Source organism: Vulpes lagopus, chromosome 8, assembly GCF_018345385.1.
Source record: "Vulpes lagopus strain Blue_001 chromosome 8, ASM1834538v1, whole genome shotgun sequence".
NCBI lineage: Eukaryota > Metazoa > Chordata > Mammalia > Carnivora > Canidae > Vulpes > Vulpes lagopus.
The window spans coordinates 87,428,279-87,716,636 of NC_054831.1; the positions used below are offsets into that span (position 1 = coordinate 87,428,279).

Sequence of the window (288,358 nt, forward strand, 5' to 3'; positions counted from 1 at the left end):
GGCAGACTAGGGCTTGGAATCAGCTGTCACAGAAGTAATTCAGTGTGCTGAGGTGAGCACAGATAGAGACCCTACTGGGAGCTAGCCAACAGAGAGAGTTAAAATTCCCTAATTGCCGTTGCAATACGCAGCCAAGAGGTGAGAGCGTACCTGTTGTTCAGGTCCAATGGGACCTTTCTCCCAAATCCATTTCCAGAGGATGAAACTTCAGATTTCTTTCCCCTGGCAAAGCTTTTTAGAGTAAATACCTGATTAGACCTAATAAATGGTCCTGTGAACTTCTACGTAGTATCTCCTCTAGAAATGACTCCCTCTCCCCTCTTCCAGGCATTTTTAGTGCTTGTTAGTTCAAGCTCAGGAAGGAAGACGCCTGTGATAGCATAGCAGAGGAAGGGTTGTAGAGCCATATTCCCTTCACACTTCCCCTTCCTAGAGAAGCTCCCAGCCCCTAAACCATAACTTTTATTTACACAGTGGCCCCACCTCCATATGGTGTCATCTGATGGAGAGTGGATCCTCGTTTTGCAAGGTCTGCAAGGACATTTGAGGGAAGCTCCTCTGAGTGCTTTCCTGGCCTTCTGCCATGCTCAGAGGCGAAAATTAAAAATGAACCAGCAGAAGGCTCCAAACTTGTTCATGTCCTTGAAGGCCAGCTGAGGTCTGAAGGGCACTGTTTCAGGAGCAGCTGAAGGCACCTCAGGCTCTCTGTGTCCAGTGTTGAGATACACGGCAGAGAATGGGGAGCAAGAAAGCCAAGGATGCTTGGTGGGGATTTTTTATTTTTTAGTCAGAGCCAAAGCCTACAAACACAACCCCTGTGCCAACAAGATCTATTTTGGTAGGAACCCTACCTAAAGCAAACTGCTGGGGCTTTTGAGAGCAAATATGGCATACGACACTGGATGTATTGGGCTGACAAACTTTTAAAAAGATAAGACTTTCCCCTGGATAGAGATGCCAGATTTAGCAAATGTTTAGCAAATAAAATGAAAATACAGACTATTCAGTTACATTTGAATTGTAGATAAATGGCAAATGATTTTTCTTACTATAAGTGCATCCCATAATTTTTGGATATACTTCTACTACAAAAAGCATTTCTCATTGATCTGAAATTCTAATTTAACTAGGTGCCTTATATTTTATTTGGCAACCCTAGTCCTGGGAACAAGAATAGGAGGAATTCTCAGGGGAAAAGGCCCTCTTGTAGAGGTCAGTCACCTGCTAATCTGAGGGAAAAAAAAAAAGCAAGGCCTTTTTCTGATGTTTTTTTTTTTCTTTTTAATGGGTTATTTTATTGTCACTTTATTCAATTCCAAAATCCTAACAATAGTGAAAAATGTATTCCTCTTGAATAATAAATTTTGGTGCCCAAGACAATTCCCTCTGCTTTATTCCTGCCAGATACCCCACTTGGTTTGCCTGGTTTGCCCATTTTGTCCCATTCCCTTTATTTAAGGAAGTTAATAAGTAACCTCTATGAAAATCCAGCTGGAAGAGCCTTGCCTCAGATGATCTTTCCCTCACCTTTGATTTTTCTTTTCCCTGGTCTATGCTCTCCACCCACTGCTGTGCCCTGACCTCACAGGACAGTAACCCTGGCTAATGTCAGATGGATTGTTTTTCCACCTTTCAGACTCTACTTACCTGGAAGTGTGGGGTTTGGGCCATTTTATCACTTTTTACTACCAGGCAACTCTTCCTCTCAGCTCCCACTCCCTCAAAAACAAAACCAAACTTTTTTGCCCTCCATGGAAAGTTGCACAGTGGATATTTGGCCCTTGCTGACAACATGCAGACTTGGTTTAGTGAGATCATGGAATATGCCCCTGGTGCAGAACTTTATTTTGACTTTAATGACAGTTATCCCAGAAGAGCTATTTTCCACTTGAAGCTGATGAATTCTAATGGCTCTTCTTTCCTTCATTCCAAGCAGATCCACTTCATTTTTTCCCACTTTTCTCCCACCTGGTCATCATCTATGGGCCATTAGAAGACCAGAGAAAAGAACAGTAAACTATGCTCAGCAACAAATTCTGGATAATCATTTATTGTGATCATTGTGCACAACAGAACTTTTAACTTCTAAACTATCTTTCCTTCAGTTTTCATGGAGCCAAGACTATAAATTCTAGATGCCTGGTTGTAGTATAAGTGTCCATCCATCCATCCATGGCTCCTCTTTCCCAAAAGGAAGCTGAATTTGGTGACTCATAGAAATAAACAGTTTCCATAATGACCCAAGACCCTTGCCTCTTCTGATTTTGTCTGGGCTTTTTTTTAAAACAGCCCTTCCTCAGCTAAATCTCATTTGGCCACTAGAAATCAGTGTGCCACAGGGTGTTTAGCAACACTGGCTCCTGGAGGCTTTCTGGTAGTCAGATGAAACTAAAGTAAATAATATATCCCTGGAATAATTGTTTTAACCCAGACGACCTATTTGCTCTTTTGTTACTCTGTCCTGGAGCCCCTACATGTGCTTCCTCAGAGGGCTTAAAGGTAGAAGAGATTACTTTTAGCAAATAAAGAGCCAGCTTTTGATCATTAAATGTCATTTGTCTCAAGACCCTTGAAGTCCGCAGATTGTTTGGAACCATTTGGATATCAAAGCAAAAATTGATTGAAGCTAATTACCAGTTCTTACAGTTTAATCTTTAGAATGTGGCTTAGCAATTAGCAGTCTGTGGCCCTTAGGTCAAGTCCAGCCTACCACCTGTTTCTTTTAAGTAACGTTTTGATGGAACATAGCCACACAAATTCATTTACGTGTTGTCTTTGGCTGGTTTTATGCCACAAGGCAGAGCTGAGTAATTGTAACAGAGACCATATAGCCCACAAAGCCTAGAATATTCACTGTTAGGCCATTTCCAGCAAGAGTTTACCAGCCCCTGCTCTAGAATGGTGGCTCTTAGCCCTGGCTGCACACTAGAGTCACTTTGAAAGCTTTTCTTTTCTTCCTTTTTTTAAAAAATATTTTATTTATTTATTCATGAGGGACAGAGACGTAGACAGAGGAAGAAGCAGGCTCCCCACAGGGAGCCTGATGTGGGGCTTAATCCCAGGACCCCAGGGATCACCACCTGAGCCGAAGGCAGATGTTCAACCACTGAGCCACCCAGGCATCCCACTTTGAGAGCTTTTCAAAAACAATTTTGATGTACATATATGTCATGTTCCCTCTCGCTTCTTCCTCCACACACTCCCCACTCATGTTCACATAAGTACTCACACACAGAATTTGTCTATCCCCTGCCCTACCCTGGGGGTCCGGGAGTTCCAGCTCTGGAATCCTGCTCCACCAGCACAATGAAAAATAAGTAACATCTGGGAGAGCGAATGTCAGCCCATGGCCTAGAGCCGAAACATGGCTTTGTTAGAATTTCTCCTTTTTGACTCACTGAGCATTGCCAGTTTTCAGCAAGGTCTGTTAGGAGTGTTCTCCAGAGCAACTAGGAAGCTCTTTCCTGCCCCCACCTCCCTTTTCCCAAACTACTCCTGCTCCAAAAATGGGTCCCAGCCGGCATTCCCACTGTTCAGGTGTCGTAACTCCTAAGCAAAGTTTCACATGGCACAAGGTGACCCCACAAGAAGTGTGGTTTCTCCGGGCTTATGGCTTTTCTCTGAATAATTCTCATTTTTCTCTAGTGACCTTTGCAAGTTTTCCACCTCATGTTTTGCCATCTGGCTGCCTTGTCAGGCTGTTGCCGCAAGAGACAACTAAGTGGCTTGCAGGGAAGGGGAAGAAGAGAGATTAAATATCTGGGGCTTTCAGAAGGTTTAAAAATACTGCTAAATAAACTCCTGTTTTCACACAGCACACCGTTCCGGAAGGCAAAAGCCTTATATGCCTGCAAAGCTGAACATGACTCAGAACTCTCGTTCACAGCAGGCACGGTCTTCGACAATGGTGAGTTCTTACCCCTTGCAGAGATATGGGAGGGTTGGGGAAGGAAATAAACTGTAGCTTTCAAGGTTCCTACCTTGATACTACTATTATATATATATATAAAATAGTAGTATCACTTGAATGGGTAAAACTCAGAAGAAGTATGTGTGTGTACGTGTGTGCATGCTTATGTGGTGGGGTGTTTCCCCCAAAATAAGAGAGTAGCAGCAGGACTTCTGGAGTCACTGTCAAGAGTGGACAGTGGACAGTGTACTGAAGTCTTTGACAGGCACAGCCTCATGAGGTGTATGGGACATTAAGAGTATTGTGTACCTGGACAGGACTCAGCCCAGCACTTGGCAGTGGCATTGAGAGTCTGGGGGCAGGACAGAGGGAAGGAAACAACAGAGCAGAGAACAGGGATTCTGCAAGTGGTCAGCTCTGTGGGAGACAGAGGCCCAGGTTCTGTGTCTCTTTACCTCTTGGGTTCAGGGTCATTCACTCTTCATAGCAGGTAAGGCTTATTCCCAGGATAGCAGGGCCCTAGACCACTTTGGGTCAGTGAGCCTCCCTGCAGCTCTGCTTGTCCTTCACGTAACTGTTGGGAGTGTAGAGTAGACTCCCTCAATCCCATCTCCCTGCAGACTCCCAGCTGTCCTGCTCAAGTATCCTGGCTTGAAAATGGATTTGTGGCACCTGCACTGTAGAAGTGGAAGCTAGTACTTACTTGATATACCTTTATCTTGTTCTTTTGTTTGTTTTCCTCCCTAAAAAGAGAGAGAGAGAAAGGTAGTATTTTTTTAAGTGACTATTGATGTCATCATTTGTCACAACTTACCATTTACCCAAGAGAAAAAGCAGGATTCTGGGAGAAAAACAGAGTCTCTCTGATAGCTGAGGTTTTGGTCAGATGAAGATCTCCTTTGGGGTTAATCTTTCTGGATCCTTAGGTGAAAGGCTCTGTTTGTTTTGCCCAAAGGAGAAACCCAAAGCACAGCTGCCTGATTTCAAGAAGTGGACATTTGCTAGGGCTGCCTTCTTACCTCAGGTGGGGTGGTGGCAAAGTTCCTGAGCTGGGCTGAGTACATGTTGCCCAAGTGCTCCCCTTCAGGGCTGAGTGCCCCACTTTGGCCTAAGTCATACCTCCTACCACCTGCCTGAGAGCCAGAAATACAGGGCAGCCAAGTCCCCCACCTAGCGCTAGAGCGCCTGAGCTCCAGATTCAGGCCACCAAAGCACAAGTCCTGGCTCAACTGCTTGCTTCTTTGTGAACTCCAGCAGTGACAACCTCTCCGTGCCTTAGTTCTGTCCTCTGTCAGATAAAAATAAGAGGGTTGTGAGGGAGAATTGCAGTGGTGCACATCATGTATTTAGGATAGTACTCAACACATAGGAAGCATTGCGTTTTATTATTATCATGATGATGATTGCCATCATTATGAACATCTTAGAGCCTGATGTTCTCAGAGTTCACAGTGACCCTTTTACATTTTTCCCTGATATAACGCAGGCCTGGCTCTTGGCTGGGCAGTAGGTACTGCCTCTCTGAGTCCTGGCTGTCTTTAGCGGCCTCTCAGCCAGAGCAGAGATGGACTCCTGAGGACAGCCTTGAGTGCGTCCCCATGCGAAGGGACAGCCCCTGCGTGCCCAGCCCCTGCATTAAATATTGAAGAGGGAAGTAATAATTAGGCATGGGGAGACAGAATGGGGAACAGATCTCAGGGCCTCTGGGGGATTCCTGGGTCACACTTGGATCTTCTGAGCCAGCAGGGGCAGGGGTGAGCCCATAACTGTATGTGGCCTACTGGGCACAAGTCCTCTTTATGGTTCTCTAAGCCCCAAAAGCACTGTCCTTAACTTTTGCTCCATTAACTTTCATGTGGGTGCTTTACATATCCAAGTGCACAAACAGCCAGCCTAGCTGCCTCTCCCATCAGCAACTGGAACATTCAGGCCCTGGCGGACCTGAGGTGAAGTGGGTCCACTGAAGGCTGTCCAGAGCCATGTCATTGACAAGTGTGCTCTGCCCGAAGAGGCCCATGTGGTGAGCAGCAAACCTGCATGGGCTGCATGCCAGGCTTCTGTGCCCTACTGTGTCAGCAGGGGCAGGGCTTCTGCCTGTAGATGAGCAGGATTTGAGACATTCCCACCTTTACAGGTAAATCCAGAATTCAAAGTCTGTCCTTTAAACCCCAGTTCCCTGCTTCTGTGGGCAAATTGTCATGTTCCTATCAGCTATTCACTGTGACTGCACAAAGAATTCCTGATCTTAGGGGCAAACTTGGTCTACACTCTCAAAAGGTATGTGTATGTATCTGTATCTTGTTTGCAACTCCTCTTTTTGAGTGCAGCCTTCTTCCATTTTTTTTTCCAAACAACTTTATTGAGATACCCACATACCATACAATTTACCCACTTAAACTGTACAATTCCATGGTTCTTTGTATATTCAGAGTTTTGCAACCATCGCTACTAATTCCAAAATATCTTCATCACTCCCAAGAGAAACTCTATATGCTTTCGCAGCCATGTTCCATTTACCCCCAGTCCTGCTCTATTAAACCTGGGGAACCACTAATCTACTTGCTATCATCATCAATTTGTCTGCTCTGGATATTTCATATAAATGGAATTATACAGCATACGATCCTTGTGACTGGCTGCTTCCACCTTATTAGCATGGTATCTTCAAGGTTCATTCCTGCTGGACTATGCATCTGGACTGCTTTCCTTTTTATTTCTGAGTACTCTTCCATTGTGTGGATATACCATATTTTATTTATCCATTCATCAGTTGATGGCATTTTGATTATTTCCACTTTTTAGCTGTTAAGAGTAATGGTGGCCATAAACCTGCATGTACAGATTTTTGTGAGCACCTGTGTTTTCTGTTTTCTTGGTGATACACCTGGGTGAGGGTGGGGAGACTACTCGCTCACATGGTAATTCAGTTACAGTGAACTGTTCTCCAAAGAGGTTGCTTTCTAGAGACAGAGAGCACACCATCCCACCTTCTATTTTTAAGTGTCCTTTTTGAAGTAGCTTCAGTAGCCAACCACAAAGATAAGAAAAGCAATCTAGGTGATTGTTATCTGCCAAATCCTTTCCTTCCCTGAGGGGTGCTTTGCCTCGTAGGTATGGGGACTGCTCGCACCACACAACTTGGTCATCATCATAAATCCTATAATGATAAAGGAGAGCAGGAAAGAGGTTTGGCTTATAAGTCAGAGGACTTACCCAAGCCTTCCTGTGGTCTCTGGGAGTCATGGTAGAGGTCATTGACATTATTAGTCTGTCTTTAACTAGGAATGCCCTTTCAGATTCCCTGAAGAGCAAAAGGCAAGATGAAACCCCAAAGAAAACACCCCATGGTGTTAACTGAAGTGCAGTCAAAGAAGGATCTGACAAAATTTGAATCCACTTTTTTTTTTTTTTAAGATTTATTTATTTTAGAGAGCGCACAACCCGAGGGAAAGTGTAGAGGCAGAGAAGGAGAATCCCAGGCAGCCTCCCCGCTGAGCAAGGAGCCTGACAATGCTGGGCTTGATCCCACAACCCGGAGAGCACGACCTGAGCCAAAACCAAGAGTCGGACGTTGAACCGACTGAGCCACCCAGGCGCCACATAAATCTACTTTGTGTGGTGATAGAAAAATGATACATATACCCCATGTCCTCCCTCCTTTCACCTCCATCAGAGAAATCAGGCATTAGGGGAGAAAAAGCCATTAGCACATTAGACAGCTAGTTTCTTGCTGGAGACATCAGGTAAGAGCTATTTATGTTGGATGCTCTGTAGCTGTCAAATTAAATCATCAGACCAATAGGAAGAAAGTTTCTTAAGGATAGGCTTAAAGTTTGTGTGTGTGTGTGTGTGTGTGTGTGTGTGTGTGTGTGTGTGTTGTCTTTTTCAGGATCAAGAAGAGTGAATAAGGAAGAGAAAGGAGGAGAGGAACCTTGAGGGGAAACTCTGTTATTTCATAATGATTAATCTCCAGGTATTTGGATTCCAGGGGCCTGTGCTGCGAATCTGGAGTAGCTGCTCAGTCAGCTTTTGGACTTCGTGCAGTGGGGGATGGGTGTGCAATACTCGGAAATAACTCCACTGTCAGCCCATGCCAGTCTACTAGGAAATAGCCTATTTCCCCCAAGAACACCTCAGATAGTAGCTGGAAAGAGAAATAACTTGTGTTCTCAAGAACATTAGTCATTTTATGGCAGTGTGATCAGTGATACCTGGAAAATTCACGTGCTATTTACTAAAATTGGGTTCTTGAGATACTTTCATCAAGATTTGAGGTTGGCTGGATTCATTCATTCCTAGGGTATGGGGTACGGCATGAGTGCAAGACAGGGCTGTCCCAGGTTTCCTTTGCAGATAGAGAACATCTCCCAGGGGGCCTCCAAGCTACTCCACTGAGCTACTCCTTGGGGGGGGGGGGGGTCCTCACTGAAGTCTTATGGACTCCCCAGCCATCTCTACTGCCAAATCCAAACATAAGCCCAAGCCACCTGCATCTCTCACTCAGGTACTTCTACCAGCTTCTACATAGTCTTGTCATATCCCCTCTTGTCCCCACAACCCATTCCCTATCAGCAGCCAGAGTGATGTTTGAAAATCACGTCATGTTATTCTACTTCACACTCCGGTGGCCTCCTATTCCTCCCAGAATTATTGATGAGGAGCTCCTGCCCCCCCTCCTCCCCTCCTTTCCTCACAGTCCAGCTCCTGCCCCTGGCCCCTCCTTTCCACACTCAATACACTACAGCTTCACAGGCCTTCCCTATGTCCTCAGCTAGAGTCAGCAAACTCAAACTATGACCTGCCTTGTCAATCCAGCCCACTGTCTGTTTTTATAAATAAAGCTTTATTGGAACATAGCCACACATGACTCTATCTACATAGTATCTTTGGAGCTATAATGTACAATTGAGTAGATACACACATTTATGATCTGGGTCTTTGAGAAAAATTTTCAGACCACTGTTCTGAAATCACACCAAGCTTTTCCCCACCTCAGGGCCTTTCTTTGCAGTTGCATTATCCACTACCTGGCTATCTCTTTTAGATCATTTAGATTTTAGTTTTTTGAGCTCCCCTCCATACCCATATTCCTAACCCAGTCTCTCTTCCCTCATCGCTACCTAAAATTATGTGCTTATTTATTGATATATAGCTCCTATCCAAGAGGAGGATCTTTCTGCTTGATCTGTACTATGTGTAAGGTCCCCTAGCACAGTGTCTGGCACAGGGTAGGTGCTTAGTAAATGCTTAGTAAATGAGTAAATGTATTCAACTACACAAGAGTCTGTGCCTCTACCAGCCAGTTCTTCTTCCCTTTGGAACAGCCAGGCATTAGAGATCTTAGTCACATGCTTACTCCTTGTCCACAGTGAGAGAAGGAAAGGAGAAAGCATAAGTTGTGTATACAGGGGTGTATGGAGTATATATGGATGGAGCTGAAAGTGTTTGGCAGGAAGCTCATCCATGTCAGCAGCAGCTTACATTATATGCTTGCTGGGCGGGAGCGCTGCTTAGGCAACTCACTGAAACACTTTGTGTATTTATATAGCACATTGGACACTGGTTACAATTCAGAAAATTGGACATTGGCTCAGTTCAGCTCAACAAGGACTTACAAGCATTGTTGATGTCCAAAGCATTGGGGCAGGCAAAAGCAATAGTGGTTAGACCACCGACTCTGGGGTCAGATGTCCTGGGTTCAGATCTACTTCCATCACCTGCCAGCCGTGTAACTTGGGGCAAGATGCTTAACCTCTCTGAGCCTCAGTTTCTCATCAGTAAAATGAGCATAATAGCAAAACCAATTCTATAGTCATTCTGAAGATGAAAAGAGATGATGCAGGCAAAGCACTTAGCCAAAAGCCTACCACTTGGTATGTACATACATAAGTATTTGTGCATTCTTAGTATGTGCATATGTATTGTTCTTATCCCCAAAGATCAAATTCTCTGGTTGAATAGAGGTATAATGGTATAGAAAAGGTCTTGGTCTCTGTGGAGTCAAACAAGCTGGATTCAAATTCTAGTTCTACCATTGTGATCCTACACAAATAAATTTACCTTTCTGAGTTTTAGTTTTCTCATCTGTAAAGTAGAGATAGTAAAATACAAGCTAGGATCTGTAGGATCAAATAAATTGATAGATGTCTAAAGCGCTGAGCCCATTGGCTGCTTCCTAGTCACTATAGTGTTAGCTTCTATCATAATTCTCCAGGCAGAGAGGAGTCAATAGGTGATAGAATACAGATCAAAATGTCCTAAAAAGAGGTGGGGGTGGGGAGCAAAGCTTAACACATTTGAACAGCATTAATAGGACCCGTGAACAATGTGCAGAACGTACTGTGAGCATTCCAGGAGTTTGGAGAAAAGAGGGAACAGATAGACTGGATGCCATGCTGGTATTTATGAAGGAGGTAAGGCTTCAGCTGAGCCATGAAGTGGGAGAACAGTAAACAGAAGACAACAGAAGTTGGGGTGAGGAGGAGGTTGTTTGATGTTGCCTTCCTCCTCTATCAGTACATGAGAATTTGCATTTTCTTATTACCACCCTCATTACAGAGGCATTTGGCACAGAAAAGTCATAACTCTTGTCTTTCTTTGAATGAGTTAAAAATACAGATCCTTGGGCTTGCTCCTAGAGATTCTGTTTTAAGTGGTATGCCCCACGTGCAGGAATCTGCAGTTTTAATAAGCGTCCAAATGACTTGGATGACATGGTCTGGTAGCATGCCTTAATGAACCAGCTTGAAGACCCCCCTGAATCAGCAGTCTAATCTGAGGGCTGCAAGCTCTTGTTTTCGGTTTGGAGGGCCTTCCCTTCTCACTGTTCTGTTACTCAGCAAATTCTATTTTTAATGTTTGTAGACATTACCACCTTAGCACCTGAGCTGTGTTTGAACAGCTGGCCAGGAAGGGAAAATGTCTGAAAGTGAGGGACTTGATGTATCTGGTAGAGTAACAATTCAACTAGGAGCTCTGCTGTTAAGTGGAAGGGGTCTTTTTGTTGTTGGTTGTTTGGTTGGTTGGTTGGTTGGTTGGTTGATTGGTTGGTTGGTTGGTTATTCTTTCTAGGCCTTTTATTTTAGGGAGTGAATTTGTTTGTTTGTTTGTTTGTTTGTTTGTTTGTGTTCTGAACATCTCAGGTTTCCCAAAGCTTGGGTGGCTGTTGAGACCAGAACCTTAGCAAGGTTTTGCCAGTAGAGAGCCTTGCTGACCAGTCCAAGTAACTCATCAAATGACACAGGGTCCCCTATTGACCAGCCCAACTGAGTCCTGGCTCCCTCCTGGTTGCTTTCTCCATATTGGCCCATGGAACCTCACAGGAATACATTAACAGAGTGAGAGTTTTATTATAACCACTTTATTGGTGCAGAAATTCCAGTGATCTTAACATTGTCATCTAGATGGATGGGCAGAAGGCAGTGGTTTGGGAGCTAGTATCTTAGGGGTGAGTTGGGAGAGTTTCATCATTGGTAGGCCAGGTTGCTTTTAAGTTGTGTTGTGTTCTTCTGTGGGACTTCTCTTCCAGACTGCTCCTTGTATAGGTGTCATGAATCTGAAGTACATTCACGATTTTGGGTTTATTCCTGAAGCCTAGTGATACAAAATTATGCAAGCATTTTGGAGGCCAACTAATAGATGTTTGACCTTGTTTTTTCCTGAAGAAGCATTTGAGATTACATTGATGTTGCATCTTCTGCAAGCCTCGATGTGTGTCCTTTTGCTAATTCCCTATTGCTTCCTTTTGTTTCTGTTCTTGCTCCTTTCCCTACAAACTGAAACTAGAGTTATATAGTACCAATGGGGGCGGAAATGCTTTTCTAAAACAAGCTCACTTAGCCTAGGAAGGGGAATGGGGGAAAATTCATTCTTTCCAAACAATCTCAGAAAATTGGAGTTTTCCTAATACATTAAGAGCAAATACACTGCCTTTCCCATTAAGAGTGATTTGTATATTCCCAGTTCACAAGCATGAATGTCCCCCCACCCCATTTCCAGGTCCCATGATTCCTTCTCTCTTTCTTTCTGCTATTAAACTTTGCAGACTCAGCTGGATTTTATATACTCTTTACAGTATCCCAGTAATTTCTGAAGATAGATTGTAGTATCACAGAAATTAGTTTATACTTTTTGGATATTGAAAAATCAAAGAGACAGATTTTTGAAAGTTGCAAGAGAGAGGGGAAGAAGACAGCTTTAAGTCTTGTGTGTAGGAAAGAGGAAAATTCTAGAGAACAGGAAAGAAAACTAAGAAAGACTACGGGTGTTACAGAGAGGGGGCTATTCAAAAGCTATAGAACGCAGGGAAAAACACAATGAATTTGCAAAGAAGTTAGAAGCAGAGGTTAAGGATTTAAAGGAAAGTGAAATGCCTAATTAGATTAGCAAAATGCATGCTAAGTATCTTTAAAGACTAGCTCTTAGCATTCCTCCATGGGTACTCTACTCAGTAGATAGGCAGTACTGGGTTAGGTAGATGTGTACCATGGATGGGTGGATGGATGGATCGATGGATGGATAGGTGGATGGATGGATGGTTAGATAAATTTATGGATGGAGCAATGTAACTGACTTCTAAAAAGTAGAAATCTGTCACTCCTTTATAGTTTAAACCAATTAACTTCAGAAAGTCTAGGAAACTCCTAAAATTCTGTGCAAAACTCTGACCATCTCTGTTTCTTTTTGTGTTAAAAGAACATTTGGAATAACCTTCATTACAAAGGTTATGTCCCACAAAAAGTTAAGAACCCCTGGTTTAAATAAGTCCTAGAAATGTGTAATATAACAAGCGATTGCACTGATTTGTATTTGTTCTCTCTCTCTCTCTCTCTCTCTCTCTCTCTCTCTCTCTCTCTCATATATATCTGCCACCTGCCCTATCTGTAACATCTTCTTTACTTGCTCTGTCTCCCCTCTTCCTGCACAGTTCATCCATCTCAGGAGCCCGGCTGGTTGGAGGGAACTCTGAACGGAAAGACTGGCCTCATACCTGAGAACTACGTGGAGTTCCTCTAACTGTGGGCCCCAGCAGACCTGCTGAGCTTTCCATGGTATCCATGACAACTGCTGATTCCAGTGTTGTAGGCCATTTCTCTTCGCCACTGAGAAATGCAGGGTGACTGACTGTGTTACCACCTGTCAACACGAATGTTTCTATGAACTCTGTGTCACCCAACCCCATGATCATGTCAGCTGGCATGTGGTGATGCTGCAAGGAACAGAAGTGAATCAGCAGTGGAAGCCATTTGATTTTGATAACCAAAGGAAAGGCTTGCAAAGCCATTCCTCTCATTTAACGCCTGAAATAGGGAGCATTCATTTTGTTTCAGCAGTCATCCAAACCCCAACCTTCCAAAAAAGGAAGTAAGAAAGATGTAAGTAGTCCTCAAGAGCATGCAGTATAGTCTAACACAAGAGGAGAAAAGTTGTAACAAGGTAGGCTGGGCATTGGCTCTGAGGCCCAGGCTGGGCCCGTTGCTTCTGTTTACAGTAGATACTCTCTCTACCCCACTTCTAAATACTTGAGACCCTCAGTGCTATATAGGCAACTGGGTCTGTCTGTTTGCATGCAGGAGGAAGAGGGGTTATGGCACTGTTTACATAAGATGCAATCTCTCACCATCTCCTAGCAGCCTTGGCCAAGCATCAGCAGAATTCAGCTCCATCCTCTCGTGCAAGAGAACACACACACCCCACATTCCCCCTCCCAAGCTAGGAACTTCTCTGCCACTGAGGGCTGCCATCACCTCGTAACCACGGCAACCCAACCTACTCTGAAACCAAACCAGAAAAATAACAGTCTTTCTGCATGACATATTTTTTTCTCCCCCCTTTTTGGTCATTTTTTTAATGATTTTCCAAAAACCTGAAGCAGAAAGTCAAGGAATGAAAGTGGTCTGCTTGGGGCCGACAGAATAGCGGCTGGAAACTGTTCCCTTTCTGATGAATTTCAGGAGCATCAGGATATATTTGGAGCAAACTCTAATAACCTCTTGAGATTAAATTACATACAGGCTTAGTATTTCTGTTCTTTATGCAGTGGTGTTTGTTCAGTACGCTGCCTCCCCGTGGGTGACTTGCTCACTCATGGTCTCTCATTCCGTGCCCCTTCCCTGTCCCTGCCTGCCTCGAGCCCCTCACTGACCAGCCCCATTGGCAGTGTGCTGGGCTGCTGAGCACTAGTGCCCTGGTGGCTTTCAAGGATGATTCCCAGGCTAACCCTATGGACTGTAGTTTTAAAGGACATATATGTTCACTGCCACTCAGAAAAAGGGAATTGGAATTGTTTCTCAGGCTTTTGAGGCACAAGACTAATATTGTAAGCCATTATGATTCAGGAGAACACCAAAGGGTTGGGGCATGGAAGGTGGAATGAGTACCTTCTGGGAAAGAGAATTTCCTGGTCCAGAAGGGGCTGGGTCTTACAGAAGACCACCAGGTATGGGGAAGTTGGGCCTGGACATTTCACATGCACTTGACCTTCAGAGGAACAGAGTTCCCAGTATCTTCCACATTCAAATGTCCTTGCAAGAGTGACTCTGGGCAGACAGACTCCAAAATGATGGACTGTCAAGCTCCCCAAGAGCCTCTCAGGATGGCAGGGTCGCTCCAGAGTATTTCCTGCTTCTGGAATTCCTCTTTAGGGAAGTTTAAAGAAGAAAAGAAAAACTTGAATTGTGTTGAATTACTGTATCTTTTACTTTTTTTTTTTTTTGAAAAGATAAACTTGTAAATAGAGTGATTTGAAATATTATATAGCAAAGTTTTATATTTGATAATCTTTAAGCTAGTTGCTCCATACATTTAAGCTTTGATTGTTGAGTAGGTGTGTTTAAGAGGGAGACAGAAAGGAGGCAGAGTTGAACAGTCAAGGTCATCCCCTCTCTGACCTGGAGGAAGGAAGACACATTTCTACACACTCTCTGCTGGCTCTCATGGGTGGACATGACACACTGATGGTCTTCAGTCTTCTTTATCCACATGTGTTTTTTAGCTTTTCTTGGGCTTTGAATTTGAAGAAAGAAAGCATTTTCAGGCAATGAATTTTTCAAAGAACTCTTGCTCAGTAGTAAGACAGAAGCTCAGGATTCACATAGGTGGAGCCAGGAGTTAGATTTTTTTTTCATTTTTCTTCTCAGGTGTATTTCTTGGTACCCCAAGATGTCAGGACAGAAGACAATGGGATAGTTGCATGTTCTTCTATCTCACTCCTCTGCGCATCTTCCAAGGCTGTATACATGAGGCCAAGCTATTCTGTAAATGTTGTGTGTGTATAAGTTCTAGAAAAAAACTGGCTTCTTAGGATTTGGGGTCCTTGGTATGCTGCTGCTTATTCTTTCCCTAAATATTTCCCTTCTTGTTCATCTCAAATTTCCTATAACCCCAAAATAAAACTCCAAAGAGGGATGTAGGTTGTGCTGTTAGAGCCTTATAGATGGTTTTAAATTTAAAGGAGTTTGCTGTTGTGATTCTGTTCATCAGCTCAAGTATTACACAGCTGTTATGCAGTTTAACCAGCAGCAAGCAGGACACTACCACTACCAATTCAGGGAATGAGAATTAAGACTGGACGAGACCAAGATAGGACCCAGGAAAGCTATTACTGAGAATCCAAGAAGGAAGAGAACACACAAACCAGCTATACTTACTCCCTGTAGACTTTGAACAGCTTCGGAACCTGTTCAGTGAGGCTGGAGGGGACAAGCATGCCCTGTGGCACCGTACTTTCTAAATGGCAAGAACTCCACATGTTATTGTTGTTGTTGTTTTAACACATATGATGTTTTAAATTGTCACCTGCCTTGCTGGTACCTTGAGTAGAGCTAATGTGGAGGAGCAGAAGGCCCAGGCCCGCATTTTGCGAGCTCCTCCCTGAAGCATAGCTGTTGGCACTTAGCCCCCGCTTGACCAGTTGGAAGCCTGTCCCTCCCTCCTCAATTGGCCCTGATTTGAAGCCAGAGGGAAAGAGAGCTGCTGCCAACGTGAATTTTTAGGTAGTAGACCCCTTCCCAGCTTCCCTGTGGCCATGCTGGGCCTGTGACAGATGGCTGCTCTGCTTCTTTTTCCCAGCCAGGCTCACCTCCTCATCATTTGCTGCAGAACTGGAGAAACCATGAAGGATGTGAGTCAACAAAGGGAAGGAATTTGAAGACTAACAACAGGTTTTACACTGTCTACCATCTATGTTCCCCACCCCTAATTCTGCTTGCATAGGGAACTTTAGAGCAGATTAGGAGAATGGACTAGGTATCAGAATAGAAGACTATGGACCAAGATCCCTGAGCTTTCCTAGGAACCTTGTGTTTCTCTTGTAGGACCCTGGGATCATGCACTCAGGGTCTGAATCTTTATCTTGGGCATTATGATCATCTCTCATTCCTCCTTCAGGTACTCAAAGGATTCCATAGCTATAGAATTCCATGCTGTGAAAGATAACTTCAAACCCCTGCCCCCAAGCAAGTAAACTGCTCAAGACTGATGATACTCTCTTCTGTTTTCAAAAATCAGTGTGTAGGAATGGACCGTGTATAGCACAGCCTTCCTTAGTATCCTATAATTTGGAGCCAGTTTCTTGCTTAGTGTTTTAATATTTCTACAGCCAATACGTGTTTACTTCTGTCAGACCAAACTGTCTTTTTTAATGTAATTCTATTTCGGCTCCTTTTTCTGAGTCCTTTTTTGGACGGAGAGGCAAAGAGGAAAAAAGAATAAGCAATTGAGTATTGGCAGATTGGCTTTATCAGGACAGAGCCATGCTAGTGACAAGAACATTTCAGGCATTTCCAGGACTCCATGGCTATGTGTGCCACGCCTATAGCTCAGAGGGAAGTCCTTCTCTCCTGACAACAGCAAGCTCAGTCACCCCAGAGGTTCTGTCTTGAGCTACAGAGACTGCAGAGGCATCCGTGGTTAAAGGGTAGGGAGACAAATAATCAACTAACGGTAATGAGATCTCCTATTCATACCTGTTTATTGGCACCTTTCATCCTCTGGCTTCTGTTTCCAAAAGCAAGTCTGGACCAACAGTTTTATAGACACAGGAGTCCCGGGTACAAGAGTGGCCACCATGGCACTTATAGTTTGCCCTAGTACAGAATGTTTTATGAGCAACCATATTACCAAAGTAGGTAGCCAGCCTTGAAGAAACCAAATAGCTACCTGACTTTAGAAGGAATGTCCTAGTATTCTATCCCCAGAGTTATCTATCATCTCTGGAAAACTTGACAGTAATCAATTACCTAGACAACCCTGCCCCACATGTCTTTTAAGTCAACTGGGTGTCCTCTCACACACCCTTAGCTGGCGTCTAAAAAATTTATCTCGTGTTCAGATGTGTCTGGCAACCACGCTGCTCAGCTGGGTGCTGAACCACTTCTCTGTAATTGTAGCATCAAAATGACAACAGTAGAGCAATGATCCTTGCACAATCCTACAGCATGCCTGAGACAAGACTCCAACAAGTAATAATTAGCTTTTTTCCTTTCATCGCCTACAGTACTCGTCTAACTAAAGAACTTCACAAAGTAGAGGGAGAGACCATACAGAGAATCCAGATGTCATTCAGAGCCACCAGCCCTTGCTGAAATGTGGTCGTCTTTTGGAAGCCCTTGTATTGGGGGGTGAAAAGTATTGGATGTGTAGCAGTGCTAGGAGTAGAGGGAAGAGACGGGTGAACCACACCGAACAACTGGGGTTGTCTTTTTAAGAGGGACAAATATAGTTCTTAACAGGAAAATCAGTCACACAGAAAAAGTTCACAACTAGTATTTTTACAAAAGTTTTTACAGGACTCTACAAGATTGAAACATCCTTCAAGGTGGAATGCTGTAGCGAACAAAGACTTGGCACAGTCCTAGACCCATATAAGAGTAGCAGTTACTATGACATGAAAATTGTTTTGAGTGTGATCAGAACCAGAATGTCAGTAATCACCATGTCAGATTTACCTGGAGTGGTCCTGGAGAGGTCAAGACATTCTGCATGTGCCATTTCTACAGAGTTGTCCCAACAGACCCCTATCAGCAACTACCCTGGGAATCCAGGTGCCGGGATCACCCTTGTACCTGTGGGAAGAGGTTCATCTGATGATTCTAAAGTATCTGTGTATTAGTGTGTGTTTGTGTATGTGTATGTGAAGCACACATCTACATGTGTAAAGATACAGACTCTTATATAGAGACCCACAGAAGCTGGCAGCTGCTGAGCCTTTGCAGCCTTTAAGATTTAGAAGTTAGAGAAACAAGAAGCTGTTGATTGACTATCAAAATGATCAAAGATGTAAATTAAGTGCCATTTTAAAATGTATTTATCATACTGTTACTATCTACAGCTGTATTCCTTATTAACTTATTAAAAGTTGTATTGAGAAACATCAAACTCATAAACCTTAGTAGCGACTACGAGGCTAGTGGTCACAAGCACTCTAAAAGACATTCTGTCCCTATTTTGGAGAAGAAAATATTTGCATGTTTAACTCCTAATATAGGCTTTGAGTATACTGTAAAAGTGCTGTGTGATATATTATCAATAAAGTACTCAAAAATGGCACTTTAATTTTTTAAAAACCATAAATTATGCACTGTTTTAAACTTCAGTATTGAATATTGACTGGTGTGTGGAATCCAATTCTGTAATTAAAAAATAATTTGTGACTAGAATAGAACTTTTTCCCTGTTATTAGTAAAATAGTCTTGCCATGTTGAGACTTTAAAAAAAAATTAAAATTTAAAAAAAAAAAAAACGTGCTTTTGTGTCACTAAACATACCTATAAGGAAAATACCATTTCTGTTGAGTGGCCTCTAAAACTTGGCTTTCTTTCATTTGCTTGGTTTATGTGACAATCCTTATGAAACGAGTGGAAGTATGACTTTTGAATTAAATGACTTTTCCATTTGGTGGCACGTTTATTTCTTGAGTTTCTGATAAGGTTTTGACATGATGCATATTTCTATATTTCTTCAAATAAGAGTCTAAAGACATGCTCCCAGGTCCCAGGTCTGAACTCCTGTGGTTGCTGGTAACAACTGCAGTGCTGATTTTTGACCTGCTGTGGATAGCTTTGCTTTTCTTTAGGAAAGGTCTAATGTTAGTCAACTTGAGGAGCTATCAAGCAAAGCATGTCAAACAAGCCTCAAGAAGCCCCATTCTACTTAATGTTTCTGACTTTATCTTCCGGAAGATGTAATTGTTTTGATTCTTCCTGCATTTGATTTTTGAATCAACTCCTTTATGGAAGTTTATTAACACACGTGGGATAATCAAAGAGCCACAACAGTCCCATCACACAGCTGGGTGTGTGCCACAGGTTTGTACATCATTTGTTTAGAACTTGTAACAGGTCCCAGGCCAGTTCCTGTTACTAAGTCTTCTCATTCATCATGTCCCTTCCAGACATATTCAGAGTTGCAGCCCAGGACCCAGGTTGATAGCTGGCTCCCGGCTTCTGTGGCAAGCACAGAGGGCTCAGAAGGAGGGGGCAAGGGGAGGCTCTGGCAGAGGAGGAGGAGAGTGAGGCTCCCCTAAGTGCCTGGTCTTGAGGGGGGTGCCCACTTGAATGTGTGGGTCACACATGAACTGCTTACACAGTGCTCATTTGTCACTTAAGAAGGCATTGGCTTAACCCTGTGAACAGAACAGACTTGCAGCACTCGTGCCATCACCGAGCTTATGCCTACCCTGGAATATTCTCCAAGCGCCTGAAGCCCACTACATGCATGAGGTCACATGGCAACTAGGTGAGACCTTCTGAGTGGCACACATGTGTATCTGATGTCTACATGTCTACATACCATGAGATATATGGTATGTATCTGTGTATTGTCTTTGTCCTTGGCCTTTCCAACAGACTTTGCCATCACTTCCCCTTTTGTGTCTTTTTAACAGAAAAGTTTTCATTTTGATTTTAGTAGCCACTCAGCAGAGCTCAAATTGCATCATACTTTGTGGTTGGTTTGGTGTTTTTCACCTGTTAGCTCTGGCTGCATGATTGGTTATAAGAACACCTCGGTTAGAAATGGGCTTGACTGACACTTGAAATTAGGTAAATAAGCGATTTTCTTAGACCCCAAACACATTTGATATCTCGGGAATTAAATTAGGGCTTTAATTCCTTCTCCCGTGTTTCACGCACCAATGTCATTGTCTTGCCTTGCTTTTACTAACACTAACTAAGCTGCAACTAATTGACTAGGCTGGGTTGGGCAGAATTGCCAGACTGCCCCCCCCCCCGCATGGCACCCAAGGGAGCCTCTAACCATTGCAGTAACTGCTGGGTGGTAGGTGTGTGAGGCGCCTCCCTGGGAAGGTGCGAATAACCGTCTGCAGGGAGGGGCATTCCAACCAGCACTACATCCTTCACAGTGCCACCCTGCACACCCAGTTATCATCAGACGGTGAGCACCAAAGCAGGAAGGTTTTAATTTGAAGTGATCAAAACCACAGCCCACTGTATCCCACAGCACTTAGCAACACCTGTCACACCGTTTGTCTCGTCTTCACTAATTGACCTCATGAGGCGGGCCCCAGCCTCTTATTTGCTAAAACCCAGGTAGCTAATAAGCTTTCACAAGGCCAACCAGCAAATTAATCAAGACTTGAATTCATGTGGGGCTTTAGGTACAAAATCCTATCTTAGCCTCCAAGTCTTGGGCCATCCATCAAATTAAATTTTTTTTCTGACACTATGGCTCTCTGTCCTCTTCGCAGTTTTTCTGGTTAGCTATTGGAAAGATTTTTTTTTCTTAATGAACCTTTTCTGCCTTTTCTGAACCTTTTTCGGTGAAGAAGCTTGCCTTGCCTGTGTTAAATGCGATAAAGGAATGGCAATAAAGGGTAGCCTGTCGTTTCCTAGCTTTTCTCCTCTCAAACAATTTTGCACCTTCACAGTACTTCCTATCTATAATGAATTCATTTTTCATCACAAAATGTTTAGTGTCATCTTCTTCTTAATTAACAGCTCATTAAGGACAGACACCAGGTTTTGCTCAGCCATGTCCGCCCAGCACCCAGCCCAGGGCCTGGCCCAGCATGTGTCCAGCCATCCTGGGCAGGCTGACCAAGTGACCAAACTCGGAAGAGTACTGCTTTGCCCTGTAGTTCCTCCTTTCTGTTGGACTCTACAGTTCTTGTTGAAAGAAAGAAATCGGGTCTCATTAGACTTGGGTTCTTGAACACAAGGTGACTTTGTGACCCCTGGCAAGCTACTCCGTTCGCTCATGTCCTGGGATTTCAGCTCATTGGAAGGGGACTTCCCACCCTCCATTCAGGCAAACAGCCACATTCTTTCCCATCCCGCTCCCTAGTGCTGGTTACAAGAAGCCATCTGGATAACCAGCTGACCGAGAGCCAGAGACCCTTCGCTATCACATGAATTGCTCATGGGTAGTTTTATGAACTTCATACCAGGCTTTGGGCCTGCCTTCAAGCAAAGCCACATCAGAGTCACCCCCAAAATAAAAAGTATTCTTTTTTGAAGACCTTTCCAGGAAATTCCATCCTGTCCCATGGGCATTTGGTCTGGCATCTAATACTCTCACTAAGGGAATTCTTTGTGTCTAACTGTAGTTTCCCATGATGCAGCTTATGTTCACTTCCTTTCTGTTTTTCCTTAGAGTGGAGAACAGCTGGCCTCATTTTTTTCAGAGAAGTCACTGTCCATTTTTGCGCTTCCATCCAGCAAATACTTCTTGACCATCTCTTTGCACCAGGAGCTCCTAAGGCCCAGACTTATAAGACATGATCTCTGTCCTCAGAAATCACAGTTGGCCTTGGCAACAAGCAAGTGTATGAGAAGCCACGTTTGCCATGTGATGTGACTACGGGTGTCCAGCAGGTAGTTCCAGGCTCTGAGGAAGAAGGTCCTCTCTGTTTGGGAGGCGAGTACCAGGGAAAGCTTCACAGAAGTGACACTGGAGAGGGCTCTCAAAAGGTGGAGAGGAATTTGGCATCTAGACCATTGGAGAAGTATCCCAGGCTCAAGGGCAGCAAGGACCGAGGCAGGAAGGGGAGAGAAAGATAGAGGTGAGTTCGATGGGATTGGAGCACCAGGAGATAGGAGCTTCCTGGAAAACTGTACACTTCACTGTTCACCCTCACCCACTCCCGCCAGTGACCAACAATATCAGCTGATATGTGGTACTGTCTTACTACGCATGAGACAGTATTATAAATGAATTAACTCACCGAATCCTCAAAACTTATGAATGAAGTACCATAAATACCCCAATTCGATGGATGAGGAAACAGGATCAGGGTGGTCATACAAGCTAGGAAGTGGTGAAACAAATTTTAGGATAGGTCTGTATGCTTCCAGAGCCCATATGCTCTTAATGTTTTAAGATTTCTTTATAGGTATACAGACACACATGATTTTACATAAATGTGTAAGCATTTTTTAATTGCATGGAAGTTTATCCTTCCATTTTTGACTTGGTTCTTCTAACCTGCACCTAAGCATCTTCAGAACCAACATCAACAACCTCATCACATCCTTTTCACCAGTGAGCCTTCAAAAAAGCTCTGGCAAGCAGTCTCCCACAAACACTCAGCTTTGGTTCCCTACTGGCCAGAATAAGGGTAAGATATGTTTTGATTAAAAACTTTCTTTTCTCCTAGGAGCCCTTTGCTCACTCATTTTGGGTGAATAGTTTCCGCATTTCTGGAGCTGTAGGCAGACACTCCTGGTTGTCTGGGCAGCCCCACAGACTCCAGCTGCAGTCTTTGGCTGGTCCCATCATCCTTAAGGACACTGCTAGGAGGCAGGCCCTGCAGAAGATCCAACCATGTTTTGTTGGCTGGAAATATGTAATGCGTGCATTTTTAAAGATTTAACAATTTGAAAACAGTCCCAGTCCCCACCCTGGTCCAGCTGCCGACGACAGACCTTCAGACTCTTAGGGATTGCCAGAGAAATCCCATGAGCATGTGTCTTTTTGTGGGAGAGCAAGTGTTTCTAGTGTGATTTGCTAATGCTTTAAAAATAGAGAATCTTCTTGGCATTTTAGCCCTCTCTTGAACTTTATGAGATTTTAAAAATTAAGTGCGAGAGGAGACAGCAAGAGAACTCAAAGCAGACAACGGTGAGCACTTGTAGGACACAGGAAGCACCTGACCTCCACTGAGGCAGAAAGGGACTCACTCAGGTCTCCCACAGTGAGGGGCGTAGAGCTGTTGAGTGGCCAGAGAACAGTGATGGAGTAAGTCTCATCTTATTAATCTTCACATCAATCCTGTGAAACAGGTACTGTTGTCACCCTCTTCTGTAGATGAGGAAGCCAAGTATTAGACTGGGTAACTTATTCAGAGTAGATACTCACCCCCAGCAAACTGTAACACAGCTTACATTCAGCTCCCACACTGTCCCAAGTTGAGAAGGTGTCAGAAGCTCCAGCCCTCAAATACCCTTTACTTCCCTCACCCCAAGGGAGTATTTGTTGCTCTTGTTCTTTGGCATCCAATAGCCCTTCTGGTAACAGCAACTCAGTTTTCATTTGGGGACCGTGGGTTTAGGTTCCATGGATTTGGGTGGCCTGGCATCAGTCCTTGGTCCAGTAGTGAACCAGTGGCCCTGTTCTGGCCTATGAGATCATCAGATCCTCCCAGCCATGGTGATTGGTTGGTTAAGGAATGGGCACAAGGCCTAGTTAAATCCACAGTGCCAGGACTTTGTCCTGGGGCAAGGTATACAGGTCACAGCGGCATCACACAGATATTCTAAATATCAGGGAAGTGTGGTAAGTACCATTCCCCTGACTCTCCAATGACTTCTTCCTATGAACTCCGTTTGCCACTTGTCTTTATTTGAGGACCCTCATGTTTTGTGTGAGAAGTATGTAGTTCTTAAGATCTTTAGTAGTGTACCTTTTAGGAAAGTCACTTCAGAGAACAAGCAGAAGACCTGAAATAATAATTGCAATATAAAATGGGCAAACACGGGATCCCTGGGTGGCGCAGCGGTTTAGTGCCTGCCTTTGGCCCAGGGCGCAATCCTGGAGGCCCGGGATCGAATCCCACGTCGGGCTCCCGGTGCATGGAGCCTGCTTCTCCCTCTGCCTATGTCTCTGCCTCTCTCTCTCTCTCTCTGTGACTATCATAAATAAAAAATTAAAAAAATAGTAAAAAAATAAATGGGCAAACACTGTTCTAATTTGACCAATCTTGGAATGAGTTTACCTTGATTCCTGAACTCAGCAAGCATAGCTTATTTTTTTTTAATTCCAGCATTTGTTCTCCATTCTGGACCAGAAGAAGCTATGACTGGATCTCATGAAAACTGGGAAGAATTGTGTCATTCAGAGCCCTCTGACGATACTTGTCCAACCCCAGCCATTTCGAGTCATTACTTGACGATTTGGCCCATCCCAGTGGTGCATTCGTGTTGAGACATTTTACCCTGGGATTCTCATGAAGGACCCCCCTCACCACCACCACCAAGTTCAGTTGCAGTTTTAAAAATGGCAGTAAATCATGCTTAATCATGATAGGGAAGTGGAGGGCATAAAGTACTCCTTAGTTCAGAAAGGTGTTCACACACCCTGGGGCCACACCCAGACCTGTTCAACCATCCCATGAATGTGAGTCGGAGAAACTCCAGTTTCACCAAGTTCAGACCTTCACCTTCGTTTGGGGTGGGTCTACATAGTTGGAGGCCCTGAAAAGGGGTGGTGTATCTAATCAAATACCCTGCTGCTGCTTTTTCTCCATGATCTGCTCACAGTTTTCTTGTCACAGGGACTTCCAGACAAAGTGATTACAAATCTCACAGAAAACCTTCACAGGCAAGGAAGCCACTCCTGGCCCACAGAAGATAATGTTTTCACTGTCCTATATAACACCTGAAAATTTTGAAGGTTGTTTTCCTCCTCCAAATTTTTTACCATGGCACCCTTCAGATCAGAAAACCTTCAGAAGCTCTCATGGCCTAAAAAAACAAAACAAAACACCATGGCATTAGGGGTGTTGCCCAGTGTGGCTGCAGTATCTTTTCTCTCAAGCTTCTTTATGCATTTCATGCCCTAGAGGCACCAACTCTTCATCACCCACTACGTCTACATCCAGGTGCTAGGGTACTGTTCCTTTGTGCCACTGAGGTTAACTCAGGCTCAAATGCCTTTCACTTTTCCCACTGTAAGAGGAATAGCTGTTGATTTTTCCTCTTGGGCAGCTGTTACTCCTTATTCTGATACCAGCACCTCATTTTTTGTCTGGGGAGCCAATCCATTCTTGGGTTTGGGTGACTTGTCATCAGTCTTGCATCCACCAGGGAACCTGTAACCCTGGCTAGGCCTAGAACATCATCAAATCCACCCAGCCAATATGAGTGGTTGATTCAGAAATGAGCCAGGACCTAATTAAGACTTGGAGTCAGAAGACCTCACATTAAGTCTGGTTCTGCTGTTTCCCAGCTGTGGGACCTTGAGGTCATCCTTATCCTCTCTGAGCATATGTTTCTGCCTCTTTTAAAATGGGTCTAAGAATGTGTACCTTTTAAGATTGTTTCCATTAAACAAAATAACACTTATTAATGTGCTCTGTAAAATTCACAGTCCTCAGAAATCATCTCGATGTTTGTTACATGGTTTCATAGCCAATATTGTGTTTGGCCTACTAGTCCTGGAATGGCATCTATTGTCCTGGGTTTCTGCCCATAGCCCTTATAAAGGACATTCTTATGGGTCATGTGTTTCTCCCCACTTGCTTTTTCAGTCATGGCCAAAAAACCATGCATGGGTCCCATCTGGGTGGCTCAGTGGTTGAGCATCTGCCATTGGCTCAGGTCATGATCCCAGGGTCTGGGATTGAGTCCTGCATTGGGGCTCCTTGAGGGGAGCCTGCTTCTCCCTCTATGTCTCTGCCTCTCTTTCTGTGTGTCGCTCACAAATAAATAAATAAATAAATCTTTAAAACTAAAACAAAAGAACAACATATGGGCAGACACCTAAGTCAGGGGTTGTCATAATGCAATGTCCTGTGACTGAGGTAGCTTGGCTTAATCAAATGATGGAGGCCAATCAGATTTTCACTCCTGTAAATTTGACTTGCAAGGGAAGTTGCCCTTATAGATGAGTGCACAAGATGAGACAACTTGATGTTGAGCTGTGACCCGTGACCACGTTGTGCTAGGTACACATTTAAGGATACAAAGAAGCCTGTCCCCAGAGTGAGGAGATTAGTACAGAGAGAAAAGACCAAATGGAACACAGAAAGAAATTGTGATTGTTCAAAGATTGGTGCCTCAATTTTGAACAGCTTTTTATGTTCCTGGAGCACCTGGATGTACCTTTATACTCTGTTATAGAATCCCAAGTGACCCCTACATCTTTATGATAAACACATTGTGGTATTTGGACCAGTGTGAGTAGTTCCTGCTCCTGGCAGCCAGAAGAGCCCTCCTTAGATCCCTGACAGGTCCTACCAGACAATGGGGAAAACGAGAGGTTCTGGTAGCTAAATGAATGGTCCTATGTTGCAACATGATAAAGAGTTTGCTGCCTTTGGCCTTCTACTCATTCTCGAACTTTTGGGCTAGAGAACCCACTCTGATTTCTTCATACCAGGAGAGGGTGATATGTGTATGTCTTGCCTATCTCCCATTCCAGCTAGGGTTAGGAAGGAAGGATGGGTTTAGAACTTCCCTGTGAGCTGGGCTGATCCCCAGTTCCACAGGCAAACTTATTGTTCACATTACCCATTGCCCATGAAACACACACATGAAGCACTGGTGTCGCAGAGAGAGCCAAAAAGAAACTGCTCTTTTTTTTTAAGATTTTATTTATTTATTCATGAGAGACACAGAGAGAGAGGTAGAGACACAGGCAGAGGGAGAAGCAGGCTCCATGCAGGGAGCCCAATGCAGGACTCGATCTCAGGACCCTGGGATCACACCCTGAGCTGAAAGCAGATGCTCAGCCACTGAGCCACCCAGGCACCCCAGAAACTGTTCTTTTGTACTTCCTCTGCACATTTTTTCTTGCCATCACTGCAATGGTTTTCTATGCAAGGCAAACCTGAGTGCACCGTGAGGTCTCTGAAGAATCTTGAGCCCTCTGCCATGTTGCTGTTCTCAGATGCTAGGGAGCAAGGTAGAGATCTTGAGCAGTGGTGAGGACAGGGATTTCCTGTCCTCAGAGACCTGGGCTAACCATCCAGCACTGCTTTGTCCATCCTGTCATCCTTGCCATGCCCCTCCCTGCACAAGCACCCACTGAAGCTGATGAAATCTTACGCTCAGGATTGTCACTTGCCGGAGCCAGCTCACCCCAGCTCAGAAAAGCAAGTGTTAGATACGCAGGAATCTTACAAGCCAGTTGTTCAAGTGCTGGTGGCTGGAAATCAGCCTGGGTAGGAGCATTCACACCATGGAAATCACCAAAGACTACAAATCAGCACATTGGCCACATTTGTACTTGGCTCTGTTGCAGCCCAGACCAGTTTCAGCCTGAGTGGGGTGTGGGCAGAGAGCTAGGGAGCAGCTACAAAGACCCTATTTGGATTTAAGTCAGTAACTTCACAGTGATCTTGGTTTGGGGACAAAATAATGTTTCCTAAGTGCAGGCAGTACTTTGTGAGTCAACAGCTGCTTTTTGTTTATTTGCACTGGTTTTAACCAGAGCCTAGAAAAAGGGTTGGTTCCCCACCCCTCCTCAAAGAGGCTTCTCAGAAGTTGGCTCAGGGCTGCCAAGAACTATGTACAGATCCTGTACATCAGAATGCTTCGAGGATGATGCATTCCTTCAGCTGCTCACTTCCTGCAGGAGGGAGGAGACAGGAGCCTGCCCTAGGCTCTTTCCCCAAGGGCAGTGCATTCGGCAAATCCCACTTCCTGTGGTGACTGCTGGGGGCAAGAAGCAGGGCAAAGATCAGGTGGCCCTGAGGCTGACAGTGCTGGTACAAAGCCAGCATTATTGTGAGCCCACAGGAACCAAGCTTGGTCAGAGGCCTCCGCACATCTATTCCCACTTCAGTGAGCATTGGGGATCTCTGGGAAGTTTGTCAAATCCGAAGGAATTCTGATTTGGTGAATCTAGGAGAAGGCTCCGGACTCTGTGTTTCTAATGGGCAATTGTACCATGGTTAACACAAGCACAGCAATGGAAAAATATATATTACGTGGACGATGAATTAGAGGATGACTATACAATGAAAGATGTCACCGAAGTTTTCCTTTAAATACTGGAATTCACTTTAAGAGATTAAATTTTCAGTTATTCACTTGCCATAAACTACTCCAAGAACACGAAGGATTTTGACAAGATCTAAACCTCCACAAAGTCCCAGCTTTGGTGCTGGTTAGAATCAGGGTAGCTTTTAGCCAATGGGAAAACTGTCACAGATACAAGTTGTTAAGAAAGAAAGAGGAAGAAGGAAGGGAGGAAGGGAGAGAGAAAAGAAAGAAGGAGGAAGAGAAGGTGAAAGGAAAGAGAAAACAAGTTTCTCTTTTTACCTCCTCTGTCCTGAACAGACTTGAATAAGGCAAAAAGACTTGAGGCTTAAATATCTCTCCTGCAGGGGATCCCTGGGTGGTGCAGCAGTTTGGCGCCTGCCTTTGGCCCAGGGTGAGATCCTGGAGACCCGGGGTCGAGTCCCACGTCGGGCTCCCTACATGGATCCTGCTTCTCCTTCTGCCTCTCTCTCTCTCTCTCTCTCTGTGTGTGTGTGTGTGTGTGTGTGACTATCATAAATAAATTTTTTAAAAAATTAAAAAAAAATATCTCTCCTGCAGAAGGAAAAACAGCAGAAAGAGGAGAGTGATCTGCCAAAAACCAGCAGGAGATTACAAGGAGGCCTTCGAATTCTCATCACAGCTTCTGTGACAGGTTACTTCACCTCTGAGCCTGTTTTCTCATCTTGAAATAGGAAAGGAGGGAATAGCTCCTACCTGGCAGAAACATCAGGAGGAGTGTGTGTGTGTGTGTGTGTGTGTGTGTGTGCATCAGGCATTTGACACAGAGCATGGAGACTCTTCCAATTCAATGTAAAAATTAATCTCCTAGAGCTTCAGTTTCTTTGCAAAATAGCAATAATCATAATCCCATTGCATAGAGTTGTTTTAAGAATTCAGTGAAATAGGGGTTGGACACACAAGATGGCGGAAGAGTAGGGTCCCCAAGTCACCTGTCCCCACCAAATTACCTAGATAACCTTCAAATCATCCTGAAAATCTACGAATTCGGCCTGAGATTTAAAGAGAGAACAGCTGGAATGCTACAGTGAGAAGAGTTCGCGCTTCTATCAAGGTAGGAAGACGGGGAAAAAGAAATAAAGAAACAAAAGGCCTCCAAGGGGGAGGGGCCCCGCGAGGAGCCGGGCTGAGGCCGGGCGAGTGTCCCCAGGACAGGAGAGCCCCGTCCCGGAGGAGCAGGAGCTGCACCAACCTTCCCGGGCGGAAAGGCCTCGCAGGGAGTTAGAGCAGGACCCAGGAGGGCGGGGATGCCCTTGGGCTCCCTGGGACACTAACAGGCACCTGCGCCCCGGGGAGATGCGCCGAGCTCCCTAAGGGCTGCAGCGCGCACGGCGGGACCCGGAGCAGCTCGGAGGGGCTCGGGCGGCGGCTCCGCAGAGGGGGCTGTGGGGCAGGAGCGCGAATCCACCAGCGCAGGCCCCGGAGCACAGGGCGCCGGGACACAGCCCAGGATCCGGCCTCCCCCGGGACAGGCAGAGGCCGGGAGGGCCCAGGACAGCAAGGACGCTCCTGCCCCGAGCTGAGCAGATCAGCGGCCCGCCTGGAGCCTCCAGGCCCTGCAGACGGAGAGCCCCGGAGTTACTGCGGGAGCTGACTCCAGGGCTGCAGAGCTGGCCCCGCCACTGGGGCTGTTCCTCCTGGGGCCTCACGGGGTGAACAACCCCCACTGAGCCCTGCACCAGGCAGGGGGCAGAGCAGCTCCCCCAAGTGCTAACACCTGAAAATCAGCACAGCAGGCCCCTCCCCCAGAAGACCAGCTAGAGGGACCAGTTCCAGGGGAAGTCAAGGGACTTAGAGTATTTAGAGTATACAGAATCAGAAGATACTCCCCCGTGGTTGTTGTTGTTGTTGTTGTTGTTGTTGTTGTTTGATTTTTGATTTCTGTTTGCTTCCCCCACCCTTTGTTTCTTTCTCTTTTTGTTCTCTTTTTTTCTTTTTCCTTTTTTCTTTTTTTCTTTTCTCTTCTTTCTCTCCTCTCTTTTTCTCCTTTTCCCAATACAACTTGTTTTTAGCCACTCTGCACTGAGCAAAATGACTAGAAGGAAAACCTCACCTCAAAAGAAAGAATCAGAAACAGTCCTCTCTCCCACAGAGTTACAAAATTTGGATTACAATTCAATGTCAGAAAGCCAATTCAGAAGCACTATTATAAAGCTACTGGTGGCTCTAGAAAAGAGCATAAAGGACTCAAGAGACTTCATGACTGCAGAATTTAGATCCAATCAGGCAGAAATTAAAAATCAATTGAATGAGATGCAATCCAAACTAGAAGTCCTAACGACAAAGGTTAACGAGGTGGAAGAACGAGTGAGTGACATAGAAGACAAGTTGATGGCAAAGAGGGAAACTGAGGGAAAAAGAGACAAACAATTAAAAGACCATGAGGATAGATTGAGGGAAATAAATGACAGCCTGAAGAAGAAAAACCTACGTTTAATTGGGGTTCCCGAGGGCGCCAAAAGGGACAGAGGGCCAGAATATGTATTTGAACAAATCATAGCTGAAAACTTTCCTAATCTGGGAAGGGAAACAGGCTTTCAGATCCAGGAAATAGAGAGATCCCCCCTAAAATCAGTAAAAACCGTTCAACATCTCGACATTTAATAGTTAAGCTTGCAAATTCAAAAGATAAAGAGAAGATCCCTAAAGCAGCAAGAGACAAGAAATCCCTGACTTTTATGGGGAGGAGTATTAGGGTAACAGCAGACCTCTCCACAGAGACCTGGCAGGCCAGAAAGGGCTGGCAGGATATATTCAGGGTCCTAAATGAGAAGAACATGCAACCAAGAATACTTTATCCAGCAAGGCTCTCATTCAAAATGGAAGGAGAGATAAAGAGCTTCCAAGACAGGCAGGAACTGAAAGAATATGTGACCTCCAAACCAGCTCTGCAAGAAATTTTAATGGGGACTCTTAAAATTCCACTTTAAGAAGAAGTTCAGTGGAACAATCCACAAAAACAAGGACTGCATAGATATCATGATGACACTAAACTCATATCTGTCAATAGTAACTCTGAACGTGAATGGGCTTAATGACCCCATCAAAAGGCGCAAGGTTTCAGTCTGGATAAAAAAACAAGACCCATCTATTTGCTGTCTACAAGAGACTCATTTTAGACATAAGGACACCTACAGCCTGAAAATAAAAGGTTGGAGAACCATTTACCATTCAAATGGTCCTCAAAAGAAAGCAGGGGTAGCCATCCTTATATCAGATAAACTAAAATTTACCCCGAAGACTGTAGTGAGAGATGAAGAGGGACACTATATCATACTTAAAGGATCTATCCAACAAGAGGACTTAACAATCCTCAATATATATGCCCCGAATGTGGGAGCTGCCAAATATATCAATCAATTAATAACCAAAGTTAAGACATACTTAGATAATAATACACTTATACTTGGTGACTTCAATCTAGTGCTTTCTACACTCGATAGGTCTTCTAAACACAACATCTCCAAAGAAACGAGAGCTTTAAATGATACACTGGACCAGATGGATTTCACAGATATTTACAGAACTTTACATCCAAACTCAACTGAATACACATTCTTCTCAAGTGCACATGGAACTTTCTCCAGAATAGACCACATACTGGGTCACAAATCGGGTCTGAACCGATACTAAAAGATTGGGATCGTCCCCTGCATATTCTCAGACCATAATGCCTTGAAATTAGAACTAAATCACAACAAGAAGTTTGGAACTACTTCAAACACATGGAGGTTAAGGACCATCCTGCTAAAAGATGAAAGGGTCAACCAGGAAATTAAGGAAGAATTAAAAAGATTAATGGAAACTAATGAGAATGAAGATACAACCGTTCAAAATCTTTGGGATGCAGCAAAAGCAGTCCTGAGGGGGAAATACATTGCAATATAAGCATCCATTCAAAAACTGGAAAGAACTCAAATACAAAAGCTAACCTTACACGTAAAGGAGCTAGAGAAAAAACAGCAAATAGATCCTACACCCAGCAGAAGAAGAGAGTTAATAAAGATTTGAGCAGAACTCAATGAAATCTAGACCAGAAGAACTGTGGAACAGATCAACAAAACCAACAAAAACAAAATTCTTTCAAAGAACAAAAATTCTTTGAAAGAATTAATAAGATAGATAAACCATTAGCCAGCCTTATTAAAAAGAAGAGAGAGAAGACTCAAATTAATAAAATCATGAATGAGAAAGGAGAGATCACTACCAACACCAAGGAAATACAAACGATTTTAAAAACATATTATGAACAGCTCTACGCCAATAAATTAGGCAATCTAGAAAAAATGGACATATTTCTGGAAAGCCACAAACTACCAAAACTGGAACAGGAAGAAATAGAAAACCTGAACAGGCCAATAACCAGGGAGGAAATTGAAGCAGTCATCAAAAACCTCCCAAGACACAAGAGTCCAGGGCCAGATGGCTTCCCAGGGGAATTCTATCAAATGTTTGAAGAAGAAACCATACCTATTCTACTAAAGCTGTTTGGAAAGATAGAAAGAGATGGAGTACTTCCAAATTCGTTCTATGAGGCCAGCGTCACTTTAATTCCAAAACCAAACAAAGACCCCACCAAAAAGGAGAATTACAGACCAATATCCCTGATGAACATGGATGCAAAAATTCTCAACAAGATACTAACCAATAGGATCCAACAATACATTAAGAAAATTATTCACCATGACCAAGTAGGATTTATACCCGGGACACAAGGCTGGTTCATCACGCGTAAAACAATCAATGTGATTCATCATATCAGCAAGAGAAAAACCAAGAACCATATGATCCTCTCATTAGATGCAGAGAAAGCATTTGACAAAATACAGCATCCATTCCTGATCAAAACCCTTCAGAGTGTTGGGATAGAGGGAACTTTCCTCGACATCTTAAAAGCCATCTACGAAAAGCCCACAGCAAATATCATTCTCACTGGGGAAGCACTGGGAGCCTTTCCCCTAAGATCAGGAACAAGACAGGGATGTCCACTCTCACCACTGCTATTCAACATAGTACTGGAAGTCCTCGCCTCAGCAATCAGACAACAAAAAGACATTAAAGGCATTCAAATTGGCAAAGAAGAAGTCAAACTCTCCCTCTTCGCTGATGACATGATACTCTACATAGAAAACCCAAAAGCCTCCACCCCAAGATTGCTAGAACTCATACAGCAATTTGGTAGCGTGGCAGGATACAAAATCAATGCCCAAAAGTCAGTGGCTTTTCTATACACTAACAATGAGACTGAAGAAAGAGAAATGAAGGAGTCCATCGCATTTACAATTGCACCCAAAAGCATAAGATACCTAGGAATAAACCTAACCAAAGAGGTAAAGGATCTATACCCTAAAAACTACAGAACACTTCTGAAAGAAATTGAGGAAGACACAAAGAGATGGAAAAATATTCCATGCTCATGGATTGGCAGAATTAATATTGTGAAAATGTCAATGTTACCCAGGGCAATTTACACGTTTAATGCAATCCCTATCAAAATACCATGGACTTTCTTCAGAGAGTTAGAACAAATTATTTTAAGATTTATGTGGAATCAGAAAAGACCCCAAAGAGCCAGGGGAATTTTAAAAAAGAAAACCATTGCTGGGGGCATCACAATGCCAGATTTCAGGTGGTACTACAAAGCTGTGGTCATCAAGACAGTGTGGTACTGGCACAAAAACAGACACATAGATCAATGGAACAGAACAGAGAATCCAGAAGTGGACCCTGAGCTTTATGGTCAACTAATATTCGATAAAGGAGGAAAGACTATCCACTGGAAGAAAGACAGTCTCTTCAATAGATGGTGCTGGGAAAATTGGACATCCACATGCAGAAGAATGAAACTAGACCACTCTCTTACACCACACACAAAGATAAACTCAAAATGGATGAAAGATCTAAATGTGAGACAAGATTCCATCAAAATCCTAGAGGAGAACACAGGCAACACCCTTTTTGAACTTGGCCACAGTAACTTCTTGCAAGATACATCCACGAAGACAAAAGAAACAAAAGCAAAAATGAACTATTGGGACTTCATCAAGATAAGAAGCTTTTGCACAGCAAAGGATACAGTCAACAAAACTAAAAGACAACCTACAGAATGGGAGAAGATATTTGCAAATGACATATCAGATAAAGGGCTAGTTTCCAAGATCTATAAAGAACTTATTAAACTCAACAGCAAAGAAACAAACAATCCAATCATGAAATGGGCAAAAAACATGAAGAGAAATCTCACAGAGGAAGACATGGACATGGCCAACATGCACATGAGAAAAAGCTCTGCATCACTTTCCATCAGGGAAATACAGATCAAAACCACAATGAGATACCACCTCACACCAGTGAGAATGGGGAAAATTAACAAGGCAGGAAACCACAAATGTTGGAGAGGATGCGGAGAAAAGGGAACCCTCTTACACTGTTGGTGGGAATGTGAAATGGTGCAGCCACTTGGAAACTGTGTGAAGGTTCCTCAAAGAGTTACAAATAGATCTGCCCTACGACCCAGCAATTGCACTGCTGAGGATTTACCCCAAAGATCCAGATGCAAGGAAACGCCGGGACACCTGCACCCCGATGTTTCTAGCAGCAACATCCACAATAGCCAAACTGTGGAAGGAGCCCCGGTGTCCATCGAAAGATGAATGGATAAAGAAGATGTGGTCTGTGTATACAATGGAATATTACTCAGCCATTAGAAACGACAAATACCCACCATTTGCTTCAATGTGGATGGAACTGGAGGGTATTATGCTGAGTGCAGTAAGTCAATCGGAGAAGGACAAACATTATATGGTCTCATTCATTTGGGGAATATAAATAATAGTGAAGGGAGAAGAAATGTGCGGGAAAGGGAGACAGAACATGAAGACTCCTAACTCTGGGAAACGAACTAGGGGTGGTGGAAGGGGAGGAGGGCAGGAGGTGGGGGTGAATGGGTGATGCATTGAGGGGGGCACTTGACAGGATGAGCACTGGGTATTATTCTGTATGTTGGCAAATTGAACACCAATAAAAAATAAATTTATTTAAAAACAAAGAATTCAGTGAAATAATTTACATGAAGTACCTGGTAAACATCTGGGACACTTGGAGCCTCAAAATAAATAAGGATAGTAAAGAATTGTAATAACTAAATAAAGAATCCGTGAGCCCATGCTGATATAAATAAAGCATATAAGAAAGTTCTTTTTTATAGTTGAAAGCCTGTGGAAGGAATGGCAAAATTAGAATGTAACAATTTGGCAACCATAATAGTAATATTTGAGTTAGTTGAGAATCATCAATGGATGATTCATCACAGATATTTGCATAATCTCAGAGTATCTCCTCACAGGAGACTTATTAATCACAAAGGACAAAATAGTGACTTCACGGTGGAAAAACCCAGTGAACACTACCTTTTCCTAGGACTAATTGATAGCCTGTGCCTTCTATGAGGGAATGAGAAGAACACATCATGTCTTCTGTGGAATTCCTTAAAAAAAAAAGTGTACAACCTAGATCTTGCCATGAGAAAGACAAACCAAACTGAGGAGTGTTCTACAGAATAAGCTGGGCTGTTCATTTCAGAAATGTCCGAAAGTCATGAAATAGGAATTGTTCCTATTTCCAGAGACATGATGAGTGAATGCAACATACAATTGTGGATTTTCTGGGGCACCTGAGTGGTTCAGTGGTTGAGGTCTACTTTTGGCATGGGTAGTGATCCCAGGGTCCTAGGATCCAGTCCTGCATCGGGCTCCCTGCAGGGTGCCCGCTTCTCCTTCTGCCTATGTCTTTGCCTGTCTCATGAATGAATAAATAAAATCCTTTTAAAAATGATGGTGGGTTTTCTTTAGCTGGAAAGCACATTAGAGAGACAATTGGCAAAATCTGAGTAAGCTTTATAGATTAAGTGAATTATATCAATGTTCGTATCATGATTTATATAATTGCAGTGTGGTTTTGAGAGGTAGGGTTTTTAGGCAGCCTTTAGGAAATAATACACAAATATTTAGGGATAGAGGGCATCCAATCAACAGCACCTTAAATAGTAAAGGACAAAAGGATTGATAGATACATAAATACATAAAGCAAATATTGTAAATGCTAACATTTGAGCTACCGGGGTCAGAGTGCTAGTGGTTAAAGGGTGTTCAGAAATTCATTGCTTTAGCAACTACTAAGGAAGTCTGAAATTACATTTTTTAGAAAGGTAATGAGCACATACTAAAGAAACTCATAGTGTTAGATCAGTTAACATTATTAACAGAACTCTAGGCCTGTTCTATTTAGAAGCCAAAAAGATAATTCCTACAAAGCAACAAAAAAGGTTTGCTAGAAGGCACTTTCTAGTCTTGCAGTACAAAATGTAACTCTCTGCCTGCCTTCTGTGATTCACTTTGTTTCTGTTCCTCCAGCTCTGGGCTAAGGATAGGGGGGTGGGGGTGGGGCCGTAGGTGCTCTTCCAGGCAATGCAGCCTTCCCGAAGTGTGTCCTGCGTGAGGTGGAAGCCAGTGGGGTCGCTCTGACACCATGTCCTAGGCTCCTATCTCTGCAGGGGACTACAACGTCCTAGATACTGGGCCCACCTTCCATCCCTAGACAACTCTGTAGAAAACCATTTCAGGTTAAAGGTTCCGTCTTGGCCCTGTCCCTGTCAATTTGGAGACATAAGAAAGTGCTTTTAGCGCTACAGAGTGCCATAAAATACACCAGTCATGCACGTGTGCTGGGGAGCCTGTGGCTCTGTGGTGGAGATGACAGCCTCTGGAGTCAGAAGGGTTCCAAAGCTCAGATAACTCACTTACCAGATAGGCAGTTTGGGGACAGGTCAACCAATTAATGTCTCTGCCCCCAATTTTCCTTATCCATAAAATGGAGATAATAACTGTAATACAGAACCAAACACGTAGGGGTGGCATTCAGTAAATAAGGTGGTACAAATGACGAGTTTTCTCCCTGTGCAAATGAAAGCATCTTTAGGTATAAAATCATGCTGTAATGATGTCATTGTGAAATTACCTGGGATCAGAATGGCTCTATTTAAGGTTTGCTGGAACTTTTCTAGTAGGAACTTCTCTACTAGTCCTAGCAGGAACCCACCAGGCCCTGCGGCAGGGGAGCTGCCTCGTCCCCTTCTTCTCCCACCTCCAGTTTGCTAGTTCGCTGAACCCTGGGGCTCTGGAGACTTCTATGACTCTGCAGGAATTCACCTTGCGTGAGCAGCTCACCTGGAAAACATGTGGTTGCAGATGGAACTGCAGTGCTTGGCCCCTGCAGTGTGAAACCCGTTTTCACTTCAGCTGCCAGGCACATGGGCCTGTGAAAATACTGACACACAGACACACACTCACACATACAAGGTGGGAGGGCAGGGGATCTGCCCAGCTGTCAGGACATGAGACCACAACCAGGTTGTCAGAACAGCCCTTCCCCACCAACCCACCCCACAGCGGCCTTAGACAAACTGGACAAATGAAAACAACAGGGATGTGTCCTCAGAGAGATATCCCATTAGCGTTCTCCGTCCCCAACTCCACTCCCGTCCTTCTAGCTGCCCGTTCGACATCTCCAGTGCGATGACCCGGGGCACCCAGTCTCAGCATGTCCTGATGGAGACCTCACTCCCTCTTACTCCCACGCCATCTGGTTGGCGAATGGCATGAGCCAAGTCCGAAACCCTCAAAGTCATCGTCCTCAAAACCCTACCAGGCGGAGGTCCTGGTTGTTGCAAATCCCACAGGGCTTCTCAGACCCGATTGATTCCTCTCCCTCGGGGCCTCGCCTGCTGACACCCCAGGGCTTGCTCCGTGACCTCACATCTTCTCAGTAGCCTCCTGGTGAGCCTGCCTTCACCGGCTGCCCCAACTCTGCTTCGCTTTCCACATCAAGGGCAAGGTTACCTCCGAGGCAGGAAACAGGATTATTCTCCCACGGTGATCCAGCATGTGCTGGCTTTCCAGTGACTTGAAGCTGGAGAGTGGACCCGAGGTGCTATGCCAGGCCTCGCCTGCCCCCCCAAGCCTGGCACCCCACCCCAGCATATCTAACTGCTCTCTGGTGCCCTGCCTGCTGCTTACTCCTTCCCTAGAGGACCTTTGAGTGAGGTCCTCTGTGCACACTCTCCTTTTTCTTCCTTTCCACCCCGGAAGATTCCTACTTCCCTTTCAAACTCTGCTTAGAAGTCTCCCTGTCCCCCTCTTCCAGACTCCCCAAGCATCTTTTCTGTGCCTTCATGGCTACAACTGATGAATCGACCTCGTGGTTGTTTCTGTGTTTACACACTACATGCTTTTCAAGACCCAGGATTCTGTCCGAGTGATCTGTACTCACACTCTGATCTTGGCCGCTGTACAAAGGATGGATGTACTGTGTCCGTAGGGCCACAGCACACTGCGGCACGTAAGCAGCACAAAGGGCACTTTGCTGCAGCTTCACAATTTTGCCTGAGTACTTGAATGTCGATTCTGTGAAAGGGGGAGTTCAGGGTTCTAATTCACCTTGATCTCAAAGTTCTTCTTTCACTTGAACTTGTACTCTTTCTTCACCTGTTTTCTTGGTCTGCTGCCTTCTCAGCAGATCTCTGAGAAGATGTTAGGATGTCTCTCTATAACACACAAAATTGCCTCCTAGATTTGCTGGCTGGGGAAATATGCTTTCCTATGGGATCAGAGGAAGAGCTGATCCTGTTTAAAAGGCTTTAGCTATTATCCTTCAGAGGGAGTATCCACAGAGTAAAACACTGTAAACAGCACGAAACGCTGACACCTGAGGTGTCCATTTGCACACATGGTCATGTTTTCCTCTGATATTTAGAAGCAGGGTTACACTGACCCTGGCACTAACTTAACAGCCCTCGTTCTAATTTCTTCCACGTTGAGATTTATTCCAAGTTTCTGATCATTGCCACGTTGGAAGGTGGCCAAGATCCTGGCAGTGCCCAGTCGGGCCAAGTCTCCATGCCCCCTCTGCCCTGGGGCTTAGGCGGCCTCTTGAAGACCGCGTTTTCTGGCAGGTGCAACACACGCAGGGCGCGCCCCATGGTTTGAGGAGATGGGAGCTTCCTGCACGGGATTTCATTTTTCTCCATCTGCACAGCCATTTGGGGCCCCAGGCTTCGTGACTCACACAGTGACTATCCATCTGCCCATTTACTTCAGAAAGGAAAAAGGATTTCTTGGCACACAGTTGGCCCAGATTCAGGCATGAGCTGAGTCATCACATCACGTGTCTTGGAGTCACCTGTCTGATCCTAGACTAGAGCAAAGCTCCACTGTAACGGGGCTCCGTAGCACATGAAGATATTACCTGTATACTAGCCCCTGCACCCCCAAACCAAGCTGAAATCCCAACCATAGGTGGGGGATGGCAGATGCTCATAGCTCCTGCCCCTAGATCCCCTCCCTGCACCTGGGGACATTCCCAGTGACTGAAGAACTCTTCTCCCTGGAGCCCAGTGGAGGCCTCAGAATCCTTGTCCAAGATAGCACTCCCAGCAGCAGCCCCTCACAATGCATCAGATTGGGCATTGCAACGTGAAGCATACCAGTGCCCTAAAGTTAGATCAAGAAGATGTGAACATTTCCTGGCGATAGTCTCTAAAAGGCAACTTTTATTTGCCTGCATATATATATATATTTATATTTATTTGGGGGGTATGGGTGAGGAAGAAAAGGAAAAGTACACACACACACATACACACACACACACACACTCTGTTAGCTACTAGGGCTGCCAAAGTCTAGGAGTCTGAGATCAGGGAGTCACCAGGGTAGGTTTCTTTTGAAGGCTATAAGGGAGAGTATGTTCCATGCCTCTCTCCTAGCTTCGGGTGGCCCGCTGGCAATCTCTGGCATTCTTTGGCTTATAGAAGCATTATCCCTATTTCTGTCTACATGTTCGTATGATGTTCTCACTGTGTGCATGTCTGTGTCCACATTCACCTTGTTGTAAGGACACAAGTCATATTTAATTAGGGCTCACCCCAATGACCTCATCTGGTCTCAATTAGCTCTATAAAGACCTTATCTCTGAGTAAGATCACATTCAAAGTACTGGGGGTTAGGACTTCGTATGAATTTGGGGACGACACAATTTAACCTGGGTGACACAGACATTTCAGTTCATGCTAATTTTTGAACAAATGGTTGCACACTCTAAACACTCATCTGCATCTTGCTTTCTTAAATATTCGTGGGGATGTCTCTCTGTTAGTACAAAGAGACCTGCCTGCCTCTGTCTTTTTAAAGGCTCCAGGGAACTGCATCATATGGGTTATTTATTTAACTTGTCTCCCAGTGATGGACATTTACACTCCTTTCAATCTTCTGCTCTTGCAACAAACTTTCACTGAACGTCTTTGAACATATCATTTCACACTTGAAGTGCAAGTGTAGCTGTGATCAGGATTCTTAAACATGGAATTGCTCATTTGTAGGCCAATTGCTTCTTGATTTCATTATCCATGTAAACTGCTCTTAACTGCTGGGGGAAAGGGAAGAGGAGATGGGCTTATCTGATTAACTAATTGCCACCATGGGTCCCTTTCGGGTTTAGATTCAGGACTAGAAAGAGCCCACAGAAGGAAGGAGGAAGACCTTTCTAAAACTAAGACTTGTGAACTGTCAGTTTGAAATGACAGCCTTACTCTGTGCCACCAAAAGTCACTTCGCCAACCTGCTGTAAGATTGTCTCTTCCCGGGATCCCTGGGTGGCGCAGTGGTTTGGCGCCTGCCTTTGGCCCAGGACGCGATCCTGGAGACCTGGGATCGAGTCCCACGTCGGGCTCCCGGTGCATGGAGCCTGCTTCTCCCTCTATCTGTGTCTCTGCCTCTCTCTCTCTCTCTCTTTGTGTGACTATCATAAAAAAAAAAAAAAAAAAAAAAAGACTGTCTCTTCCCTCTGAGCTCATAGACTAGGGCTGGGACAAGATGCCTGACCTGCCTTGAGCCTGGAGGTCAGGGTTCAAAGGAGCACCGGCTGGGGAATTGAGGGCGTACTGGAGGTTGGAGGGCAGAGCCCCAAACATCAAAGAAGAAGCTTCCAGTGAAGACGAGACCCAATGTGGTTGGAGCTGACATTATGGTTTGTCCCTGACACTTTTTCTGGGGAATATGTGTCCAGTTGTTGTGGAATGCTCAATCTCCAGCTGGATTTTGGCCAGGAACCCCCATCCCAGGTAGGGGGGCTGTAACCTTCCCAAAGGTGTGAGGGCATCTGAAGTCAGTTAACACACAACAGCATGGTACAGCTTTGTCACATAACTGCCAGCTGGAAACTCGGAAGCCCTCCCTTTGTGCTTATCTGTGGGAGGCTGTCCCATGGAGGTGACCTTGCCTCTGGCCCTTACCTCCTGGAGTCACGGGGTTTGGCCTTGTAAGAGAACACAAAAGCATGTTCATTATCACTGGGTGAAAATGAAGACCAAAGAGGTGAAGTGACCAACACAAGTTCCTCCAACCCAGAGCAACAGAAGTCACATCCATCCATCCATGTGTCCCCGCAGGCAACCCAGGCACACGCACTGTGCATACCCTGTGAGGTTCAGCCGTCATCGAAACAAGCCCTACCCCTGCTTCCTTAAGCCTCACGGTCCTGAAGATAAGGTAGCCACGAACATGTGATATGCATTAGTAAAATGTACACAAATACAGAAATTAAATAAACAGAAATGAAAACCTTCAGGGCTATGAAGGGGACCTTCCCCGTGCCAGGAGGGTGTAGGGGGTCAGAGACTGCTCCAAAGATGAGCTGCCATTCCGGCCGTGACCCAGGAATGGCTCAGCCTGTGAAGAACAGAGCTGCTGAAGGGCCTCATCCCCATCATTCTGTCAAGACCAGCAAAGCACAACAGAAGTAGCTCTTCCCCCGGCCGCTTCAGACTTAAAACGTGAAGAAAGAAAGTCCCTCTGAAGACAGCCGCCTGCTGCAGAAGCCTCATACAGGGAATTTGCTGGCTGAGGAATAGTTTGGAACATTCTTCCAAGATGTATAAAGGACTGTTTTCTGCAGGATCTAGCTCTCCTGCCTCCTACCTGGGCAGGGAGCTGGATGACTTTGCTTCTATCGTAAAAAAGAAAGAAGAAAGAAAGAGAAAGAAAGAAAGAAAGAAAGAAAGAAAGAAAGAAAGAAAGAAAGAAAGAAAGAAAGGAAGGAAGAAAGGAAGGAAGAAAGAAAGAAAGAAAGAAAGAAAGAAAGAAAGAAAGAAAAAAAGAAAAAAGAAAAAAAGTGACCAGGTTCGTGTGGGGTTGGGGGGTCACAGGCTGCAGAACCACTGCTGAGTGTTGGGGCCCCGCCCGTGCTACCCCCTGTAGAGGAGTCTGCCGGCCTCCACCCCAGCCAGGCATGGGCAGCCCTGCGTTCCTCAGCCTGGCCTTCCCCAGGCTCTGTTTGGTGCCAGGCTGAATTACTTAATTTATGTCTTTCTGGTAAATTTGAATGTACTCAGAGCCATTACAGACTCTGAGTACAGAGGAAAGTAGCTCAGAGCCATTAAAGACATTAGGACAGGTCTGGGACTCAGGATGTCTGGAGCGGAGTCCAAACATTACCACCCAGTGATCCAGCGAGTAGCCCTCAGGCCGTGGTTGCTGCACTGGGCGAGCGTGGAGATACGGGACGGGAACGTTGTTGTGTGGCCTTCTGATAACTGCAGTGCCCCGACCCGCAGGGGAGAACCAGTCTCCACGCGCTTGAGCACCACCCGAGGTTAGGCTCTAGCTCCATTTCAGAGATGAGCACGCTGAGGCACAGAGTGATTTGGCCAAGCTCGTGAAGCCTGTAACTGATGGAACAGGGCCGTGAGCCCAGAGCTTTCGGATGCTGGACTTTGCTGGGTCCCAGTGGCCCAACAGAAAAGAGGTCTTAGTAACAGTACTTTCTTCCCTCCCTACCCATTCCTCGTCATCCAAGGTAACTTGTTTCAGCAGGTCATTACCCACAAGAGGAAATGTGGGGCGGTGGCGGCAGAAATAGAGAGAGTAGCCTGTTGGGTCTGTAACTAACTGAGGGTGAGAGTGACTAAGGGGGAAGATGTTTTGGGGGGTGGGAAATGTGATGGGGATTTTACTATTTCCAGAACAGTCAGGTAACCTTGTGATCAAGGAGGGGGGAGTTGAGGTTCTGAATCTTACCCCTCATCAACATACGTGAAACTATAGCAGCTGGTGGGCCCCTAATTCAGAAACATTTGGACACTATCCAAGGACCCATCGCACTAGTTTTTCAACCACAGCAGCCCTTCTGGGAATGCCTGGTCTGATGCTGGTGTGCGCCAGTGTGAAGAGGCACCAGGCATTCGGTGAGCTGCCCCCTTTTCCAGCACAGCTGTAAAGTTGTGTTTGAGTCAGGGACCCAGTCCAAGTGCCACCATCTCTGGGTAAAAACCGATCAGTCCTCTGAGCTGGTTGACGTGGCTGAGTCCTTAAATATGAGAGCAGGAGACTGAAGGAAACCCCCCCACTCACACCCACACCCAGCAGGTAGCAGAGGATGTGGGAACACGGATGCCCCAGGCCCACTGTGGGCTCTTGTTTTGTGCAAGTCATCTGCTTCCTGGCTTACCCAGGCACCTTGCTTCTCATTCTTCCTGCCTCTCTTGGATTTGATCCTGGCCAAATGTATTCTTTCCTCCAAGGATCACTTCCTTGTGGATAAATGGATTGACTGGATTGAGTCTCTCTGAGATCACATGCAGGTCAGAATCTACGGATGCTCTTCATCCACCACGTGTGCAGAGTGAAACGGAGGCGGGCAGTGGGACGGGGTGGGAGGGGACAGCGGGAGAGTGTGCCCTCAGGCCCCAGTAGGGACGTGCATTGCCTACAGACAATGTGAACAATAATAACACCAACTAAACGCTGGTCTGCTTTTATGATGAGCTGTCAATTGTAGACACAGTCCTGATGAAAGACTCCTCCCTGCGGAGCGTTCTCAGGTACCATCCTGTTCTTGGTGTGGGACTGGGTGAGACCCCCTTTTAGCTGCTAGTGCTAGAAACTCAATTCAGAAAAGGTTAAATGGAGGATTTTATTGGCCCACAACATCAGGAGATGTAGTCAGTCAGAAATGGTTGCATCCAGATCCTCAGTGATGTCACGAGAGATCTGCCCTCCATCTCTTACTTCAGCTTTTTTTTTCTTTTAGAGACAGAGAGAGAGAGAGAGAAAGTGGATACACACGCTTGAGGGGGGAGGAGCAGCAGAAGAGGAAAGAGAATTGTAAGCAGACACCGTGCTGAGCACAAGCCCCACTGGGGCTCCATCCCACAGCCTTCTCTCCCACAAGATCATGAATGGAGCCAAACTTAAGAGCCGGGCACTCAACTGAATGAGCCTCCCAGGTGCCCCCCCCCCCTCAGTTTTTATTGTTTTGTTTTCAGGTAGCGTTTGTCCTCACTGTACCAACACGGCTGCCAGTAGCTCCAGGCAGACATTATGTCCACTAAAGTACCTCAGAGAGTTTCTCTGCCCCAAAATTTTCAGCAAAAACCCAGAGTGTTAACCTGGATGGGCTTGGGTCACATGCCCATCTCCAAACTACTGGGATGGAATATGCTGACTAAGCATTGGCCTCCTCAGAGACCAGGGGCAACAACCAGGGAATATTGAGGGGATGTTTCCAGAAGCAGGAAGAGTGGATGTTCAGCCACCAAAATGATGACTGTCCATCACATCCCTGCCTCCAAAGGTGGGCTCATATTATTCCCCCCAACCCCTGCCTCACACACCTCTCCTGCTTTCTTCTTGCCAGAGCCCAAGAGCTTCCTCCTAATCCTATAGAGTCTTCTAGCTCATGGTAGCCAATCTTCCTTCCAAGTCCAAAGAATTATTGTGCATGCCAGTCACTCTGTCAGAGTTAACCAACATCGACTCATCATAGGTTGCCCATTAAAAAGTAATACATGTGTATTTTAGAAAAGCAGAAGGAAAAGAAGAGACAAAAGTATTCTCTGTGGCCTGACCAAGTAATGACAATCGCCAGTTTTATTTCTGCTGTCCATAATTTTTGTTTTTTCCCAATGTCCTAAGTATAACACATACTTTACATAACACACAACACACTCAAATCAACTCAATGGATTTTACAAACTGACCACACCCATGTTACCAACAGCCAGAATTAAGAAATAGAACGTTATCAACATCCCCCAAACCAACTCCAACCACCTCATTCCTTCCGATTGCTACTGGTCCCCAAGGGTAACAGGATAGATTAGTTTTGCCTGTTTTTGAACTTTATATAAATCATACACACTTTTAAAAAACATAGTGTGATCATCCTTTGTTATTTCAAGTGATAGCATAAGCATTAGTATTTTGTGAAGCACTTTGTAAATATACTTTTGATGGCCGCATAATCCCAAATCAGGGAGGTACTGTGGTTTATTTAACCATCCCCCTCCTGCTAGAAATTAACGTTTTTCTGGACCAAGGTTTTCCTGCCACCGAGGCAGATCTGGAACCTACAGAGCAGGCCACAAGGAAGGCAGGCTGGGACTCCCAGGCAGGAACTGAAGTGACAGTCCATGAGTTTGAATATGTTCAAGGAAACCTCTGTTTTGGTCTCCAGGCCTTTGACATGGTTCAATCAACGCCCCCCACCTCCACCTGCCAACTTGCAGGATAATTTCCTTCACTTAAAGGAACTGGCTGTAGATCTTAATCACATCTACAAAATGCCTTCACAGCAATACCTGAAGGACTATTTGACTGAATAGTGGGCGATAGCCTAGCTAGGTTGACATATAAAAGTGACCATGACAAGAACACACTATTGTTCCAGTAGGTCGTTTAGTTTACTCAAAGGGCCATCCTTGCCCACTCCTCCTCAGGGGCCACCTTTACCATTAATCAAATACAGTTACTGATATGTACCTTACTGTCTGCATGTGTTTCTGGAATCTCATTTGGCCTGTTCCTCAATCCTTCCGCCAGTATTTTGCATTTATAATAAGCCTAAACATCTGGCAGAGCAAGTTACTGGATTTTTTTCCGTCATAGATGCAGTATAGTACTGTACATGTATTTTCCTTTCCTTATGATTTTCTTTTTGTATGTATGTATGTATGTATTTGGTAGGTTCCATGCCCAGTGTGGAGCTCAACGTGGGGCCTGAACTCATGACCCTGAGATCAAGACCTGAGCTAAAATCAAGGGTTGGACTCTTAACCAACTGAGCCACCCAGGCATCCCCTTATGATTTCTTAATCACATTTTCCCCCTCTAGATTACTTAACTATAAGAATACAGTATATAATATAGGTAGCATACAATGTATGTATGAGTTGACTGTTTATATTATCTATCCTTGAGGCTACCAGTCAACAGTAGATTGTTAGTAGTTAAGTTTGAGGAGAGTCCAATGTTATACATGAATTTTTAACTGTGGGGTGGGAGGGAGAATAGTGCTTCTAGCCCCACGTTGTTAAAGTTCAAGTGTACAACGTACAAACTTTTGAAGAATGATATGCATATTTCAAGTATTACATATTGAATTTTGATACAATGGTAACTTAGCTGCCAGACTCTTTTTCATGTGATCCTTGGATTAAAACTTCTATTATCATTATTATGCATGTATTAGACATTTTTTCCCTGGTCTTTTAAAAAATTGAGGTCTGGGCATATCTGGATATGTAAAATTATATAAGCAAGTATGCTACTGTGACTGATATATACCTTAATATTAGTTAAATTCTAGAGAGGTTTAATGCTATTGCTCAGAGCTTGCTCTCTTAATATCATATCTTGGATTGATATTCAGTGAAGTGATTAAAACTAATGAATTTTTTAAAAGATTTATTTTATTTTATTATTTTTTAGATTCATTTATTTTAAAGAAAGAGAGGGAGAGAGCAGGGGGAGGCGCAGAGGAAGAGAGAATCTCAAGTAGACTCCATGCTGAGTGGGGAGCCCAACTCAGGGCTCAATCTTACGACCCTGAGATCATGACTTGAGCCAAAACCAAGAGTCAGACACTTAACCACCTGAGTCACCCAGGTGCCCCAAACCTAGTGAATTTTTTACAGTGGCAGCAATGTTATTATTATAGTCTCAGTTTACAATTGAAATGCTTTATCTCTGCTTTTTATATTTGCCTCAAGAAATGGAAACAGTAGGATATTTAATTTTCTAAATTATAGGTATGTTTATGACTCAATCTTTATTTCTTAATTTACTTAAGATTATGCTTTAAATTATTTTGTTATCCCTTGTTTAGGTTTCTTAGCCAGTATAATAGAAGAGTAGCTTGAGATTGTACAGCAAACTGTTGAAGAAAAACTACTGTCACTTGCAAGCATTTATTTGTGTGTTAGGATTATTTTTGATAAATTGGAACTTGAAGTTGATATTGGAACAGAAGTTATCACCCCTAACTTACAACTGAAGATTTTTAGGCTTGTGAAACAGATACAAATTTGAACTGAATGTATGCTAATAAAATGCTACCCAAGTTGTTTTAATTTTCTATTTTTTATGTATGTATATTATACTTAAGAGTTTATAAGACTTTCAAAAAAAGATCTGCTACTGAAAAACATTAGATATTTTCTATACTATTAAAACTATCACTTGGTCCCCGGATGGCTCAGTCAGTTAAGCATCTAGCTCTTGGTTTGGGCTCAGGTCTTGATCTCAGGGTCATGGGATTGAGCCCCGTTTTGGGTTCTGTGCTCAGCACAGAGTCTGCTGGAGATTCTCTCTCCCTGTCCCTCTGCTCTTTCCACTTGTGCTCTCTCTCCAAAGTAAATAAATAATCATAAAAAGTCCTATTACTTTAGTAAGTTGGCAGTATGAATTATTTCATTATTACTTTTATTTTTAAAGTTTTTATTTTTTATTTACTTAAAAAATTTTAAATTTGAGTATATTTAATTCACAATGTTACATTAGTTTCAGGTGAACAACTATATTACCATTTTTAAACTGCAGAAGTAATGCCCAATTGTTACGAGGAAATTATAAAAAATTAAAACCTCTACCACTTAGAGATAAACACCATTAGCACTGTGTGGTATGTTTCCTTATATTTGTTATGTATGTACTCATGTGTGTCTGTGCAGACAATACAACACAGTGCTAGAGTGGAGCCTACTTCTCCCTCTTTCCCACCCCCTGCTTGTGCTCTCTTGTTATCTCTCTCTCTCAAATAAATAAATAAACAAATAAGACCTTTAAAAAAATCCAAAGATAGCAAGTTGGTAAGGATGTGAGGAAAGGGAACCCTCATGCACTCTTGGTGGAATGCAAATTAATAGTCAATATGGAAAACGGTATGGAGGTTCCTCCAAGCCTTAAAAATAGAACTACCATATATATGATCCAGCAATCCAACTTCTGGGTATATATTCAAAGGAAATGAAAATAGTATCTTCAAGATATAATTTGCACTCCCAGGTTCTTGCAGCATTTTTCACGCCAGTTAAATTGAGGAAACATCCTAAGTTGGATAAATGTATAAAGAAAATATATACTGTACATAGACAATGGAATGTTATTCAGTCTTAAAAAAAGGAGGAAATTTTGTCATTTGTGATAACATGGATGAACTTGGAGTACATTATGGTATATGAAATAAGCCAGAGACAGGAAGACAAATACTGCATGATCTCATTTAAATGTGCAATCTAGAAAAGTCAACTCTTAGAGGCAGAAAGGAAAATGGGGATTTGGGGGGCTGGGGAAATGGGGAGAGGTTGGTCAAAGGATAAAGTTTCAGAGATGCAGGATTAATAAATTCTGGAGATCTAAATGATATGGTGATTATTGGCAACATTGCATTGCAGTTTGAAGTTTACTAAGTTTACATGAAGTTTATTAAGAGAATAAGTAGATCTTAACTCATCTCACCAAAAAAAAAAAAAAAAGTTAAAGGAAAAGAAAAGAGATACCTGTGTGAGGTGATGGATATGTTAATTAGCTTGATTATGGTAATCATTTCACAATGTATATGTATGGAAAAACATGTTGTACATCTTAAATATATACAGTTTTTACTTGTCAATTATACTAAAATTAAGCAGAAAATACATACATTAATGTTTATATAAGTGATATAAATATATATATATATACACGAAGGTCATCTATAGATTAGATTTTTTCATTGCTTTTAAAAAAAAGATGAATATTCTTTTTTAAAAAGATTTTGTTAATTAGAGAGAGAGAGAGAGTGAATGTGAACAGGGGTGGGGGAGAGGTAGAGGGAGAAGCAGACTCTCCGCTGAGCAGGGAGCCTGAAATGGGGCTCCACCCTAAGACCCTGAGATCATGACCTGCATCGAAGGCAGACACTTAACCAACTGAGCTACCTAGGCGCCCCTTCTGATTGCTTTTTTAAAAATCAACTTTACTGAGATATGATTTACATGTGATAGAATGCACCCATTTTAAGTGACCAGCGTGATGAGTTTTGAAAACTATATATACTTCTGTAACCACTACCACCACCCTAGTCAAGATATAGAGCATTTCCATCACCCCTGAAAGTTCCCTCTTGCCTCACACCAATTTCCACCCCAGTTGTAACTCTTGGCCCCCGGAAACCACTCATCTGCTTTCTGTTAGTATAAATTAGTTTGCCTTTTATAAGATTTCAAATAAATGGAATTATATAATGTGTGCTTTTTGTGCCTGGCTTCTTTCACTCAGCATGTTTTTGAGATCCGTCCATGTTCGTTCTTTTTATCACTGAATAGTATTTCATTTTATGAATATATCACAACTTGCTTATCCAGTCGCTGTTGATGAACATTGAGTTGTTTCTACTTTTTGACTACTGTGAATAAAGCTACTATGAACAATTATGTACAAGACTTTGCAAGGGCCTATGTTTTCATTTCTTTTGGGGTAAATACATAGATTTTGAACCAAGAGACCTAGTAATAATTTGCTTTGGGGGGGGGCAGAAAGGGCACTTCAGGGCTTCCGGAAAGCCTTCCAGGGAGGTATTGTCACAAAAAGTGGCAGGGGTCCCAAGTGGACACCCCCGGGCATTTGGGTGGCTGTGGGTCAAGCATCTGTCTTCAGCTCATGGTCATGCATGATTCCAGGTCCTGGGATTAAGCTGAGCATCTGGCTCCCTGCTCTGCCGGGAGCTTCTCCCTCTCCATCCACCCTCACACCCCACCCCCGCTCCCTCTCACTCACTCTCTCAAATAAATAAAATCTAAAACCAAAACAAACAAATAAAAATCCCAAAGTGTGCAGCCCCTACCTTAGATGGGATCAGCCTGCCCACCCTCCATTCTGTCACTTCTTTTCCAGATGGTTAGAGTGTTACTCACAACTACCCATAACTGGCTGGAGAAGCAAAGAGTCTTTATGATCATATTTGTTGCAGTGCCTTTTCCCACATTGTAGACGCAGAACAACATCTCTTGTAAGACACCTCACTCCGTTAGGAAATTTACTATATTCTGAAGTATTTATATTCAAGGTAAAAATAATGTTGAGATTCTCTCCTGGTGGTACTGAAGGCAGAGAGATGGATCTGGCTGCAGCAAGGAGTGCTTGAGAAAATTGTCTTCTCAGCTCTTTACTTAAATGTATATTTTTTTGATGAATTCTTGGGACATATCAACCATAAAGGAGGTTTCAACAGATCCAGTTTATCAGCTGAGTCCTGGAAGCTTTGTTTATGAGGTGGTGTTGTGATTTGACAGTGCCTGTCTTTGCCTGCCTTCTTGGCCACCAGAAGGTGTGTAATTTGTGGTGTTAACATATTTAAGCAGGAAAGAGCTAAATTGTTCATGGCCTTCAGTTCTCAGAGACTCTGCCTTGGTCAATCAGATGCATTGCCCTATCCTGAGGCAGTGTGTTTTTAAGAATTGAGATATAACTTGATCTTTCAAAATGTGTAATTTACTGGTTTGTAGTCTATTCACTCAGTTGTGCAACCAGTACCACTATCTAATTCCAGAATATTTTCATCACCTGAAAAAAGAGACTTGGACCCATTAATAGTCCTCCACCCTTGCTTCCCTCAGCCCTTGGCAGCCGCTAATCTACTTTCTGCCTCTGGGGATTTGCCTATTTTAGATATCTCTTAGAAATGCAGTCATACAATATGTGGTCCTTCGTGACTGGTTTCTTTCACTTAGCATCATGTTTTCAAGGTTCACGCGTATTGCAGCATGTAATAGTACTCCATTTCTTTTTATTTTTTTATTTTTATTTTTTTAAAATACTTTATTCATTCATGAGAGAGAGAGAGAGAGGCAGAGACACAGGCAGAGGGAGAAGCAGGCTCCCTGCTGGGAGCCTGACGCGGGACTCGATCCCGGGACTCCAGGAGTGCGCCCTGGACCAAAGGTGGGTGCCAAACCGCTAAGCCATCCCTCCATTTCTTTTTATAGGTGAATAATATTCATTGTATGGATATACCACATTTTATTTATCCAGTCATCAGTTGATAGACATTTGGGTTGTGTCTGCCTTTGGTTATCGTGAATACTGCTGCTATGAACATTCACCTACGAGGTTTTATGTAACCATATTTTTTCTCTTCTCTTGGATATATACCCAGGAGTGAAACTGCTGGGACATATGGTAATTCTATATTTAACTTTTTGCTATTTTGAGAAACTGCCAAACTATTTTACACAGTGATTACTCCATTATACATGCCCAACAGCAATAGTTGGGGATACCAGGTTCGCTACATCCTTGCCAACACTCTTTATTGTCTGTCTTTTTAATTATAACGAGCCTAGTGGATGTTGACACTGTATTTTGCCGGTGGAAAAGTACAGCTACCATATTTTCATGCTTTCAGGATTAGATGCCGATTCAACACAAATTGAGCATTTTATCTAAATCTTTGTTAAGTTGAGCATTTTAATCTAAATCTTTGTTTTGTCTTTGACCTTCTTGAAGGCTGCAATTAGGATAATTCCACTTTTATGTTTATAGGCTAATCTTTGAAAATTTTTAATTATGGCTTGAGCTTTTTCCAGCTCTCAGGTGGATTTTGAGAGTTCCAGCTTTATCTGTAAAAGCTCATTATTTAGATAAAATTTTAAAATTATCTTTAATTCCTTGGCTATATTCCCCTGCCTGAGATAATTTTTTAAAGCCCTAGATTGTTAAATAATATTACTGAAACACCTGCTAAACACAGATTTTTTTTTTTAAGATTTTATTTATTTATTTGTGAGAGACACAGAGAGAGGCAGAGACATGGGCAGAGGGAGAAGCAGGCTCCATGCAGGGAGCCCTATGTGGGGCTCGATCCTGGGACTCCAGGACCACACCCTGGACTGAAGGCACCGCTAAGCTGCTGAGCCACCCAGGAATTCCCCTCTTTTCTTTGCTGTAATAAGTAACCCTGGTTTCTGACTTTGAAGGTAATTCCAAATTATTTATTAATATTAAACTCTTTATTCAGAGAGGGCTCTGTGAGCCAGAAAAATAGTAATTTTTTGGTACCATCTTAAATTTTTAAGTGTTCACATAGTATTGTTAACTAGGTACAGTGTTGTTGAGCAGATGTCTAGAAAATACTGATCTTGCATAGTTGAAAACTTAGAACTGTTGACTAACAACTCTCCATTTCCCCTTTCCTCCAACCCCTGGTAATCCACCATTCTACTCTCTGACTACTTTTGATACAGAAGTGGAATGATGCAGAATTTGTCCTTCAAGGATTGGCTTACTTCCCTTAGCATAATGTTCTTCAGGTTCATCTATATTGTTGCATATGGCAGAGTTTCCTTCTTTTTTAAAGCCTAATATTCCATTGTATGTATGTGCCACATTTTCTTTACCCATTTATGTCCTGATGGACATACTGCTTGTTTCCACGCTAGCTATTGTGAATTGTGCTCCTCTGAACATAGGAGTGAAGATACGATACCCCTTCAAGATTCTGATTTCAGTTCTTTCAGATATATATCCAGAAGTGAGGTTGCTGGTTCATAGGCTATATCTATTTTTAATTTTTTGAAGAACCTCTGTACTGTTTGCCGAAGCTCCTGCTATGCACCATTTTGCATTTCTGCCAACAGCATGCAAGTTTTCCAGTTTCTCCTCAACATTTGCTGTCTTTTGACTTTTTGATGATAACCATCCTAGTAGGTATCTCATCATGGTTTTGATTGGTGTTTCCCTGATTACTAAGCATCTGTTCATATGCTTTTAAAAAAATTTATTCATTTGAGAGAGAGAGGGAGGAAGAAGATGGGCACTGGGAGAGGAAGAAAATCTTCAAGCAGACTCTGCGTTGAATGTGGAGGCCACCATGGGGCTTGGTCCCAGGACCCTGAGGTCATGACCTGAGCTGAAATTGAAAGTTAGATGCTTAAGTAACTGAGCCACCCAGGTACTCCATTTTCATATTCTTGTTGGCCATTTATTAATCTTCTTTGGAGAAATACAAATCTTTAGCCCATTTTTTCAGGTTTTTTCTTTGTTTGCTTGCTATTGAATTGTAGAAGTTTCTTATACATTTCAGAAATTAACCCTTTGTCAGATACATGGTTTGCAAATATTTTCTGCCATTTTGTAGGCTGCCTCTTCATTTGGTTGTTTGTTTTTTCTGTGCAGAATGATTTTTATTGATGTAGTTCACTTGGATATTTTTTGCTTTTACTACCTGTGCTTGTGGTGTCCTATCCATGAAATAGTTGCCAAGACCATTATCATTAAGATTTATCCAAATTTTTTTTTCTAGGAGTGTTATAGTTTTAGGCCTTTTTAAAATATTTAGTTCATTTTGAGTTGATCTTTGTATAAGATATGAGATAAAAATACAATTTCTTTTGCATGAAGATAACCAGTTTTTCTAGTATCATTTCTCAAAGAAAAATGTTCTTTTACATGTTGCATTTTCTTGGCCCCCTTGTTGAAGATCAGTTGACCATGTATGCATGGGTTTATTTTTGGGCTCTTTATTCTGTTCCATTGGTCTGTATGTCTATTCTTATGCCAGTAGGGTACTGTTTTAATTACTGTATCTCTGTAATACAAGAATACCTCATTTTGTTGTGCTTTGCAGGTAGGATTTTTTTTTTTTTTATTTTTTTTTTTTACAAGTTGAAGGTTTGGGGCAGTTCTGTGTTGAGCAAGTCTATTGACACCATTTTCCAACAGCATTTGCTCACTTCATGTCTCTCTGTCACATGTTGGTAATTCTCATAGTCTTTGAAACATTTTCATTTTATTTCTTATGATGGTCTGTGACCTTTGATGTTGTTGTAATTGTTTCGGAGCACCATCAGCTATATAAGATGCCCTTATAAGATGGCAGGCTTAATCAATAAGTGATGTATGTGTTCTGACTATTCCACCTAACAGTCATTATCTCTCTCTCTCTCTCTCTTTCTCTCTCTCTCACCTCCCTGTTCCTAATATGCAACAATGTTGAAATTAGGCCAATTAATAAACCTACAGTGTTCTCTAAGTATTCAAGTAAAAGGAAAAGTTACACATCTCTCACTTTACATTACAAGTTAGAAATGATTATGCTCTGAAAGGCACGTCAAAGCTGAGATAGGCTGAAAGCTAGGCTTCTTGTGCTAAACAGGATTGCAAAAGAAAAGTATTGAAGGAACTTAAAGAGCTACTACAGTGAACACAAGAAGGATAAAGAATTGAATCAGGTTTTATTTTTTTAAAGATTTTATCTATTTATTTATGATAGTCACACAGAGAGAGAGAGAGAGAGGCAGAGATATAGGCAGAGGGAGAAGCAGGCTCCATGCCCCGGGAGCCCGACGTGGGATTCGATCCCGGGTCTCCAGGATCGCGCCCTGGGCCAAAGGCAGGCGCTAACCCGCTGCGCCACCCAGGGATCCCTTGAATCAGGTTTATTGTTGGTACAGAGAGAGATTTGGGTAGAAGAAGATCTAACCAGCCCCAGCATTCCCTTAAGCCAAAGCCTAACCCAAAGTAAGGCCCTCTCACTCTCTTCAATTCTATGGAGACTGAGAGAGAGGTAAGAGAGCTGCAGAAGAAAACTTGGAAGCTAGCAGAGGTTGGTTCGTTGAGGTTTATGGAAGGAACTGTCTCCATGACATAAAAGTGCAAGATGAAGCAGCCAAGTGCTAGCGAAGAACCTGTAGCAAGTTACCAGAGGTTCTAGCTCAGGTAATTCATGAAGGTGGGTATACCAAACAACAGATTCTGTTGAAAGAAGATGCTATCTTGGACTTTGATAGCTAAAAAGGAGAAGTCAACACCTGGCTGCAGAGCTTCTTAGGACAGGCTGACTCTTGTGGCAGGAGCCAATGCAGCTGGTGACTTTAAGTTGAAACTGGTGTACATTTGCCATTCTGAAAATCCAAAGGGATCTTGAGATTTCATAAGAAATCTGTGTCTGTGCTCTCTAAGTAGAACAACAAAGCCTGGATGGCAGCACATCTGGTTACATCACAGTATCCTGAATATTTTAAACCTCCTGTTGAAATCTGCTCAGAAAAAAAGATTCCTTTCAAAATATTATTGCTCACTGACAATGCACCTGGTCACCCAAGGACTCTTATGGAGATGGACAGTGAAATTCATGTCTTCATTCCTCCTAATACAACATCTGTTCTGCAGCCCATGCATCAAGGAATCATTTTAACTTTTAAGTCCTATTATTGAAGAAATATATTTTGTAAGACTGCAGATGCCTTAGGTAATGATTTCTTGAGTGGATCTATGCAAAGTACATTGAAAACCTTCTGGAAAGGATGCAGCATCATAGACACCATTTAGAACCTCTGTGATGCATGGGAAGAGGTCAAAATATCAACATTCCCAGTTTGGAATAAGTTGACTCTGACCCTCAGAGATGACTTGGAGGGGCTCCAGACTTTAGTGGAAGAGGCACTGCAGATGTGGTGGAAACAGCAAGAGAAGTGGAAGTAGAAGCAGAGCCTGGGGATGTGACTGCAAACATCCTGATTACTGCATCCTGTTACTGCAAACTCATGATTGAACTTTAACAGATAAGAACTGGCTTCTTACAGATGAACAAAGAGAGTGCTTCTTTTTTTTTTTAAGATTTTATTTATTTATTCATGAGAGACACACAGAGAGAGAGAGAGAGAGACAGAGACAGAGAGTGAGAGGCAGAGACATAGGCAGAGGGAGAAGCAGGCTCCATGCAGGGAGTCTGATGCGAGACTCGATCCCGGGACTCTAGGATCACGCCCTGGGCTGAAGGCAGGCGCTAAACTGCTGAGCCACCCAGAGATCCCCAGAGAGTGCTTCTTGATATGGACTCTACTTCCAGTGAAGATGCCAGAAGATTATTGAAATGACAACAAAGGATGTAGAGTAGTCCATAAACTTAGTTGATAAAGCAGTGACAGGGTTTGAGAGGATGGATTCCCAGTTGTGAAAGCAGGTAAAATGCTAATGAACAGTATTGTGTGCTACAGAGAAATCCTTTGTGAAAGAAATAGTCCATCCATGTGGCTAACTTCACTTTTGGCCTGTGGTAAGGCACTGCCCCAGCCACTCCAGTCTTCAGCAGCCTCCACCCTGGTCAGTCAGCAACCATCGATGTGGAGATAAGACCCACAACCAGCAAAAAGTTGATGACCCCCTTTCGCTCAGGTGATGGGTAGAATTTCTAGCAATAAAGTATATTAAAATTAAGGTGTGTACATTATGTTTTTTTGCCATTATGCTATTGCACATTTAATAGACTACAGTATAAAAATAACTTTAATATACACCAACTTAACTTTATTGCAATGATCTGGAACTGAATCCACAGTTTTTTGTTTGTTTTTGAATCTACAATATCTTTAAGATATGGCACTATATTTTGTTCTTTGTTAAGGTTGTTTCACCTCTTTGGGGTCATTTATGTTTCCTTGTGAATTTTATAGTTGCTTTCTCTAATTCTGTAGAAAAATGCCATGGGAATTTTGATAGGGATTACACTGATCTGTAGATCACTTTGGGTGGTGTAGGCATTCTAACAATATTTAGTATTTACTCCATGAACAGGGGACATCTTTTCATTTGTTTTTTATTTTCTTCAATTTCTTTGTTAAGTGTCTTGTAGTTTTCAGTGTACAAATTTTTCATGTCTGTAGTTGATTCCTAGGTATTTTATTATTTTTTGTACTATTGTAGATGGAATTGTTAGCCTAATTTCCTTTTCAGATAGTATGTTGTTAGTGTGTATTAAGGCAGTTGATTTCTGTATGTTGATTTTGTGTCCTGCAGCTTTAGTGAATTTGCTTAATAAGAGTGTTTTTTTGGGGAATCTTTAGGGTTTTCTATAGAAGAGATCACGTCCTCTGTAAACAGTGGTGGTTTTACTTGTTTCTTTTTGATTTGGATGGTTTTTACCTATTTTTCTTGCCTTATTGCTCTGGCAGACTTCCAATACTATAGTCCCATAGTAAGATTAAAAGTGGCTAAAGTGAATGTTTTTGACTTATTCCTGATTTTAGAGGAAAAAATATTTCATTGAGTCTGGTGTTAGTTCTGAGGTTCTTATTTATGGCCTTTATTATGTTGAAGTTATGTCATTCTATTCCTAGTTTGTTGAGCGTTTTTTTATCATGAAAGAGTTGAATTTTGTCAGGTGCTTTCTCTGTATCTGTTGATATGATTGCATGATTTTTATTTTTTATTCTGTTCATATGGTGTGTCACATTGGTTTTCATATGGTTGAACCATCCTTGCATCCCAGGGATAAATCTACTTGGTCATAGTATATGATTCTTTTAGTGACCTACTGAATTTGGTTTGCTAGTATTCTGTTGAGAATTTTTGCATCTATATTCATCAAAGATATTGGCCTGTCATTTTTTAAACTTTTTTTTTCAAAGATTTTATTTACTTATGAGAGAGAGAGAGAGAGAGAGAGAGACAGAGACAGGCAGAAGGAGAAGCGGGCTCCATGCAGAGAGCCCGACGTGGGACTTGATCCCCGGTCTCCAGGATCACACCCTGGCCCAAAGGTGGCGCTAAACCGCCGAGCCACCTGGGCTGCCCTGGCCTGTCATTTTTGTGTTGTTTTGTTTCCTTTTACTTTATAGTGTCTGTGGCTTTGGTATCAGAGTAATGTTGGCCTTATAAAATAAGTTTGGAATTGTTCCCCTCTATTAGTACTACTACTACTACTACTACTACTACTTCTACTTCTTCTTCTTCCTCTTCCTCTTCCTCTTCCTCTTTTTGAAAAAGTTTGAGAAGGACTGATTTTGTTATTAATGTTTTTAATAATTCTTTTAAAATTCTTAAGCGTTTGATCGACTTTATCTTTTAAGTCATCTAGTCCTAGGCTTTTCTTTGTCAGGAGGTTTTTGATTGTTGATTCAGCACCATCTTCAAAATGTAGAATGGTGTTTTAATAAACAAAAAATGATATTTAAGCTCTCAGCAGGTAGTTTTTTCACTGCTTTAGTGGTAAGAAAAAAAACACATTTTATTGAATGAGAAGTTCTCAACAACAACTGCATTCATTAACGAGTCTCAGGCCCACCAAAGGACCCATTCACTTAGAATGAGGTGAGGCCCTGGAGAAGCAGAGCCCAATGAAGACATGGTACCTGTCCTTGAGAAGATCTCATTTTAGGGAGTGTGAACAAATGAACAGATTATAACAGAATGTACTGAGTGCTGTAAGAAGGCATGTGTTGAAGGGACAGGCCAAGAAAAGTCTACTCCAAGATGACATTTTGTAGAAGAACCTCAAGAGAGAGGGCAGTTCAGGAAGAGGCAATTCTCTGAGCCCGATGGTATAGAGGCCCAGAGGAGATAGCAAGTAGAAATTTCAAGTCGTCTGGACGATGGGATATTAAAGTGTATTTTGTATATATTGAGTTAGAAGTTGGTGTTGGGGAGAACAGAAGGAGCCTAGGGCCTAAAGTAGTAAAGTAAGACTAATCTGAGAAGGGCTTTGTCTGACTTAAGGGTATTTTTTGTTTTTTTTTTTTACATTTGTATTTAAATTGCATTTAGTTAACATACAGTGAAATATTAGTTACAGATGAGAATGTAGTGATTAATCACTTCCATACAACTCATCAAAACGAGTTTAAAATGTATTCTATCGGGAAGCATCAGAAGCTTTTGAATGGAAGGCCTGTGTGGCCAGATTTGGTTTAGGAAGAATGTGGAGAGCAGAGTGGAGGCATGCTTACAGTGCAGTGAGACAGGAGGATCTATTAGAAGATTTTTGCTGTCATTCTGATGAGGCATAATAAGGGCTTGTTGAGCAGTGCCAGTGGGACTTTTTTTTTATTTTTAATTTTTTTTGTATATTTTTTTATTGGAGTTCAATTTGCCAACATATAGCATAAGACCCAGTGCTCATCCTGTCAAGTGCCCTCCTCAGTGCCCATCACCCATTCACCCCGTCCCCCCGCCCACCTCCCTTTCCACCACCCCTTGTTCATTTCCCAGAGTTAGGAGTCTCTCATGTGCTGTCAACCTCACTGGTATTTCCCACTCATTTTTTTTCCTTTCCCCTTTATTCCCTTTCACTATTTTTTATATTCCCCAAATAAATGAGACCATATAATGTTTGTCCTTCTCCGATTGACTTACTTCACTCAGCATAATACCCTCCAGTTCCATCCACATTGAAGCAAATGGTGGGTATTTGTCATTTCTAATGGCTGAGTAACATCCCATTGTATACATAAACCACAGCTTCTTTATCCATTCATCTGTCGATGGACACCGAGTCTCCTTCCACAGTCTGGCTATTGTGGCCATTGCTGCTATAAACATTGGGGTGCAGATGTCTTGGCTTTTCACTACATCTGGATCTTTGGGGTAAATCCCCAGCAGTGCAATTGCTGGGTCGTAGGGCACTTCTATTTTTAACTCTTTGAGGAACCTCCACACAGTTTTCCAGAGTGGCTGCACCAGTTCACATTCCCACCAACAGTGCAAGAGGGTTCCCCTTTCTCCGCATCCTCTCCAACATTTGTTGTTTCCTGCCTTGTTAATTTCCCCCATTCTCACTGGTGTGAGGTGGTATCTCATTGTGGTTTTGATTTGTATTTCCCCGATGGCCAGTGATGCGGAGCATTTTCTCATGTGCTTGTTGGCATGTGTATGTCTTCCTCTGTGAAATTTCTGTTCATGTCTTTTGCCCATTTCATGATTAGATTGTTTGTTTCTTTGGTGTTGAGTGTAATAAATTCTTTATAGATCTTGGATACTAGCCCTTTATCTGATAAGTCATTTGCAAATATCTTTTCCCATATCTGATAAGTCATTTGCAAATATCTTTTCCCAAAAGGTTGTCTTTTGGTTTTGTTGACTGTTTCTTTTGCTGTGCAGAAGCTTTTTATCTTGATAAAGTCCCAATAATTCACTCTTGCTTTTGTTTCCCCTGCGTTCATAGATGTATCTTGCAGGAAGTTGCTGTGGCCAAGTTCTAAAAGGGTGTTGCCTGTGTTCTTCTCTAGGATTTTGATGGATTCTTGTCTCACATTTAGATCTTTCATCCATTTTGAGTTTATCTTTGTGTATAGTGTAAGAGAATGGTCTAGTTTCATTCTTCTGCACGTGGCTGTCCAATTTTCCCAGCACCATTTATTGAAGAGACTGTCCTTTTTCCAGTGGATATTCTTTCCTGCTTTGTCAAATATTAGTTGACCATAGAGTTGAGGGCTCATGTCTAGATTCCCTATTCTGTTCCATTGATCTATGTGTCTGTTTTTGTGCCAGTACCACACTGTCTTGATGACCACAGCTTTGTAGTACAACCTGAATCTGGCATTATGATGCCCCGGGCTCTGGTTTTCTTTTTCAATATTCCCCTGGCTATTCAGGGTCTTTTCTGATTCCACACAAATCTTAAGATGATTTATTCCAACTCTCGGAAGAAAGTCCATGGTATTTTGATAGGGATTGCATTAAATGTGTAAATTGCCCTGGGTAACATTGACATTTTCACAATATTAGTTCTTCCAATCTAATGAGGATGAATATTTGAGCATGGAATATTTTTCCATCCCTTTGTGTCTTCCTCAATTTCTTTTAGAAGTGTTCTGTAGTTTTTAGGGTATAGATCCTTTACCTCTTTGGTTAGGTTTATTCCTAGGTATCTTATGCTTTGGGGTGCAATTGTAAATGGGATTGACTCCTTAATTTCTTTCTTCAATCTCATTGTATAGAAATGCCACTGACTTCTGGGCATTGATTTTGTATCCTGCCACACTGCTGAGTTTTAACAAATAGTAAGATTTATAATAATATAAAAATCCCTGTTTTTGTGGCTTATTTCCTTGGGCTTCCTCTTTCTTTTACAGAGTCCCCCTTAATATTTCTTGCTGAGCTGGTTTGGTGGTCACATGTTCTTTCAGTTTCTGCCTCTCTTGGAAGCTCTTTATCTCTCCTTCTATTCTGAATGAGAGCCTTGCTGAATAGAATATTCTTGACTGCATGTTCTTCTCATTTAGGACCCTTTCTGGCCTGCCAGGTCTCTGTGGAGAGGTCTGCTGTTAATCTAATATTTTTCCCCATATAAGTTAGGGATCTCTTGTCTCCTGCTGCTTTAAGGATTTTTCTCTTTCTCTTTGGAATTTGCAAGTTTCACTATTAAATGTCAAGATGTTGAATGGTTTCTATTGTTTTGCCTGGCAGGGGGTGGGGACCTCTCTATCTCCTGGATCTGAATGCCTGTTTCCCTCCCCAAATTAGGGAAGTTCTCAGCTATGATTTGTTCAGATATGCTTTCTGGCCCTCTGGCCCTCTCAGTGCCTTCTGGAACCCCAATTATATGTATATTTTTCCTTCTGAGGCTGTCATTTATTTCCCTTAACCTCTTCTCATGGTCTTTTGTTTTTCTCTTTTTTCCTCAGCTTCCTTCCTTGCCATCAACTTGTCTTCTATGTCGCTCACTCTTTCTTCTACTTCATTGACCCTCATCGTTAGGACCTCCAGTTTGGATTGCATCTCATTTAATTAATTTTTAATTTTGGCCTGATTAGATCTAAATTCTGCAGTCATGAAGTCCTTTGAATCCTTTATGCTTTTTTTCCAGAGCCACCAGTAGCTTTATAATTGTGCTTCTGAATTGGCTTTCTGACATCGAATTGCAATCCAAATTCTGTAACTGTGGCAGAGAGTATTGTTTCTGATTCTTTCTTTTGTGGTGAGTTCTTCTTTCTAGTCATTTTGCTCAGTGCACAGTGGCTGGATGAGCGGGCTGTGTCAAGATAATCACCCATGACCTAAGTAAATTTCACCCTAGATGATCTGACAAGGTCAGAGACCAGAAAATGAAAAAGACAATCAGAACAAAATAAAACAAAAGGACCACTAAAGTGAAAAATTTTAAAGCAAAGTAGTAAAATATAAAAGGCCAGGAATCCTAAAAAAGAAGAGAAAATTAAAAAAAAAAGAAAAAAAAAGGAGACAAAAAAAGGGGAGGGGGGACTGGGAGATCATGGTGGTGACAAAGTTGCAGTGGAGGGAGAATGTAGTCTACCTGAGGGGCTCCAGAGGGCGATCCTCTTGTTTCTGAGTATATTAAGTTCTGTATGTTAGAAGATACAGAGTCCCAAATTTATATAAACCAGAAATACTTGTAGAAGGACCCAATATTGACCACCAACACTTAAATGAGATAAAAGAGGGGGGCAGAATGGGAATGAGGAATCTCACAGAATGAACCAGCACGGTACACCACTTGGTTCTGGGTGCGTGCTGATCATGTTTTAGAAGGTATAAACTTCCGCCATTGTAGAACAAAATGAGGCAGAGATAAAAAAACACAAAACAAACAAACAAAAAAACATGTCTTGTATATCTCCCAAAATTAAGTTGAGTATGTTGTAGGGAATCTAGAAGTGGAAAATATGTCTAGGACCTGTAATTGTAGAAATATGAAAGTCAAAAAGGAAGAATCTTAAAAATGAAGAGCTGGTAAAATAGTGCAATTAAGGTGGGTAAAGAGAAGAAAATATTGGAAATTTACAGTCTGATATAAAAATGGGTTGTACTGGAAAAAGGAAGAAAAAAGAAAAAAACAAGGAGGGGCATCCTCTGGTTCTATGCACTGTAAATCCCTCGCCTTCCCCTGGAGCTTCCCAGTGCTGCTCGGTCCAGAACCTGCTCTCCCCCTGTCCTCCCAGCTGGTCTGGGGGGGGAGCTGCTGTGCTGACTCTCAGGTGTGTGCACCTGGGGAGCTGCCCCGCCCCCCGCCAGGTGCCCGGCTCAGTGGGAGCTGTTGACCCGGTGAGGGCCCCTCTCCGTCCCGGGCACAGGGTGACACCAGGAGGGACAACCCTACGGGCGGCGGCCCGGTCCCCAGCCCTGGAGGCAGCTCCCAGTCCTCAGGGGCCTGGATGCCCCGGGGGTGGGGGGCGCTGACCCGCACGGCTCCGGGCCGGGGCAGGAGCGTCCTCGCCGCGCTGGGCCCTTCCCCTCCGCCTGTCCCGGGGCCAGGATCCCGGCCGTGTCCCCCGCGCCCTGGGCTCCGGGGCCTGCGCCGCTGGAACCGCTCCCGCCCCCCGCCCCCCTCCCCGCGGAGCCGCCGCCGAGCTGCCCCCGCCCCCGGCGCTCCAGCCCTCCCCGCGCTCCCCTCCCCGGCGCCCCTGCCCTCGGCGCCCCCGGGGACCTGGAGGCCCCGCTGCCCCTGCGGTCCTGCCGAGTCCCTGCTGAGCGCCTTTCCCCCTGGCCGGGAGGCTCCGCCCAGCCCCGCGCCTCGGGCCCCTCCCCCACCGGATTCTTTTCTATTTTATTTTTTCCACCGTCCTACCTTGTTAGAAGCGCAAACCCTTCTCTGTGTAGCGTTCCGGCTGTTCTCTCTTTAAATCTCAGGTCAAAGTCGTAGGTTTTCTGGATGATTTGAAAGTTACCGGGGTGAGTTGGGGGCCCGGTGACCTGGGGACCTCGCTCCTCCGCCTTCTTGCCCGCCCCCGACCCCCAGGGGGACTTTAAAACAAGATTTCAAGCCAGTTGTGTTCATTGGACAAAAGAATTTACATATGTTAGTGATGGTCACAATTTTTTTTTGAATTTTTTAACTTAATGTCAATTTGCTAACATATATTCTAACACCCAGTGCTCATGCCATCAAGTGCCCCCCTCAGTGCCCGTCACCCAGTCACCCCCAGCCCCCGCCCACCTTCCCTTCCGCAACCCTTTGTTTGTTTCCCAGAGTTAGGAGTCTCTCATGGTTTGCCTCTCTCTCTAATTTTTCCCACTCAGTTCCCCTCCTTTCCCTTATAATCCCTTTCACTATTTCTTATATTCCACATATGAGTTAAAACATATGATGATTGTCATTCTCTGATTGACTTACTTCACTCAGCATAATACCCTCCAGTTCCATCTATGTCAAAGCAAATGTGGGTATCCATCCTTTTTAATGGCTGAGTAATATTCCATTATATATATAGACCACATCTTCTTTATCCATTCATCTGTTGAAAGGCATTGGATGGTCACGATTTGTAATCTGAAAACCCTTATATGAACTCTTCTGTAGTGCCTCATGTTCTTTAAGAAATAATTCAAGTCTGTGTCTTATTTCTAAGAGCAATTATATCTGATTCTATAAGCTGAAATTTGTTTTTGTTTTTTTTTTTTTAAGATTTCATTTATTTATTCATGAGAGGCAGAGACACAGGCAGAGGGAGAAGCAGGCTACCTGTGGGGAGCCTGATGCAGGACTTGATCCTGGGTCTCCAGGATCACGTCCTGGGCTGAAGGCGGCGCTAAACCACTGAGCTATGCAGGCTGCCCTGTTTGTTTGTTTTTAAACTTCATGTTTGTTGAGGGATAATTTACCAGTAAAGTTCACTCTGTGTGGTGCACAGTTGAGAGTTTTGACAGACTCACACCATTGTGGAAATGTATGTAAGCACCACAGCAATCAAGGCATCACTCTGTAAAGTTCTGTCCTTTGCTTTGTGGAAACTTCCCTGCTCTCCCCAGTCCCTGGAAAGCACTGATCTGATTTCTGTTGCTGTAGGTTGGCTTTCACAGAATGTCCTATAACTGGAATCATACAGTTTTTTGTATCTGGCTTCTTTCACTTAACCCACTGCTTCTGAGAGTCATTCAGGGTGGTGAATGTATCACTCGTTTTTACATTTTAGTGCTGAGTAGTAGTATTCCATTGTATGACTTACCATGATTTTAAAATTTTTCATTTATTGATGGACCTTTTCTATTGTGTCTGGTTTCTGACTTCACAACGAAAGCCACTATGAATGTTAACAGACAAATGAACAAACCTTTAGACATGCTCTTCTTTTTCTTTGGAGTAAATAACTAGAAGTTGAATGCATAGATCATAGGGTAGGTATATATTTAGCTTTTTAAGAAACTACCATACTTTCTGTAGCATTTTTAATGTTTTATTCTAATAGGTGTGTAGTGTTACTCTATTGTGGTTTATTTTATAAATATAAAATAATATGTATTGATCATTTTTTTACATGCCTCTTTCTCACCTATTTCATTTTTGGTGAAGTATTTATTCAAATATTTTTCTTTTTTTTTAATGCTTACTGTTGAGCTTTGAAGAGCTCTTTACATATTCTGGGCACAAATTCTTTGTAGGGATTTATATGTTAATAAATTTTTCTCCCAATTTCTGATGTCTTTTTTCTTAAGTGTCTTTTGAAAAGCATATTTTTAAAATTTTGATGAAATCTAATTTATCAATTTGTTAAGGATTGTGCTTCTGGTGCATGTCTAAGAAATCTTCACTCACTGAAGGTCACAAAGGTTTTTCTCTTCTGTTTAATTCTGTGTATTTTATAGCATTAGGTTTTACATTTATGTCTGTGTTTCATTTTGAGTTAATTTTTTTTTGTGTGGTGTGAAGTATGGATCCAAGTGCATTTTTAGAACTTGAAAAGCTGCCAGTTTTTCTAGTCACTTGCATGGCTCTGTACCTTTGTGAAGAATTGGTCTCCATAATCTGGGTTTATTGGACTCTCTAGTCTGTAATTTTTGGAATTAGGTATGCTTAGACCTCTAAATTTGAAGTATTTAATTTTTGGAATCTACTGAAAATAGTATCTTGAAAAACATCAGTTTCTAATTGTTGATAGTACATTGAAATAAAATTAATTTTTGCATGTTGATCTATTAACTCAGGCATCAGGAAACTTTTTCTGAAGAGAACCAGGTAGTAAATATTTTAGGCTTTGCAGGCTATGTGTCTCTGTTGAAGTACTTAAGTCTGCCATTGCAGTATGAAAGTAACATAGATGACATATAAAATGAATAAGTGCATGTATTTCAAAAATATTTACAAAGACAGGCAGTGGCTGGGTTTGGCTGTAAGTCATGATTTGCCGGCCCCCATCACATTCTGCAACCTTATTAAGTTTAGTTATTAGTTCTTCGGACTTTTTGCTTATTTTTACTTTTATGTTTATTTTTTAATTGAAGTATAGTTGATGGTCAATGTTATATTAGTTAGAGGTGTATGACATAGTGATTCCCCAGTTTACGTGTTATGTTGTTTTCACTATAAGCTTAGCTCCTATCTGTCTCCATACAACACTACTACAGTACCATTGACTGTTATTTGCTATGCTGTGCCTTTCATCCCTGTGACATATACGTTCCCCCAGCTGGAAGCCTGTTCTTCCTAATCCCCTTAACTCATTTTGCATATCCTCCCACTGTCTTTCCCTCTGGCAACCACTAGTTTATTCTCTAGATTTATGGGTTTATTTCTTTTCTTTTTTTTTTATGGGTTTATTTCTAACTTTTTAATTTTTATTTAAATTTTTAAAAGATTTAAAAAAAATGTATTCATGAGAGACAGAGAGAGAGAGAGAGAGGCAGGGACAGAGACAGAGGCAGAGGCAGAGGAAGAAGCAGGCTCCATGCAGGGAGCCCAATGCAGGACTTGATCCCAGGACCCTGGGATCACGCCCTGAGCCAAAGGCAGATGCTCAACTGCTGAACCACCCAGATGTCCCTCTACCTTTTTTTTTTAAAAAGATTTATTTATGTGAGAGAGAGTGAGCAAGAGAGAGAGCGCACGAGAAGGGAGAGGGGGAGGGTGTTTCTTTTTGTTTGTTTTCTTTTTAAAATTCCACATATGAGTGAAATTATATAGTGTTTGTCTTTGTCTTATTTCACTTAGCATTATATGCTCTAGATTCATGAATGTCATTGCAAATGGCAACGTTTCATTCTTTTTTATGGCTGAGTAGTATTTCACTGTATATGTGTACCACACCTTCTTTATCCATTCATCTATCGACGGACAAATAGGCTGCTTCTAGATCTTGGCTTTTGTAGAGAATTCTGCAATAGTCCTCATAAGGGTGCATATATCATATTGGATTAGTGTTTTGTTTTTCTTTGGGTAGCCAGTAGTGGAATTACTGGATCATATGGTATTTCTAGTTTTACGTTTTTGAGGAGCCTCCAAAAAAAAGTTGGCTGCACCAACTTACATTTTCACCAACAGTGAAGGAGAGTTTCTTTTTCTCCACATCCAAGCCAGCACTTCTCGTCTTTTTGATAATAGGCATTGTGACAGATTTAGGGTGGGATCTTATTGTAGTTTAGATTTGCATTTTCTTGATAAGTGATGTTGAGCATCTTTTCATGTGTGTGGCCATCTATATGTCTTCTCTGGAAAAAATTTCTTTTAAGGGGCAGTCCTGGTGACTCAGTGGTTTAGCGCCGCCTTCAGCTGAGGGCCTGGTCCTGGAGACCCAGGGTCAAGTCCCACGTCCGGCTCCCTGCATGGAGCCTGCTTCTCCCTCTGCCTGTGTCTCTGCCTCTCTCTCTCTCTCTCTCTCTGTGTCTATCATGAATAAATAAAATAAAATTAAAGAAAAATTCTTTTTAGATCTGCACATTTTTAATTAGATTATTTTGGGTGTTGAGTTGTATAAGTTCTTTATATACTTTGGATATGAACCTCTTTTTGCATATATGATTTGCAAATACGTCCTCCTACTCAGCAGATCGGCCTTTTGTTTAGTTGATGGTTTCCCTTCACTAGGCAAAAACTTTCTATTTTTACACAGTCCTAGTAGTTTATTTTGCTTGTTTCCCTTGCCTGCAGAAGCATGCATACACAGCAAATGTTGCTAACGCCATTATCAAAGACATTACCACCTATGTTTTCTTCTAGGAGTTTTATGGTTTCAAGTCTCACATGTAGGAGTTTAATCCATATTGAGTTTATTTTTGTGTATGGTGCAAGAAAGTGGTCTAATTTGTGTGTAAGTCCAGTTTTCCCAGCACCATTTACTGAAGAGACTGTCTTTTCCCTATTTTAGATTCTTGCCTCCTTTGTTGTAAATTAATTGATCATATAAACTTGGGATTACAATTGGGCTTTATTCTGTTCCACTTATCTCTGTGTCTGTTTTTTTGTGCCAGTACCATACATACTGTTTTGATTACTGTATCTTTGTAGTATATCTTGAATTCTGGGATTGTGATAATTTGAGCTTTGTGCTTCTTTCTCAAGTGCTTTGGCTATTCAGGGTCTTTTTGTGGTTCCATACAAATTTTAGGATTGTTCTAGTTCTGTAAAATATATTATTTATATTTTGATAAGGATTGAATTGAATCTGTAGATTTCTTTGTATAGGATAGACATTTAAAAAAATATTCTTCTGGTCCATGTGCATAGGATATCTTTCCATTTGTGTCATCTTTAATTTTTTTCATCAGTGTTTTATAGTTTTCAGAGTAAAGGTCTTTCACCTACTTCATTAAGTTTATTCCTAAGTATTTTATTTTTGGATTAGAATTGTAAATGGAATTTTTTTTTTATTTCTGCTACTTTGTTATTAATGCATAGAAATTCAACAGATTTCTGTGTATTCATTTTGTATCCTGAAATTTTTACTAAATTCATTTATTACTTTTCATAGTATTTCTGTAGAGCCTTTAGGATTTTCTGTGCATAATACCAATCATGCAAATAGTGACACTTGTTCTTCTTCCTTATCAATTTGGATACCTTTCATTTCTGTTTCTTGTCTGATGGCTGTGGCTTGGACTTTCAGTACAGTGTTGAGTATAAGCAGCAGGACTAGATATCCTTTTCTTCCTCATCTTAGAAGGAAAGCTCTGTTTTTCACCACTGTTTAGGATGTTAGCTGTGGGTTTGTCATATATGGACTTTATTATGTTGAGGTATGCTCCCTCCCACCCCACTTTGTTTAGTTTTCTTTTTTTTTTTTTTATGAATGGATATGAATTTTGTCAAATGCTTTTTCTGCAGCTGTTGAAACGATCATATGACTTTTATCCTTCATTTTGTTAATGTGGTGTTTCATGTGAATGATGTGTGGATAGTGATCCACTATAGGAATAGTTTGAGGAGAATAGATAATAACTTTTCCTTAAATGTTCGGTAGAATTACCCTGTAGATCCATCTGGTCTTGGACTTTGGTTTGTTGGGAGATTTTGGATTACTGATTCAATTTTGTTACTGGTAATGAGTCTGTCCAAATTTGCTGTTTCTCCTTATTTACTTTTGGAAGATTGTATGTTTCTAGGAATTTATTGATTTCTTCTGGGTTGCCCAATTTGTTGGCATATAATTTTTCATAGTAGTCTTTTTTAAAAAAACTAATTTATTTATTAATGAGAGATAGAGAGAGAGAGAGAGAGAGAGACAGAGACACAGGCAGAGGGAGGAGGAGCAGGCTCCACGCAGGGAGCCTGACATGGGACTCGATCCCAGGTTTCCAGGATCACACCCTGGGCTGAAGGAGGCACTAAACCACTGAGCCACCTGGGCTGCCCCATAGTAATCTTTTATAAGCCATTTTCTTTTCTGTGTTGTTGGTTGTTACTTCTCTTTTATTTCTGATTTTTTTGATTTGGGTCCTCTTTTTTTCTTGACAAATCTGGCTTAAGGTTTATAAATTTTGTTGGTCTTTTCAAAGTATGAGTTCTCCTGGTTTTATTGATCTTTTTGCTTTTATTTTTTGTAGCCTCTATTTCATTTATTTCCACTCTGACCTTTATTATTTCCTGCCTTCTACCAACTTTGGGCTTTGTTCTTATTTTTCTATTTCCTTCCAGTATAAAGGTACAATGTTTGAGATTTTTGTTTGTTTCTTGAGGTAGGCCTATATTACTATAAATTTCCTTCTTAGAACTGCTTTTGCTGCATCTCAAATATTTTGGATCATTATGATTTTTTTTTGTGTGTTCGTGTATTTTTTTTATTTCCTCTTTTATTTCTACACTGACCCTTTGGTTACTTAGTAGCATGTTGTTTAGCCTCCATGTTGTTTGTGTTTTTTAGTTTTTTTCAGATTTTTTTGTTTGTTTTTAGATATTATTTATTTATTTGACATAGAGTACAGGCAGGGGGAGAGGCAGAAGCAGTTCATCAGGGGATGAACAGGGGCTCCATTCCAGGACCCGGGGATCATGACCTGAACTGAAGGCAGATGCTTAACCAACTAAGCCACCCAGGTGCCCCTTTAGGTCTTTTTTTTTTTAATTTAAATTTCATTAGTTATCATATAGTGCAATATTAGTTTCTGGAGTAGAATTCAGTGATTCATCACTTACATACAACACCCAGTGCTCATCACAAGTGCCCTCTTTAATACCCATGACCCATGAGTTTCCTCAAAAAGTTAAAAATAGAACTGTCCTACAATTCAGCAATTGCACTGTTTACCCATAGGATATTTACCCATAGGATACAGAAATACAGATTCAGAGGGGTACATGCACCCCGATGTTTATAGCAGCGTTATCAACCATAGCCAAACTATGAACAGAGCCCAAATGTCCATAGACTGATGAATGGATAAAGAAATGGTATGTGTGTGTGTGTATATACACACAATGGAATATTTTTCAGGCATCAAAATAAATGAAACCTATTGTCTTTTGATTGGAGCACTTAGACCCTTTACATTTAGAGTAATTTTTTTTAAAGATTTTATTTATTTATTCATGAGAGACACAGAGAGAGGCAGAGACACAGGCAGAGGGAGAAGCAGGCTCCATGCGGGGAGCCCGATGTGGGACTTGATCCTGGGTCTCCAGGATTACGCCCTGGACTGAAGGCAACACTAAACCTCTGGGCCACTGGGGCTGCCCACATTTAGAGTTATTATTGATAGGTAGTTACTTGCTGCCACTAAAAAATTGTTTTTTATTGTTTTTGTAGTTTTTTTTTTAAAGATTTATTTATCTATTTATGATAGACATAGAGAGAGAGAGAGAGGCAGAGACACAGGAGGAGGGAGAAGCAGGCTCCATGCCGGGAGCCCGACATGGGACTCGATCCCAGGACTCTAGGATCGCGCCCTGGGCCAAAGGCAGGCGCTAAACTGCTGAGCCACCCAGGGATTCCCTGTAGTTTTTTTTTTTGCACTTTATTTCTGTTTTCTGACTTTTTTTTTTTTTTAATTTTATTTATTTTATGATAGGCACACAGTGAGAGAGAGAGAAGCAGAGACATAGGCAGAGGGAGAAGCAGGCTCCATGCACCGGGAGCCCGATGTGGGATTCGATCCCGGGTCTCCAGGATCGCGCCCTGGGCCAAAGGCAGGCGCCAAACCGCTGCACCACCCAGGGATCCCTGTTTTCTGACTTTTTTTAATGTTATGTTTGACATTTTAAAAATTTATTGTGTATGTATTAGAGGTTTGTGATTTGTGGATACTGTGGGGTTCATATATAATACGATCCTAATATTTGGTTGGCACCTCTGTATTAAGTTGATGGTCACCTAAGTTTGAACACATTCTGAAAGTCTATTTTTACTTCCTTCTCCATGTTTTACATATATCTTATCCTGTTGTACATCTTTTTGTGAGTCCCCTTTACTATGTTTTAGATGTAATTATTTGCTACTTTTGTCTTTTAACCTTCATACTAGCTTTATAAGTGATTTCTCTACTACCTCTATTGGAAGTTTGCCTTTACTTATAAAATTTTTAATTTTCATCATTTCTTTTAATGATGGCCTTTTCTTTTCCACTTAAAGAAGTCTCTTTAACATGTTGTGAAATCGTGTTTGGTTAGCCTAGATTTGTCTGGAGAATTCTTTATCTCCTTTTAATTCTGAATGATAACCTTGCCTGGTAGAGTACTGGCTTCTAGTACTGATAAAAATCCGTATCTGCTGAAAAGTCAGTGGATAGAGCAGATGGATAATTTTAAAAGCAGCAATAGTAACATATAAGAAAAGCCCGATCTTTAGTCTTTAACATTTTAATCTTTATATGTTGCGGTGTGGATCTCCTTGGGGTCCCCTTGTTTGGAACTCTCTCTGCTTCCTTAACTTGAGTGTCTGTTTGCTTTCCCAGGTTAGAGAAATTTTCAGCAATTGTTTCTTCAAGTAAGTTTTCTTCTCCTTTTTTTCTGTCTTCTCCTTCTGGGACCCCTATAATGTAATTGTTTCTTTGCTTGATGTTGTCCAAGAGATCCCTTAACCTATTCTTACTTTTTAAAATCTTTTTACTTTTTGCCTTTCAGCTTGGATACTTTCCATTAACCCTGTCTTCCAGATTGCTGATTTGTTTTTCTGCATTCTCTAATTTACTGTTGATTCTCTCTGGTATACTTTTCATTTCGGTTATAGTGTTCTTCAACTCAGATTGGTTCTTTTTTATATTTTCTACCTCTTTGTCAAAATTCAGAGGTCGTCTGCTCTTCTCTCTAATCCATTGAGCATCTTTCTGACCATTACTTTGAACCTTTATCAGGTAGGTTAGTTATCTCTGTTTCATTTCACTTAGTTCTTTTTCTGAGGTTTTGTCTTGTTCTTTCATTTGGAGCCTGTTCCTCTGTCTCCTTATTTTGCTTGACTCTTTCTGTTGGTTTTAGTGAATTAGGTGGAAAAACTAGTTCTCCTAAAGTTGGAGGAATGGTCTCATGTCTGTTTATCCCCTGTGTAGACTGTGTGTCTGGTGACTTTGGCTGACTGGCTGGAGCTTGGCTGGCCTGGGCTGGGCTTTCTGGGGTACTCTGCATGGGGACAAATGGTTGGGATGGCTGACGTGGTGTGGGTTGATGTGGTTCCAGCATTCTCCATGCAGGAGGCACCCTGGCACGGCAGTTGAAGCTGAAGTGGATGCAAGCAGAGGTCCTGCAGTTCTTTCTGTAGGTGGTATCCTGGTGGTTGGAGCTCAGGCAGGTGCAGGCTGGGGTGCTCTATGCAGGAGGTACTCTGTGCAAGGCATGTTCCATGCAGGGGTACTTCTGGTGAGTTATGCAGAGCTGAGGCTGGCATGGGCTGGGAGGTTCTGGGATCTTTAGTAAGTGATCTGGAGCTGAAGTGTTGTGGGCCTGGAGTGTTCCAGGTGCTCTGTGCCTGTATCACCTTAGTGAGATAGCTCAATCTATAATGAGTGCTGACCAGGAGGGTCCTGGTATACATCATGCTGGGGCTGCCTTGGGATAGCATAGGCTGGTGTAGGCTAGTGACCTGGGTCTCACTGAGGTGACTGGTCAGCTGTGGTGTCAGGTCTGTGGTCTGACCTGCACTGGTGAGGTGCAGGGGGAGCATAAACCATGGTGTTTACAAGCCCCTCCCACTCAGAGAGAGTTCATGCAACTCCCCTGACATTTTGTAGGATTCCAAGGCTGGATCTTTTATAGTCTAGTTGCTCTTCTAAGCCATGGCTTTTTGTCTGTGCCCCAGGGTGTATGAATATACTCCTGGTCCCTCTGTACTATTCCTCCCCACTGCAGTTCGTAGAGCCACAGTGGGTGGGGTTCCCTTCATGATTGTGTCTCCGTCACTGTGTGCCTCTCGCCTCTCTCTCAGTAGTCTCCCTGTCTTTTAGGTATAGAAGCTAGTCAGCCCTCAGTTTTTCAGGAAGAATTGTTCTATAAATAGATGTAGATTTGGTGTGTTTGTGGAGGAGGTGGGTTTGGGGTCTTTCTATGTCACCACCGTGGACACTCTCCTTGAGTAGCTTTTTAAAAACTAATTTCTTGAGATGAAATTAATATAACATAAAATAAACCATTTAAAAGTAAATAATTCAGTGGCATCGAGTATTAGTTATAATGTGCAACCACCAGTTCCAAAACACTTCTACAACACCAAAGCGAAACTCTTATCCATAAAGTAATTTATCTTTATTATCCCTTTTCCTCAGCCCCTGGAAACCATCAGTTTACTTTACATATGTATAGATTTATTTATAATAGGTGTATAGGTGTTTCATATAAATGGAATCCTACAGCATGTGACATTTTGTGTCTCTTTTTTTTCTCACTTAGCATAATGTTTTCGAGGTTCATCCAAGTTGTAGTGTGAATTAGTACTTCATTAACCTTCTTATGGCTGAATAAGGTTTCAGTGCTTATGCTTATCCATTTGCTTATCCATTCATTATCCGTTGATGAGCACGTGGGCTGTTTCCACCTTTTGTCTGTTGCTGGATAATTCTATTAGGAACATGCGTGAATTGTTTGAGGACTTGTTTTCAGTTGCTTTCTGTATATATCTAGGAGTGGAATTTCAGGGTCCCATGATAATACTGTGTTGAACTTTTTTGAAGTCTAGGTGAAACTTTTGTAGATTCCATAGAATTTTTGCATAGATGATCATTTGGTCTATGAATAAAGATGGTTGGTTTTATTTCTTTCTAATCTAAATGCTTTTTTTTTGTTTCTTTCTTGTGTGCCGGTTTTGGGTTGAGCTTCCAGTGCAGTGTTAAATGGAAATAATAAGCATGGACATCCTTGTCTTGTTACTGAAATGAGAAGGGAAATAGTCTTTTCACATTCAGTATGGTGCTAATGGAAGGTGTTTTCTAGATGCCCTTTATTATGTTGATTACGGAAGTTCCCTTTTATTCCTAGTTTGCTGAGAGTTTGTTAGCTTTTAATTAGGAGGGTCTCTTGGGGTTTATCACCTGCTTTGTCTGCATCTGTTGGATAATCATGGATTTTTCTTTTTTAGTTTTTCACTATTGACAGTTATATTAGTTGATCTTGAAACAAGAATCCAATCTGTATTCCTGGGGTAACCCCTTGTTCATGGTTTGTCATCCTTTTAATATAGTTAGATTCTATTTGCTAAAGTTTTGTTTAGAATTTTTGTATCTATGTTCATGAGGGATATAGTCTGTAGTTTTTTTTTTTTTAAGATTTTATTTATTCATGAGAGACACAGAGAGAGACAGAGAGAGGCAGAGACACAGGCAGAGGGAGAAGCAGGCTCCATGCAGGGAGCCCGACACAGGACTCGATCCTGGGTCTCCAGGATCACGCTCTGGGCCAAAGGTGGCACTAAACTGCTGAGCCACCTGGGCTGCCCTAGTCTGCAATTTTCTTGTAATTACTGGCTAATTTTGGTATCAGGGTAGTGCTGGCCTTATAGGATGGATTGAGAATTATTCACTCCTCTTCTGTTTTGGTTTTGTTTTGAAAGAGTTCCTGTAGGGATCCCTGGGTGGCGCAGCGGTTTAGCACCGCCTTCAGCCCAGGGTGCGATCCTGGAGACCCAGGATCGAATCCCATGTCGGGCTCCTGGTGCATGGAGTCTGCTTCTCCCTCTGCCTGTGTCTCTGCCCCCCCCCCCCTCTGTGACTATCATAAATAAATAAAAATTAAAAAAAAAAGAAGAAAGAGTTTCTGTAGAATTGCTATTGTTTCTTCCTTAAATGTTGAGTAGAATTGACCAGTGAAACCATGTGAGCCTTGGGTTTTCTTGATGGAAAGGTTTTCAAGTACAAATTCAGTTTAACTAATGGATATAGAGCTGTTTGGGTTATATATTTCTTCTTCTTTTGAACATCTATTTTGGGCTATAATCCAGATACCATAAAATTTATGCATTTGAAATGTACAATTCAAAGGTTTCCTCAGAGTTGTGCAATCATCAGTACAATTTTTGAGTATTTTCATTAACCCCCAAAAGAAGCCCAGTCCCCATTAAACAGTCACTTTTCACTATCCCCTCCTTTTCCCCTGCCCCCGAAGCTACATATCTACCTTCTGTCTCTATAGACTTGCCTACTTCGGACATTTACTATAAATGGAAAATATGTGGTCTTTTGTGATTGGCTTCTTTCACTTAGCATAACATTGTCGAAGTTCATCTGTGTTGTATGTATGCACCCATACTTCATTCCTTTCTATTGCCAAATAATATTTCATTGTATGGATGTACCACATTTTATTTATGCATTTATTAGTTGATGCACATTTAGATGGTGTCCACTTTTTCGTTTTTCGTAAGTAATGCTGTTCTAAATATTTGTGGAGGGGGATCCCTGAGTGGCTCAGTGGTTTGGTGCCTGCCTTTGGCCCAGGGCGCGATCCTGGGGTCCCAGGATCGAGTCCCGCGTCGGGTTCCCGGCATGGAGCCTGCCTCTCCCTCTGCCTGTGACTCTGCCTCTCTCTCTCTCCCTATGTCTATCACAAATAAATAAATAAATCTTTAAATATTTGTGGATACGTTTTTATGTGGACATGTTTTCAATTCTGTTGGGTCTATTTAAAAAAATTTATAATAGTGATTTTTAGTTCAGATTGTTCTCCCTCTCATTAATGCCAATTAATGCAATTTAGTTCGTATTTCTATGCATCAGTTACAGGGATAGCCCCGGGGGAACTGTCCATGTGGGATAAGAGAGTAACAGGGTGGTTGCTTTTTTGGTCAGTCTCCTTATTAACCAGGATGAATTCAGTATAAAGACCTCAGTCAATTCTGTAACTTTACCACTTCTCCTTGATCTTAATGGCCTTGGCACTGCTCTATTCGCACTGTGAAATACTTGTTGGAAATGGAAGACCCTTCTGAAAGAGTAGTCACTTCTTCTGGGTGACCCCTGCCAAGGTGTGATAGTTGGGAATGTAGGATGTGATGAGAATGCAGGCCACTATCCTAACAGTCTCCCCTAACCCTGTGTGTGACCTGTCTTTATTAGGATATGTGAGGTTGAAAGTTTGTATGCCTTCCTGGTGTTCACAGTGTTTGTGATCATTCACATTTTTCTGGTGAATTTTGGGGAAAGCATTAAAAAATCCCCCTTTTAGATTTCCTTGAGGATTTAAAGAACAGTTCACATGTCTTGAGCGCTTCTTGGGTGGTAATCAGCTAAGCAGATTAAATCCTGTATCTCATTTACTTCTCTCATTCCTTTAAGATGATGTTATTCCATTTTTCATGTGGAACTGGAGTGGCTATAGAACTTTCCCAAGGTCACAGATTTAGTTAAAAGGCAGAAGCAAGACTTGATCCCAGATTTGCCTCATTATGAAGTTGTAGCTACTAAGGTCTTAGTTACACATATTCTTTTGTATTTAAAATGGGCCTGTGTGTGTGCGACTTTGGTTTTTACTTGTCACGTTTGCGGTCTCTGCACATGGTGGCTGTCTCAGGGTGAGCATGGCTATGGCACATGATAAATTAAATAGCAGGGCGGTGGGGGGGGGGCGGGGGAAGGGGAGTCTACACTTGACCATAAATGAAATGACATACTGTGGGAAAAAAAATTAGGGTAAAATCTGTTACTACTAAGTCCATGTTTGTACTGCTAACTGTAATTGATCCTTTAACATCCAGCACAGTGAGAACGTTCTTTCTTCCATAGGCTTTTTGAAAAAACAGCTGCATCTGTTTTCATGTATTCAAAGTACTTTGTCCTGGCTTCTGATGCAGGCAAATGGCGGCTACACATTTGCTCATCTGCCTCTTATATATTTTAAAAAATACATTTCTTTAACAATATGTACAGAGATCACATACATACCACAAAGTTTACTCACCTTGAGTGTACAATTGAATAATTTTTATTAAATTTACTAAGTTGTGCAATCATCTGTATAATCCAGTTTTAAAATTTTTATCTCCCCATAAAGTTCCCTCATGCCTACTGTCACCCATTTTAATTGGCGACACCCATTAAATTGGCCCTGTTGCCATCCCCAGCCACAGGCAACCTTTGATCTGCTTTGGGATCTGTAGCTACATCTCTTCTGGACATCTCACGTAAGTGATGTCAAGTCTTATGTGGTCTTTTGGGTCTGACTTCTTGTACTCTGCATACTGGTTTTGAGGATCATCCATATTAGAACAAGCATTATGTCACTTTCCTACTGCTGGATAATGTGTGCTGTGGGTTTGCCACATTTTGTTTATTCATCAGTTGATGGACACTGGGGTCTTTGCACTTCTTGGCTATTATGAATGCTGCTGCTATGAACATTTGCATGTGCACATTTTCATTCCCTTTGAATAGATACAGAGGAGTGGGATTGATGAGCCATGTGGCTGTCATCTTCGATTCCTTGGGGGAAGAGGCCTTACCTTGGAATTTTACTGTTGCTTTTGTGGACTTTAAGTAAGCTCGTCTAGCATGCCTGCCACACTGTGGGCCATGAAACTCATCAGGAGAGAATTATGGCCCAGCTTCATCTTGTATGAGCCTTTGTTTGGCTTTTTTTGCACTCTCCTCATCTCTCCATTTTGGGGAGTTTTATTATCATCTCAGTTCCTTGCAATTCTAGCAGACAATCCTCACAGTCTCAGATGGCCTCAATTCTTTTTTCCAGCACAGCTGCACGTGTACTGAGACAAGTGTCTAGAAGACAGTGACCCATGAAGGATCCTAGAAAAGCCTATGGCTAATTTAGAGTGTGTACACCTGATTCCTCTGTTGACCTGCATCGGTTTTCTTAATAAACAACTTTGATCTTCAGTGTCAGTGTAGCCAGTATGCCCCATGACCCTTGAAGCAATGTTCCTGTGGCTGTTGATGAGACAGGTTCCTTGTTGGATATTTGACAAAGTCAAGCATGTTGTCGTCTCTGGGCAGTTAGTGTTTTTGACCAGCACCATCCCCAGAGGCTAGGACACGGGCGTTTAGAAGGAAAATATCATTGTTCAGTGTCTAAGGCAGAATTGATAGGGTAGCAGAAGGGATTAAATTAAAACGAGATCATGTCACAATGCTTGACACAGAATGCTCAGTATGGGTCCTTGTAATCTAGTTAGGAGCTTCATACTCATAATTTCTGAGTAGTGCTTAAGAGCATGAACTCTGGAGCCAGATGCCCAGTGTGGTTTTTTTTTTTTTTTAATTAAAGGTTCTATTTAACCACTTCAAAGCTTTGTGACTCTAGGCAAGTAACCCAGTTTTGTGAGCCCCCGTGTCCTCGTATAAATGCATCGAAGGCCATTGTAGTAGTTGGCAGGACTTGCCAGCAGCATTTCAGAGCGCTACAAATAGGCCTGCAAACTTAAGTGAGATAATGTATTGAGACATGAGGCCTGGCACTGGGTTAAGGGCTCAGTAAATGTGAGACATTAAGAACAGAGAACAAAACCAGTTTCCCGGGAGGTTTGTGGACAGAAGGCACGTTCTCTGCCACGGGATGAATGGCCTCATTCCAGAGACTTGCCGTTCAAACCTCAATAGGACAGGCGTCGGCAGCTATGGACCACTTCGCCTGAACTCTGAGCCTGTTTCCTTTTTTATAAATGGAGTTGGGATCTTCCTCCGCATTGGTGCTCCTTCCTTGCCTCCACTGGCCGAGGACTCAGTGGTGTGACATGATGAAGGTGTCGGCAGCTGTGCTGCTTGCGGGGCCTGCAGAGGCGGTGATGTGTGTGCAGCAGAGCTGGGGGCTCCCAGACACACTGCAGTTCCCTACTCTGAGCGACGGAGAGTCAGGATAGGATTTGCACACTCGGACTCTTTCTGCAGTATTTGTCCCTTAGTAAAGCAGGTATTTAGCAAATGCTTGGGATGCTTAGGATGGCTAAGGCAAGCTCGGTTGTGAAATCATGATGCCTTTTTCTTAGTAAAGGAAGTCGGTGGTGGAGAAGAGGGTATTTATAGGAAAGTTTGTCTGTGACATCATCCAGGTCATGGATCTGACCTTGAACACGAGATATTTTGGGGAAATACCGAAGAGATCGTACAGGACTGCTTTGCCGTGTGCGCCCCGCCCATCTCTATTGTCTGTGCCGAGCACAGTGCTTGCCATATGCACTAGGTATGTTCTTTTCTGGGAGAATGATTTTAAAAGAAGGCAACAATTTTGGCTGGTTAACATCTAACATCTGTTTACAAAAAATGTCACTTTTCTTGATAAAAAGATGGGATAGAGTGGGCAACCGCTCGGGAGTGGGTTCTTCTTCCCTTTGTCTCCTGTGTAGTGCCTGGCATAGGCCCCTCAGAGGCATGGATGGGACAGTCTGTGTCTTTGGCACCGGGGTGAAGCCCACTTTGGATTTCTGCCCTATGAACCTGCCAACGCGGCCACACTGATGTGTCCGTGTCCACTTCAGGGTCTTAAGTTCTCCTGAAGTGATGATTCTGCCTTCAGTAGAAGGAGGAGGAAAAAAAAAGTAGGAAAATTTGAACTGTGTGAGTTTGACAAAGGCATGTTGGAGTCACATAATGAAAAAGCAGATTTTTTTATTATGATGTTTCTCCATATTTGGCATTGCTGTAAATGGCTAACTAACATTTACTGCCAATTCAATACAAATGTGTGGTTTGGTAATACCAGAACAGCAAATTTAAATGAAAAATAAAAGTTAAACATTTCCACACAAGATTTTACAGTCTGACATTTCACTGTGTAGGTAAAAAGACATTTTTTTTTTTACTACAGATTATTATTCAGCATGAATAAAAAACTACAACTTTTATTTTTAAACAGGAGTCACTGGTTTTAATTTTTACACATTTTTAAAATTACTGTGATAAAAAATAATGAAAAAGCTTCTTAATAATGCCATACACAGTATAATATAGATTTGTCCCCATTATATAGCATTTGTTTAATATACAAAATAGAATATTGACACACTTGAATCTATATGTAGTTAAGCAAGTTATTTGAGGAGGGTATTTTCATACAGCCTTTCGTCACAAAATAAAATCCTTCTTTCAGGCATTTTCTAGAGAGAAGCTAATCCTTTCCTGAAAACCTGGTCACTAATCCCTGGTGGACCAGGCTGACTTAGCAGTCTGGAAAACAAGACAACTTCCATTCAAAGTGGTTCAAGTGTCCTCCTCACACTCCTGTTCTCCCATCCAACTCTCAAACCAGGCACGTTAAAACACATTCATTTACAGCTGCAGTCTTGAGGGTGATGGGCCAACACGGAAATCTCACTGAGGGCTGCCAGGGTTCTTGAATTTGGACAGATCAGCATATAATCCTATTGTTCATTCCACAGTGATGTAGTTTTAGGGTATTTAACATAAAACTAAGACTGATGGATAAGAGGTGCTCTAGGTAAGTGAAACTAGAAGTGCCCTTCCCCTCCCGCCCCCCAGTCCTGAAGTGACATTGGCTTCCCTCTGTACGCACATCCAGAGCTCCCCTTATGCTAACTTTCAAGCTCTTCAGATGTGAGGTGTGTTGGCTTTCCTTTTGGGGTGTCTTTTCTCTCTCTCTAGGAGAAGGTAGATGATCCTTCAGGTTCCCCTGCCATAGGTTTGGACAAGCACTTCTACAGTATCCCCGGCAAGGCCTAAAAACACTGAGAAGGTCACATTTCTCCACCACTAATTCAAAATACTTTTCAGGATTTTCTGTAAGTCACTGAGGCATGTTGCCAACTCTCCCTGAAGTGGCTACAAACTTAGTTTGGCATGGCAAGACACCACATAGGTAGAAAAAAGCACCGGATCTTTTCTCACTGAAATTGTAATTCTACTCAAATGTAATTAAGATAACTTTCTTCCCGCTTATTTTACAAGGGCCTGGGTTCTTTTCCATTTAGGGGACAGTTTCCTAGTTTCACGAATGTCAGCTGATTTTCTTTTGACAAATGGCACGTATCTTTTTTTTTTTTTTTCCCCACTGAGCTCTGTTTCTTGAGAACCGAGGTTGGGACTAAAACAAGATTAACATGTGATGTGCTTTCTGGTTCTAACCATGTAACTTTCCATAAATGAACAATAATTTACCTTCCAGAAGCTCTTTTTGAAACTTAACCCTGTCATTGATAATATTCAAGCGGTATTTCTGAGGCACCAAAAGTTTCACATCCAGCTGGGTTACAAACCATCCTAAAATACTTTTGAGATCAATTTAAACCATTAAAAAAGGCGCATTACCTTTTTAGAGAGCATTCGAAAAGCAAATTACACTTTTTATTAATTTCTCCAGATACTGAAAAATAACAAACAACATTCAAAAAAAGCACTTAAGGAAAACAAACATGTACTCATTTTGTTTGGAAATGAACTCTCGCAGGATAGAAAGCAGTTAGTGTGTTATCTGGCAACCTGTGGGACTCTGCGCTATTTACATGCTGCGGGTACCTCTGTGCATCTTACTGCCTAACGCCTCCAGGCTCTGCGTTGGGCCACACTGCCAGGGGGGGCTCCGTGTGAAAGTGACCCTGATGGCAGGTGTGCTCGCAGGCGCGTGCTTACAAGTGCCACCTCTCTGCCCTCCCCCGGTTTGTTTGCACATGCGAGCGCCGGGGGAGACCCGGCCAGCGGACCTGGGACCTTCGGGGACAGACTCACTGGAATGAGGGGGGCGGTCACCGTGGGTGGCAGGGGATGACTCACTCTGTGATCTGAATGGGATGGAGCCTCGCGGCCTTCATCGCACATGGGGCCAATCTCTGTCTCCCTCTTCCCCTGGAGCAAACCTGTTGCGTTTCTGAGACCACTGCCTGTATGAATGCTTACACACACTATAAATCATATGGGTTATCCATCGACATTTCTTTGACCCCTACAAAAAATATATAACATGTCGTGATAAAACAATCTCGTCTAAAAATCATTCTTATTTTACACTATACAAGCTATTTTACAATCATTTTAATAAATTGCATGTAAAGCTGCAGTAGCCCTTCCCTTCCTAGATTAGTGAATACCAATATGATATATATCTGAAAACTATAACTAAATATAAAAATATATTAGAAGTTTCATATTTTTAATATTAGATTTTCAGTTTTCTATTACACAAATAATTTGGCCACCTTGAATAGAAATCAGATTTCTTGTGGCTTAGTAAATACAAGTTTTGAGTTTACAGAAAGTTGGTAAGGTGCACACAGAAAGGGCTACTACAGCTTCTATTTTGTTTAAAATGATCATTCTCAATAGTGAGGAGGAAAAATTCACAAGACTTTTGTTAAACTATGGCACACGGAGGGATGTGAGGCATGTGTAGTCTTACAAACATGGAAGTCTGACAGTTCTAAATCACAAAAATCAGTAGCTGAGCTTTCCTGCATCGCCAGGAAAGGTAGACCAATTGGTGACAGATGGGAATGTGAAAATGGGTGTCTGGCTACATTTTCCATATTGAAGATTGATTTGGGGGGTAAAGTTGAGTGAGAGGAGATACTTGGTCTGATTGAAATCTCTCAGCTGTGTCTCAGCTGGTTATCTGGAATCCTGACTTTCAAGAAGTTATACAAACTACAACAAAAGGTCCTGAAAGACGGTTGACCAACCTTCTTGCCATCCAGTCATAGCAACAATAGGGCATTAAGTACAAACAGGGCCTCTTGGTAGTTTTTTTGTGTTTTGTGTGTTTGTTTTTAAATTAGTTGTTTGCAACCATCATCCACAGTTTACCCAGCAGGTCACTGGACTAGGTGCTCTATACCAGTTAGGACGGTTAATTTGCACAACCTAGAGAATTCTCCACTGAAGCAGATATATACAAAATATGAGCTTTTTTGATGAGAATACTGGAGATATGAGTCAATTTTTGTGGTCTTCTGATAGCTAAGTGCCATCAGGTTAGAAGCACCAACCCATTTTCACACAGAAGATTAATGTTTAGAGTTTATTTAGGAAAGCTATGAACTAGCTGCCCATCTCAACAGCTGTACAATGACTTGAATACAAAAATTATGTAAGAAAAAATGAGCAAGCGTAGTTCACCGAATATAAAGGAAATTGTTAAAACCGGACAGTAAGAGCTATAAAAGGCACAACTTCCCTTTTCTGATATACACTTGTAAACTTTTTTTCGGGTTTCCATGCAAAAAAATCAAAAAATGCTATCCTAACTATACAGGGGAAAATACACCCACATAAAGTCTAGAAAATTTTGTCCAGCCAACTGTGAAAAGTATGAGCAGAAAGTTTACACGCAGAGTTTGGGCACTGGTGGCTTAGGTGCCATCCTTCCCTGGCAGTGGAGATCACCCCCATGACTGCTGCTAATTTCTGGGCTCCACCAACTAGCACTCTCTACTCTGCCCACCACAGAGAAGTGATGGCTCACCTGCTTCTGTTGCCAAGTCTTGGCCCTCTATAAACCACATGTAGTGCGTATTTAAAACAAAACAAAAACAAAGACCAGACAAAAACAGAAAGGAAAAAATAAAACAGCAAAACCGCTACAGGACAGATTGATAGTTTGTACAATAAAAGCTATAAATTCAACTTTCTTTAAGGCAACCTTTCTTATTAAGGCAGTCACTTTTGATGAAACAGAAGTTTTTTGATATTTCCACTTGAATATTTTGGTATCTGATTGGTGATGATTTCAGCTAACATCTCTGGGAATTCAATACTCATGGTCTTATCCAAAAATGTTTGGAAGCAAAAGTTAAGGAGATTTTCAACCACCTGCAAGAGAAAATAATACAAACGATTGTTGAAAACTTACTAGTAGAAACATCTCATGCTTTTTGGCCTTTAATTTTTAAAAATATATCTGACCTAGAGTATACCAATCTTGGCTGGAATCCACCAGCTAAAAAAGAAGTTAAAGTGGGCATTCAGGTACCAGGCACATTTTGGATTCTGTAGAATTGTAGAGAATTATACGGCCTTAAGTGTATCATGATGAACTGTAGTACATACGACAATATGTGAAGGCCATATGCTAATTTAATTAGTCACATAAAAATAGGGAATTTGGCATTTTTGTTTTTAATAGTGCTATTAAATTTTGTCCTGGCACCATGATGTTCTAAGCATGTAACTAGATATTTCATAATTGGCCTTAGGAGAAATGTGTACCAAACCGAGGCTGACAACCTGAGCCTCAATCACCACCAAAATGGATCAAAAGGAAGAAAACCAAACCAAGCCAAAACTATTGGTATGTCATCATATACACAAATCAAACGTCCCAAACAACACTGCGGACACCTGGATTCACGTGTGACACTTACATCATGCATGGAGTCCAAGAGTTTTGTCAGTTGATAAAAGCGTTGCCAGTTCTGGCTGGAGTTCCCTTCCCTCTTGACAATGGCTTTTCCTAGCTCTTTGATGTAGGTCATTCTAATTTCATCAAACAGTTCTTGGCTCTTCAAACCTTCCTTAGGAACTAAAAGGTTAAGATGTGGTCAAGGAAAGAATTTTCTTAAGGTAACTCTGCCTATGTGCCTGTAGGGCATTTATTATTAACAATAGCATGCTTCATGACATGTATTGTATATACACTCTAGATACATTCCATGAAAATACAAGCATCTCACAGGATCCTGAAAGTACAGGCAAGAGAGATGAGGGGATAATAGAAAATCAGAGGATTTAACCTGGAGTCTTGCCTTGCTGGGGAGCATGTATCAGCCTTCCCTTATGCACTTAGAAAAAACCTTATGGATTCCAGATTGTAAAATCGGTATAAAAATGAATCATTTATTACTCTTCAAAAACTGATACCAGTAAGAAGGACTGTGAACAGAAGGTTAATCATGTTCATGAATCCTGCAAAGACTGACTGATTTTTGTACATGGCCAAATTTCTCCAAGTGTGCTCCTCAGAACTTTGGTTCTGTGTTAATAGTTAGGGAAAAAAGGATTTGGTCAAAATGTAAGCAAAATTAAAGGTTAATACAAAGTTAGGTAGGCTATTGGTTTTCAGGATTTATCAGAGCCAGAATTAGGGAAGGAAACATGATGTTTCCCCAAACTTAACTTCATTGTTGATGACATCTTAGAAAATGCTGGAATTAAGGTAAGGAAAAGCAGTGGTTTTAGGAGCAGGAAGATTTAATTCTTACTTGTCCTGGGGATTTGAGTATAACCTGCCTTAGCTGCATGTCCTACTCTTTCTCATGGAGTTTTAAGTTCTAAAAATTTAGATAAAATTGACATTAGTTTCAGGTTGTACAACAGAATGACTAAATATTTGTATATATTGCAAAACGATCACAATACACCTATAGTTAACATCCATCATCAGATAGTAAACATTTTCTCATGATGACATATAATATTTACTGAGCAACTTTCATATATATATATATTATTAATAACTATAGTCACCAAGCTGCACATGACATCCATGTGACTTATTTTATACCTGGAAGTTTGCACTTTTTAACCCCCTTCCCCCATTTCTCCCACCCTCCAAAACACCCTCCTCTGGAGACTGCCAGTCTGTTCTCTGCATACAAGAGCCCGTGTCCCTATTTATTTTTAGAGTCCACATATAAGTGAGATTATATATTTTTTAAAAAAGATTTTATTTATTCATGAGAGACACCGACAGAGAGGCAGAGACATAGGCAGAGGGAGAAGCAGGTTCCTCACAGGGAGCCCGATGTGAGACTCGATCCCAGGACCCCGGGATCACAATCTAAGCTAAAGGCTGATGCTCAACCACTGAGCCACCCAGGCGTCCCTATATATATATTCGTTTGTGCTCAGTTTTCTCTGACTGGCTTATTTCACTTAGCGTAGTGCCCTCAAGGTCCATCCAAACTGCTACAAGTGGCAAGATTCCACTCCTTTCTATGGTGGAATAATGGTCTATTGGATATATTTACCAAACAAACCATAGGTGGACTCTTGCATAGGTGGACTCTTCGGCTGCTTCTGTATCTTAGCTACTATCAGTAATTATGCCATGAGTATGAGGCTACATATATTTTTCGAGTATTTTCATTTTCTGTGGACACATACCCAGAAGTGGAACTGCAGGGTCGTGCAGTAGTCCTGTTTCACTTTGTTGAGGAACACCCATATTGTTTCCACAGTGGCTGCATCAATTTGTATTCCCACCTGCAGTGAGTACAGCTTCCCTCTTCTCCACACCTTCGCCAGCACTTATTCCTTGTCTTTTGGTAACAGACATTCTAATAGAGGTCAGGTGGGATCTCATGTGGTTTTGATTTGCATTTCCTTGTTAATGACTAGTAATGATGAGCATCTTTTCATGTGCCCTTTGGCCAATTAGGATTTGCAAGGATTTTCTCCCATGCTGTAGGTTGCTTTTTCATTTTGCTGATCATTTTCTTTGTGGTGAGAAAGCTTTATAGGTAGACGTGGTACCGCAAATGTTGTGGTATCATAGGCTATTCTGGGTCTTTTAGAGTTCTATACAGAATTTAGGATTTCTTTTGTGAAAAATGCCACTGGAATTGTAACAGGGATTGCACTGAATTTGTGGGTTGCTTTTGGAAATGTCAACATTTTAAGAATATTCTTCTAATCCATGAGTATGGAACATCTTTGCGTTTATTTCTGTCATCTTCAATTTCTCTCATTAGTGTCTTACTGTTTTCAGTGCATGGGTCTTTCACCTCCTTAAAAACATTTTATTCCTAGATATTTTATTATTTTTGAGGCAAATGTAAATGGAGTTATATTCTTTAGTTTCTCTTTCTGATAGTTATTATTAGTGTCTCAAACTGCCGCAGATTTTTGCATATTGATATTGTATCCTGCATCCTTATGAACTTACTTGTTTTTAATAGTCTCTTTGTGGAGTCTTTAAGTTTTTCTATATATAATATCATGTCATCTGCCGAGAGAGTTTTATTTAGTACTTTTAGATTTGAATGCCTTTTATATTTCTTGTCTAATTGCTCTGGCTAGAACCTTAATACTGTGGTGAATAAAAGTGATGACAGCAGATAGCCTTGTTTTATTCCTGATCGTAGACAGAAAGCTTTCAGCTTTTCACCATGGAGTATGATGTTAGCTGTGGGTTGTCATATATGGCTATTATGCTGAGGTATGTCCCTCTGTACTCACTTTGTTGAATGTTTTCATCATGAACAGACACTGAATTTTGTTAGATGCTTTTTCTGCACCTGTTGTTGAGATGATTGTATGACTTTTACCTTTCATTTTGTTAATGTGGTGTACCACTCTCCCTGGATTTTGAATAGGGTTAGACCAAGGAACACATATGATAACGTTCAGATTCTATAAAGCAACACTTGGCACTTCTAAGATGTCAGTATTACTGTGAAAATGAAGTCTACTTCATCAGAAGTGCTAAGAGCCTACCATGTTAAAAGTGCGCATTAATATATTACAGATAACCTAATTATTGCTAATTTCTTAAATACTAAAATTTAATATTTTCATCGATTGTTGAGCTGTATTTTTTTCCTGCTTATTACCTGAACTCTAAAAATAATGATTGGCAAAGCCCTATCAATACTTATATTTAAAAGAATTCCATCTATCCTAAATTACCCCTAATTATCCTTGGAGCTTCATTAATTTTTGCTCTATGCGTTTAAGCGACATACTTAGAATTACTTTTCTGGTAAGTAGAATGCTTTATGTAAGGAGTAACTTTAAATAAAGTGAGAAAAAAAAAAACCCAGCTCTTTAACATCTGTGCTGATCATAAATGAAGAAAGCTGCCACAGCTTTCTTCTGGTTTCAAAGAGCACTCAGCAAAACACGACTGGTGGCCTGGTCACACCAGCAGCCTGTGTTTGTAAATAAAGTTTTATTGGAACATAACCATGCCTGTTCTTTCTTTGGGTGATGACTGTGTTCATGCTGCAAGGAGCAGAGTTGAGCAGCTGTGACAGAGTCTTGCAACACTTAGAACATTTACCACATGCTGCTCTACAGCACAAGTCCGCCGCCACTGGGTTACTGGAGGGCCTTTAACGTCAGTCATTCAGTATCATGGAAAGAACTTTTTTTTATTTTTTATTTTTATTTTTTTTTTATCTAGTCTTGGATTTCTTTGTGTATCTTTTGATGTTGAAGCTTTTATCTCCTCTCTATTTAATGAAATTGCAGATAAATTTATCTGTTCACCATTTGTTTTTTTCCCTTCCTGTGTGCTTGTTTACCCCCTTCCCTTCATTTCATGTGTTTGGGTTGCTTTTCCTTACAGTTTTCCTTAAGGGCTCCACCCCCCCACCTCGGTGCTTTGGTACTCTGTGTACCTTTCCTATCTTTAGCCATCGTCACTGAAATTTGAACATTCCTTATTGAACTATCCTTCTAGCGTTCTGGTTTTAGATCTTCCAAAACACTACTGCTGTTATTTTATATAATAGATGTCAGCTTAAACATATTTACATATTACCATTCTCTTTGTTCCTCTTTCCTTCTTAGACATGGGATTCCTTACCCTTAAACTAAGTAGACCCTTTAGTCTTGTATTATATTGAGGATTGGTGGTGGCAAACTTTTCCTTTCACCTTCATTAAAAAAAAATAAAAATAAAAATAAAAAGACTTTTTGACTATACACATGTCAGGTGACCATTCGATATATTTGGGTTAATAGGTACTATGTTTGTAACCGTTTTTGCACTCTTTGCACTGATGCTTCCTTTTGTAATCTTTCCCTCTTTTCTACTTCTCCAGTTTTTTTTTTTTTTTAAATTTTTATTTATTTATGATAGTCACAGAGAGAGAGAGAGAGAGAGGCAGAGACACAGGCAGAGGGAGAAGCAGGCTCCATGCACCGGGAGCCCGACGTGGGATTCGATCCCGGGTCTCCAGGATCGCGCCCTGGGCCAAAGGCAGGCGCCAAACCGCTGCGCCACCCAGGGATCCCTACTTCTCCAGTTTTTGATGAGCATTTCATATGATTCTATATTCTCTGTTCTCAGGATATCAATTATTACATGTATTTAAAGTGGTTTCAGTGCTTGCCCTGGAGTTCCACATATACATAGACACTGGATCTACAGCTCCTTTAAATATGACCATTCTACTTGATCCATATAGTGCAGGTACCCGCTAACAGTATGCCCGGGTCCTCTCTCCTGTTGTTATGATGTACTGGTGCTGTAATCACCTTCCACAGTTGTGTGATAGATCAGGTAAGAAGAAAAGTCAATTTTCATCTTCATCGCTTCCTCCTCTCATGTTCTCCTTTGTGTAGATCCACATTTCTGAACTGCATCATTTTCATTTCCTCTGAACTTCCTTAAACATTTCATGCAAGACAGGTCTTCTAGTGACTAATTCTGTTTTTGTTTGAGACTGTTTATTTTACCCTCACTTTTGAAGGACAATTTCACTGAATACCCAATTGTAGATTGATATATATTTTTTTAACGTTAAATACTTCACCTGACTCCCTTCCTACATGTGGAGAACATTCTGATGTCATTTTTATCTTTGTTCCTCTATGAGAAAGCTGATTCTTTTTCCATCTGGTTTGAGGACTGCTTGTCTTTGGTTTTCTGCAGTTTGAGTAAAATATGCCTAGATGTAGATTTTTTTTGGTATTTATCTTTCTTGGAGTTTTTTGAGCTGTTTAGGTCTATGTTTTGGCATCTGTCATTAATTTTGGAAAACCCTCAGCCATTATTACTTCATATATTTCTTCCATTCCTTTTTTTTTTTTTCCACTTCTGTCCCTGTTACTTGCACGGGACACATTGTATAATAGCCCTCACCATTCTTGAGCACCATTCTTGCTCAGTTCCATGTTGTTTTTATCCTTCTCTTTGCACTTGAGTTTGGGTTTCCACCAGGTCCGGTCTACTGATGGCCATCCTCCATTTTCATTACGGTATTTTTAGTCTCTAGCATTTCCTTTTGATTCTTAAGAGTTTCCACCTCTCTGCTTACATTACTCATGTGTTCTTGCATGTTGTTTACTTTTTCCATTAGGGCCCTTAACATAGTCATCATGGTTGTGTTCACTTCCCTATCTGATAAACATCTGTGTCATAGATGAGCTGGGTCAGATGCTTGACTGTCTCTTTGGAGTCTTACTGCATACGTTACCTTTTTTTTTTTTCTCCCTGAAAGCTGCATAGTGATAGAGCAGAGCTGAGATAATGATGCTTTTGGTCTTATGTTAAACTGGCTAGAGCTGGGCTGTGTTTCATAACTGAAACCTGTTTCCCTGTTTTGTTTTTCCCCTGTTGTTTTTGGGTTTCCCTGAGAACTTCTCAAGAGGCCATGCTCTGTAGTTCTGGCAGGTGTAATCCAGTTCCTATCCTGGAGCCCTACTGATACAGTGGTAAGGTGCTGGTGATGTGGGGTATTTTACCTTTTATGATAAAACCTGTTTTGTCATGACCTTCAGAAGTGTTTCTGAACCTCCTCCCCCACCTCCCACTCCTGCTTCCCTTACGTGAGAGAGGAGGGGAGAGGTGGCCACAACGATCTTTTTGCCCTTGCCCTCAGGTCAGATGAAGCTCTCACAGCAGCTTCCCTCAGAGAGCAAAAAACAGAGGGGCTTTTTCTCTGATCTTCCTGGGGAGAACCTGTTGTGGCTTATGCCTTGGAGTAAACCCCAAGAAAGTGTGAGGAGACAACCCCCTTAGTTTTGAATTTTCAAGCTCTTCCTCCCTGTTCAGCAGTTAATCAAAATTATTGTAAGCATTTCTAGTAGTTCCTGGCTCCAGATTCTTCTGTCCCTAATAAACTGATCATGGCTGTGTGTCTCTGTGTTTGCCTATTTCTCCAGATTCTGATGTGGTCATTTGCCTTGTGACCTCAATTCTCTGATAGATGATCACATTAGACCAAAGCTTTTTTTTTTTTCAACTGGTATACTGTGAATGTAGTTACTAATAACAGTTAGTATGTATGAATGTAGTTACTAATAGTTATCCTAACTAATAGGTTAGGATAATCATTTGCGATGGTGGTCACAAATGGGATCACTTTTTTAAAGCACGGTTTCAGCCCTCTTCCCTCACTCATATCTCTTATTCTGTTCATTTATGTACATGGTACACACATGTACCTATATATGCATTTAAAAAAACTACATTCTGACTAAAAATTTCATGTATGTTTCCTGTCTTTGAACTTATTAAATATACCCTCTTAGTATAGCTAACCTCTTTGGTTTTTTGCCTGCCTGCTTCCTCTAGCATTTTTAGTGGGAGGTTAGAGTATCTATTCTAATATTCCATCAGAGTAGAAGTCTGATTATATCTTATGGTATATATTTATTTTTTTTTAATTTTTATTTATTTATGATAGTCACAGAGAAAGAGAGAGAGAGAGGCAGAGACACAGGCAGAGGGAGAAGCAGGCTCTATGCACCGGGAGCCCGACGTGGGACTCAATCCCGGGTCTCCAGGATCGCGCCCTGGGCCAAAGGCAGGCGCTAAACCGCTGCGCCACCCAGGGATTCCTATATATTTATTTCTTGTTAATTCTATCTTTTTTTTTTTTTTTTTTGTAAAGGACCCAGTGATACATAGTAGTTCAGTTTACTTTTTTATATCCTATGCAATGAAAAAAGTACATATAGCTAGTGAATCTGGTATGTATACAACTTAAATTACCATTTTTGACAAGTAAGATAGGTTAGTATTTTGCACTGATCTGTATCTGGGCATTATCAGAATTTTAACTGTTAAATCACATTGAGCTCACTTCTTTACCAAGTGTGCTGCCTTAGGTAACCTTAAAGTCTCTAGCAGTGATCTTTTCCTTTAGGGTTTCTGTAGAACAAAGGTAATATGAAAGCTTAATGATAAGTGTGCCTTAGGAAAGCTGGAATAGATCCAGTTGCTTAAAGTTATCTGGCAGTTCTGAAACCAGAGTTATTCAGGGAAAGAAGACTTTAAAACACTGCAAATTTATTTATTTGCATATGAAAGAAATATTCAGTCATCAGCTTAGTACTTTATGAACATTAACCTGATACGTCATTTTTATTGGAATAGCCTATATGTGTATAACAACAACTGTTCACAGACCTTCTTGTACTGGTTGTTGAAGGTGCCTCCTTTTTACTGCCAAGAGACTTTGTATTTTTCAAAAAGCTTTCTAGGTTTAGTAAGGAATGCCTTTGCTAACCACAACGTGTCTCCCTGGAGTTGATATACCCGTAGCTTTATCTAAACTTTTAAGATTGTTGGATACCCTCTCACTGCTGTTTTTTAGGTAAACACCTCTATCCACCATGGCAGCAGCAATGCTGCATCAGCCAGGTCTCTAGTAGTAATCACGTAGATCTTCCGTATGACCTATTTTTCTCCCATCATTTCTGGACATGGTAATATTCCTTGGGGAACTAATTTTTGACCAAGTTACAATATAGTAGAGAAACAGAGGCCATTCTGGTTGGCTCTATTTCTCCAGTTTTCCCCCGGTGCTATTACCAAAGGTCCCAGGGAGGAAGAAGCATGTCCTCACTCCAGATCGTCAGAGGCTCCTGCAGAGCTCATGTTCCTCTCTTTTTCTATGGCACCTGTCTTACTAATCTTGGTACCACTAGCTGTGCCTTTATAACACTTGACATTCACGAAAAATCTAAATTTCTGACTAGAAGGAAATAATAATGGTAGACTTGGGGCCACGTATACAAAAAAAAAAAACCTTTGTTTCTGCACGTTTACATTTCATGCTCTTGATGTACTTAGAAGTGAATTTTAGAAGCAAAGAGTGTTGCTCTACCAACCTGAAGAGAGAAGCAGTAAGGTTTTCATACAGAGATACTCTTCATAAGAGACCTGAAGCCGCTGTAACTCGGAGGAAACAAACAGCATGTGTTTACATTGGTCATACATGCAGGGGAGGGTCATTCTCTGCCTGGAAAAGACAAACACCGGCATTTGGGTTAGTTTCCCCCCAAAAGTATACTCCTTGGTTTTATTTTATAGAACTCTGAACTTACAAAGGAAAATAGAACTATATTGCTATTAATGCTAATCCCCTACAGGTGAGACCTATGGAAGACTAAACTTGTTCCTGGGTTCACAGCATCTACAGAGACTACTGAATAAACTGAGTGTACACTGGAGAAGTGTTCTGTTGTGCATGCTGTAGATTGTTTTATTCACTTACTTTCTGCAGGGATTGGTTGGAAGCATTTAAACCAAGGTAGGTTTCCTGGCAGCATCTGAATCTGGTAGTGATGGGGTAGACCGGAAGCCATCCGGGCCAGGAAGCTTGTCTGGCTTGTTCTCTGCTACTCTGTACCAGGCTGACTAGGAATGTGAGGAGTATGTGGTGTGCCCTCTGATCCATTCTCCAGCATGTTATGCTGTTTGAAAGCCTCCAATGGCTTCTTCTTGCTCCTAGAATACAACTGAACTCTATTCCCTGACCTCCAAGCTTCTGCTTGACGTGGTCCCTGTCCCCTTCTCTGAGCTGGTATGGGAATTCCAGCCTTTGCCCTAGTTTCTTCTGCCTGCAGGGCCCCCACCTTTCGCATGGCTTGTTCTTCTGTACTGTTTGGTGTTCAGCTCCCTAGATAGGTCTTCTGTGGTCCCCAAATCTAAGTAGCATGTACTCCTTCTTCCTCTTCTCCCCCACCCCCCACCCCCCAGTCACACTCTTATATCATGGCTCTCCACAAGAATTTCGTTTATTTATTTAATTTCCCCAGTGGAATGTTAGAAGGGGCCTCATCTTTCATGCTCACGATTACAGCTCAAGCTCCTAAAATAGTGGCTAGCACTTGGTAAGGACTCCTGTATCACTAAGAGAATACTGTGCCAGAAAATAAGTATCACCAATAGAGAAAGGATACCAACCTTAACTCAGGATTGGGCTTAGCCATGGTCTTTGGACTAGTTTTTTATGCAGCTAGCTAGCCTGATAGCAGAAAGGAGAAACGTCTACTTTAGGTAGTTCCTATTTATCCTGCCAGATAAGTGGCCTTGGAATAACCTAGGAGCAGTATAAAGTTGTGTTCTAAATCTAGAATTACCCTAGTCCTTGCAGTTTCTTTCACAATGCCTAAGAATGTCTTTAAAAATATCTGGAGCTAGTATCATCCAGTTTCTACTATAAAACACTTAAAATAATGCAAGCTTATCACATGGTAAGGCAGGCCCCTCCCTTTAACACTGCTCAAATAGATGTTTTTCTGGAACTTCTACCCATTACTTTGGGCCTGGCACACCCAACAGATATGAGTGTCTCTGTGGGCTGTCCTCCTTGCTCCCAACTCTACCTTTCTCTTTCCTCCAAACATCCTGTTTGTCAGCTGATGTAAGTTTCCATACTCTGTGCCATTCTGGACATAACTAAAGTTGTCACTCTTAATTTTAATATGACATCTAGTTCTAAACACAAACTACTGATGATGGATTGACTCATATAGGGTGCAGTGGGACTATTCTAATGGATTTAACCCCAGAGCTCATAAAGAAATCGTTTCTTATTCTGATCTTGGGTATGTCTGTGTGAGAGTGAGAACTCCTTGTTTTCACTCTCATAAAGGAGATAAGTTGTAGGCACCAAAAATTGCAATATAGGGTAGAAAAGTGATAAGAGCTAGGGATATACAACAGAGAGGTCCTACAAGGTGCTAAAAACATCATGAGTCAAAATACTTGAGGAATAACAGATCATCAGAGTGAGAATGCTCCATCTATAAAAGATAACAGTGAGAAAGAAAAAGAGGCCAGGTTCTGGGAAGCCAGAAGCCATGCTAGGGATACACTGAATAAGCAGGGCGGAGAGAATGAGGACATCTGTATGTTGGGGAGGTACGTGATGGGATCAGACTGTATTTGGAAGGAAACAATTGTCAACATGTTGAAGGACACACTGGAGGCAGAAAACTACTCGGGAAACAAGTGCAATGAAGTCAGGGGAAGGGATGCCTCAAATATTTCACAGATGGAAGCAAAGGTCTAGAAGACACAAGAATAGCTCCTTTACAAAATCTGAAAATTGGATTGGTTCTTTTTTTTTTAATAAATTTTTTATTTATTTATGATAGTCACACAGAGAGAGAGAGAGAGAGGCAGAGACACAGGCAGAGGGAGAAGCAGGCTCCATGCACCGGGAGCCTGACATGGGATTCGATCCCGGGTCTCCAGGATCGTGCCCTGGGCCAAAGGCAGGCGGCAAACCGCTGCGCCACCCAGGGATCCCGGTTCTCTCTCCTTAAAAAAAAACTTTGCAAGTCATAAACACTGAGTGGGCCTTGTTACGCTATGAGGGTCCTTCTGTCTCTGGGCCTGTCCCTCCTAGGGTAGGCCAAGATGTCCTCATCTATAGTTGTCTCTATTGAAAGTGAGATCAATTGACCCCAGAGATGCTCACTGTATTACAAAGTACCCTTTGAGGGCAGCCCAGGTGGCTCAGCAGTTTAGTGCTGCTTTTGGCCCGGGATGTGATCCTGGAGACCCGGGATTGAGTCTTGTGTCGGGCTCCCTACATGGAGCCTGCTTCTCCCTCTCTCTGTCTCTCATGAATGAATAAATAAAATCTTTAAACAAACAAACAAAAAAACCAAAGTACCCTTTGAAGTGCCTGGTGGTTCAGTAGGTTAAGCGTCAACTCTTGATTTGGGCTCAGGTCATGGTCTCAGGTCATGGGACCAAGCCCCAACATGGGTTCTGCACTAGGCAGGGAGTCTGCTTGAGATGCTTTCCCTCTGACTCTCTTAACTCTCTAAAATGGATAAATAAATCTTAAAGAAAAAAAAAAGTACCCTTCAGTGTGTCCTGGGACAGTAATAATAATGTTCCATGTACGTTTGGCCGGCCATTAAGCATTGATAGACAACTTTATTTCAAGTTTTTTCAAGTCTGCCCAGTTTTAAGAAACCTGATAGAATTGATTGAGTCCTGAATAATCACAATAGCAGTCCATCAGGAAGACATTCATAGGGAAGACCCTATGAATACAGGGAAAATGACTCATAAATAACTTACTCATTAATAATCAGATCAGGAGCAAAACACAGCATGCTTCCACTTGATTGTCTATATGATCTCCACCCCAGGGCAAATGCCATGAGGAACATCCATGAATACTGCAGTAGGGTCATTTGGTCATCCAGGTGTAAGTTCCTGAATCCTGAATGAAGAAGAAGTAAAGCTATGAGGAAACAACACTCTACTTGTCCAAGAGAAGATCATCTCTCTGGGAACTGCCACAGACCAATGAGGACTTTAGCCTGGTTGGGGAGGGTTGGGGGATGGACCCATGACAGAGTAAGTGAAGCACCAGGGGACATGGTTCTCCTTTGTCATCTGACACGTTAAGATCAAAGCCCTCAAGTGCTTTCTAATAGCATCCAATGTAATAAAAGTTACTGTCACTTTTTTCCTGTTTACTCAGTCACTGAATTTAGTTTTAAAAGTGTCCTCTGACAGTTACACCTCTGTCCCTCTTGACAGAGTAGGAATGACAGGAGGTCAGGTTACTTCCATCTTGCTCTGTCCCTTCTCTATCAGTGAGAACATGAGGTTGTCACATCTCTGCAGCTGTAAAGTCTGGGTTGACATGAACGGTAACCTCTGCTGTTTCACATCAAGTTCTTTCCAATAGGGGGACTTTTATATCATCTTAAAAATGATATTAACTAAGACTTACATTCACAATGCATCATTTTATAATGACTTTAGAGTTAAAGTCATTCTGTTTTAGTACATCCTGACCAAGTGTCACTATACCTGATATTTTACCAATTGTACTCCTGAGTCTTAAAAGCAATACGCTGATGGAAATCTAGTGGAATTCTGAGAAGCATTATCCGTATCCTTGCCCTGGCTTTGGGTGTGAAAGGAATTTTAAGTCCCGTGACTCTACTTCTGACAGGACCTCGTCCTACCTGAAATCACTCTGCTCTGAGCAACAATCTGAAAAGCAGGGAGCAGTGTACCAGTTTTATTATAAACCCTCCACTCCTATGCTTTCTGGCCTCGCCCCTGGCTAGGCCCTAGCAATGAGGAAGAGAAAACAGGACAGGTCGTGAGACTTGGATGAGAGAGCCTCTGTTTAAGACAATACGAAGCTTTGTGCCTTCGCAGTGTCGTCTTCCGCATCTTACCTGGTATTGCCTTGGCCCATTTCACTGCTGCGATCACTTGCCGCCCACCTAACATGTTGAGTGTGGTCATGATCCGCCAAGTCGAATCTGGGACAGAGCTGTCATACCCTGCGTATAACACCTCGGGTTCAATGACCTCCAGCAGGGACACCAGGGTAGGGGTGAGCTGTGGTAACGTTGCAGGAACTATTGTTTTGTTAGCAGGATTTTCAGAAGTTTCTTGTGATGCTCCTGGAGTGGCCTGCTGAATTCCTTTTATCTTTTTCTTTGTTTTTCGAGCTGTGGGTGTTAAAAAATACACAGAAGTGAGATTTAATGGGAAGGTCTGGGTGGCAGAGTTTATTCAGGAAGTACTTTAATTTCTGAAACTACTTAGCAATTATAAAGTGACACAGAAGAAGAGAAAGCAGAGTCAAGAGGAACCCATTTGTATATGAAGCCAGGTAATTCTTCATCAGTTACACTGTACATAAAATTAAGTGTCTTTCAATATTATGCTAAAACAATCTAAACAAAGCCCTTACATAGATTCTTGCATAAATTATTTTTACATTTCACGCCAAAGTTGAAATTTTCATTGGTTAAATAAGGTAATACTTTTACTAGCATTTGAGAGAAAGAATCTAAGCTTGTAATAGCAGACTAGAAATGGGGTTTAGGGTTAATCTTAATTATGGTATGTAAGGAAGAGAGCTATACTAGGGATAACCTCACACAAAGTTCCCTTCTTCTCAGGAAAATATTAACATGACATTGCAGATCACCTGCTAGAAGCAATATTAACTCCGACAGCAGAAAAGTCCAATTTTTACATTTATGTGAGGGATATTACTTGGTTCTAAAAACATTTGAGGAGATGGAAAACTTTGCATTTCTTGACATAAATTAGCAGTGGGGAATTTCCTTTTCTAAAGGGATTTATATTGATGACTCCGCAAACCAAAAGCATCCTTTCTCATATTATATACAAAGTAAAGCTATCTTCTAACTCTGACTTAGGCTGGAATGGTGTAATCAGATTACAATAGGGATCCACACTCTTGAAGTTACATGTTTTAGTAACAAATGGGAATGTTTCTTTTGTACTCTATGTGCTGCTAAAAGGAACAGAGTATTATTAAAGAGAAAGTTCTGAGAGATCCAAGGAAGTACAGCGAGTAGAATTTATACTAAAATTTATATGAAAGAAGACCTGCACCTGTCTCACTTATGATACAACCCATTTTGCTAAGAAAGTAAATACTAATCACCTTTTAAAATAATTATTAGATTCTTTGTCCTTCAAATGATGGAATGGTCCCATTATTGTACTCTGTGTTGAATATGGTAGTGAGAAGTTGAAGAATTGTCATGTAACATTTCAAAACACAGCAAAAGGATCATGACAGAGCTATTTATATTGTACCATGCTCTACTGAAAACACAGTATGGTGTAGCAGTAATGAGCATAAATCTGAAGCCAGCATGTTTGAATTTAAACCCTGGCTCTGTCACACGGTCGGTGGGATCTCCCTGTTATTCCCTGGGACTTAGTTGCCCTCTTCTGTAAAATGATGATAATATTCGTACCTCACTCAGAGGGTGGTTGGCAATGAAACCATTTAGAATATGTAAAAGGCTTAAAACAGTTGGTGGCAAATATTAAGTGCTACAGAGCTATCATTACCTCCACTGGTGGCAGACTACAGCATTAGAATATTTTGAATGTAGATGGTACAGGTAGATAGAGGTGTGATCAACTTTAAAAAAGGAAACACTACTGCATGTAACATAAGGGAACACTTGAGACACCAGAGGTACTGCACGGAAACCCAGATTTCAACACGATGGCAAGTACTTTATGGAGAAGGTAGACGAGAACATGCATGACCCAAATCAATATCCTGGAATAGTAAGGAACTCAGCTAACCATGACTTAATGCTCCACATGGAAACAGGGGAAAGGACGGTGATGAGCTGGTGGATTTGCAAGAATCTTCTGTACTTGGTAAATAAGTAATTTCTTACTATTTTTTTCTATGGTGTGAAGTGAGACAGTGAATGATTTTGAATAAAGCTCAAAATACTTACTAGAGCAAGAATGTAAGAATGTGTACTAATATGCTTTCATATAACTTAAGAAGTTGTTAACTGAATTAGTTAAGCAATCACTGTTTGTAAGCACTTTACTAAGATTTTTACTTGATAGAAAGTTCCTGATTCCTTGGAGCACAGAGATTATAGCATCTCAATTCTATAGAAGTGTTCCTGAGTCTGCAAAAGTTCCCCTCCTTTCTTTAAAAAAAAAAAAAAAAGTCTTAATCTAAAACTTAGCTTAAAAATATTAGGTATGATATCTGATAATGCTAAAAACTTCCTTGTTAAGTTCCATTTGACTCTTTACACCAAAAATAAAGCTACAATTTGGAATGATTACAATACATCTTAAAATGAAGTAGAACTTTGAGGATTACCCTTAAAAAACTGATGTGTACTCAAATGCCAGGCTCTCGAAGCACTGAGAAAGGCTGTCTTAAAATAACTCTGGAGAATCACTGGTATGGGGGCAACAGTATGGTGGAAATAGACCACTCTGATCATAAGCTACATTTATGGAGAGAATCAGGCTTTGAGAAGAGCTGAGTTGTTTTGCGACCTCATTTTGGTTCAGTCCTGAAAGGGGAGAGTCAACTCTATGGACAGACACATATCTACTCCAAATAAAGGTTTTTATCTATACAGAAATAATTAAGAACAAAAATGGGGCTTTCCCATTAAAACTTCACAAGAAAATCTCTAAAAACTTATTAGATTTTTAAAAAGCCTTTCAGTTTTTCTACAATTAAAATTCAGTTATCGTGTATGATATGTGCTACCTAGTATCTAATACATTCTTAAGGGACAAGCCAGAACTGGGTAGTACAGAAGTGGACACAGCTGAATCTGGCTAAGTTCCAAAGTGTTTTTCATAATGTAAGGATCTCAACCTCTCTGAGAAGAAGAGAAAGTATATATATTATATAGAGAGACAAGCATGTAGTGGCTCTTAACAAATGATAGTTTCTCCACTATTCTCATAGCTTATATTGACATTTTATAAAAGCATACAATGTATTTTTTTTAAATAGTGTTTTGAAAAACTGCAGCTCCGTCTAAACTGTATGCTTAAATTTCAAGAACTGATTGGAAAGGGCAGTGATGGTATTTTGCAAACACAGAAACTCCGATGTCTCTAGCTGCCCTGGTTGTCTTCTAGTGAGGGAAGGCAGTGCAGTTGTTACTGGAGAGAGAAGTTTTATATATATATAAATAATACAAAAATATATTAATATATATAATATATTTTTAATATATATAATAAGTTTTATATAAAGAAAATGGTGGTCAGCAAAGTGGTCATTGAGTTTATATATATAAAGAAAATAGAGAGCAGCAAAAAGAAACTGAGTAAAATTGGGAATGAAATAAAGATAACAAAAAAACCCCATCCTTGTGGCACGTGAAAATGAACTATAGGAACACGTGATTCATCTCTGAGCTTCTGGAACACCTACAAGAAGATGGGCTGCTAGCACTTTCTTTAAATCAGTGCTTAAATATGCTGGCACTTTGCAGTAAAGTTGAAGCAACCTAGTCACACTTAGAAAATATTGGGTTAAGTGACTGGTGTGCCACGACTTTTTTTTTTTTTTTAAAGATTTTATTTATTTACTCATGAGGGGGGGGCGGTGGGCAGAGGGAGAAGCAGGCTCCATGCAGGGAGTCTGATGTGGGGACTGCATCCCGGGACCCAGGGATCATGCCCTGAGCCAAAGGCAGATGCCCAACCGCTGAGCCACCCAGGTGTCCCATGACTGTCTTTAACACGGTGCATTTCATCTGTTATGTTACTGCAGTGCTGTGAAGGAGTGAAGATAACTGTGAACATGGGTTGGGGAATTAGACTCTTCACAGTCAGACCCATAAATCTATTTAATAACAGGTACACACATACAGTGTGTTCTAGAGGGCACAGTGTCAGTCTCTCTTCTACTGGAAGAACCACACACTCACTCTTCTCCCTCTAACATCATGCTGTGTCCTCTGGATTACTTCTATAGTCGTTCCATTGGTCTCTCTATGCGAAATGAGCTTTTTTGACATATAAATTTGGTAATACCCCTGCCTTTTTTTTTTTTTTTTTTTTTACCTAACTCCTCCTACTCAGCTTTTCTAGACTTCCAATTCAGTGTTCCTTCTGCCAAGGGAGCTTTGCCAGCTTTCCAGGACAGAACTAGGTGACCCTGCTTGTGCTCCTGAGGCTCTAGTCTCTTCTGTCCTGTGCCATGCCATCCTGTGACTCTGCAACTTTAAATGCAGGCACTATTTCACTCGGTGTACGTCTCTGGCCTGCCTCCTTGGTGGCTTCTGGAGAAGCAAAGTGCTAGCATCACAAGTACTAAGTGTGGAGGTTACTCCAGCACCACCACTAACTTCATGGACCTTGTATTTTCAATGAAAGCAGAATTCCAAACTCTTTTCATAGCAAAGTTTTTAAATAATGAGATAAATGTTAATTATACAACTTGTTACATAAACAGGGATATAAAACTCAAAATTTCTAACTAATTTCAAGTTTCTTCTTCACTTGAGAAAGAAAATCAAACCCAGCCAGTACCTCCTTGAGGAGTTACTTCCCCAGGCAAACTGATTATCCATCTGCATCTCTCCAGCTACAGAGCCAGGGAAAAGGTAAATGATAGGAACATGGACAGGTAAACACTTTTGACAGATAAACATTTTCAACTCTATGGAAGAGTTTGGAGGCTGCAGAAAGGGAGGAGAAAAAGCTACGAGTAATGTTGCTTCAAGTCATTATTATCTTGTTGACTTTCTTAGTATGTAGTCTGGCCCTAATGAAGGCTGTGTGTGCTATACGAACTGGTGAAAAGACTTAAGCAGAATAGGAAATATTCATAAAAAATTCCTAGTTAACAAAGCAGTCATATAAAATTATGTTAGTTAAGCATATATATTGTAATTAAATTATTACTTTGGCTTACTTATATTTTAGAAAGGAAAAGAATGCATTTTTAAATGAATGCCAAGACCATTCCTTTCAGGCATTTACATTACCTTCCAAGTTCATCCCAGCTTGAAGACATTTCCGATAGCGGCATGCTGGACAGTTTTTTCTTCGAATCTTATCAATGATACAATCATTTCTTCCAGCACAAAGATAATTGTGTTGTCCTAGATGGAAAACAAAGGTGCTATCAAAATTTCCCAGGTTTTAAAGGATATTTTTAACGTGGAGACTTGCTGCATTTGCACAGCCTCAGACCACAGGCACCAATGAAGGAAGGTATAGTGCCCTTGCTGACATGGCCCTTACAGAGCTGCGAGCTCAGCTTACAAAAAGTTTCTTTCTTGTTCTGTTCAACAAATAAATGTAGGTATATGTAGAGAAAAGCACACAAATGGTAAGTGTAGCATCAGAGACACTTTCCTAAACTGAACACCTCCTGATGGAGAAGCAGAACACTTCCCCACCCATTGTCCCCCTGCCCCTTTCCAGATACCACCCTCCACAGCCACCTCGTTCCATCAAGCAGTTTCACAGTGATGGAGGAGGCCTATCATCACTCTCTCATTAGGAGTTCTCACTTAATGCTAAGGAGGGTTAAACAAAGAGGAAATGGCTTTTGAAATGCTCCCAGAGTCCCACCCAGAAAAAGACTCTGATTCAACATCATGCCACCATATGCAAATCCAGTGTGCCCCGTCTTCAGTTCCAGGTGACAGGTAGCACACTTACTCCTCCTGAACATGAAGGCTGCCAGCTACTAGCGAGGGGAACCACACACCTGGTAAACTCACTACCATACATGGATCCGACAGATACTTGTTCATTATTCCACATGCTTTTAGGATGTAAGAATGTCTGAATTCACCATTGACCCCAAATATTTACAACTGTTGCTGTCTAAAATCTTCTGGCACCTCGGATATAATAATGTGGTGTAAGAGGCAGAAGTGCAGTTTTTACCAGGCAAAAAAAAATTAACAGGAAAAAGACTCAAAGTCTCTGTACCCTAACCCACCCCAAAATGCACATTCTGGTAATTTTCTTTTAATCTGGTTATTGAATGTTGAAGAAAACTCTGAAGATCTGTTGGCCTGGCAAAAACTCTGAAACGATCCTCCTGCAAAGGATCAGTGCAGCTAAATGGACCCCGGGTAGATAACTCAGAGTCCATGAACCTTACCCCAGAGGGGATGGTATTTACAGGACTATAGGACATCTCTCTTCTCAAAAAGACATCTCCTTCAGGGGAAAGAGAAAAATCACCAGTATCAATTCATGAGATTGAAGATACCTCATTCTGATTTCTGGGTAAGGATTCTTTCTGCACAGGACACTCTCAGACTTGGATGGAAACATACTCTGTTCACTTCTTTAGAACAAGATAAATCACAGTGCTGTTAAGCATGTGTTTTGGGTACATGGCTAACTATCAAGTTCCATTCTTTGTGAGGAGTAGGCCACTGAGTTGACTAATGGCCTACAGTTGAGCTTTGTTCTAGCGCTGCTCTCCAATGCCAAACATCTGTGCCAGCTGTTTCAATTCCTTTCTACGTCATGTAGGTTTTGTAGCTTTTCTGTGTGACCTAAAATGGAAGCACTAACCCAGCATTCTAACCTCTTTAAAGCAAAAGTAGAAACAGTGGATGCATCCATAGTTGGAGCAGTTAAAAATATAAAGAAGTTCTGCTCCATAAGCATCTCCCCAAATCATTGTTCTACAGAATTTGAGCTATTGGATCTGGGGGGCATGTGAAGTTGGGCAAATCTGTTTGTGTCTTATCTATAAAGTGAGAAGTTTTGACTAGTGGTCACTATCTTACAAGACATGGACCTGGACCATTAACCGTCACTCCTGGTCAGTCCCTTTTGATAACAGTGAATCATCTTAGTTGGGAGTTCCTGTGTCTTCTACCTAATAGGAGATGTGAGAGAAAAGACTTGGAGACAGGTGGAACTTTTTAACATTGTTTTGTTTGCATTGTATTTATTTTTATGGTTAAAACCTATTTTTGGCAAGAGAGTCTGTTTTCTATTTGTGGTTGGTGTGGTAGCCAGCCTCCAAGACAGCCCCCAATGGTCCCTGCCTCCTTGTATTCACCCTCTTGTGTGTCCCTTGTCACACCCTCAGCCAAATCTGTGTGACCAATAAAATGTGGGAGAAGTCACAGTATGTCATCTCTGAGATGAAGTCATAGGGACATGATTGCTTCCATATTTCTAACTCTGTTCTGTGGATCATTTGTTCTGGGGGAGGCCAGCTGCTATGTTGAGAGCAGCCCTAGTGGAGTCCCACACAGTGAGGAACTGAAGCTCCCTGCCAAAAGCAGTGTTAACAAATTTGGAAGTGGATCCTCCAGCCCCAGGCTGGATGTCTGCACCCCCAAATCTACAGTCTGAAGATGAGGGGCCCAGGATGGCCCTGCTCATGAGCTCCTTCCAAATTCCTGACTCAGAAACTGCAGGACATAATCAATGCCTGCTGTTATAAGCCACTAATTTTGGCCTAATATGTTCCACAGCAATAAATAACAGTAGACTCAGTAAAGTAGTTGTTTTTAAGTTTAAAGAAACTGTGGGGGATCCCTGGGTGGCTCAGCGGTTCAGCACCTGCCTCTGGCCCAGAGCGTGATCCTGGAGACCCGGGATTGAGTCCCACGTCAGGCTCCCTGCATGGAGCCTGCTTCTCCCTCTGCCTGTGTCTCTGCCTCTCTCTCTCTCTGTGTCCCTAATGAATAAATAAATAAAATCTATTAAAAAAAAAAAAAAAAGAAACTGTGGTCCAGGGGCACCTGGGTGGCTCAATTGGCTAAGTGTCTGCTTTTGCTCAGGTCATGATCTCAGGATCGTGGGATAGAGCCCCACATCAGGCACCTGGTCAGTGGGGAGTCTGCTGCTCCCTCTGCTCCTCGCCCCCCCCACTTGTGTTTTTTCTCTCTCTCTCAAATAAATAAATAAGATCTTCTAAAAAACAACAGTGGTCCAAGAAGAGGGCATGTTCTGGGGGTTTCTGCACTTTGTCTATCCTATTTGAAATACCTAAGTTCTAAACATGAACTCTGTGAGCCTGAGCTGCCTTCTTTACCTGCTCTCAGAAACGGTGTGGTGTGGTAGAGAGAGCACTTGTGAGCACCAGGAAGCCCTTGATGGGAATCGCAGCTCTGTTTCCCAGCTGTGTGGTCTCAGTAATGTTTATTACCCCTTCTGAGCCCTTAAATATTTCCCCATCTGCAGAGCTGCAAGGGTTGAAGGCAGTTGGGTAGAAGGCTACACATAGCACCACACGTTGTGAGCACTCAACAAATGCTCACTGGTAACTCCTGTGAGAAGGCTTTCATGTCTGTATCTTAACTCGATTATAGGAACTCCCAGATGACAAAACTTTTGTCGTCTACTCTCAGGGGGTCAGTGTAGCACTGAGGTGAAAAGCCTGTTTGCAGACAGCTAGCTGTGCTGGAATCCCAGCTGCCACTTACAGCCTCGGCCTCAGTTTCCTAGTCTATCAACTAAGAGCACAACAGCATCTAAGAGCTCACATAGTCCTTAATTCAGTGGTAGGATGGACATAAAACATAGTACTAGGTTCATGGTAAGTTGAGGGTAAGTGGATGCCTGTTCCCATTGTGATCTACCAGCAGAGATTACGTGTACTTCTGTGCAAAGGAGACCTAAAGGATGCTGGAAAACCGACTCCTAGAATATTGAGTTTAAAACCTCAAAATACCTATCCTTGATCTGGGTTGTAGGGTAAGTAATACATAAGTAAAACTGGTGCAAGAACAGTTGAATGTTTAGGGATTTATACTATGCAAATTTGAGGGGGGCGGGTAACTATTATTTCCAGCAGGTGCCGAAAATGGGAGTGCCAAATGTAATACAGATCTTGCAAACCACATCTCTGTAATTAGCTCAGACAGTGCTCCAAAATATGTACCTGGACTTTAGAACATTTCCATCATATCTACAAAGGAAAAGTAAAACTGCTGTGGGTCAGGTCATTGAAAGATTACAGATTTTTAGAGCTGGAAAGGACATTGGAGAAAATGAAAATCCAAATAGGATTTAGTTAACAGAGTCCGCAGTTAAACCTTTTCCTACTAATTATGTAATGGAGCCATCAGACTTAAACGCCAAATAAACATTTTGAAATGGTACAGCTAATATTCTAGGAAATTTTTTTACCGAAAAGCAAGTATAAGAATTTAATTCTAAAACAGGGGTTAAGCCCAGAGGGCCATATGGCCTGCTGTGGTATTTTACTGGGGAGTTATGTTTAACTTTTTTTTCCCCCAATTTTTAAAGGGCACTGGATGCTTTTAGGTAAGCTTGCACTGACATCAGTGCGTGCCTGCCTTGCCCCAAATGTCTTCTCTTTGCCAGAATGACACAGACTTGGTCCCTGTAAGAATTTGAATTTTTAGTTCTGTTTTAAAGAATTTTTCATTCTCCTCCATTTTAACTAATATTTTTTTTGAAATATTCATTCTTTCTTCTAAGGTTCCATGGTCTTATTCTGAATTTCAGACATCAATTTGTCAGTATTACTGTAATACTGTATTACTGCTATCACTGCATTTGTATCATGGAAATAACTCCTGAGTTAATAAAGTGCTGAAGTAAATAAAGTGAGGAGAAGAACAGGCTTCACTGTCTTGGGTCTGTGGTGGATAATGTCTGCTTCTGTCAGAGGCATTGTACCAGGGAGGGGTGGGCTTTCCCTGTGCCTCCTCCATAGGACCAGGCAGCTCCTGACTGGTCAGAGCCTGCATCCCTGCGCTCCATGTGGGGTAAACAGGAGTAATTTTATAGTTTGCTCATGTATTACAAACTAATCCAGACAAAAGAAAGTGACTCATCTAATTCTTAAGGATATGCAAACAGAACTCTAGGCAAATAATAATCCTTCTCATACTGTGAATGGATAGATAATTGCACTTCTTTAAAAATTAATCTAATCAGAGCTTTAGGTAATGCATTCAGGCCACACTGCCTTCAACCTGCTTTACAAAGAACTAAATAAAGCACATGATTTTTTCTCCCAAGACAATTTGCTGGTAAGATGAGGAAAATTTTAGAGTAACTTCCAATAATAGTTTGCTATGGAATGAATTTCTCTTTCTTGAAGGAGTTGATGTTACTGCCCTTGTCAGCGGGCTGAATCTGTAACAAGGGTAAAGTTCATTTTAATATAATATTCATATAGTGAAATCAGCTCCTCTGAAATACCTTCTTGACCTCCTGAGGCAGTTCTCCATATTTTAACCTCTGAACCTGTAAACTGTTAACTCATCCTTCACTTCAAGTAGACCGTGACCACCCAGAGGGCAGGGACCAGCTCTTAATGCTGAATAAGATACCTGGCTCAATAGGGGGGGAAAAAAAAAACCCATCCAGATACTTTTCCCCCTCATAGTTCTATCACTCATTTCTGTCACACTGGAAGAGTTGGGGGTTTTGTTTTTTACTTTTTAAAATTTAAATTCAATTTGCCAACATCTAGTATAACACCCAGTGATCATCCCATCAAGTGCCCTCCTCAGTGCCCATCACCCAGCTACCCCACCCACCTCCAATTACTTGATGGGAGTTAAAGTTCATGATTCTGGGACAATTAACATGATGTTACCCCCACCCCCAGCCCCCGAACCTAACACCACCGTTTCACAGGACAGCTGTCTCTTACGTTTTACCTTCTGTTCTCTGATCAAACTCCCTCCCCTGAATGTATACTTTCATAATTTATTCTAGTTCTACTGGTGATGCTTTTTAAAACCTCCTTCCCGCTGGAAGGCCTAGGAGCCACCCCCCAAGCCACCTGCCTTTCTGGCTGTGCACCCATTAAGGGGGTTTGCATATAACAGAAACTTCAAAAATAAAACTCTTCAAAACACACACTACCTTCCACCGCTCTTTTGAAGAACACTTTGCAGCTTCCACAAGTCAAGACCCCATAATGACACCCCGAGGCCTCGTCAGAACACACGAGGCAGAGTTTGGGAGGTGGTCCCGTTGCCGCTGAGGAGCTGGATGGAGGAGAGCTGACATCTGGTCTCATTCCAGGGCTGGAGGAGGAAGACAAGCAGGATTAGGATTTAACTGTTGTGATTGTCCGCCAAAAAGAGCAAAATACTCTTCTCTTACCTTCCCACTGGCCAGTGAGCATGGGCTTGGCATCCTAGCAGGCCCACAACCGCCAGCCTGAATACATTCAAATAATGTGTTATTCTTCTTTAAGACAACATGAAAAAGAAATGACTTCACTCCTAAGTATTCCCTAAAAAGAAGGGCAAAAATGAGCTTTACCTAGAAATGCTGATTTTCAGTGGCTAAGGGCGGGTTTGTGTCCCTAATGCCCTTCAGGAAAGTGTCCTGTGCATGCAGGATCCTTTGCCCCTTGTAGGCGTGCAGCTGGCAAGTCCGGCTTCCCATCAGCCCCACATCTACCGCTGGGACCAAGACGCAATGTACACTCGTCTGCTCAGAAGGACACCCCCTACTGCTGCCACTGCTTAGGACATTAATTTTTGGTTTTTCAGATCTCGTGCAGGCATCTTCCTAAATCTAGTGGAGTCAGGACAGCTGTACCTGCGGGCTCCCCTCAAGTCCTGGCCTCTTCCACGGTGTGGGTCTGGGTCTGGGTCTGGCCTTGAGGCTTACGGAGGGCTGATGGGAGACATTACCACCTCCCACCCTCAGCCAAGCTCTGGGCGGGGAGGACTGTGTTTCTGCCCTCCCCACTCGTGGAAGGCACGGCCTCAAGAAAAAGGAGCCAAAGGGGGCATCTGCTCCTCCCAGTTCTCGTTTCCCCTTTTGAGGACTGCTCAGCACACTGCTGTCCTGGTGTTGAAAGATCCTCTGTTCCTAATTTGTTCTGAAGATCTGCAACAAGCCCCAAAGCACCCCTCAATTCTATCCTCAAAGGAAGCCACTGCACCTTGCCAGTCCTGTTCTGTTGGTCTAAGAGGCTTCTGTCAAACGGACAGGGTTCCCACCACTCCCCTTCTGGGGATAGGCCTCAGGGTTCCACACAGGCCTCTGGACACTGTCCACAACTTCTGGAGACTTCTCTATCACAAGCTGTCGTCTCCCTGCTGATCTGGGGGAGCGGATGGAGCACCCACTGACAGCCCACAAGGGGAGAGAGTAACCCGAAATGACTGTTCTAGGCCTGGCGTAAGCAGCCTGTGATGAATGGAAACTCGTGACTAATGCAGAGGAGCTGCTCGGGCCAGGCTTTCACAGAGAAGGAGGAAGGTCTCAGAACGAGTGAAGAGAGCAATGTGTCAGGGAAGCAAAACTTCCTTGGCTTAAGTCCTGAAGATGCTCCTATTCCTGCTCAGCCCATCTCTGTCATCTGACATCTATTTTTAGGGACCAACAAGTTGTTTATGGAAAAGGAATGTAATATTTAAAGATCTGAACGGTTGCTTCTGTACTGTTTCCTCAACCCATTGTATACATTTGTATACCTTACACACAAATACATATGTATATTATACAATTAAATTTTTTTTTACAATAGTGCTTTGTAATAGAGACATACCAGAGTGATCAGATCCAGACCATCAGACAGCAAAAATGTATTGCAATACAGCAGCAAGTCAAATGACTTAGTTGGCTTCCTAGGGCATATTAAAGTCATATGTATACTATCTTCTAGTCTATTAAAGTGTGCAAGAGCTTTATGTCTAAAAATGTACTGTGTATACCTTAATTTAAAAATACCTCATTGCTAAAAAAATGCTAATCATCTGAGTTTTTTCAGCGCATCATAATCACAGCTCACCATAACAACCATAATAAAGAAAAAAATCTGAAATACTGAGAATTACCAAAGTGTGACAAAGAGTTACATAATGAGCAGATGCTGTTGGAAAAATGGCACTGATAGGCTTGCTTGACTTCATGGTTGTTTTTTTTTTTTTTTTTTTTACACAAACCATACATTTGTCCCAAACCTAGGCGCAATAAAGCAGAGCTCCATAGAACAAGGTATACCTGTACTTTGTAGCTGTGAAACACTCTCATGAAAAAATCTCGTCTAGCCTCTCGCGAGCCCTGTGGAAGGATGCATCACCTTAAGAGGCCACAAGCTAGAAGGAGGGGGGTTACAGGGCCTATTTGCAGTCATACCGACATGCTTCATATCCGTGCCCTACCAACTGAAAAGCCCATGTGAATACACAGAAAATCTGGCACATCATTTCTTTTTTTTTCTTAAGATTTTATTTATTCATGAGAGAGGCAGAGACACAGGCAGAGGGAGAAGCAGGCTGCATGCAGGGAGCCCGACGTGGGACTTGATCCTGAGTCTCCAGCATCACTCCCTGGGCTGAAGGCAGCACTAAACCACTGAGCCACCCCGGGCTGCCCTGGCACATCATTTCTGCACTAAGCAAGCACACCACAGATGTTCCTTCTTTGCTGTTTCATGAAAACTGGAGATTTTATGAAAAAGCATTATGTAAGTATTATGTAATGGAAAACAGTATTAAGCCTAAACCCCAGGATGCTGTTCTCAAATTCTAGCTTATAAATTAGAGCACGTGCACAATGGGCCACTGAGCCCCGAGCTTCCGACGGCACCGGGGAAAGGGAAAATGAGATAACAAAGGCCCTGATGCAAGTGGAGCTAGGAATGGGTCATTCTGGCCAGCCTCGGCGTCCCCTCAGTCCTGTTCCACTACAGCATGTAAGGGCAGAGTATGTGGAAAACTGCCACGTGCAGCACAGATATTAGTGGAAGAAATGCGTTTCTGTCACACAGACAGGAGGACGGGCATGGCCCGTGATGAACACCACTGGGAAACATGGATGAGGCCTCCATGGGATGCAACTCCAGGCGTGACCCGATGATACTGCTCCAGGGCTGGGGCCCACCTAAGAGTCTAGGACTACAAACAAACCTCTTGGAATCACCATCTTTGGATAAGGGTACATGGCAAATACATGACACGAAAATGAAAATGCACGTAAGAACTCGAGTGTGCATGACTCCCTTCTGAACAGGAAAGCGAACACATACTGGGTCTTTGATGGGTGACTCTCTGCGCTGACAGCTATGCCAGACATCCTGCAGATCCTGACGGGTTCTCTGATAGACTATGTCCATGGGGCTTCCGTTTGGGTGAAAACTCCTAGGAACAAAATGCCTTATTCCAAGTGGATACTCGAGTGCTGTTGCACATTTACGGTGGAGAGTATGCTCAACACCAGCTCAGTCCTGAGGCCCCAGGGTTTACATTAGACTTGGGGCGGGGGGGGGGGGGGGAGAGAGAAAGAGAGAGAGAGCGAGCACACACACACACACACACACACACACACACACACATACACACACACAAAGCTGGATTTTTTCCTCTTGTGTTCTCCTGCAGGAAAAACAAGTGATGAGAGGAGGTGCATGGACGGATGGTGAGAACTAATCACATCTTAAGGTGCACCTTTCATTTAGCCCATGCTCACAAAACCTGACCAGCAGGCACTGTGACCATACAGAGGTCACATCACACACGTAAGTGGTGCTGTGGGTGAAACACGTCCCTGAAATTATGAACCTTGAAACTTGGTAAATGTTTCTTTTTAATCTGCCCCCTCTGTCATGGAACTACCTGGAGGACCTCAGGTAAGGGCAAATACTATAAACGCCTTTCCCTGTGAGCCAGGGGACGGTTAATGGTCCTCCAGGAGCTTAGTAAGTTCAGGGAATGGTAGATATTCTTTGTGATTCTACCTCAAAATACGATGTGATTCTACCCCAAAATACAACATTTTGGTTTTTTATTTTTTATTTATTTATTTTTAAAGATTTTATTTATTGATTGATGAGAGACAGAGAGAGAAAGAGGCAGAGACACAGGCAGAGGGAGGAGCAGGCTCCATGCGGGGAGCCCGACGTGGGACTCGATCCTGGGACTCCAGGATCATGCCCCTGGCTGAAGGTGGCGCTAAACCGCTGAGCCACCCGGGCTGCCTGACATTTTGGTTTTTTAAAGGTTAGTGCTGCCGTGTGGAATCTGAAACCCTATCTATGAACTTTTTGTAACATGGTTACATTAAATAATCCACTGGTCTGTCTTGCACTTTGAACGGATCTTTTCCCCATGCATGATTTTGTACTGTCATGCGTTAGTCATTTGGAAAATATTGGTTCACTGAGTTAGGCAGATTTTCCAAATGTTGACACAGTTCATTAAACAATATAAGAGTCACATCTGTCAAGCTCACAGTGGCAGATAGAAATCTTTCAAAGTCCTAAATTTTGTTTGAAAGCTCACAGTTTTATAGACTGGCAACAATTCCTATCAGTTGTCTTTCTTGAAGTGATAGCCTCACTTCAGTCATTTTTTAGAAAACCTCTGCAAACACTCAAGGCTAAAAACCATAGTTTGTTTATGGTATGTCATGAAAAAGGTGACTGTTCATTGTACAACATAAACAATCTTACACCTCCTCCTCTGACACAAGGCTACGTGCTCTGTGCAGCCTACGTGCGTAGTAATCTTTCTGCTTTGTCACAAATAGATCATAAGGGGACATTGTCCAAAATGGAGATTTAAGAGACTTAGTAATATTTTGCTTCCTCAAGGATATTCTTAAGTGGAATTGGCTTTAACTGTGAGTGCATGGCAGTGAATACAGTGACCACTGTACCCTAGGATGCCAGTAGTATTACTCATCGTTGCTTTTGTACCACCAATGCAAGTGTCAACACAGTGAAAAAGGCCAAATAAAGACTGTGTATTATCATGAATGTATTTCTGAAAAGATCTTGGGGACTCCCAGGGGTCTGTGGACTACACAGGGAGAACTGCTGTTACAGAGAATAGTGAGGACTCCAAGGCAGGCTAGAATTCATATCCTAACTGCAATGTAGTAGCTTGGTGACCTTTTCATCTCTGACAATCTCAACTGCCCAACTTCTAAATGGGGACTGTAATGCACCTGGCAGAATGATCCAGTCTTGCTTACTGACTTAGCGCCTTTCTCCCCAAAGACAAAGGAACAGGAACGATAAACATTACAAACCCAAATGGTGGTGTTGGTTGGTTTAGCCTTCAAGTTAAGTGAATTAAATCAACATTTTTTTTTATTTAGAGGAAAAAAAAAAAAGCAAAAAAAAAAAAAGCAAAAAAAAAAAAAAAAAAAGCAAAAATAGTATGACCTCAGAAAACATTTTTTCCCCAATTACCATGGGAAAAAAAAAATCCCGAAAATAAAGCTATTCCAACTGGATTTTTACCAACTACACACGGAACAGGTGTCTTCTCATGGGCTTACCGGTTTTTGTCAAAATACTATAAACCAGTGGTTCTCGTTTAGGAGCAGTTTTGCTCCCTGGGGAAGGGAAAGGAAGGAAGGGGGGGGGGGGGACACTTGGCAATGGGTGGAGACATTTTTGATTGTCACTACTGGGGAAATGCTACTGACATCTAGTGAGAAGAGATCAGAGTGCTGCTCAGCATCCCACAGTGTGCAGGACAATCCTTCACAACAAAGAATTACCCAGCTTCAAATGACAATAATGCTGAGGTTAAGAATCCTCTGCCATAAAGCTTTCAGCAACATAGAGAAAAGAAATTTTCACCAAGGACCAGAAACATTTTAAAACCTTTTAACTATCTTTAAGTGGAACAAATACCCTATAGAAGCAGCCTTATTCTTTGATTCAAAACAAGTCCGGAAAGGTATTCAAAACAGAGCTAACACCAGAGACTATACAGACAGGCCTAGTGATTAATTTATTTGTCCCTCTAGTGCTAGTCCTAAAAGGTGGTTTTTACACACCAAAGTCTCCTGCATTTTTCTTATCTTTTTTCATTAGGAAGAATGTAAATATTCCAACTGAACACACACCAGGTGATGACATTTTCTGACTGCCCATTTATCCCTGCATTAGCTAAAGGATTACTGATTTGTCTGATAATGAGCTATGGAATAGTTTTCAAATCAAAAAGAAAAACTGTCTGCAGGAAGGCTTTCATGATCTTTCTGTGAAATGGTTTTGAGTGACACATTTTGTTTTCTTGTGACCTGAAGAAACACCGATGATTCCCTTTGTGTTTGTTGAGAGGGTTCTACTGGTTTTAACTTCAGGTGTGTATTAAGACAGTTCCTCCAAACTATGCATCATTTATGCACACTCATGCTGGAGAGAAGGTTAGAGCAACAAAATTATACTGTAATAAGGCAGGACCATTTTCAGTAAAGGATGCTTGAAGGAGAAAATGCCTTTTTCACACCTTTGAGACACCAATGGCCTGTCACTTAGTGTTTCTGGGCTTAGCTGCAGTCTGTAAAATGAAGGTCTTCCATCAGTAAACTCCAAGAGCTTGCCCAGATTTCCCCAGGGGGGCTGTGGGGGTATGGTAGGGAAGAATACAGTGGGTCTGCAAAAAGTTTCTTTGGCCCTCTGTATTTATTTATATGAAGAGAGAATATGGTCACCTTATCTATGCTGCTTCTTTAAGTCTGATCTAACATGTTTCACAGAAGAAATGTATTTCTCTTTGGGAGGATCAGTCCTGTCTGGTTAGGTAACTTGAAACTGTTAGGTAACTTGAAACCATAGGCTGCCTGTTCTCGACTCTGTTCCCTGCAATGGGAGTACATGAATTTTAACTACTAATGATGTGATGGAGTAAGGATATGTGTTTCTCACTTCTTAAAGAGCACACAGGGATAATGATGGTCTGGTACATACGGAATTAGGACTGTGACATCTTCAAAGAATTCCAGAACAGGTGTGACACAGTGGTATGCTGTGCATATCATACTGTGTATCCAAGGTTGAAGCTGATGGCTGTGAACCTGTGTTTTTGAGCTTGAATCTCACTTGTCATGTTTTCCATCTTTTCATGATTTGGGTTTTCTAACATACCAATGTATATGCAGTTTGGATTTTATTTTTGGGGAGTTGGGTGCCACTCAGATTGGTTAAGCTACAGTGGTATTCAGTAGGGACCTGACAATGAAGGTCCACAACTGAAGGCCACTGTTTTTATAATTATCTGTGGTCTAACTGTAAGCTTGAGTTTAGGCCCATACCAGCATCTTTGGGAGTCATTCTGGGTTTCAGTCACATATGTCCAGTTTGCAAGATTAAGTAGACTTTATCAGCTATGGTTTAAGTTGGGTTTGTAGTTTAATTTAGAATTATGTGATTTTCTTTTTTTAAATTTTTAAAAAATTTATTTATGATAGTCACTGAGAGAGAGAGAGAGAGAGAGAGAGAGAGGCAGAGACACAGGCAGAGGGAGAAGCAGGCTCCATGCACCGGGAGCCCGACGTGGGATTCGATCCCGGGTCTCCAGGATCGCGCCCTGGGCCAAAGGCAGGCGCTAAACCGCTGCGCCACCCAGGGATCCCCTAGAATTGTGTTAAATCAATGGTTTGTGTTGGACTTCATTTTACATTAGTCTGAAGTGAACTATTTTTGAATTCCAGAATTTTGAACATTTACTATAATTTGTAATAGAATTGCTGTGAAATACTTGAATAGAGACGCTAAGAAAACCAAATACTGCTCACTTCCCATCTACAAAAGGAATGCATTTCTAAATATTCCATACTTAGAAGGACATGAACTCCTTGCTCTGTACTTTTAGTAAGTTGTGCTTAAATGCAGACATTGTGCCAATTTCGACCCTTTTTCCACTCCCTGGAACTTGGTCACGTTACCTTTTCCTTCTTGTCCACTGTGACTGCAACCATCCTAATGCATGCCTTCACTCCTGCCTTCACCACGATGGTGGTGTATACTTAGTAGGCCTCCTGACTCTCCTGGCTGCTCCTTCCATTCCTCCCCACACACTGCTAAAACTGCTTCTGTCCAGCACGAGTCTTTTAATAAACTCTCTGGGAATCCTCCACTATATATAATTCACTATATATAGTTCAAGCCCATGAGGGTCCACATTCTGGCTCTTGTTTCTTTCTCCAATTGTAGTTCTTCCCTACTTCTCTACACAAACCGTGTAGTTCATCACTTAGGGATCCTGCTTTCTATAAATATTTATGAAGTGACTACTGTGTGCTACATGTTTCCAGGAGTATTATGCTAAGATCTGTTCTCCCAGCCTGGAGTGTCCACCATGGCTTTTTGGTTCCATGACCACCTCTAGACCCCATTAAATATTGCCATGTAGCACTTTACATAGTGATCCTAGGATACCTTCAGATGGAGGTTTCTGTCAGTAATTCCTTTTACATAAGATCCATGGCTTAGGCCTGTTTTTATTTCCAGCAGCTCTTACGGTGTCCAACAGATGTTACTGTATTTAGTTTATTTATACATTACATCCTTATCCATTCTGCAAAAGAATGTAAGGCAGCTACATTCATGGTAATCTCAAACATGGTAGATGTTTGAGATTATACCTGGGCTGGAGGTATCAATCACCTGAGTACTACTAGGAGCTACTGTGGAAGCTCTTTCTTTATATACATCATCCCCTGTAATCTATTCCATGAACCTATGAGGAGAGTCCTGTGCTGTTTTTGAGATTTAGAGAAGGTGGCTTGCCTAAGGTAACATCGTAAGTAGCAAAGGCAGGTTTCAAACCCAGGTCTTTCTTGCCAACAAAAACAGTGTTCTTATCTGATATTCCACCTCTCTCACAAAGATAAAGCAGCAAAACTGAGAAGCTGAGGTAGATCTCGGTCTTCTCTGTGAGGTACCAAGACTGCCTACTTTGGAGGCTGAGGTCTGACAGCTCCCTGATACCCAACACAAGGTAGCAAATTCCCTGTGCGTGCTTCCAGCCAGGGTCTGCAAATCAACATTTCTGCCCAAGTAACAGTTGCCCAAACAGGTCAAATGGGTAGAAACCGTTGCCTTAAAATTGTGCAACAATCTGTACATTGAGCTAAATTTTCAAATGACCCACACTAACTAATGCTCATCTCATCCTACACAATTACCACAATTCCTGAATCCCTACAAAGATGTGTTTGTAAAATAAAACAAATTCAGAGCAGCTGTGTTCTTATTCATATTTGTATTAGTATAAGGGAAGGAACAAAACCCTCAGAACCACCCCCAGCTTGATCTATGGCCACATGCTTCCTCCCTTACCTTAGTCCAAAGGCAAGGATAGATTCTTCATTTCTCAGATCTTTAAATTAGTGTGAAAACTTCCTGGTTTCTCTATCATGCCAATCTACCAGATGAGAGGATTTTTTTTGTTTTGTTTTGTTGTGTGGTTCATTTGTTTCTGATTTTTGCTATATACATACCCCTCAGGTTCTTTTTTTTAAATTTTTATTTATTTATTCATGAGACACAGGCAGAGGAAGAGGCAGGCTCCATGCAGGGAGCTCGACATGGTACTCGATCCTGGGTCTCCAGGATCACGCCCTGGGCTGAAGGCAGCGCTAAATCGCGGAGCCACCAGGCTGCCCCACTACCCCTCAGGTTCTTGTGATGAGGGATATTTTATTTCACATCCTGGTTTCTCTTTTTAAGAGATTTTATTTATTTATTCATGAGAGACACAGAGAAGGAGAGACACAAGCAGAGGGAGAAGCAGGCTCCCTGTGGGGAACCTGATGTGAGACTTGATCCCAGGACCCTGGGATCATGCCCTGAGCTGAAGGCAAATGCTTAACCACTGAGCCACACGCCCTAGTTTTTAAATATTCACTGGAACAATTTAAAGGAACAATTTTAAGGACTGAATCAATAGTGAAAAGAATGGGAAACCTGTCCCTTGAGGATGAAAGGAAGAAGAAAGAAGCCTTTAAGATGTAAAAGTTACTTAGTGGACATCTGCAATCCAGGCAGGCAGATGAAGAACTGGAAGACAAAGGTTTTTAGAAGGTGAGACAAAACACTCCCATCATAGTCATAATCCTATTATAAACTAGTTGATGGATATCAAGGTACTTTAATAAATATATTTTCTCAAATAATCGCTCCTACTAGTACAGTTTACTGATGACAGTTAAGCCACCTGTTTGCTCAGAGCATGAGCACAGCTTGGATCTGAATTCAGGACTGCCTTATTCCAAAATCTATGCTCCTCACCTTCCAAACTGTGTTGCCTGGCAGGGACCTGCAGGGTAATATCCATTCAAGCTGGAGAGTGGCTTTTAAAATCTTGTGTGAGTCACTAAGTAGGCAGTCTTGAGGTAAAGTTAGACATTAAAAACAATTTCTGCTTTTCTCTCTTCTATCATTAGTATCACAATAGAATGAAAACTGCCCATAATTAAGAGCCTTGAGAGGTGGGAGGAATAGGGGGATCCCGGGCTTACTCCCTCCCATGGACACACCAAGATCTGCAACTACAAGTGGAGCAATCATCTCACAATGAACCAAGGACTAGCATTAAAACTCATATACTCTGAAGGATATTAGAGAGCCCAACTGAGCTGTGCAGGAAGGGCAGAGACAGTCTGGTCACAACCCACACGCCTGCAGGGGGAGGCCCACAAGTGGGAGGGATACAATATCATAACCCCAGAGGCCCTCACTGAGGAAGGAAGGCTCTGAACCTCACATTGGGCTCCACTGCCCAGGTCAATGGCACCAATAATGACAGGTTTTAAAAAGCAACAGGGGCTTATAGCCAAGAGAGCCAGAGGCAGCAGGAAGTGGGGACTGTACTCTTCCAGGGTGTGCATGCCCTCTCCCTCCTGTGGAGGCCTGGTGCAGAGGCAGCAGTTTGAAAAGCACCTGGGCTAAACGTGAAGGAAGTACACTCACTGCTGTAGGGTGTGTGCCAGAGGGGCAGGGATCATTTGGGGCATTCCCCGGGGACAGCAGCCCCGGCGGCAGCATTCTGTACTTGCCGCTTCTAGCTAGCTGCACTAGCACTGGTGGGCACCACTTCTAACATTTTCTCTCTCTTGTGCTAGCGCTGTATCTGGCCCAAGTGTTTCCCCATGAATTCGCCCCAACCAACCAACCTGGAGCCCCTCCTGAGTGGCTTACCACCTCATCTGTCCCACAGGTACCACAGCCCCTGCTAAGCACCCTGCCATGGGATGCTAGCCCAGCAAACTAAAACACCTACAACAGATGCAGCCAGTTATGCAGGAGGCCCGCCGTGCTCCCTCTCCCCCACCCCAGCTGGGCCATACAGTTGCAACTGGGCATTGAAGTCAGATCCTGCAGCCAGCCCTACACACATTAGTGGGAGTCCATATGAATCAAGACCTACCACAAAGGGGGGGTGTGTACAGCCCACCCAGGGGTCACTCCTTGGGCACCTGATGGGGTGACGAGGGCATTTTACATTACTGCACTCCATATGACACCTCCTGCATAAAGCCACTCCTTCAAGACTAATAGATGTACCTTATCTACTACCACATAGAAACAGAGAGCTAGGCAAAATGAGGAGGCAAAAGTATGATGCAGATGAAAGAATAAGACAGAAACTCGGGGGGGGGGGGGGGCGGGAAACCCACCTAAGTGAAACAAAGATAGGCAACCTACCAGATAAGGAATTCTAAGTATGCTTATGAAAATGTTAACTGAATTCAGGAGAAAAATGGATCAACACAGTGAGAATTTCAACAAAGAAATATGAAAAACCAGAGCTGAAGAATACGAGAAGTGAAAAATATACTAGAAGGAATCAACAGCAGATGAAATAATGCACAAGAAGGGATCAGTGAACCTGGAAGAAAGGTTAGTGGAAATCACCCAATCGAAACAGCAGAGAAAAAAAAAAATTAAAACCCGAGCAAAGTTTAAGACTATCCTCTGGGACAATGTCAAGCATGCTAACATTTGCATTGTAGGGGGTCGTAGAAGGAGAAGAGAGAGACAGGAAACCCATTTGAGGAAATAATGGCTGAAAACTTCCTTAACCTGGTGAAAGAAATATAGAAGTCCAGGAAACAGAGAATCCCAGGTAAGGTGGGCCCAAAGAGACCCATCCACATACATGATAGAGGATCTTCAAAACAGCAAGGAGAAAACTTGTTCCATACAAAGGAACCCGTATAAGACTAACAGATTTTTCAGCAGAAACTTTACAGGCTGGAAGGGAGTGGTATTGATATATTCAAAGTACTAAAAGGAAAAAACACACAACCAAGGATACTCTTTCTACCTGGCAAGACTTTCATTCCAAATTGAAAGGGAAATAAGGAGTTTCCCAGACAAACAAAAGCTGAAGACATATTCATCGACACAAAACCGGCCTTACAAGAAATGTTAAAGGGCCTTCCTTAAATGGAAAAGAAAAAGTCTTTATTTAGAAATAAGGCAATTATGGAAAAAAAAACCCCTCTGGTAAAGGTAGTGGATCATTTCTGTCTAGGTGATCATAGTTGTATGAAACTAGAATTAAAAGAAAATTGTTGTTCAGCCAAACCCATGAAGGCTGAACAACATGCTATTCAACAACCAATGGGTCAGTGAAGAAATCAAAGAGGAAATAAAAACTACCTTGAGAGATGGAATGAGCACTGGGTGTTATAGTGTTGGCAAATTGAATTTAACTTAAAAAAATAAGCATAGAAAAATAACTTGAGACACATGAAAATGGAAACAGAAGAGTGCAAAATCTATGGTCACAGCAAAGGCAGATCTAAAAAGTTTATAGCAAGATAAGCCCACCTCAAGAAATAAACAATCTAACTTTACACATAAAAGAACTTAAAAAAAAAATGAAGTCCACATTAGTAGAAGGAAGAAAATAATAAAGATCAGAGTGGAAATCCATAAAATAGGAACAAAAAAAAAAACAATTGAAAAGATCAGTGAAACTAAGTGTTGGTTGTTTGAAAAGATGAACAAAATAGCCAGTTATAAAAAAACAAAAGAGAGAGAGAGGCCCAAGTAAACAAAAATTAGAAATGAAAGAAGTTACAACCAATACCACAAAAATGCAAAGGATCATATGAGACTTCTACAATTACTTGCCAACAAATGGGACAACCTAGAAGAAATGGTAACTTCCTGGAAACCAACAATCTTCCAAGGCTGAATCAAGAAGAAATAAAAAACTTGAATGGACCAATTATTAGCAACAAAATTGTTGGGAGTTTTGTCTGAATCAGTAGTCAAAAAAGTCCAGGAACAGATGGTGACCCAGGTGAGTTCTACTAGATAGAGTTCATATCTATTCTCAAACTCATACACAAAATTGAAAGGAAAAAATGCTTCCATACTCATTCTTTGAGGCCAGCATTATGCTATTATCAAAACCAGAGAGGGATCCCTGGGTGGCGCAGCGGTTTGGCGCCTGCCTTTGACCCAGGGCGCGATCCTGGAGACCCGGGATCGAATCCCACATCGGGCTCCCAGTGCATGGAGCCTGCTTCTTCCTCTGCCTGTGTCTCCGCCTCTCTCTCTCTCTGTGACTATCATAAATAAATAAAAATTAAAAAAAAAAAAAAGAGAAACCACTAAAAAAAAGTATCCCAGATGAATATTGATGCAAAAATCCCCGAAATTTTAACAAACCGAATTCAACAAAACATTAAAAGGATCTCACACCAAAAGGATCTTACACCATGACCAAGTGGGATTTACTCTGAGAAGCAAGGATGGTTTCAGTATCTGCCAATCAATATAATACACCCCATCAACAACAAAAGGATAAAAATTATTTGATAATCTCAATAGGTACAGAAAAAGCATTTGATAAAATTCAACATCCATTTCTGATAAAAACATTCAAGAAAGTGGGCAGAGAGAAAACATACCTCGACATAGAAGGCCACACATGACAAACCTACAGCTAACATCATACTTAATGATGAAAGGCTAAAAGCTTTTCCTCTAAGATCAGAACAAGATAAGGGTGCCCACTTGCCACTGTTACTCAATGTAGTACTGCAGATTCTAGTACAGAAGTCAGATGAAAAAGAAGAAAATAAAAGAGATCCAAAATGGAAAAGAAGTAAAACCGTAAAACTATTTGCAGACAACATGATACTATATATAGAAAACCCTAAAGGGTACACCAAAAAAGCTAATGAGAACTTATAAAAAATGAATTCAGTAAAGCTGCAGGATACAGAATACACACTTGTTGCATTTTTAATACATTTCTCAGAGGAGAAATTAAGAAAACAATCCCACTGATAATTACATCAACATGAGATTATCTAGGAATACATTTAATCAGAGGTGAAGTACCTCTGTGCCAAAAACTTAAGATATTAATGAAAGAAACTGACAATGACACAAATGGGAAAATACATCATGCTTATGGACTGGAAAAATTAATATTGTTAAAATGTCCATACAACCCCAAGGAATTGACAGATGCAGTGCAATCCCTGTCAAAATACCAATAGTATTTTTCACAGAACTAGAAATAGTCCTAAAATTTGTATAGAACCACAAAAGACCCCAAATAGCTAAAGCAACCCTGAGAAAGAACAAAGCAGGAGGTATCCTGCTGCCTGATTTCAAAGTACACTACCAGGCTGGAGTGATGAAAACAGTATGATCCTGCCAAAAAAACCGACACACAGATTAATGGAACAGAAAAGAGCGCCCAGAAATAAGCCCATGCTTATATAGTCAATGCATTCATGACAAAGGCAAGGGAAAAAGATAATCTCTTCAATAAATGGTACTGGGAATACTGAACAACAGGCAAAACAATGAAACTGGATCATTTTCTTAAATTATACACAAAATAAACTCAAATGAATTAAAGACTTAAATGTAAGACCAGAAACCATAAAAATCATAGAAGAAAACATAAGCAGCAAGCTCTTGGGCATTGGTCTGGGCAATATATCTTTGGATTTTTCTCCTTGATGTGCAAACCAAAGCAAATATAAACAAATGAGAATACGTGAAATTAAAAAGCTTTTGCACAGTGAAGGAAACAAAAAGACAAAACAAAAGGACAATCTACTAAGAGAAAGTATCTGTAAATGATACCCCTGATAAGGGGTTAATATTCAAAATATATAAAGAACTGACATCACTCAACAACAAAAACCAAACAATTCAATTTAAAATGGATTCAGAGGATGCAAATAGGCATTTTTTCCAAAGAAGACAACCAGATGTCCCATAGACACATGAAAAGATGCTCAATATCACTCGTCATCAGGGAAACAGGTCATAACCACAACAAGATATTGCCTTATACCTGTCAGTTTGGCTGTTATTAAAAAGACAAAAAATACGTTTTGGCAAGAATGTGGAGAAGAGAGAACCACTGTGCACTATTGGCAGGAATGCAAAATGGTGCAGCCACTGTGGAAAACAGCATGGATATTAATAAAAAGAATTAAAACTAGAACTACTATACGATCAAGCAATTTCCCTTCTGAGTATTTTTCTACAAAAAAATGAAAACACTAATTCAAAAAGATACATATATACCCCCACATCCACTGCAGTATTATTCTCAATAGCTAAGATATAGCAGCAATCCAGTGTCCACTGATAGATGAAAGGATAAGAAGCTGTAGCTTATGTATAAATGATGGAGTATTACTCAGCTATAAAAATGGAATCTTGCCATTGGTGACAGCACTTATGAATCTACAGGATATTATGCTAAGTGAAAAAAAGAAAAAACAAAGATAAATACTATATGATTTTACTTATATATGGAAATCTAAAAACCAGAGTGAACAAACAGAAACAGACTCATATATACAGAGAACAATCTGATGCCTGCCAAGGGAAGGAAGGTGGGCAGATGAACAAAATATGGAAAGGAGACTAAAAGATACAAGATTCAAGTTATAAATAAGATAGGGGAATGCAATGTACAGCATAGGCAATATATTTAATATTATTGTAATAACTGTGTGGTGCCAGATGGTAGCTAGATTTATCTGGGTCATCAGTTTGTAATGTATATAAACATTATATCACTATTTGTATACTTGAAACTAACATAATATTGTATTCTAACTATAATTCAATTTTTTAAAAAAGGTACCAGAGTATCCACATCACCTCCATTTTTAAAAATTCTAGTTGCATTGACTTAAATTAGTATATTCACATTTTAAATCATTAAGATGATGTCATTCAATGGCCATTAAGTAGCCATTAAATAGTAAAATACATGGCAACCATGGATCAAAAATGTCAAAAAACAAACATGAATGTGTTGTATATTTATAATACCATTCTTGCCCTTAGAGGAGTTTTGAGGAAATTATGTTTTACTAACATAGTAGACCTTAGACTTTCTTGAGATACATTTGTCAGAATACATTGCTCCACGTTAGTATCCTGCTGGAGATACATGATATCTGAATAGTAATTACTCTACTTTTTTGACAAATGCATAACACTTTATATTACACAGCCTTAACTAGAAAGGTGCTATCTAGCCACACTACTAGTTTTACAGATGGAAGGTTTATACCTGTTGACTAGAAAAAAATTATAGGTGTAAATTATCATGTCATCTGGTATTGAAAACACTGATAAAGAGGGAAAAACGTACATATTCAATTGAAGAGCATTAAGGTACTGTAATTATACGTTCAACTAGAGTTATAATAGCTACCTCTTATTTAACATTCTTAGGCGCTAGGCACTTTTGATATACATGGTCTATTATCTTCATCACTATCCTGAAAGATCTCATTAATCCTTATTTTACAGATGCAGAAATTAAGACTCAGAAATGTAGAGAACTAGTCCCAGGGCCCTATAAAATATTACTGAAGGGCAAAGTCTAAGTTTCAATCAAGTTTGTAAGTTCTACGACTTTTTAAAGTTTTGGCTATCTCATTACATAGTAGATTAAATTAGAATAGGAGTATGTTAGAGCTCCGATTTCACAGAATGTAAGGTCCAGTGAGGCCCAAAATAACAGTCATCCTAGATCTACAATTAGTACTTTTCACCAATATTTTGTTATCTATTTATCTTGCAATCTACAGATAGATAGAAAAGCTGACATTTTTAAAAAATATATGTGAATTGTTTAAATTGGTTATTTTCCTTCCTTTGGGAAGAGCTCTTAGTAAATTACATAATCAAATCAGTGAAAACATACTAGAAAATATAATTACTGTGGTGTCATATATAATATATATGTACACTGACTTAAACCTATTTGTCCGCATAACATTTGCTCAACAAAGTTTTATAAAAACAGTGATAAGCAACAAACATAAGCTATCGTGTAGTTCTACATCTGCTAAATTTAGCTTTGGTTTGTTTTTCATAGTCCATCTAAGTGTAGATAACTGTAGTTCATTCTAGAATATTCATTACAAAAGTACTTCTATTTTTTCTAAAGTAGTATCTGCTAACATTTTAGAAACTATATGGGAATGGAGAAGAAACTCTGAAAGCAAGTTATGATGTGATTTTTGTTTTAAAGTTTTGGGGATAGTTGGAATGTAAAAATTTTAAGGGCCTAAGCAGCACTTTTTGGAGATCAGATAAATGGTAACTATTGCTGCAGTGGAGAATCTGCAAGCTGGAAGCTCTGAAATTGAAAACAGTGTTTATGATCAAATAATACTAAGTCAATTTATAAAATAAATTGCAGACTGAAAAATAAAACCAATACTGTACTTTCTAACTTGTCTTAAATGCTCCCAAAGTTTCTATTTTCACGGAAGTGTTAACAAAAATTGTTATTTTAACTAAACCAGATCTCTTACTTAAAAGAATAAGAATGTGAATAGTCATTCACTAAGAAAGCATTTTAAAGTTTAATTCTAATGTAAGCGATTGGTTGTGTATGCAGGAAATAGGACCTGCCTAAGACCAGCGCAGATCTGACATTCTGTCAAAGGATAGCTCCAAAGTCTAAGAGAAATGAGGTTTTTGAAATTAAAGTCTTCAATTTAAAATACCAAAGGAGTTTTCAGACTTGTTACTTTCAACAAAATCATCACTTCAACTTCCCCATTCAACACAGTTAAATAAAGCAACAAAGAAATTGTAGGGTGTTGAGCACAGTAAGGGAGGAAGGGAACCAATGTCACAATGAATTGGACAAAATTTTCACCCATAGTTTATTTTTAAAATTTTTTAAAAATTTTTATTTATGTATGATAGTCACACACACACACAGAGAGAGAGAGAGAGAGAGAGAGAGAGAGAGTCAGAGACACAGGCAGAGGGAGAAGCAGGCTCCATGTACCGGGAGCCCGATGTGGGATTCGATCCCGGGTCTCCAGGATCGCGCCCTGGGCCAAAGGCAGGCGCCAAACCGCTGCGCCACCCAGGGATCCCTCACCCATAGTTTAAAACATGAAACATTCATCTGCCAAAACATTAATTACAACATTGATACTGTAAGGACAAGTCATTAATTTATAGCGTGAGTATCTGACAACTCTGGACTGAGTGTTTCATTGGTGATAAATGATTCTCTCACCTGAATACTGAAAGCTGACCATGTGTTTTAGAGCAGTAAACAACACATCACAATGTGGACTGCTAAGTGGATAATCAATGCATGTGCTGGCTGTACCAGGCTTATTTTAAGACAGCTTGGGCACCCTGACTGTTCATTTTGGTTTCTGTACTTTCTAGAAGAACCACAGACTGAACTATAACACCCAAGCCATAAGAATTAACAGTACTGAGAGCAAGATGGTAGAGCCAATCGCTTAAAAATTAAATAGAGGTGGTCTGCCTAGTTAGAGAGAGAAGGAAATGTGTGCCCCTCCCAAAAAAGGGAGACAAATGGCCGCACACAAATAGCAGCTGAAAACATCGCTGTTGAAAAAAATTTTCCAAAGATTTATTGGAGGAACAGAGAGAGAAAGAGCAGAGGGAGAGACAGAATCCTAAAGCAGACTCTCCCCTGAGCACAGAGCCCTACATGGGGCTAGATCCCAGGATCCCAAGGTCATGGCCTAAGCTGAAATCAAGAGTCATCTACTTAACCCACTGAGCCCCCAGGTGCCCCCTCCCCATTTAAAATTTTAATTTTTCTCACAATGCTTCAAAAGAACAAAATAAAAGAGTAAAATATTCTGTGATTTCTAAAATGTTGTTGAAACCCTAAACCTGAAAAGAATGAGAAACGGTGACTAAGGGGAACTTCCGAGACAGAGACCATGGGTTCACACTTTGCTGCCACTGAACCAGGTAGCCGACACTCCTTGCTGGCTCTGTGTGTGGGCCTGAGGCTCTCAGTTGGGATAGGAAGCTATGTGCTTCTCTCCCTGCTAGAATGTTCCACCCTACAGCAGCTCTAGGTGTGGGGCCGCCCTGTTTTTCAATCACAGGGAAAAGAAACCTAAAGAAACTCTGTAACTCTTACCACTACACTGAGGAGAGCTCATTACATGTCCATAAAACCCCACCTCGTTTTGTCATAGTTTACTTCTTTACATAGGATCCATCATCAACTCCAAGGTTATTGCTTTACAGTCATTTAGAAATTCACCACTAGATATAATAATTTGGCAAATAAAACTGAATTACAAGGTGTTTTTTAAATTACTAAGTAAATATTTAGTTAGAAAATTTAGAAAGCACCATTAGTTTAAATGAGAAAATAAAGCTATCCTACTTTTGTCAGAGAAAACCAGCAAACACTTTTATACATATTTTATCTTTTTTTTTTTTAAAAGATTTTATTTATTTGACAGTGTGTGCACAAGTAGGAGGAGTTGCAGTCCGAAGGAGAGGGAGAAGCAGGCTCCCAAAGGCACAGGGAGCCCACCGTGAGGCTCCATCCCAGGACCCTGCGATCATGACCTAAGCCAAAGGCAGACGCTTAAACCTCTGGGCCACCCAGGTGTCCCATTTTTTTATCCTTAAAAAAATTTGTACGCATTTATTTTGGGGATAGTATTATAGATGACTGCTTTGTATCTACCTTTTTCTATTTGAGGCACTGTTCATTCATTGTTCATGAGAAAATGTCAATAGATTATTTCTTATTACATGACTCTTTGATGGTTGCAAGGTACTCAGCATAACTTAGCTCTTCTCTCATTACTGGTCCTTCTTTGTTTCTGTTTTTCCATTATAATAAACACCAATGCATAAACTTTTGTAAACATCTTTGACTATGTACTTTAGTTAAAATCCCAGAAGGGCAAAAAAAGCCAATGGAGAGTTTTACATACATGCATTTTCATACATGCTATTAAACTGCCCACCCTCTCTTGTTTCAGGTAAGCAGACACATGCATTTCCCTACATTTGCTCCTAATAGAAAACCTATCTGGTCAACTAGCCATTAATGAACACTCCCTATTTCCCTGCTGGGGTGTTGGTCTTCTCTTGATTTATAAGAACATTTTGGACAGTAAGTATTTTAACACTTAATCCACTGAGGACATACCTACAAAATCCTAAATTTTAAATAAAATTTTACAGTAATTCAAAATCTAATGGAATAGCTAGTTCAGAGTCTTTGTTGTTGCTCACGTGATACTTCTTTTAGCCATGTTACCGCTTCCAGTGTTACGTGAGCTTGAAAATAAATCGACCGGCCACATTAGTTTTGGTTAAAGGTGCTATCCCTACGAGGACATGCTTTAATTTCAGCTTCTTTTGGGACCCGGGAAAATGAGAGTAAAGGTGTTTTTAAAAGGTTCAAACCTCTAAGACTAAAGGCAACCAGAAAACTGATATTTTTTGTCAATTATACCACAATAATGGGGGGGGGGGGGATGACAGCAGCAACATTTTACACCAGAATGGGCATTCCAGGTTCTGTTAAATTACAGGGGGAAGCTACGAAGCAACCTAATATGACAATTTTCAAAAGGCTCAGAAACTGGGGACAAAGGCAGGGGTCAGAATCAGGTAGACTGATTTGAAGTCTGTTTAAGAACATATACAGGTTTCTTTTAAGGGATATGACAGGCCAGGTTATGGGGGCCAACGTGACTGTCAAAATTTAAATGTTAGCTCAAAAATGGAACCGGAAAACCTTCTTAAAAGCACCAATGCGCTGACAAAATGATAAGGATTTAGGTTAAAATTGAAGGGAAAGCAGCCTAGCCAACTGTGCATCTGACAATATTTACACCTTTAGGCAAATGTAGGTTTCAAACAAAAGGACAGAAAACCCACAAGCACAATGGACAACAAATTATACAGATACTCTACCAACTAGGAACTCCACACGGCCAATAAACATATGACAAGTTTTTCAGCTTCATCAGTATTTCAGGGATATGCAAATTAAAACCATCACACCCACCCACCAGACTGGCAAAAATTAAACATACTAAGTAGGGCCTGTGTTTGAAGCGCACATGGCTTGGAAGACAGCATGGCAGTAGGAGGGAAGGAGGAGATGTGGTAGGAGGGAAGGCAAGAACCCCTGTGATCCGGCCACTCCACCGCAGGACATAGGCTTCCAGAAATTTATACTCTTAAGGAACCTCGTGTGTGGAGTATGTATACAGCGAAGCGTGTAAGAGGACAGCAGCTTTTGTAGTGGACCCCAGCGAGAAACTGGTCAGGGGCTCAATGCAACGGAAGGATGTATCATCACAGTGGTACAACTGGATACAGCACAGTACTCAGTTACGTATTATAAACCTGATGCAGTGGAAGCAACACAGACTCAAAATAATAAATACTATCTTATCTATCTATTTCCATTCTATTTATTAAACATCGAACATGTGAAGTAAGCTGCGATGCTGACGGACACATATTGAGGTGGTGAGGAAAGTAAGAACATAATTATTCTGTCAAGATAGTGCTCACCTCAGGAGTGGGAGCGAAATGCACCTGTCATCTTGGAAGGTCACCCTGGAGGCGCCCAAGGGGCAAGGGCCCTCTTCTGCTTATCTGAGTGCTAGCTTTGTGTTTCTTCTTATGCATGCTTCATTTCATAGTAAAAAAAAAAAATTACTTAATTCCGAAGAAACCAATAGGAAAAGCAGGTTACTTAATAAGCACTCTGTTACCTCCTCTCCTCCAGTCACTGTTGGTTTCTTGTGACATTTTTTTCCTCAAACTCCTAGACTGGTCCTCTTTCTTATTTTCTCTCTTATTTTCCAGCTCTGTCTTTCTGCTCTGATTTCTGTTTTTTTTTTCTTCCTTTTATCTTCCAACCCTTCTACTGAGTTTTTCATTTATGATGTGACCTTTTAAAGTTTGGTTTTATTCTCTGAAAATTAATTAATTAATTAATTAATTTATTTATTTATTAATTATAGTCACAGAGAGAGGAGAGAGGCAGAGACACAGGCAGAGGGAGAAGCAGGCTCCATGCACCGGGAGCCCGATGTGGGACTCGATCCCGGGTCTCCAGGATCGCGCCCGGGGCCAAAGGCAGGCGCCAAACCGCTGCGCCACCCAGGGATCCCTATTCCCTGAAAATTCTTTTTGAACACCTTACTCTTATTTGATGAACGCAGTATTTTTTTTTTCTCCAAGCATATAAAAACACTAGGTTTTGGGAAGTTCCTTTCTATTTTCTACTTCTTCCAAGGTGGATTCTTTTGTTGTTTGTTTTGATCTCTGTTTTTTAAAACTAAAAGCCGTCCTTCCTTTCACCCTCTGTCCCCTCCTTCTAGGCAGAAGATTGGAGACTTTTCTTTGTGAAGAGCAAGACAGAAAGGCTCTGGACAAGGATTCCAGACACAGTTGAAGGTAGAGGTATCTTAAAAAAAAAAACAGGAAGATGAAGTAAGCTGTTATATATCATTTATCAGTGGAATTCCCGTGGTCTGAAGAACAGAGAGGAAGAAAAGATGGAAGGAAAATTAAAAGTGCCTCAGGGACTTAAGAGACAGTATCAAATTGCCTAATATACACATAAATGAAGTCCCCAAGGAGAAGACCATGAGAAAGGAGCAGACGAATATTACCAAAAAAAAAAAATCAATTAATTTAGCATGGTCACAGGGCACAATATTCAAAAATCTGCCTTCTTTCTATATACTGCCACAAACAATTCAAAAATGAAATTTTTTTTTTTTTAAATCTTTTTTTTTAATTAATTATTTATTTATTTATGATAGGCACACAGTGAGAGAGAGAGGCAGAGACACAGGCAGAGGGAGAAGCAGGCTCCATGCACCGGGAGCCTGACGTGGGATTCGATCCCGGGTCTCCAGGATCGCGCCCTGGGCCAAAGGCAGGCGCCAAACCGCTGCGCCACCCAGGGATCCCTCAAAAATGAAATTTAATGTCATTCATGATAGCAGAAAAACACCAACAACACATTTACAAATAAAACAAGAGTAGGGGCACTTGGGTGGCTCAGTCTATTTGTTAAGCATCTGCCTTTGGCTCAGATCAGGATCCCAGGGTCCTGGGATCCAATCCTGAGTCTGGCTCCCTGCTCAGTGGGGAGTCTGCTTCTCCCTCTCTCACTCTGCCCATCTTTGGTCTGCTCATGCTCTCTCTGACTCTCTCTCTCTCTCTCTCGAATAAATAAGTAAAACCTTAAAAAAAAAAAACACACCACCAAACAACAAATAAAACAGGAATAAATGGTGTGAGAGATGGGAGAAGCTATGTAAGAGCTCAAAGGGAAAATCAGAAGACATTATTGAAAGTAAGTACAGAAGATCTAACTAAATGAAGAGACGGACAGTCTGATTGGCCGATTTGCAAATTCTATGCATGACCAATCATAATCTCACCAGGCTTTTTTCTGTGTACAGAAACTGTCAAGCTGAGCCTAAAATTCACATGAAATTGCAAAGACAGAGAATATCCTAGACTTTGGCTCTGCCCTCTGGCAGAGGGCTAAATATCTTGAAAGATGCTATCATTCTGTTATCAAATATTTTTGAGTACCAGGCACTGAATATATAATGAATGCAGCTTATCCATTAAAATGGAAAAAATTCTTCAATCTGTGGGCATACACAAACTCTTCTGAATGTTTTTACAAGTTCTTGCAGTTTCAAAATAATGACGTGTATTACTTGGTTTAGTTAAAAGCCTAAAAAATATATATTTTGAAGATTTTACTTATTTGTAAAATAAGTTATTTGAGAGAGAGAGAGAGACAATCTCCAGCAGACTCCATGCTGAGCCCAGAGGCCGATGCAGGCTCAATCCCAGGACCCGGAGATCATGACCTGGGCTGAAACCAAGAGTCGGATGCTTAATTGACTGAGCCACCCAGGTGTCCCAAAAGCCTAAAATGTATTAAACAAGTCACTGTTCCAGAGAGAGTATCAGCAAATAAATAATGGAATGTTAAAGGAAAGCCAACCAACTTAAAGGAAACTTCTTTTAGCAAGGCTTGGTGGGATGTGTTAACTCAGGATTACAGGTGTTCTTTGATTTACGAGGTTCTCTTTTGAGTACTTTTAAAAATTAAAGGTAAATGTTCTGATAGCTTACAGCAAAAGGAGATGCTTTACTTAAGCAAAAGTCATTACAACAACAGTGAGTCTCAGATGAAAAGAGAAGTCAATCACTGACCAATGAGAATGGCAGGAAAAAAAAGACCAAAGTCAAAAGAACTGCATGCACCGTGGGTCCTTTCTGAGTCCTCTGTATACACGGCTCACAACTGCCCTAAGGATCATGCCTTCCAAGTGTGAGCAGATAAGTCTTCTAACTGCCAAAACTCTCTTAACAGAACACAGTCATCTCATCCCTTAGTTTTTGCCTCTCTTTGTTTTGTTGTACCATCAGAATGTTCATAGTAAAAGGACATTAAATACTTAATATAGAGCCTGTTCTTAAATATTCTTAGACAATTATTATTCTTTCATTATTAAAGTAGAAAAAACAGATCCATTTCAAATACACTGTGACTGAATACAGAATTGTTCAGTGTGTACAACAGATAATATATGCAAATGCCTTCAATTTTTATTATGAATTGAACTAAAATGTTACTTCTGTGGGCTTGACGTGAATAGTTTGTGGCAAAGAAAATACAGAGCAGGAAAAGGGGAGAAACGAATGCCTTTCATCACATCGTGTCCTGGCTCACACCCATCTGATGCCTGTCCAGGATGACGCAATTGTTGAGTCATAGACTGTTCCACTGACGCTGTGTTCAAAGTGACAAACTGGTCTCTCAGGCCCTCAACAGGAATCCAGAACAGCCACAGTCAAGAAGAATATGAATAACAAAAAGGTGCCATGCAGGTGTTTCAAGGGGGGCAGGGGGAAGAAGTCCTGAAACATAATATGTTTCAAGAATAACACAATTTCTTTCCTTTTCATTGCCTCACTTAATCTGTTAATTAATGTACCTAATTGAATTTACAATTGGTTGTTGCTGACTTTCACTTGCTATGTGTCAGACACTGAACCAAATACTGTACAGGAATTATTTTGGTGATTTTCATCTTTGTGACATCTTGGATAATGGGTTCTGTTATTATACCTGCTTTAAGGATAAGAAAACAGGCTCAGATGGTCAGGTGTCCAAGGCCACTTGGGTGGCAGCTCTGTGAGAATGACCTCTTGCTGAGGACCCTCTTCACTCGATTCTACTGCTGCTTTTCACTTTGATGACATACGAGTAATATTTCCAATGGATACACAATTGAAGAACCAACTTTCAGAAGCTGGAAAAGCCATCAAAAAGCTTCATGGCAGTACGAGAAAATGTTAGCAAAAACCATGAGAAGGAGATGCTCCAAAATGTTTGCAGGTAGAATCTGAAAATCCTGAGCAAGAAGGGAAGATGGAGTCCTTAGCCAGGACCTAGGAAATGCATTGTATACTTAGGATTGTAAGACAGACACAAATTATGTTTTCATAAGTCTTCTGCGGTCCGTTGTAGGAGACATAAAATGAAATGGGCAATTACCATACACTCTGTGTGATTCACGCTACCATGGGAGAATATAGAATGGAAGGGCCTAGAGGTGGGGGAATCAGGGAGTCTACCTGGAGGAGATGGCATCAATGCTAAGACCTGGAAAGGTAAGCATGAGATGGAGACTGAAGGAGACAAGATACAGAGGTCTTTCGGTACATAGCACAGAGTAAGCTCTTCTGGGAAACTCAAAGACAACAGAAGATGACTGACAAAAATATTAAAGAACATTAGAAAATTATGTCCAACCAAGATTCCAAAGTGACCTCTAAGTCATACATTACCTTTCATAAGGTGCAAATGCAAGATAGCATCTAGGGAAGAGGGTAAGATAGAAATTTTAGTAACATGGTGGTCCTTGTGCTATTTAGAATAGCACAGCATTCTAGTGCCAAGCAGACCATACTCCGCCCCAACTAGAAATGGGCAACCAGAGAGATTTCAGACATCCTACCACCAACTCCCTGGGTAGCTGTAATGATCTCACAGCCACATCCTATTATTACCCGCCTAAAACACCGTGTGACACTAACCTTCCAGGTGCAAGTAGTTCGTCTCTCTGGTAAACTGCGTATCACGGTAGAACATGATATCATGGTGTGTTGTGCAATACCCCCTACACCTTAATAACATCATGGAAGACATACAGAGTGCCACTAGCAATGCTGGAAGTGCTCCTAGGAATCAGAAGTCATGACACTATAAGAAAAAGTTGAATGCTTGATGGGTAGCGTAGATTGAGGTCAGCAGCTGTGGTTGCCCACCATTTTCAATACACAGGAGTTCAGTGCAAGGAACACAGTAAAAAATAATTTTAAAAATTTAGAAATAAAGGAAAGGAAATCCATGTTAGTATCACTGCAACTACTTCAGCAGGCACAAAAACCTTATGCTTTTTGTGAAGTACCTTTGTATTTTGTGTCGAAATGCAGCTTTTATGTGGATGCAGGATTGCTATGAGAAAGGCATACCTATAGACCTAAATATGGTTCCAAAAAAGCAAAGTCATTATAAGACAACTTAAAGCAAAAGAAAAGTGAAGAATTTAAAACTAGGGAATTTAACACCAGCAAAGGATGGTTTGATATTTTTTAAGCCAAACCTCTTTCTAAAATTATCAAGATAACAGGAGAAGCAGCTTCTGCCATTCAAGACGCAGCAGACATGTTCCCAGACACCAATAATTAAGAAAATCAATGAGAAGAAAGGGTATGTGCCTAAACATGTTTTTATTGCAGACAAAAGTGGCCTATTCTGGATAAAAGAATGCTAAAAAGGAAATTTATTAGGAAGAGAAGTGAACACAGGATTTAAAGGCAGGAAGGGATAGGCCAACTCTGCCATTGGGTACAAATGCAGTGGGGTTTATGATCAGAGCTGCCCTTATCTGTGGAACTGCTAAGCCCCCAGCCTTTGAAGGGAGAAGATAAACACCAGCCACCAGTCTTTTGGTTGTACATTAAAGCAGCCTGAACAACAACAGCCCTTTTTCTGGATTGGTTCCATTGCTGCTTTGTCCCTGGCCAGTAAGCAACAGCTTTCTAAAGTTCTTTCGATAATGGACAATGCCCCTGCTCACGGACAACCCCAAGGATGCCAAAGTAGTGCACCTACCGCAGACACAGTGTCTCTAATTCAGCCTCCAGACCAGGGGGTTATTCATAAGGACTTCTGTAACTGGTTACACAAGGTACTCTGTGGGAAGAGTCATCAACGCTATGGAAGAGAACGCTGACAGAGCACCATGAACATCCGCATTACCCCCACTGAATGGGGGTATCGTTTTTCTGGCATCATCCTGCCAGAAAAAGCTGTGAAAGCCATCAAAAGCTCAAAACAATAAATTCCTGCTGGAGACAACTGTGTCCAGATGTTGCTGTGCAGGACCCCACAGTATTTACAAAAGAGCCCATCAAAGACAAATTCATGCAAGAGATGGTAGATATGCACCCCCCCCCCAAAAAAAAACAAAGAAAAGAAAAAGGTAGTGATGAAGGGTTTCAAGATATGGCTCATATAGAGGTTCAAGAGATAATAGATACCAACCACACCAGAGGAATTAATAGATGGTGACTTGGGGGAGATGATGCCAGACAATCAAGAAGACGACACAGAAGCAGCAGTGCCAGAAAACAAACTGACAGAGACAATCTGGCAGGAAGGTTCTGATTATTCAGGGCTGCTTTTAACCTCTTTTACAACAAGGACCTTTCTATGATATAAGCACAGACACTAAAGTAAACAATAGAAGATGGATTGGTATCACACAGAAGCACCTTTGGAGCAAGGAAAAAGCAAAAAAGGCAGAAGTGACGAGGTATTTCTATGAAGTGACCCTGAGTGTGCTGCACCTCCTGGCTCCCCTTCCACATCTTCCACCTCTGCCACCCAGAGTCACCAACCCCAACCCGTCTTCTTTCTCCTCCTCCTCAGCCTTCTGAACGTAACAACAACAAGGACGAAGACCCTTATGATGACCCACTTCATTCCACTTAATGAATAGTAAATAATCATGGTGCTGTACAGTTAATAAACTTACCTGCTGTGTCTGTGTGTGTCTTCGTGTGGAAATCTAACTACGGCAACAACTGTAGGACATCACCACCTAAGTACTCAGTGTCTAGAACATCATGTGCAAGACACGTATATGGAAGCAGATTAGCCTACCCTTACATAGGCATAAGGTGAGCAATATTCAATATAAAATTAATAATGTGTTAATTTCATTACTGTTTTATAACTTTGCTTCCAAAGAACATTACCAACATTATCATAGTTTGTCTCATCATTAGAGAAACAGCACATGAGCCCATCATCATGGTTTTTTTTAAAGATGTAACCATGTTTCCAATACTGTGTTATGAATATAATACTGAATGCCATTAAAATTGTTTAACAAATCATTCATTAATGTGTAGGCTAGGCTACTATGAAGCAATATTATCAATTACACTAGGCTACCCCAAAGCAATTGGACTGTTGCTTCTTCATTATCAATGCATGAATCCTTATAAAGTATGAATTCTTCATATATTTTCATTTTTGATGTATAGCATTCCTAATTCATAAAACATCTACATTGTTTCATATCACATAAGACTATTGATATAGGTAGTAAATGATTCATCTTGTAAACAGATGATGTACACTTACGGTACTGATAAATACAGTACAGAATTATAAAAACATTTGTATTTATTTTTAAGTCATTTCTACACACAATGTGGGGCTTGAACCTACAACCCCAAGATCAAGACTCATACACTGTACCAATGAGCCAGCCCAGCACCCCTAAATATATTTTCTCTTACGGTTTTCTTAATACCACTTCTTTTCTCTGGCTTACTTTATTATAAGAATACAGAATATAACACATAAACAAAATAACTGAAGTTATTGGGAAGGCCTGAAGTCAGTAGTAGGCTAATTAATTAGTACATAGTTCAGTTATTGAGGCGTCAAAACATATATGGAAGGTCAGCACCCCTAATCCCTGCGTTGTTCAAGGGCCAAATGTACTTTCAAGACTGAGCAGTGTGCTATCACTAACATCCCTTACCTTAATCTTCACCACAACCATATGAGGTAGGTATATTATTACTCCTACATAGACAAGGAAAATGCAGACTCCCGGTCATGTGACTAGCAATTAATGGAGCCATTTCTCTCTCAGGCGTTCCAGCTACAGAGTCCAAGCCCTTAACCAGCAATGTGTGCCCTATGCAGCCTCTATTTTGTGCACTGTTAGGAGCCAACAGTAGTACTGCTAGTCAATGTGCAGGGATAATATTTAGCTTTTTCAAAGTATTTTCACAGTTAGCAATTTATCTTATTTTCATAATATTCTTGGAAGGTAGACTATTATTTTTCCAACTTGGAGATGAAATAGCTGAAGTTCTCAAAGGTCCTACAGGGAATTAGGAACGGTGCTAGGACTAGAATCCAGGTTTCATGACTTCCGTTTCCATACTCTTTCAAATATAGCACATTACACACAGGTTTAAAAATGTTAACATCATAGAGAGAAGTTGCAAATGTTTTCACTCCCACTTTTGTATTACTTTATAAAGGGTGACTAATAAAATATTTTATTTGGTTTTAATCAATCAGTAATTTTAGGCTAGCATTTTTTCTGAGCAAACTTTATGTTACTTTACTCTGGTATAAAACTTACCATTTAAGTACATTTTGCTACTTTTCATTTGAGGAATCTAGGCTTTAAAAAAAGTAAGATAAATTGACATGGAAGTGAAAAACAGACTTCCTGACACAGTCTTCTATACTTGTATAAAAGTTTGCTTTTCTCTAAGATGAAGTCAGTTTTAAACTTCATTACAGTATATCCTGTTAATGCACAAGCAAACCAAACGAGAACCACATTAAATAGAAACGACAATGAATACTAAGTACGCACTATGTGTTATACACTGGTATAAGTATTTTATAAATATTAGTTCATTCTAATCCTTAAAAACCCTGTCTTATTCAATTTTCACCACAACCATTTGAAATAGATATTATTTTCCCTAAATAATAAAGGAAACTGCAAACTCAGAGAAATTACCTACTCAAGATCCTATAACTAACAATTAGCAGAGTTAGCATTCTTTAAAAAAAAATTATTTATTTGAGAGAGCAAGAGCATGAGCGGAGGGGAGGGGCAGAGGGAGAAGGAGAAGCAGGCTCCCCACTGAACAGGGTACCCGATGTGGGGCTCCATCCAAGGATGCTGGGATCATGACCTGAGCCAAAGGCAGACCCTTAACTTTTACTGAGCCACCCAGGCACCCCTAGAGTTTGCATTCTTATTCTATGTATTAGCTCCATTTTATGGATAAAGAAATTTAGGCTCAGAAAGGTCAGGTAATCTTATGAAAGGAAGTCACACAAGTAGGAAACAGCTGTATCTGGATCCCAGACAGGGTAGACCACTCTGGATGCCAAACTCTTAATTGCTATGCCACAACCTTAGGCCTCTAATGAAAGCTGGATTATTAAGATGCATGCACTGCATGCTGTCAGAATCTGGAGTCTATGTTATCAAACTAAGTTACTGCAAAGCTACAGAGAATTGGTAAGTGACTGAGCTATATCCACTTGGTTAGATGACTTATAAGCTGTGCTCAATCAAGGGGCTGGGTCAGGGTCATTGCTTCGCTCTCTCCTTTTGCCTCCCTTACAACAAGCTTACAATTCTATGGCATCTGTGGTTTCAGACATGACACAGCCTTCTAATGCATTCCTGCCTAGGTCCCACAGACCTGTACAGAAGAAAAGATGAGACAGGAGTGGAAAAGAGGCCTCTACCCAGCTACTTAGTGAAAGTCATAGTTTTCACCTTATCGTAGTTCATGATTTTCCCATCTGTCATGCCATCAGTACTTATAGATAATTTGGTAAGAGGCCTAGGGCCCTGAAGAATATACAGGAAAAAGGATTTTTGTGCTTTTGTAAGAAAGTTACAAACCTAGGAAATTAAAATTTCCCAAATTTGAACAATCTCTGGATTACAAGGAAAAGATCACCACCAAAATAATTTTCAGATCCAATGTGAAACTAAAATGAAACATCCTTATGTTAAGAAACTGGAGCAGCAAAATGGAAATGACCAGAGACTTCAAAACTTAACTATACCTTTAAAAACTAAAAACATAGCAAGCAGTTTTTCAATTTAGGCAGAAAACTATTAGGGCAATAAGAAAATCAAACAAAATTCTTTCATAATTCAAGATTGGGGCACCTAGGTGGCACAGTTGGTTAAGTGACTTTTTTTTTTTTAATTGTATTTATTTATTCATGAGAGAGAGAGAGAGAGAAAGAGAGAGAGAGAGACGGGGGGGGGGGGGCAGAGACACAGGCAGAGGGAGAAGCAGGCTCCATGCCGGAAGCCCAACGTGGGACTCGATCCCGGGTCTCCAGGACCACACCCTGGGCTGAAGGTGGTGTTAAACTGCTGAGCCACCCGGGGCTGCCCTGACTCTTGGTTTTGGCTCAGGTCATGACCTCAGGGTCATGAGATAGAGTCCCTGCATCAGGCTCTGCGCTCAGTGTGGAGTTTGCTTAACATTCTCTCTCCCTCTGCCTGTCCCCACTGTGTACATGTGTGTGCGCGCGCGCTCTCTCTAAAATAAGTAACTCTTAAAGACTGATTGGCAGAAACAATAAATGTTACAAGGTTACTGAAAATGACTTCTAATACTACTCAAGAAGCAATTAAGAGGGTGACTTTATGTCTGCTTTACAATAATATAGGCTTTAAGAAGTAGAAAAGTCTGAAAAAGAAAAGTCCCTCTTAGGAGAAGGAGCTCTTCTTAATGAGAAGTGTCTTCCTTCACTCTTTTCTTGATACTTAAACATACCAGTATATTAATTAGGTCATTAGCTAAAGAAAATGTCAAATGTCCACCTATCCATAAATACCTAAAAATCTTTTTTCAGCGTTCCTTATTGCAATTTATTCTGATTGTCTTTTATTGGAGTAGTAAGAATGTAGAGACTAATGTCCAAATTTTCTCATTTGTTACAAAAGGGGATACAATGTTTATGAATTTGAGCTATTACCATTTGTAAAAACTGAAACTATTACTGGCACCCCCCCATTCCTATTACAAAACAGAGCAAAAACTTATACCTGAAAACTTCTATCTTAAGCCATTGTCACTACTTCTAGGCCTCAAGTCTATTATCAATTATTTTTAACATTTATCACTTTTTTAAAGAACTAAAGGCCTCTTCTTCACTTGTAAACCTCATTTAGATTACATGATATTTCTTGTATCTGTTATAGACATCAGAAGGCACGGACACTGACTTTTTGGGAAATCCATTTCACTAGCTTTATTAGACACGGATTTTTTGCTACCTAAGAATTTTGGCCTAAAAAGGCCACGTACTTCCTCTAATCAAGAATACGTAAGAGCCTCCTGGGTGGCACAGTTGTTTGAGCGCCTGACTCTTGGCTTTGGCTCAGGTAGTGATCTTAGGGTCCTAAGACCGAAGCCTGCCTGTGGAGGGCTCTGTGCTCAGCAGGAGTCTGCTTGAGATCTTCTCCCCTCTCCCCCCTCTTGCTTATGTGCCCTCTCTCTCTGAAATCTTAAAAGACAAAACAAAACAAAAAACAAAGAATGTGTAAAACATTCCCAGTGTTGAGACTCAAGTCAAACTAGACACAGAGGAATACCATTTGGTGAAATGACACTGATACATTTGGACAGGTCACTGCTCTATCAAACATATGGTACAAAAATGGAGTTTTGCAACCCTTGAAAAACCAAGAGCTTTATTTTGTAAAGGATAAAGTCTGAATTTCTTCTCTTGGCAAATACAGCTCCCCACAGGCTGTGCCCAATATGCCTTTCCTCATTGAGCTCTTTCTCCTCTGAGGACACACTCCAATGTCTCTGTCCTCCAACCACATTCTCTGAACTTCTATGTGAGGAGGTCTTTAGGGAGGGGATGTGTATCAGAGAAGGTTTGATCAGGCATGATTTATAGTGCTGTTGGCTGTGCATTCAATGTTAATGAATCAAGGCTATTTATTAAATAGGGTGTCATTAAACAGAAACACATAAGATTATTTAATGATGGGTTGGCAAAAATATTGTGACCAAAAGCTTAAAGGAACCCGACTTCCTATTTCCTTTAGGAACAATAGCTCAGTGTTTACTAATTCAACATTTGCTGAGATGATTTCAGAACGTAACTAGAGTGAATATGAGAACTGCCTATATACCCATATGACGAATAGTATACATCCATTAAAAACAATGGTATAAATTGGGGGCCAGTAATTTTTTTCTGTAAAGGGTTAGGTAATATTTAAGGCTTTGCAGACTATGTGTTACATATTTGTTTGTTTTTACCACCCTTTAAAAATGTAAAAGCCATTCCTTAGCTCATGGCTTTTAGGGCTAGATCTGGCTTGTGGGCTATAGCTTGCCAATCCCTGATATCTATTTAGATGCACTATCCATGTCCATCCATTATCCATATCCATTATGTATATAGTGCCTCTATTCATAAATATTACATGCATATATTTTTGTCAGAATATTAATCACTTTTCCTTTTAAAAAAATCTAAGGGCTCAATTTAAAATTTTTCTATAAATATAGAAAGAGAATGGGTTTTCCTATATTTGTAAATATTTTCCTACAAATGGTCCTTGGAAAAAATACAGATAATTACTTTTCTCTCCATACATGCCATCCTAGTGAAATTTTATACAAATTCTTAATTATTGCTGAGTAAATGGGGGTAGGGGTAGGGGTGAGAAGCCTTTTATGTAAAGGTTTACTCTTCTTAGCTCTCCTAGTTGAGAAATGATGGGGAGAGGATGGTCATACTATCCTTTTGTGGTGGTGGTTCTTTAGCTGCTTCACTTTACAAAAACCCATTTCCCCACTGATACCATTTTCCTTGCAACCCTATCTGATGATGGCTGCTCCTCCTCTGTTTCAGTCTGAGAGATTCAAAGCCAGGAAGAGGCAGCAGATATCTCGTCCTGCATGCTACCATTGCTGTTACGCTCTTCCCATTGGCTCCATCACCCTGTAGATATGGGGTCTAGATGTGCAGTAGGCTCATCTTTCTATCCCCGAATCCTTCCAGCTGCCATCACTTTAAAGAACTCTGGAACCTGGCTGTCTCCTACTCCCCTCCAGTCTCCCATGACTCTCCACTCTTTGATGATTCTGTTTACACCCAAGGCCTCAGTTTTTTGCTTCAGATATCATGGTCTAAAAACACAGTATTTCCTAAAACAGACTAAATGTCTTTTCTATCTCGTAACCTGTTCCCTTCCTGCACAGTCTTGTTTCCTTGTCCTCAAACGTCATCCCTCACCATTTTGTCTCTTCCTACATTTAACAAATATTTACAGAGTGTCTATCATGTACGAGGTTCTGGGTTTACCTCAGTGAGAAAGGTAGCCATGGTCGTCTACTGTCACAGAACTTTGAGACTAGAGGGGGACAGACACAAATAAACAGAGAGTTGCAATATAAGGAGATAAATGCTAGGATAGGGGAAATGCCGGGTGCTGAGGAAGGGCCTCTAACCCAGATGCAGTGGTGGGGGTGGGGGTGGGGGTGTCCAGGATGGGCCTGCTTGGGGATATGATGTTTTAGCAGAGTTTTGGCTACCCAGGCAGAGGAGCTGGCTCTACAAGTGGAAAAGTTATGGGGGCTAGAGGTGGGGTGAAATATAGGGAATAGCATCATGCAAAGACACAGAGGCAAGAAAGAGGGAAGGAAAAGCAGTTTGGAAAGGTAACACAATAAAGAGCTTACCAGGTCATCATAAAAGCCACAATAAGCCATGAGACTGTCCAGAGGCAGTGAGAATCTGCGGTGTTATACACAGACTCTTGTGATCATTATCTGTGTGTCTGAAAGCTCTAGCTGCATGAGAGCGTACAGATCGAAGGGGACAACGAGAAAGGCAGTCAAGATGATGCTGCACTTAGCCAACTATAAGGTTACCACAGCCTGAGCTAAGGTAAGAGAAGGGAAGGAAGGAAGTAGATGGGTTTGTGAGGTACTGCTCAATCAAGTCTCTGAGGCTTGACAACTGAAATATGGGGTTAGAGCAAAAAAGGGGTAAGTGAGTGTTCATGTCAAGACTTCTACCCTGGGGAATGGGACTTATGAAGTACTGTACTCAGGAAGCATGACTTGGAATAAGCTGATGAATCATTCTGGACATGGAAGATTTTGGAAGATACTCAGTAGCTCGTTGGAAGTAAGGGTCAGGAGGTCAAAGGAATGTGTCTGACCTGGGGATACAGAAAATATGAGTGTCTGCTGCATATGGACAGGCTGTAATTAGAGCAGCAGAGAAGGACAAGATTACTCAGGAAAAGGGGGAAAGTGAAAAGAGGGCTGAGGCTAGAGCTCCGAAAACTCTAAAAGGAAGAACGTGCAAATGAGAGGCCAGAGAACTTGCTGGAAGAAATCTCAAGAGTACTATGTTACAGGCACCTCGGTGGCACAGTTGGCTATGCTTCTGACTCTTGGCATCAGCTCAGGTTATGATCTCAGGGTCCTGGGATCAAGCCCCGCATCAGGCTCCCTGCTCAGCACACAGTCTGCTTAAGATGCTCTCTCTGCCCTTCCCCCAATTCCTGTGCATGCTTTCCTTTCTCTAAATAAATCTTAAAAAAAAAAATTGTACTGTGTTATGAAAACCGTAGGTAGATGCTGTTACAAAACAGGATCGTGGTGTCCAGCACAGGGCTCTGTACAGGTCACTCACCGGAAGTGTCCACTTAATTTAACAAGAAGGTAATTGGTAACCTTGAAAAGATGTCAGTGGAGTGTAGTCAGAAACCAGTGATTCTCCAAGGTCCAAGAGTTGCCTCATCATATCTTCTAAATGGCTCTCACACCTATCTCTGTACTTCCTTCTCCACTGCCACCATTCCAGTCCATGCTTGTGCTACTACTTGCCTTCACCTTTGTCAATGGCTTGACTACCTTTCCACGTAATCTTTTTCTGCAACTCTTCTCCCTTAAATAAGACAAAGCAATATTTAACCTGTCCTACACATGACGCCGAGTAGTTTTTCTAAGATATAGCTTAGAGCAAAGCAATCCTGGCTCAGAAACATAATGGTTCTCTACTGCCTTTAAGAGAAAATCTGACCTCCTTAGCATGACAAAGTCTTATTACTTTGTCCTAATCTGTGTGTCTAGCCATTTTGCTCCCACTCCTAATAGCCCACACTCCACACGAGTTTGTTAAAAAAAAAAAAAAAAAAAGCTAATATTAAAAAAAGTTTTTTTTTTTAAAGATTTTATTTATTCATGAGAGACAGAGAGGGAGAGAGAGAGAGAGAGAGAGAGAGAGAAAGAGAGAGAGGGGCAGAGACACAGGCAGAGGGAGAAGCAGGCTCCGTGCAGGGAGCCTGACCTGGGACTCGATCCTGGGACTCCAGGAAATCGCCCTGGGCTGAAGGCGGTGCTAAACTGTTGAGCCACCCGGGCTGCCCTCTTTTTTTTTTTTAAACACTTAAGGGCAGCCCGGGTGGCTCAGCGGTTTGGCGCCGCCTTCAGCCCAGGGCGTGATCCTGGAGACCCAGAATCGAGTCCCGCATCCGGCTCCCTGCACGGAGCCTGCTTCTCCTTCTGCCTGTATCTCTGCTTCTCTCTCCCTGTGTCTCTCATGAATAAATAAATAAAATCTTAAAAAAAAATAAACATTTAAAAAGTCAACATTTTAATTATGGGCATGCAGGTGAGAGTAATTATTATTTTTCTATTAAAAAAAGAAGGTCCAGGGCCTCTACTTTCTTTATTCCACCACAGTAAAACAAGTAACACTTGACAAAGAATTGTCACATAACACAGAAACTCCCTTTTGTGCTACGGTGTGAAACACGTGGCTTAAGAAGGCAAAAATGGAGTTTTCATTTTTATTTATTTATTTTAAAGATTTTTGTTTATTTATTCATGAGACACACACAGAAAGGGGCAGAGACATAGGCAGAGGAGAAGCAGGCTCCCTACAGGGATACTGATGCGGGGATCTCAGGTCCTCGGGATCACAACCTGAGCCGAAGGCAGATTTTCAACCACTGAGCCAACCAGGCGCCCCAAAACTGGAGTTTTTAACATTCAATAATGCACTTTATAAATACTAATCTGTTATAGAAAACACGCCACCCTATTATCAGCTCACTTCTTCAATTAGATTCTCAGCTAAGTAAAATGATAAGAAAAAGAACAAAAGAGATAATGGCTTTTTTAAAAGAAGGATTCCCCTTACCAACCCTGAAGAAGCGGTTCAGTGACATCTAACTGGAAAGGGCAGTTTGTACATGCAACTCCCCCCCCTGCTGCCCATATCCACTGTTCAGTTACCTATGGTCCAACCACAGTCCATAAGCAGATGATCCTTCTGAGGTATCATCTTCAGGTCACCAGTAGCCTAGCTACATCATGACACCTGTGTCATTCACCTCACTTCATCTCATAGGCATGTTATCATCTCATAGGCATGTTATCATTTCATATGATCACAAGGAGGGTGAGTACAATACAGTTAAGTTGTTTGGGGAGAGAGAGAAACCACATTCACGTAACTTTTATTACAATTTAATGTTATAATTGTTCTATATTGGGATGCCTGGGTGGCTCAGTAGTTAAGTGTCTGCCATTGGCTCAGGGCGTGATCCTGGCTGGAGTCCTGGGATCGAGTCCCACACATTGGGCTCCCTGCAGGGAACCTGCTTCTCCCTCTGCCTAGGTCTCTGCCTCTTTCTCTCTGTGTCTCTAATGAATAAATAAATAAAATCTTTAAAAAATTGTTCTATATTATTAGTTGCTGTTGTTCATTTCTTACTGTGCCTAACTTATAAATTAGAGTTTATTATAGGTAAGTATCTTATAGGAAAAAAAGTTTAGTTATGGTTGGGTGCTACCCAGTTTCAGGCATCCACTCTTAGAACATATACACTGGGGATAAGGAGGCACTACAGGACTACACTAAACCAGCAAGTGTCAGAGCTTTCCAGTTATACACGTGTTTATTAGGAAAATAATTATATGGGTCAAAAGCCATTTAAGACTTTCAGATCAATTTTAATCCACACAGATCAAAGGGAAATGTGACACATCTGAGCAATGTGTTGAAGATGACCTAACACATTGAGCACATTATGTCATTTTAGGCAGAGCTGTATCCCTCACAACATTTTTTTTTTTTTACTATTCTAAGATTTTGCACAATCATACACATGGACAAAGACCCAAATGCTTAATGCAGTGCAGTGATGATAAAATATGCTTACCAAAGATGTTGCCCTTTTATAATTTACTATGGTTGGCTTGGTGAATGAAATTAATTATATATAAATATATGTTTATTATGTAAGGCTATATAAATGATGTATAAATGTAATTATCCTAGGATCAATCATCAAAAGATTAAGGTGCACTTTATAAACCCTACACCCAAAATAAGTAATATTTATGAAGAATCTTACTGAGACTGATAAAGAAAAATTTACCATTGTGAACTTAAAATTTCAATGAGTTAATCCTTGTTAACTTCTGACTCCCCCAAAACGAATAGCCTACTGTTGACCAGAAGCCTTACTAAAAACGTAAAGTCAATTAACACATATTCTTTATGTTTTATGTATTATATCCTGTATTTGTAGAATAAAGCTAGAGAAAAGATACTATTAAGAAAATCATAAGGATGAGAAAAAACATTTGAGTACTGTACTGCATTTATCAAAAAAAAAGAAATCTACATATAAGTTACCTGCCCAGTTCAAACTTGGTTGTTCAAGGGTCAGCTATAGTAGCATGAATTGATTATTCTGGACATATCTTCCTTGTTTGTAGAGGAATGCCATGAAGTCTGTTTTTTTTTTTTTTTTTTTGAGACTTTATTTATTCAGGAGAGACAGAGAGAGTGAGAGAGGCGAAACACAGGCAGAGGGAGAAGCAGGCTCCATGCAGGGAGCCTGACGCAACTCAATCCTGGGTCTCCAGAATCACGCCCTGGGCTGAAGGCAGTGCTAAACCGCTGAGCCACCTGGGCTGTCCCTGTTCCTCTTCTGTAGCTGTAATTTAGCACTGACCCCAAACAAATGCCTTGTAACAGAGGGGATTTTTTTTTTTTTAAGATTTTATTTATCTTTGAGAAACAAAGAGAGGGGCAGAGACATAGAGGGAGAAGCAGGCTTCCTGTGGGAAACCTTGATCCTAGGACCCCGGGATCACAACCTGAGACAAAGGCAGACGCTCAACCGCTGAGCCACCTAGGTGCCCCAAAGGGTACTTCTTTAAGTGGGAAACAAAAGACAAAAATTAGGAAAAAATGATGAAAGGAAGAAACTTCCTAAGTAAAAGTGAACATACTGTAAAGATAGTAATGACTTATAATGCTAGTAGGAGGGTTAAAAGACAAAAGTAGTAAAATCAATTGTATCTAGAAAAAAGTAGTCAAGGATACTCAAAATAAAAAGTTATAAAATATGACAATATATACATAAAATGTGGGAGCAAAAATGAATTTCTTTTAGAATGTGTTCAAACCTAAATGACCATCATCTTAACATAGACTACTATGTACTTAGGATGTTATATATGAACTTTGTGGCAAACAGAAACCAAAAACCTATAATAGATACACAAAAAATAAGGAGAAAGGAAGCCAAGTATAACATTGAAGAAACTCACCAATCATAAGAGAGCAAGAGAAGAGGAAAGAACAGAGAACATTTTACAAAAACAACCAGGCAGTAAAGTACATGGCTATCAATATGTACTTTAAATGTAAAAGGTCTGAATGCTCCAATCCAAAGACATAGAGTGTGTTCAAGAAAAATGGCAGAGGAGAGACTCCTGAGCTCACCTTATCCCACAGACATACCAGGTAACAGCTACATATATGCAGCCAACTCTGAAAACGACCTGTGACTGCCAGAACCGACCTCCCACAGCTAATTGAAGAGAAGAGGCCATGTAGAAAAGAGTAGGAGAACTGGGATATGGTTGGGAACCAAAGCCCTGGCAAGACTAACCACAGCTGGGAGGAATAGCATATCATGGAGAAGCACGAGGTTCAAACCCCATACCAGGCACCCCCAGCACCAGGGACCTTCCACTGAAAGAAGAGTCCCTATATCTGGCTTTCAAAACCAGTGAGGTGAGGCTCAACTTCAGGAGCTTTTAAAATCATTAGGACTTAAAACTCTGGATACTTCAAAAATCAGTGGGCTCAATGGAACAGTACAAAGAGACCAGAAATAAACCCATATTTACATGGTTAATTAACTTATGACAAGTGAGGCAAGAGTGTACAATGGGGAAAAGACAGTCTCTTCAATAAATGGTGCTGGGAAAGCTGGAGAGCTACATGCAAAAGAATGAAGCTGGACCACTTTCTCACACCATATATAAAAATAAACTCAAAACAGATTAAAGACCTAAATGTAAGACCTGAAACCATAAAACTCCTAGAAGAAAACAAGGCAATAATCTGACATAGGCCTTAGGAACATTTTTCTATGTAGGTCTCCATAGGCAAGGGAAACAAAAGCAAAAAATAAACTATTGGGACTAAACCAAAATAAAATGCTTTTGCACAGAGAAAGAAACAGTCAACAAAAAGAAAAGGCAACCTATTGAGTGGGAGAAGATATTCACAAATGATATACCTGGTAAGGGGTTTATATCCAAAATATATAAATAACCTCCACAACTTAGCGCGCGCACACACACACACACACACACACACACACCAAAACCAAATAGCTGGCTCAGTGGGTAGAGCATGTGACTCTTGATCTCAGGGTCAGGAGTTTAAGCCCCACTTTGGATATGGAACCTACTTAAAAATTTTTTTTTTTAATTTTGTTTAAAAAATGGGCAGAGAACCTGAATAGGCATTCTTCCAAAGATGACATACAAATTGCCAAAAGAAACACGAAAGTGCTCAGCATCACTAATCATCAGGGAAATACATATCCAAACCATAATGAGGTGGTAGGATACACCAGTCAGAATGGCTAGCTAGCATCACAAAGAAACAAGTACTGGTGAGGATGCAGAGAAAGAGAACCCTTGTGCACTGTTGGTGGAATGTAAATTGGTACAACCATTTTCTTCAAAACACTAAAAACAGAATTATCATATGGTCCAGTAATTCCACTACTGGCTATTTACCCAAAGAAAACAAAAACACTAATTTGATAAGATATATGCAGCTCTATGTTTACTACAGCATTATTTACAATAGCTAAATATGGAAGTAACCTATGCACCCATCAATAGATGAATAGGGAAGATGTGTATACACAAACATGCACCCCAGAATAAAACTCAGCCTTGAAAAAGAATGAGGTCTTGCCATTTGCAACTACATGGCGAGACCTAGAGAGTATTAGCTAAGTGAAATACATCAGATAGAGGAAGACAAATATATGATTTCACTTACATGTGGCATCTAAAAAACAAGAGCAATAAACAAAAAAGCAGCGATAGACCCATGAATAGACAACAGATGGTTCCCAGAAGAATTGGGGATGGGCAAAATGGGTGAAGGGGGAGTAGGAGGTAGAGATTTCCAGTTATGGAATGGATAAACCATGGGGATGAAAGGTATAGCACAGGGAATGTAGTTGATAATATTGTAATAGTGGTGACAACTGGTAGCTGCACTTGTGGTGAACATAGTATAACTACCTGAAATTAATGTAACATTGCATCAACTATACTTCAATTATAAAAAAAAAAAGAATTTTCTTAATTAGAAAAAAACCATTTTCATTCATATTGCTGAAATCTCAACATCTTCTATAATATGTATTTTTTTAAAGATTTATTCACTTTTAAAGAGAGTGCCCACATGCACATGTGCACAAGTTGGGAGGAGGGGCAGAGGGGGAGGGAGAGAATCTGTAGCAGACTCCTCACTGAGCATGGAGCCCAATACCTCACAACTCCTGAGACCTCACAACTCCTGAGATCATGAACAAACCGAACCCAGGGGTCAGATGCCAAAGTGACTGACCCCTGGCCCTATAATAGGTACTTATCTTTTTTTATGTGCTGTGTTTAATTTTCAGCCACAAAATATTATTCATATCTAAATGTGACAGAGTACTTCTATAATGTTCACAGCTATAATATTACCAATTGTTCTCAGAAGACATGAAGTATTTGGAGGTCTTTATCAAAATACAGATAACCAATTCCAGGTCTCCAAATTCTGATTCGTAAGCCTGGAAGAAGCCATAGAACTTCCCAGATAGGCTGGTCCGAGTGCAGTGGTGCTTACAATTAATAGAACTTCCCAGATATTCTGATGTGTTGATTAGCTTATAGGATCCATTTTTCACTCATCACAGTCTTTGCAGCAATCCAAGGGGACAGAACACACAATTTACATGTTACATACTTGGGGGATATAACATAATTTCTGTTTGGAGCCTCTGTTGTTGCTAATTGTTTAGTTTAATTCAAAGATACATGTTTTTGTTTTGTTTTGTTTTTGGTAAACTGCCATAGATAATTTTTAGAGATAAAAGCCAATTTCTTAGTACTGTTTACATCATCACCTGCCCTGATTTTTAACCCACTGCTATATTTTAAATTGGGTAAAGTATCATTGTCTGAAATGGCAAACGCTAATCCCAGTTTTGACTTGCTTTTCTAGCTTTCAAGAAGAAAGGAGTTTCGCATTATTTTAGTTCCTTCAACACTGGCAAAAATAGAGATGTTCAAACCTAAACTTTCTAGGATTTATTCTGTCTGCAATGTAGACAGAACCATAGGATGTATTAACTTGAAATAGGTCCAAGGAGTTCCTCAATAATAACATTAAAATACTGCAAGTATGTGTGCTTTGTGAGGTTTTTTTCTTGAGGAGAAATTCAACTACTTTCATGGCCCAAGAAAGCTTAAAAACCCTGATCCAGGGATCAAAATGGAAAGGGTCACTAAAATATACTGTACACACAAAAATTATTTTCATATTTTAACAATGAAAGAAGCATGGGCTATCGAAAATCAAACATCTTTCTGTTTTGGACTTGCGGTTTTAAATTCACCGAAAGGACAGACAAGGATTTAAGTCATCTTATAAAGGGAAATATATATCAACTCAATAAATGTCTTTTTCATCTAAAGAAAACTTACTACTTTGTCTTAATAAAAATCAGATTTTTACATCATGCAGGTAAACCTTGCCCTGAGAGACTTTCAGATATGAAAAGGCATATAAAGGTCAAAGACATAAACTACTATATTACTGTATTCTCAAGTGATAGTATATAGTTTTACTGTAAAAAACAAAATATTTTTCTAACCTTTTAGTGTTCTGTGTTGTTTTTTTAAAGGGAGAACGTGTGCAAGCATGTGCATGCACGGGGGGGGGGGGGGGGGGGGGGGGGGGGAGGAGCAGAAGGAAAGAGAAAGAATCCTAAGCAGGCTCCGTGCCCAGTCCAGCGTGGAGCCCAAGTGGGGCTCAATCTCACAACTCTGAAATTATGACCCATAATTTCCAAACAGAAATTATGAAACTGAATTCAAGACTGGGATACTTAACTGAATGAGCCACTCGGACAAACCCTAGTGTTTTAATTTATCAGATGAATTTTAATTTGGACAAAATTCCCTTCTTCATAAAATTTACAAGTAAAAAAATCCTCAAAAATCTTTTAGCAACCTTCCAATTAGCAACTGGATTCCACATAACTGTTCTAATCTTAATAAAAAAATAAGCACAGGCATTCGAGTTGTGAATACAATATAACAGAATACTCAAAACCACCATTAGGTCTTGGCCAGTTTTTCAATAAAAAGTTGTACAGAGTTTGGCAGCGTCCACTTTTCATGCAGGGATGACATTCAGCTGGGTTAGGTGGTTCAATGAGTCACCAGCTCCAAACAAATGCTTTGGACATAATACACTTTTAGAGACAAGATATTTTCTAAGATTTCTGTTTATCTTATAGAAATAAAAAAATAAAAATAATTAAGTTTTTATATTATATAACATTCTCCCTGCAAATAGTATCGGACAGAGTAAATACTGTGGAAGTATGTCAGCGGAAATCCCAAATATAATGCCAAATAAATCAGACAAGGTGACAGCAGGCCAGTTTGAAAGACTCCTTTTATTAAAACTGTCTTTTAAAAACTGTCATTATTACAGGAGAGGGACAGCAGAGCCAATGTAACAGTACTAGTAACTTCTGGGGGTAGTGACAAGATTCTGTAAGCCTGAAAAGATCTTCTGCAGCACTTAATAAGTGAGTACAGTTGTGCCTTTTCTCCATGTTTAAAAGAAACGGAAATGAACAAGTTAAAAGGCATTTTCTGAACCCTGACTGCGAATCACAAGCCTAAACTTACTTGACGCCAGCTGGCACAACGCCCATTTACAGTAAGTTGTTTACTCCCTGTCCACCAATCACACCACAGAGAAAAAGTGCCTTCAGCCAGAGTTAGGGGGTCTTTTCAAGACAGAACAACAGAGAAAGAGAAGTTTATAAGCTTTATTAAATTCTTAGAGGTATTATTTTTAATTCTGCTCCCAAATATCCCAATCCAGTTTCCATAACCTCAGCACTTTTAACTCCACATAATTATCTTTCAACAGCCAATCTGAAAAATAATAATTCATCAGTGGCATGGGTAGTGTCTTCTGATCATTTTAAGTGCGTTCTTAATGTAACTTTTAAAGGCCACAATGTCTGCCTTAAAATGGATTTTAACTTTAAATTAGACTGAAACCTTTAAATGAACAATATTTAGCATAAAAACTGAGAACGGTAAAAGAAACAGAATGTCCAGAGGAATAGAAAACAGAAAAAGTGAACTCTGAGTATCAAGAGAGAAATAGGTATGAGAAACGACAATTCAAGTAAGTGATTCCAGGACTGGCCCCAGAAGTCACGTTTGCTGATTTGCCCTTGGGCCTCTTCCCACCCACATGGACCAGCTCAAGGAAAACTAGTAAGAAACTGTTTTCTCACGGCCAAACTTGTCTCCTATAGCTGTTCCCTAAATGTCTTTCTAAGTGACATGCCATTGCTGGCATCAGTTGCTTGGGAAAGTTCAGAGCCTATCTCCCATCGGTGTGTTCAAGGAGGGTTCAAATGAGTAAAAGACATAAAAAGAGATCATCTCAGATTTTCTCATCAACATCAACTTGATCCTAAGAAACAAAACAAGCAGCATTATATTTTACCAATAACAATACTGATTTTATTGGAATCTGGAACGCAAACAGATGATTTCAAGCAATCTAACCTTATAAAACTGTATGGCATTACTTAAGAGCTAATAAAGAAATCCTCAAGTATGAAGTGGACACCTTGAGCTCTAGCCTGGCTGTGCAAAGTCCCCACAGCTGTGGCATGTCTCTGTAGCCGGGGAGGGGAGGGGGGGGACCTGCCTGCAAACCACCTGGTGACAAGTCCCCAAAATGAAATCAGCCCTATTTTTTACTTTTAAAACAGAATCTGTCTTCCTTTGCTAACATGAATTTTCAACAGACCTCAGCTCAAAGGGCCCTACAAATGAGAACTACTTTTTAAGCCACACATCTGGATTGTTTCCCTCACCCCCAACCCCGTTTTAAGTATACTATGTCCAGTGGCTGCAATGTTTGGTCCTATAATACTACTACTGCTATGTATTTTACTTTTGTGTATTTCTCATAATTCCTATTTCTTCAAAAAAGATCATGTGCAAATTCTATCAAAATAAAATAATAAATTATCATATACTACATTCCAAATATTTTCTGGTTGGGGGGGCAGGTAACAAATTCAGTATGACATACTTAGCCTTCTTTTATAGGAGGCTCAAACAAAAAAGAATATACACAGAAAGTACTGGGAGTAGGCACAGGTCAAAGGGCATGTTGTTTCTAAGATCATACTAGGGTCTGAGGTTTAGACTTCATTCAGTAAGTAACAAAAATAAAATTATATCTTTGTTACAATAGTTAATAGCTGGAGAGGTGCCAGACTCATGGCCTTGGCAATTATATGGTTTGTAAACAGGATTTCAAAATAATGCTGAAGCAGCAGTAGTACTTCCTCACTTTCTCAGTCACTTCTGAATCCAAAGGGAAAAAATAATCAACTATGCATGAAATAAGTTGAAAGTTTTATTTTATATGTGTAATGGATTCCTAGAGCATTTGCTATGGGAAAGTAGGTTGATTCGTGAACACAATGATAGCTTGAGAGTAAGATTATGCATACCACTGACAAAGGATATTCAAATTTAACAGGTTCATAATAATTATTGTCAAATTTTAACTATTACTCTTTAATAATTATTATAGGAATAGTTCCATTTCTCAAGTTTCTAACTTTTTCTAACTTATTTTGATTTTAACCAATGAAAAATACAAAAATGAAAAACACCATTTCATTAGTTTAATAAAACTATTCTATACAAAATGGAGCATCAAAGCATTAGAAGTCTGAACCTGAAGAAAATCAAAAGATGCTCATTCTACTTATTAAATGAAAATTCTTCAATTAAAATATTTAAATGGTCAACACAATATTATAAACCAAATTCAACAATACATTAAAAGGATCATACAAGATAATAAAGTGGGATTTATTCCAGGGATACAGATTCAACATCTGCAAATCAAACAGTGATTTGCACATTAATAAAACTAAGAAAAATCATATGATCATCTCAATAGATGGACAAAATGCATCTGACAAAATTCAACATCCATTTAGATTAAAAGCTCAACAAGGTGAGTATAGAAGCAACATACCCCACCATAATAAAGGTATTTGTCTATCAGCTGACATCTTAATAGAATGCGGAAAGTTTTCCCTCTAAGATCAAGAAAAGGCAAAGATGCCCCCTCTCTCCACTTTTATTCAGTATACTAATGGAAGTCCTAGTTATAGCAAGTAGGCAATAAAAAGAAAGAAAAGGCATCCAAATTGAAAAGGAAGGCAGTGCGGCTCGGAGCCCGCCAGCCACGGTCTCGGGCGCCAGCTACGCCGCTGCCGCTGTCACTATGGCCCATTACAAAGCCGCCGACTCGAAGCGCGAGCAGTTCCGGAGGTACTTGGAGAAGTCGGGGGGTGCTGGACACGCTGACCAAGGTATTGGTAGCCTTATATGAAGAACCAGAGAAACCTAATAGTGCTTTGGATTTCTTAAAGCATCACTTAGGAGCTGCTACCCCAGAAAATCCAGAAATAGAGCTGCTTCGCCTAGAATTGGCAGAAATGAAAGAAAAATATGAAGCTATTGTAGAAGAAAATAAAAAACTGAAAACAAAGCTTGCTCAGTATGAACCACCTCAGGAGGAGAAGCGTGCTGAATAGGATTCTTCTCAGTTGAAAAGACACTGAAAAAATGGTTTTGTATGACTTGAATAGTTTGTATAGTATATAATCTTTTCTGAACAGATGCTCTAGAACTCTTTTAATATGTTGAATTCACCTATCACACTTTAACTGTTATAAACACATATACTTAGAATCACCAATAAAAACTCAATATAACTTTCTTTGGGTCTTAAAAGCAGGAGAATCCACAGTGAATCCTGAAAAAAAATCTAAACACAGCCATCTAATTCATTATCTTAAAGGACATTGTTATTAGTCTGACTAGGAATGATGGTACTGGTTGTATATAGGCCAAGAAGTTCAGCATGGAGCTGTTCCTTGGTTTAGTGCAGGATGTGAGCACAGGTACAGTCATTCCTTAAAATGAAGAGGACACTGTTGTTTATATCCTCTGTAGGCAGCTGGAGAGATCTGTGTGACAGAAGATGCTTTTGCACGGGTTCCCATGAATATCGTACTCTTGTTTATATAATGTGGAACAAATAACTCTTCTTTGCCACCACTTTGCCTTAGATAACCATGTGTGTGCCAGTTTGAACTCTGACACCACGTTTCCTTCTATGCAATCATGCCCTATCTGATAATGTTGCCTTGCTTTGCTCTGTGCTTCAGTGGGTTCCAGCTGCACATTGGCCTATGTTGTTTTTCAATTTGCTATACTAGCAGTACCCTGATTGTAATTTATATACCTTCAAACAGGATCACACTGTTCCCCTGTATTACTTAGTTGCTTAATTGATTGAGCACAGAACTGAGGCAATATAAATTTCTGGGTTCACGCACAAGCTGGGATAAGAAGGGAATGAGCCATATATCGTGGAGAATTATAGTTTGCGGGTATAATTATATAGTGCTTTTTTTCCCCTCAAAGTATTTTTCTAGCCTTGAATTCATTTTATCTTCATTATCCCTGTGAAGTAGGTAGGGCAGGTATGAGGGGAGGTTGGGTGCTGAATTTTTAGGCCAAAGACTGATATTAATACAAATTCTTCACTAACTATAGAACCTTGGGCACTTCAGTTAACTGCTCTGAGAGTCACTTTCCTCATCTGTTAAAGTGAGAATAATATCAGTGCTGCCTACCTCACAGGGTTGTTGTGAGGGTCAAATGGAATGTATGTGAAAGATCTGTCAATGGTAAAGCACTATATTCTTGAAAAAAAAAAAAACAAATTGAAAGGAAGAAGTAAAACTGTCAATATTTGCAGATAACATGATACTATATAGAGATAACTCTAAAGAACCATCAGAACTAATAAATGAATTCAATAAAGTCCCAGCATACAAAATTAACAAAGAGGAATTGGTTGTGTTTCTAAACACCAATAAGAAGCTTTTGGAAAAAGAAATTAAGAAAACCCTATTTATAATTACGTTAAAAAGAATAAAATACATAGGAATAAACTTAACCAAGAAGGTGAAAGACCTGTACACTGAAAACTCTAATAAGAGAGTGATTAAAAAATTGAAGACAACACAAATAAATAATTTACTGTACTCATGGATCAGAAGAATACTATTAAAATGTCCATACCAGTCAAAGCAACCTACAGATTCAATGCAATCACCATCAAAATACCAATGGCATGTTTCACATAACTGCAACAAAGAATCCTAAAACTTATATGGAACCACAAAGACCCTGAATAGTGTAAACAATTTTAGGAAGAACAAGGTGGAGGGGCGCCTAGGTGGCTCAGGCGGTTAAACATCCCACTCTTGATTTTGGCTCAGGTCATGATCTCAGGGTTATGAGATTGAGCCCTGCAACAGGCTCCATACTCACTGGGGTGTCTGCTTGAGGTGTTCTCTGCCCCTTCCCCTTGTGCCCCCACACGCTCTCTTTGTCTCTGAAACTTCAACAAGAACAAAACAATGTGGAGGAATAATGCTCCTGATTTCAAACTATACTACACAGCTGTAGTAATTCAAATAGTATGGTAATAGCACAAAAAACAGACATAAATCTATAAAGCAGAACAGAGAGCCCAGAAATAAACTCACACAAATATGGTAAATTAATTTATGAAAAAGCAAGAATATACTGTATGATTTCACTAATATGGGGAATCTAAAAAACAAAACAAACAAAAAGTAGAAAAATATGCATAAATACAGACAACTGATGTCTGGCAGAGGCATGGGACAGGAGATGGGCAGAATGCATGAAGGGGAATGGGAAATACAGGCTTCATAAATAAATCACAGGGATGAAAGGTATGGCAGAGGGAATACAGTCAATAATATTGTAATGTTATGTAGTGAGAGTAACTAGACTTATTATGGGGATCATTTTATAATGCCTAAAAATACTGAATTAGTATGATATACACCTGAAACTAACTGCATATTGTATGTCAACTATACCTCCAAGAAAAAAAAAAAAGAAAGAAAAAAAATTTAAGCATTCTGTAATCTTCAGCTTGTAGGTGAACTGAGGAAAGGCAATGTAAGCAGATATCATGAACTACAAATAAGGGAATGCCATGCACTCTTTTCCCCTCTTTTTTCCCCTCCTCAAGTATTTTAAGTTTTCTGAGAAATAACTTCAAAATGGCATTTTGAGCACTCAATAAAAAAGAAAATTCTATGGTAATATGTTAGTTGCTCTCACTGAAAAATATACATCTTTAGAATTTCACTGTCTCACTTTAATTTGGTATTTCTATTCCTAAAGAAATCCTCTCATCTTTCTCCCATTCCTGACCATCCCTTATATAGTTGTTAGACTTCTAGAACTCAAACTAGCTCTGAAATTTTGGTTAATAGTTAACCAAAAAACCTGAGGTAAACAAGAAAAAAGCAGATACTTTCTTTTCTTTTCTTTCTTTCTTAAGAGAGAGCATGCAAGCTGGTGGGTAAGGGGAAGAGGGCGAAAGAAAGAGAATCTTAAGTAGACTCCACAACTGAGCTCCCTCTCATGACCTCAAGACTATTATCTGAGCCCAAATCAAGAGTGGGATGCTTAACCAACCAAGCCACCCAGGCGCCCCAAGCAGATTATTTTCCTGAAAAAATATTTGCTCAAGCAAAATGAACAGTTCTTTCATCTGAAAACAGTTAAGATGTCTTGATCTTTAGGTTATTGCATGCTACTGAATAGGATATTTATTTTTCAGTAAAGGATGTTGGGATTTGGCTACATGGGGCTACAAGGTAGGCATCTCTTCTCTGTGATATCCTCTTTTACCAGCAACTCTTTCCATTCCCTACCCCAATAAACAAAACATATTTATAAGTGTTGTTTTGTTCTTTTGTATTTACACATCCTTTCAAAACTTTTGCTGCCATTTTCCAAAAGTCATCATTATTTAACACTGACTATATAGGGAACTCTCCACCAAAGATGTTTTTCTTAATCATATTCCGCAAGACCCAGGTTATCTCAGCAGTGAATAAGGGCCAAGAGGATACAAGAAAGAAACAAAGGGAGATGAATGGATAAAGAAGATGTGATATATGTATAAAATATTCCACTGTGTATCTATATATATAGATAGATAGATACACAATTCAGCCATCAGAAAGAATGAATACCTACCATTTGCATCAACATGATTGGAACTGGAGAGTATTATGCTGAGAGAAATAAATCAGAGAAAGACAATTATCATATGGTTTCACTCATATGTGGAATATAAGAAACAGCACAGAAGACCATAGGGAAAGGGAGGGAAAACTGAATGGGAAGAAATCAGAGAAGGAAACAAACTGTAAGAGACTCTTAACTATAGGAAACAAACTGAGGGTTGCTGGAGGGGTAAGTGGGTGGGGGGATGGGGTAACTGGGTGATGTGATGAGCCCTGGGTGAATGATGAATCACTGAACTCTACATCTGAAACTAATGATGTACTTTATGTTGGCTAATTGAATTAATTTTTTTTAAGTAAAAGAAAAGAGAAAGAAACAAAGGTTTGGGGACATTGACTTTAACATCAAGCATTCCATATAAGTAAATCATTAATTCTGAAGAGGAAGAGCCTTAATGTCATTTTGATCATGAGTCATGAATATGATGCCATCCTGTGAACACTTCAGCCATTACAATCCTCTAATATCTGATACCATTAAATGTTTATGGAAGGAATTCTATTGTGTAAATGTTGGCAAAGAATTCTGACCACAAGGGTCACCTAACAGTTCTCTTCACCTCAAGTTTTAGTCTACTCTATTCCATTTCTTCCAGGTGTTTTTAACCCCTTACCAGCAAAATCTTTTCTTGTGAAGGATTAGGGCTTATGGAGAACCACCTGGCCTTCTATAAAACAGGTAGAAGTGATATTATACTAAGAAAGTGTATCTTATAAATTCATATTTACAATATTAATCTGTACAGGAAGCAATAGGTGAAATCAGTAAAGTTTTGATGAAACCAGTAAAACTGAAATTGGAAATGTCAGGCTTACCAAACTTTGTATTTTCAACAAAGTTTGGAAACCACTGCCCTAAACCCTCACTTCATCCCCATTATCAGTCCCAAGCTTCATTTCCAAATTTCTGTCAAATCTTCTCCTAAAAATAAAGCCCAAACTTTAATAAGGCCCATCTAAATCTGGACCCTAACATTAGCTCTCACCAATTTCTTACAGCAACTGGCTTTCTTGTAAAAGTATGTTTTCCTAGTGTCCCTCAATATGCCAAGTTCATTCATTCATTAACAAGTATGTTCTCTGTACCTACCTACAGTGGGCCTCTATCTAGATTTTTGCTTATTCTGTCCATTACTGCCTTAGAATTTTCTTCACCTTCCTCAACAATAGCTTTCTCCTTTTACTTCCCAAAGTAATGATTCTTGCCACTTAGAAATTCTGAATTGAGTGTCTTTCATAAGGAATATGCCACAGGGTACAGAGTCAAGACTGCTAAAGGAGAAATGTTCTAAAATACACAATTGCTTCCTCCATTTGGATTTTTTAAAAAATCAAGCTTTTGGGGCACCTGAGTGGCTCAGTCAGTTAAGTGGCTGCCTTCAGCTCAGGTCATGATCCCATAGGCCTGGGATTGAGCCCTGGGTCAGGCTCCTTGTTCAGTAGAGAGTCTGCTTCTCTCTCTCTCTCTCTCAATCTCTCTCAAATAATATAATCTTTTTAAAAAATCAAGCTTTTATTTCTTTTGAAGAAAACAAACCCATTTCTAACTTTCAAAACTAAAGATTTAAGTCCTAAATATTCTATAGAAAAAGCATAAATGAATGTATAGTTTGATTTACATTTTGTGTTTTCACCTTACCCTGTATGATAATTAAAAGTTTAAAAGCCATACTTTGGCATAAAGAAAAGTTCCTACATTGAGGGGGGAAAAAGCACATCTATCCATAGACATGATTAAAAAATAATCATCTAAACTGTTTTTCACATAATATTTGATCAAAATTTTAAGATACACTAAATGCATGACTTCTAATCTCTACCACAATCTATAAATTTAGTTAAAACTACTTCTAGTTTCTTGTATATGATTCAGTTTTGAGAGATATTTAAGAGATATTCTCTGAAAGTTTATGTACTATTAAGCTTTTTTTTTAAAAAAAAAAGTTCATGGGGTGACTGAGTGGCACAGTTGGTTAAGCATCTGACTCTTGGTTTTGGCTCAGGTCGGAATCTCAGGGTGGTGAGATTGAGCCTGACCTCAAGCTCAGAGCTCAGTGCAGAGTCAGCTTAGGTTTCTCTCTCCCTCTGCCCCTCCCCCGAGGTGTGCAAGCACGCTCTTTCTCTGTCTCAAATAAATATATCTATAAACAAATTCATAAGCGATGCCTGTTATGTTTCAGAAAGGACTTGAATCAGCTTTAAAAGACCTATAAAATTTGAGATGGTAATTTAGAAGAGAAAGAAATTTTCAAGCTTATCAATTACATTACTAAAGGAATATATTACTAGACAACTGTTAAATTATTTAAAAACAAAATATTTGGGATATTCAAAGATTCTTATCTTTCTTTACTAGTTAACATAAGCCTAATTTATAATTTTCTACTGCCACATAAAAGGAACATTAATATAAGAAAAAGGAATATGGATGTTTTATCACACAGATGCCAAAACTGATAATGAGGCTTTGTCTCACCTACATCATTTAATGAAACATTAATGACATTGCTCCACCTACTGACGTTACTATGGTTTCTGTTCTCTCATTAAGGGACTCCTGTAAAGTAACTGATAAATAGTAAGCAGAATGACTTCCCAGTTAAATACACGTAAGCACACAGCCTAGCTCTGTTCTGTTGTCTCCACTATAAATTGACAGCTACTGTTGTAAGGAAACCTTAAAAGTTTTGTTTTGATTCTATCCAGTGAAAAAAAAAACAAGTAGAGCACACAAGACTTACTGCATGCTGAGTACAATTTAAACTGAATAAAAATGTCCCACAGAAGAAAGAACAGGGATGAGGTAAAATAATGTTACAGGACACTTCTGCACTGAGCAAAATTACAGCAACTGGAGCGTCTACTGGATATTAGTTTGAAAATGATTCAAGGCTGTTTTTCTTTTTTTTTTTTTTTTAAATTTATTTATGATAGTCACAGAGAGAGAGAGAGGCAGAGACACAGGCAGAGGGAGAAGCAGGCTCCATGCACCGGGAGCCTGATGTGGGATTCGATCCCGGGTCTCCAGGATCGCGCCCTGGGCCAAAGGCAGGCGCCAAACCGCTGCGCCACCCAGGGATCCCCAAGGCTGTTTTTCTAAACTTAAGCAATTTCCTTTTTGATTGTTAGATTAAGCTAGTTTTAATAATCTAATTAGGAATCATTGCTGAATGACAGAAGACCAAACAGGGAGCAGCAATACAGGAATTAACTTCACTGGATTAAAACCTTGCTCTGGATTACAGCATAACTAAAAGGTGTTAAATTTTAATAGCATAATAAAAGGAAAGGAAATGAAAGGTTAATTAGCAGAACTTTTCTATAAATTATTTCCTAGACAATGGAGAGTTCTTGATTTAGTGATAAATATAGGCATTCCCTACTGCTATACAAGACATATTCTTAAAAATCATCTTTGGTGAGTGAGGAGACTTACATTTTACAAGGGGAATGGTGGAATGCTCTATCCTAAGAGAGTTAAAATATATTACAGAATCCCTATTTGTATTTAATTCTCAAGACTCAATATTTAGCGATATATTTCTGTACTTCACAGAGATTCTCTGATTTTTTCCCATTTATTAATGAACAAACATTCCACCTAAGTGTACGGGAGCATAAAGGTGAGGCCAAAATTGATTGGTGCATACTCACATTTCTATTGATGTCCTTATCTTATTAAATATAGAAACCCAAGATTGTTATCCCTCTATCAGTACCATAATTTTTTACTTTAAATCCATTTCCCAGAAGAAAAACATAAAAATTCAACACAATATAATAAGTAGCATTTGAAGTATTTTTTAAACCATAGAACTCTTTCTTCATAGAAAAACATCACGGGAAATCAGGTATATACTAAAAGCTGGGAAGATTTCTCTATGCTTGACTCCACCTCCCTACGTTACCACTGAAGTTCCTAACGGCTCTTCAGAGTTGTCTGAAATACGCTGTAATAAAATAATGAGCTGCTCAAATGCCAGCATCCAGATAATGATGTACTATGACTCAAAATGTTGGCTGGCAGTTAAGTACCACCACACAGTGACTTGAAACGTCTGTCAGCTGCTGTAAGAAAGTTCTAGATTTCCCATTAAAAATTTTTTTTGTGGCTACAGCATCAATATACACTTCTCAAACAAGCACAACTTCTCTACAGAAAAACCCTCCTTTGTTCCAAAGTTGAATGTATGACAATTCAAGACCACCTGTAATTAGACAATACATAAGACTGAATGAATTCTGAAGTTCAGATAGTTTGCCAGAGCTCTAGTGCTGGATTTTGGCCAATATGAATTCATTTTCCAAACTAAAGGGCCATAGTAGTCTTTTTCATTATTCAGAGCTGGAGAGACTTTAAAAAGAAAACATTTGGATTTTACAAAAATGCTTTTAACATAAGAGAGTGAAGTCAGCAAAAATGGTGGAGTAAGCAACTCTAGACTCCATGCCTCCATAAGAGCAAAGAGAAAGGTAAAAACTGTCAGAACCAACTTTTTCTGAACTCTAAAAATTAACCAAAGGCTTGCAGCAACCCAGAGTGTTATTCCATCCCTCACCCCCCACACATACATTGATTCTTGGTAAGAATAGTGAACTTTGTAGTGTTTTAACTTACCCAGTCCCAACCCCTGCTCTCCAGGCTCTGCAGTGGCTATGAAAATAATTGCCCCCATTCCTAATACCAGAGCTAGCAGAATGAAACTCACTTATAAACAACCATAATTAACTATGGGTCCCTGGAAGACTACCTCAAAAAGACTGCCTTTCCTCTGCCTAACTCAAAACTGGCCTAGTGCTAAAAATGTTATACTTTTGGAGTTAGGGGATTGAGGGGAAGGAAGTAATTTGTTGAAAACATTCATGATAATACCTTAGTGTGTTGCAGCCTGAGGTGATGGATATTAGTACAGTTGGGGGCAAACAGCAGACTAATCAAAATGGTTAGGAAGAAAGGCTGGAGGTTTGAAAAAGTCTCACATATTCCTGGGAACTTGGAAGGCCACAGGCCTGACTAGAGCTGCACATATGCTCTGGAAAGATCTGATAAGGCATGAGGTTTTCACCTCCTATTGACACTAAAGTTCTACTAAGTTGAAAAGTAAAGCCTTAGGCAAAGCTGCCAACTGCAGGGATGAGAGCTGAAGACCTGCACACGGAGCCCGAGCAAAGGTGGGATGATTTTTTTTTGCTTCCAGCTATTTAATAAAAATCTCTGTGTAATCCTTAGCTGACCACTAAGCCAATGCAACAGAGCTTCACAGTCCACATGGACAAAGAATACAAGCTTTATAGAATCAGTTCAGAAAAGTCACAAAACAAACAACATTCTGTAACACCCAACAACACACACTTCATAGGAGAAAATCTGATTCCCAGAGTTGCTTCAGTCTTAGTATTTCAAATGTTCAGTTTTCAACAAAGAATGTATAAGATACACAAAGAAATTTTTTTTTAAAAGTACGGCATATCCACAGGAAAAAAGAATAGGAACTCCTAGAAGAAGCCTAGATGTTGGACTTTCTTGACAGACTTAAAATCAGGTATTATAAATGTGTTCATAGTGACATATAGTAAACTACATCTAAACAATTAAAGCAAAGTCAAAAATAAAGTCTCATCAGGTTGAGATTAATAAAGATAGTCTAAAATTGAACCACAAAGATGGAAAAGTACAATAACTTTGTAAATGAAAAATTCACTGAAGAGGCTCAACATGAGAGGTAAGCAGGCAGCAAACCTTAAGAGAAGTCAATTATTTAGTTGAAAGACCTGAAAGAAAAAAGACCAGGAACAAAAAGCCAAACAGAGTAACAGATACCTATGGAATACCATCAAATATACCAACATGTGCATAATGGTAGTCACAGGAGAAGGAGAGAAGGAGGCAGCAAAAATATGTCAACAAATAATGGCCAAAAATATAACCAATTTAATTTAAAAAAAATCCAGGAAACCCACAAACCTCAATGGGAGAGACTCAAAAAATTCCAAGCCTAGATATATCATAATCAAACTAGAATGACATATTCAGAGTGCCTAAAGAACTAAATGTCAACCAAGAATTCTATACCTGGCAACACAATCCTTTAAAGATGAAGGAAAAAGTAATGCATTTCCAGATGACAAAAACTGAGGCAGGGAGTGCCTGGGTGGCTCAGCTGGTTAAGCAGCCAACAGCTGAACTCAGCTCATATCTTATCTCAGGGTTGTGAGTTCAAGCTCTATAGTAAGTAGTGAACATTACCACTTAAAAAAAAACCAACTGAGGCAGTTCATTTCTATCAAACCCACCCTCCAACAGATGCTAATGGGAGTCTTCCAGGCTGAAATGAAATTATACTAGATGGTAACAACTTCACATGAAAAAATAACACCAGGAGAGGTTACTACTTAAGTAAACTTGTGAGACAGTATAAATGTATCCTTTGTTTTCAGCTTTTTCCCCATGTGATTCATAAAATAATTTGTGAGCAATAATTATAAATCTAGATGGCTAGGGTACAACGTATATAAAGGAAGTCTGAAACAATAATAGCATAAAAGGGAGGAAAAGGAGATGCAGAGGGATGTTTCTGTAAACTACTGAAATTAAGTTGGTATTAATGCAAACTAGAGTATCCTTATTAGTTAATATGGTAATGTAATCTTAAGGGCAAACAGTAAAAAAATAATTCAAGAAATATGTTAAAAGAAATGACAAGGGAATTATAATTGTTACACAGACAACATCTACTTAACACAAAAGAAGGTAGTAATGGAGGAATTTAACAACAAAAAAGATACAACATAAAGAAAACAAACAGCAAAATGTCACAAGTCCACCTTATCAATAATTACATATCAATGGATTAAACTCTCCAATTAAAAAAGGCAGAGATTAGGGGTGCCTGGGTGGCTCAGTCAGTTGACCATCTTGGTTTCAGCTCACAGTTGTGGTACTGAGGCCAGTCAGACTCTGTGCTCAGTGGGGATCTGCTTGAGATTTTCTCTCTTCCTTCTGTCCCTTCCCCAGCTCATGTACATACACACTCTAAAAGATAAATAAATCTTTAAAAAAAAAAAAAAAAGGCAGAGATTGGCAGAACGGATTAAAGAAAACATGATCCAACAACATGCAATCTACAGAGACTTATCTTAGATTGAGACACAAATAGATTGAAAGTTAAATGATGGGAAAAGAACAGTACACAAAAGAGGGCTAGAGTAGCCATATTAATAACAGATGAAATAGGCTACATAAAAATTGTTCCCAGAGGAAAAAAAGACACCATATAACAATAAAGATGTGAATAACAGATATAAACATATATGTACCTAACAATAAAACCCCAAAATATATGAAGCAAAAACTAAGAGAATTAAAGAGAAATAATCCAATAATATTAGTTGGAGATTTTAATACTCCATTTTCAATAATATAACTAGATAATCAGCAAGGACACAGAAAAACATGACCACCACCATATACCAAATAGATCTAAGATACATCTATCAAACACTCTGCCTAACAAAATATGAATATTCATTCTTCTCAAGTGCACGTTGAACATGTCATAGGACAATATAGTAGGCCATAAAACAGATCAGAAAGAATTTTAAAGGCTTAAGTCATATAAAGTATGTTCTCTGACACAATGGAATAAAGTTAGAAATTAGTAACAGAAGAATATTTGGAAAATTTACCAACAAACCAAAATTAACACTACAAAATAACCAATGGATTAAAGAAAAATTATCACAGGTAAATTAGCAAATGCCATGAGACAAATGAAAATAAAATTACCACATACCAAACATTATAGGATGCAGTGAAAGCAGGGCATTTATAGAGGAAGATTTATAGTTGTAGATGTCTAATTCAAATCAGTAACTTTATCTTGCACCTTAAAAAACCAGAAGAAGAGCAAGCCAAATCCAAAACAAGAGTAAGGAAGGAAATAATAAAGACTAGAGTAGAAATAAATAAAATAGATAAGAGAAAGATAGAGAAGATTGAGAAAGTCCAAAGATGCTTCATTAGAAATCAACACAACTTTAGCTACATTGGTAAAAAAACAGAAAGCAGACTTAAATTAACAAAATCATAAATGAAAGTCTGAACATCACTACTAATCCTATAGGAATAAAAAAGATTACAAAGAAAAATACTGAACAAACCAATTAGATAACACTGATGAAATGGATACATTACTAGAAAATACACAAACTACCAAAACAGTCTCAAAAAAATTAAAAAATTTAAGAGACCTATAAAAAGCAAAGACATTAATTTAATGATCAAAAACGTTCCAACAAAACCCAGATGGCTTAGCTGGTGAATTCTACCAAATATTTAAGAAGAATTAACAATAATCCTTTACAAACTCTTCCAAAAAAACCAGGAGAGGCAACATTTTTAACACTTTCTAACAGTCTGAAGCCAGGATTATTCTGATATCAAAGCCAGACAAAAGTATCACAAAACTACTGGCCAATATCCCTTAGGAGGATAAATGCAAAAATCCTCAACAAAATACTGGCAAACTGAATCTTAAAAGTATACACAAATGATTATAAACCCTGAGCAAGTGAGACTAATCCCAGGAATATAAGGTTTGTTCGAGGCATGAAAATCAATTAATGTAATAAACTATATCAATAGAATGAAAGTAAAAAATGACATGATCATGTCAGTGATGAAGAAAAAGCATTTGACAAAATCCAATATCTTTTCACAATAAAAACACTAACCAACAAGGAAAAGGGAACATTTTCAATCTAATAAGGACATCTATGAAAAATATGGACGTCTATAAAAAACCCACAGCTAACAACATACTTAAACTCAAAGTTTTCCCCCTAAGATCAGGACCAATACAAGTATGCTCACTCTTATCACTTCTATTCAACATTATACTGGGGGGTTCTAGCTAGGACAATCAGACAGGAAATAGAAGTAAAAAAAAAAATCCAGATTAAAAACAAAAAAGCAAAACTATATTTGCAGATGAAAAGACCTTATATATGGAAAATTCTGAGGCATCTACCAAAACAAACAAACAAACAAACAAAAACCTTTATTTAGGCTAACAAATGAGTTCAGCAGTTGAAGAATACAAAATAAAAACACAAAAACCAGTTTAAAAAAAAAAAGTTGTACTACTGTGCAGTTGTAGTGAACTGAAAATGAAATTCAGAAAAATTCTTAATAGCTTCAAAAAGAACACAATAAAATTTATTAAAATAACTGTTTATTTAGGAATAAATTTAACCAAAGAAGTACAAAACTTGTATACTGGAAACTACAAAACATTGTTGAATGAAATTAAAGATGTACACAAATGGAAAGAAATCCTGTTTCTATAAACTGGAAGACTTAGTGTTAAGACTGCAATACTTCCCAAAATGATCTACAGATTCAATCCAATCCATAACAAAACTCCAACTGCCATTTTCCAGAAAAAGACAAGCCGAACCTAACATTCATATGGATTTGCAAGGAACACAGAATAGCTGAAATAATTGGGAAAAAAACAAAGTTGGAAAGACTGACACTTCCCAATTTCAAAATATAGTACAAAAATACAGTAATCAAAACAGTGTGGTTAATGGCCTAAGATTAGACATATATACCAATGGAACAAAAGTGAAAGCCCAGAAACAAACTCATCCACTATGGGCAATTGATTTCAATGACGGTACTGAAATCATTCAATGTAACAGAATTATCTTTTCAGCAAATGGGGCTAGGACAACCAGCTATATACAAGCAAAAGAATAAAGTTTGACCTTTGCCTCTCACTGCATACAAAAATTAACTCAAAATGGATCAACAACTGAAACACAAGAACTTAAACTTGAAAATTCTCAGACATAAGGGGCGCTGGGATGGCTTTGTCAATTAAGAGTCCAACTCTTGACTCTGGCTAAGGTCATGATCCCAGGGTCCTGGGATGGAGCCCTGTATTGGGCTCTGTGCTCAGGGCAGAGTCGGTTTGTCTCTCTCTCCTTCTGCCCTTCCCCCTGCTTGTGCTCTTACTCTCTAAAAAATAAATCTTTAAAAAAATTCTTATATGGAAAAATAGGTAAAAATCTGTGGCAAGGAATTAGGCAGCTTTTTAAATATTGCTAGGGCTATGATACCAAAACCATAAGCAATCAAAGAAGATAAATGGGACTTCATTAAAATTAAAAACCTTTGTGAGTCACATGACACTAGAAAGTGAGAATACAACCCTCAGAATGGGACAAAGCATCTGTAAATCTTCTCTGGTAAGGGTTTAGAATCCCGGACATATAAAGAACTCCTACAAACAATAATGGAAAAGAGAAGCCCAATTAAAAAATGAGCAAAGGGTTTGAAAAGACATTTCTTCAAAGATATACCAATGGCCAGGAAGCCCATGAAAAGATGCTCAATATTAGCAGTCATTTGGGAAATGCAAATCAAAACCATGAGATATCCACACTCACATGGCTGTTATAAAAAAAGACAGACAATATCAAGTATGGGCAAGGACATGGAAAAACTGAAATTCTCACACATTGTTGATGGGACTGACAAATGGTTCAACCACTATGTAAAACAGTTTGGCAGTATCTCAAAAGGTTAAGCAGAGGGTTTACCATCTGACCCAGCAGTTTCCCTCCTAGGTATACCTGCATAAAAAATGGTACACGAACGTTCATAACAGCATTACTCACAATAGCTAGGAAGGGGAAACGACCTAATTGTTCATCAGCTGATGAGTGGCTTAAAAAAATGTGGTATATTCATACAATGAAATATCATTGAGTCAAAAAAGGAATAAGCACTGATAAATGCAACAACATAGAAGAACCTTGAAGACGTGTACACTGAAAGGATCCAGACACAAAGGCCACAAATTGTATACCATTTATATGAAATATCCAGAATAAACAAATCCATAGAGACAGAAAGATTAATGATTGCCAAGGATGTTGCTAAACAATCCCACGATGAACAGAACATCCCAGAATTGCTCAGTTCAAAATGTCAATAGTGCTGAGGTTGAAAAACCCTGTTCTAAGGTGAAGTTTATCTATTAAATGGGAAAAAAATAACCCATCATATAAAATCATAAATACTCTAAACTTATTAAAGTTGTAATTCCTCCTGCATTTTGACAATATGAAATAAGATGATGAAGGTGTGTTTCAAGAATCAGTCTCAAGTTTAGAGTGTACCTTTAACGTCGCCAATTTTAAGACATCTTTAAGACCTTGCAATTCAAATAAATTTGTTTTCTGAAAAGACTTAGCCATATTGGAGATGAGGGTTTTGGGAAATTCAAATGTCATCACAGTGTTTTCAGAACCTGTTTTAAGGAGGTTTCTTTTGTAGAGATCTCCTTCCTGTTGTACCTTTACATCCAGTCACTGGAGATAAAAAACTTCAGAAGTGGCTTGGAAATATAAGGTCATGTGTGTTGCTTGCTGGAGTTGCTCTACACAATATATGTGTAACAGTAAGAAAGCTGTGAGCATACTGGTACTTGTGCGTCTTTTCTAATCTTTTCCCTAGAACTGGAACCTGACTAATTACTAGTTCTTTTATTCTTCTTTGAAAGATGTGATTAAAATGTGTTCACAAAAGCTTTCTAAGGCAGCTGTTCATGGATGAAGGTGTTTGTAAACCATGAACATGGGCAGAAATGCGTTAATTTACAGAACAGATGCACTTCTGAAAAACAGGAGAATATATTCATGTGTATAATTCTGTAAAGCAGAAAAGCACCTTAGTGGGGAAAAAGCACAGACTCAGAAGTCATGACCTAGTTTCAAATCCTGTTTCTACTGAATTAACATCCAAGTCACTTAATCTCTCTGGACTTGTTTTCTCATCCCAAAAATAGGGATAATTTTATATTTGCTGTAAGTATTTCACCAGATTAGAGGATCAAAAAATAATTTGTAATACAATTTATATTTACCTAATAAAGGATGCATTTTAATGTTTTTTTTAATGATCAAAATTAAAAATTCATGGAAGATAACACGGAGATGGAACCTGGCTCTACAGTTTATTACAATACTGAAGCAGTTCAAAGGATCTTCCTAACAGTAGTCCCTCAAATCCTTTTATCCTCAACCCATAAAAAGATCGTTTCTGGTATCTATTTAAAAGTAAGATTTCCAAGTAGCTCTGAAACACATTGATAATGCTGTCAACTTGGGACGCCTGGGTGGCTCAGTGGTTGAGCATCTGCCATTGGCTCGGGTTGTGATCCTGCGGTCTCGGGATGGAGTCCCACATTGGGCTCCCTGCATGGAGCCTGCTTCTCTGTGTGTGTCTCTCATGAATAAAATTAAATAAAATTAAAAAAAAAAAAAAAGAATGCTGTCAACTTACTAAGCTTACTCTTTTTAGCTGACTTGTTGTCACCTTGGGCTGGCAGCCAGGTGCCAAAGATGGTACCCCTTGCACAGCCACTGGCAGGAGCCTACTGAATTTTTGTTTCTTAAAGGCCTGAAAATGTTAACTCTGAGGAAAAATGTGCACTATCATCTTTCTTCTCAAAATCCACTAATTATAAATATGCCATTATTATTTGGCCAACTTTACTTAACGTGAGAGGATAAATTATTTTTGAGAGTCTCTGTTCTGGGGCAGAATGATAACTTGAATTTCCTCAGCTGTATATTTAGGGAAGGGAGTCTTGAGACATGAAGCCAATATATGAAGAACACTGGCTACAGATCCGTGTATTATAACACAGGAACTCTCTCAGGCTTTAGCAATGACTGGCATTTAGCTGAGGCTGTACTGGTCTGGCTTTAGGCTGTTACTGGACGCACCCCTACTCAAACACCTAATTATCTGAACAGTTTCATGACAATGCAGAAGCTCAAAAATTCCCACCTGGAAGTTCTTACTGACTCTCAAGAATTCAATAAAAGAGTAGGAAGGAAAGGAAATCTAAAGTTTAAAGAAAGTGAAATTAGGTCTATACAAAAGCAAAGCAACAGGAACCTATAAATGCTCGGAAGCTTAATATGTGATAGTGAAGGCCATATGATGCTAGAGGAGTAACCATTCAGAATAAAGCTATTAGAGTTTGTCCACGGATTCTATAGAGCACAGCTGAACCAAAAGTCAAGTGCAAGGCATGGTAGGCTATTAATAGAAAAATTTAGAATCTTCTGTTTCTCTATTTTTAAGAGTCCTACTCTGATCACTAAATGAGTCTCTAATTGACCGAAGGCCAAAAAAGGGGAAAATCTTTAGATTCTGTAGTAGTCTTTAAAAATAGAATGGTTGGTTGTTTTTTTTTTTTTGCATTACGTGGACATCCTCCATTACACGGAAAGGCAAATGTAAGCAGATATACCTTAAGTAACCAGACAAATTAGTAATACTTTACATACCAGAATGAAAAGGCAATTTTTTTTTAAAGAAAACTCAATTAGAATTTTGAAAATAACTTGTAATTTCAGTTCTCACATTTTTATTCCACTACGAAAAGTGCCCTTGCTTTCGGCTGACAACTAAATCAGGTTTTTACTACATCGTCTAGCATTCCATTAGAAACCACTTTGATCTTTCTTATTTCCCATCAGTCTTTTCCATTGTTCCATAAGACTGTATGCTCGTGGGCAGAACTGTGGCTTTCTCTTTTTAGTCCTTAGCAAGACCTTCAAGCGCTCCGAAGGCAAAGGATCAGTGCTTGTTGACGGACATGAGTCAGGGCAGACTGCGGCTGTGGCGCTCAGGAGGCAGAGAAGTGAAGCAACAGAACTGTCGGCTTGGCAAGAAGAGTGCTGAGGACACACTCCATGTGTCACTTACCAGATGCGTGTCTTTGGTCAACCTGCTTCGCCTCTCCTACCTTTTGTCTCTTTATCAATAAAGCAGTGGTAAGTGATACTCTTCTTTTTGCATTATCATTAAACAAGATCACAAATGGGAACATTCTGCAAATGTTAAGAGTTCTAGGTGACTGTAACTTACTATTACCCATGCCACTGTTCAAAGGGTGAAATATCAACCCTAGTTCTTTGTCCTTTCCCAAATAATTTTTTGCCTACCCACAAAGTGCTGAACTGATCATCCCACCTCTCTTCCTCAGCCTTCACTTAGCACTTGGTAGTAAATCTCAAAATTTCTTACACAATTTATGTTCTATCACAGCTGGTCAGCATCATGCTCACCTAACATGAATCTTTAAACTTCGGTACAACTGTTGGCATACAAAAGTTGGGGAGACTGAAACTGACCCAAAGTATCCTCCGTGCAACCTTGCAGCAATAGCTTACTACTATTCTGTTCAATAAGCAAGCATGACTACTGGTCTGACTTTTAAACCACACATGCGTAATTTAACATACTAGTTTCATTTGCTGAAGAAGAGCAGCTCCAGAATATACAGAAAGTTTTTCTTCTAGGCACTTTTGTAACCAATGTTTACTCTAAGTCCTAATCTCAATTTCTGCATTCAAACAAAACAAAACAAAAAAAAAAAGGAAAAACAACCTTGCTTTCATTTTTAAGTATTTTTTAAAAATCTACTTAGAAGGTACTGTGAAAAACCAAAATGTAAATACTTTACACCCACTACTCTGGCACAAAACTAAGAGCACTACCACATGTTGGTGAGGGCAAAAAGAACACTCCTAACAAATTGTAGCTGCATATACCTTATGACCTGGAATCACTTCTAGATAGAATTCCCTAGGAAAACACTCTTACAATACGTACAGTTTCAGAGAAGCACTGTTCAAAAGAGAAAAAACAAAACAAAACAAAAACCCTAGAAGCAACCCAAATGTCCATTAACAGGAGAACAGATAAACGTGTACTTCTCTATTCATTCAGAGGCATAACATACATCGCTATTAATAAAAGTCAGGTTACACAGATGAATCCTATGATGTTAAGTTAGAAAAGAGAAAAAAGAACAGGCTGTAAAAGACTACATTCAACATGAACCGTTATGTGAATTTACAAAACATCTAAAACTAAGTGATGCATTATTTAGGAATATGTAAATAGGTAGTCAAGTCATAAAACAGAATAAAAATAAACAAAAAATTCAGTTCCCACAGGTGAGGAGGGAGGAGATGCGACCGAGATGGGGCTGACGGTGAGCTGCTAACATAATGGTAACAATATCTTCATTACTTTAGGTGGTGAGTACAAAGGAGTACTTGCTCTACTATTCTGTAAATCCTACCTGTACGTTATAGATGTTTTCTATAGGTATGAAATAACTCGCCAAAAAAAACATGCTGCCTATGGTAAAATTAGAAAATGTGTTTTCAAGAGAGTTCATAAATTTAGTTTCTCTTTCTGGTCTTTCAGCTCCCGCAAAGGTCTCTTTTTGCCACTCTATTAACATATAAAATGTGTGACTGCCTTTAGAAGATGTTCCCTATTCATTGTTTATATTAACTTCCCATATTCTAAATTGTTAGTAATTGGCCTGAGTCTCACCAACTTGGGGATTATTTTGCAGAGCAGTAAATGAAACCAAAAGATTAAACACTTAGGATGAACCACAAAGAAAGAAGAGAGCTGAATTTAGGGCCTGAGACTTGAATTCTCGAGTCATGTTTTATTGAGAATCTACATTATGCCTCTTCTCCCAAGTCCCTTGGGCCTTCATATTCTACCTATTTTCAGAAGTGCCATCTTATAACTTGGGGCAGTCAGCATGAAGTGAGGAAAACCACAAATCTCAGCCATGGGATGCTGGCATGCAGACAGTTGCTAGATTGAAGACACCGCCATGCCAGACTGCAGGCCAACATCATCACGTCAGCAGCTATATTTGCACACCTTCTCCAAAATCCTTCCCAGGCCCTCACTCTTTCAATGTAAGAAAGTCTAGCCATCCCACCTATGCTTACATGGAAGATTTCAGGAATTTTGCACAAAACAAAGCAGTGAAAGCCAGTCCTGCGGATGACACATAATTTTAAAAGAAAAATATAAGAAAGCTATTTAACACTTCTGATGTTACCTTAAAGCAAATTTCAAACTTTACCTTTGTTAAGAACTTTAACCTAAAGAAATACCTCAAAAGGGGGGAAAATATGTACACACACATACACTACAACATTGTAATAACAAAAAAAAATGTTATTCTAAATTCCCTTCAGTGGATGTCTAGTTAGACATATAACAGCATATCTACTTAGTTATTTAAAAAATGAAGTAGATTTGACAAGGAAATAGGATACGTTTTTAAGAGAATTTATATACAAACATACATATTTTATAAATTACTCAAAATTTTTAAATATTTTAAAGTATTAAAAAATGGGCACTTTTATTTACAAGTAGATCGTCAACTTCTGGAGACTATAAAAAATACACAACATGCTGCCACTTGACAATTCTGACGGGAATCTACGTCTCTGAGAACTGACTACTGTATCAGTTTGCACTATGTGCTGAACTGATTAATGAAAGAGGAAAGTATAAAGGGCTTAAAAAAAAACTAAGAAAAAAGTCTTTATTTCAAAATCATCATGGTAATTTCTTAATCGTCTCTGGATGAATATTTGGGACAATGTGAAACACGGGATGGTTTGGTATTTTGCAACTTTTTGCTATTTATTCCCTGTTAAAGTGGGCACAGTGCTCTACTCTATTTTCATAAACCCTCACTGTTATTTGGCTTTCATGGGAGGCTCCCTGAAATTAGGTCTTTGCCCATTAGAAGTTTTCTAAGGCAAAATGGGAAAAAATCATTACCTGTTTGAAAGGTGTGGGGGGGGGGGTGCAAAGCCAGAGTAGATGCGGATAATTACAGGAAGCTGAAAACGTTCTCTTATTTGACACACAAGGGCCACGGGAGAAAATAAACTGAAAGGTTAGGAACCAGGGGAGAGTTAGAGCACCGCAGGAGCAGCGGATGGTTAGAGAGTGTCCAGGAGCACAGAGAAGTTCTCACATTGGGATGGGGAGGTCCTCACGGGGCTACCACACCTCATCCATCTACAGCTACCCCTGGGGCTGTGCCGCCGCCCACCCCCCCCAGATGGTGACATCCCGGGAGAAAGGTCAGGTCAGATGAGCAGGCACGGGGAGCCAGTGCCCACCGCTCTGCTGCCTGTGGCATTCCTCCTGGGGGTGTAACTGGGGGCGCTGACTCCCAGGCTGTCACGGGCTTCCCCTCATCTCAGCGGGGGTCCAAATCCTACCCTCTGCTCCTTGCCAAGGGAGTTTACTGGCACCTCTGTTGTCCTTCTTGGAGCAGGGACTTCAAACGTGAGTCATCCCCCTGGGGTTTTGTGGAGTATCTGAAAACATTCGGAATCCCGGTGCTCCGCCCCACCCTGCCAGAACTCTTAAAATAGAGCGAAGGCAGGAAGGAGAGAGGTCCTGTATAGAAATCAGTATTTTTCTTATAGTATGGCAGGAAGCTTGGAAGCTCTTGGAAGAGCTTGGTACCACCAGCTCTTAACAGCAGTCCTGATGGATTCACACTCTCCAACTCGAGGATACCAGGGTCTGGAGGGGCTCTGGTGAGACACTAGACATGAAAAATGACCAAGGACAAAGGAGAGCCAACAACGGGCAGTCTGCTCCCTGGGCAAGGGGCGGTGGTGCTGGCTTCACATACACGTCAGGTAGGCACCTGACGTGTATGTGACTGGGGTACACTGGGAAGGCTCTGGTACCTCACTAGCTTTTCACTAGAAAAGGGGAAATGGGGGATCCCTGGGTGGCGCAGCAGTTTGGCGCCTGCCTTTGGACCGGGGCGCGATCCTGGAGACCTGGGATCGAATCCCACATCGGGCTCCCGGTGCATGGGGCCTGCTTCTCCCTCCTCCGCCTGTGTCTCTGCCTCTCTCTCTCTCTGTGACTATCATAAATTAAAAAAAAAAAAAAAAAAAAATTTAAGAAAAGGGGAAATGTCTGAAATTCCACCATTAGGATTTCACTCCTTCCTTAAAGTTGTGTCACTCATTAAAACAAAAACAGCCCTCGGTATTAAATTGTTATTTTCACTGAGGTAGCTAAAATTCATTCACTTCTTTTTCATAAGCCCCTAAAAACAAAGGAGGTTGGTAGGGAGGAATGTATCCCTTGTCCTGGGAGCCTGGGGAAGGGGGTGATCTGGCCACTGCCTCAGGCCAGCCTCAGGGCTGGCAGCAGCCGCCTGTCTGGGACAAGACTCTACCCACAGGAAGTGTGCATCTGCTTAAAAAAGAAGCACCTGAGGATGAATTAGGCGGTCCCTTCTCCCACACTCACGTGACCGTCCTCTGACCTCAACATGCTTCAGCACCTGTTACAGCGAATTGTTTCTCACAATTTGTATTTGACACCATGTCCTCCCAGCCAGATGCAGGCTCCTCTGAGATCAGAAGTTCTGAGCTCTCTTCCTTCTCCAGAGCACAGAGTGCCACGCTGAACAGTAGTAGTTAAAGGAATTGAGTACATTTGAAGTTTCTGGTCCTTCAGTTGGTGATACTCTAATTGCTTATGAAACTTGCCCAGGGTGGAAAAGCACAGTCAGTGTGACCAAAAGGATAAAAGTATGGAGTTTAGACACTAACTGGGATTCAAATTCCAGCTCTTGCACTTATTTCTGAAATCCTGCACAAGCCACTTAATCGCCCTGGTAGGCACTCAGTAATGATTGATGCACCTGAACTTCGGATTCTTCATATGTAATTTATTAAAAAGAAAGGGCTAGGTATCTGCTAGGTACTTAAGTAATGACTTTTATTCATGCAAAATAAAAAAAAGTAATGTCTAAAGTCCATAAAGACCAGTAGTCTTAAAAACCAACCAACCAACCAACCAAGGCTCCTAAGCCAAGGACTTTCACTGTCCATACTAAAATATTTAATCCATCATTCATCAAAAAAGTATAGCCAACCTTTCTTAGAATAAAGGTCATCAGAAACATGAAACATAGTTATGGTACAAATAGCAACAGACTTGCTTGCATTCATGTGATTAGCAAATGCCAGAGGTGGTTCAGTCAGTTTTCAGTTCTGGACCTCTCCTGAGAGACGCAATGAAAACTCCAGTTAATATTTCTGAATATCTGGATTCTGAACTATCTGGCTCTTTTTGTGAATTCTGTATATGTGACCTTTCCCATTTCCTATTAGTAGGATGGAGAAAATAAAGTGATTTCTAGATGTGACAAATCTATCTAGTGTTAAGGTACCCAACATGAAAAAAAAAAAAAAAAGGTACCCAACATGTCTAAAAGGAGCCAGAATTCTTAAAAAAATGAATAAAATCCAGATTTGCATCTCATCCCATGAATCACAGTGAATCCTACCCCCTTGGCTTTTTACTTAACTATGGGTCTCAGCCACTCTTTTCTTATAGGAAAATACCCTAATGAGTAGTCATTAGGGGCCTTCATTTTGAGGCCACAACTAGTCAATTATTCCTCTTTCCTAACATACTTTCCCTTTCTTTTTATTCCAAGGAAGTGACTGGAGTGTGGGAAATAGGAATGAAAGCAATTTCTTTTATTTACAAAATAAGGTTGAAGCATGTGACTTGATTAATTCAGGAACTTGCAAGGTGCTTCAGTATAGGTAATAACTTTTTTTTTTAAAGATTTTATTTCAGAGAATGAGCAAGTGAGCATGAGTGGGGGGAAGGGCAGGAGGGGAGCAGACCTCCCACTGAGCAGGGAGCCCAATGTGAGGCTGATCCCAGAAACCCAAGATCATGTCCTCAGCCAAAAAGGCAGATGCTTAACCAACTGAGCCACCTAGATGCCCCAGGTAATTAATAACTTTAGACATGGACACAAACAATGGTATATTTGAAAACTGACATCCAGAAAGTCCTTTTCATTGAAGGATTTAATTCATACTGAATCATAAAAACTAATTTTTAAGTTTTTCTCTAAAGAGGCAGAACCTTTGCATTGTAATGTGACTCTTGGACAGTTAATATTCTCTTTTAAAAAAAGCCAAAGATGGGGATCCCTGGGTGGCTCAGTGATTTGGCACCTGCCTTCAGGCCAGGGTGTGGTCCTGGAGTCCCGGGATCGAGTCCCACGTCAGGCTCCCTACGTGGAGTCTGCTTCTCCCTCTACCTGTGTCTCTGCCCCTCTCTCTGTGTCTCTCATGAATAAATAAAATCTTTAAAATAAAATTTTAAAAAAGCCAAAGACATACTAAGAAATCAAACAGGAGCAATGGAATTATAATACCCCAAGAATCTGTCAAGAAATGAGAAGATTGCTCTTCCTCAGTTATTCTGATTTACCTTAGTCAAGTTTCTAAAAGTAGTAAGAGAGCAACTCTAGAGGAACAGTGGTGGGGATGGGGGGCAGGCAGGAATGGGAGAAAGCCAGACAGGAAGCACTCAGCACTCATTTTAATGAAACATCTATCACATATGCATTTTTCAGTTCCTCTTCAAACTTAACAGTCCAAAAAAAAAAAAAATCTGATAAATGATCCCAGAGGTTCAAGTCTCCATTACATAACTATAAATACTTAGTAAGAAAGTTAAGATCACAATGAAGCCAGTTTAAAAACTATTTATGGGGGTAGGGGGGAAGCTTAAGAAGAGGGTGGTATGGCACAATGGACAGTGCTGCCAAGCATGAACCTTTGGCATTAAGGAGCCGTCTCCTTTTAGCCATCTCACCAGAAATAATAGTGACATTTCGTAAGTGCTTTGTAAATGCCAGACACTGTGCTGTGCAGTATATGTGCATTATCTCATTGTGTTCATTTTAAAGGTGAGGGGTAGGAGGGTTTATAGGTTATAAACTTGCTCAAGGTCACAGAACTGTTGAATAGACTCACATCCACAGAGTGTGATACAGTCCTAATTCTGACCCACAATACTACTAATCGTACTAGGCCCTAGTTTCCTCATGTGAAAAAAAACTAGGTATCAGGACTGCCTCCAGTTGGAATTCTAGGATTCTGGGACAGCAACAGGAGCACACTCCTTGCGGTCCATGTTTTGAATAGTAACCAGGCTTGGAACCTTCTCCTTGCGGTATATGCTAACATTAACCACCCTATCTACACTTTTGCTTCTACACACAGATACAGAAATGGTGAAGCTGGTTTGGGAAACAAGTCTCCTATCCACAAGCAGTCACTCTGGTCTATTGGCTACCTCTCAGCAAAAGCCTGGCTACCCCTGGGCCTTCCATTAAGTGCCTAGAGGGTAGGCATTGAATGAATGGATTAATACTCCACAGCCTCTGTTGGAAAGAGCCTGAAATTGGTTACCACTGCTTTAAGATTTCCTACAAATCTTTTAAATGTAACATCCATAGACCATAAGCTCCACAAGGACAGAGACAACGTGGCCTCACTCCCTGCTCCATCCTTTGTAACTTGTGTTGTGCCTCAGATATTCTAACAGCTTAATACAAGTGTTTTTACTGTTGTAACTGGATTTTTATAGTTCCTAACCGCCCTAAAGTGGGTAAAAACTATGATTAAAGGCCAGGCCATGCTATTTGCTTCCTCTCCTATATGATTCTTTGTTCAAATAGCCAGCCTGAATTGGGCTTCTCAAGTGTGAGGTTCTGTAGTGAAAACAGTCCTCATCCTTAAGAATGGATCTAGCAGAAAAGATAAGTCAGAAACATATAAGGCAAAAGGGAGGGGGAAAGGAAATATATAAAGAAATCAGTATTAATTCAACAAATATGTATTGGATATCTACCATGTGATAATCATGGAGTTAGGTATAAAGAACTGAATGGTGAGCAGCTGCTACAGATACCATCAGAGAGGATACCAGGGACTGGCAGGGACACATAAAGGAAACTGCAGAAATTAAGTGGGCATTCAAGTGTAAAGAAGGCTACACAATGTGAAAAGCAGAGGAGGAGCCTGAATTCCAGACCACAACAAACCTCAGGTCCATCATATGGCATATGCTGGTGCGCTGTGATCAATTTTAGGATTTGCGGAAAAAATGTCAGTAATCATTTTTTAATTTCATTGTAAAAAAGAATATAAACACTGCAAGATCAGACTGTGGTTTGCTGTAATCCCTGTGAAAAGTCATTTGGAAATACACATTAAAGATGTAAATACACATACCGCTGACTCAGCAACCCTACTTTGGGAGGAATCTATCCTTAGAAACAAAGGTACTACATGTTAAGTATTCATAGAAAAGGGTGTTTACTGAAGCCCTGTTTGTAGTGGCAAAAAAATCAACAACTGAACAGAATACTCTACAACTACTAAAAAGAATGGGAAACACATCTGTTGATCTGGAAGGATGTTCAGGATGTCCTGTTGGGTGAGAAAAGCAAGCTGCAGAGAAACTGGTATGTGATGGTACTATTCTTATTTCCAAGCAAATAACCCAGAATGCCTTCTATGTGTGTGTATACACTTACATGCTGGAAGAGGCAGGCAGGTGATAAGGGGAAGACTGGCAGGAATGGGTGGAATAAAGAAGGAAAAGACAGGCAATGTAAGTTTATTAGTGTTTTCTTGGTATAATGTTACTGAAGGGAAGAAAGACATTTTTGCCAATTTTGAAAAGGCATTTGGAAAAATAATAATGAGTAAAAACCATTTGAATAGAACCAGTTCCCAGACTATCCCTATACATTCACTCACATGCAGATATTCTTTCCTGGATAAGACAGAAGAGCACAGAGTGGTAGGAAATTGTGTAAAAACCAAATCCTCCAAGGGTTCTGGCACATGGCTCCTTGCCATGTGCCACATTTGGCACATGGGTCGTAGTGGAAAGAACACTGGAGAACCACTAGGCCAGGAGCAACAGAACCACAGACATTTTTTGATTAGGCCAATTATATTGAAAGCAGTGTTGTAGAAGATTAATTTGGCAGTACTGCACGGAACGAATTGAGAAAGGAGAGGGGGGAAACTAAGAAAATGATTAAGAAACTACTGAGGTGCTAAGAGTTCAAACTAAGGGATGGCCAGATTTTTTTTTTTTCCTGTTGCGCTGACTTCTTAGGTAACAGACACTTATTTCCTCCCGATTTCCAGCCTTTGCCCCTTACTCCTAACCCAGGATCAGGGTCTCTGTGGTCTCAGGAGTGTGTTTCTTATTATTCACTTTAATAGTTTAATCTAAATTTCAGAGACTGATTAAGCTCTCAAATTTAGAGTTTCTTCTTTTAAAAAAGGAAAAGTATACACTAATCACTAGTATGTTGTTCCATTGAGGGTTTTACTGACTTCTCTTTGACTTCTGAGAATGTTTACACATTTGAAGGACCGGCTTCAGCAAGGATTTCTTCTTCTTAGAAAACTCTGTTCTGTCTCTCCTACCTCCACTGCCATGATAGCATGAACTACTCTGTCTCCACCCTGATTTAAACCTGCTGCCTTCTAATTCTCCAGCTATTCGTTCAGTATCTTTTGTGGCTGCTTTCTTTGGATGCCTTCCAGAGCCCTGTCCTTGGTCCTCCCTTCTTTTTTCCCCTAAACACTAAAGTAGTTCATTCTTAAATGACCTCATCCGCTTCTCTTGCTTTAGCTATTACCTACTTACCCTGCATTTTCTCTTTTCTGTGACTGCCCTGACCAAATGAAGCTTAACTCTCCTACAACTCTTAGTAGGAGAGATAACTTCTCTTACTGACCTTTTCGATTGCAGTTATATACTATAGGTGAAACAAGTCAAAACCATACACAGAAGAAGGTAAATCTAAAATGTAACTAAGTTAGAGAAAGGTAATTTAGAATTCAGGCAAAAATAATCTACCTCTCAGAGTATTCGGTATAATTATTCACACACTTACATGAAAAATGGGCAAATCAAATTCTTGTTGGACTTTCAAGTCAACACAAACACATATGGTAGGTATCTGCTAGAATCATCCCAAATCTTAAACAGAAAACAGAAAGATGAGACAGCTTCTGCTATGAAAGGTTACTACTATCTTGAACAAGATAAAAAAAAAAACTAAACCTCAAACTTCATTTACAAGTTTGGTTACCCTGATTTGTTCAATGGTGAATGTACCAGAGATGTCGTAAGAAACTATGAAAAGTAGTCCATTTCAAAGTCATAAAGCAAAGTTAAAGAATGACAATTAAAAAACACATTTGCTTTATGCAGTCTATGTATTCAGAAGTGCTTGTGCATCTTGAAACCAAAACTGTGGAGGAGATAATCTGTGCTGTAATTCCTGTTAGTGATACTGACAATTTCTCTTCCTCAGGGAAGACAGAAGTGTGGTCCATTCCTACTCATCTTCTTGGTATCTGTATCAATTTTCTTTATTCATATATTTGACATGTATCTGCAGGGGTCTTGCTATGTGCTAGACATTCTTCTACTTGCTGGGGTACAGGAGTACAGGATACTGGAAGACAGTATCACTGCTCTCATGGAGCTTACAGTCTAGCAGGTGAACAGCTAAGACACACACAATCACTCAAATGTGGAAGGCAAGGGAACAGCGTATGAAAGATGCTACTATTTTACACAGAGCCATCTGAATAGGTCTCTCTTAGGGAGTTGACATTTAAGTGGAGACCTAAATAAAGAGAGAGAATTAGTGTGGGTATCTGGGGAAAGAAGATTCCAGGCAAAATTCCTCAAGTGTGGGTTCATGGGAGATCCACAAAGAGGACTATGCTTCTAGAGCATAAGGCAATATTCTGAAGTGACTAGAAAAAAGGTGTCTAACACCAAGGGTGCATAACCATAGGCCATGTGTTAAGGGTGAAAATCCTGTTTTCTCCCTATCTTGTATCACAGAACGACAGACTGTACATACCAGTTTCCTCCACAAGTGACTGAAATCTGCTGGCTCATTCCTAACTACACAGTCCTCATCTGATGAGCTCATTTGTTCTATCTTTTCCTTCTTCTGTCTCAGACTCCTTGTTATCACCCCCACTCACCCACCCACCCTTTTTCCCCCCTAAACAACAGAATCAACTGTTTCCCATTCATCCACACTTTCCTCTATGAAGTCTCAGTCATGCCTCTCTGGGGCAAAATTTAACCTCCTCCAAGTGTACATTTCGAAAAGCCAATTGCACAGGGGTTGGGGAAAGGGACAATGAAAGAGGAACAGGGATCTGGTGATGAACAGAACATCACCAGACTGCTGTGTGAGGCTGGAGATTTTTGTCTTCTTCGTCTCTGTATGCCCAGTGCCTAGCTCCATAAACGTCTGCTGCCGCTACTGCAGTCGGAAGGCTCTTAGAGACCATGTAAGTTAACCTCCCACTCCACCCATTTCAAGAATTCCTTTCTCAGAACATGCCTTTGTAGCTCTTCCTCCTATTAACACCGTGTAGCTAGGCTGCTTATATATTTCCCAGTGCTCATACAGAAGCACTTAGGCACAGAAATATCAAATTTAACCGGATGCTGGAATTGGAATTTAGAACTTTCATTTTCCTTTTCCATGGGCCTCTGAGTTCTAGCTTTTCCCTCCAGCTTCATTTACTGTTTTCTCTTTCAAATAGGTCTTTGGTAGCTCCAAAGCACTGTGCGGTTCTATTAAATGACATTATGAATCAAAGGGTCACTCGTCCCTAATACACTGAATTAGAAACTGCTTCACCTATGTTTTTAAAGAACATTTCTTCTTATATTTAAAATCTAGTAGACTGCACCAACACCAGACCACTGTAAGTGCTTACTGATAAGGAACATTATTTTCTACCTAATAGGAAAACAGAATGTAACAGAATGGTTACAAAAGGAATATCCTATTACAAATGCCACTGCATGTATCTTTATGACTTCAAAGTCTGGGATCTACTTCAACTTTAGCATTTTGTAAATAATAAACATGACTAAATTTAGAAAATAGTGACAACCAAAATTTGCTTCTTAATTTTTTGGTTTTTTTTTTTTCTTTTAAAGTACTTTCACTATGACCAGGACATTTCAAGCTATAAAGAATAAAAGAAAATGTGTGAATATGTGAATTTTATATCGTAGCTTTAACTCAAACTATTTTATGGGCATAAATAATTTAAGTGTACTCTGAGTTCTTGACACATCAATTGTCACTTCGTTAATTCCTCCAAATATTGAGGATTAAAATGAGAAATTAAACTCTGGGAGATGAGGAATTACACATAGGTATTTACTTTATATTACCTATAGTCAAATTTCCTTCAAATCTAAGGGAAAAATAGGCACTTCATTTGAACATAAACATGAAAAAAAATCAGGCCTCGGGCAAATACTATCTATTTGTTCTGTACTATGTCAAAAGGGAATATATAAGCTGTTAACATAAAGCTCCTGGGTAGCCTAAAGCAAATAGATCACACCTTAACCATTGAGCACCATCTATTTCAGACTGGTCACCCTGGGAAGCTAGGCTTTTATTCCAGGGAAATTTAACAGTTTTTTTTTTTTTTTTTGAAATTTAACAGTTTTAAACATCTAAAGAAATACCTACATGGGTTCTTTTAAATAACTTCAATGAAAACAAATGTTATAATGTGTGAGAGGATTAAATTTCTAAATTTTTGGAAATGTTGAAATCACCTGGAATCACATAAAAAAGGTGAAAGGTAAACCATGAAGCTAAGGAATAAATAAATTTTCTGATTAAGCAAGAGCATTCAAGTGTTAACTATAGTGTAATGAGTCCAGTTTCTTTTATGGCTTACATGGTGGGTCTGAAGGCAATTTCAAAAGAGAGATAATATATACACCATTTCAAGGTGGAGGCTTAGAAATACAACATTCGTTTTGGGTTTCTGTTTAAAGAAAAAAAATCAATCTATTTTATAGTCACACTTTCTCCTTAATAAACTCAGCTGGATTCCAGATGACAAATTTCACATAAAGTTCTAATTAAATTTTTTATTGTTTCCCTTTTTAAAAAGCTGCTTAAAAACTTAAGTTATATTTGACATTGGCATGTTTACCATTTTAAACTGCCATTTAACTTGTTTCTGTACTTGGTTCTTTGTGATATAAAAAATATTCATAACTTTGGTTTAATCTGCCAAATGTTTTTTTTTGTTGTTTTTACCATTTGATCAATAAAGAAAAAGGTTACATAATCCTCCCAAAATCTATACACTTTAGATAAATTTTGGTATTCAATAGGGTCAGAAACTCCTTTCACCCAGCTTTGCTAAATAAACATGAAAAAAATTTAAAGAATTTCATTCTCATTTTCAGACAAATTAAAGTTTTTTAATGAAACTTTAATGAATCTTTGTATACATCATTTAAGAACACTGACAGTAAAACATCAAGGGGACCTTCAAGCATTTATTAATAAAAACCTAACAATGTAGCTGACATTATCAATATCCTATTAAATTTAAGATGACAGACCTAATAAACAGAATGCACTGAAAAGCTAACAAAAAAACAAAAGTGAAACAAAATTAACCTAAATACAATTACCTTGGTGCCTGAAAACTTTCAATATAACTTTCATTATGGCACTGGCATCCATGACCCTTCGAAAATTGCACACAGTTGCTGCAAAAGTCTTAGTGACCGAGGAACAGGATACACCTAACACAGGCACAGATGTCCTAATGTATTTGGCCAATGAGAGTCATGCTGGTTTGAACTCAGGAGAACTTGGCAGAGCTTGAAAACTTCCACCTTGAATTTTTATAGTTTTGAATTTTCTTTTTTTTTTCTTTTTCTTTTTCTTTTTATTTATGATAGTCACACACACACACACACACACAGAGAGAGAGAGAAAGGCAGAGACATAGGCAGAGGGAGAAGCAGGCTCCATGCACCAGGAACCCAACATGGGATTCGATCCCAGGTCTCCAGGATCGCGCCCTGGGCCAAAGGCAGGCGCTAAACCACTGCGCCACCCAGGGATCCCAGTTTTTAATTTTCAAAGTAAACATACATGCACAAATCCTGTGAGGCAAAAATGCCAGGCATGCTGTTTTACAGAATCTGAAAATGTCATAGAAAGCTGTGACTCTACCAACATACACAGGACAGCATAGGCTTGATCCCATTTCTCCTACACATATTGTTTAAAGATTCACGGATGACAAATAAAAACTTGTAAAGACCCATTGGAAATTTCTAACCAGTATTTATATAAATACTCCCCTTCAGATCAGTATTCAGTTTTTCTGACTATTCTTTTTTCTTGAAAGGTCTTGTTTTTCCACCTGTAAAGTTAATAACAGCTGTCTCCTCTTCCACATAGATAATAGCAGAATAACTTAATACAGAAACTAGAATTACAAACCTTCACAGGTTACAAAGGAGTTTAAACGAGATGAATGCATACAAAGAAAGCCCTTAGCATGCCACTTAATGCACACTCAACATTAGTGGAGGAAAGGGTTAAAAAAAATACAAGAAAGAATATGGATATGGTACATTTTCAAAATCCAAAGTTGTTGATTTCATAGCAACTTTTATGAAAATACCTGGTAATCTGTATTACCTTTCAAGTCTCTAGAACTAGAAAGCAAATTAGTTAAGAGAAACCTGCTAGAGAAATTTAGACAACAAAGAATTACAACAGTCCACTCAGCAACACCACAAACTAATTCTGCAGTGTTTCTCTAGGCATTTTGTATGGGTCTCATTTCCTCATCTGGAAAAATGAAATGTGGGAGATGAGCTCTCAAGAGCCTTTGTGCTCTAATTTAAAATCATTGTACCTAGCATATAAAACAAGTTCCGAGAACCCAAGTGCTCCACCTTTCCAGCTCTACCAACAATGGTAGAAACTATCTATCCTTTTCTGCCACCAACTACACTAATTCTTATAAAAATACCAAATCCCAGTTTGTTTTTTGTCTTGTATTTCATAATAAACAAAAGAAGTCAAATAGCCAACCTGTGTCATTCCCTACCCCACTGCCTCCTTCACTAAGGACAGGTTAAGAGGACTGTAAAATTTTAGAAAGAGAAACACACATACGTGTTAAGAAAATAATGCATCTATAATTGTCAAGAAAGTACTTTCATTCCATAATCTCTAATCATTCGAGGTTAAAGACTGGCTCTGCTCAGCTTTAGAACTTTCTGATTTTGAGTCTAGTTCTTTTCTACTGGGACACCTGGGTGGGTGAGCAGATGAGCGTCTGCCTTCAGCTCAGGTCATGATCCTGGAGTCCCAGGATCAAGTTCTGCATCAGGCTTCCTGCATGGAGCCTGCTTCTCCCTCTGCCTGTGTCTCTGGCTTTCTCTCTCTCTCTTTCTCTCTCTCTGTCTCTCATGAATAAATAATATCTTTTTAAAAAGTTATTTTCTGCTATTTCTATTACTGAATAACTAAATCAAATTGGAAGGAATTTGAGGGTTTTTTTAAAGTAACTAAATTGCAATTTAAATCATAAAATTAAGACCTTTCCCTCAATAATTATAAAACATTAAAACAACAACAAAATCTGTCCATAACGAACTGGTAAAGCTTTAATGTTCAACATGTGACAATCATAAGGTCACAAGTCACTGTGTTGCCCCAACAGCATGAAATAATAAATCAGGAACTAAATTAGATGTCATTTCAAAATAGCTTTAAAAAAATTGGCTATCAAACACACTTTCATAATAGCCACCATTAAATATTATGATTACGAAAACAACTAGAAGAAAAGCTCTTTTTATTATAAAAAGGAGTAAGAGTTAACATTTATTACAGCCAACTATATGTCATATAGCATACTCAAGTTGAATGCTCATAGTATTAGTCAAAAAAAATAAAAATTCATCTAAGATCATGGGCTAAACAGCTGCAATTAATCATTAACCCTTTCTTTCCCTGTATATATACACATGTAGACATGCATGTATTTGGTGCCTCATAGAATGAATTTTAAAAATTCTAGGGATGCCTGTGTGGCTCAGCAGTTGAACGTCTGCCTTCGGCTCAGGGCATGATCCTGGTCCTGGGATAGAGTCCCACATTGGGCTCCCTGCATGGAGCCTGCTTCTCCCTCTGCCTGTGTCTCTGCCTCTCTCTGTCTCTCATGAATAAATAAATAAAATCTTAAAAATTCTAAAATAAGAAGTACTTCCACTAAATTTACTGCGTTATTAGGTACTGTCAAATCTTATAATATCTTGAAACTGGCTCAAAAAGTATTTTAAAGCACTCAAAATTCATATTTGAATACTCTGAAAAAGTATGTTTAAGCATACAGCTCTACCAAGATAACCAATTAATATTTAAATTGGCCCAGATATAAAATTAGGGAAACACGCACTTTCATTCAAAATAACTGGCTTGAAGACCTACATTGCAATACAAATAGTTTAAATACTGTCTAGCAAATGCAGAACCCCCTCATTTATTTCATCTATGTACCATTGAATAAGAATTTAATTTCTTCAATATTACAGCAGAGAAACACACAGCCTCTTGAAATACATTACTGAAGAAAAGGGCTGCATTCTACAGTCAGATGAGAGTGTATATAAAGGGTAATAGTGAATATAAAGTGCTTCTATCAATGTAAGATGATCATTATTTCAAATTCATTGCAGTAACTCAACTTTCATTGATTAAAGAGCAGATTAAGTTAAAAGGGACAAATATGAACCTGAACTTAGCTGGAATCATGTAAATGGCATTAAAATCATCCTTTTTGGAGGGAATGAAGCATAGCAAAAGACAATAACATAACCCCCCTATCCACAGTTAGGGCTGTACTGCCACCCATTAGCTTTAAGTTTCCACCTCAAATAAAAGCAGCTGAATTGTAATCGTGGTTAGTGCACTCCCTCATACATAAACACAATCCCAAAGTTCTCTTTTTTAGTTCTCTGAATTTCTTAACTGTTGATCCAAATTGCTGTTTTTTGGAATCATTCTTGATATTTCTAAATATATCCCTCACCATTCCACATTTCTAGCACTCCTCCCTCTCTCACTCCCCTGCCCCCACCACCCATTAATTCACAAACTCCATGGGAAATCCTGAATTTAAGGGACATAGTGATGACAGTAAGATCAAGATGACAGCCTGTCAAAATTAGGTGTTTGGAGGTTGAAATCACTGTCTACAACTCATTTTGAACAGCTATAAAATTGCATATTTTCTAAAATGTATACTGTAATGAATAAAATGAAGATACAAATCTCCATTAAGTCACAATCTAATCCAGTTCAGCATAGAAATGATCAACTCAAAAGGAAAAGAAGTCTTAATGGATCTTTCCTTTAAGTGGAAATTCTTAGGAATATTTTTATTTACTTGAGAAATACAAAACATAAGCAGAATAAGCCAGAAGAAAATGAGAGTGGTTGGCTCTCTGAAACTACAGAAATAAGAAGAGCATGGGCTTTCAAAACCTTTCTGAAGGGCCAATAATCCGGAATTGATTTTTTTTTTCCCAGCTAATAGCTTAATTAAAAAAAAAATTTTCAAGCAGCCCTGGTGGCTCAGCGATTTAGTGCTGCCTTCAATCCAGGGCATGATCCTGGAGACCTGGGATCGAGTCCTGCGTCGGGCTCCCTGCATGGAGCCGCCTCCTCCCTCTGCCTGTGTCTCTGCCTCTGTCTCTCATGAATAAATAAATAAAATCTAAAAAAAAATTTTCTTGAAAACTCTTGTGCAACACAATTCACCAATATGTCCTCTCCATGATTCAGAAATGTGGAAGCAGGTGCCTGTTAATACGGCAAATACCTGTAAATACTACCTGATACAATTATCAGAATGCTTATTTAATTTGTTCACATGAGCAGTACACAGTACATAAAGAGAATTCACTGCTAATTAAAACTAGGTGTGATCTTTTAAAGAGAAAAATGTTTTAAGAAACATGCCCCAGACTTACTTTAAACGTAATGTAAATTAAGATTTCCTAACAACTAGGCTATTTCAATCACCTGTGGCCAGAGTGGATTAGGACTTATATAACCAACCAATTAATACAGATGCTCTTTCACATTAGGTACTCACACTAAAATAAACCCTTTTGATCCAATCTCTCCTTCACTAAAATCTCAAAAGGCCCCTACAGTGATCTCCACCCACATATGAATTTCATTATTAATACAATTTGCATTTAACCTACATTTATATAAGGTATGTTTCAGACTAACTCATAAAATTTATAAACATACAATGATATATTTAAAATGATCCAACTAAAGTATCTGGAACACCAAGAGACAAAACCAAAACAGCATCACAATTATACAAATATCATGGAAGAGCCAAAGAAACATTTCAAGAAGTAATTTTAATAAAATAGGACCCATGCTAATCACATATTTCTATATTGGAGTCATTCCACACTAAATTGACACACCTGAATACACAGTGTGTTTTATCTTTTTTTCTTTTACTAAGACAGCCTTAATAAAGTACAAGTGTTAAAAATGAAAAAGATATCATAAAGCTAAAAATATGTAAATAACCTAAAGCAAATCTCCTTTAACATAAATTCTTTAAGTATCAGAAATATTAAACCCAAAAAAGACAATGAAACACTCACTCCCAGAACCTTTGGGAGGAGATGAAAAACAAAAGGTAGGAAATAAACCATAGTATCCTTTAAAAAACGAGGGTAAACATGACCAAAACAAAATCTCTTCCTTATGCCTCTTTTTAAGAGAAAACATTCAGCACAGTGTTAACAGGAAAAAGAAAAAGAAAAAGAAAAAGAAAAAGAAAAAGAAAAAGAAAAAGAAAAAGAAAAAGAAAAAGAAAAAGAAAAAGAAAAAGAAAGAAAGAAAGAAAAAGAATTTGCTTCCCTCATCCTGTGTTTGTACCACACAGGTCTTCAATTTCATTATGTTAATAAAATTGGACATGGATGCAATTAATACTAAGAGATGTTTAAAATGTACATAAATTTTCAGGGCTTTATACATCAAAGCCCTAAACTCTAAGATTGAGTTTACAAAGTCATCTTGCATCATTCCTTTTCTTCAATAACCTTACCCTTCATAAAATGGTCAACCTTTTAACACTCAAGTTTCAACATAATCCCAATAAAAGCTCTAATTCTACCTAAAACCACTTACTCCTCTGCCTCTTTTCAGCAGCTTCACCATTAATGCTTAAGTGCAAAAATGTGTTTTCATCAATGTTATAAGTTTATGCCAAATTTGTTGAATTTCAGTACTTAAAAAGCATAACTTAAAAAGTTAGTATGGCTAGTTTGTTTTATTTAAAGAATGTATGATATCACTAATTTTTCTCTTCTTTTACTGTCAATTAACCTAATCCTTAAAAACAAGGTATTTGACTATGCTCAATTATGACAGTCATAATTTTACAAATAAAAATGAACTGAATGTTAACCTATGTTGACACATCAGTAGGAGGTGCCTTTCCTATCAAAACAGAGTAAAGTGTTGTTTTTTAAAGATTTTGAGAAAAAGCAACTTTAGGTGACAGCTTAAAAAATCAAATTACAATTTATTTTTTAATTAAAAAAGGAATGCAAGTGAAGTTATTATGGTATATAATATTTTTATATGTAAAATCAGAAAGTCAGTATTCACTATAGTTGTGGTCTCAACATGTTGATCATTTGGGTCACTGCTAACAGCTATTGTTGAGCTACAACCATGTAACATATACAGAAGAGAAAGCAACCAATTTTAGTCATATCAGGGCTGTTGTGTGGAAACAATAGACTAATTCAATGCTGGATAGAAAAGGAACATTGTTTCAATTTACTTGGAAGAAGCTTTGTTCTGGGTAATCACAGTTCTCCATGTTAAGTTAATGCCATAAGGTATGAAATTTTCAAACATGAGCAAATTACCCTGTGCAAGATATTACACCTTTTCATTAGGACACAAACTGATTATAATTACAAATCACACATCAGTATTAAAATCATTTCATTGGATATTAAATACTCTCGAAAGAGCCACATCACTGCTTTGCCTATCACCATGTGGTTGTTATGAGGCTCAAATTAAAAGTGAAGACACTTTATATGCCTTAAGTTCCTATGGAAAGCATTAAAATCATCTTTAATGATTTAAGGGTATTATGTTCATCTAAGACTCATGCTCCAGATTCCAGATTTTACAAGGCTTAATGAAAGTTCACCGTGAATGAAAAATGGTTAAGTCCTGTTCTATACTTTTTTTTTACAGTAAAAAATAAAATAAAATAAAAACAGTACCATAGTGATTATTAGAAGAAAATGCATTAATAATCTCCTAAAAGTTTCCTAGGAGGTATGTTTCTTTGTACCATTCCATGTTTTATTTTTTTATTTTTTATTTTTTTTAAATTTTATTTTTTACTTATGATAGTCACAGAGAGAGAGAGAGAGGCAGAGACACAGGCGGAGGGAGAAGCAGGCTCCATGCACCGGGAGCCTGATATGGGATTCGATCCCGGGTCTCCAGGATCGCGCCCTGGGCCAAAGGCAGGCGCCAAACCGCTGCGCCACCCAGGGATCCCCATTCCATGTTTTATAAATTAGTGTGAGTTTCCTACAGATAGCTTAGGCGAGTCAACTACACTTTTTTTTAAGATTTTATTTATTTATTCATGAGAAACACACACACACACAGAGAGAGAGAGAGAGAGAGAGAGAGAGAGAGAGAGTCAGAAACACAGGCAGAGGGAGAAGCAGGTTCCATGCAGGGAGCCGGATGTGGGACTCGATCCTGGGTCTCCAGGATCACGCCCTGGGCTGAAGGCGGCGCTAAACCACTGAGCCACCCGGAATGTCCTCAACTACACTCGTTAAGAAAACCAAGTAACTGAATCATTAATTCCACTGCCAAAATTTTGAGATTGAAAAATTTAAAACACAGCATGTCTTTTAACATTTAAACACAGCAATTTATAAAATAACATCTCAACTCTCCTTACTGAAAACATTTTAAACCTCCATTCAGAATGTCAACAATAAAAAGTTGTATTCTAAATAAAAGATTATTATTAAATAATAGATTACTAGTTACACAAGAACCAAAGTCTTTTGATAAGAAACAGGCCTTTTAAAAGGAATAGAACATAGCCTAAATCTAAGTTCAAAGTTTTTCTCCCAACAAGAAAACCTTCCTCCTTAAAGAGAATATAAGAAACAAGTCAGTGTTATGATATATGTTTAAAAGAAAAAGCATCTTAGAGAGTTTTAAAGAGAATCTTCATTGACTAATTGCTGAAACAATGAATAACACTAAAAGAAAAAAAAAAAAACCTTGAGAAGCTCACCTACAGATTAAATCACTACTACTATGCCTTTCGAAAAAAAAAGAACCCCCCAAAAACAAACCCCACTTATTAATCAATCCTGTGTCTCTACAATCACATTTTTGTATTTCCTTCACACCTTAAATGTGATACACAACTCAGTATTTATCTGAATTGGGTACAGGTGTACAGGGTAGAGAACTTAACCCCGATCAAAAGATTTATCTAAATTTAGCACCTTTTCCTGGTAATTCCATTTAACAGACCTTTTTGAGGTCAAACGGAAATGACCGAGAAAAAAAGAATACAGAGAAACAAATCAAATAAATGACAGCTGAGAATTGAAGCTTCACAATGTTGGCCAACACATATCTATCTGAGAACTTGTAGGAACTTTTCAAAATCAGATTTTGTTTTGTACCATGTTGTCACCAATTCCTTTCTTAACAAGACTGAACAGCAGCCACAACTGTGTACTTTAAGTCAGTTTAGCATAGTTGCCACTGGGCAAGTCCCACGTCTAAGCCTACGGTCAGGTACACTGCTCACTGCATTGCTTTAGCAATCTCAAAATTCAAATTCTTCCACAGAAGGTTCAGTTTGAAGAAAAGGCTCATTGTTAGACCTTCTGATTTTTAACCCTTCGACCTCCTCAAGCTAATATTTTATAAGTGAATGAATAGAGCACACAACTTTTTACTTTTCACTCTAAAGTAAAAGCATATTTTAAGAACACATCAATGGACACAATCAAAATATTAGGTATCAACCCCCCTTGAATTTATGTAATTTTTACTCAAGATAACTTAATGAGCAACATTATTTTGAATTTTTAAATAAAGTGTTCAACTACCAAATGCCGTTATTTCAGAGAAATGCTTAACATACAGATAAACCATTTAGGCTGTCTTTCAGCCGTGCCTACTTTCAAAGGACCACTTAAACTCAGTCACATGAGAAAGCAAAGGAGTCTTTGGAAAACACACACAAATCACTCAATATTTAAGTCTATCAATCCATTTTAAATCCATTCTTAAGAAATAGAAAGCATTCATCTTACCTTGAATAGCCATTAGAAAACACCGACCGACCAGGGAAGTTCAAAGTCCCCAAGGAAGCCAAGTTATCATCTCCAGATCCTTGGCACCTATTCCAATTTTCTGAACCAACAGGAATTGGTGGAATGACATTAAAAATAGGCTTCTGATCCTGCTGTTGAGAAAGGGATGCTGTATTCATGTCATAGTGGTACATCTGTCCCCCAGAGGTACTCACACCATGAACAGAAATGGCAGACATTTTATTACCAATTATATTTGCCCCAGAAAAGCTTGCCTGACAGTAAACTGGGCCCAGTTTCTCCTGCTTAATTACCCCAGGGGTGCAGAGTTCAATGAAATCTTCTTTTTCTGTTTTCACTTGGGGCAGTGGCACACTGTTGGGGCTGGCTAAGATCAGATCTCCATTATCCTTAATTTTAGGTTTTGTGTCCGGCAAAACGAGAGGTTTACAGTCCTCGTTCGAGTTTCCTTCCAGAAGGAATGGATCGTCCTCTCCTGCCAAAGGAGAGAGCAAACAGTTTTCATCTATCAAGAGGTCTGATCTCCAAGGGCTCCCACTCGCCTCTTTCTCTGGGGACCCAGAAGTAAAGTCCAAATCCTGGAGTTTTTTCCTCCAAATGTCAAAGGTGCTTTGGTCTGTGGTATACAACTTCACGTTGCCCCCATTGGTGCCCGTCTGGCCTTTTAAATGTTGCTGTTCTGAAGACACATCAGAAAGAGTTTGTGCAAACTCCTTCTCTGTGGGGGCAGCAGAAACAGCAGACACTGAGCTCTTGGGGTTCTCTGGAACACTGGTCGACCTATTGAGGTTTGCGATGCTTTCTTCCAGAAGCCGAAAGTCTGTTTCCCCAGAGGAAAGGCTGATTTGGCCCTGTTGTGGGAATCCCAGGTCATTTCCCATCACTTTGGTTTCTGTCTCGCCCATATACAATCCCATTGAGAGTGAAACTGCCTTGGACAGATCTGGCTGCTGTGCATGGCTTCCTGAGCCTTTTGGAAAATCAACCAAAAGTCTTTGCTGCTTGGAGTCTGACTGAGAAGCAGCAGCCAGTGAGGGTGAAGACGCAGAAACCTTCACAGTAGCTCCTCCCCTCAGGGTTTTATAGAAGTCCATCACATTTCCCCTCTCCCGACCAAGCACACTGCTAGAGATTTCTTCTTTACTGGGGGGACTTAATGATTCCTTGGAGTCCATCAGTGATTATCATCAGCTACCAGGCAAAAAAAAAAAAAAAAAAAAAAAGGAAAGGAAAGAAAAGAAAAGGGGGGGGAAACAGAATAAGCTATAAAGTCACATTATCTCAGTGATCTGATTAGTAACAGCCTGTTAAATGAACCTTTTAGTTAACTCTGAATCTAATTCCTTGTTATCAAAAAAGTAGTTTCTGTCTTCCGGAATAAAAAAAGCCATGTCCCCTTCTCCTATTCAGCGTTCCACATTTAAAAGAACAATGCAGTTCAACTGCACAGCTGAGGGCAAAATTGTATCAAACTAAGCTTGGCTATTCATCCTGCCACTCACAGAACTGTAACTTTGTTAATCACAGACATTATAATTCATTACATCTGATTATTCTAAAGGTTCAAATTGATGTCAAAGTATTTCATTTAAAAAGAGTATTATCATTAAAATTCCTACTTCCTTTCAATCAGTCAAGGCTGTTTGCTTTTCTGAGAATCAAAACACATAAAATTTGATAAATACTATGATAGAATTCTCTTTCAAACTGCTCACAAACTGCCCTCCTACCTGCTAGTCACACATCCAAACCTTTGGTACAATCTACTGGTAAACCATGCACATTTTATTTGAAAAATAAACAATGATGATCTTCCAATACACTAAGAAACGCTCTTATTTTTAACCCATATTTCTTATTGAACGTGTCTGTTTCAACTGCCTGCCTTCAAATTTTGAACAGAACGAATGAATTATGTTGTATACAGGCCGACTATAATTTGGATTTTATAAAGGAAAATACAACGTGCAGTAGCTTCTCACTACAATTTTAGCGTAAATACAACAAATATACAGCTCTCTGAACCCTTACAACATAATAGAATCTAAAGCGACATTTATTTTTTAAGTCGCTTAAGACCCTCAGGATGTGACGCTATTCTACCTCTAAATTGAGGGTTTTTTTTTTTCCCTTTCCAAATAACGAAGCGTTAAAAAGAAAAAACCCACAACTGTAAAATCACGTTCATATAAACCCAGGTAAAACGACAGCCAATAAAATGCTCAGAATCCTTTTCTCTGTATTCTAAACCTTCACCAATCCCCATTCGGAGGCTGTGCTCAGGAGTATTGGGTCGGTAGTATATTGTTTATCATCAGGATGTTATAAGAGGCAGGTGAAGACTCGGAGAGGCACATCTAGGACATCATAGTCCGATCCTACCTAATGAAAAGAAACTTTTGCTCTACGGAGACCATCCCGGACACAAACTTCACCTGCCCTCCCGGGGAGCGGCGTGGGATCAAGGCAGAGGGAGGGCTGGGGGGCCTGCTTCTGCACCCCTGGAGGGTAGACTGCTCCCCTCCCCGCCCCGCCCCGCCCCGCCCCTCCCCGCCCCTCCGCGGCGTTGATCTGATAACGATCTCTAAACACAAGGTATCAAATGGAGCCCAAATGAATTTCCACGCCGCTCTGACAGCTGCCCTCAAACCCGAAACCAAAACAATACTTCCCCAAAGGAGCCCTGCAACGACTTTAGCCCCCCAGTTTAAGCTGCAAATAGCTGTCACATTAATGAGCCTCCAGGAACCACGCCAGAGGGTCAGAAGCGTTTTTTTTTTCCAAGGCGGCGGTGGCCCAGCCCGCAGACCCACACGTCAAAACCAGCGCCGGGCAAAAACCGCACCACGAAGCTATTCCGGCGGGGGAAGGTCTCCTTCTACCAGGGGCCACTTGTGCGCGTCAGGCGCGCAAGGATGCCAAGCGCTCGGGAGCAAACCCTCTCCCCGGGGAGGGAAAAAGTGCAGGGGTAGAAAGAGAAATGCGTCCAGACCTGTTGAGTTCTTTCTCCGACACGCCCACTTCTACAGAGACCGCCAGCCCCGGCCGAAGTCTCCAAGTTGCAGGCTGTCAGCCCCCTGCGTGTGTACACACACACGCACACCCCGCGCGCCCGCCAGAAAGGAGACGCGCTGGAGCCTCGACAGAAACCCTGCTCGCGCTCGGGCGCACTAGGGTGGAGTGGAAATACTCGGCCGGCTAGAATGCAAACGCGGCCCGGCGTTCACCGTAAGACGGGTGTCTGGGCCGCCCCCTGCGAGCACAGGGCCGGGGGGCCTGGGGGGCGCGCGGGGGCCCGGGGGCGCAGAGGCCAGAGCGCCTCGCCAGGGAGCCAGAGGGGCCGAAGCCCCGGGGCAGCTCCAGGAGGCTCCCCTCGCAGGGAGCTCGGGTTCCTCCCCCTCGGCCCGACCCGGGGACGCCGGCCGAGCAGCGCTGTCACCGCGCGCTGCCCTTTCGTCACCATCACCCGGCCCCTCGCCAGCCCCCACCCCCAGTCCCCGAGGCTAATAAAAGTTTGCAGGCTCCCGCCGCGGCCCCCGAGCCGGCCTGGCGGCCCCGGCCCGCACCCCGGGGCAGCGAGCACCCGCGCGGCCCCGGCCCTCCCCACGTCTTACCTCGGGCAGGGGCGCCGCTCACCCGCCGCCGTCCGCAGCTCCCACCGCAGCCGAGATAAACAACTTAACGTGTGAAAGCAGGAGTAGCAGGAGGGAGAGATTTTTTTTTCTTTCTAAAAAAAGGAAGTAAACAGCCGCCCCCTTCTCCATGGAGGGGGGGAGGAGGGGAGAGCCCCTATTTGAGAAAGTCTTCCATTTCCCGGCTGACAAGCCAGCCCCGCGCCCCCCGCCCCGCGCCCCGCGCCCCGCGCCGATCCCCGCGAGCCCGGGCTCTCCGGCGCGCGTCCTCCGTCCCGGCGCCCGCCGCTTCGGCCGCTCCGGGCGCGGCGTCTCCTTCCACCCACTAGAATCCGTCCCCGACGGGCGGGTGGTGCCTCGGGCTCCAGTCACAGACTCGAGCTCGCAAAATGGAGGAGGAGGAAGAGGAGGAGGAGGAGGAGGAGGAGGGGAGGGAGCGCGGACACGCGAAAGGGCCGCCCGGCCGCGGCGAGCGAGCGGGACCGACCGGGGGGCGGGCGGAGGCGGCGCCACGGCGCGCACACACTCGCTCACACGCGCTCCCACTCCACCCCCGGCCGCTCCCCGCCCGAGGGGCCGCGCGGCGGCGGGGAACGGTGCAACCTGTTGGCGACGCTCGGCAACTGCAGGGGCGGCCCGGCCCCCGCCCCCACGCCCTCCGCGGGGGCCCCGCCACCCCGGCCCCGACGGCGCCCGCACGACCCCCGCATCGCCCCGGACTGGGCTGCGGCCGCCGCCCCAGAGCGCGCGGGGCTTCTGCTCGCCCGCCCCCCCCCCCCCCCCCCCCACCCCCCGCAAGCAGGAGAGACAGCGGCGGCGGGGGCCGACCTGGTCTCTCCGGGGCGGGCTCGGGAGGGAAGCCGAGTTTCTCTAGTTTGTCTCCTCGCCGCCTCGTTCCCGCCCCCGCCCAGCTCCGCGACTCCCGACCCACTCCGGAGCTGGCCCGGTCCTCGGGCGGCCACGGCCGGCGGCGCCCCTGCGGTGACAGCGCGGGGGCCGGGGCCGGGGCCGGGGCGCGGCCCGCAGCAGCAGCAGCAGCAGCAGCAGCGCCGCGAGGGGGGTCCGCGCCGCCGCCCCGGGACCGAGTTGCACGAAGTGTGTCACTTAGCGCGGGGCTACCGGGGTTGCACGGAAACGGTGCCGCAGCGTGTCGGCCGCTCGCGGGGCCGGCCCGCCAGACACGCCCTCTGGGGGGGCAGCGGAGGGGGTCGGCGCGCACAGACTCTCGGCCCGGCGGGGAGTCGCGGGCAGGCGGGTCCCCACGGCCGGGTGTGCGGCCGCCGCCGCCGCGGTCTCCCACCGGGAGAGAAGTTACGAAGCAGAGCCCCCCGCCCCCCGCGCTGCGACCGGCCCCCACCCTTTCCCCGAGTCTGCGAGGCGGCGGCGGCGGCGGCGGCAGAAGGAGGCGCCGCCTGCCAAGTTCAACCCCCACCCTCCCTCCCTCCCTCCCTGCTAGGGCGCTCACACTTGAAGGAAGTTGCACGCCAAATGCAAAAACCTCCGGCGAGCTGAATTTCTTTGCACTTTTTTATTATTATTTTTAAAGGAAAGCGGCGGGGTGGGGGTGGTGGCAGGCCTACAAGCAAGTTGCAGGCGAAACAGTAAGTTGCCTGCAAAGTACGCCCGGCCTCCCCCGCAAACTCCTGACCTCTCCCCCGCCCCCTCCAGGGCCCGCGTCCAAGTTCCCGCGGAGGCCCCTCACCCGGATCTTGACATTAGCCGCACTCGGCGCGGCGCGTCGCCCACCCCTCGGTGTGCACCGGACCCCGGCCCCTCCAAACGAAACAAAACACGCGCAGCTTTAAAATGTCAGCATTTAACTCCCTCCAGCTGTTCCCGTTACGCGCCTCCCCCTCAGTCCGAGGGAAACACGTGGCCGGTCCCCAAGGAGAGGGGCGTGGGGCGAGGGGAGTCCGCGCGGGAGACGCCCGCCCCAGCCCCCGTCCCCGGCCGGCCGCGTCCGGGGGCGCTGGGGGCTTTGCCGGGACCGAGCCTCCTACCTTGTGCGACACTTAGTATGATTTTTGTGACTCGGGGAAAGGTGGTGCTGTGTTGCTTTAGGGTTTGGGGCGGTAACTTTTGCGCCCCCACAGGTGACAGCGCTTGCCAGCTCCTGACGGGGACGGGGACGGGGACGGGGACGGGGGCGGAGGCTGCCGCAGCTCCACCCTAGTCCTCGCCCGGCGCTGCGCCTCAGCCACTCACTCCTCGGGCGGCGTTCGGACGCCGGCGGCGGCCGCCCCTGCTCTGACATCTCCAAGAGGATTGGGGAGGCGCGTGCCGGAAGTCGCCCGCCGCCATCTTGGTAAAGGACGCTGACGCCGTCCCAGCCTCGCGGCCACCATCTTGCCAGAGGTTCTCGGTGGCGGCCCGCGGAGGAGCCCTCGCCGGGTGCTGGCGGGTGGACGCCGCCCCCGCGCGCCGTCCGATGTGAGAGGAGGGAACTAAGCGTCTTAGTTACCGACCTGCTCGGAGACGATCTACTCGGGCCGCCTCCAGACGAGTCTGGGGCCGCCATCTTGGCAAAGGAAGACCCGCTCTCGGCCTCGGGGAAGAAAAGGGAACCCAGACCGTTGCCAGCGTCGAACCCTCGGCCCGTGGAATTTTCACGAAGGGCGCTGGGCAGCCCAGTTGTTAAGACGACCCCTTCCTCTTTGCCTTGGCCCAAGCCAACTGGACGGAGGCCCTTGCCGTAGGACCCGCCTCAGGAACGCTGCTTCGCCCCCGCCAGTTTTTCCCGCGTAGACGCCTCAGTCGCTAAAACCAGATGCCTCGCTCCGTTGGGTCGCCAGACCACCAAGAGCTCATGGGGAGGGGGGGGAAGAATCAAGACCCAAATTTAATGTGGTGTGCATCTTCGAAAAGTGCCTTAAAAAAATAACGCAAGCCAGTGTGGTCACCCTTCCATGTCTGCTCAAAAGTTGTCCTAGGAATCACTATATGTAGGAATACCTTATAAAAACGTAAAATTTGTATAAGATGTAAAGGGACAGTAACAGTCACCAAATAGAATCCTGCTCCTCATACCATAAACCTAGTCCCTTAATTGAACCTCGGCCATAAGGAAAGGACCCACCTCATCAATTACCTCTTTGAATTTGGGTTGCCTATTGCGTTTTAAAGTAATACCGGATTTTACAAGAGTTCCGCGTAGCTTTCTTGCCGCTCGTTTTGTCTGCAAGTCCAGCAGATCGCCTTGAAATGCAAAAAGACTCCCATTGTTTTCAATTAAAAATCGCTATTGAAAGCACGCAAAAGAAAGAAAACATTTTCAATTGGGCAAATGTGTGAAATGTTCAGTGGTTTACATATATGCCTGTTCATTTTTTAATTTGATAGGAAAAAAAAAAATCTCCTCTTCAGTCTGTCCCGTTCATCTGGAAGCATGAATAGACTGCAGATTAACCCAGTGTCTTTTTCAGAGAATTGTTACATCCTATGGCCAACGTTTATTGACCATTCTGTTGGTCCGTTTTATCATTCCCATTCCAATAACCCAAAGCTCATTGCCAGATGATTCCTCCAAGACATCAATTAAATCGTGTTGTACTCAAGTACCTACAATAATTCCCTTCCATTGTAGAGAGATCCCAACTCCCATTCTGTCATTTAAGACCATCATCTCTCACTTGCCCATTTCTTGAAGGCAAAGCCTTTTTGCTGATGCAATCGGACTAGTATTTCATTAAACTAAAAAGTCAGTTAAAGCAAAGAATTAAAAAAAAAAATCACACTTGGACTGGACGGCTGAGTGGCTCAGCGGTTGGGCATCTGCCTTTAGCTCAAGGCATGATCCTAGGTCCAGGGATCAAGTCCCAATCAGGCTCTATGTGGGGAGCCTGCTTCTCCCTCTGCCTATGTCTCTGCCTCTCTGTGTGTGTCTTTCATGAATTTTTTTTTTTTAATCACACTTAGAAATGTGAAGCTTTAAACCTAAAACCAAACATTTATGTCCTGCTTCTTTGGTGAAAGTTTTTGTGAGCCCACTGATGAATTCGTCTTCATTTGTGTACAAATTGTACCCATATTGCATCAGTACATCACAGCAGTTAAGAGCCAGACTGGCTGGCTGACTTCTACCACTCTGAAGACTACAACCTTGAGTGACCTAATTCTTTGTGCCCCAGTTTCCATCATCTGTATAATGGGGATAATATCTGTATTAACCCAAGTTACTAGAAAGATTAAGTGAGTTCCATATATGTGAAGTGGTTAGACTAATTTCTGGGACATATTAAGTGTTTAGTCAGCAGCACCAGTTATTATTAATGTGTAGTATTGGTGCTTCCCCCGTTTTTTAATTGGAACAAAAAATTAAAAGCACTTACAAATACATAGGAGTCTAAGTTTCTAAATTTGTTTCATTTATACCTACTGACCTTGCCCCAATCTGTTAAAATTGTCCTGCATCCACCTGATTTGACAGTGATTGTTTATATGTCATCTTTCCATTTAGATTTTATAGAACAGCTATTCCTTTTTTTAAATCCTATTTCAGGGATCCCTGGGTGGCTCAGCGGTTTAGTGCCTGCCTTTGGCCCAGGGTGCAATCCCAGAGTCACAGGATCGAGTCCCACGTCGGGCTCCCGGCGTGGAGCCTGCTTCTCCCTCTGCCTGTGTCTCTGCCTCTCTCTCCTCTCTCTGTGACTATCATGAATAAATAAATAATCTTTAATAAATAAATAAAAAATAAATCCTATTTCATCATTTAATTATTTAAGTAATTACAATAACAAGCACAAATGGAATGAACATGTTTCTTGGTGAGAAAAACCTAAAGAACTTTGGTAAACATATAGCTCAATTAGTGGGAGCAGAAATATGTGGAGTACAAGAATTAATCTTGGCTCCAGTGTTCAGCATTCCCTAAGCATCAGTCGGTTATGTTTTCCAGGGAGGATGGAAAACTTGAAATAGTTGAGGTAAATGCTTTGAGTAGTGTCATTTAAGAGGAATCCATCCTGCTGAAGAAAGAGCACAGTAGATATAACATCCATTCCCCCCTCTACCATTGTTTATCACATATATTTCCTATTACAAAAGAATACCTCTTTGTGACTTAGTTTCCTATAGCCCATAATTGTCACAGCTCTATCTTACAGGTGTTCTATTACCTCACCCCTATCCCGAACACACACACTTTAAATCTATGACAGTAAATGTAAATCGGAATCAAATAAATACCATGTATATATACATATACATAATAATAATTTTGAATATTATGGTTCATTGCATATGCTAATGATATAGTAAGCCAACTCCAACAGCTTCTGTGGTTCATCAGAACTTAAAAAATTATTTCTGCAGTTATCATAGCTATTAGATGCCTCTTCACAATAATAACTTGACTTTGGGAAACAGTACTATTCTTGTTTAACTTTGTAAGGTAAAAGTTTCAAGAGAACCCAGCTAAGCTTTAAATGTCCCATCTTTTTCTGCTTCGATATTTGCATTTGACAGCAGACATGCCTGTTATAAACAATTCACACTTAGTACAGCAAGTTCTTAATTATAATGAATTCCACTTTGGTACCTCTCTTTGTAAATGGAATTAACATTCCCACATGAACTGGGAAATGCTAAATTGTTACCAGCATCCCTGGTGTTTTGTTGCTTCTCATAGTGCTTTCAATGATTTCATCATATGCAACCTAAAATATCACAATTTGAGCTCATAGGCATGAAATGCTCTATGGGTATCCCATTAAATCTATATTCTTTATGCTAGCAGAACTTAGTTTAAGCAGTACCAATTCAAGGATAAAGTAAATATAAGCAAATAAATGAGGGAGATGTTGAAATAAGCAGGAACTTCATGTTTTTAGATTTAGGAGACATTAGAGCAAGTACACTGAATAATTGTAACAAATATTATGTACTTTGTTTTGCATTTGTGGCATTTGTGGCTGGCCATTATGTCATTAGCTTTCTTCCTCTTCTGATTTAATCTCCTTTTTTTCTGTCCCATGTTCCTTTGGTAGAGATTGTTTCAGTCTGCTCCATTTCTAGGTGGAATCCGTCAGCGAATTTTTGAAAACCTACGTTTCCATTTTGGTGCTTACACTTTATTTATTAGGTCACACTGGGTTGTATTTCATTTTTAAGCTCAGTCAGAAACAGTGGAGTTTAAAAGATCAAAACATCCTTGGTATAAGGATCCCTTCACAAGATACGAATATTCTTGATATCAGACCCTGGAGTGTTATAAAAGATATCTGTCACATTTAAAACAATTTGGTATCAGTATTAGTTAAATTTTCTCTAACCTCCTGTTTACTTTTCAATATAAGCCCTGGTTTTGAAATACTGTTGTGCCATCTAACTGAATGAGCTGAGGCCAGTTATTCACCCCTTCATAGCTTGTTTTTCTATTTGTAAAGGAAGGATAATGATATCTACCCAACCTGTCATCTCATAGGAAATCTGTAAGGTTCAAATGGGATGATGCATGCAAAAGGAGTTAAGAAAACAGGGATGGACTCATAGAATTTTTGCATCATCAATTCACCAGAGCAAAAGTGATTACTAATTTTATTGAAAATTGGCATGGCCTCTCTTTGCTCCTTCCCCCAGATAATCTGTACAATGAGCAGCTTTAAAGTTTAAGTAGAGGAGTGACAATTCAGTAGAGAGTTGGAGCCACCTGTACAGCTTGCAAGAGATGACCGGTAAATTTTCAGGAATTTTGTCTGTCACTTGTTAATCACAGCCAATACTAAAAACAACTATTTACGAAATTACAATTAAATATTCTAAAAATGAAGGTAATAAATGCTCAAAACTTCATAATTATTTTACTACATTTTACTGCTAACTATGATTTAAAGTTCTGTCCATCTGTTCTTTATAATGCATGTACTATATAGTAATATGATACAGCATATCTCTTCCAACTCTGTATTCAGAAATGCTATTTTGGTAGTATGAAATCAACCGTGGTAGAGTATTTACACTACAGAAACTGGAAAACTACAAATCAGGGCATGGTTTATTTTGTTGATTGTCTAAACTTAAATAATGAAGTTTAAATCTAAAGCTGTGTAGTTCATGAATAATGCAAAAAATTGAAATTTTTTCTCATCATCGAAAACTATTATCTGATCAGCAAAGAAGTTGCTCACATCACTGACAAATGAATATTGTCCTAATATACATCTTTGTTGTTTCACTTTCGTCTTGCTTGTTAATGTAAAAAACATCAATCAGCATTCATGTTTAAATTTCAATGGCATGAGCGACTTCTTTGCTGAACTGGGTTTTTTTTTCTGAACTGAATTCTGATAAAATATTTTGTCAGAGTCTGCTTTTGCCACTTATGGTTAAATTCCAACTGTAGGTTGACAATGGCTACAAGTTTGCTGGAACCAGTCTGTGAAAATCAATGGACTGTACAAAATTTACTTTAGAGTGTTACTTTTTTTATGTGTGCTACACATCTTTTATATCAGCAAAATATGTTATAGACACATGGATACTCCCTCCCTCCTTTCCTGGACAGCAGTTGTTAAACATTTATCAACATGCTAATGGACATAGCTGAATTTACAATTTGAAAATATCATTCCACCTGTAATGTGAAGCCTAGGTGGTAGGAACTAAGAGAGGAAGACGGGAGAGAGTGAGGAGGCAGGCACATAGTCCAGAAAAAGATGGAGATTTGTACTGGGTAGTGGCAGTGGGGGTGGGGAGCTATGATTGGACAGGGGGAGCATTTTGGAGGCCAAAGGCAGGCAAACCAGCCATTCAGTGGCTCTAGGGAAGCCATGAAACTCTCTATGCTAAAGGAAGACCATGCGGGAAAAACTAAGAAGGCTCAGTGGTTGCAGAAAGTGAGGGCATGGGAAGCTGGACCTGAGAAAAGGAGTCAGGAGCCGCACGTAGAAGAGGAAAGGAAAGAGAGGCAGTTGTAGAGTTTAAGTCAGTATCTCTGAAGCACACAGAGAAAGTTAGGCTTGATTGCCTTACAGTGGGAGTGGGGAGGGGGAAACCTCAATTACCAGTAATGTGTCATAACTGGAACTCACATAGTCAGAAGTTTTCTTACTCATCTAGAAATTAAGATTTTTGTCTATATAGAAGGATTATTTGTTCATCAATAGATCAATGCCTTGATCTATTGCCATGTCTGGTGGATATTTTTAGCGTTTGTCCATTTTAATGACAGAACTCTCACGCACTTTTCCTATGCTACACAGATAGTGCTGCCTTTCTTATGCTTCTCATGACCTGTTCCCAGTTTTTCTTTGCTAGGTCATAAACAAGGACAACACCATAAACTACCCAACTGTATAGCCTATGAGGCAATACATAGAAGTTTCTGGTGTACCACTGCTCTCCCTGCTTCCTCCCTTGCAACTTACGACCTATACTCCACATGACAAGGTTGTATGTTTTGGTTTTACATCATATTACATACCGTTTGGGTTTTATGTCATATCACATATCTGTAACTTTTTACAATAGAGGTTATTACATTTTATGGAATTTTTAAAATAGCAAATGTTTTGCAAAAGAAAGGACCACGTCTCTCCCCGTTCATTAACTCTACTGACTGGAAAAATAAAACATTCCCAATGAAACAGCTATCAATGATTGATACTTAGGATTTGTTTTGGGTACAGCAGTTTCGTTTACTTTGGTTCTTCTGATATCAGCTATTTTATTGATGGTTTCAACTAATCATGGAATCATTACTAATAGAAGAGACTTTCTGAAATAATTTTCTCTCCTATTCATTCATTTCTTCAGCAAAATGCAATTCCTTCTACAAAATAGCAACTAATACATGATAGACCCCCCTATAAGGCAGTAGGGATATAAAAATGATTAAGATACAATACCTACTTTGGAGGCAATAGAGACAGACACAGTGATAAGTCATTATCGAACAATGCAGACTCGTGTGAACAATGTGGAACTACGTGATAGATGCATAGGATACTACATATGCATCAAGAAATCATCTGGGTGCCCAAAGATAGTGATGTAGTGAAACACCGGCATACTTGCACCCCAAAGTTCATAGCAGCAATGTCCACAATAGCCAAACTGTGGAAGGAGCCACAATGTCCTTGGACAGATGAATGGATAAAGAAGATGTGGTCTATATATACAATGGAATATTACTCAGCCATCAGAAAGGATGAATACCCACCATTTGCTTCAACATGGATAGAATTGGAGGGTATTATGCTGAGTGAAATAAGTCAATCAGAGAAGCACAATCATCATGTGATTTCAGTCATACATGGAATATAAGAAATAGTGAAAGGGGTTATAAGGGAAAGGAATGAAACTGAGTGGGGAAAAATTAGAAAGGAAAGCAAACCATGAGAGACTCCTAACTCTGGGAAACAAAGGGTTGCTGAAGGGGAGGTGTGTGGGGGAATGGGGTAACTGGGTGACGGGCACTGAGGAGGGCACTTGATGGGATGAGCACTGGGTGTTATACTGATGTTGGCAAATTGAATTTATAAAAAAAATTTTTTAAAAAAGAAGTCATCTGGATGTTTAAAGGTAGCAAGGTAGGTGTGGATGTGGAGATGATAATGATCAGGGAGTGCTTTTAGCATGATTGATTTGAATTATAAAGGGCCACCTCCAGGTAATTTGGTTATTTCTAATGGAAGCAATACTTAAAAAGAAAGCTTGTAATTCATATTCTAGCAGGATGAGTTTCTGATGCATTTAAAAGAAAGCCCACTGTTAATGCAAAAAGAAAGTTTATTGATTTACTTAAAATCCAGAGGATGTTAGTTTCAGGCATGTCTGGATTCAGAGGCTCAATGATGTCTAAGGAGTTTGGACTATCTCTTAGCTTTATTCTCCTTTGTTTTGGCTTTTCTCCTGAGAAGGCTATCTCCACTTTGTGGCCTACAGCACCTGGATTTAAAACATCCTATTGGCTTAGTAACTTCAGCAGAGTTCTTCTTTTCTACTAATTTTAGTGCATGACCCTGGGAGGGGCTTCATTGCTATAGTTAGGCCACATGCTCAAGCCTGAACTGATGATGACTATGACCAAAGATGTAAGGGGTATATAGTGTGATCGGCAAAGCCTAGGTGTAGTTCTCACCATTGACATCTAAGAGTGGAGTAAAATGAGAGAGAGAGAGAATGACAGGCTCACTACCATAGCTATTTATCAAAATATTACCACTGATATATAAACATTGTATTTTACATTTTAAGAGAATTAGTCGTGACCTAAAATGTTTGTCAGCAATGGAAAGATCCCTGAAAATTAAGCATAGCTGTTAGAGGTCTTACCGATTTCCCTTCCTGACTTTAATAGAAAAAGAACGTGGATTTGTACTTTAAAATTTTTAACTAGTACACACATGGATTGACTGCTGCTTTGCAGAAATAGTACTTCTACTTAATTGGGCCCTTTTCAGATGATACAGTGATGTCTACGACTTTTAAACTAGTTTCATTGTCTTTCACAGAAGGAACTGTCTTGCATGACTATGATTCTAAGGAACATGATGAGTTAGAGAAGGCTGTTGTGAGCCTCTGCCTGCTTATTTTGCTACTTCTGTCTTGACAAGCTGAATGTCATGCAAATGTCTCCAGCCTGGGCACTGGGCAGGCAGGAAGCCAGAACCAGTAATAGAAGCAGGAGGCACTCTGTGAATACTTGCTGATTAATTTTAGCTCCATAGGCCTGATGGGTTTTCCATCCCTATAATTACCATCAGCAAATAGTTGTTGAATGATGTCCAGCATATTTTTATTCCTCTTTCCTTGGTCCTGATTTTCATTTTCTATTTTACCTCTCTGTGATTTCATCCCATTTGTTTCTGTTCATCACACCAACAGAGCCTCCTTGATCAGTCTCTAATTGCTTAATTGTATTCTGTCTATGAGATATCTGTACCTATCTGTCTAAATTTATTTTTATTATAAATAGTCAATGTCCTCTCTGGAACTAGTGAGGGAATAAACTGTGGGGAAAAAATGGGTTACTAAATGGATATTCTGGTAGTACGTTCCACATATGCCTTATAAATCAGTTTTTTAAATTAGAAATAATGCCTAATAAGGCTCTGTGTCCTGACTAGATCACTGGATAGAGCAAATGGAAAGCAGTGAGGAGTGAGGGAAAGATTTTACAGAAGGAAGATCAGGGGTTTCCAAGAAGAATGGTTATCTGTGTGTAAATAGCTGTAGGAGAACAAAACATATTTTTAGATACTACTTCTGTCTTTAAAAAAATCCTTTAAGATAATGCATGCTTAAAAACACATACTTATTTCAAAAATCCAAACATAAAAAAGGCAGAAATGCATAAAGGAAAAAGTAGAAACTCTCTCCCCGACGCAATCCTATTTTACAGATGTAACTATTTTTGAGTTGCTGTGCATTCTTTCAGAACCTTTTAGTCTATGCATGTATACACACACACAATTTTTTTAAAGATTTTATTTTTTAAGTCATCTCTACACCCAACATGAGCTCCAACTCACAACCTCAAGATCAAGCGTCACGTGCCGATTGCACCAGCCAGGCACCCTACACACTCTTAACTATTTTAAGTGGGACTTTCCTATGCATATTTTCCAACTTCATCAAATGTTCTTGGACATCTGACATATTCAGGTAATAGTAACACACTTTTCTATTGTTTGGCTATATTGTAATAAATTTCACCTTTCCCTTGATGACGAATATTTAAGGTGTTTCCAATTTTTCACTACTGGAAGCCACACTACAATGAATGAATATTCTTGTATTTCTATCTTTGCACAATTGTGAAAGGTCTTCTGTAGTATAGAATTAGAATTATTCAGGCAAATGTAATTCATAACAATCATTAAGAACCTTACTGTGCCATATTAGTGGGCTTATTAAAAATATGCTTGTCCATTACCAGCTTGTTTTCTACTTTCATCTTCCTTTAGGTGTTCTAGAAAAATTCAATTAGTGCAAGAGTCATGGATGACTGTGCAGAACAGGCTTCTACCTGAAGATCGCTCATGTGTTGCTCGTGGACACAATTTTGCTGAATCCATCTTTATACTACCTGTATTATAAATTCAGGAGTATCAGTTTACATATAAAGTGGGAAAAGTCACCTGTAAGGCATCCTTTAGGGATACTACAATGATTGTGAGGATCAACTTTCATCCTTTGTGGGTATCTGGTTGGTCCTCTACCATGACCAGGTGGTGGATAGATATTGTGTTTGTCTGCCACTAGTCCACTATCCACATATGGTACTAGAACTTCATTTTTCCTTTGGAAACTATCCTTTCCCCAACTTCAGTCCATGTATTTGTGGTGAGATTAACCCCATCCCAAACTCTATAGATGGGTAGGGCCTGTCTTATCAGAGCCTTAGTTTTGAAACAGGCCCATAACAGGCACAAATGAGCCTTCATTTTAGGCCTTCTGGACTATTTAGAAGCTTGCCATTTTCTTTCTTTCTTTTTCTTTCTTTCTTTCTTTCTTTCTTTCTTTCTTTCTTTCTTTCTTTCTTTCTTTCTTTTTTGAAACTTGCCATTTTCAAACTGATAATTAATGCAAAGTTGGAGGAGTGCCATTCTACCACCTAGCACCTCCATTGCAATGAAGCTGATTAAAAAATAATTTAAAAAACAGGGGTGCCTTTGTGGCTCAGTCAGTTAAGTATCTGTTTCCTGATCTCAGTTTGGGTCTTGATCCTCAGGGTCAGAGATTCAAGTCCCACATTGGGCTCCATGCTTCATGTGAAGCCTACTTAAAAAATAAATAAGAAAACAAAGAGGTTTGGAGATAGATTCCCAATTATATAATTTGAATGTCTAGATCCTGAGGCTAGGGCTACTCCTAGATTTCACTATTTCAGACTCTGAAAAATTCCTCCTCTTCCTTCTCTTTGCTTTTCTTTTCTCTTCTCCTGCCCCCCTCCTCCTTCTCCTTCTTGACCTCAGCCAGTTGGAGTTTGGACTTTAATATTTGCATCTGAAATGATCCTGGCAAAAAATGCAGGATCTAAAACATGGCTGCTCCTTCTGGAAGAAAAATACAGGCTAAGGTTACTAGGTATCTAGGGTGGCCCTAAAAGAGAAGGGGAAACCAGAGAGAGAAGCCAGTTGGATGCCTAAAAATAAACTTTACCTGCTTTAAGAGTTTGGCTAGAGTTTCCTGTTAATAATTAATCAGGAATTAATTAATTCCTGATAAAGATTAATGTTAATGAGATGGTCAAACTGTTTCTTTTAAAATACATGTACATAAACAAGAATATCAACCTCATTTCATTCTGCCTCAAATTTCCATTTTTAATTAATTGCTTCTCTATTTTAGGCTGTGCTTTAAAAAAACAAAAACAAACAAAACTCCAAAAATCCTCCAAAAGAAAAATACTTTACCTAGTTTCCTTTTGGATAGCCTAAATTATTACTCTGCTTTCCATATCAAGCCAGCTTTATATTTTATTGCTTTGTTTATTGTAGACTTGATTCTATATTAACTTAAATACAGTACCTATATCTATGGTCTAGTGAAGTATGTATTAAAATATTTTAATATCTTCTTGTTATTTGTTTTTGAAACCTAAACCAGATAGCTGAAGAAAAAACTCTGCTAATATAAAAAAATCCATCCTTTATTTGAATTAAATATGCAATTCTTATAACACATATTACTAATGTTTTACATATATAAACTTTACATTTCTCTTTCATCTGTTGCAGGGGAAAAAGGCATGGTGGTAGATAGAGATATCATTAGTTGGATTCAGTAAACATTTATTTAGTTAATAGCTCCAGCTCAGTCTGAAATAGACCTGAGATTCTAGCTCTTAGTAGACATGTGTCTTCATGCAAGTTACTTAACTTCTCTGAATCTCAGTTTTTTTCTAATCTGAAAAATAAAGATAATACTAGTACTTGTTTTATAACAATCACATACAGATTAAATAAGCTACTCTAAATAAACCATGATCTCTGACATTTTATAAGTGCTGTTGTATTACATGATTATTGTCATCATTAACCCCTGGGCTAGGACTGGCAACATAAAGAAACCAACAAATTACAATCTCTGCAGAAAGTGAGAGGAAACGTAGGCATACCCCAGAGAGGGGACACACACACACACACACACACACACACCACTAGGTCTGTCTACTGTGTTATACAAACTTGGATGGTGAAGTGAAAGGGGTTTTGAACTTTAAACTCAGCCATTTTCCTCCTCATCTGATGGATTGCAGTGTGAGGCTCACTGAGCACCTGCTGGGGATTCTGTAAAAGAAATTCTGCCACTAGCTGGACATTTTCACTCTACGATTTATCAGAATCCCCACGGCTTTGGGGTCCTATAATTCTATAAACCACGCAAGTTACATAGCCCTGTGGGATCTGATCATTATGAAACCCAGGAAAACCATAGATCTCCCACATCCAGCTGAGCATGTCCAAATAGGGAAAGACATTTAAAAGCAAAGTGCTTGATCTCATCGTGCTCTTCAACCAGCAAAATTCTATAGTCAAAAGAAAGAAAAGCATAAAGAAATGGAATGATTTGTCCATAACCTCACCAATTTGCCAAGGAGCCAAAACGAACATGCAAGCTCTCTTAACTCCTGGTTGAGTTCTCTACACACTGAACACAGTGATTATGTAATCTTCAGATGTCAATATTTACCTTCCATGAATTTATGGCTGGCGATGTGTCAACCCACAAATTCATTTGTTTACTTAAGTCCACACCATCAAAACCCCTTTCACTTCACCATGCAAGTTTGTATAACACAGTAGACAAAAGCAATGAGTGAGGCAACAGAAGACTGGGTTTTGGTTTTGACTTTGGGACCCGTTTCTGCTCCACACCTCGATTCTCAGGGATTCAAAATGGCTAGTCCCCTGAGGTTGGCTTCTGTGGCCACTGGGGAAAGGGAGCTAAGTACCTTGGAATTCCCATAGTTTTTGTAACACCACTCCTACTGGACCTGGGCCAGCATCAGGGGGTTCAGAAGGGTTTGTGCCTTCATTTTGCTCAAGTGAGGGTTTGCTTCAAGTAGCTTTTCCAAATTGCAACATTAATGGGCCTCATCCTTCATTCTTTTATCTTCCTTCTTGGAGCAGCATCTTGGTGAAGGGGATCAACTCTGGAGCAAAACTGCCCGGGTTGGAATCTGGCTTCCCCCTTTGTTACCCATGGGACCTTGATAAGCTTCTTACCCTCTGTGTGCCTCTGAGTCCTTACCTGTCACCAGAGTGATGACAATAGTACCTGCCTCGGGAATGTTGTGGAGACTGAGTTCTTCCATGTAAAGCACTTAGAACTTAGCCTGGCGATGACAAGCAATAAATACATGTCAGTTGGTTCTAGAGCTTTTGGGGTTCATTCATTTGCTCCTAGGATACTCTGAGGTGGATATCAAGTGTGATATGGACTTGGTAGAAGGTATGTGCCCTGCAGGGTATACAGCACAGGCACAGACAGGGCCAACCGGAGGCTGGTGGCTGAAGGGGTGCTCATTGCTTGGTCTGGTCTCCTGGGTTAGACCACAAATAGCTTGTTTTTCTTCCCCCTCCTTATCTTTACTAGTATCCAGGTGTCTCTTTTTTCCCCTGGCTTTTCCTTGCAAGTATGACATCTCACCAAAGTCTTCCCTGCCTTGACCCCTCATGGGTGTTTTATTTGGCCATCCTTTGTAGTGTTAGTTGCCAACAGAGTTGTCCTGCAAATCGTTTGGTAATTTGTTTGAAGTAAAGGCACCTGGGCACCACCTCAAACCTACTGAGCCAGTCTGTAAGAGTAGAGCTCAGGGGTCTTTATTTGAGTCTTTATTTGACAGGTAGCATGGTGTGTTACTTAAAACCATGACCAAGGAGCCAGGCTGCCTGGCTACTTGCTAGTGGTATAACTTTGGGTAAATTATTAAACTCTTTGTCTTATTGTATTTAGCTGTAAAATGGGCAGTATAAGAAATGTACTGCTATGAACTCGTAAGATACTCATAAGAATACACGGGATGATGAGTCTTACAACAATGTGTAGAACATTATAAACATGTAGTAAATGTTAGCTCTTTCTTTCCTTTTCTCTTTTACTTTCCTTTCCCTCTTACCTTCTCACCCATCTTCCCTTCCTTCATTATTGCCTTCTCTCCTTCCAACGAAAACATTGATCCTCCACTCAGGGCATGACTAGGGGGACCCAGAGATGAATTCGGTGTGATTCTAGTCCTTTAGGGGTTATAGACTAATGGGGGGAAATAGACACATAAACAAATAAATATAATAAAATGTTCTAGGTGTTCCAATAGATGTATTTACAGAATAGGAATGAAAGAGTTATTTTCTTAGAAAGGAGATAGGCTCCAAAGAAATGACTTTGGCATTCAGAGTTTGAATTAGAGGTGACATTGATCTATTCCATGCAACAAGCATTTTCAAAAGTACTATATACAAAGCAGAGGTTATAGTGTCTTTTTGAAAATTTGTCTTCCTTTAGAGAGCTGCAGCTTCATTTTTAACTTTATGCTTAAAAAGTTATTAAACAAGAATAGCAAAATAATCTTTAAAAAGAAGAGTAAGTTTGGTGGACTCATGATTCCTTATCTCAAAACTTACTACAAAGCTTCGGTAATCAAGATAGCCTGGTACTGGCATAAGGATAGACATAAAAATCAATGGAAGAAAGTGAGAGTCCAGAAACCCACACGTCTGCTGTCAACTGATTTTTGCCAAGAATGTCAGGACTATTCAATGAAGAAAGAATAATTTTTCAACAAATGGTGCTGTGACAACTGGATAGCCATATGCAGAAAAATGAAGTGGGACCCTTACCTCATCCCATATACAAAAAATTAACTCAAAATAGAGCAAAGGCTTAAATGCAAGAGTTAAAACAATAACACAGTAAGAAAAAAACACAGGGGTACATCTCTATAATTTTGGATTAGGCAATGATTTCTTAGATATGACGCCAAAAGCACAAACAAGGAAAAAAATGGACAACCTGGACTGCATCAAAATCAAAAGCTTTTCTGCTTCAAAGGATATAAAGAACATGAAAAGACAAGCCACAGAATGGAAAAAAAATAGTTGCAAATCATAAGGCTCTAGATCCAGTATATATAATAAACTTTTACTACTCAATAATAAAAAGACAACCTTATGTTTTAAAAAATAGGCAATTGACTTAAATAGACAGTTTTCTAAAGAAGACATACAAATAGCTGATAAGCATATGAAAAGATGCTCATCATTAGTCACTAGGGAAATGAAGATAAAAAACACAAGAGGTATCACTTCATACCCACTAGGATAGCTATAATAAAAAATTGGAAAATATTGTTGGTAAGAATATATAGAAATTGAAACTCTCAAATTTTGCTGATGAGATGTAAAATAATGCAGCCACTATGAAAATTCTCAAAAAGTTAACCACAGAGCTACCATCTAATGCAGAAATGCCACTCCCAAATATCAACCCAGGAGAAACAAAGACATATATCTACAGAAAACCTAATACATGGATGTCCATAACAACATTATTCTTAATAGTCAAAAAGTAGAAATGACCTAAATATTCATCAACTGGGATCTCTGGGTGGCGCAGCGGTTTAGCGCCTGCCTTTGGCCCAGGGCGCCATCCTGGAGACCCGGGATCGAATCCCACGTCGGGCTCCCGGTGCATGGAGCCTGCTTCTCCCTCTGCCTATGTCTCTGCCTCTCTCTCTCTCTCTCTCTCTCTCTCTCTCTGCGTGTGTGACTATCATAAATTAGAAAAAAAAAATCTTTAAAAAAAATATTCATCAACTGATGAATGAATGAACATAAATATATCCATATAAAAGAACACTATTCAGCCATGAAAAGGAATGAAGTATTGATTGATATGTGTTGTATCACATTATTTCAGTGAAAGAAGACAGACACAAAAGGTCACATAAAATTCCATTTATATTAAATGTCCAGAATAGTCAAATCCATGAAAATGGAAAGGTGATTAGTAGTTGCCAGGAAGTTTGGGAAGAAGGGAATGGGGAGTGACTGCTTACAGGTAGAATTTATTATTGCTGGAGTGATGGAAAAGCTCTGGGATTAGGTAGAAGGGATGTATGTAATCAAGAAAATATTAAAACCCAGTGAATTTTATTTTTTAAAATGGTGAAGTTTATATCGTATGAATTATATGTCGATAGCAATAATAAGAAAGAAAGAAGTTATTACAACCAGCATACACTTTCTAGTTTCTTTGGAATGTTGATACATCGATATAAATCAGCTAAAATAATAAAGCACAAGAGTTATGACATTAATATTTGTTGTATAGAAATATATGCTTCACTTGAAGTGACAAGTTAAAGTTCATTCAGATTGTGACCAAGAGTAGGCAGGGGCCAAGGGAAGGCCAAGATTAAAGGATCTGGTTGTCAAGATTCCTTTGACTAACTTCTAAACTCCCATATATTAACTCATGTGTTTATCGAAGCAGCACTTTGAAAAAAGTTTTTATTAAAACTTCATGGTAGACTAATTAGTGGGTCCAACCTTGTCTTATGGGTATCAGTCAGTTACTTTTGGACATGTACTAGCTCTTGTGGTGCCTCAACAGCTGTTAGTTTGGGGCTAACCCATGGGCTCTAGTGCGCTACTGCCTCCTCTCAATGTGTCTCTCTGTATGACAACACCAACAGTGTATGGTCTGTGCCTTACATGTGCCTTTACTTCCTTATTCTGTGGGCAGAGCATCCATGTGACTAGATGTAAGATTTGACTTGTTCTTGGGAATATAATTCACAGATTGTATAGACTTAGTCTTGTCTGTTCAAGCAGATCTTGTCATTAATTTCTGCTCTTTTAGAAGAGTTCAAGGTCGCCTGGGTGGCTCAGTCAGTTAAGCATCCAAATCTTGGTTTTCAACTCAGTTCTTGTGATCTCAGGGATGGAGTCTTCAGTGGGGCTCTGCACTCAGTAGGGAGTCTGCTTTCCCCCGCCCTCTGCCCCTCCCCCTACTCTTGTACACACACTCTCTAAAATAATTTTTAAAATTCTTTTTAAAAAAATTTCAAATGCTAATTCACTCTCTTCAGTGAGCTCCTGAGCATACCTAGGCAAGTGCAATATTTCTAATCCTTAAGGAGGAGCCCTGGTCTACATAGTAGGAGGTTAGGATTTTCATTACCTAATGTGGCAAACCCTTCTTACTGTTGATTGTGCTCTAGATATAACCCCCCTTTTCTAACCCCATTAAGCTATAAATAAGGATTCTGAAGTATTTTGCAGTCTTACTCAGTGGGGAGATTAATCATGTGGGGGACTCCCTGATGGTGGGCCGGGGCCGGGGGGGGGATTTACCCTCAGAGTTAAATTATGAAATTCATGTAAAATGGATGCAAAGTCATCTAAAGGCACAGAAGGGCAGATAAGATGAGACATAGTGGGAAAAGGGAGTTGGTAAAACAAACCTCAGCAGTACTTCCTCCAGCCCCAGCCAGGAGATAAGAGGGGTTGGGAATTCCCGTGTCCCAGAAGGAAGGCCAGGGCCTGGTGTGGTGTGGAGGTGGATAGTGTTATAACCACCAGACTAGGAGCTGAGGACCTGCTGGCAATGCTCTTCTTAGGTGAGATGAATGCCTCTGGCTTTGTTCACCTGAGGACCGTAAAATTGGATTTCCCTGCCTTCCTTTCCCCCAACTAATTCAAAGGGGGCTAAACCAAGGTTCCTACCAGCCAGGCTCGTTGTGAGGATTAAATCAGGTAATTGTATAAAGTACTTTCTGCCGCAACCTGCACATTGTTAATAAACGCTAACCATTGTGATCACTGTTCTATTATCCAGGTGCGGTCCTGTCTACCAGCGGTGAGTAGGCTGCTTCCAGGGGCAACTGTGTTTTGAAAGGCCCCTTACTTAGTTGTGCTTCTGACTTCATATGCTAATCACCTGAATGCAGTGACAGGAAGTGAGCGATGGGGGACTGAGATTCAGGGTCTGATCCTACCTGAGGACAGTGATAAAGCCACAGCAACTTCACCTAGGTTATAAATGCCACCTTGTGAAGGCCCATGGGGTCTGCCCGGGGGCCTTTCCTTGAAGATACCATCTCGGTCAGGAGCTTGCCTTGAATCTCCTTAGGAAATTCACAGAGCAATACCTAAATGGGGCCAGTGGTTCACAGGGTGATTGAAAGCTGAAACACTGATCTACTGAGGACTGGGTTTATATATATCAAGTCATCCCCTTTTCTAAAACCTTCTGAAGCCTTCCCTCATACTCTGAGGCTAAAAGCCAAAGTTCTTGTGAGGGTTCATGAGGTCCTTCCTATCTGCAAGTTTTGCCCTTCCAGTCACTCGGTGTAACTCTCCCTTGCATGCCATGCTCTAGTCCAGGGCTTGACAAACCACAGCAAAGTTTTGTGAGGTCTTATTGGCATACAGCACACCCATTTTTACATGTTGTCTAGGGCTGCTTTTACGCTCCAGTGGTAGAGTTGGGGTAGTTGAGACTGAGACCACAAGGCCTACAATGTGGCATGGTAATCTCAGGGTCATGGGATGGAGTCCTAATTGCAGGGGACTTGGGAAAATGAGGTCTAGTTTTGCATCCAAGATGAAGAAATTATTTTGTTTGTCAGCTAACAATTCTTGCCATCAGAACAAACCTATACGCGTGGGGTTCCTGAAACCCCGCTTGCCCTTCCCAGTCCAATTACCATCGCATCCGCCACCAAAGGTTCCCTGGGGCACACCCTACAGAACTTCTGGGGCACATATTTTGAAAAACACTGACATTACTAATTTGATTTGACACTTTGAATAAAGTTACTTTGGTATCCTGGTTAAACTTTACTCATACTACCCATGCTTCAAGAATATTTAACAGGAAGCAAATGGCAGTTTCACATTGAGTCTAAATAATAAGTAACAACAATAATAGTAATGAGCACACGATGCACGCCTTAAGTGCATGATTGTACCCAATCCTTACCTATGAGGCAAGTGCTATTGTCATCTAGTTTAAAGATGAGGAAAAGAGAAGTCACTTGGCTAAGTTACATAAGAATACATGATGAATGATGGACGCAGGATTCAAAACCACAGTCTGACGCCAGGGCACCAATCCATTCACTTCAGCTCTATAACCACATGATACGGTTAAACTAATACCTCAACCTTGCAGAGTCTTTTACAGTTTACAAAATCAAGGAGCTTATCCTTACTTTCCAGGTTAAGTAAGCAGAGGCAGGACAAAGTTACCTGACTTGACATGGTTATGCATCTACTTTCAGGCAGAGGAATATTAGAAATTGCTGGCAAGGTTCCTCTTACCAGAAGCAAAAGCTGAAGGGGCAGTGTAAGCCACTGCCTCCTTCCTGGCACATCACACAGCTGGGAGTTGTCGGGCACTAGGTCAGAACAAACTCTCTGGATGCATTTCAGCTTCATATAGTAGTAGGACAGGCCAAATACATATATCCCTTGAGAAAGAAATTCTCCTAGGAATATGTTCTCCCTCACTGATTAAGAGAGGCAGTGTAGTGATATTAAAACATTGGAAACTGGGCGCCTGGGTTGCTCATTGGTTCAGCAATGACCTGCCTTCGGCTCAGGTCATGACCTCAGGGTCCTGGGATCAAGCCCCACATTGGGCTCCCTGCTCAGCTGGAGCCTGTTTGTCCCTCTCCCTCTGCCTGCCGCTCCCCCTGCTTGTGCTCTTTCTTTGTCAAATAGATAAATAAAATCTTTAAAAAAATTGGAAACTACCTTAATACCAACCAACAGAGAATGTTTAATTCTGTTGCATTCATAAGACAGAATGCTGCTCTCAAAGATCATGTTCTTCTAATTATCTGGGAAAATGCTCACAATAAAATATCTGCATTCACAAACATTTCTTATTTAAACTCATTAGTATCTACTTATGCTTAATAAATAATATATACTTATTTTATATACACATATACACGTGTGTATAAATTGTATGTGCACAAGACTATCTTTGTTTTGGACATATCTTTATAAATTTTATGCCTTGTATTAGATGTTTCCCAAATGATGCCAATTTATGCTAAGTGATTTCACAGGAAATGCATTAAAAACTTAACCATGGGGCAGCCCAGGAGGCTCAGCGGTTTAGCGCTGCCTTAAGCCCAGGGCGTGATCCTAAAGACCCAGGATTGAGTCCCACATTGGGCTCCCTGCATGGAGCCTGCTTCTCCCTTTGCCTGTGTCTCTGCCTCTCTCTCTCTGTGTCTCTCATGAATAAATAAATAAATAAAATCTTAAAAAAAAAATAAAATCTTAACCATGGCTATCTGTGGGAAGTAGATGACAGTTGATTACTATTTTCTTTAACATATTTTTCCATACTTTGCTAGCTTTATGCCATGAAGATATTTAACTTTTATGAGGTGGGATGCCTGGGTGGCTCAGTGGTTGGTGTCTGCCTTTTGCTCAGGGTGTGATCCTGGAGTTCCAGAATGGAGTCCCACATCGGGCGGAGCCTGCTTCTCTTTCTGCCTGTGTCTCTGCCTCTGTCTCTCATGAATAAATAAATGAAATCTTAAAAAAAAAAAAAAACAACTTTCATGAGGAGAAAAGTGTCACAGTGCTTGTGATGTTAAGGAAAAGATGCTGGTGCCCTGTGTTTCACAGACCGAGTCCTCAGCAAGGCCCTGCCCTATTCAGGAGCACTGAGCGCTTAAATGCAACCTCTAAAAACATATCCCCGCTTTGAATCAATTCTGAATTGCCCTCAGAAACCCCCAGTTAACCATCAGTACCAGCTAAGCGTGTTGTGAATTTAATCATCGGTACTGTTGCTTATGCAGAGATATGAGGAGCAGGGGGAGGTTTGAATCTTTGTGGTTTCATGGGATGTACTGTTTGGGGTCCCTTCAGAGCAGAAGAGGGAAAAGGTATATGCAGACCTGATGTAGGACTGCATGGTGCCAGGAGCTCCTGGGGCGGCAGAGGGCCACGCTGATGCATTCATTTCTATCTACTGATTTTCAAGGGCTTGGGAGCCTCCTGAGAAAAATCAAGATCTTTCCCCCCAATGTGCAGAAGCAAGGGTGCTCCTCATGGAGGACAGTGATAGGGTGGAGCAGGTGCCACCAGGGAAGAGCTAAACGGCTTCCCATGATAAAGGTTGCCAGGAGTGTAGAGTGGGGTTACAGAGAGTATCTCAGCTGACATCAGAACTTGCCCTCACCCAGACAGCCACCAGCCGTCAGCAGCCTTGGAGAAAGGCCCAGTGGCTGTGATGTGGAAGAATGATAACTGTAACAGTAGTAACACAATGGGGCTCAAATGGCTTCGCGCCCCACCCCCCCGCCCCCCGACTCCGAGCATCCTATCGCCATGACCCTGCTTTGAATCACAGTTACATTGGTTGGCTTGGGCATGGAGGTGACTGTGCCTGAAGTGGGGATGGTATTTGTAAAGGTGACAGGAGCATGCTTTATACCTTGGGGGGGCAGTACCTCTGGGGAAGTGTCAGGGTGTGGGGTGATGACCGTGTGGCCGCCACACTTCCAGTGAGAGAGCCCCTGCCACAAACCATCATCACATCCGAGGTTGAACAAATTTGCTGTGGGACTCCTCAGCAAGCCTTTAGCTGTCGCTTTGCTGAGTTCCCAGCTTAGCTGGCAGGTATTCCAAATTTACCAACATTGGGCCCACAGGGTCTCCAGGTGCTGGTCACTGTGATAACAATGGCAATGGGGACAGACCAGGACTAGAAGTCCTGAGGGACATTTTTGTAGAACCATCAGAGCCCAGGTCCATGGGTTCCTGTCACAGTAGGGACACTGGATGGAATGATTTCTGATTACATGTTACCACCCCTGGACATTTCCAGAAATATTTAGGGAAAAGGAACTCTTTAAAGGCTCAGGCAAAGCAGGGACACCCATAATCGAAGAAACGTGCAGTGGGGACCAGTTTGTTTAAAGAAAGCAAGCCAAAGGGGCCATTAGAACTTATGAATCTCCATGAACTCTATGTCTTTCTGGAGCAATTTGGCTTCTGTAGCTACTTGTAAAAATTATTTCAGGGAGGTGTGCTTCTAGGACTTCATTTTTATTAGATGAGAGAAACACCATGATGTCAGGTAAATCTGGATATTTCACCATCGACAGAATTTATTTTTAGAGGCTCCTCTCTCAAGGAATCTTCTCAATCTGTCTACAGTATACTCAGCAACCCCCCAACTGTTGCATTCTCCACCCCATGTTTATTCTGTCCTTTCTCCCATTGCAACTTAAGTTGGCTGTGATGGCAGAAAAGCAATCTGATATGTATATTCACCCAAAATGACAAATGACTGACAGCGGGTCAGGTTAAAATTCCTATTTTACAGGAGGATGTCTCAGATCTACAGTGTCTTAACAGAAAGGAATCAGGCTCATTGTGAAATCCTTTCATCATGACAAGCCATTGGCGAGAGAATTTTGGCCAGGGGAACTTCCTAGAATCCCTTAGTGATACACCAAAGGCAACTCTACTGACTCACAATGTTAACTCTGATGGTGCTAATAATCCCTAAGTTTGTGCTGTCTCAACTCTATGGAGTTTTATTCAATATCCTTTTGAAGTAGGAGCAGCAGAAACGATTGTCTCTGATTCACTGCTAAGATCCCGGGGAGTAGAGATTGCTACTCATTTGCCCTAGTCTTTCAGGTGGTAATAAGTGGAACCAGGACTGAGCACAGTGTCGTCTCGTTTAGGCCAAGAGACTGAGTGCCCAAGACAAGAGTACTTTCCTGGGCTCTGATGGCTATCCTGCAAAGCTAAATTGTGAAGGATTTACAGGTCAGCTAGATTATCGGATCTGCAAACCTCTCTTTCTTTCCTCATTTCCAATCCTTCAGCAAATACCATTGACTTCACATCTAGAATGCATGCTGCAAATGACCGGTCCCTTCCAACTGCGGCCTGTTTCCCTGAGTCCTCACCATGTCTCAGAGTAGAGGATGGCAAATTTCCTGACTGCTCTTCCCACTTCCACACTTGTCCCTCTACAGCCTGTTCTCACACTGGCCAGAGATCCTCTGAAAACCAAGCCACGTCCCGGCTGTCCTTGGCTCTAACCCCTGACAGCTGCCCATCCCACAGAGAGCCAGCATTGCCACCCGGCCCCTGGCTGCCTTGGTGGCCAAATCTCCGTGCCTTTGCCCCAGGTCCTTTCTCCAGCCACACTCGTCTTTTTGCTGTTTCTTAAACATGTCAGGCACATTTCTCCATGACAGCCTTCCTCCTTGCTGTGCCCACATCTGGAGCCCCTCAGATGTCCACATGACCTTCTCCACCTCATCCAGACCCCAGAAGCCCCTGCCCTACTCCATCCCAAACAGCACCTCCACTCACTACCCTCTCACCAGATTTTTCTTTTCTTCCTGGCACATTACATATTTTAAAAATGCATTGTCTGGCTTTCCCATCTAGATGCAAGCCCCATGTGAGTTTTGTTTTGTTCACTGCTATATCCTTGTTGCCTAGAATAGCGCCTCGCTCTTACTTGCTGAATAAATGAAACTGAGAAAACGAGCAACACATTTCTTTTTAGATAAGCCCACACACAAAAAAATGTTTTCTTCCTTTTCAGTTTAAACTATCGAGCGTATGACACAGTCCTGTGATCATTTCTTTTTTCTTTTCCTTTTTTTTTTTCTGCTGCTCTGACCTCTGGGTGACCTTTAGCAAGTAGGCCTGACTTCATTAGAACTCACTTTACCCAGCTGGAGAATGGGAATAAAAATACCACCTACCTTCCTTTCCTGACACTTAAATGAGGCAGCCTCTGAAGAGCTTTCTTTGTATTTGAGAGAAGGAACCACACAGATGAAACTTCTCATTATGAAGTTACAATTAAAGCCCCAGGAGGGTAGGCGCCTAGCTTTGCTTCTCTCCATTCTTGCCCTGGAGGAGGCATTCAGTAAGTGCTTACCAAAGTTAATATCTGTGGGCAGTAAACTGCACCTGCTCTGGTAGCAGTCATCACAGAAACCGGCCCCCTTTCTGGGCCAATGCTCTGACAGCAACAGAACAAAATCTAACTTAGAAGTGACGCAGATTCCTTTTTTCTAGAAGAAGCCAACTGCCCCACATTTGGTGGACAAAAGCTATCACTGGCGTGTTTTCGCCTTTGAACACAAAGTAGGGAATTTCACAAGAAGAGGAAAATTCAGATCAGAGGATTCTTTCTCTTGGGTATAACTTGTTTCGAAGTGTCCCTGATTAATACAGTGACTCTCCTAATTTTGGTCAATTTCCTGGTCCCGCTGAGGGCTACTGAGTCAGCAGATACTCCCCACCCACGCCCTCCCCCAGACCCTAGTGAAAACTAAAGTGTGCGACCCTGAGCAGGCGCCGGGAGCTCCCCGATGCCCAACGAGGATTTGTTCGCTGGATGCTGCAGGAATATTCACGCCAAACTATTTGCTTCCACCTCCCTCTAAACCCTTTCTAACTCCTTTTTATTCCTTCCCCATCCCGCCCACGTGCTATTCTCAGACTGGCAGGCATATTCTGGTGCTGCTGGGCTTGAAAGATTACCGATCCTCTGAGGTCCAATAATTTAGTGTGTGAAGAATCTGAGTTTTCTCCTGGTCTCTGCCAGTTAAAGAAGTGTGTTGTAATTTCCCCGGCAGAAGTGAAAGTGATCTGCATCTACCCGAGCATCTGCACCCGCTAAGAATGAGTGAGCGCCCGCGGGGGACCAGGAGGAGGGGACTTCTGAGGGGGGGGGGGCGACCCTCCGGGGGCGACCCTCCCAGCCTTCTGACCACCGGAGGGAGGAAATGAAAACCTGCGTTCAAGGGCAATTTGGCAATTGATGACAATTCTGTCATCAAACAGGTGCCAGGGGGAAAAAATTTCATTTTTATTTTTATACATTAATTTTAACAGCTCATTTGCCTGAGGAGGAGCTAGCTATACAAGGATGTACAGTTTATAGTGAATTTGAAGGTGAATAAAATATTAACGTGCCCTTTGCTTCCCCTAAAAAGTAACAGCTAAATCAGTGTGGTACCCCATGGCTATCCTGCACATGCATTTAGATTGTAAATTAGCTCAGTTTTAACCCCCTTTGTTACAGTTGAGCAAGTTGAGAGATGCATTCTGTGGCCACATTGATGCTAATGATGGTGACCTTCAGAACTCTGCTAACCCCAAGAACACCCACAGCAGAACCAATAATCTTGGCTTCCTTGGCCCCAATCAGAAGATTTTCATCTACTGCATTCGGCTCTAATCGCAGCAGAATCTTTCAAATAGATTTGTTTCCAGAAAGCTTGCTTGACACAGGTCAAATGGCAGACGTTACAAAGGATGTCATTGTTTTACATAAAATATCTGTGGAAATTACACCTAGAAACTGTTGCCTTTTTATCCTATTAGCTGGCATAAAGAAAGTGACAGCTAGGTCAAATTGTTACCACGGTGGCAAGGATCATTTTATAGTACATTTGTAATAGTTCTAAAACATATTAATATGAAAAAAGTTATCAGAATTAACTAGTGATGTTTCACTTAAGACATGGAAGAGATGAACAATTTATTAACAACATGAGAAGACCTAAAAGTGAGACTGGAAACCATAAAACTGCTAAAAGAAAAGATGGGCAGTTATCTCTTGGACAATACCATTATGGATGTGTCTCCTCGGGCAGAGGAACAAAAGCAAATATAGACTATTGGGACTACACCAAAAACAAAAAAACAAACAAACAAAAAATCCTTTTGTACAGCAAAGGAAACCATCAACAAAACAAAAAGACAACCTACTGAAATGGGAGAAGATACTTGCAAATGCTAGATCCAGTAAGGGGTTATTATCCAAAATATAAAAAACATATACAACTCTATACCACAAAACAAAACAATCCAATTAAAAAATGGGTGGAGGACCGAGTAGACATTTTCCCAAAGATATCGAGATGGTCAACAGACACATGAAAAGATAGTCAACATCACAAATGATCAGGGAAATGCATATCGAAACCACAGTGAGATACCACCTTGCATCAGTCAGAAGGGCTAATATCAAAGACAAGAAGTAACAGTTTTGGAGAAGTATGGAGAAAAGGAAACTCTCATGCACTGTTATTGCATCTGCTAAAAGAATACCGTCAAGGTCTTTATCTATATGACGTGGTTCCATAGAACCTGGTTTCTTTAGATTTTAGTCATAGCTTTCACAATACTGCTGGTTTGTTTTAGTCTTATAGAAACTGTAGGTTTTTATTTAGATCATATTTTCTTCTTTGCTTTGGTTGGTAGGAGGCACAAAACCAAATTTACAGACTAACTCTAGTGACTCCATAGAACATTACATATGCATATCATTTCCTTTCTTTTCTGGGGGACGAGTGGGAGTGCATTAATTTTATCCTTGCCTTTATTACCAGTATTTTCTCTTCACTCTTATTTTTACAACTGTTTTCTTTTCTACTTTTCTATCATATACATTCTTTTTAAAAAAGGTTTATTTCTTTATTTGTGATGGGGGGGGGGGAAGGACGAGTAAGGGAAAGGAGCAGAGGGGGAGGGAGAGGGACAGGCGGACTCCCCACAAGCACAGAGCCTTGCTGCAAGGCTCCATGTCAGTGTCCTGAGATCAAGACCTGAGTGGTAATCAGAAGTCTGATGCTTAAATGACTAAGCCACCCAGACACCCCTCTATTATATACATTCTTAAAAGCTGTCATGCAAGGAGATGGAGCGTAAACATATAAACAAATCTACTCTTAAGGCGATAAACTTAACACATCCAAAATCATCATCCTGGTGCTAGTATTTATCCTATCTTGCTGTCTTTTTAGAATTAGAAATTTAGAATGTTGTCTCCTTGAGGTTACAAAGACAGTTTCTTTCAGTTAGCATATACCTAACTTAGGTTTTCTTCCTATTCTTTTAAATTTTGCTTCTTGTTTTTTATCCTTTGCCTCAGTAAATTAATACGAACTAGGACTGTAGCTTCCACTAGTCATCAGCTTGGGGAAGATGCCACTGCTACACTTCCAGTGAGCATCTTATCTTTTTTTGATAGTTGTGGGGGGGTGATGGCTCTATTCTGATCCATCACGTTCTTTCACTCTGCTCAGTGAGTGTGTTCTTGCAACTATTTCTTCACTTTTGAACTCAACTAATCAATTTAATTTTTGGCCATTGCATATTCTCTCTCTCAACACCTTCTTTCTTTGTCTCTTTCCCTTTATCTCTTTCTCCTGTCCATCCATCCATCCCGCGCACGTCCCTCCACCCCGTTTGCCTCTCCAGATGTTTCAAAGTAACAACAAAGCCTCATATATAATCAGGCCATTAAAACAGAAATAACATTCTAGAAACCATAGAAAAGGAAGAAGAAATGAGTACAGCTGAAAGCTAGTAATGATTCTGGTCTCAAAGTCAATGTGGACTCTGCTAATCCACATAAAGGGGAAAACCAGGATCGATTCTGTAAGTTCTACTGGCAGGCAACTTGTATTAACATGTTGGCTGTCAGTACAACTGGACCTAGGGTGGGTGGAGGTAGAGAAGGAGATAATTGGGGTGACTATTGGAGATTTATTTAATGGAATGAAAATAACTGGACCCATTTTGGAATCATCCTGAGTCCTCTCTTTCTTTCATACATCACATCCAACCCTAGGAATAACAAGTTCTGTTATTCCTAGCCTCAAGACACATGTGCATATGTCTTCATATACCAGGCGGCATCTGCCATATATTTCTTCCTCCATTGCTACTGTCCCAGGCTAGTCATCATCATCTCTTGCCCGGGTTGGCACAGCCTCTTTTAATGCTCACTCTGCCCCTACCATTGTCTTTGAATGTATTCTTCTTGACCCAGCAACCAATGCAATGTGATCATGTGAAAATGTGGATCTTGTCTCCCTGCTCAAGCATCTCCAGTGGTTTTTCTTCTCATCTCACTCAGAGTTAGAGCCAAAGTCCTTCCCATGGCTAGTTGGCTCTACAAGATCTGGACCCCTAACCTTTCTGAGCTCTCCCCATCCCTCATGGTGCTTTGGCCATGCATCCTGAATGGGTGTCCTCAGGCATGTTCCTTTTGCCTGTAAAGATCCCTCAGTTATTCTTAGGTCTCACTCGTTATCTCTTTCAGGCCCTTGCTCAAGGGTTTTCTTATTAGAGACCATCTCACCTGAATTCCTTATGATCCCATCTAAAATTAAGGCTCCTCTACTACCCCTCCCCTCTCTGTCCCTTTGTTTGATTTTTCTCCATAGCACTATTTTTACCTCTCTAACATATCACGTAGGATTGCATCAATTTATTTATCGTCTATCCTCAGCTACACATTAGAGTGCAACCTCTGTCAGTTGTTGCTGTTTTAATCTGTGTTGTTTATGACATAGGCCCAACACCTAAAACAGTGCCAGGTTGGTAAGTAGTGCAACAAATGATTGTTGAATGAATGAATGAATGAATGAATGAATGAATGAAAGTAAATATTCTGGCCTCACTGGCACAAATTCTAAACAGCTAAGCTAATACAGAAGAATGTCATCCAGAATAAATTAACAGAATGAAACAAGTTCCCCGTTGCCAAAGTAAAATAGAAAATTAAAGCAATAACCAGTTAATTAGGGCACAGGGATTGTGTACTCTTATAGGATCATATAGAATCATGGGACTGAAAGGAAATGTGAGCTCTCTTTCAGCCCTGTCTCCTGACTACAAGGAGAGGGCACATCTACACCACATGGAAGGGGATATTTTCTGTGCTGTAAGTGCATTTGGAGAAGTAGTTTGGTTCTCCAGTCATGCACAATTTTTCCTTTTGATGTTCAACAACTCACTCTCCACTTCTCTCCTGAGGAATGTCATATTTCTACATAAAATCCCACTCACTGAATGAAAAGTCAAGTGTAATGACATCAACCTCTTGCTTTTATTTGTCTTTGTCTATCTGGCCTCAAACAGCAATAGGAAAAAATACAATGTTCCTCAGGTATCAATGGCTAAAAAAATAAAAATTCTACCAAACTGTATTGAAGACTAGCTTTTTCCTAACTTTACGTCAGCAATTTCCTCTGAAATACCTTTTTCTATTATAGGTTATGAACAACTTTTCTTTTTAATTTTTTTTAATAGGAAGGAACTGCTAGCTCAACTGTCTTTTTAAAATTTACACATTAAAGGTCAAATTATGTTATGGCAATGTGCTGCAGTTAAAAAAAAACACAGGGGTAAGATTTTCCAGTTTAGCAGAAGGCCCATTTTTGGCTCTACTCTTATTTACATTAGATATTGCTTTGAGTCAATTTAAGTCAATAGCAAGCTTCCAGTGACTTAAAGGAGTTTGAGGGAAGGCAAGCTAGATTGGAAATTGGAAGACCTGGCTGAAATCTGGTTCTTGTTCTGTTATGAATCTGCTGTGTGAGTGGGTGGCAAGTTACTCAGCCTTTCTGGGCTTGAGTTTTTTCTTCCAGTAAAAGAAGAGCTTTAGATCTAAAAAAACCGTGTATTCTCTTTCATCCCCAGGATTTATGATCTTTTGTGTAGTTAAAATGGATTTGGCCTTACTTTTTTTTTTTCATTTTCTCCTCTCTCTCCCTCCCTCCCATCCATCCATCCATTGATTCTCTACTTTCTTTCCTTCCTTCTCCTTTTAAAAAACCTTTCCTTTCAATAACTTTCCTTCCTTTTTTTTTTTATCTTTTTATTTGTCCTATTTCCTTCCTTTTCTTTTATTCCTTTCTTTTCTCTTTCTTTGTGCCCTGCCTCCTTTCCAGCTTTCTTTCATTCTCTTTCTTTCATTCTTTCTCTCAGCAGCAAATCACTTGACATTTCAACAAATCCATAAAGTAGCAGTAGTTTTATGGGCTGGTGTTAACACCTATTATGACCAGCCAGGCATTGCAAACTGATGGGAGTGCTGATAGAGTGGCTGTAAGGCGTTGCGTGGAAAGTAGCCAAATCAGCACATGGCTATTATTTAATGATGCCCAGAAACTAACAGGAAGCTTTCGGCAAATTGCCTCACAAATTATACAGTGGCTCCCTGCCTTCTCGTTACTGGCATGAAATTGATTTGTGACTCTGGGTTTGAATCCAGATTCTTTTCCTTGTCACTGGAAGCCTCCAAAGCTACCTTTTAAACCTCAGTATTAAAAGTATCCTAATACTTTTAATATACTTTTATTAAAGTATAATAAAATGCCATAAGCAAAGAAAATGCCATAAACAAAGAAAGTATAAACGACAAACTTGGAAATATTTACAATATAATGACAAGCAAAGGCCTAATTCCCATAATATATCAAACATTCTTGCAAATTATTTATGTATATACATGGAGATTTCCTTAGAAAACTGCAAATTTTATGAATAGCTAATTCACAGAGAAGGAGATAAAATGGGCAACAAACATAGGATGTCAACCTCAACCATTAAAGAAATTCAGTTTTAAAAGGTAATTTTTTTGAGGGGTGCCTGGCTCAGAAGAGGTCAAGAATGACTCTTGATCTCAAGGTCATGAGTTTGAGCCCCTCACTGGGTGTAAAGATTACTAAAAAAATAAGTAAATAAAAACGAAACTTAAAAAAATAAAGGTAATTTTAAAAAAGAAAATGCACTTTAACAAGGTATAATGCTTTATACTGGCCTGAAGACTAATATTCACATCACTTTTCTTTAACTTTTCATCTCACCATGCACGCCTTTAGAAGTGAATCTAACAATACCTTCTCCCAACAAATAGCTTTGCCAAATAATATCCCTTTATTATTTTCTTGAAATTCTAGCTTGTAAAACCACTTGGGTGGGTGGGTGGGGGGCATGTGTTTTTCTGAGTGTTGCTTTATTTAAGCCCCATTCTTCACACTAGATCACCAGTTAGTTTTCTCCATTTCCCATCTCTTGCTGAAATACTCAGAGTATTAGTTATCACTGCCATTTTTCAGATACAGGTTGGAAAGAAACTGGGACATCTTTGAGAGCCCCTGCACTTTTATCTCTTCCTTAGTATAGCAGAAAGGTAAAATCACAGGACTTGGAGTCAAACCCAACCTGGCTTTAGCTCTGATATTTAGGACTGTGTGTCCTTGGGTAAGTAACTTACCTTGAGCCTCAATTTTCTCATCTGTAAAACAGGACTCCCATCAGCGCCTCTTTCATAATGTTGTGGTATGGCTTAAGTGATGCATATAAAGTGCTTAGCGGAGTCTCTAACACAGGACCGAATAAATACACTGCAGGGATATGGTGAGGACAGTGGGGATGGTGAGGAGGAGGAGGAAAGATGAAGAGAGTGAGAGGACTGATCATACCCATGCAGGGGACTCCACGTGGTATCTACACATTTAGAAGGAAAAGGCTGAATTTCACCCAAATGCAAACAAAAGAACTTTGCAACTTGTTCATGGTTTGAGGCTAAGTCCCTTGAAATCTCACCTAGTCAGTGTAATGCACAAGGATATCTCATTCTGGTGAAGAGCCAAGCTGTAAAATCTCTCGCATGTCTAAATGCAGTAGAATGAGGGAAGCAGATCAGAAAAGAGTGATAATAGTTGAAACAGTGGGGAAGGCAAACACACATCCAGGTCTCTGTATAATTTTAACACAATATGGGTCAACATCTAATAATATTCCAAAGATGATGAGAGGTAACCTTGACAACTCAGCAGATGCAGGCAGTAAAAGAATAAGAAATTCACAGAGAGATGCAGAAGAAAATCTGGGACATTTTCTTGGTTCATGGATGGCTCATAGCTCTTGCTTTGGAAAGAAATTTGCTGTAACTCATACACCAAAGTCTTTTTTTACTTAATCAGCAAACATCAAAGAAACATGTGTGATACGCAAAGGCGCTAAGTTAGGCATTGGGGCTGTAGGAATATCTCCTGCTCACAGGAAGCATCTCCAGAAGGACATTCTCTTTTATTAGCCAAACAGGATGCAATTTACCCCAAACAATAACCCTGTGAGTTTTGGCAGATTGGTGCCATTTTCTTGGCTAAGGAAAGGGAGGCTCAGAGAAAATACAACTAGAAAGGGCCATGGCTAATATTTAAACTTCCCTCTGCCTGGGTTCATTACTCATGCTGACAGCAACAAAAATGGAGTGATTGATTTTGATTAGGATAACACAAATGAGAACAAGAATAAGGCTAGGTTTTGCTGCCGTAGCAAACAATCTCCCAATTTCAGTGGTTCATCACAACAAAATTTTATTTCTTGACAAACTACATGTGTGTGTGGGTTGGCAGGGGACCCTGCTCCACGTTGACACTGAGCTCCACCAACTGCAACAAGCAACCTTCTCAGCTGCAAAGAAAGAGAATCACTGGGTGCTGGCTCTCAAGTGTCACTTCCAGTGGCAACTCACGGGCCAGACCTTGTCATGGCCTTACCCAGGGCTGGGAGTAGGTAAGAGGAAGGAAGTGGCTGGTGAGAATTCTAGGAAGGTGCTGGCTCCCAGGGTCATGTAAGTGGAGGGCTGGCACTTGTGTGGCCCTGAGAGCCAGTGGCTCCTCAGATTTTTCACCTTAAGTACCCTTTTGGTCTCGCCCTAATTTTGGCCCTTGTTAACCAAAAGGGGGCTGGGCAAGGGGCTAGGAAATTTCTCATGTTTAGGACTGAGAGGTGAGGAGAACATTGGAGAGTACTAGGAATGTCTAGTTACCTGGGCTTGAAACCTCATCCTCATCTGTGACACCGCCTTTATTCCTTTGTCCCACACCTTCTGATCTAGGCAGTCACCAGCTCTCAGGATTTTAACCAGATATAGCAAAGTGCTAACCTGTCAGCTGCTTGCTATGTGTCATGCATTGTACTATGCATATGCTTATTCTCATCAATATACTTATTCATTACTCACAGCAGTTCTATGAAGAAGTTTCTATCACTAACCCAGTTTTAATTTAATTTAATTTAATTAATTTATTTGAGAGAGAGAGAGAGAGAATATGAAGCAGACTGGGTCCTGAGAACAGAACCTGACTCAGGGCTCGATCCCATGACCGTGAGATCATGACCTGAGCAGAAACCAAAAGTAGTATGCTTCACTGACTGAGCCATTTAGGTGCCCCACTAATCCAGTTTTTAAATGAATAGACTTAGAGAGATTGAAAACCATGCCCCAGGTCATTGTTTTAAGAGGTCAAGTTGAGATTTGGACTCCTAGCTAGCAACAAAGCCTTTCCTCCTCTACGTCTTCACTAAATGCCACTCAGCCTCATGGGAACTCACACTCACTTTGCTTTCCAAATCTATTAAAGAAGAGTTTGGCTAGATCAGCACCCCCCCCCCCCCCCCACCGACCCCGGCCCCCCTGCGTGAGACAGCTAGAGCCAAGACTGCTGACTTGCAACTGTTAGGAAGTATAGACAGGCATCATCCTCAATGGTCTCAAGCTTATGTCATCGATAATAAGTGATGGTATTTTGTCGTTTTCTTTTGGGTTTCCACAGGAAAACTCAGAGCCATCCGTTAGCAGCAGATGTAAGATACAGAATAAGACTTCTGATGCCTTTACTAATCTAATCAGACGCACGATGAGGGCAATTACCTTCGATTCAGTTTTTTGTTTTGTTTTGTTTTGCCACCTCTCAAATAAAGGGGCTGAGTCAGATCCCCTGAAGCCAGCTCCTGGTCCTGGCCATCCAAATTCTGTGTGTGGATGGTAGAGATCGATAAGATCACCAGGAAGGAAAAAAAATATTTAAAAGAAACATAAAAATATCCTCTAGCAGAGCTGAAAACACTGTTGTCTCAGACAAAATAAAGAGACAGCGCCTTGCCGCCGACCCTGATGCAAATTCATCATAATATTTCCACACGGAATCATCCCTTAATCAGAAGAAAATGTAAGGTTAATCGGAGAGACAGCAGCTGTTTCACGCGTTCATTTGCAGCGAACGAGCGAGTTTTCTTTTGTCAAATGTTCAAGGGTTTATTTCGGGGTTGGTGGCGGAGCCGCACAGGAGTGGGGCTGGGGCTGCTCGTCTGACCCCTCCTGCGGCCCGGGGGACAGGGACGGGTGGCCTGCGAGGCCCGGCCGGGACAATAGGTGTTCTTTACAAAGGAACTGGGGGAGAACTAATTCGCTTAATTAAGGAGGAGGAGCATTTCGAGGCAGTCATTAAGGATGAAGTCATACGCGCCAGCGCACACAAGAAACTTTGCCTTTACATTTCTTTTGTGGAAACATCTGGCAAAAACATGTCGAGAAGAGAAAACTTTTCTGTTTTGTGCAGCAGGATCTTGATGAAAGATGAAAACTTGAGCTAATTACAGGATGTCTGCCAAAAGAAAGGGCTCGCTTTATGGTTTAGACCCATTTTTCTCCCTACAGGGTAGAGTGTCTAATGGAAAAGCAGTGGTAGGCCGTGGAACATAAATATGGGGTAGGAAACAATGAATCGTATCTAATGTATAATACTGTACCATCAGGGTTATTAAAAAAGCATTCAATTTTGCTCACTTTTATAAGTGCGCCCAGGGAAAAACAGACAGTTCTGAAACCCGTATGATCAATGCACCACAGCATCCTACCTTTTCTTAGATGGAAAATGTTGCGGACCCGTTCTCAGAAATGTCCCAGCTGTTGTTCTAGATAGAAGTAAATAATGTACATTTTGGAATTTTTTTATATGTATTTTAAGACCACAACAGGCCTAAATTCTTTTCTCCTTTCAAGGTGTCCTTCAGCTCCTTTTGCCATTCTCTGAAAATCTACTTTGTTTTGTGTCTTTTCCAGAGCTTTATAGACGATTTGGTCTAAAAATGCAAAATTATGGGGGGAAAAGAGGAAAAAGAAAGGTTGGGTGCAGCCTGGTTCTAATCTGTCTTGGAGCATCCCTTGTGACCCTGTCAAGATTCTAATCATAGACTTCCAGAGGTTAAGACCATCCCCAGCCACAGAACAAATCCTATGGACAATTAACCATTCTAAAAGGATTAGGATCTAATCTAGGCAGAGTGATGCTTAATTCCATTGCTTCTTCCTGTAGGAATAAGATGCTTGAAATCACCCAGAGCAGGGTTTTCTGAAAGCTTTCTCAAAGTGATTGAATGAAAAAGTTTTTTCCCTCTCATCTGTAGAATTTGGGTGAATATTTAAAAAAAAAAGTCTTCATAAGGACATAGGCTACTCATTATCTACCTGCTAGTTGTGTGACGTCACCTATGCTGCCAGGCACTGGCTGAGACTTTGGGGGCACAGAGAAGGGAATTTGGCCCCTGTAACCCAGGCTCCTGAGGCTGATACTATACCCTCCTGCCTATATCTCTTGCTACTGTGCACCATCCTCTGTCCGTTATAAACACCCCACTGTCAAAAATCCATTCTCCTCAGAGCCAGAAATCTCAAAACCATATGGAGAATGTGCCACCTTTATCATTCAGTAGGGAGATCCTCCTCTGTACCTTACCATACTCCCATCATTCCCTAGTGTCTCAAACTGAGACCATGGCATCTTTTGCATCTTCCATTTATAATTATCCTTGCAATGTTGGTTTTCTTAAAGTTGAGAATGATTTCTCTATAACTGAGTGTCGATCGTAAGTGATAAAGTTAAAGAGACCAAGAAGATTGTGCGGCTTTTCTGACATCTTCCTATTTCCTGTGTTTTTTATTTGCAGTCTTTGCAGTAGGACTGTAATCTCTATGAGGGCCTGTTCCTTCTCCTATACCCTAGAACTGTTGCTGGAACCTTGTAGATGTTCAAGAACTTGTCAAGCATAGTTATGATTGAACTTACTCTGGCCATGCACTGTGCTAGGTGCTTTGAATATAGATACGAATAAGATAACAGTTTTTGGGGCAGCCCCGGTGGTGCAGCGGTTTAGCGCCGCCTGCAGCCCAGGGTGTGATCCTGGAGACCCGGGATCGAGTCCCATGTCAGGCTCTCTGTATGGAGCCTGCTTCTCCCTCTGCCTGTGTCTCTACCTCTCTCTCTCTCTCTCTCTCTCTCTCTTTCTCTCTGTCTCTATGAATAAATAAATAAAATCTTAAAAAAAAAAAAGATACAGTTTTTGTGGGCCACCTAGGTGGCTCAGGAGTTGAGCATCTGCCTTTGGCTCAAGGGCGTGATCCCAGTGTCCTGGGATGGAGTACCTCATTGGGCTCCCTGCAGGGACCCTTCTTCTCTCTCTGCCTATGTCTCTGCCTCTCTCTCTGTGTTAAAAAAAAAAAAGAAGATACAGTTCTTGTTACCACAGCCTAAAAATGAACTAATCTCTCCAACATGCCTTTCAATGCTGTTGGCTTTAAGCGAAGCAATTTAAATGGATGTTCCCATGAAAGCTCTGGTTCAGGAAACTGTGCTCTTAGTTGTTTCTCCAATGTATTAGGCAGAGAGCACATGGTATTTTCTGTACTTGTTAATAACGACAACAGCAATGGCAAGCATAACTGAGGGGAGCTTATGCTACATTGGACACTTGTACAAAGTACCTTGCATGTATTCTATAATTCTGGCAATCCCCCTTACACAGTGGGCATTGGGATAATTTTATTGATAACAGAAGACCAGCTCAGAGAGGTTATGTGTCCTAGTTGGTAAATCACCTACACAGCTGGTTGGCACACACAGTTGCTTCCAACCCTGGCTTGTCAGATTTCAAAGACCAGACCCATCACCACGCTCTGTTCTGCCTCCCACTCCTTCTTTAAGGAGACTAATTTTATCCAGAAAGGGCAATATATTGAAAGGCATTACTTGGTCTGTCTGTCACTTATGCAAAACATAATCGGGTAGTTTCCGATTTGATTCTTCCAACCATCTCTGATCTAGAAGCCCAGTATCACATTTCTACCATACAAATACAGAACTTGGGGCTCTCCAGAGGTCACACAGGTAATAAGCAGCAGACTGCTGGTCTGACTAGATCACCATATACTGCTCTTTCCATTGGATGGGGAGAGAAGCCTCTTGGGATTTCAGAAAAACATTTTCTGTCCTGTGTTTTCATCGAAGGATGGGATACCATGAAGTATTGTTGCACCTGACACAAAGTGGACCAAATTGGTGATTGGAAAAATATCTGACCGAAAAGGCCAAGGATGTTAGTCTCTACCATGCTTTAAACCAGTGGTTCTCTAAGGGGGTGATTTTGCCCCTCCCTGTATTTAGACATGTCTGGAGACATTTTTTTAAAAAGGATTTTGTTTATTTATTTACAAAAATGATGAAGAGAGAATGAAAGAGAGTTGGGGAAGGAGCAGAGGGAGAAGGACAAACAGGCTGTGCTGAGTGTGGGAGCTCAACATGGGGCTCCATCTCAGGATCCAGAGACCATGATCTGAACAGAAAACAGGAGTTGGCCTCTGGGCTGATGGTTCCACCCAGGCGCCCCTGGAGACAGTTTTGTTTGCTATAATGGAGGCTGGGTGGGTGCTACTGGCGTGTAGTGGGCAGAGGCCAGGGACCCACCTCCCATCCTATAAGGCACAGGACAGCCTCCAACAACAAAGGACTTATCTGGTCCACAAAAATCCTGCTGTGAAGCAATGTTCTGCCTGTCTCATAAAAAGAAATCCTCATTCTTTGAAAAAGTATAGACAGACAGGACAGTTCAACAGCAAGGATATCCAGATTAGCCATATAAAATATGATGTGGGGATCCCTGGGTGGCGCAGCAGTTTGGCGCCTGCCTCTGGCCCAGGGCGCGATCCTGGAGACCCGGATCGAATCCCACATCGGGCTCCCGGTGCATGGAGCCTGCTTCTCCCTCTGCCTCTCTCTCTCTCTCTGTGACTATCATAAATAAATTTAAAAAAAAATTAAAAAAAAAAATGATGGGTTGGACCACTGAAGAGAACGAAGATATATTCCTTATTTATTTCAACATGATATCCTTCAAAATACTTTTCCTGCTCCCAAAACACATGCATAGCACCCTAAATGAAAAAAAAATCCAATATTTTGAGCACAAGCTATTACGTAAAAAACTAATAAAATATCGATTGGGGTCCTTTTTCTTTCTTAATAACTAGAAGAAAAGAGAACGATGAAGCTAAACCCTGATAAAGTCAGTGAAGCAGACATCAAAGAGATGGACAACGGGAAATTAAAACAGTTTTCTGTAAACCAGAAGAAATAGGAAGTTGTGAGTTAATATAAACTGCTTCACGGACTCCCTTCTGAGGCTTCGAGGAGCATTTCATTTAGAAATAACTCCACTTATGTGGCACATAATCTGTGCTTCTTTGCCTCTGCTGTCTGTTTTGGGGACGTATGTGGGTGACCAAGAATTCACCATTTAGTGTCCTGCAAGAGGGAGGACAGGACAGGGTTCGTTGGGTAGGTTTCTGGAAGGAGGTGTTTAAGCTGAGATACGTAGGATTAGTGACTGGACCTGGGAAAACGTGTTCCAGGTGCATCTGCTGCCTCACAGCCCCTGCTTGCTTACACCTTGGGCTCAAAGGTAAATTTCCCTTGCACATGAGTCCTTGTGACTTTTGAACTCCTGCTACTTCTGCCTACGGCAGGGTTCTCTGATCGTTCTGCCTTTACAGTCATAAGGGAGCAGAGGGGATTAGGTTAGTTCATCTTTTTACCCCTGGCTTGTGCGACTTTTGAGTTATTCCTATGTCTGCAACTAGAGTCACATTTCTTCTTGGGTAGAAGCCAGGGTCCTCAGACAACCTTGCTTTGCATGCTCTGGAAGTCTTCTGGCCGTTGCCACATGGTAGTCCTCTTTCTTACGGACAGAAATGGGGTTTTGGACTATGTGGCGATGCAACACTTGGCCTGGTCCACTGTCTTATATAATTTACTCTAGAGACAGTGAGAGGCAGGAAGGAAGGCATAAGATATTCTTTGACATCTTTATTTTGTTTTTTATATAAAATATTTTGGGTATGGGGCATCTGGCTGGCTCAGCCAGTTGAGCCTGCGACTTTTGATCTCGGGGTTGGGGGTTCAAGCCCCACGTGGAGTGTAGAGATTATTTAAAAATAAAATGTTAAAAAAATTTTTACGTACAAAAGAGAAGACATGCGACTTTGTCCCCCACCCTTATCCCTCCCACCTGCCATTTCTACTGAACTGAGCATGGCTGGAAACAGATTTCTCTGTCTATGCTTCCTAAAATAAGGTATGGTCTTGTAAGCAGAAGGCCCAGAAATAATATGGATAATATCTTCTTGTTATTTAATATTATCTCTAGTAGCAAATGAAAGGGACTGTGTTGAAAAACGCTTTTGGATGATTCCTGTCTTTTAGAGTTCAGATTTTTTCCACCACGTCTTTTAAAATAATTACTTTAAATTAATTACTAATTACTTAATTTATGATTAACAAGGAGAAGGGAATCCTTTAGTTTAGGCCATAAATTATCCTAGAGCACAGAGGGATACCACCTGACACTCCTTCCATACTTACTACAGGATATAGCAGAGGTGAACAGAAAGTGATACCTAGTGAGATAACTCTATTAAAGGTTGTTTAGTCAGTGAAGGAGGGAAAGCATGAAGTCTTAGCACTGCTTAACTCTTTGGAATCTCATCACCATCCTGCCTGGGACTTTTTTTTTTTTTAATTTTCTGTTATAACACTGATCATATTACATCATCAAATTATTAGTACTGTTACCATCATTGCCAACACTCATTTTGGGTTGCCCTACTAAGCATTGTTATCAAGGGTGGCACTGGCTGGCTTTTAGAAGCTTGATTGTCTTGTTCATTCATCTGTCCACATATCTGTCCATCTATCCACCTAAACACCTATCAAAGCTTGATTGTCTCGGTCATTAACTGTCTATCCACCCATCTATATGTCCACCCAGCCATCCATCTGTCCATCCATCCATTCTTGCATCCATTATCCATCCAGTCATCCAAATGTCTATCTGTCCATTCAAACATCCAGCCCTCTTAATAAGAGAGTCATGACCCCCAAGTTATTGATAGTCCAGTAGTACCTTTTTGACTACAGACAACCACTTCTTAGTGCTCTGAGTTCTTAAGCTACATACAAATTGGAGAAGAGGGTGGAGTGGGGAATAGGTGAGGGAATGGGTATGTTGTTTGGGTGTGCATGAATGTGAGTAGATGAAGTCATGAGGATGTACAGATTCATGTGGCAGCTACTTTTGAAATAAGAGACCAATAAACATATTAAAACAATTTTGGAGAATTATACAGCTTTCCCTCTGAAAAGACCAAATAAAAGGTCTTACACAAAGACCTTTTATGAGAAGCCACAAATAATAAAAGCCACTTATTTAAAAAGAGCTTGCAGAGAGAGGAAAGACTAACTCAGGGGAAACATTGAGAAATAGGGAAGGACTGAGAAATAAGGAAGAAACTTCATGAAGAGGAAGTGGAGTGTGAAGGGGGGGCAAATAAAACCCATCATGCTTAAAGACATCATGGTAGCTATCTTCTTTGCCAAGCACATTCTCAGACATCGAGGCAGCAAGTGGGAGTCCAGATGGACAAGGGACCATGACTTTGGCCTAAAACATTTCCTGCAGTTCCCCTACACTGTCCCCACTCCCAGCCCACCACTCCACAGCTCTAAATCTGCTTCTGCTTCTGCTTCTCTATGAAGCCCTCTTTGATGTCCCAAGAGAGAATAAAACATGACCTCATTTCTGCACCCATAACTCCTACCCTATTCACTCTTTTACTAAGGATTAATTGTTTTATTACATGTTACTTCCTTGTCTAACCACAGCTAGCCAGGCTGTGGACTTACGGGCAAGAATTTTATTTACGGGCAAGAATTTTATCTAAGTCATCTGTTAATTTCCGGAGCCTAGTGTAGATATCCTATTGGTCCTTAAAAAATGTCTAAGAAAAGGAGGAAGAATAATGGAGTTCAGTGACTCTATTAGAATTACTAGCTAGAAAGACACATTCAATGAAACTTTAGACATTCATTCACTCATTCATGCAACCAACCAACAAATACCAGTATTGACTACATGCCAACCACTGCAATAGGAAGTGATCCTTGCCCTTGGGGATTGAAACCCCATTGACAGGCAAATAAAATGCAATGTTACACAAAGAGGTAGATAGTGGTGTTGATTGAAAACATTGTGAGTGTAATTAATGCCACCAAATTGTATACTTAGTAATGGTTAAAATGGCTAATTTTATGTTGTATACATCTTACCAAAATAAAAAATATTTATTTTTAAAAAAAATTTTTTTATTTATTTATGATAGTCACAGAGAGAGAGAGAGAGGCAGAGTCATAGGCAGAGGGAGAAGCAGGCTCCATGCACCGGGAGCCCGACGTGGGATTCGATCCCGGGTCTCCAGGATTGCGCCCTGGGCCAAAGGCAGGCGCCAAACCGCTGCGCCTCCCAGGGATCCCAATAAAAAAATATTTAAAAGCACAGGCTGCATACTAAACTCACATGCAGTCCAGTGACTGGCAAACTAAAACCTATAGCCCTGGAAATCTGAGATGGTGGGATCTTTATCGGAAAGGGGTAACTAAACTTTTTGGGAAGAAGAAAAAGGTTTTATGTTGTCTGGGTTGGTGACTACATGAGTGTATACAAATGTCAAAACTCATCAAACTCAACATTTAATATCCGTGCCTTTAACTGTATGTTAGTTATTTCTTAATCATAAAGTAAGGTAAAACAGAAAAGGAGGTAGAAGAGTTTATTTGAGCAACACAGTATGTGGGCACCAGATCCCAGGGCAGCACAGGAGTTAGGGAAGGTTTCTTAAAGGCACCTAAGTATGTGCAACAGCAGGAAATGTTTACACATTTGAGGGAGGGGTAAGAGACTCAGAGATGGGAAGTGACATGTCCAAGGTCACACTGTTGCCTGATGGCAGGGCTGGAAATAAAACCCAATGTTCTGATTCCTAACCCAGAGCTCATTAACTAAACCTGTTTTTCTGATTGTCATCTCATTTCTTTCAGCCCCACTGCTCCATGTTCTGCTCTATGGTTCTGCATTTCCCAGACACTTGAGCTTCAAATTTGGTTCTGTTGATGGGAGGCAGCAGCAGAAAACTAGAAGGAAGGCAGGAGGCAGGAAAAGGGTGCAGCACGCCGCTCCAAGCCTACTGTTTTCCTGTAGTATTCTAAGTCAGTGGCAAACATGCATTAGAGCACCAGCCTTGCAGTATCCGTTGAGAGGTTCAAGTACTGACTACTGGCGAACTCACCCGAGACTCCAGAGATATGAGTTCAGGCAATGCAGTCCCCCTCATGAGATGATAACCTAAGTCATAATCTGTTCTCCCAAACTATGTCATCTCCCAGTGCTTTCAAGCTTAGTGAATGACATCAGGTTATCCAAGGAGTGATCCTTGACACCTCCATCACCCTCACTCCCTCTATCTCAAACCAACTCCATGTCCTGACCATTTCACTCCCTAGAAATCTCTTAGCTATGTTCACTTATTCACCCCTCCCTCCCATCCTAGGCTTTGCTGCCATCATCTCTTGCTTTCTGTAATAAATTCCTAACTGATCTGGCATCCAATGCCCACTCTTGTTGACCTATCTTCCTTTGTTTTATTTTTTTTAAAAAATATGTTATTTCTTTATTCATGAGACACACACACACACACACACAGAGAGAGAGAGAGAGAGAGAGAGAGAGAGAGAGAGAGAATGGGAAAGAGAATGGCAGAGAGACACAGGCAGAGGGAGAAGCAGGCTCCATGCAGGGAGCCTGATACGGGACTTGATCCCAGGTCTCCAGGATCACGCCCTGGGCTGAAGGTGCCACTAAACCACTGAGCTACCCAGGCTGCCCATCTTCCTTTGTTTTAATGCAGTGTTCAGCCAGTGAATCAGGAGACTGGATGTCTAGCCACAGCTCTGTTAGTATCTGCACTAATAGTATCTGGAACAGTCATGAGCAGGTCAATTCATTTCCCTAGTTTCTAGTTTCCCCAATTATAAAATATTAGGATCTGTACGTACATCTGCATCTTACTGACCAAGGACACCTTTACAGATAGCACTGCACCTAGACAACGATGGAAGGGAAGGATTTTGCCTTGTGGTTCAAGTGGAAACCATAGCCTGTACCCAAGGTATTGTGCCCGTGGGTTTGGGAATAGCAGAGAGACAGTGAATGGCTGACCACTGCATTACAAAGCTGACTTCCTGGGATCCGTCATGAGAGACCCTTGAACGGCGCTCCTTTCCTGGTCCTCCTCATCTTAATAGATGGTGCCACCATCTATGAATTGCTCAGTCTAGAACCTAGGCATCATTTACGATTCCTCTCTTTCTCTCCATCAACCCACATTCAATCCAACAGTAAATGCTGCTGACCTTACGGCCAAACCAGCCGCCTTGCTTCACACCTTCTACTCGTCTCCTCTGCGGCCCTGGAGTCCAAGCCACCGTGGCACTCACCCTTTATATGCCTTCTCTTCTTCCACACTTGTCCATCTAACCTATGTGCATAAAGCAGCTAGACCAGTCTTTTAAAAAATGTCCATCAGATCATTTGCTTGCTTGAAACTCTCTTCTGGCTTCCTCCTGCCCTTGGAATAAAATGCCAATTTCCTCCCGCAAACTCAAAGGCCCAGAATGATGTGATCTTATTGTGGGGGCTGTGCTTTATGTCCAGGTTCCCTTCCAGGGAAGAGAGACTTACCCTCTCAGCTGGTGGGAGTGCAGCTGCCTGACAGCCCTCATGTCTTGGCCCTGGCCATCAGAGACTAGCCCATGTCCACTGACTGCTCACAGTGGGACATGAAGGACTGTCCCCATTCTCCCAACCCTGGAGGGCCATCCAGTTCAGAGCTCCCTACAGGGTTGACTGAACTTTCTTGGGACTGCACCACAGGCCAACTGCCCCCTATGCCCAGACTTCCTTCCTCCTCTTCTCCCCCAGGCAGTGATCGCAAGAGGCCAGGGAACCCAATGGACAGTAGCCCCTATGTAACTTGCATGGCATGGTCCTCCGCCAACCCAGTTACCTCCCATTTCTTCCATTTCCCATGCTGCACCATTGATCCTCCTGGCCTCAGCGCCCTCGCTCTTCTTGTGTGTTCCTCCTGTCTGGAAATACCTCTCTGCTCTTTACCTGCTTAGTTCCCACTTAACCCTTTATAGTTCAGTTCAAAAGGGACTTCCTCAGGGAATTCATCTCTGATCCATCAGACCATGGCAGGGATCCTGCTTATAAATTCCCACAACACCCTGTATGTTTTCCTGGCACTTAGCACTTAACACGTGTTTGAAAGCTAGCTTTCCTGTCGGAATATAAGCTTCGGGAGGGTAGTGATTCTGTCTGCTTTTTCACCGTAGCTATTTAGTACTGAGCAGACTGTCTTTCATTCAACGGATGCTTCCTGCATTGATTCGGTGGATGAGTGAATGACGGAACGATTTAATTCTGCTGTCTTGTCCCTGTGTGATAGGCAGAAAGAGGCAGGAATGGGGGTCTCTGAGTAATTGTGCTGACAACAGCTTGTTTTTCCTACTCATGAGAAAACAAAACAAAATAAAACAAAACAAAGCAATAGCAACACGAGAAACAAAAGCAGCAACTTAAACAGAAAGTCTCTGGACCACATCCAGAATGGGAAGCACAAGCTCCTGGTCACGGCAGCAGTCAGCTGAGGTTGACTCGTGAACATTTTAGCCAATGGGGTAATGAGAGCATCATAACCTTGGGAGAGAGGAACAAAATTCCTTTTCTGTGTCCACTGTGGACTTAAGTGCATCCCCAAGCATGCGTAGTGTGCCAATTAAGTGAGACTCAACTCAAGTCAAGAAGCGTTGTCTTTTCTCTCAATGTTCTTGAAGTTTCCATTTTTATATTGTAATTGTTAATCTTTTCGGAATGTGATCTGGGCTAGAGTGAAACAGCCAACTTAAAAACAAAGAACATATGAAGGCCCTTTAAACTATGACTCAACCTCTAGAAACCACAAAATAAAAGATTAATAAAGTATATAAACATTGAAACCATTTTGCATGGCAGGAAGCTCATAAAGCAGAGACCAATACAAATGTCACACTGATAAAAGGTAACTGCACTTCACATCAGAAAGCATTTATCTCTCTGATATATATGGAATGACTTGAAGCTGATAAGAAAAAGACCAGCAACTGTGTAGAAGAATGGGCAAGGGATAGTACAGATAATTCACCAAGAAGGCAAAACGAATGGCATCCAAACATGTAATAAGATTCTGTTTCACTATAAGAGGCACCATTTTCTACTAAAGACATTAGCAAAACCCCAAGTGTGTGATGGCTGATTCATTGGCAAGGGTTTGGGAAGCAAGCACCATCATTCCTTGCTCACGGGTGTGTAAATTGGTAAACTCCTAGGGAGGCTGATTTGGCAATATCAATTAGCAATGCACATATCCTTCATCCCAGAAATTCCACTTTTAGCAATTTTCCCTATAATTGTACCAGTACATATGCTAAGGGTCTATGTAAACAGTTCTCATTATAGCAGTGTTTGTAACAGCAAAAGATTAGAAGTCACCTATAGCACATCAATCAGTGGGACACTTTATGACTGAGTTCTAAGTGGTGATCTGTCAAGAGATGCAAAAATGTGTTAAAAAAAAAAAAACAACCCACAAAATGCACAAGTGTTATGGTAGTTACCTTTTATGTAACACCGGGTGAAATAAGAATGTAGATCATATTTTCTTAGAGAAATATGGAAGTAATAGGAAGTTTTTTCCTCTTTGATGGTGGCGAGGGGTGGTGGGAATTTGGTAGAAGAGAGTTTGGGAGGGCTTCATCACTGAATTTCTTTTATTATTTTTAACTCTGAGCCATTTAAGACTTACCACTGAATATTCCCTTGTGAAACATTGGTACTATGTATTCACAAATGAAATAATACCACAGAGAAGCACCTCACACCCTGCCAGGGCCGGAGATAGCAAAGATAGCTCTTGTCTCAAAGAACTTGCAACCTATGGCAGAGATTATATTGAAACTCAGGACACTGGGGAGAGGACCAGAAAGATAATGATGATCGAAATGGGAGGTGAAGGAACCAAGCGGTGAGCCAGGGAAGGATTAACAACAAAGCCAGGAGGGCTGGTTTAAGAGGCTGAGTTCAAGGAAGAGAAAGGAATGAGGTCTTGAAGACTGAGCTGGTTTGAGAAAGCATAGGTCAAGCCAGGCACCGCCGAGTCCTTTCCAGGGGGCCACGTTCTTTAATTTTCCCCACAAGCATTATCATCTCCGTCCCTTAATGGGAAATGAGCATTGCAGAGGTGGGGGTGCTTAGCTTGCAGGTAGTGGAGCTGGGATTCACATCCACATTTTCCTTTGACTGCACACCCTCTTTTTGAAAAAGAGAATATTGTTTTTACGGAGGTAAAATTTACATACGGAGAAAGGCAAAAATCCCAAATATGTGTTCATTTTGGCGAATTCCGACATATGTGCATACTTTTGCAACCGATACCCCAATCAAGACACAGAACATGGTCATCACACTAGCAAGTTCTGTGGTGCCTCCTTCCAGTCAATCTTCGAGCTGCTGTAGAAAACCCCTCCTCTGGTTTCTATCACAGTAGATTAGTTCTGTTCATGTTGTTGAACGTATTAATACTGTGTTCATTTTTATTGCTGAGTATTCCATATAATCTACTGTATGACATTCCACAATTTGCTTATCCACTTCTGCTGATGGAGATTTGAGTTGTGGCCACATTTGGATATTAGGAATATAGCTGGTATGAATATCTTTGTACAAGTCTTTGTGCGGATGTATGTTTTTATGTCTCTTGAGTAAGGACCCAGAAGTAAAATTGCTAGATTATAGAAGTATATCTTTAACCTTAAAAAGGAATTGCCAGATTTCTTATTGAACAATTTTTCATGTTTTATTAGCCACTCAGACATCCTCTCTGTAAAGTGGACAAACACTCTGCCCATTTTTATTGGTTCTTTGTTGTTGTTTTATTGATTTGCAAGAGTTTTTATATATTTGGTACAAATCTTTTATTACATATAGGTATTACAAGTATTTTATCCCTATCTTCGGATGATCAGAACTTTCAAATTTTCACAAAGTCTGATTTATCATTCATGATTACTGTTTTTTGTGTCCTATACAAAAATCTTTGTATATCCCAAGCTCATGAATATATTATCCTTTTTTCCCTTATGGGTTCTCATGTTGATATCTATAGTTTAGGTTTTTGTGTTTAGTCCTAGGATCCATTTAGAATTAATTTCTGTGTACGGGATGAGGTAAATATTGAGGTTCTTTCTTTTTTCCTATATGCTTATCTAGTTTTCCAGGACAAGTCATTGAAAAGATTTTATTTGTCCCAATACATTGCCTTGGATTTGTTATAAATCAATTGAAATACATCTATTTTTCAATCTGAAAAATATAAAAATATCTATAGGTCTGTTTCTGGACTCTGTATTCTGATTCAAAGATCTATTTGTTTAACCCTCCCGCCAGTGCCACTCTATCTTGATTCCTGTAGCTTCACAGTAAGTCTTGCAATCAGGTAGTTGAGTCTTCTCAATTTGCTCTTCCAGTTCAAAATTGTTTCAGCTGTTCTAGGTTCTTTGCATTTCTCTCTATATATTTTGAGATCATCACATCACTTTCCTCAAAATAATCCTACTTGCTTCTTACTAGGAATGTCTTGAATGCCTTTTAAGGAAAAACAAATGACTTTCAAGGAATTTGTCCAATTAATCTAAGGTGCCAAGTTTTATTGGCATAAAGTTGTTTATAATATTTCCTTATTACCCTTTTAATGTCTGTGGGGTCTGTAATGACGATGCCCTCTTCCGATCCTGATACTAATAATTTGTGTTCTCATTCTTTCTTCCTTAATCAGTCTTGCTAGGGGCTTCTCAATTTTATTAATATTTTCAAAGTATAAGCTTTTGATTTGTTAAGTTTTTCTACAGATTTCATTTCATTGAATTTTGCTCTTTATTATTTATTTCCATTTACTTTGCATTTTGCTCTTCTCTTTCTAGTTTCTTAAAGTAGAAACAGAGACTACTGATCTTTGCCCTTTTTTCTTTACTAATATAAACATGTGAATTTATGCATTTCTTTCTATATGCTGCTCTAGCGACATCACACACATTTTGCCAGGCTGTATTTTCTTTAGCACCGCTTTGAAATATTTTCTAACTTCCCTTGTAATTTCATTCTTGATGCACATGTTATTTAAAAATGCATTGTTTAGTTCTGAAATATTTGGAGATTTTCTAGGTATCTTGTAATTATTAAGGTCTAACTTAATTTCATTGTGGTTAGAGAATCTACCTTCATTTCAATCCTTTAAAATTGACAGAGTCTTATAGAGCCCCGGATAAGATATATCCTGGTGAATGTTTCCTAAGCACTTAAAAATAATGTATATTCTGCAGTGATTTCACATGGTTTATAAATACCATTTAGGTTAAGGTGATCAGTAGTGTTTGGATATCCTATACACGTCACTTGCTACTGTCTACTTCTTTCCTTGTCCTGTCAATTACTGGAAGAGGGAGGTTAAGATCAACTATAATTATAAATCTAATTCCCTCTTTACTTCTGTTGGCTTTTGCTGTGTATACCTGGAATCTCTGTGTCTAAGTTAATACACACTTATAACTGCTATGTCTTCCTGATGAAATGGCCCTTCTGTTATTATGAAGTGTTGGTGGTTCTTATTAAGTCATCCTTGATACTATATAGCCCCATTAGCTTTCTTAGGCTCACAGTTGCAGGTCTCTTTTTTCCCATCCTTTTATTTTAAACCTAACTTCATATTTAAAGTGTATGTCTTACAGACCACAAATAGTTTGGTCTTGCCTTTGTACCCAGTGTAAAAATCTCTTCCTTTTTAGCTGTGGTCTTAGTCGACTTATTTCTAATGTAACTGTTGGTAAGGTTGGTTTTAAGTTTACTATCTTGCTATTTGTTTTCAATTTGTCTATGTTCTTTCATGCCTCTCTTTGTTCTTTCCTGTTTCCTGTTGGGCTAATCAAATATGAAAAAAAAATTTCACTTAATTCCTTTATTGATTTTTCTGTCTTGTCTCTAGGGATTACAGTAGGCAGTCTATATGTATCCCTTTATATAAAATACTTAGAAAAGTGTTCCATTATCTCTATGTCCTTTGTGCTATTCTTGTCATATGTCTTCCATTCAGCACCTAGTAGAAACATGAGAAATCTACACTGAATGCACGGGTTGCAGGTCAGAATAAAATATCTAAGGGAAGGGAAGTGGCACATTGTAACTTTTTTTTTGGCACATTGTAACTTTGACTACAGTTAGTCTTGCTGTGTTTCTAGAGACCAAGGTTGGTGGTACTTTTATGGATTCACTGAGATCATCATTCTCAGTTAATTGCCTATTAAATATCTAGCAGGTACAGTTGTGACAGAGTAGAAAGAACAGTAAACTTACAGTCAGTGCTCTTTGTTTCAAGTGACAGAAACCCAAGTCAAAGTGGCTAACCTAAAAACAAAACGAGAACAGGTTTTTACCAGCTTTCAAACTTGAGGAGTTTAGGAATGCTGCATCCAGGGGCTCAACACATTCTTAAGCCTACCTATATGTCTCTCTCTCTCTGCTCTCTGACCTCGGTTTGCCTCTGCTTCCCTTCTGTGTGTTGGCTTCACTGTCTCTGCTGGAGTTAGACTCCACCCATTCAGCAGGACAGATAATTTCTGGAAACCCAGGCTGTATTTTTTTCAGCTCAGCAAAGTTACAAGATTCTTACTGGCTCAGCTTAAATCACAGGATCTGCCCTGAACCAATCATTGTATACCAAGGAATGTGGTATTATGATTGACAAAGACTGAGTCATGGGCTCTGTTGATAGTTGGTCAGGGAATAATTGATATCCCTGACAGAGTCTCATGGAATGAGGGATGAGATACTCAAAAGAATCTGGAGAATACAAATGAAAAAGTTCATGGGCCAGAAAAATCCAGTCTACTGCAGGTTACTAGAATGTCTTTTAGAGTCCTGTCTCCCGGATTTTCTGTATGACTTTAGCCAAATCATTTCCCTTGTTTAGCTACATTTCCTCATTTAGCTCATTTCCTCATACTAAGAATGATCTCTTAGATATCTTCCATTTCTAACATTAGAAGTGATATATCTGTCCTTCAAAAGTGGAATGAATAAATTAAAGAATATGCATATAATGAAATATAGTCACAAAAATGAATTAACCAAGGTTACCTATTTCAACATGAATACATCTGAAAAAAAAAAAAAAGGTTAACCAAAAGAGTAACTTGAAAAAGACTATGCCCAGTGTTATACATTTAAATAAAATTTTAGGACACAGATTAAAAATACAAGAGCATGAGTCACCCACAGTTTGGAATGGTAGCTACTGCTGTGAAGGGAGGGATGGGCACAGGAGGTGGGAAGAGTACAGGAGGGCTTCAGCTCTGTAATAACTGTAATGTTTTGATTTATTTATTTATTTATTTATTTATTTATTTATTTATTTAGACAGAGAGAGATAGAGAGAGAGAGGTGCAGAGACACAGGCAGAGGGAGAAGCAGGCCCCATGCAGGGAACTCGATGCAGGACTTGATCCCGGGTCTTCAGGATCACAACCCAGGCTGTAGGCAGCGCTAAACCGCTGCGCCACCAGGGCTGCCCTGTTTTGCTTCTTAAAAAGGTACCAAAAAAGTATGGCACCTTATTATATTTGATGAGGTTTCATGGCAGGGGCATGGGTATTTGTTACTTTATACACTAAACTTCCCTATATCGTTAAAATATTTCAAGATCATAACAATGATACCTGTTGATACAGCACTATTACCATGTCCTAGGTACTCAGCTAATGACTTTACATAAACCAACTCATTCAATCTATGTGTGAGTTATCTATTGGACGGTGCACAGCATGACTGGGGAACTTGGCATCACTGCACAGGCAACCAGTGGGAACCAGCTCCAGAACTATGGGATGTAGTGAATTAATGGAGGCCAGAATAGTAGCCCAAAGCAGAAGGAAGTCTAGGAAGACTTCAGGGTAGAAAGAGACACTTCAGAGCTGGGGTTTTGGAAGGCAAGAGAAAATTGGGAGGTCAGAGGGAGGAGCCTAATGGGAGATAGCCATTGGAGGCTGTCCCACAGTGGCGAGGGCAGTAGAGTGGTGGCTGAGAGGTGGATGGGTGGACATGGATCATGATGTCCTTCTGTGTGTTGGCTTCACTGTCTCTGCTGGAGTTAGACTCCACCCATCTTTTTTATTCCTCCCCGAGGCCCTGAAGGATTAGTCCTATAATGCCCGTCTTGTTGATGAGGAAACTGAGTCCCTACTGTCTACTCTCTGAGACATAGTTCCTGGTAGTGAATCCCTCTGTCCTGAAAGGGAAAAAGAATTGATGACCTTTACCTTCTGTTGGCTCTTCCCAACTTGCATAGTTTCTGGGAGTTCCCTGTGATGACCAAACAAAAAAACAAAAACAAACAAAAAACCTCTTTCTTGCTGCTAAATATAGACCAGTGAAAAATCTCATTAGTAGATAATTTTTGCCTTAAAAATATGCAGCTAGATTCTTGGAATGATGGTGTAGGGAAGAAAATAGCCTAATTTAAAACTAAATAAATGGGACTGTTAGAGGTGACTAATACATTCAAATTTCACAGGGAGAGCTAACCCCAGGTAAGACCGTGTTGTCAGGAAGTTTGCTTTGGTGGTTCTCTGCCTCTCTGCCTGGACACTCCTAGGAAGAGCGCTGGAACTTTCTCAGGATTGCTCCTGGATGTATCACCATAACCCCACCTTTTAGTGAAGACTGGCTAGAGGCCAAGCCCTGCATGTGGATAGGTGGCACAGACAGGGTCCTGCCCTCAAGCTGCTGACAGCTCAGTACCAGGGCACATTTCTCATAAAATTAAATGTCGGTTAGCTTGCCTGTCATCACACCCCAGGAAACAGCTGGATGAATTTTTATGAAATCTGGAGGGTATGTCTGAGAGAGTCTGACATCAAAAGTAGGCTCTACAGAGTGCACAAAAATGAACTTTGAAGGAGGCCTAGGAGGGCGTTTCAAGCAGATGAGCAATTGCCCTCTGGTGCGCTTGAAACTGAACAGGCCTGCAACTGGGAGCATAATGCATGGCATAATAACACTATTAACAACGGCTAATATTTGTTAAGTGCTTAGTATATATTAAGATGAAATGGACAGAGAACAAAACAGTGGTTTTATATATGAGCCTCAAGAGGAAAGTCACTGAGGGTAGATGCTCCCAATTGTCAACACTCATTAGCAATGATCCAGTTGCTTCTCATGAAGACAAATAGATGAACTGCTCCAGGATGAATAGCAGCAGGAATTTATTTATTTCACTCTATCTAATAAGTCTCCTGTGCATGTCAGGGAGGCAGGTTACCTCTTCTATTGCCACCATTAACAATAACCACCACGGGCCACATGCCTGTAGTGTGCCACACAAGGAGATACATGCTATTAGAATGCTTATCTAGCCACACTATAGAGGAAACTGAGGCCAAGTATGTAAGCACTAGCATGGACTAGGCTGCCGTGATGGTGATAAAATCTTCTCAAACCCAAATCAGACACACGGGATGACAAAAGAGTTCTGTGTGATTTATGCATTTGTAAGCATTTTATCAAGATATGAATTCACGCATGCTTATTCAATAATGAATCCCTTTTATTGAAAATATTAAAATAGTATCAAATCAACACATTCTTGGAAAGTCCACTTTGAAGGATTACTGGCTTGAGGCACAGAGGGGGAAATTATTCCTATCACAGGGGTCAGATCCTGCCCCTTGACTCCTCCTGGTACCAGCTCTGCACCTGCTTGAGCATCTCTGCCCAGATGAGTCCAACCTCTTTCCATTGCCCAGTCCTGACATTCAGATCCAATCACACTCCTATTCGGCTAAGAAACCTTTAACATTTCACCATCTTCAGAATTAAATCCAAACTCCTTCATGCAGCTTCTGAGGCTCTCTTGTCTGGTCACAGCCTGTATAATCAGCCTTTATCCAAACCTCTTGCCAAGAATAATTTTTAAATATTTTAAAATAATAATTTCAGTTACAAAGAACTTTAAAAATGAAAGAAATTTAATTTAAATAAAATAATGCTTAAATATTTATATTTGTGGTGCACATCAGAGTTTAGAAAGTACACTCACATTCTTCATGTCACTTGCTGTTTGTAACACCCAAGCCAGGCAGGAAAGTAGGTGTGAGCATAATCACCTGAGCATCCTTAGTTTTTAAAATCTACTTTTGATTTTAGAATAGATTTAGATATGCTGAAATGTTCAAAATGTTCTTCATTTTGGGAGTTCCCAAAATGACAAATCCAGTTTCCTCCCTTACTTATGTTCTGTGTTCGTATGGGGGCATTTCATACCTTTATGAACCAGTGTTGATATATTAGTATTCACTCAAGTCCCCATATTGTCGCCTCAGTTTTTACCCACTTTTGTCCTTTTTCTGTTCCATGAACCCATCCAGGAAGCCACATTACATTAGTTGTCACATCTTGTTGGGCTTTTCTTGGTGGTGACAGTTTTTCAGACTTTTCCTTATTTTTTGTCCTTTACAATTCTGGTGAGTACTGGTGAGGTATTTTGTAGAATGTCACTCAGTTGGGATTTTTCTAATGTTTTTCTTATGATTATCCTGAGTTTCTCATTCCCTTTTTCTTTCTTTCCATACTATATTCTTTGGAAGGTAGTCACTACACACAGCTTCCACTTAAGGGGTGGGGAGGTGGGCTCCTCCTTCTGGAGAACATCTGCATAAATTCTGGGGTTCTTCTGCATGGGGGACTTGATTTGGTTCTTTCTCTCCATTCATTTATTCACTCCATTACTATATCAGTATGGACTTCATGAATATTGATTTTATACTTTGGGTTCTAATTCAATACTACTTTACTCATTTTGTTCCTCAAAGGTTGCCAGCTTTGGTGGCTGAGAGCTCTTTCAATTGGCTCCTCTGCCTGTTTGACGGGCTCATCTGGTATCTTCCCTGCCCCAGTTCTAGGATTTGTCATTTGTCCCTGCTTCCCTTTTTTGGAGAAAGATATTAGAAACCAAGTTCTAGGCATTGAGATACAATAGCTCCTGGGCCCTCTCAGTTGACATAACCAATTACCCCTACTTTGTGACGGAAAACAGGAGATTCTCCTCCTTTCCTTTTTTTTTTTTTTTAAGATTTTATTTATTTATTCATGAGAGAGGCAGAGACATAGACAGAGGGAGAGAGAGCAGCAGGCTCCCCAAGGAGAGCCTGATGAGGGACTCGATCCTAGGATCTTGGATTATGCCCAGAGCCAAAGGCAGATGCTCAACTGCTGAGCCATCCGGGTGTCCCTCTCCTCATTTCTTGAAGATGCCAGAGACTTCCTACAGTCTCCGCTGCCTTTGAACACCTCTTCCTGGCTTCTCTTCCTAGAGAAGTAGCTTCTGTGCTCCATCTTGTGAGTTTCAAGTGCTCTATCCTCCTCTCGTCAGCCTTAACCTTCCTCTGCTCCCACTGCACTTCGTTAACACCGTCAGGAGGGGCTCAGCACAGCATCTGTCAAAGTTAGTTAACACGTGCCTGTTCTGCTGCCCTGTGTCACCCAGCTAGTGCATCTGTAGCTGCTCAGTAAATATTGCCTCAACTGTTTTTATACACATGGACAGTGTTGGAACTGGAAGAGAAACAATGAGCAGAGACAGCAAGAGGATGCCTGAACTCTCCTTACCTCTGCCCTCCCCACTTCCCATTTAGAGTTTTTTCCTCTTGGTTAAGATTTATGGCACCATGTGCAGAAGCCAGAGTCATAAGGGTCCCTGAAGGCTTTCTTGGTCTTAGTCTTAGAGCAGTTGATCCTAAACCTGACTGCACGTTATAATCACCTGGTAGACTGTGACTCTATGACACCCCGCAGCCTCCACTCCAGAAATGTGATTTCAGAAAGTCTGGAACGGGGATCAGAGATCTGTATTTAACATCCTTCCTCTGAAAAGAGAAAGTCAGTAAAACCAAAGCGGGCAGTCTGCAATCTAATAATTTTGGCGCTCCTGTGACATACATCCTCTCCAACCCAATCTGTAATATTGGAAATGTTAAAAAAAATTATACCAGAATCTGTATCTTCTCCCACAGTGGACATACGGGGTAACTAAAATATCTACACGTAAGTGAGGCGAGGGATATTGCTTCAGAGGAGCCTCTTGGCGACTTCCCAGTATTGTAACATTAAAATTCTCTTTACAAGGTTAAACTGGGCCAAACCAAGTTTAAAAGTGACAGTTTACAGTTTGCTAATGGGGCAGCCTGTTTGGTCTTACTGCTTATGATTTATTTGAAGCTCCCTGATCTTGTGCTGTGATTCTGAGAAAGAGACTACCGAGAATAAAAAACTGAGTTAACAGGGTATAACCTGCCAGTCATTACAGCTTTTCCAAAGTTGCTTACTAATGAAGTCTGGCTCATTTTCCATAAGCAGAAATTGTTTTATAGTAAACCTGTTTTCTAGCAAATGTCTTCTTTTCACATAAATTTATGGAGACCTTTTCTTCCTCTTTTTCCTTACCCCTTCCTCACCCCTCCTCTCCCTTCCTTTCCTCCTCCCCTCCTTCTACAGTTGCAAAACTAATTTGCTTGAACTAACTGTATTGACTGAATAAGGTAAAATCTGAGTTTCAGAATATATTAAAAAGAATTGTGGTTTATAGCTTTCGGCTACTGTCTATTTAGTGACACAAATGACGCTGAAAGCGTATGGACAGAAATATTGATACAATGAGGTTTTCCAAAGTTAAGGATTAGAGAACAGCAAGCTTGTAAATAATTTGAATGCACGGTCTCTGGTTAATTGTTTCTACAAAAATTAATGTTGCTGATGTCTTAACATTTTTAAAATTATGGACATATGTACCTCCTCTCATAATCTTGTTTATTGTATTATTTTCCTTAATAGGATGATTTCCTTTTCATACTCAGGAAAGGCAGACATTTTAGTGCTGCCCCAAATGAGCATACATCATACTAAATTTTGTGATGATGATGATGGTAATCATCAATTGATGATGACAATAAAGATAGTCACTGATTTTGAGTGCTTTCAATATACCAGTCACGTCACATGCATTATTTTATCCAGCCCTCAGATCAACTCTCTGAGGTAGGTAGGTGTTATTATTCCCAATTCCAGAGAGGCCAAACAACCTGCCTAAAGTCAAACCAACAAAAAAGATTTAGCTTGACCATATAGCATGACACACTATGCTTTTGACCATTACACCATAGTATCTCCAGTGCCTCACAGGTGCTAGAGTTATACACATGGGTGCATGACAGTCATGCTGATGAGAGGGAGGTAGGAGAAGCATCCTATACACCAAATGTCCAAAGTTTTCCCAGACTTTCACTGAAGAGTAGCATCATCAAGATGGATGATGATTCTTATTCAGGAATTTCCAGCTGTCATTTCCCCATAGAACATAGATTTGACAACCTCCAGGACGAAAGTAGGCATCCAGGAGTTCATTGGGAAAGTTCCAGCATACCAATGCAGCAAAAAAACCCCAGGGATAGACACACTGAAAAGGTAAAGGACAGCAGTTTCACTTTATTCACATAACCCCCTCCTGAGGGGGCAGGGCTTGATGCCAGAGAAGACCTCCACGCCCTGATTTTTTTCATAGGGGAAAGCATGAGTGTAGTGATTAAGTACTCAGCTTCCAAAGATGCCGCCCCCAAAGCCCACTTCCTTCTCTTTCATCCAGAATACTGTGGTGTGGGGTGATCAGTATGGCGGAGTCTGAAGAGCTGGGAGGTGGGAAGAGAGGTGGAGACTCACGAGAACCAGGATTCAAAACTCAACAAGGGGATATGAATCTTATTAACTGCTTCACAGATGCCATTGGGAGGTCAGCACTTGGGATGTCTTGCTTGTGGGTATCCTAAGTGGCCCATACACAGCTCTAATTCTCTGCCTCCTCTGCGCAATGGCTGGCTATGTGCAGACTCCCCAGTTGGTAGTGAGTGCAAGCTTCTAGACAGCTCATAACCACATGCAGAAAGCCAGCCAACACTGGGGCTGGGAGAGGGCAAACCAATTTAAGCGTATTAGGACACTACGCTAGGAGAAACAGGGGAGACTCCTGGCATGGGTCTTGGCAATGATTTTTTGGGTATGACACCAAAAGCAAAGGCAACAAAAGCAGCAAAACAAAATAAGACACCAAATTACAAAAAAAAGTGGGGTTACAATAAAAACTAAAAAGGTTCTGCACAGCATTATTTTCATCAGTAATGAAAAGGCAATCTGTGCAAAGAAAGAAAATACTTGCAAATCATACATCTGATAAGAGGTTAGTATCCAAAATATATGAGGAACTCCTACAACTCAATAGCAAAAAGAAAAAAAAAAGCAATTAACCTAATTACAAAATGGGCAAAGAACTTGAATATAAAAGAAAGAAAAGAAAATATACAAATAGTCAACAGATATGTGAAAAGATGCTCAGCATCACTAACAATAAGGGAGATGCAAATCAAAACCACCACCTCACACTTATCAGAAAGGCTATTATCAAAAAGTCAAAAGATATCAAAATCAAGTATTAATGAATATATGGAGAAAGAGGAACGCTTGTGCACTATGATGGGAGTAAAATTGGAATTGCTATGATAGAAAACACAATGGAAGTTCCTCAAAAAAAATAAAAAAGAACTCCCATGTGATCTACCACTCTCACATCTAGGTATATATACCGAAGAGAAATAAAATCATTACCTTGAAGAGATATCAGAACCCCCATGTTCATTGAGGCATTATTCACAGTAGCTAAGATATGGAAACAATCTGTGTCTGTGTCTATTGATGTATGAATGGAGAAATAAAATATGAGTTGTATGTTGATATATACACACATAATTTATATATTTTTATTATTATAATCTGTATGTATTATTTTAGATATATTTATAGATTATATCTTATATTTCATAATATAAAAATGGAATATTATATATATCATGGAATATTCTGTGTGTGTATATATATACATTATATATAAAAATAGTACTAGTACTATTTTTAGTAGTACACACACACACACACACACACTCACACCCACAAACACAATGGAGTATTATTCAGTCAAATATGGTCAATCTTGCCATTTGGAGCAACATGGATAAACCTGGAGGACATTAGGCTAAGTAAAGCAAGCCAGATGCAGGAAGACAAATACTCGTGATCTCACGTGTATATGGAACCTAAAAATGTCAAACTCAAAGACATAGAGTTATTGGTGGTTAGCAGGGACTGAGGAGGCGGGAATTGGGAGAAATGGGGAGATGTAGGTCAGGGGATATAAACTTGCGGTTATAAAATGGGTAAGTTCTGGAGATCTAACATACAAGGATGGTGATATTGTTAATATAGTTAATAATAACTTATTGTATACTTGAAATTTGCCAAGAGAGTGGGTGCAGTGTGTTCTAGCCATGCACATGAGTGTGTGTGCTTGAGGGCATGTGTATGCACACACACACAAATGATAGCTATGTGAGGTGATGGGTATGTTAATTAGTTTGTCACTGGTAATCATTACACGGTGTATATGTATATCAAGACATCGCTGTGTACACCTTAAAAAAATAAAGTTGTTTTCAAACTTTCAAAGCTGCTTTAGGGAGTCTAAAAAAACTTTAGCTTGGGGACTCATACTTCAGTAAAACATATTTCACCCATTTTTTTCCTTCCATACCAGGCTAACTGTAGAGTAATAGTTATAGGGTATAGTTAATTTTGACAAGAACTGCTCTTTGCAAATCCACGATTTTTAACTCAAAATTCTGGCACCAAGTCCCTTTAGGATTTTAACTTTTCATTCTGTGAAGCATCCCCCCCCACACAAGAACTGGTTTCAACATGCTTTTGAAAGATTCAAATAACTCAGAAACTCAGAAATTTAGCACAAAGTTTTCCCAGTGTGTGTTGATTCAGTGGGAAGAGAGAGGAAACCTGTCACATATAAGCACCCACTCATCGCTGTCTCCCTCCTGGTACCAGCATCTCCTTTCTCATCTAATGAACTCTTGGAAGACTCCCTGGGGTCACTTTGCAGAAACGTGTTTTCCCATGTTTTATTATTGCTTCTGGAATGAAAATAGTTTCCATCATTCATTTGGCTTCCCCTTGACATAAAGCATGTCTCTTAATTTCACATTCAAGAATGATATGGGGATGTGGGGATGTGGGGATGTGGGGAGAAAGCTATAGTCTGACAATATCAATGCACAAAACTTCTTTTTACAGAAGAGCGAACATGTTTACCAAAACCATGCTGTTCTCAACATCAAGTGGTTATGGAAGTAATTTGATAATCTACCCCTTTCTGCCTCACATGCAACTGCCATTCTTTCATCCAGGTGTTCAACAATGTTTGCAGAGTACTTCCCTGAGGTAGTAGTCACTGTTTGGTAAATAAGCTAGACTAGATCTTCACCCGCATGAGGATCGCTGTTTACCACAAAAGGTATGAAAAGAGAAGAATAATGTCACTCAATTTTCTTTACTGACATATGATATGTCCAAAATTAAAGAAATAAGGGAATGGATGTTTTTGTTTTGGGCTTTTACATGAATGGAATGGCCTCCATTTCAGTTTGGGCTGAATGTACTGTTTTGCCATGGTCAGAGAAAAAGATCTCTCATCCACCAAATCTTTTGCAAAATACATTTTATTGATCACAAAGGGCCTGCTTAACAGGATGGATGGATGAATCTGCACTAATCCTAATTCTAAGCCAAGAAGTGAAAGGGCATAATGCATCAGACGGCTTTTTCTGCAGCCCCTGAATTGTCTTCTTCATGCCTCTTGAACCCTTGCTAATAAGATAGAATTAAGCACAAATTAAACATAGAGAAATAGATAATCTCTGTACGTCCTTTGGAGTCAAACAAGTTTCATGAAGAGGCTTCAAATTTCAAAAAAAAAGACACTCTACTTTAGCAATGGAGAATAATAGAACATTGTCATTTGGTCATGAAAATAATTCCAGTCTTTCACACTAAAACAATAGAACTGAAGATCCATTTGTTCATTCATTCATTCATTCATTCATTCACTTGTTCTTTCCATAAGCCTTTTTTACCTGCCAGAAGCTCTGCAGGCACGGCTGACAGAGACACAGATGATATTTTGTCCACAGTTTGAAGCATCTTGCAAACTGGAGAGGGAGACAGACACATAAGTGGAGGGAGTGTGGAACTCAGGCCCCCTGGGGATGGGACCTGAAGGTGGGGCAGGGCCCTGGGGTTTGGGCCAGGCCTCGGAAAGAAAACTGGGTTGTAACCAAGTTTTGAAAGACTGGTAGATTTTTTTCCAGGTGGAGGGAGAGGCATTGAGGAAGAGCATTTTATTTTATTTTATTTTATTTTATTTTATTTTATTTAAATATTATATTTATTTATTTATTTGAGAGAGAGAGAAAGAGAGAGAGATTGAACATGAGCAAAGGAGGGACAGAAGGAGTGGGAGAAGCAGGCTCTTTGCTGAGCAGGGAGCCTGATGTGGGACTTGATCCCAGAACCCTGAGATCATGACCTGAACAGAAGACAGATGCCCAACTGACTGAGTCACCCAGGTGCCCTGAGGAAAAGCATTTTAGACAGAGAAAACAGCAGGGTGTGCTTGAGAAACAGTGGCTTAGGTGGTCGCTGCACAGTGTGGATGAGGGGAGATTAGTGGTGGTGGGGAGCCAGAGAGGAACACACCACTGCGTAAGATCATCTCCTGAGGGTAGCAAGTCCAGAGGGCCCTCCAGCATACAGCTGATTAAAGAGTTTTGCTATCTGTTGTCTAAAAGGACTCTCAGAGAGGAGGAAGTTTATGAAAGCCAATTGATTTTTTTTTTCCTCTTTGCATCAGTATCAGGCTGTTTGGGTTCTATTTTGCTTGCACTTGGACAGACTTTCACCTCCATCATAATGCAGTCTCACTGCTATAGTTTTCTGTTCTTGACTGTAACCTCTCCAAGCGGGTCAGAAGTACTATAGCAGGAAGGAAAACTTACAGAGTCCAGCAACTTTGTACCTCAGATCAGAGAAAAAAATCCAGTGTGGGGCTGCCAAACTGGCAGCTTTCCTGGTGCTGAAATTGGTGTAAATTTGTTGAACTTTTTGCAAAGAAATTTAAAAACATCAGAAATTATGTAACTTGGCTTTGAGAACCATTTTTTCCTGCTTTTGTGTGTGTATGGGGGGGGGGGGTATTATGCCTCTCCTCTCTGCCCAAAGAAATGTGCCCATCTGAATCCAGCCCAGAATGGGCCTCACACCTATGTCAGTCGATTTTTCTCACTGCTAGTGGGACTCTTCCTCAGTGTGTCCAGATAAGCTCCTGGAAGGATCTTGGCAGCCATTACCTATCAGTAGGAGCAGCAACCTGTGTGCTACTTGAGTCTGAATGTGAGCCCTCAGATAGAATTTAGAATTTTCCAGTATGTGCACTAAAAAAGTAAAAAGGGGTAGGGGAAATTAATAATATGTTTTACCTAACCAGAAATATTCCAAAATACTATCATTTCAGAAGGGAAGCACTTTTAAAACATTAATAAGATATTTTATATTCATATTTTCATACTAAGTCTTCTAAAACTGGTGTACAGTTTTATACTTAAAGCACATCTTATTTTGCACATTTCAAGTGTTTAGGAGCCACATGGGGACAGTAGCTACTGTATCAGACAGCCTGGTTCTAGACTTTACCCCATGGCCCAGAAATATTTTTCTCCCTTTGATGGCCAAACTCCTTAGGTGCTAGAGGGGGCTGAGTCAGAGAGAGATTAGAGAAAGCCCATTTTTAGGCTGGTTCCTATAGAGCATGTCCTTGGGCAGCAAGAATTGCCCTTTACAAAGTGGCAATGTTTGTCAGTTGGCAATTGACAGAGCCAATAAAAATTATCACACATTTCTTATGAGCATTATAGAAGAAAAGTCCATGATCGGAGTGAAAAACATTCTTTTAATGCAGCTCTTGCTTTAAGAATAAAGTTGGAGATCACAAGCGTGCTATGAACAGAATACTGGCACTTAGAGAAGCTTCTAGAAGAAATCAAAGATTCCAGAATATCAGGACCGGATGAAATTTTGAGGAAGGCCATGTTTACATGTTTGGAAATTAAGACCCGCAGAATTTCATGGGCTTTACCAGCCAGCAGCCGGGTAGAGGCAATGCCAGGTTTAAGACCTGGCTTTTTTTTTTCTCTTAATTTTTTTTTCTTTTTTAATAAAGTTAAACAATAAAACAAAAATTCACAAGCTGCCTCCCTGTCCCCCCCCCCCCCCCCCCCCCCCCCGCCAGACACAGGGGTATCAAACTAAGAAAACGCAACTGCTCTAAGGACGGGGAGACGAGATGAAGGGAGGAGGTGAGCTGTGGTTCTCCCAAATCCTGACCCTAATAGTGATGCCTTGGTCCTTTATCATGCAGTGACACAGCATTAGGAATGCAACAACATTGGAGGAATATACAACTAATTTTACGGCTGCATCCTTAGAGAGTGAGTGGAGACTTGGATGTCACGTGGCCAACCTTATCTCTGGGAACAAATAAATTCTTACCATAATTTTTTTTTTTTTTTGGAGGGTGGGGTGGAGGTAGGTAATGGTTTTCTTCCTCAAATGTGTTTATTTTTATCCTGGTCAATCTACCACGCAACAGTTACTTTGCTCTGCGCTATGGAGAAGAGAGAGAGAGAGAGATACACAGAGAAAGCAAAAGAAGGAGTAATGGCCAATCTTTGGGTAAAGGAGGCCAAATAAAACTGTCACGTGAAAGCTGGGGCTGACAGCCTTATGGCTGCCCTTCCCACCCACCCATTTTGCTGGAATTCACGACCTTGAGGAGTTCCTTGAACCTCAAGAGCCCAGGAATCTAAGATCTGTTTGACACTGCCTCCCAGAACTAGGGGCAGGAGGGAAGATATTGGGTTCTGAGCGATTTTTAAAGGGAAAACTAGAAGCAGATGATTTAATTACCAACTCTTGACCCAATTTATTTTCAGCAGCAACAGCAAAGTCCTACAAACCAGTGACACAAGTCAAGTGATTATTGTTTAAATGTGAGAGCTGAAAAGGAGAGAGAAAGGGGAAAAAAAAAAAAGCTCTGACTTCATATTATGGCTTCAGGCCAGACTGCAAAGAAGGAATCTGTGAAATTCAAGGTCCTTGAGTCTATTATTTCTCTTTGCTATTATTTCTGAAACAAGACCTGGGCGAAATCAATTCAGCTTCAGAAAGAATATTACTTTAATTTTCTACATAAAATTGTCAGGAAGTTGGGTTAGAAGAGGGGAAAAGACAGATGACTATCACCCAGGCAGAAATTAAATGAATAAATTAAATGAAGCAAAGTACATTTATATTACCAAAACTCTGGTCATGAGACAAAACACATCTTTTGGCACAAACTCCTAGGGGCTTAAAAAACAAACCATCAACACAAATGATGAGGTAATGCCCCTGAAAATAAACTCTCTCTTGAGTATTAGAGGATCAGCACGAGATCAAACAGAATTAATTTTATTTTGATGCAAATGTATCCTTAAAGCTTTTAATTAGAGTTCATCCGAGAATATGAGATTTTCATAAAAATGTGGCTTCTATTCCCTCTTCTCAAGTAACTGATATACAATTTTTGAAAAATGGAAAAGCTCTTGGGAACATCATTCTGCTCAACAATGATGAAATACTAACTTTCTCGTCCTACTTTCAGAGTGGGTTTTCCACTAACCATAAATTCAATCTGCCTCTAATTCAATCTCTACCAGATGTTGAAAGAACAGCAAGGAATCTGAGGAAGGCAGTGATAACACTTCTGTGAGTGTTCCCCGCAGATATTGAAGTAGCTCATGGTCTGGTGGGACCATTTCATTGCTATTAAGCTTTTGGCATTTAAGGGACTTAAGCTTTTATTCTTTACATCCTTCGCCTTCCCTCTTGGTTGGCAGAAACCTTTGTAGAGTTTGTTCAGGCTGAATTGCTGGCATGGTGAGATCATTCAGGATCATCTATGGCTGTTTGTATGATACAGACAGATGGTTCCATGGCTCTTCCCTTACTAGGTAAATACCAGTCCATTCTCTGGGTGGAGAAGTAGATAAAGTTGATTTTTGGCATTCAGTTCAACAAAAATGTTGAGTGCTTACTCTGTGACCAGCCATGCCAGATGCTGTGTCTAATAAGAGTGCCCACATGTTCTACATGGTGAGCTTACAATCTGGAGATCCAATAGCTCTATTTCACATCACTTTTTCTTCCTTTTTTTTTTTTTTTTGGACACACACACACTAACCTTGTTTCCTTTTCAGGATATAAAATTCATGGGCTGCCCAACTGGGGCAGGTGTATGTCCTCTTGTTTAGGATTTATTCTGAATTTCTATCCCCCAAATAAAAACTGACCTTCCCTAGGTCTCATTCTCTCCTGATTTTGCTCTCTAGTGACAAGAGCTAGCTTGATCCATGATCTTCCAGAGCTGGAAGGAATCATATAGCTCACATAGTTCAATGTTCTCATTGTAGATATGGGGGAGTGGAATCCTGAAGTTTTTGGTTCAACAAATGTTTAAGAAGTATCTACTTGGGGCCAGTGAGTATGCAGGCACTGGGGGCTGTGCATCATAGTGAGATGAGATTCCTACCATGATTATTTTGTAGAATATAATTACAAGTAGGTAATTAGAACACTTTAAGTGCAAGAATGGCATGTTTTGGATATCATGGTGCTCATGGGGAAGACACAGGTGGGCGTTTCTTGGATGTGATGACTTAGGCTGAGTTGTAAGGATGAGATGGGATTGGCAAGGCAAAAGCTGGGAGAGGCAAAAGGACACTGCCAGGGAAAGCTATGAGCAAAGTCATGAACAGACTCAGCTTAGTGTGTGTGAGTCTAGAATCCATGTCACTACCTTGTGAACCTAGTGCTCCACTGACCACCCCACATTGCCTCCATGGACTCACTGGAAGCAAATGCCTGGAGAAGGTCCTAAGTGATTTCCTTGATTTTGTGGACATCTGCTATTGTTACCTGATGGGTATCCATTCCTGATGATAACAACACTTCAGTTTCTTTTTTGAGGAGCCTTCTCTATCCCCCTCTCCATTCAAGTTTTCAAGGGACGCTGACCCCTGCCCCAAGATTTCAGGGGTTAGTCCCTGACCTGGCTCTAGCTGATCAATACATTTCTTCCTAGGAAAGCGACCAGCTCAGCAATGTGCATATGAACCAGGTCAGGCCAATGAGACTTAGTTCTATCATGGATTTAGTTTTTTCAGTTTTGTGAATCCCTTTTTTGGCTTGAGACTCTTTCATCAGCTCTTGGGAGGTTCCTAACCAGCACATCATCTCTGAAAGCTTTCTATGTCACAGGCATTGTTTTAGGATAGAAATTACATGCAGATTCCAAATGCTATGGGACAGGCATAGACCAGGACATTTGGGAGCTTAGAACTCATGGGTGGCTATGGTCTATTCTGGCCAATCCTGAAAGCGAGCTCTGACCTCTTGAACCAACTGACCATGGCAACATAAACTTATTAAAAGATTAGTCTTGTGAAATTACTGGCTTCCTTGTTGGGTGGGATGGGTGGTAAAACACATAAGGGTGAGGCTTGGGGGGGGTCTCCTGTGGATGGTGACCCATTTCTCTCTTCTTATCTGAATCACAGTCCTTGGTACTGAGAATGCCACTCAGTGATTACTGGTTGAGTGGAGAATGACTGAGTGAGCCCTGTCCTTGTTCCGTCTATATTGCTGTTTGAGTTCTTAAGGAGCAGAGTGGTTGTCCTGAGAGAAAATGGGTCAGGAGAGGCTGAGCTTTCCCTCTCAGATTACCTGGGGCAGTGGTGATGCTGAGCAAGGGGTTTGGGGATGTGAAGACAAGGGGAGGGTGGGATAGGAGCCAGTACCAGCTGAGACCTCCAGGATGGCAGTGGAAACCGTGAACCATTGGAACCATTCGCTAACTTCCAGTAAAGAAACATTTGGAAAACTTGGGAAGACCTAAGAAAGGATAGAAACGTTGCCAGAGTCCCACTATGCAGAGCTAATGTTTGTTAACAACTTTGTGTGTATTGACTTCTAGGTTTCCTTCCCATGTAAATACACTCAGGTGCACCTGTAAGTGTCTGAATACACAGAGACACACAGGGCGCTGGGTACTGCTTCTGCTGCCTTATCCCTGGCTTTGCCTGCTGCACAGGGTATCCTGGGCATTTCCCTCATAAGCAAAGTATTCTTAAGCCTGCTGGATTAACCTCCAAACAGTTCCAAGATGCCCTTATCTGACTCCCACGTTTCTAAGTATGTGCCAGCTGCCCGAAAGCAGTTTTCTCTTGGCCACTATTTCAGGGGAACATCTGCCGGCTGCCTCTTTCTCCTCCTTCTGCAGCAGCCAAGTGTTTTATTGACCCCAAGAAAAAGCCCTGGGCTGGGATCAGGGACAAGCCCTAGGGACAGGAGGACAAGGAAGTCCAAACATGTATGGAGAGCTAGTAGCGGTACCATTCATATCATTGTTGATGAAGATTCAAATGCAGATCTGATCTCACTCTCTGCTGCCTGCTTAAAAATGCTCTGTGGCTGCCCATCGTTTTTAGGACAGCTACCTAAATCCTTACCACTGGGGGACCCTGAGTGGCCTGGCCCCTGGGGACCTCCCTGGCACCATCTCCTCTGTCTGCCCTGGTGACCTGGACTTTCTTCCTCTTTCCTAGCACTGTGAGTCGCTTGCAGGCCTAAGGGGCTCTTCTCTGCCTCTCTCTTCCTAATCCTGGATGACTAAATTCCTGTGTAACCATCAGCCCCAGCTCCAGCAACATTCCTTCAGGAAAGGTGCCCTTTGGATGGGTGTCCTGGTTTGGTTCTGTGCATCTGCCCTTCACTGCACTCACTGCATTCACTGCACTTGCACTTGCAAGTGCATATCAACCTATGTGCCTGCTTGCTTGAATCTCTGTGTCTCCTGCTGGTCTGCAAAGATGGTGTCTGTGCTGCTCACCGACTCATCTTTAGTGCCTGGGTCAGCACTGAGCATACAGTAAGGTCTCAAGAAATCAGTGGAGGAAGGAAGGAATGATGTCATTATTGTTATTGGGGTGGGAGGGGAGGCAAGGAGGCACACAGACAGAGATGGGCTTTGTTGCCGCCCCTCTTTCTTCTCACCTCTCTTCTCCTGCCAACTCTGTTGATTTTTCCAGCAACCCCTTTTCCTCTGCAAAACCCCCAGAAGGACTCCAAACCCCTTGACCTTGCTTCCCTTCTCTAGTTCCCTGCCAGAAACAGGAAGCAGGAGGGAGAGGGGTCGGGACCATGGGGTTTTGTTTCTACAATATGGAGAGGCCCCAAACTGTCTAGAGAACCCTGAGTGTCCTGGAGCAAGCAGAGACCTCATACTTGTCAAATGAGCCAAGGTCATGAGGCAGAACTGATGGAGGCTCTGCAGTGGGAACCAGGTCCTCTCAACGCCTCGAATCCAGCACAGGCCATCCTTGCATAACTCAGTCAGGTCAGAAACTGGAGGGGAACATAGTTACTATTTTCCTGTTTTTGGTCTGGAGCTCTGCTCCCCTTTGGAGAGGTGGTGACCACTGCTGTGATAATCACACCCTTCCCATCCCGGAGCCCCCAGGACAGTGCAACGAATCTGCTCACTTAAATGTGCATTTTTGTCCTTTGCTGCTGAATCTCAGCCTGAATTTGAATTTCTGAAGTGCATCCCCACCCCGTTACCAAAAAGGAGAGTGTCTCCCACAACTGCTGAGCCTCTTTCTGGGGTAGGTGTGCAGTTACTTCTGGGCTCAGAAGCCACCAACGGCTCTTTTTGCTTAGGCAGGAACATCCAAGTTCTTTGCCACACATGCAGGGCCCTTCTGACCCTTCTGGAAAGTTGCTGTGCAGGCAAGTTCTGCTCGGACACACATGGCTCCCCGCCTGTGGCCCCCTGCCCGGAATGCCTGTCCTCCTCCTGCCCATGTCTGACCCCACCCCCACCAGTTCCTTCAGGATCAGCACAAACCTTGCCCTCTCCTCCCTCCAAGTCTTTTCCAGCTCCCTCGAACCAAAGCCAGCAGGCCCCTGTGCCCTCATCCACTTCACTCTCGCCAGCATTCACCTCTGCTGCTGGCCTGTCCCCTTCGCCTCTGTGATACCCACCCGTCCTTGTCTGCCTTTGCTCTGGATACGTGCTTTTCCACCCAGACACTAAAGGTGGCATTTCTCCAACCATGGCTCCAGACTCTCTCCTCTCATTTCCCACCTACGTGTGACTGACTCACAAATTTCTATCTCCATCTTAGATATTTCCTCTGGGTTCTAAACACTTCTATCCAACTCTTAGATTCTCCACAGCATCTCCCACTAAGGGTGCCTAAGACAAGCTCAGGATCTGCTCCCTATTTCCTCTGCCTTCAATCTTGTCCTTTTTAGGGTTCCATTTCTCAGGAAGTGGCATCACCATCCATCCAGGCATGCAAGTGAGAGAGAGCTCCGGGAGTCATCCTGGGCCCTCTTGTTACACACACACTTATTCATGTTGGACCCTGGCTTTTGCTCCTGTGTGTCATACTGTCTTCGTTCTTTGTGAACATGTGACCTCTCTCTGTACTAAGACTGCAAGTTCCTGGAGAGAAGAGATTCTCTTATGCATCATGCCAGGCCCTAACTTTAGCATACTGCTACATTCCTAGCAGGCACTCAGTAAATGTTTCCCGATTGTTTAAGCAGCCATAGAGCAATCTATGATGCACAACCAAGATAGATATGCAGAGGCTAAAAGGGGACTGTTCAGTGATTCTTCAGTGCTGCCTAATACCAGATGTCTGATCTGAGAAAACATAAAGGATCTTAAGGTCTCTTTGTGCTTCTAAATCTGTGATTCCAGGGAAGTGTGTGTGTGTTTTCTAAATTTTTATTGGAATTTGAGTTAGTTAACACTTGAGTGTGTGTGTTTAAACTGATAGAGAGCCTAATTCCAAGCATTAAACTTCTAAATTTTCAGATGCACACATGGCCATGGAAGGGCTGTGTTCCGAACAATACTTTTGTTCCTTACAGTGCAGTGTTGGGATAGGAAGCAAATGTTGCTTCCTTGTTTTTTCAAGTTCTGTGGTGCAATGCATCAGGTCATCGGCATGAAATGAAAGGTTGAGTCCATTCTGTCATAATGTGAAGGGTTATGTAAGGTAAAAGGGCTAGAAGGGAAGTGATTTATGAAACTCACCACAGACATAAGAAAGGGCCAGATTTATGGCATTTGGTAAGAAACTACAGGCATTTTATTTTACTAAAAATATTTATTTATTTGAGAGAGGGAGAGAGAGCATGAGACAGCATGAGAATGGGGGAGGGGCAGAGGGAGAGGACAATCAGACTTGGCACTCAGAATGGAGCCCAACACAGATGGGCTCCATCCCATGACCTTGAGCTCAGTCATGACCTGAGCCCAAGGCAGATGCTTAACCTATTGAGCCACGTACAGGCCCCAATTACAGTTTATTTTTAAAGATTTTATTATTTATTCATGAGAGACACAGAGAGGTAGAGACATAGGCAGAGGGAGAAGCAGGCTCCTCGCAGGGAGCCTGATGTGGGACTCGATCCTGGGACTCTGGGACCACACCCTGAGCAGACGCTCAACCACAGAGCTATCCAGGCATCCCAACACACTGAGGTATCCAGGCATCCCAATTATAGGTGTTTTAATATGAAAATTGAGAGATTTTTTTTTTAAAGTGGGATCTTGAGTTAACTACAGTGATACACTGAATTTTCTAAAACTTCAAGAACTAGAAGAGGACCCACCTAGTCCAACTCCTTAATTAATGCTCAACTCCTTATACAACAGGTTTGCTAAGTAGTTAATCAGGCTGTACTTGAATGTCTCCAGTGATGGTGGGTTCACTACCCTATCTTTGAATACATCTGACTATTAGAACGTTTTTGTTTGGTTTGGGCCAAAGTATTTCCATGTAGCTTTTACGTGTTTCTACTCAGTCTTCCCTTTAGAGCTGTACAGGGTAAATTTGAGGACTTGTCTACATGAAGCAGAGGACAGTTCCCAGATTCCTTAGAATTCTACTTATTTGTTGTTTATTCATTCAACAAATTTCTTCATGTTCCACACCTAGCTGAAGAATTGTAAGACACAGAACTATCTCCAGGGCCAGGATCTGTATCTCCACTGCTTCCACAGTGCCCAGCACATGCTAGGCATTCAGTGGATATTAACTGAATGAATGGTGGAAGTCATGACTCTTAACTAGAAATGTTCACAGTCTAGTTTGAGAGGCTTATAGTCATAGACATAGCTAAAGAAAAGATAATAAATCTGTGAGAAAATGGGCAAATGATATCAACAGGAAATTAATGGGAGATGAAAGCCAAATGGCCAATAAACATTTGACATAATAAAGCTCAATCTCACTAGTAATCAGGGAAATGTAAATTGAAGTGACAACATACCATTTAAAACTCATGAGACTGGCACAAATGGAAAAGTCTGACAACACCAAGTGTTGGTAAGAATGTGGAGCAATTAGAACAATAATACCCTATGCTGGTTGCATAATGGATAAACCAGCTTGTAGAGCCAGTTGGGACTCTCTTGTAAAATCAAAAGTGCAGAACTTTGACACAGAAATTTTATCACCTGGTATATTCCTTAGAGAAATGATTTCGTGGATTCAGAAGGAGGCATGCATAAGAAATTCATTATAGTTTTGTTGTAGTAGCAGAGAACTGTAAATCATCTAAATGTGTATCAGTGACAGAATGGGTAAACAAATTGTGCTATATCCACCAAAGCACTACTTATCAGATAGCAGTAAACTTGAATAAACTAGATTAAATGTATAAACATGAATAGTTTTCAAATATTGCAATTAGCTAAAAAAGCAAGTTGAAGAGGGCTGGGTTACAGTATTCACACAAAATTTTATTGTTTTTTTAATTTTTAATTTTTTAAAAAAGATTGATTTAAATGTCTATGCTACCCAGGGCAATTTACATGTTCATTGCAATCCCTATAAAAATACCATGGACTTTCTTCACAGAGTTGGAGCAAATAATCTTAGGATTTGTATGGAACCAGAAAAGACCCTGAATAGCCAGGGGAATATTGAAAAAGAAAACCAATGCCGGGGGCATCACAATGCCAGATTTCAAGATGTATCACAAAGCTGTAATCATCAAGACAGTGTGGTACTGGCACAAAAACAGACACATAGATCAATGGAACAGAATAGAAAACCCAGACCTGGACCCTGAACTCTATGGTCAACTAATATTTGACAAGACAGGAAAGAATATCCACTGGAAAAAGGACAGTCTCTTCAATAAATGGTGCTGGGAAAATTGGACATCCACATGCAGAAGAATGAAACTAGACCACTCACCATACACAAGATAAACTCAAAATTGATGAAAGATCTAAATGTGAGACAAGAATCCATCAAAATCCTGGAGGAGAACACAGGCAACACCTTTTTGAACTTGGCCACAGCAACTTTTTGCAAGATATATCTATGAAGGCAAGGGAAACAAAAGCAAAAATTAACTATTGGGACTTAAGATAAAAAGCTTCTGCACAGCAAAAGAAACAGTCAACAAAACTAAAATATAACCTATAGAATGGGAGAAGATATTTGCAAATAACATATCAGATAAAGGACTAGTATCCAAGATCTATAAAGAACTTATCAAACTCAACACCCAAGAAACAAACAATCCAATCATGAAATGGGCAAAAAAGCATGAACAGACATTTCTCCAAAGAAGACCTACACATGGACAACAAGCATGTGAGAAAATGCTCCACATCACTCGCCATCAGGGAATTACAAATCAAAACCACAATGAGATACCACCCCACACCAGTGAGAATGGGGAAAATTAACAAGACAGGAAACAACAAATGTTGGAGAGGATGTGGAGAAAGGGGAACCCTTTTGCACTGTTGGTGGGAGTGTGAACTGGTGCAGCCACTCTGGAAAACTGTGTGGAGGTTCCTCAAAGAGTTAAAAATAGAGCTACCCTATGACCTAGCAATTGCACTGCTGGGGATTTACCACAAAGATACAGATGTCATGAAACAATAGGATGTCTGCACCCCAATGTTCATAGCAGAAATGTCCCCAGTAGCCAAACTGTGGAAGGAGCCACAATGTCCTTTGACAGATGAATGGATAAAGAAGATGTGGTCTATATAGACAATGGGATATTACTCAGCCATCAGAGAGGATGAATACCCACCATTTGCTTCAACGTGGATGGAACTGGAGGATATTATGCGGAGTGAAGTAAGTCAATTGGAAAAGGACAATCATATGGTTTCACTCATACGGGGAATATAAGAAATAGTGAAAGGGATTATAAGGGAAAGGAGAGAAAATGAGTGGGAAATATCAACGAGGGTGACAGAACATGAGAGATACCTAACTCTGGGAAACAAACAAGGGGTAGTGGAAAAGGAGGTGGGCAGGGGCTTAGGGTGACTGGGTGACGGGCAGTGAGGGGGGCACTTGACGGGATGAGCACTGGGTATTATACTATATGTGGGCAAAGTGAACTTCAATTTTTAAAAAATATTTATTTATTTATTTATTTATTTATTTATTTATTTATTTGAGGAAGAGATGGAGAGCACGAGTGAGAGAGACAGAGGGAGAGAGCAAGAATCACAGGCAGACTTCCCACTGAGCATAGAGCTGGGTGTAGGGCTTGATTGCCCAACTCTGAGATCATGACCTGAGCTGATATTAGGAGCTGAATGCTCAACCTACTAAGCCAACCAGGTACCCTTGCACAAAATTTTAAAACAGTCAAAGCAATATTATAAAAATAACCATATATGCTGGAAGTAAGTTTGGGAGTGATAGATAATACATTCAGTGTAGTACTTGGTTATGAGGCCAGGGTAAGGAAATGGAACTGAGTATACATGAGTTTTCAGCTGGATTTGTGCACGTGTGCTTGTGTGTGTGTGTTTAGTTGGGTGTGGTTGCATGGGTAAACATTAATTTTTTATTTTTATTGTTTTGTAGATGAACACATTACAGCCATGTTTGTATCCTCGCCATAGCAGGTTGGATCTGATGGATACCTAACTTCCCTGGACTAATCCGATATTTGATATTTTACATATACTTGAAAAATTTCTTTTTTCAAAAAAGGAAAAGGAAACAGTGGCAATGGTAACAGATAGTGGTGTTTGGCTGAGCCATACCTACTGATCAATTTCCTTTTCCCTTGCTGTCTTTTGCCAAATACCTTCCCAGTCTCTCTCGCAGTAAAGGTGGCCACAAGACAGAGTTCTAATGAATGAGACATAGACAAAACTTCTTGGACTCTTCTTGGAAAGCTTTTACTTTTCTGATACTATGGTCAAATCTAGCTAGCAGCACTTGTCCTCTCCTTTCTCCTGTTTTTAACATGGATAAGATGTCTGGAGCTCTGATGGCCATCTTGCAACCACGAGGAAAGTTCAAGAGAATCACAGGGACACTAGCTTTAACATCATTGAACCACTGATCCAATGCCAAAAATTGCCTGTCTCTCCACACCTTGCTATGTAAAGACCAAACAAGCAACCAACAAACCAACGAAGGCTGTTCAAGATTCTATAGATCCTAGAGATCGGTGTGTTTTAAATCCTTTCTAATTGTTATGATGCTATGCTATAGCAAAATATTATTAAGTCCCACCATATCTTGTTCCACTTGGCTAATATCTCTTTAAGCGAGGCAGCTCAAACTGAAGGCTATATTCCAGGGGAGTCACTTTTTTTTTTCCAATTAAGGAAGACTGTCACCTGTCTCATTTTAATGTATATATATTTATATTATTATTCTCTAAGACCAAGCTCACTTTTTTGGTAGCCTCATAGCACTGGAGCTTCATCCTAAACTCACAGTCAACTCAGGTTCCAGCATCTTTGACTACTAGTTAGTTTAAGGTTTACAGAGCAGTGATCCTTACAGTAGGAGGTAGAACTCATTTCACTGATAAGCAGAGTATCACAGGGGCCCACTCACTTTCCCCAAAGCCACACGAGTCACAGAATTGCCGTGATCCTTCCTTCCTCTGAGTACTTCTCAGTCTGCTCCAGCATTCAGTGGATATTAACTGAATGAATGGTGGAAGTCATGACTCTTAACTAGAAATGTTCACAGTCTAGTTTGAGAGGCTTATAGTCATTGACATAGCTAAAGAAAAGATAATAAATCTGTGAGAAAATGGGCAAATAAAGCATTCTTGGTCCTAGGTGGTTGGCTCAAGGGTAGGTACCTGGATGAATCTGGACCAATTGAAATATCTCTTTGCGATGCTTTCAGGATTAGAAACTGCTCTAATTTCTAGGAATTCGGTGCAATGGATGTGGTGAGGAACTCGAAGCTCCAGTATTTCAGGAAACTGCTAATCCGACAGAGTGGCCATGCAGAGGTTATCAGAGATGAGAGTGAAAAATGCCTTCTGCAGGGACTGGTGTTCCCCTGATACTGTGCTCACCCCTTCCCTGGTCCAGCCCTAATGAACCCTGGCATCCAGCCCCAACACCACCGTGGCTTAGATTCTTAGGCTTATTTCTCTCTCCACATGCAACCTGATGTTCTTCCTTCTTCCCTTGAAAGAATTATGTGCTATCACGTCTCTTATCACAGACTAGGAAGTGAACATTTTCTTGTCGTCATTCATCCTGTCTATGTATCTATCTATAGCAAGATCTACAAAAACACTCTTCATTCCAACGTACAGAAAGATTTAAAGAACGAATGGACTACAAGCTATTAGGAATTGATGATCTTCTTCCTGTGCTTACTGAGGGTTTTAAGGCAGTTTTCATGAAAGTCAAAATTCAAAGATTAGAAGGAAAGTAGTGTTAGTGCAAAGGCCTCTTATGCATCAAAGGGACAGCACCTAGGGGTTTGGCCTTCTTCACATGCGCAGGATTGTCCTTGAGCATTTTTGGTTTATGCAATAACTTGGATGGATCTTGTATTTTCATTCCTTAAGAGTGCAGCAAGCTTTTTCTGCTGAGAAAGTTTACAGTTGAGTGACGTGTTTTAGATCACAAGAGCCCTCAAATCTCAACTTTAATTAGCTGAAACAATCTATTTTCTTCTTTCCTTCTTTCCTTCCTCCCTCTCTTCTTCCCTTCCTTCCTCCCTCCTTCTCTCTTTTCTTTTGGTATAGAAGCTTTGAAGAATAATGATTACTCCTGATGAGTAGTCTTCAGGAAGAATAAAACAGTTAAGGTAATTTCTATAAAGACCGCTGCTCAGGGTCACAACCCCCATTGATAATTGAACTCATTCAAAGAGATGGGTATGAAATTCAACTAACAAATTGTTCCTCTGCAGAAAGTGTTTAAATATCTACCATATTGCCGACTGTCACTTGGGACTAAGAAAATTTTAGAATGTGAGGGGAAGATAGAAGACACTCCTTGGAAGCAAATAAAACAGCCTATTAGGTCAAAACGATCATACAGGGAGTCCCTGTGGGTTTTGCATGAAGCATAGCTTTATCGAAAATACAGATTGAGGCAATTAGTCCTTTCCAATTTTATGCAAGCAGTAGCAATGGGAAATATGCCAAGAGAGATGATTAAGGATTAAACAACAACACGGGAACTTGATCAGAAGCTCCAAAATCCTGTTGGCAGCATCTGATATTTGTATATCACCTCCTCCTTGATTGTGAAAGGCAGGGGCCCTTTGCCTGGATCCCACCCCTTAGTCTGCTCACTGCTCAAGGGAAAGTAGAGGAAGAGAAGGATTCCCGTCTCCACCAACTTCTGAAAGGGACTCCAGCCAAGAGAGGCAGGAAGAAGCATGTTCACTTCCAACCTTTTTGGCAAGCTTGAGTGGGAGCAAAAACCACTGCCAATTCTATTTTTTAATACAGATTTAAAAAGGGTTTTGTCCATACATGCGAAGGGAAGTGCACAGTGCGCTGCATTAATTTAAGCAGCTCAACAATTTTTTTTTTAAATTAAAGAAAAATAAAAAGGAGTTAAACCTTTGCCTGACTATCCAGGTACTTGTTTTCCAGGTGGTGGATCCAAATTGGAATGAGAGCCATTTCTTCCCTAAGTGATGAGGGTGCTACCCAGCTCCACATCCACCACCCTTCCTTCCAGGCTGGGCTAGAGACCACCCCCAGGACTTGGTCGTCTGAGCCTCAGAGTGAAAACCTCTGTCCTCTTGGAAACAGTGTTGAGTTTCTAGATCTGGTGGACCCTGACCAGAGGGGCATATCTGTGGTTTGAGTTGCAAATCTCCATAGTGAGGCAGAGAGTGCAAGAAAGTAAGCGCCACAGGATACATGACACCCAGTTCTCCCTCTGCCAGTCTGCAACTATTCCCACAGCCTGCTTCTTCCCCAGCAATATTTCAAAAGTCTATTTGACATTTTCCATGAAAACCTGTGCTCAAAAGATCATATATGGAAAAACATTCATTTACTTATTTTGTACCAAATGTCACAGCCTATTTATTTATTTATTTATTTATTTATTTATTTATTTATTTATTTAAATGTTTGTATATTTATTGGAGTTTGATTTGCCAACATATAGCATAACGCCCAGTGCTCATCCCATCAAGTGGCCCTCTCAGCGCCCATCACCCAGTCACCCCGTCACCCCGCCCACCTCCCTTTCCACCACCCCTTGTTCATTTCCCAGAGTTAGGAGTCTCTCATGTTCTGTCATCCTCACTGATACGGAAGGATGATACGGAGGATCCTCACTCATTTTCTCTCCTTTCCCCTTTATTCCCTTTCACTACTATTTATATTCCCCAAATGAATGAGACCATATAACGTTTTTCCTTCTCCGACTGACTCATTTCACTCAGCATAATACCCTCCAGGTCCATCCATGTTGAAGCAAATGGTGGGTATTTGTCGTTTCTAATGGCTGAGTAATATTCCATTGTATACATAGACCACAGCTTCTTTATCCATTCATCTTTCGATGGACACCGAGGCTCCTTCCGCAGTTTGGCTATTGTGGACATTGCTGATATAAACATTGGGGTGCAGGTGTTCTGGCTTTTCACTGCATCTGTATCTTTGGGGTAAATCCCCAGCAGTGCAATTTCACAGCCTTTTTATATTCTAGTTTTTTCGCTGAAACATAACACAAATAATGTTGCAATGAGCATCCTTCTACCTATGCCTTCATATATTTGTTCCAGTTTTGGTCAAGTTCTTCAAAGTGAAACTGCTGTCAAGTGGTATTTTAATTGGTTTGTTTCTCTTTCTTTCTTTCCTTCTTTTTTTTTTTTTCTTTTAAAGATTTTATTTATTAATGAGAGACACACAGAGAGAGGCAGAGGGAGAAGCAGGCTCCCTGTGAGGATCCCAGGACCAGGATCACAACCTGAGCTGAAGGCAGACGCTCAACCATTGAGCCACCCAGGTGCCCCTGCTTTTGTTTCTTTTGAGTATCCCACAGTGCCCAACCATGCTCACTGAGTAATGAACACATGGTATATGCCAAACAAAAGGCGGTATAGCTTCAGGGCTGAAGTACTAGCTCTGCAATCAGCCAGGCCCAGCTCTGCAACTTGCAGCTTGTGTGACCTTGAGTAGGTTACTTGATATTTCAAAACCAGAGTTTACCACCTGTGAAATGGAGCAATAAGTGGTGACATATTAAAGTACCTATATGCCAGGTAGTGTTTTAAGCACTAGACTCATTTACTTCTCAGACAACCTTATAAGACAGATACCATTAGTATCTCCTTTTAAAGCTGAGGAAACTAGGAACAGAGAGGTTACATACTTTACCCAAGGTCACACAGGTAGTAAGTAGTGGGGTCAGGATATATTCCCAGGAAGTCTGGCTATAGACCCCATCTTTTAAACACTTTTTCATAAGCGACTTCCACATGATAATGAGAACTGATCATGAAAAGACAGGTAGATATGTAAGTATGTGGATAGGCAATGGAGAGAGCAGGGGAAGGGAGGTAGGAAAGGAGGAAGGGAGAGAGAGAGAGAGAGACAGAGAATGAATTTAGCATGGTGTGTGGCCTTCAGTGAATTCATGTGACTTGGCTACAGCAGAGATACAATACTAATCCTTCGTTGTGCAAGGCACATCCTCAAAGAATGGACAAGCTGGCCTGACAGATATAAGATTTCATTTCTATGAAGAGGAGGGGTGGGAACCAAGAATCCTGTGATTCTGAGAACTTTTAGAGTTAAATCTTTTAGCCCAGAAGTCAACAGAACCATGGGAATATGAATATTTCTTAGACTGAGAATCAAATGGCATTAAGAAAGTTGTAATAACATGAAAAATTAGCTTTTCATCTGCACAAGCCAAAACAAGGGGATGAAGCTAGTTAGGAGTGTGACCCTGGCACAGAACAATGGTCTGTCAGGCCAGACCATTTGGCAAATTTTTTTCCAGTCTGGTAAACTGCGATATTACAGAGGGTTCGATGGGGTTCCCAAAGGATAAGGTCAGTTGTCCCTGGTTAAGTGCTTTTCATGCATCATCTCATTTAGGCCTCATAGTAGCTGTCTGAGATAAGCAGGATGGTTGTTCTTGTCTGACCAATAAAGAAGCTGAAACACAAAGGGGTGATATGACTTCCCTAGGAGTCTGTGCTTTTATCCGTCAGAGTTAGCTTGAAGAGGATGTAGAAATTCCTCCCACAGAGAGCACAGTCAAGATGGCAGAGATTATGGTTTGTGTCCTGTGTCTGCCACTAACTAGGTGACCTTGAACAGCATATTTGGTAACTCCAAATCTCTGTGTTCTCACTTACTCAGGGCACCTGAGTAGCTCAGTCAGTTAAGCATCTGCCTTCAGCTCAGGCCACGATCCTAGGGTCCTGGGATTGAGCCTTGTGTCGGGCTCCCTGCTTCTCCCTCTGCCTGCCACTCTCCCTGCTTGTGCTCTTTCTCTCTCTCTCTCTCCTTCTCTCTGTCAAATAAATAAGATCTTAAAAAACATTAAAAAAGAATCAAGAAATCCAGATTTATTGTTATTATTTTACTACTGTCAAAAATCACATTGTTTAAAATTAGGCCCTTTATATCTAGATTGTAACTATTTCCTAGAGTATCAAAGTGTGTCTTGCTTAAAAGTGGAATAAATACAGTGTAGACCATATGTCAAGACTTCTAATGAAGCCAAGACTCCTGTTATGGATTATTTTTACCAGCAACTTGCCAAACTCCATGTGGCTTCAGACTTGCCCTCTGTGGGACTCAACTATGCCATCCATGGAGTCAGGATCCAGCTGTAATCTGTAAATTATTAACAAGACTGAGAAATCTAAGGGAAATTCACAAAATAGTCACCCTAGCATAAAGAATAAACCCTTGCTTGGTTTTAATTGATAGAAGAACTTGTCTTAGTGGTAAAAAGTCAGGTACAGAATTTTTTTTTTTAAAGAGAAATGGTCTTTCATCATAATATAATGATAATTGTCACTGCTTATCAGCTCCAACTGTGACTTAGCCTGGGCCACGAGGCTGATACGTATCAGCATGGCCAGTCCTCACAGTGGTCCTGTGAGGTCCACAGATATATTTATCTCCTTTTAATTAAAAAAGAAACTAAGAATCTCAGGGAGAAGTGACTTGTTGGACTTATCACCTTCTTTGTTATGTCTTCCCCCAAACCTTGTTAAAAAGGGGTATGAGTATTGGGAAGTTCCTGTGAATAGCTGGACTACACAGCCAAAAAAACTTCTGTAATGGATTATTTAAAAATCGCTCTACATATAGTTTTATTGTATGACATGATGACATGTGGTAAGTAGTTTCCTGGCCTAGTTCAAATCACAGACTTTCTCAATTATGTGCTATAATGAGCTTCAAAAATGTAGTGCCGTGCTTATTTTTGAAATCCTGAGGAAAAAGGATGGGGAAAATAGATTTCCTGACTTCCTGGACCCCTACGGAGGAGGTTCCCTACGTTGCAGGGTTGGCCCAAGGCCATCCTCCCCTCCCACAACCTGATGGAGACTCTTTCAGGAGGGCTCCCTTGCCCTCCCCTCCTGCTGTAATGATGAGGAAAAAGGCTTTGTCGAAGTTGTTAAAAGAGAAAAACTTAGGGGAAGATTGGCTTGAAATGAAGAAGCTTAGTGTGATCCCCAAGTCAGGGTCAGCAAGTTTCACAGAAGTGGGTGTGGATGGAGCCTCGAGTGTGACTCTTACATTGGGACAGCCTGGCAGCAAATAGGAAACAGAAGGCGTGAAGCTGAGGCTCCCTGAGGAAGTCTCTGCTGGGAACCCTTCTTCCGCCTGAGAGCACCAGGCTGTGGAGAGGGTGCTAGGCTGGCTCACTGTGGTGCCCGTTATTCTGGCCTTAAATGGGCTTCCATCATGAACAGCTTTGTACATAACTTCCAGTTCCTCTCTTACATTTCCTTGAGCACCCTCACAAGCTTCCTGTGTCAGAACTCATGACCTATTGATTTCCCTGTAAGGAAATTTCTTACCTCAGCTCCTATTTCTGGAGCTCTCTAGACCTTTTCCCTGACCACCTTGGCGGAGGGAAAGCTTTCCTGATATCCCTCCTTCACTCTTTGTTCCCTTAATAGTGCATGGTGTGAGCTTAATTCCAACTCCTTTTATTTATTCATCTGTTCGGTGCCTGTTTCTGCCATTAGTCTGTGAATTCCAGAAGGGCATGTCTGATCATTCAAGTGCTGATTCCAGGGCCAAGCACAGAGCTGAGAACAGAGTAGGTGTTCAATACATGTTTGCCAAATAAATAAAGGAAGGAATGAAATGCCCAGCCACCCCTTGGGCAACAACAGATTTGGAAGAAAATTTCAATATACCCATGGAGCAAAGAATTATTAAAAGCCTTTGGAAAGAGGTTAATTCGATTTTTAAAACATTCTGGTAGAAGAATCCCAGGAGAAAAAGAAACATAAATAAGTTGGTTTGTGGAATTTCCTGGAAATATCTTAATGAGAGCATCCATCTGACATACAAGAGCTGTGGGAATGCTGTGTCTTTTATATGCTGCCTCTTATGAGCTCCATTTCCAACAGGATTATAATGACAAAAGTACTAAAATATCAGAAGAGTTTGGTTTTCAATTATCCTGAAATTACATTTATGGCTTTGGAAGGACTGTCATGGCAATGTTCACATCTTGGCCACTTTGCTACTTCTCAGCATGAGGAAAAAAAAAAGAGTAAAAAATCTGGTTATTTATTAACCATTCTAGTAAAGATGTGAGAGGAGAGGTTGTAAAAGTTATTGGCCAATGTTACATACCAATTTTACCTCAATAAAAAAAAAGTTATTGGCCAGACTAGGATTTATTTTACAACACTAAATTTCATTTATTTAAGATATCCCTATGCCCCACAACCATAGAATATCTGAATCCGAAAACTCAGCTCCAGATTGACACAGTGGTACTTGTAGCTATGATCGGCTGGGATGAGGCCTGGACCTGGTGGAGTCAATTGCAAGTTGCTTCACTGACCTGCTGGCTGGGGACCTTACCGTAAGCTTCAGGGCTATTATTAGGGCTACAGAATAATTTGAGCACAGAAAGCAAATCTACTCCTTGGAATATGGCCAAGCATCCATATAGGGGAGAAACTATGGCAAATCACACTGGCAAGGGAGGAAAAGAATATTCTCTTTCATCGTAGTTTTTTATATAAGTGAAGCCCAATTAGAATTCATTCATTCAGTCATTCACTCACTCATTCACTCATTCATCCCAACTCAAAACTGTAACTGTGAATGTGTGTGGTAACTAACTGCAGTGTAGCACTTCTCACTTTGCCCAGTATTGCAGGACCATGAAAACTATCATGCAAGCTGAAAGGGTGCAAAGTGATCACCACTATTGAAGGGGAAAATTATGGTTGTTCCATGACCTTTAAGAAATCTACCAGTTATAAATGTACAGGGAAATGAAAAAGATAGTAAAACTGATATTTGTGTAGTATGCTGTAAATTTAAGATGTTAGAAACATTGAGAATTAATGCAAAAAACTCATATCAAGAGTCAAGGGCTTGTCTTCTCATCATATAACAATACAGAGCAGACGTCCTTTCTATGTCTGGGCAAAGTATCAAACTTTTTCTCAATTTTGATCAGTTTCTACCATTTTATCCTTCATTCTTTGTATGTCAATGTGAAGCGTTGCCAAAAGTTCCTTTAATGTGAACTGGTTTGCCAGCACCACTTCTTCTGGAACATCATCATGTTTTTGGTCATCACCACTGTGCTCATTTATGTTGAAAATTTGTCTTCACTATGTCCCTCTGGCCGCATACATAGATTATATCCAATGAGAGTGATGTTAACATTCCACGGTCAGCTATGTCTTTTGTAACCCCATTGACGTCTGATTTGAATTTGACTTCCAGTGTAATCACTTTTCAGTTCTTTGCTACACTTTTATCTTTTCTGGCTAATTCTCCCTTTTGATTACCCATATTTGTAAAATGTCACATGGGTTCACCACTGGGAGACAAGGAGGCAACACGACTACTATCTTTACTGTCTTCACGTGAACTCAGTAACAAACGTGTAGTGACCCATCACCAAGGCCCTGGGGAAGGAGTGACATAAAATGTCACTGATCGTGATGTAAAATCTGTTTTTTTTTTATGAAGTGACATGATAAACCAAAAGCAAGCGGTGAAATGTATACTTTATGCAATTACAGTTTACATATTGTGGAAACTAAAGTTTAAACCGTGTCTTTGGTGGACTGGTGTTATATAACTAAATATGGTAGTAAGCGAAGTTCATGTTTACTGGTGCTCTGCAAAATAAGGACTGCCCCATATAATGGGGAGAACAAGAGAATGTCTTGGAGATTCCCTCCCAGTCTGTGGAGTCAAGAAGCCTTCTTGAAGAAGGTGATATGCAAGCTGAGACTTGATAAACGAATAGGAATTGGTCTAATGATGGAAGAGTGTAGGGAAGATTGTTCCAGGCAGAGGTTAGAATATGTATAAAGCCTCCCAAGTAAGACAGCGCTGGGGGTGTGGGTTGGCAGCTGTGGTTGTTTCAGGTGGATTGTGGGAGGTAACCCCAGTCCATGCCTTGGCTGTCCTCACCCCCGCAGGCTGTTGCTCTTGGTTACCAGTCAGCACAGGCTGCTGTGGGTGGGAAACCTCAGACGCTCTGTTTTGGGACAGTCATACCAGGGCACTCTGCTGCCTTCTCCACATAGAGAGGCCCACCTGTGGCAGCTGAAAAAGTCACCAGGAAAATGGAACCAGACCAAACAAGATGACTTTAGATACTGGTTTGTGTACATGATACAGCAAACACCAATAATTCAGAAGCAAATGCTCTAAGTACAGGATGATGTAAAGCAGAAAGAAAATCCCTTTCACAAATCAGAATTCAGCAGGTTGGTTGAAACCTTTAAATGACAAACTACATATCTAGTCAAGATAAATGCAGAATACAGTATCTTTCTTATTCTATTTGGCTAAAATCTCAATGGTTATTGTGAGCCACCCAGCCCAGGCAATGCATTGAAAATAATCTCATCTAATTTCCACAACACTCTTAAGAGGCAGCTATGATTATCCCCCTTTTACAGATAAGGAAACCGAGGTTGAGCCACCATAGAGTCACAGAGCTTTGGATTCAAACCTAGGATTTATTCCAAAGCCTGTGCTTTTAGCACCACCAGCATGTTTAATCATAATTAATGAAAATAAACACAAATGTCAAATTGAGAGATTATTTTTTTTTTGAGAGATTATTTTAAATAAGGCAAACAGATCAAGATAAATGCTAGAGATCAGAGCAAGAATGCTCCATCCTTGTTGGAACACTGAGACACAGAGAATGCTTAGGAGAAGTAATTTTAAGAAAAGATCAGTGAAAATGAGTGGAATCCCAGGCATGAGCAATGAATTCAAGATTCCATTGGGAAAGCAAAGCAATGAGATTATCTCAAATACTGAGTTAACAATGAGATTTCACCATCTGCATTCTAGCCATGAGTAAGACATTTATTTGAATTAGATAAGAAGATATAGTGTCATTTGAAGGAGGCCCAGTAAATTTAAGGAAATAAATGAAACTGGTAATGATCTCACACCTTATAAATCTAAACATGGGACCAAGGTTAGACACAGAGACCTAGTGGTTGATGAATGAGCTTGGATGCTGCCTTTTGGACTGTCTACTGCAGACTGGACCTGATTCTTGTGTTTCCTTTCTCTAACCAAGGAGATTAAGGAAGAATTAATTCAGTTCCCTTTAAACCAGAGCACAGGAGCAAAAAAGCAACCTTGAACCTCCCTTCCTCAAATAACAGCTCTGTTGGCTATTTAATCACTAACCAAGTTGTGTAACTCGTCTATGACAAAATGGTAAAATACCTACAATGTGGAAACCTGCCAGAGCAATCCTTCATAGGAAAGGGAGGGGAAGCCCTTGGTGGCTCACATGCACCTGCTGCCTCCATGTCCCTTGCTTCCGGCCCTCACTTGCTGTAATTGCTTCTGTGATAGGCTGGAACATGGGAACAGTTCTAGATCTAGACTGAGAGTGAAGTCACTGAAACATTTTAGGATGCTCTTCTTCCTTGCTTTTTGCTCCGGGGCTAACATGTAGCCCCGGACCAGGCACATCATCACTGATGCTCCAACAAGATGCAGTGTTAGTGAGGATAGACCTATGTGCACAGAGAGCACACTGATGGTCTCCAGAGGGGAATGGGGTGGGGGTGGGCAAAATGGGGAAGGGGCGTGGGAGAGACAGGCTTTCATTCCATCATGGAATGAACAATTTACAGGAATGAAAGGCACAGTACAGGGAATATGGTCAGGGGTGCTATAATAGCATTGGATGGTGACAGATGGCAGCTATGCTGGAGGTGAGCACAGAATAACATACAGAGTTGCCAAATCACTGTGTACACCTGAAACCAATGTATGTGTGTCATGGTGTGTCAACTGTGCCAAAAAAGACCCTCTAGGTAGCACTGGAAAAGACTTGTGGATTCATAAGATATTCAGCAGATACTAAAAGAGTGATAATAAAAAAAAATGTTAGTAAGGAGTGAAGGTGAGGTCCTGTCTGGTCTGGCTTCTACTTCTGGTTTGGCCTTAGCTCACGCCTCCTCCTCCCTTGCTTGACCTGACACTTCGCTTTAGACATGGGCATTTTGAGTAGAATTTATCTGAGCTTTTCTTCCCTTCCCTAATACCCCAAACTTTTCATTCTTCATTTTCAGTTTAAGCTTCATTTTCTCTGGGAAGCTTTCCCAGGTCATCTGAACTCTGTTTGTCTCCTTGTCACAAGCTCCCATGGCTCGTGTGCTTCCCAGCAGTGCCCACGCTTCCGTCTCCCCCGCAGGACTGGAGGGTCTGAGGGCAGGTGCCCCGTCCCCACCATATTCCAGCAGCGGCACAGTGCCTGGTGAACGGTGGCTTTCTTCATTTTCATTTTGAAAAAGATATTATAAGATATTTAAGACATGCCTCAACGCATAAAAAAATATCACAACCCCCAGGTCCTGACTGAAGATACAAGTTGAAATCCCTGCTTAGCGCTCCCTGACCACACTCTGCTCTCTAGAGGTGATGAATTGTGGGTTCAGTGGCTACTATTCTTGCACATTTCTTAATACTTTCCCTAGACATATATACAAACTTTATTATTTTGTGTTTTCATACTTTATTGCAGTCTACTTATTGTTCTGGAAATGGCATGTTTCTTTCAACTTTTTGTGATTCATTTCTACCATTGCATTTGGCTGGAGGTCATTTATCTTTGCTATTGTGTACTATTCCATCGCATGACTACCCTGCTAATAATCTGTTCACTCGTGCATGGAGTATTTTCTAAATTTTTGCTATTACAAAATGCCACAAATGTCCTTGTACTTGCAGTGTTTTGTTTTTTTGTTTTTTTGTTTTCTCTTGGATAACACTGTGGTCTCCAGTACAGTGGGAGTTTTCACTGTTCATCTGTTGAAACTACCCTGTACTTGGTCTCCGAAAGCTGTACAAGAGGCAGGGACCTGGATGACCCAGTGAATGTCTGTGTGAAATGTCTATCCATGACAGACTGATAGGCTTCTCCTCAGAGAAGCCACGTGGAATAGTGGCAAGAAAAAGTCAAGCTGAGGTAGATTCCATCACCCACTCAACTGGCTGGCAGCTAGGCTGCACTGGAAATACAAAGCCTCAGCTTTCATTCTGTAGAAATGGAATAAGAGTCTCCCTCCCATCTACCTATCTCATAAGGTAGTTACAGTGATCAAATGAAATAATGTTGCTGAAAAGATTTTGGAAGCCTGACGACATTGGAATATCAGCAACCAAGTTTCATTAGGTGGAATATGGCAAAGGAGTTAAAATAAGGGATGCCTGGGTGACTCAGTGATTGAGTGTCTGCCTTCGGCGCAGGGCATGATCCTGGGGACCGGGATCCAGTCCCACGTCGGGCTCCCTGCATGGAGCCTGCTTCTCCCTCTGCCTGTGTCTCTGCCTCTCTCTCTCTCTCTTTCTGTCTCTCATGAATAAATAAATAAATCTTTAAAAAAAGAGTTAAAATAAAACATTACAAGAATATGAAATAATTTATTATTTCCTATACTTAAATTTGTTATCCTCTACAATTTATCATCCTCTATCTACATTGAGTGGGGTATTCTAGAAATATCTTACTCCAAAGAAACAGACTGGGGAAAAATCAGACTCTTGAGAGATATCTGTTTGGATCCGTAGAGATATCTGTTTGGATCTGTGGGTTTCCACTGCCCATAACATCCTACCAAGTCAAGGTGGTTCCAGAAAGATAT

At 40.9% G+C, this 288,358-nt stretch overlaps 3 protein-coding genes across 15 annotated transcripts in view; 2 read left to right on the plus strand and 1 right to left on the minus strand.

Moving 5' to 3' along the window:
* Positions 1 to 21,713, plus strand: part of ARHGAP26 (Rho GTPase activating protein 26) — a 423,002-nt gene extending 401,289 nt beyond the window's left edge. For 5 of the 9 annotated variants that reach the window (XM_041765131.1, XM_041765128.1, XM_041765135.1 and 2 more), the window contains 2 exons: positions 3,816 to 3,907; positions 12,837 to 18,804. In XM_041765131.1, coding sequence (XP_041621065.1) covers positions 3,816 to 3,907; positions 12,837 to 12,925 — 181 coding nt within the window. In that variant the 3' untranslated portion in view covers positions 12,926 to 18,804. Of the gene's footprint in view, positions 1 to 3,815; positions 3,908 to 12,836; positions 18,805 to 21,520 lie in introns of those variants that run through there. The other 4 variants (XM_041765130.1, XM_041765133.1, XR_005989292.1 and 1 more) reach the window with 3 other exon arrangements.
* Positions 21,714 to 80,343: 58,630 nt separating this feature from the next.
* On the minus strand, positions 80,344 to 201,957 carry NR3C1 (nuclear receptor subfamily 3 group C member 1). Of its 5 annotated transcripts, XM_041767202.1 has the most exons (10): positions 200,497 to 200,623; positions 199,651 to 199,763; positions 196,016 to 197,227; positions 108,757 to 108,923; positions 102,912 to 103,028; positions 97,818 to 98,096; positions 96,697 to 96,841; positions 93,483 to 93,613; positions 85,061 to 85,218; positions 80,344 to 84,509 (listed from the first exon to the last, which is right to left on the minus strand). In XM_041767202.1, the coding sequence occupies exons 3-10, from the start codon at positions 197,209 to 197,211 to the stop codon at positions 84,357 to 84,359; spliced, it is 2,346 nt and encodes a 781-aa protein (XP_041623136.1). In that variant the 5' UTR covers positions 197,212 to 197,227; positions 199,651 to 199,763; positions 200,497 to 200,623; the 3' UTR covers positions 80,344 to 84,356. The 5 variants fall into 5 exon arrangements, with proteins under 5 accessions (XP_041623136.1, XP_041623137.1, XP_041623138.1 ...); XM_041767203.1 differs by lacking the exons at positions 199,651 to 199,763; positions 200,497 to 200,623 and adding an exon at positions 201,669 to 201,957; XM_041767204.1 differs by lacking the exon at positions 199,651 to 199,763 and having other exon boundaries at positions 200,497 to 200,635.
* On the plus strand, positions 155,600 to 157,505 carry LOC121497505 (c-Myc-binding protein-like). Its single transcript, XM_041767207.1, is given in 2 exon segments — positions 155,600 to 156,083; positions 156,085 to 157,505. Coding segments are annotated over 2 exon segments (312 nt in total). The 5' UTR covers positions 155,600 to 156,020; the 3' UTR covers positions 156,334 to 157,505.
* Positions 201,958 to 288,358: the final 86,401 nt, after the last annotated feature.

Coding starts and splice junctions, on each gene's coding strand:
- NR3C1 (XM_041767203.1), bottom strand. CDS start 197,211: ATGGACTCCAAGGAATCATTAAGTCCCCCCAGTAAAGAAGAAATCTCT. Junction 108,924..196,015: donor TTTTCTAATGGCTATTCAAG/GTAAGATGAATG, acceptor TTCCTCCTCCAG/CCCTGGAATGAGACCAGATG. Junction 85,219..93,482: donor CTTACTGCTTCTCTCTTCAG/GTTGGTAGAGCA, acceptor TTAACCTTTTAG/TTCCTAAGGAAGGTTTGAAG.